Below are 288,358 nucleotides of genomic sequence, written 5' to 3' on the forward strand. Positions count from 1 at the left end.
GTGCTACAAATCCAGTTTGATAACCTTGTGTGAATTTTAAAACTTGGCAAAGTATTGAGTTTACACTATTCTAATACAGTGAAGCTAAACATTTAAACATAATAATGAATAAAATATGCTTATTGCTTGCCTTCCTAAAGACCACTTACAGTATAGTCAGAAGTCTTCTTTTTAAAGTACAGGTGATGAAATCTCTCTGGAAAGGAAGAATTCAAATGGCACAATACAATGTTTTTTCTAAATTGTTATATTCAGCATAAGAAGCATTTAATAATCAGTTTAAAAACAGAAGAGTTTAACAAAGGGAAGCAGTCAGTGCTGGTTTCAGTAACTGCTATATATAGAGAGAGTTCATCAGATGCATTGAAATTTATTCAACTCTTGTACAAGAAGTTACAGTTAATAATCAAAGACTTTTTTGTTTCTCAACCAAATGCTTTGCACAGTTTTTTTTATCACTCTGCTTGTAGTGCATACATCTTCAGGTCTTTTTCTCAGTTACTGGTTTTCTGGGCTTTTTCTTAAATTTCTAGAACCTAAGCTTTAAATTATACAGTAATGTGTATTATTGTCTATGTTTTAAGTGCTGTAAAGAAGTACTTCAAAACCTCTGCTGTGAAGAGAGACTGTAGTCTTTGCCAGTATATCCAGTTTCTGAAAACATGAACTGAAAAACTTTGCTAGAGGTTCTGTGGACAAAGTCTGTATAATTGTTAAGAAATAATTTAGTAGTTTTGCCTGTTTTCTGGCAAAGGAATTAATTGTATGTTTTACATTCTTATATTTAAATAATATACATCTACTTGAATCTTGAAATTGAGAGCTTGGACCACATTTGCATTAACAACTTTTCTACAGTCATCACACTGGTTTTAATGTTATTTTACTAATTGTTATTTAAGTCTATACATTTTTTCCAGTTAAAAATTATAGTATGTAAGTTTACATGCCTATAAACACTTTTTCAGGGCCATTTATAATTTTTTCTTGTTAACCTGCAAATGAATGAATTCTAGACATCTCAACAATTCAATTCCCTTTGTGTTGTGACACAAATGCTATGAGCATCTTCTGTAATGCTGGCCTTGATTGTCTGCTTTTCTTCTAACTTACCTCTGAATGAAGTGTCTAGATTGCACTTTTGGACTAGCAGAGCTCTGGTGGTGTTATTTGTGCAGTTAATGATTACAAACTGCTTCATAAAGAATCTTCATAAGGTCATCCTTATGTCATTGTCTTTTCTAGGTATTTAAGGATTTCTTTAACGTCTTATTTAAATGTCTGCAGATTTATTTGTATTACCTTTTTGTCAGCCATGCTTGATACTGATTCAGATTTTTTTTTAACTCCCTCTGTATCTATGTGTACATGTATAAATGCTCCATTTCTTTTGCCTTTTCTGTTCTGCAGTTTCAATATGGCAATGTAAAGATTTTTATTATTATTTATTTTAAAGATTTTTATTTCTACCGTTTCACACTTGTGGCAGAATTTTAACTTACTTTCTTTGTAGTAAGTGTTTTACGTTTAATCCATTGCTGTTACTATCTAGATGATTTAACATATGAGGTTGATGCTACTTTTATAATATTGTTGGCAATGGGACACAGAGTTGAGTTGATTACTAACCATACATCAAAGTATGACTCAGAGTGTTAAAATGGCATTCTTCTCAGCCCTAGCTTTTTAAGAGAGTTACTGTTTTTACCAGCTAAACAATCTATAAAGATGCCAGTGTTGTTATTCACCTTAGAATTTTTAAAATTTCTCACTAACGTATTTGAGCTGCATATTTGCAGCTCCTGTTTTGAAGAAAGTGTACCAAGAGCAGTATAAAAAAACAAACGCTGATTTGTACACGGTTATCATTTGAAAGGGCAATCTAAATCTCACCTAATGTGAATTGTCTCATTGTTGCACATTTTCGTTCAATAATATATTAAGCTTATTATGTGCCCTTTAGTTTGAATACAGCTGGACCAGTTCTTGTGCTGAGTGTTAAAACCAGAAATAATAGCCTCATTATTCTTAAAATAACCCCTGGTTAACTTTGATTAGTTTTATTGTTAATTGTTGTTATTACTATGTAAGCAAAAGTAAATATATGCATGAATAATAACAGAAAGTAAGATGAACAAAATCTAGATTAAGGAAATCCTTACACTGCTAGATATCTGACATCCACGCCACCCTGATGACTGCACCAGAGTGTGAGCTAAACTAAAGGAAAACGAAGAATGGAAAGGCTGAAATATACTAACTGAAAAACTTAACCCAGAAAAAGAGTATAATTTTAAGAATCACTAACCCCATTTGGATTGTCCTTTTTTTTTTTTTTTTTTTATTATGTGTTAATCTTTAATTTAAACCTCCAGTGCTGATTACCACAGCCTCAATATTTCTTTCTATTAGTTGTCTCCTTCAGTTTCAGCTGAATGAGATTATAACTGTAAATGTACTCGTGTTGCCACAAGGCCACCCATTCAAGGAGATTCAGTCTTCACACCAGAAGTATCTTTGCTGCAGTATTATTCAGGGGATTTATTTTGAAAAGAGATTAAAGAGTAAAGTAGAAGTATCTAGTATAAACTCAAAACACCACATGAAAATGGAAACAAAAACAAAACTATTAACTGTATAGATATAAATAGTTGAGCAATTCCATTATATGCAAGCATTAACAAAAAACTAAGTCAAAATCGGTTTAACCTCGTTTTGCTAAAAGTTAAGTAATAAGAGGAAATTAGTCCCTAACCAGTGTTAAACACATAGCGTGAGAAATTGATGAGATGATTACACACAGCTTCATAAAACATGACACAACATTCTCAAACCTGCTTAATCAACTTCAGGGTCACAAAGAGCAGTTTGACAAAAAGAAAAATTGGGAAAATGTGACAAGACAATTGCACACTTTACCTTAAGTGCCAGCTAGAGGTGCAGTATGCCCTTTGTAGATGAAAAGTTTGATATTTCTAAGGCAGCTTTGCTAATGAAGATGCCAAATTGTTGAAGATGTGGAATAGGATTGCCATTGTACACTATCCAGCAGATGCTATATACACAAAATATACAAATTTTAAGTGGGACCAGTTTTGATATTAAAATATGAGATGGTACGATTGTACTCCAATACATGGTCTCTATATTTTAATAGTAGCCTAGCACAATCACGTCTGCTTTCTATCAGATTGCTGTATGATTCTTGTGCTTTGTAAGAATGTTTTATTGCAATTTCCTGATCCTTTTTAGTCAGTATAGCCCCATGAGTCATTCTAATAAAAAGGATACTGAGCCAGTTTCATTTTCTTGTGATCATATAAGGTTTCAGGCATCAAAGGCACATCTTTTGAAATAAATATGGTGTTCTGGTGCATTTTCCTTTAGCTTGTAAGCCTTTGACGTCAGCTTTTAATTTACTATCTTGCCCAAATTTATTTCAGCATCCTTGTATTTCTGTAATGCTCTTTTGGCTGGGTTAATGTAATGAGATTTAAATTCTCAAAACTCTGTCCGCTTTGTTTAATAAAACACCTGAATATTAGTAAATCTGTGTCCCACTACCCCAGTCTTATTTATCTCATCCTCAAGGAGACCTATAAATTTTCTTGCCTAAAACAAAGTGTCTTATTCTATATATAACACTTATCTTGAAGTGCATTTATCTATTAGTAATGTAAAATAAACATTTTTGGCAACATTCTGTCCTTCAAATGGATACTGTGATCTTTGTCTATTATTTCAGTACTACATGAGAAAATTCCATTTCATTCATCTGAAGTATTTACTGTATTATTGTATCGCGTACAGAAAATTGCACATGGTTACTGTGTTTAAACGCCTGTAAAGGCCTAAAAATACACTATTCCTCATTAGACATTTAACATTCCAGTTTTCATTTCTTTCAGTTATTATCACCGTTCACTGTTCCAGATTTTATTTTTATCAACTGTTAAGTTCTTGAGATTCTTTGCTTTTTTGCTATTGACCCTATAAATGAGAGAAAATTATTCAAGTTGTTCACTATTTAATTGTACAGGCTTAGTAAATAACAGTACAATAGTAAATGAACAGATTACTTCAACGTATCTGCTTAATAATACACAGGTTGGTTTTGAACAGTAATTTTGCATACCTAACTACACACCTATATGTCAAAGGCAGAAGCTGAAACTGCTGCCCATGTTGGAGTTGTATCATAAGCACAAAGAAACCCCTGACTTAAAAATGAGCTTACACTATGGGGGGTGACTTTTGAATCATGAAGGTCTAAGCAAATGAAACAAAATGGCAGCCTTCATCATTGGTGTTGCTATGTACAACTTTGAATGCACTTATGTTGTTAAATACTTTAGCACTGAAGATCTGTCCAGATTTTAGGCATTGACTTGTGAAGTGTTATAATCAAAGACAACTCTTCTTTTTTTCTTTTTTTTTATGTTTTTGGGTCTTCAATATTCTAAAAAACCTGTATTTGTCTTGTTCAGGCATTTTCTCAAGTTAAGAATATTGTGATATTTGGCTAAAGTTCCTTCAGCTGACCTATTTTATTCACAATTTGAGCAAAACTGTTTTAGTGGAAAGATGCTTGAGACAGCAGCTCTCAAATCAGAGCTGTGAAACTAGAGCTGGCTTATTACCATTCATATCACAAGGTTTACAAGTTATGTTTTGCTTTCCAGTGTTCTATTTCTTAGTTTAAACAAATCAGATCTGTCAGATTTTACCTGAGCACATTTGTAGACTTTTGTTTAAACTTTCTGTGTAAATCAAATGCAGATTACATGAACCTGACACAGTCCTCCTTCAGGAGATTTTTTTATTACTTAAAAAAACTTTTAAAAAAAATCCCAAACCACAATATGAGAAAAATATATACAATAATATTATTCATTTTTCAAGTCACACAGGTTTGACTTGTGTAAACAAGTGCCCTCTGAAGGTTCTGAGTCCTACATCTTTATGCTTTCATGGTGTCTTGCAGAGTTTGTGTATATTAAAATGTTTACTTGGCTTTACTTTAAAAAAAGTATGTGTTTCATGTATAACTTTACGCATCTCCTAAAATGACATATAAATGTCAAAAATTTATAAAAAAAACAGCTGTGGCACATTTTTGTTTTCATCATGTAGCTTTTCCTATGCAATTCTCTCTTAACTGATGGATTATTGATTATGAAGTTGGTAAGCACTTTATGAGTCCTAAGATTTTCAATCTTGGTGACAAATAATGTTATGGAAATTTTATACAACAATATATTTAAAGTGATTACTTCGGATAAACACATCTTGGTATACCCTGATGAACTGTTTGCTTATAGGAACTCTCATTACTTTATTGCTTCTTTGTTTTAATTCATTCATTTATTTTTCAGAGACAATATATCTGCTTATTATTCAACATATGACATGTTTTAATAATCTATGACATACTAAATAAACATTAGTAGAACATTAAGAGCTGATGTCAAAATAGAATAAAACTTTACTTAAAATGTTATCTACTACAGATTTGAAACTGGGGAGGGAAAGGGTCCCTACTGAACTACTGTGTTACTTCATTCTTTTTAAATTTCTGTTTGTAACTTGCTGTTAAATTGTCATTTCTTGTTCTGAATTGTAGAGCCATTTTGTAATGTTTGGAGGTCTGCATGGTGCGTCATTATTATTTTGTGACATGTATGACTTTAATGTCAGCTAAACAAAATGTTTCAATTTTGTTTTCTGTTCATTTTGTCTCATGGTCTCTGAAGCTGTGTATTCGTGTCTGTCAGTACTTTAGATCACAGATGCATTGATTGTACTTATTCTAAAGCTTGAAAAATAATTGCTTAAATAGAACTATAAAAACATTTTGTGTTTGTGTGTAATTTTATTTGAACATAAACAAGTATCTGGTTTGGTTGTTTTACAGTTCAGCCTTCAAATTTGTCAGTGTGTAAAGTGAAACACACAAAAACAATAAGCATAGACAATATTGTACATTATTCGAAATGAGTCCTTCAGTTCCCACTACAGGGGTGCAGGCAATAAAGTAGTTCCCACTTCCCAGGTCAAGCTTGGGAGTCAGTTGGGTTGTCTGTAATCTGCCAGAAGTAAGCCTGGCCTGCCAGCCTCATTCTCCTGTCACTGTGACACTCATCAGGATGATGAGATAAATAACGGAATGGACCAATTGCTGACAGACTCAACTTTGGGTGATGTCACTGTCTGGGCAGCTTGTATCAGAATCTGCAGAGACCTGGAAAAAAGGTTACAAAAATAACCAGCAAAGTAATGAAGGAATACACTGTATATGTTGTTTTGAAAGTATGAGTGTGAAAAGTCTCAACATAATTCAACAGACCCAAGTTGGCCTAAAGAAGAGCAGGAGCTTGTGTGAGACCGTTCCTCTTTCTGTGTGCAATACTGATTAAAAAATATGTATTCCCAATTTTAATGTTTATCAGCCATTGCTGCAGAAATTGAATGGCATTTTGAAATATTCTCTCTCTGCATATATCTGTCTAAAATGCAGAATCAAGTTACAAGGAGGCAAGTTACTACTAGATTAAGAGACCGTGAAGTGAATGTATGGGTTTAATAAAATACTTGAGCGAAAAATGTGACAGACTGAAAATTACCCATTTTAGGCATATGTAATATGGCCTTAACAAAGTTGTCTTTTGGTCTAAGATTCACAAAGCATCCATGAAGTAATTATTCACCTTTGTGCAGTGTGCCGTATTGACATATAAAAATTAATTGTGAATATGAAAGGTTTATATATCTTAGAATTAAATATGCAATACCAAGAGAAACACGCCACAGTTAGTTATTTTAGTAGGCCATGAATAAACAATTAATGCTTTGTAAGTGCTACGAAGACCAAAAGAAGCCTTTGTTACTGTCTTGTTACATAGTAAATGAAGTAATAGATGGGTTTTTGCAGTACCTAAGCTAAATTGTTACCGAAATGTGATTACTAACACAGAAAGCAGCTCAATTTACAAATGTGATGACTGCCACCAAGGTAGTTTCAGGTCATTTTTGAGATATAGAGCAGAAACACCATTTTCTCTGGGTGGACTAGGTTCCAGCCCAATTCATGGGACAACAAGCCTTTTTCTTAGCTCTTTTATGCCAAGAAAAGACCCTGGAGGGCATTCCACAAAGCATGCTTATAAAATGGAGACTTGTCTGAGTAAGTGCACTATATCAGTGTATGCTCCCAACCTCAACCTACTAGAACTAGCGTAATTTTACATTTGAGGTTTAATTGGCTCAATTAATGCAGTGTTTCTATTTGGCTGAAGATGTGTGGAGTTGATTATTGATTGTCAAGAAAAAATCATCAACAACAATTGGTGTGGCTCAAAAAGCAACAGAGGAGAGTGTAACATCTACACATTGGGGCCTACAACTTTTGGGATACAATTACACTGTAGCAGAAAGGGACATCTTTCTGATTTCTGACGTATATTCAGATTTTGTGTTTGACTGTACAAATTCTGTTTTCCAATTAATCCAGAACTGAATGTATCCTGCAAGTGCAAATTTAAAGGAATATTCCACTGGGGTGTGTGTTTTTATTTATTTATTTATTCATTTTAATACTTACCCATGTAGCTTGTAGTGATGGCTGAGAAAAATGTATCTTGTGTTTTTAAGGAGAAAGTATTTGGGATCCATTCTATGAGAAACTAACATGGTCAGTTGTGTACCTGAGATAGTCTTGTTCTGATTTGCAGCTAGTACAGTACTATGTGATATGGTACTAAGAGGAGATGATCCCCAGATCTAACTGCTGTTGAAGTGAACAGTGGAACAGGATCTGGTACCAAGTTCAATTACTTGACAGCAAGTCTTGTTTTTGTTTTATGTTTCTCCTTGATTTGCACAGTTTGCCATCTGATTGCTTATCAAATGTGGAACAGATCACAGTGAAAAATTGAAACCTCATGTAAACTTAATAATTAAAAAAAAATGTAAATTGCTAAGGTACATTAGATTGAAATGAGTGTTGCTGTTATTATGCCATTCGCTTCAAGCATATAAGCAATGCATGGAAATATTTATAGTGTGCAATATAAGAGAAAGGAAAGTAGGTATCAATATACATTTAACCATTAATCTTCAGTAAACTGATAAAGTCTGTGCCCCTAATTAAGAAATTGCTTTTGAAATTGTGATTTGAAAGATGCAGCCAAGTTTCTTCTAATGGCCTTTTCATTCACTCATATAGTAAATAACATTTACAACTGTGACAGCGACATTCATTTCAATCTAATGTAGCTTAATGACTGCAATTTATTTTTTTAATAAGTTTACATGAGAACATACTTTTCTTTGTGCTCTGTCCCTTTAAATCAAAAGGAATGTGTAGCAGCATGTCATAAACTGAGAGAGTTCAAAACGTAAATTGCCGGCAAGCTGCTATTAATAGGCAATCAGATGGCCAGCTGAGAATCCCAAGGGGAAACAAAAACAAGATGCTGTGAATTAGTTAAACTTGGTATTGATCTTTTTCTGTCTTCTTTTAGTACCATATTACGTAGTATGGTCTTAATCCACATCTAGTCCAGTACTAAATCTAGTACACTGCATGGCCAACACCGGACAGCAGCAACCAATATCAAAAACACCAGTGGGAAAAAAAAAAAAATCTAATGTAATCCAAATGTGAGGTCATCCAGTTGTTTGCTTTTCAAAAAACAGTTTTTGCTAAAATATTGTTAAATAATTAACCTTGGAAAATAAAAGTAGTGCACAATAATGATCCCCTTTTACACGGGTATGTGCTTTTGAAATGAAAACCAGACTTTTGACCAATGAATGATGGAAAGAGGTGGGTCTTCTGTTTTAAAGTGTGACCCTTGTATGAAGGGGCTTCTTCTTTGTGCAAAACTTTCATTTTTCTGAATTATTTATTCAACAGTATTTTAGCAAAAAATACCTGCATTTTTGCATGTTATGAACATACAACTTGTAGCTGCATTTTTCCAAATTTACCAAAGTTCTGTAACTCATTGGATGATTCAAGCACCAGTTTGACTCGTGTTCAAATAATTCCACAGACCAAAAACCTTTGTTTTAGTTTTTAGCAAAATTTCAAGGCAAAACAGTTCACACAAAAATAGAGGAAAACATTTGTATTAAAGAAAAGTTCTGTTTAAGGCTTATATCTTGTTTCATTCTTTCAGTTCAGGTCATACAGTCGTGCTTGAGGCACGTTAAGCAAGTAAAACACATTAGTGACATTAGACACAGTCCAAAAACTGTGTGCCATCTTCTATTTGCAGTCCTATCTAACAGTCCATGATGGCAGTAGGACTATTTCCTCACTGATTTAATTAACACTCTGTTCTGCAGCTATAGCCAAAAACGTTCTTGTTCAACCTGTGAGAGGCCCAACACATGAGCATGGTCATACATTGAATATTATTCTGTCATATGGTTTATCTATCGGGGTAAAAGGCTATACCATATTTTAGGCAGCTATAACAAACAGATGTTCTATAGAAATTAAGAAAATATGAATTGAATATTAAACATTACCTTTCTAAGATTGCCACCTATACTTCTGCCCCCTAATTGTTTATGCAGGAGCAGAGACAATTGCTATATTTTACTCTAATAAATTATTCCTATACTGTAAATATCTAATACGAAACTAGTAATTTAACTGCAAACAAACATTTAAGAATGTAATTTCAAACATTAGCTGTTTCTTGAAGCAGGCACAGTTTCTTCACTTGTCTGACTTTTTGGCCTCTTGCTTTGTCGTGATGACACAATCCATTTTCCAGGATTTGTGGGGTGCAGCATCATGTACTATTAAACAATGTCCCTGGTTCAATTTTTTTTTTTTTTTTGTTTTGTTTTTTTGTTTTTTTTTTTGGTGTAAGCCATTTTTGCCATTCCTGAAGTTTTAGCAAATACTCTTTTAGACTATTGTTTTCCTGAAACAGGTCGGCCATGTATTGAACTTGCTTCCATCATCTTTGGTGATATTGGTTATTTTTTAGAAAAGGGTCCAGGTGGGGATGTTGGCTTGTGTCTTAAGTAAGCACAAGTGATTGTGTGTGAATGCCTCCAAATCCTTTGAGATCTTTGTGAGGGGTTTGATTTGAATTCACTTCACCCATTACTGTTTGGAGACTTTTATCATGGAGTGTTTGTCGATTAAGTATTGAGTTTTGAATATTTCTTACACTTCTAGTTTGTCTTGTGGATTGAAAATTCATTTAATTTCTTACTTCAAAGTGAAGACGGGGCAAAAGCTATTTTTTTTTCTTCATCAAGATTTTTTTTATTGTGGCATGAAGCTCTCTTTCTGCTCCAATAAAGTTTGTTCCATTATCCAAACACATGATTTTAACTTGCTTCCTTCTAGAAATGAATCAACATATGGCATTGATGTGGAAATTGGATCATAACTGTGTGCAACCTCAATGTTTTCATTTCAATTGCAAAGAATTTTGGTGAAAACCACCACTTTTTCCTTAACATCAGTTAAGCAGAGGCTTTAGTCTGAAAAAGTGGGAGTGAGTACCCAAGGTTACAAATATGTATACATATAAGTAAAACCTCTCTTATTTTCAAAGAAGTTTTTTTTATAAAGACTGCCACTTCCTCTTCAACATTGCTTTAACAGAGGTGAATTCTATGCTAAATTGTCTTGTGACCAATAGGACGGTTACTCATCCGGTCACCACACTGCTGACTTGTTCCGTGGCCGTACATGAAGACAATATTCTTTATATGATCTTTTCATTCTTCAAGAGCATGCTTGTCACTACAAAATACACAAGGTTGTTTAAATGCACAGATGGCAGTTGCAGTGTTTTCTGAAAGAGGTTTCTCGAATCCCCTCCTCAGCTGCATCAGAAATACCTTTAGTGAAAATACTTCCTGTTCTCTGGTCACTCTTCAGGGAAGGCTTACCCTTGTCGGTGTTTTCTTTTTTTCTCTGTGCTACCTTGTGGAACGGCTCCATACATTGGATGCAGCAACATTTTAGCCTGACAGTGTAGAAAGTTAGGCCATCAGTAGCTGCCTTTCTGTGCTCCCTTTCTTGGAAGTTTGTAAGCCAAGCTTCGCCTTTCATCTCATAAAGAGTATGGGAGCTTTGAGACTATTGTATGTATATTTGAATGGGTGTTGAATTCTTCACGGCTCCCTGCATTGGACACAGCGTTCATACAACCATCAAGAAAGGTTGCATTGTCTATCAGGGTCGCTCGATCATCCTGCTTTATTTGAGGCCACTTCAATTCTTTGTCCAGGTATGCATCAGCTAGGCATATGTGGTCGCGATAGTAACTTACAAGTTGCTTTCTGGTTTTTGTATAGCCCTTCCTTGGTGGTATTCGTGTGCAGCCTTTAGCCATTTCTTGTGGGGGACCTCTGGTACTCTGGATTAAGTAATCTATCTTGAGGATCCTGTAACACATCGCCTACAGCGTGACCAAAGCCCTGACAAAGTGTGCATAAGCCAATGGGTCACCTGAAAATAAAGGGACATGTCTGTTTGGTACTTCACCATGTGGTGCATGATGTTCCTGTTTCCTAATTCGTTGCCGGACTAACAGCTGCGGCGACTGCCTTCTGACTTTCAGTTTGCCTCTGGATGAGCTCACGTAAATTCAAAAACTCTTGCTTGACACCTTGAGTAACAACACCTGCATTAGATGTTTGTGGCAGCCCTTGCTTGACTGCTTTAAGCTCGAGCTCTCAGAGCCTTTGAAAAATTCCATCAGGTTCTGAAAGTGTAAGTGTAGCTTTCGAAGATGCCGCAGCATCAGCGGTAGTCTGTGATGACAGAGGGTGATTTTTACTTTTAACCGAGTAGAGCTTGAATGGTGTTGGATTCCGGGCCATTTTGATCTCATAGTTGTAGTCTGCTAAGTTGATTCACTAACTAACTTGGCATTGAGCTCTGCTGCTTTCATAGGGCGCTCTGCTGCTTTCATAGGGCCCTTTGCAAATTCATTGAAATTCTTTGATTTGGAAGTGCTGTGCCTTTTTGATTCATTATCTTTAGCCAGTAGAGGTGGAATTTTTGATTCTAGATATGAGATCAAAAAGCTTCACAGGATAATTCAAGCAATAGAGTGACACATATTCAAAAAATTCCACAGACCAGATATCTTTGTTTTAAACATTTTAGCAAAATTTCAAGGCAAAACAGTTCACACAAAAATAGAGAACAAAATTTGACATAAAAGAAAAGTTCTGTTCAAAGCTTATATCTTGTTTCACTCTTTCAATTAGGTCATACAGTCGTGCTTGAGGGACATTAAGCAAGTTAAACACATTGGATTCGGCCAGAAAGCTGTATGCCATTTTCTATTCTATCCTAACAGTCCACGATAGCAGTAGGACTATTTACCCACTGGGTTAATTAACACTATAGCGAAGAAAGTTGTATCTCATGTCAACTTACAGGGGGTAAAAGGCTATACTATATTCTAGGCAGCTATAGAAATGAAGCAAACATTTATATGAATTTAACATTAAACATTAACTTTCTAAGATTGGCTCTTATCCAACTGTATGACTTTACGTGGATTATTAGCTATGAATAACGTGAGGTTTTCTCATGGCCATTTTTGATATTGTTCACTGTTTTCCAGCATTGGTCACCTTTGCTTCCTATTTAATCAGAAACTGGGTTGTTTCTCTACAAACACATGAGATTGAAAATTTTTCTCAGCCACCACTACAAATTACATGGGGTAAACTAAAATATAAAAGTTCTAATTTTGGGATGGAGCATTTCTTTGATAATACCAAATACATTAGATAAATGTTATTTAGTAGACAACATTTAATACCAACTTCTTGATGGCTACTGTGCTACTTCACATAGTTTTAAGTAAAGGATGCCTGAAAATTCATCTGTTCATGACAGGAAAGAAGAGAAGTGTTACCGCTCTGGTATCTGCTTACAGTAAATGAGATCAGATCCAGAGCAACAACAGAAACAGTCTTCCACAATATCTTTAAATTCTAACACAGTCTCTAAGTTCTGGTGCTGCGTCTTAAACCTTTAATTCCAAGCATGCATATGTAAAAGAAAAGACCTCAGTACCTCAAGAGCAGGTGTGACTGAAGTATGAGTGGTTTGGGTGTAAAACAGTTGACTGACAATTTCAAAATGTTGAGAGGACTTTTAATTATCTATGACATTTTATGTCCACAAGACTGTCTCAGAAAAATGTGTATTTCTTTCACAAAACTTGTAGAAATTGGGCTCGTGGATGGTGACAGTACCTCCAATTAATTAAGTCCACCACCTTATTTTTCTTCCATTAGCACACTGCACTGATTATTGTACAGTCATCTCTCTTGATTTTTCATCCCATAAACAGATCTGCCACCTAGGGGATGAAATAACCTCAGGCTGGAAACAGTTCTGAATATTTCTGTGCATTCTGTCACTTAATGGTTAACTCATCAATATCTATGGGATGACCAGACCCTTTAATCAAAAACACAATAATAAATGAAAAGCTATAAAACCAAATTTAGAACAAACTGAAACTGAACCATTAGTTGAATCAAGCCATAATTGACATTGTCACTGAAAGTAAAACTGATGCATATGGCCTTGTATGACCAAACTGCTGTGATATACCTGGTGACTTTGATCACCTGAAGGTTCATCATGTTGCAGCAGTTGTTGTGTGGCATAAAGGCAAAATGATTGCTCAATGTTCATGTAAGGGGAAATGTGGAAGTCACTAAGCCTTGCACTGTGGTAGCCTGCATTAACATAATGGGGTGTGTTAATTGTGCAGGTCAGACACCGACATTTTACCCTATAAATGCACAAGCAGCAGAGAAAAAATGAAGTGTGCAAAAGGCACACATCTACTGTCTCGATTGGAACGTCAAACTATGCGTTGGTGACTTTTTCAAAACCTGTCACACACAGAATGTGTAATAAATCTGTATCACTACAACAGTGGATGCTAGACATACCTCTCTTACTGTTTTTATATTGATGTTTTGGTATTTACAGGTTTGTTACACATACGTTTTTCCTTGATAGAAAAGCATAAAATAACTATGGAAAGACTGAGAGCAAAAGAAACTCAACAGAAGAGGAGGGAAGAAAACAAAAAACTACTATTTGTGCAACCAACAATCTTCAAGGTGCCCCCAGCCACTTTGACAGTACTAACAAGGTGTGAGTTCTGTCTCTGCAGATGCTTCATGTCTCCAGTCCACTCTGAGATCTCTTTCTAAACTCTGGAAGGATAACTATCATCATGCAAGACACCAAATAAGAAAACTTGGAAAAATTATGCATTGCATATTTGGTAAAGAGCAATAGGAGCAGCCTTAGAAGCACCTCTATTACCAATGGTGCCATCCAAAACAAAAATACATTATAAGAAGTGTTTTGGGGGTGCTGTTATTTTGACTTTTTTTTTTTTCTAAGCTGACATAATGTTAATTCTTTAGTATTGCAACTTCAATTTTCAGTATAGAGCAAACTAAGTATTTGAATTTGTCCCATCTAATGAGAAATTGCTCCTTGACTCAAAGAATTACGTTGATTTTATTGTGCACATGCGCATAAAGCATGGGCTGGGGATAAAGAATGGTGGAGCTTTCGTATAGAGTTTGTCAACATTTTCTTGAACCTTCTTCAATTAAGTCTTGTTTGATCCTCCTTTCAGGTAACGTAGTAATATAAAGTAAAATTATAACACAACATTTTATATTAAAATTACAGTTTACTATGTTTTTAACCAAATTAAATACTACCACATTTAACCCATAACGATGTTTGCAGCTCTCACTGCTCTATACAATGTGTGGATGCAGTTTCCAAAGTATGCCTCATATTTTTTCACCAGCAACAAATTAGTAACAAAATATGCCAAATTCTTTTAAAATGATTTTATTACAATCATTTGTTTTCCCAAAATAAATCAGTTTATAATCAACCTTATATTATCGTGATATTTTCCTCTACATAACCCTTTACCTGGGGTAAGCGTATTCATCAGATTAGTTACCAGGTTAATCTACGTAATTAACACACACACATACATACCTATACACATACACACAGAAACTCAACAGTGCCCTATGAATGACAAACACACAGCTGGTTAATCACTAGCACTTTAAACCACACAAGTGCTTTAGGAGTAACACAGCCTGTCACTCTTTCAACACTTCAAGAGACTTATTATTGGCACAAACAACACAGTACAATGTTTTAAAAATATCTCAGACCTAAATATTACTTTTGGTCTCCAAGAATACATTTAAACATACAAAGGCTCAGCCTCCTTGACTATAGGCCATTTATCAGCCAAGAATGACTTACTTTATGTACTATTCCCTACTTTTGGGTGGAGTTCTCACCCTCAGCCCTTAATAAACCTCGCAGCACAGAGGTAATGGCAAATCTCTGGCTGCACCAGGTGCTCAAAAATATCTGCCTTATTATATATTATTACTTCGACTGCTCTAGACAGTAAAACAAAGCATAGAAAGTTAAAAGCAGCATGGTATTTCTTACAGGAATAATAATACCAGTAGAACAAAGAATAATAGAAAATAGGACTGATAGTAAAGTCTGGACATATATAGTCTTTAGAAAAAGCTTATGAAAAGTTAAAGATGACAAGGATGAATGTTGCAGGCAGCTTGTGATCTAACACTCCTAGTTTTTCATTAGATGCTTTTCTGACGATCAGATGGAAATCGCCACACATTGCCGGCACCCTCTTCTGATATCGCTTTGTCCATTCTTCTTCCTCCCTCCTATGTCACTCTTCAGACAAGGCATAATAACTATAAAATTTTACCTGGGGGTTTTGCAAGATGTGATTCTTAGATATTAGGATTGGCTTGCTGTCAATACGATAAATGAATTCACTGTCCATTTTCCCAAACAATAAAACTTTTTTGATGTCTGAAGTATCAACATGTGTCTTCCATTTCCAGGCTGTAAAATAATTTAGCTACTTGTTGTCCCAGATGCCCAGTTTATAAACTAATCAATAGCATTATGTACCAGCATGTCTTCCATTCTTTACTGGTACAGCTGTTTTAAAAATGAGGTACAGCTGGGAAGAGGGTATGATTTGATTTGTTCTGAATGTATTTCATCTGTTGTCTTGAGCAAAATATAATGAAAATACAGAGAAAAATTTATAGATTTTGTACCCCTCCCCTATTTTTGTCCGACAAACTAAACTGTGGGTCCTTCAATCCCTTGGCCGTCCTGGTTGGTAATATGTTCCCCATGCCCTTCCAGTCGCTTCCTACTGCCCAAATACTCAGTCCCTCAAGCAGATTTGGCTCACCAAGGACAACTGAAGTACTTCACAGCTCCTACAATTAGAAAAAAAAAAAGAAAAATTGCATCAGTAGATGTAGTTCTTACACCAGGATCCCATCAAATACAATATACTGCAAAATTTGCCATTGCTATTTTATATTGATTCCATAAGCATTCTGAATCCTTAGCTAATTGACTCTAGTAACTCTTGTTGTGTTCTGTTATTTCTGCAGCTCTTGTCTTTTATTTTTTCCAAGTGACTGAGATGCTGTATGCAAGATGGAACAGGTGTTTAAAATGTAGGCAATCCAGCATCCAAGTTCAAGTGATGTGTCAATTCCAAATTAGTGTTTCCCACTTTATTATATTTCACCTAAACAATTTTAACTAACTACTCCAATCCTGGGCCCCTAAACATAAATCCATATATCCAAGCTACAATGTTAGTTTTTATAATGTCTTTGCATCTGATGACAAAATGAGTGGTCATTGGGAGGAACCCCTTTGTCAAATGAGGCCTTCATCTCAACTATCAAATAAACCTATTTAATTTCTCCTACTCAATTCATTCAATCAGCAGAGAGGTCTGACTGCCACCAATTCTGTCCAGAATAAATTGGGACATCCTGTTTTGGGCATCAAGTGTCTTCCCATTCAACGGATCACCAATGAAAGCTGCACCCAACAGGCGGACATCCTCTCCTGTTCCTTACTTGAGCAGTGAAAATATTTTAGATCCATTTGACTGGTCTGTGTTAATATTAAATGACTCCTTCAATTTCTTAGTGTCCTTCCCTAATGTGGCCACTTTCCAATTCAAAAACTAAAAATTAACTGCAACCTACTACAGTGCACATTATATTAAATTTCCATAGTTTCATAACTTGACTATAATAAAAAGGTCTGAACTCTATTTTATATAATGTAGGATACCAGTTTGTCAAAAGGCCCAACCCTTCTCTAACCTTAGTTGTTCTAACAAAATTTTCTTCAAGCTTCCTTTACCTTATTGTGTTTTGTGTAGCACACATTTTTTATTGGACCCAACTTACTCAATAAATAACAAAACATCAAATTTAATATTCTAATTTAGAACTTGAAGCTGACATTTACCCAATTAATTTAGCTTTAAAGTCCAATTCCTCATGTTATATTCCTGGTTTTATGGTTCGCTCTGAGACATGCATTTCCCCCATTTCCTAGCTACGGTAGCCATAAAAGACACACCAGGTGTAAGGTGGTTTGTGGAGTGGTGGTTAGCTCAACTGTAGTTAGAGTGGGACTATCCTGGTGAAATCACAGAACTCAGTGCCATTTGCCACCCCTTCAATGTAGCAAAGGTCCTAGTGCACTTTGAGCACAAATCTTTGGAGGACCACCAGAGGAATGTTAACTGCCTCCCTGCTAGAGCATCACTCCCACAGTCACAGTCACTGTTGCGCAGCTCCCTGCAGTGCAGCTTCTTGCCTCTAAATGACTAATATAGTCCTTAGGGCATCCAGCATTTCATTTATCACCCTCTTTGTACTCCCTTAGCATGTTACAAGCATTTTGACTGCTTTTTCACCACTGGCCTTCCACTCATGCCCCTTTACACCTGCCAACACCCACAAAACACAGAATACAATATATCTATGGCCCCAAACTAATGGGCCTCGAAAAGGTGGAGGGAAATATCCTGTCTCAGAATTACCATTAAAATACCTGACATTATATTGACAGTTAACCCCACCCCAGAATGGACATCACTTTAAGTCACCTAGTTCAGTATAATGGGCTGTACATGTTAATATACAGGCTACAAAAAAATGCTAAATAAGGCATAATCTATCTGTCTAGGCATTTTGGACAAATAATTTTCTCAAGAGTTTTTTTTTTTGACTGTCTTGTTCATTGTTTTTCTTTTGGGCCATATGAAATCAATAAAAATGTGTTCTAATCTGTCCTGTCTTGCCCTTTGAAGCCAGCTTCCATCTGCATGCACTACATACCATGTTATGTGCTTATGGAAAAGAACACTTTGCTTTTGTCTCTCACTGTCCAGTTGTCTTGTCCTCTGTCCAGTAGTTGAAAATGGAGTGATGCAGTCCCACAGCCTCTTTCAGCAGGATTCTAATGCTTGCTTCAGGTCCTAGTTTAAAACCTTTTCAGCACACAAATTCAGTAAAAAATGAACAGTTCATTCCACTTTGAATAAAGTCTATAGAAATGGTGCAAGAAAGTATTTTCCTTGCTTTCAATCATAACAAGCCTGATGTCCTTTTTGCCAGCAGCCACTGTTTCTTATTTTCTGGATGTTCTTCCTAGACTATCAATCCAGACTGTGTTATCAGGTGTAATTATTAACAGTGCTGCAATTTGCCATACCTTGTCCACCCAGCAAGAGTGATTGAAATAACACTAATTTCTTATTTAGAAAGATCACATATTTTATTAAAATACCTGCCTTCTGTCCCTGCTCCACAAATAACTCCTAGAGCCTTTTAACTACCAGACAGGCTAAATAAATGTGTCACCTATCTTTCTTCCTGCTTTGGTGCTCATATAACAAGATCCTAAAAACTACCCAGCTATTATTGTGAATCACAACAGGCCTTTCTGTATGTCCTTCTTAACATCAAACAAACAGCTTTCAACTCAGCTCACTAGCCAGATTTTCCACCTCTTTGTTCTACATGCTGAGTGCTAGAAACTGGATGGTAAGCCACCGCTTTCTATTTTCTTATTCTGCAATATGAATGTGCTGCTTGAAAAGCCAATAAGAACTTCATTCCAACTAACAATTAAAATGGTCATTCCAACTCATTCACTCTTATGCTAATAGTTTAAAGTTGACTTTGGCTGTTTTTTTATTCTCATACCGATCTTCCTTATTACCGATAATGCAAGATACTAAACCTCTTATAACAGCAGTTGTCTTCTTTATACCTTTTTTCACACTCAGCTCAGCTTCTGCTTTCTCTACCTGCACTACAGGTTTCACCTTTCTAGCTTTAGCCTGCTTGCCTCTGCCACTCTACTGAAAGATGGTTGGCTTTAATATGAATTGACGCATTTCTGAGTCTACAATGCTAGTAGTATAAAACGTCACTGTTATCCTTAAAAAAACAATTTTTGACAGGTGTGTATGTCCTGCCCCCCTGTATATATATATATATATATAGGTGTATAGCGCCTGTGTGGGTACGAAGAGTACAGAGAGCGTGAGTGACAAACCCAGAGAGAGGATATACAAGAAAGTTTTAGAGAGTATCTATTACACACCCAAGGAACCTGGCAGTGCAGCCCAAACACACCATGGGCATCCTGTTACCTCACCCACCTTTTAAAACCATACCCTTTACAAAGTAAATCAAAGTAGAAGATACCAAGGTGTCTTAAAAACAACTTTATTGAATGATTCAAGGACACACAGTTTGCATCCTTTACCTGATGATCCTACCCAACCCATCTGTTATAAAATGATACATAAAGTAGAGAAAAAAAAGATACCAATGTGGTTTAAAACAACAGGTTTTATAGAAGCAAAATTCCAAACATAGCAAATAAGACGTGTTCTTCACTTTCATAGTTACACACTATGTGCTATATATTAAAATTGTTTAAAAAATAAGAATAGGCAGCATGGTGGCACAGTGGGTAGTGCTGCTGCCTTGCAGTTAGGAAACTCGGGTTCGCTTCCCGGGTCCTTCCTGCATGGAGTTTGCATGTTCGCCCCTTGTCTGTGTGGGTTTCCTCTGGGTACTCCATTTCCTCCCACAGTCCAAAGACATGCAGGTTAGGGGGGTTGTGTGTGTGTGTGTGTGTGTGTGTGTGTGTGCGCACGCCCTGTGGTGGGCTGGAACCCTGCCCGGGGTTTGTTTCCTGCCTTACGCCCTGTGTTGGCTGGGATTGGGATATAGTGGGTTGGATAATGGATGGAAGGAAGTATGAATAAAGCAGGAGAAACATCAAGAAAATATTCACCCAAGCTTGTTTGTATACAGATCAGTAACTCATTTGAAAAGAAATAAATAACAAGAATTGCATACATGTATGAGAACACAATAGTTGGGCTTTGTACAAAATCTTAAACACTTTATCTAATCGAGGTAGGGTTTTAATGTTGTTAATTCATGTTAACATGAGGTCTTTGCAGCCTTTGAGCTTAATTTGGCATCTAGGAGTTTACTAATAACCTTCACTAATAACCCACAATCCTTTCTCTAAGGAAGCATCTTAATTTGTGAAATCGGGTGTTTCTCAGGTAGATTTGCACAAAAAACTGCAGATGCCGTGAAAGAAATGAACTTCCGTGGGTTAATACGAGGGACATTCAAAATGTACCCGAACTTTTTTTATTTTTTAACTCTATTAAGAATTGCAAAAACAAATTACATCACTTTTTTACATAGTCACCTTCGTTTGCAATGCAATTTTCCCAGCATTGTACTCTCCTTTTTAATGACTAATTACTACTCTTCCCGCTTTCACCATTTCCAACAATATAAAAGTGTGGAAACTTTTTGAACATTCCTCATATGTTCAAGAGGATGTTTTCAAAACAGCTAAAAATGTATCTATCTTCCACAGACCATGCCACAATTGGAAACAACTTGAGAAAATACCTATGGGAATATTTGTGATTTGCAAGGATGAGGACACTCTCCATCCAGCAATGGATACTGGGATACTGAACCGGTTAACCTCCATTGCATCTGCATGTGTCCTACTATTTGGTCTTATGTGTGCCCTCAATTTGGAATATCCAAAGGGACTAGAACATACCTTTGAAGTGATGCAGGGATTTTCTTGGAACTTGATCCAAAGAAGTCAAGCAAAGTGCATGAACTGAGCATTAGGCTGCTGAAGCCATAAACCTGGGAGGTGTCAGGCTGTTTTGGTTTTTCTTGTTTTCCAATCTCTTCTGTATTTCAGGACATTTCCCCGATATTTTGAGGTTGGTTAACTGAAAATACTGATTCTTCTTATTTTTAGAATATTTTACAATGTGATGTTCACAATACAAAAATGCTTACTAATATCCAGATTCTACAAAAAAATAAAAAATAAAATGTTCAGTACCTGCTATTCATAAACTGTTTTTCGGTTTGGCTAGATAGGTCTGATTTCATTGTTATTTTTTTCCCCACATGTGGATGATAATGTTAAGGCAGCACTCAGTTGTTTGATTTGAGTAAGACAACACTTGTGGTAAAAATGTACTTTTGTTTTAAAAGTCTGTATTTTAAACAAAAGTGTATTTAAGTTAATATATTACAGAAAGACATTGGTTTCAAGTTAATTCTTTTAAAATGCAACACTTAATTTCATCTTCTGGAAAATCACTGCAGTTTGCAGAAAATATTTTATTTTGTTATATTTACAACTTTATTTTGAAATTAAAAATGGTTGCTTTTTTTAAAAACAATTATGAATAAATGTTTATACAATTCGATTAATCTGACTCATTTGGAGATACCATAAAAAACATAAATATTCATAAAAATATTAGTTGAATTAAGATTTGATTTTGGGGAGCTCAAAGAAAATATATTTAAAATAATAGAAGATCAAATAATGCAAAAAAACTTTAACCAAACTTAAAATTAAGGGTGAAAAATTGAAGTACTTTTTTATGTTGATCCAATGTTTCATTTTTTGCAGTGCACAACAGCCAAGATCCAAAGGGGTATTTCTTATACTGTCTGTACTGTTACAGTGAAATGATCTCAGTCTTGCTTCAAGTCAAGTAAAGTTGGAGAGCATGCACTGGTACACCCACTACACAACAAAACAACTCGGGATCCTGGTTTGCAACCCCCCAGGCAGACGCACGGTCCAGTCCCACCCTCCGGAAATGACCCTCTATCTGCTGCAGCCAGGTGTTACGTGGGCAACCCCTTATCAGCCACTTGGGTCCCCAACAATGAGGATCTTACGAGCCGGATCACCCTCAGGGAAACGCACCACATGGCCGTAGTGCAGTAACTGACGCTCCCTCACAATGCAGGTAATGTGCCTCATTCGGGACTCCATGAGCAACTGCTCATTCGACACAAAGTCAAACCAACGGTACCCAAGGATTTTCCGGAGAGACACAGTACCAAAGGAGTCAAGTCTTTGTCTCAGGTCACTGGATAGTGTCCATGTCTCTCAACCATATAGCAAGACAAGAAGCACCAAGACTAAAGACTTGGACCTTCGTCCTTTTGCATAGATATCAGGAGTGCTTCAGGGAAAAAAAAAAAAATATGTAAATAGGATTTTTGGAATATGATCCACAACCTAGGTTAAAGATACATTTATGAATCCCTGATTTGCCATACCTGCTTACCAAGTGCAATTGATATGTTAATGCAGAGGAAAAAATTTGTTAAATAATACAAAGCCACTACGGACAGAAACTCAGATTTACTTGAATGCAGTTTTTTTTTGTTTCTCTTCCATGATGGATTGCCCAGGGATCCCAAATTTATAAAGAGTGGATTCAGAAAATAACCAGATCCCTTTCACTTTTCCACATTTTGTTATGTAGCAGTTCTCATACTAAAATTGTTCAAAATGTATTATTCCCCACATGAAGCAACACTTAATTCACCAGAATACCAAGACAAAAATTGGATTTTAGAAATTTTTGCAAATTTATTAAAAATGAAAACTGAATTTTCATATTAGCACAAGCATTCAGACCCTTTGCTACGACACTAGTCTAGCTCAGGTGAATCCCATTTTATGATCACCATTGAGATGTTTCTACACCTTGTTTGGAGTCCACCTGTGGTCAAGTCAACTGATTGCACATGATCAGGAAAGACACGCACATGTCTATAGAGGTTTCCAAAAACTGACAAAGCATATCAGAGGTCAAAGGAATTGCCTGCTGAGCTCAAAGTTAGAAATGTGTTGTGGGACATATCTGTCGGAGGCTACAAAAACATTCTTGCAGCATTGAAGTTTCACAAGAGCACCATTTCCTTCATAATTCTTAAATGGAACAATATTAGAATCACAGTTCTTCCTAGAGATGATCACTCAAACAAACCATGCAGTCATGGAGAAGGCCTTGGTAAAAGATGTGACCAAGACCCAGATGGTCACTCTAGCTGAGAAACCAGACAAACTGTTTGGAAATGGAAGTAACTTCCAAGCAGACAACCATCACTGCAAAACACCACCACAGAGTGGCCAGGCATAAGCCTCTTTTCAGTAAGGGACACAAGGAAGTCCACTTGAAGTTTGAAAAATAGTATCTAAAGGATTCTCAGGTCTGATGAAACCAAGACTAGCATTATATTTGGAGGAAACCAGGCACTGTTCAGCTCCTGTACAATAAATGCCACTGCACCAGTGAGGCATGGTGATGTCAGCATTATGCTGTGGGGTTGTTTTTCAGTATCGGGAAGAGGGAGACTAGACAGGATTGAGATAAAGTTAAAGGCAAAGTAGAGAGATATTCTTAATGAAAATCTGCATCAGGGTGTTTTCAGCCACAGACTGATATAGATAGCCTAGCCCTAAGCACAAAGCAAAGATAGTATAAGAGTAGCTAGGGGAGAACTCTGGGCGTGTCGTTAATTCGCTCAGCCATAACCCAGAACTGAACCCAATCAAACATTTCTGAAGAGACCTGAAAGTAGTCATCCACCGATGAGCTCCATCTGACCGGACAGTGCTTGAGAGGATCTGCAGAGAAGAATGGCCGAAAATCTTCAAACCCAGGCGTAAGAAGCTTGTCACATCATATCTAAGATGACTCCAGGCTAGAATAGCAGCTGAAGAGTTTTTTTTATTTTTTAATATGTTGTTTGCAGAAATTTCTAAAATCTTGTTTTTGCTTTGTCATTCTGGGGTATCAAGTGTTGCTTGGTGGGAGAAAAACAAATTTAAATGACTTTAGCATAAGGCTGCAACATAAGAAATGTATAAAAAGTGAAGAGGATTGAAAACTTTCTGCATCCACTGTATGTATATTTATTTAAATAAATATTTAAGGACTTTGCTGTTGTACAGACAACTCATTAATATTAATGATGGGACTGTTCATTAAAATATCAGCAATACAAAGATTGTAGCTCTGAGGTACAGCAGTTATCACTGCTGCCCTGTGTCCTTGTCTGACTCATGGCTCATCTGTGTATAGGAGTGGATTTTCTCCTGGTGCTCCAGTTATTCAAAAAATGAATTTAGATTAAATGGCAACATTAAGCTACAGTAGTCCATCGTGCAGTAGTTACAGTGCTGAATTCTTGTCCCATCTAGGATTCACTTTTTTCTGCTGCTGGGTTTGACTCATGTTCCTGCCTTCTTTGGAACTAAGTGGGTTAAGACAGTGGATGATAAGTATATTTTATCATTACAATTGCCCTGATTATCACCATTATAAGAATTAAAATGCACATTGAAATGGATATTATACTTGCGTCAAAGTGAGTCGAGTGATGGTCCAACACTATCCAGGCATGTGAGGGGTTAATTTCAAAATCTCTTTCTAATTTGTATACCTCTTTTAGGCTGATTGGCCAGGTCCAAGCTTTATACTTTGAACAATTAATACATTAAGCCTTTAATCCTGCTAATTTCCGAATTGTAGTCCCACAACACAAAGCCAGAATGGGTGTCTGATACTTAGACTGACCCGCGTCAACAGGCGTGTAAACAAATACAAAGCCGTTTCTGTTCTGTACACTCGCTGACGACTGTATATTTGGCTCTGGGCTTTCGCGCAACAATGCCCGCATTCGCCCCTTTATAAGAAGTGTCACTTGGCGCTTTTCCCTCACAGTCTCAGTTACTGCTTTCTTGAAAGTCGTTTCATAGCAATTGTCAGTTTAAACGATCTGACAAGGATAATTACGATCTGGGTTACCATGCAAAACACACTTCAGATCAGATACGAGAATATAACTACTACCAAGAACATCAAACTTCGAAGCTAAAAGATCAGTAGCTAATTCCACAAGAGGTCAGTGTTACTATTTAACACAAACTTCACACGACCTTTTGCTGTCCAGCATCTGTCTTACTTTTTCTCTTGACCACTCATGCCCATCTTCAAACATCCTCATTCCTCATTTTCTCCCAATGAAAATCACACTAAACCAACCTCAGTATTTTCATTTTAGTTCTTTGAAGTCTTTTTTGAACTAATTACAATGAGGATTTGTAATAAGAAAAGTTGCTTTATTTACAGTATATCAAGCTGCATATACTGCCGTATTGGCTCACTTGTGTTTTTTTTTTTTTTGCCTCCACTTTCAGGCATACCCTGGCCAGGATCCCCTCATACTTAATGATCGCAAAAGCCCTACGCGCCCCTTAGTGACAACCCGTCTGAATTCTGTTAGTCAAATACGGGAGTGTCAGCAGAGTCACGTGATAGCCAGGAGGCGAAGAGCTGGTGCCCGGCGTTCGAGCTATTCCTGTGTTTGAACAGCAGAGGGCACCATTAGCGCATCAAAGAGGCTACTGAATTGACAAGCTGGCACACGACACGTAACGCTTAATATAAAGGCATTTCGATCGAATAAAACGAAATCTTTCCTTTTTAAAAATGCGTGCAATGGAAGACTACAATTTCGGAAACCACAAGGTGGAGTAAAGGGAAATGGAACAGTCTGTACGCGATGACGTACTGCGGCCCCAGTCAGCTTTTGACGTTGCCCAGTGCAAGATGCCCTTTGACTTGGGTTAAGCTGGTTGAAAGATTGAGGGGTGACTGTGTGGCAAGCCGAATTAAAATTTAGCGATTTCTCATCATGGATTTCAGATATCCTGAAGTGCAGTTCACGTTTCTGTGTTAATTCGATTTATGGACACAGACACCCGTGCATTGGAGTTTGCAAGCAGTGCCGGGTTATTGTGCGCCTTATGCCAAGCTTATTAGTGTGCCAACTGACTGTTCGGTAGCTAACCCGTGCGGCTAGGTGCCCCCTCCTTATGGTCTGCGCCCCATCGCGTTAATGGTGGCGAAGGCCCTGTTTAGAAGCAGCAACTTTGGTTTACGAGAAAGGTTTGCTTTCCTATGTTCAAAATATCACATTTTACAGACGTAATACAGTGTGTTTATATCAAGTGTGTATAAACGCGCATACATAACCGGCCGTCGCATTTTTGCTGCCACTGGGCCAAGTTGTAAATGGCACCCGCCTTCCCCTTTGCTTTGAGAGGGATCGTCACTGCCAGACCTATTCACTGAAACCTGCCGTTAGGACTGGGGACAGAGTAGTAAGGAGAGTTTGGATATGAAACCGTGAATTTACAGTTTGAAAAAGCTGAAGGTGGCAGTTGACTAAAGTCTATTTTACAAGACTGTCTCACAAAAATAATATGCCATTTAAGAAAACAAGTAGGAACCGAGATTGTATTGGCAAGCGTTTTAATAAGTGTTACATACCATGTTTTTCTAAAGAACGAACTCTATACAGTTCCTCGTCGTTGACAAAACCTCCATTCCAACGTGTATTTTACGAGGATGGTGACTTAGCTACTCACAATTTTACCATGGCAGCTCCGTAATTTATACATGAATAAGGTCACTGAAATACTTAATACTAATTTCAATTATATTGAACATAACGCATATCTTTAAATAAGAAACTTTACCCACAATGTCTAGTTGCCGTATCCTTGTGTACGTGTATGCAAATGAGCCCAACTATCCCATCAATGTGCAACTCCCTCCCTCTATGAAGAGCTACTTTCTTGACTAGGTTGTGTGGTTCCTTGTAGAAGTTTTTGCTTCACAAAGCACCATTCTGTTCTGAGAAGGGTTCTTTATGCTTTGAAAAACTCTCTTCTATGTAGAGAGAATATCATTTTAAAGTATGGAATGCTGAAATAGCAAGATTATGAAAACCTGAACTAAGACTGGCTAAGAGTCCTTTGAAAAGTCAGAACCCAAGGGTATTTCACAAATCTGTTACCATCTAGTCGTGGTTATTTACTATACAGAATGTTCTGGATCTAAATAAAAATCCAGTTTCTTTCAAGAACCTTCATGTGGATGAATCCTTTGGGAACCAAAAACGATTGCGATATTGCATCGCAGACACCTTAATTTTCAAGGGTGTCGTTTGCCTAAATGACTGAGCCAGCTCTGCGTTTGTAGCCTACGTCCTAACGCAACTGAGGGCTAACCGTTAAAGTTGTACACTTTAACTATTTTAACTAAGCAACTGCTTGATGCAGGCAGCAGACCACGTTACGCGACACTCGTCTCTACTTATTGTAAGTTTGCCAAATGAATTAATCGGATTTTAAACTACGTCAAAATATTCATCCAACAATAAAATTAATCTTCAATTAAAACTGAAACCTAAACGCCGTTCTAAATTAAACAAAAGGACAGATCGGGTTTGTCTGCATTTCACAAGAAACGATACACGTGTCGGTAACCGATTGAATTATTGGGAAATAAGTGTGTAATTGCCGTTCTTTATTTAAATCTATTAAATGGTTCGTGTATACAGTATTTAAACAAATTATTAACAGTAGGTCGTTTAGTTAACTTTCATAAATCAAGTTACCTCTATGCAAAATAAAATTACGTGCAATTTATTCTGCACCTGTTATTGGCAGGCAACCATTAGCCCAATAATTAATATTTATGAATGCGATATACAACGACGAATTAAAACTTGCGAGAGCATCCGATGGTATTAATAGAAAGGCTAAAGTGTGACAGTTCTCTAAAAAGAACCGGTACATGCATGACGTTCTGCCGGCTATTTGACTGCTTACCGCACAATCCCGGACCCAAAGTGCCGCAGACGGCGCTTCCTGGGCTCATCCCTAATCCCCCTTTTATTCCGTTCTGCGGCTGTCAATTAAATGAGCCTCACGAGTCTCGTGGGAAAGGGCCCCTTCTCGTACAGCTAATTAATTCAATCGCCCACTAACTGCAGGCTGATCAATTCCATTCATTAAAAGTCAAAGGCTCAAGCCTCCTTAGGCAGCAAGTTTGGGTTGGGCGCGAGGAAGCCGATTCTCTACTGGCGTCATGAAACTCTGATTTTAAATAGATGAGTCCGGAAAATGTTTGAACAGATAAAAGGACGAACAATTTGCGCGCACTCTTTATGCGTTCCAGACTTTACTTGCAGGGCGGCATGGTGGCGCAGTGCAGTGTTAGCGCTGCTGCCTGCTCCTCTTTGGACTCTGTATGTCCTCACCGTGTATGTGGGGGATTCCTCACAAAGACATGCATATGTAATGAATTTGCTTTAATTAATTGGTCCTAGATTATGTGTGAGGGCCCTGCGATAGACTAGTACCCTCTCCACACTATTAAAAATAACATTTCATAAATGGCATTTCCCTGTGTTGTGTGGTTTGTTTTGGAGACATTCCTTGCCAAAGAACCATCTCGTACTGGAAAAGGGGTCTGCCTATAATATTGGCTCTTTGGCTTTTGAAAAGGTTCCTATGTGGGCAAAATAGAAATCTTTATTCTATAGTAGGCTACATATTAGGATATTGATGATCAAGAAACCTGAATTTAACTTGTGTTATGTGTTATTGTATACTGTAAAATGAGAGTCCTATTGAAATCATGAGCCCACTAATACTTTCTATTAAAGATTATGTACGGAACATGTTAGGAATCTAAATAAAAGGTTGTATCTGGAACCTTCATTTCAATGATTCATTTAGGAACCAAAACTGGTTCCCCTATGGTGTCAGTCTGAACAACTGTTTTGTCACATTTCTTTTTAAAAGTGCAGAAATTATTCCTGCCTTGTGCCCAGTGATTACTGGAATAACCCCAGGTGTCCTACAATCCTTCCCTGATAAGTGGGTTAGGGAAAAATGTGGATGGAATGGACTGAACTTACAATCGTCACTACATATGCTGTTTTTTTTTTTCACCAATGTGTGATATTCATCCCTCCATCCATAAGTTTTCTGAACTCATTTCATCCAAAGTGGGGTTGTGTGGTGCAAGAGACTACCTCTGCCAACATCAGGCTCAAGGCAGATACAAACTCTACCTACTGTACCAGCCTAGGCAGTCAGACTTGGCAAAACTAACTTTGATTTTTTAATTACCTTTATATGCTGTTGGTGAGGTGTGTTTAGGAACAACGCCAGAAAGATCTTCACACAAAGGGGTGTAGGAAACAAGCTAGCAAGATAAGAGGCTGAAGCAGAAAGTGTGTCAACTTAAATAAATAGTACGATATATGCTAACCAAACTAGTTTGTTTGATAGACTGAATGGTGCCTTTATGTTTGATATACTGTACTTAACACATTCTTCTTCTCCTTCTTCATTTTGCTGCATCCAACACCTCATTCGCTGGCCAGCAACATGATGGGTAAGATATTACTAAACAGGTGAGGCTGCAAGACTTTGAACCAAAAGATATGCACTTTTAAAAATAAAGGAGTCAGAGGATTCTTCAGAGTGATGTTGTAGGGGAATCATTTTTGCTTTTCAAGAGACTCATCCACATGAAGGTTCCAGACAGAACCTTTATTTATTTAGATCTGTAACTGACTCCATACAGTGAAGAACCACAAATAGATTGTAACGGGTTTGAGAAATATCAATGGGTCATGATTTTAAATTAACCCTCTCTGCATATTTCCTGTAACACAGGCCAAGTCCAGTTTTTATAAAAATCCAGCCTGCCATAAATTATTTTTTTTTTCTTTCTACATATTAGGTAATTTTTCAAAGCACAAAGAACCAACTCCATATGCAAAGAACCCGTTCCATAATGAAATGGTGCTTGTTCAAGCAATAGAGCTATGAGGAACCAAATAACATAGTAAAGAACCATATGGTGCCATTAAAGAACTGTAATTTTTAATAGTATGCACACACCCTCTTAAAAATAAAGGTTTCAATGTGGATCTTCAGAGCGATGCCACAGGAGAACAATTTTTGGTATTTAAAAGAACCATCTACCTGAAAATCCAGAAAGAAGCTTTATTTATTTAGATCTGCAACCTGTTCCACAAATAGCTTTCATTAGTTGACAACAGATTTGTGAATTACCAGTGGGTTCCCGATTTTAAAATGACTTTTGTTGCTTACAATCACAGGGGCTAAATTCAGGTTTTCTTGATCTGTTGCATCCTAATATGGAAGCCAGCTATCCATTAAATATTTCTGTTTTGTTCACATACAGTATTAGAAACCTCTGTAAACTCCAAACAACCTATTTCAGATGTAAAGAATCTTTCCCAGAATGCAATGGGTCTTTGTCAAGCAGTGGTTTTAAGAGAAACCACATAACCCAGTAAAATATTTATCACACCAAAAAAGAAGAGTAACTTAAGGCAAATCAGGGTGCTAATTCTAAGATCATTTCAGCTCAGTTATTATTCCTCATTAAGAAAGGTTTCATTTTTGAAGTTAAAAGAAAGAAGCGTATCCTCATGTAAAGCTCTATAACTGAATTTGTGACTTTACTAAAAAACATGCAGTTAAGTGTCAGATAATGTATTATTTTGTTAAAATTGGGTTTATTTTATTTATTCCATATAATAATATGCCTTCTTTTAGTCAGTGATGATTCTTCAAGGTTTCTTAAGTATGTTTCATTTTTAAACAGTGACTCAGTATTTGCTACAAATGTTTTATCAGTAATGCAGTGCAAGTTATTCTTTTGGGTTATAATTTGTTGAAAGTGGTATGTAGTTTTTGTAATGTTATTTCTAAGAAGTGGGCATTGTTATCAACATTGATTACCAGTCATAAATACAGCAATTGTGTAGATAAAGAAAAAAACCTGCTTAATTAAAAAATTGTGGGTATCCTAATCATCTGAGCTACTGTTCTTCTACATAACTGGGTTTCATTTTGTTTTGTTTTGTTAAAAAGTTAATGTGGAATATTGAGAAAAGAAACTAGAGCCCCCATGTGGTGTGATGATAAACTGTAGCTTCATAGCCACTATCCAGCACCAATGCCTTTGAAGGGTCTCCTACAGAGAATAATGCACAGAGAGCTCTCCTTGTGCTGATCACAGCAGTTCTCTCCAACTTCAAGAGGACAGCACCTTTTTGATGGAATGGCTCTTAATGCTTGGATGGCAGAGTGGCTCTGCTTGTTAAAGAACATTTTCTGCTACTACTTTTGAACAGTTTGTTCAATTCTGACATATTCTTTCGTCCATTTATTGAAGTAACATAATCCAAATTTAGGATCACAAGGAAGAAGCAGCATCATGCTCAACGAGGAGCCAGTTCTGGGCAGAATTCAAGGTGATCATGGTCCACATTTTTGTGTTAACCTGCACTTATGTGTTTAAGTTGATTTAATGTCTCCATAAAAAACTAAACTGCCGATTTTTGCAATGTGAGACACCAGAAAACCTGGAGAGGTGCTCATGCTGACAAACTGAGAACATTCATATTCCACACAGACATTAACTAGGCAATGATTTGAAGGCAGTCTCCTCCAACACATATGCACAATAACATCAGCTTACACTTTAATTATGAAATGTCAGCCTCTGAAATGTATTTGTTTAGGGAAGAATTACTTCTTAGCCAGGTGTTGATTAGCTACTCTCTTTGATGGAACATCTGGCCCTCTGTTCTCTGCTGCAGATCCAAAGTGATCTAAGCAGCGGAGCTCAAAAATGATTTTATGTAGCATTTTGTGTGTTGGGCAGCACGGTGGTAGCGCTGCTGCCTCGCAGTTAGGGGACCCGGGTTCGCTTCCCGGGTCTTCCCTGTGTGGAGTTTGCATGTTCTCCCCGTGTCTGCGTGGGTTTCCTCCAGGCGTTCCGGTTTCCTCCCACAGTCCAAAGACATGCAGGTTAGGTGGATTGGCGATTCTAAATTGGGCTTGGTGTGTGTGTCCTGTGGTGGGCTGGCACCCTGCCCAGGATTGGTTCCTGCCTTGTGCCCTGTGTTGGCTGGGGTTGGCTCCTGTGACCCTGTGTTCAGATTCAGCGGGTTGGAAAATGGATGGATGGATTTTGTGTGTTGCAACGGGGAAATGCCTTTTCAGATTTATGGCAAAGGTTTAATAATTGTGTCTGTTGTTCAGTATAATAGGTCTGAAGGGTGCCTACAATGGAAGACATTATCTAAGATTAATCTTTATTTAATTATGCCTTTCAGTATGTGCATCATTATATAAAAGATAAAAATCTCAGATTAATGTTGGTCTTGTAACTGAAACAAGTACATGGAGTTGCTTAATATGAACCACAACAGGCAGAGTCAGATACCATATTAGATTAAAGCAGATTTTCACTGGAGATATTTATTGAGAGCACAATAGTAAAATCTCCCTTTTGACTCTTTGTCTACATGTGTGAGCTTATAATAAATCATCATAATAATGAAGCCAATAAGCAGGTATGAACATCTCCAGTGCTCCTTTAGCAAATTTACAAATGCACTGTACTGTAGATAGTGAATTTTACAGGTACAGAGTCAGTTTTTTTTTTTTATATCACTTATATTTTGTGATAAGGACCACATCTTTTGTTCTTATTGATTAAGTGGTTGACAGGTAAATGCCCAATTTCTCTGTAGTCTAGGATATAGCCATAACCTTTATTTTAGGGGTTTCCTTTAAAATCCAGAGATCAGAGCTGTTTTGTGTAAATTAGGGTTATGGTCTTTTATAATTTTTAGATTCATTCCCAGAAGATCCAAACTCAGCTTTCTCTAAGTGTTTACTTAATTTGTGTTTTAGTGGCTTAACTTTTGTATCCATTTCACACTAATTCTGTGGACATCATTGAAAAATGAACTGAGAGAACATGTGGTGACAGACTAATAGTGGGAATCGTCCAGTTGTGTGTCTGCATCATTTAATTTTATTACCCTTCTAGCATTACCTCTTATCCTAATCAAAGAATTCTCACCCAAGCTGAAACCCTTTTGTTCTGTTCAATCAGACTTTGTATTAATGTTGACATCTGCTTGCTTTCTCCAGATGAAGAGCTGAGGGCAGCGAGTGGAAACCTATTGATTGTATTGATCTCAGTTGCTCCAGATGTACTGTTCATTTGCCAAATACAATCCAGTACTGGCAACAGAATCCCCATTGTGTGTCTTCTGAATGTTTAATTCATTATCTGTAGACATACAAGAAATGGTCAATTTTATCCACTCTGGAATATTCCTACTATTTAACTCCATTTATGACATGTGTACACAATGGGATATCACAGATGTCATACACTGTTTGGAGTGCAGTTGTTCTTCCTTATAGTGGTGTCAAAGAATAGACAAAGAGCCACAAAAAGGTTTGGGGCAGCCTCCTGTATACTTGAACCCGGCTGCAAAATGGTAAATTAATTTGCACAAGTGTGTACAGATTGGAGTCCATAACAGAATTAACTGTTGAGGCAAAGATGACGGTTTTAAAGAAAGGCTGAGGAATTGATGTCGCCGGGTCCCTGGGTGGAAGTGATGACATCAGGTGGAATTTCCCATAACTGGTCTGCAATGGAAAGCTAGAAAGGATTAGCACACTCTGCCACCCCCTGGTCTGGCGTGGAATTACCTTCATTCTAGCCCTTTAGCTGCCTCCCATGTGCACGTGTGTGATGGTGCCCACTTGGGCTAATACAGCATCAGTAATTGTGTGTTGTTATCAAAAATACTCACATCAGTTCAAGGGGTGTCTGTCTAGAAACATTTTTTTCCAGCACCATTATAGAAGAATGGATTTAACATAAAGTCACCAAATGGTGTACAGGAGCACTTTTGATGATTTCAAATTTATTGTAGTTTGTGTTTAGTTGTAAAGTGAACAGAATGGAAAACATGACACAATCTGGGTTGGTTATAAGACTTCAGAAATAAAACAATGTCAGAAAAGGAGACCGATTTTTTTATTATTGAATTAGATCTATGACTAATTCTACATGTATTAATATTAATGGTAAATACTATTCTCAGGTTTACTGAGAGCCAGTGAGGTGCTAGACGTTTTCATGTTGACCTCTGTAATTGGAAGGCTGAAAACAGTGAATCTGAGACAGAGAAAGAGAGCCTGCTGGTACATAAGAGGCACCCTCAGAGTTAGAAGCCCACCTGGGTTTTGGGGATGGGTGAAGTTGTAAGGGTTGTACATTAATCCAAAATCCCAGAGTTCATGTCTCACTACTGCTGTCTGTCATGAAACAGTGCATTCTAAGAGTGAAAATAGTGTAGGCTTCCAAAGAATCCACAAATAAGGTCCACCCCAGTCTGCCTGCTCCCAAACTCCAGTGGCCAGCTTTAACTTACAAAGGCCTAGAAAGGGTCCCTAACTTGTAAAGCTCAAACTTCTCCTTTATTATTACAAAATATTTAAAAAAATCACTTTCTTGGGAGAGAAAGCAATGGCAGAAATTCAGCTGAAGACAAAGAGTGTTTGCGTAAAAGACAACACGAAGAAAGCAAATCCCAAAATGCAGCCCAATAGTCACTGTTGCTGTGCTTGTCAAGGATTTCCAAAATACTTCCAAATAGAGCACTTGAAAGGTTTGAGCAATTAGTAAGACTTGTACACATTAAAATTCTGCAGTCTAAGTGTCTTTGTTTTAAATATTGAAGTGAAATTAAAAAAAAAAAGTTTACACAAAAAATAAAGGCAACAATGATAACATACAAAATAAAAAAAAAGGAAAAAGCTTCTTGTCCATGATCATTTGTTTAAGGCTCAAGTGTCTTGGTCACATTATTTTAAGTTTCTATATAGTATTAAATACAATGTGACCTGTTGCTTTGACATATATGCATTCATACAGAGCACTATGTGACTTTATACCTTTCTATCTAACAGTTCAAGTTTTTATGAAAATGTCTACCTAACAATCTGAGGTCATCATATTGTTACACTGGAACATTAAGAGTATTCTGTTAACATGTTGGCTTATAGGGGGTAAAAAACCAATCTTCTATTATCTACAGTATCTATGTGAAACATTCTGTTCAAATTAAGCAAACACAAGAATTTACCATTAACATTAGGTATGGCCGTTAAATCTATATATGTAAAATTCTTTTCACGTTTGAAATGGAAATTACGTATGACCACGCGAAATGGAAATTACGTATAACCACAGAACATATTATAATACAGGAACTCATCACTTTGTTTGTGGACGCCATTTTTATATCGTCTTTATGAATTGTTATTATTTGTGTGAGAGTTACTTTACTGATATTGAAAAGAAGTAAACACAAACACGCCGATCTATCCCATAGAAGTGCGCCCAGCGTCGCCCTCTCCCAGCCCTCCTCCCTGGACTCCAGTGCTGAGCCGTTCGCCGCCAGGTGCGTTCTGACAGAGAAATTTAATTTATTCATTCACATCACTGTTGCGGAAATTGCCACATTATAACTTTTTTTTATATTGACAGTACTTGAACGTAGAAGAGAAGAGGAAAACAGCTTTGTGTCTTTCTACTTTTTAACTGCGCTGAGCTGTAAACAATGTGAAGATGGCACCACCTTCAGCGGGCAGGGGTTGCAAGAAAAAATTGGATGCTCGGAGGCGCGGAATGTCGGGCTGCTCTGCCGGGTCGAGAGCTTCGCAGTTTCGGGCGGCGTCCTCTCTTCTCGCACTGTCTGTGACACTTCAAGTGCCCCGTCGGCTCCTGGGAGAGTGGAAATCTTTGCGAATGCGTGTGATCGGCGCCATCGAAGCAAAAGTCTCTTTGTAAATTGTGCTTCACGACTACTTACTGTCCATTAAGGTGAGTTCAGGTCACTAAAACCCCACAACATTCAAGGTTGCTTTTGTGATAAATTCTTTTAAGAAGATGGAGGGTTTACATCTAAGAAGATGTACCAACCTCTTCATGTTAAGTTTTAGACTTTGGAATTGTTTGGACCTTCTGCCCATTAAGCACAGAAGGGCAGCATCCACATTTCTCAGAATAATTTTTCTCTTAAATCACAGGCACGTAGTGAAAGGTTTTCAGGCAGAAATTTGCAGGATCACATAGAAAATGTAATTTCTATACCACAGCGGTCGTGTAGCGCCTTTCACAAGGGGTCTGCTACCGAGAGATGATCCAAATACATTTAAGCTGCTGTTACTGCTACTTACCTGTTGTGTTATTACGCCTTTAAAATGTACTTTACCTGAAAGCACTCCAGTACTGCTCATTGTATCTTTACTTCTTACATGTTAATGTTTTACTGTTTAATAATTTATATACTACATTTTATTTTTTTCCCTTGCACTCAGTGAGTGAAGCCACTGGGTAATCAGCTAGTTCAGAATAAACAAAACAGAAGAAACATCCATAAACCATAAAATTGATACATACTGAGAAGATGCACTTTCTGAAATGACAATTAACCACTGAAGGATCTGTTTCTGCCTTCAGAATTTAAAGGCTGAGGGTGGTCCTTCAGCAGTGACATCAGGGTGACCCCACCCACAAATTACAAGGAACATGGGAGAGCAACAGAAAATGCATAGAAACTAAATAATAAGCAAGGAAATATTCACAAAAATGCATAATTACAGTAAACATAAAAAAAAAATACTTTAAAATAAACAAAGAAGACAATGACAAGAAAAATATACAAAATCCAGAGAACAAACCCTGGCTGAAATATGACAGTGTCTCAGAGAAGTCAAGAAACAGAAAGGCAGCACCAACCTGAGTGTAATCCAAGGAAGAAGCACCATTAAATCACATCAAAGGAATCATATACAGTCGACCCTTGACATACGGCCGGCCTGACATACGAACAACTTGATTTACGACCAAAATATTTGTTTTGATTTACGACCAACATCTTGTGTTACGACTCGAATGCGGTCACGTGTATCCGCTTGTGCGATTGTATACAAACAGCCGAGAGCATTCGTAAGCGTCAGTCGGAGCCCAGATACATGTGTTTGTGGACGTAATTTCAGTCAGTGCAGTAATTTATCTATATATATAATTCTCGAAGACCATGGCAAGCAAGACGCATAATTGCTAAGGAAGGAAGAGAAGGTAACAAAGGTAAAGAAAGCGATTGTTAAGGGATGTTAGCTAGTGGGCTGGCGCGGCACATGATAATGTCATCAGGCTGAGTCAGCACCGGCTTGCTTTGGAGTGTATTATTACGGCAGTTAACAACACGACCAGCTTTGAACTGAGTGCTCGACTACTATCATTATTAACTTGAGAAACAGCGATCACAATCAAAACGAAGAAGGAAATTGTGCTGAAATATGAGAGTGGCGTTCGTGACCGAACTCGCTAATATGTACAGCATGTCGAAATCCACCATCTCGACAATTTTACAAAGAAAGATTTGCATAAGGAGGCTCCTTCTAAACAATAACCACCTTCCGTTTCATTCTCCTCCTCCTCCCTTCCTGCAGCCCAAAGATGTCAAATTAAATGGTGAGTACAGTATGAAATTGTTGTTTCTGGTAGGCTAGGCACTTTTTATAACTTTTTGGTTAGTACATTAGAAAAATTATTGGTGTTTTGGTAAATTATGCACATTATACAGCCCTTTTTTATTATGAAAAGGTTAAGTAAGTGTTGCTGTGGGAGGTTCGGAGCGCATTTCCATTATTTCTTATGGGAAAAATAGTCTTGACTAACAGCCAACTTGAGTTACAACCAGCCCTCATGAATGAATTGAGTTTGTAAGTCAAGGGTCCACTGTATAGAGGTTCCAAATATAAACATTTATGAATATACATCCAAAACTACATGTTATGACATATTGTGTTTATTTGCTTATATTGGATATACCTAACTTGATAATAAACTGTCCTCGACCAGTCTGGTCCAATGCTACACATGTAAATTCACATTATGACCCACTCCCTGCAGTCACCTTTTGTATGCAGGCTGCATCTCTACAGCATGTTTTCATTGGATTTACAAACTTCAGTCATCCGTGAACAAAATCTGAACAGTTTGGGAGTGAAGTCAGTTTGGGTGTGCGTGTTTGTGTGCCACAATTTGAATCTATGGATACCATAACTCAGAAATGAATCGCTCAGTCCAAATGAAACTTGCACAATTAGTTGCCTTGTAAATGCATCATGTATCAGGAGATATACATTTATTATAAATACTCAAAATTTTATTTTGCATCAACTGCATTATAATTGAAATAGGATGATATAAATTTTTTCAACAAAGTATGATTCTTTCACTTCCTTCCACGTAATAAAACACTGCATTATTGCACTATTGGCTGACAAAATGGGACAATGTATAGCTTTTTAACCTTACGGCTTGTGGTGAGTTGCTGGGGCTACGACCCGGCCTGGACGCCTGGAAGGACCGGAAGGTGGCATGTACGTCCTCCGGGCCACGAGGGGGCAACCGCCCTGGAACAGAGGAGGACCACAGGAGAGGAATAAGGAGGCTTATGCCTATTGGAACCTGTGGCCACCGCCAGGTGGTGCCCCGAGTCTCAGAGGGCCCGGGATTGATTTACTTCCACCACACCCGGGAAGATGGAGGAGAATCCCTCCAGGGATCCAAGTGCTCTTCCGCCACACCAGGAAGTGACGTCAGAGGGAGCACCTGGAGCACATCCGGGTGAAAATAAAAGGGCCCACATTCCTACAGTCTGGGAGCTAGAGTCGGGAGTGGGAGCAGGACAAGGCTCCCATGGAGAGACAGAGGAAAGGTGGTCCAAGGGACAGAATGAGAGAGGCCTGGTATCAAGGTGATTAGGGCAAGAAGGCCCAGTGGACTGTGCGGGACTGAGTTGTATTCATGATGGAGGACAAAATAAAATACCTTTTTATAAAGATGCGGTGTCTGTCTGATGGTGTCCGGGCATGTCTCACAGGCTACAGAATCATGAGTTTGAATCCCTAGTCCAATCATCATCCATGTGGGGTAAGCATGTTCTTCCCATAGGCTGTGTGGGTTTTCCGCCCACACACCCAAGGATGTGCTGCTTGAAGTGATTGGGGATTCTGAATTTTGTGATCTGTGTGGATGTATTTGTGTCTGAGTGGGTCCTGTGGTGCAGACCATTTATCTACCTTGCTCCCATTTCTTCTGGCTCCTGAGGTGTGTGAATCAGATGAAGTGTATTTGAGGATGTTACTGTATGTTGAGTTGTTTTGCTGCTAAAATCACAGCCCTTTGTATGGAAATGTACTGTATGTACTGGTCAAATCTTTTTTATATATCACTGTGTATTTAATAAGCTTATGTTTCCAACTTCAACAAATTCACTTATCATTAAAATTCATTTCCCTAAACTTATAATACAATAAAAATATTTTTAGATGAAAAGAACTAGCCTTTGGTCATCTTTTTGTCCTTCTACCTTCAAGACCATAGCCAACCATCCCTGTAAATATTGAGTTCTGAATAAGTAAAGGAAAAGTAAACCAAATTCTAATGAATGATTGTGCATGAGTTCAGTTGAAGCTAGGCTGTAACACAAGTAACACTTGTTGTTTAATGCATCCTCAAAATAACATCTTTGGTAAAATAGCACTCTAATATGTCAGAGTTTCCAATTGAAGAATATGTAGTTGTATATCATGTATTAGAACTGGTTGGTTCTAATCTTAGTTCAGAACCGAAATATGAATAAAAAAATCAGGTAAAAGTCAAAAACCCAGAAGTCAAAGGGTTGTTCTAATGCTGGAGACAAAATGAGACACAAAACCAAAGTCAAAAAATGAGACTTGAGGTCTTAGTGGCTGTGTCGATGGCAATGGTGGAGTTTAAAACACTGCATGCATTACTTTACGCTGTGCAACATCTAGAGGCACACACACTGATAGGTAACTATTGTGTTCGATAGAACAGGGTCCCAAGATGGTGGCAACCTTATCAAAAGCAAATGCTGTTGTCATAATTATTTAACAAGACATCAACAAAATTTACTTTCATTAATAATAAATTCCAAAAGAATGCAACACCATTGTCGTCCTTCATAATTTAAAACCTGAAAGCAGAAACTGTATTACTCCAGAAAAAAATTATCCAAAATCAAAAATAAATAAAGTATGCCAAGATGACAATAGTGGACTTGTGTTGGTAGGCTTAGCTTTTTATTCAGCTTCGTAGGAACTTAGGAAACTGTTGTTTGAGTTCTTTTACTCAAGAAAAATTAGTTTGAAGGAATTCAATCATTTGATTGCACTCCCTAGTGTGTTTTGGTGTGTGTGTGCGTGCCCTGTGGTGGGTTGGTGCCCTGCCTGGGGTTTGCTTGTAACGGCCGACCCCTTATTCCCAGCCGGCAGCTACACCTCCAAGACCTGTGGCCTGGATAATTAACTGAGAACCTTTCCTGCCAAGCCGTACTCTTACACAGATAAACTTTCCCCCCCAATCGACGGTTTGAAATGCAAAGACAATAAGCAGAATGTAAAATTAAACAAGAATAAATGTATTAAATGACACAAGACACGCCACAAGACAAATGTACACCCAAATATTCCTCCACCCCAACAATCCCAAAGCAACACTGACAATATATATATACAAATCCCCTCCCTTGTCCACGTAACATATAACACACACCACACAAACGACAAATGGCTAGCAAACAGAATGAGTGTGAACTTGAGTCCGATACGTGAATAAATGTCCTGAATACGGGTACTGATTAGTGGCGATTGTAATGTTTGTATTTCCCGGTGTTTGGAACAACCTCACCGTGATTCCTCGGCGTGTGGTGAATGATGATTCGACCCCGGGTCTTCAGCGGCAAGCAGGTTGAAAGGCAGTCCGGATGAATGAAAAACAAACTGGATGAAAGCGCAATGGAATGATTCGGCAGGCAAGTTGTGATCGTGAATGCGATATTGTTCTCCTCTTTTTCTCTCTCTCTCTCTCGTGCTAGTTCCCTCTTCGTCTCCTCCTCTTCTCCTTAAATAGTCCGTGACAGTAGTAATTGATTAATTGATATACACAGGTGCTTTCCAGATTAGTGGTTGTGAACTCCTCCCATCATCCATCCTCCTTTACGGGGACAACATTAACTGATACACATACACGCAGTCAATGGGACAATGAAACGAGACACACACACAGCACTGACATTTAAACACTATGTGGCACCGCTACATGCTTCCTGCCTTGCACCCTGTGTTGGTTGGATTGGCTCCAGCAGACCCCCGTGACCCTGTCGTTAGGATATAGCGGGTTGGATAATAGATGGATGGATGGATGTTGTTGCAATGAACTGTCTCGAAGTGGACCCATTAGTTCAAATTTCAATTATCAATGACTCTTCTGGGTTTTGCTGACTATGTTTACCCAGCAGTGACTTGAAAACAATTATCAGATGGCCACAAACACACAGTAGAAGAGGCAGCATCGGACTGTGCTGCCATGCAGTGGTTCATGTACCTACAATGCTTTCTATTACAATTGGTGTGCCTTTGAGCTGTTATGAGTTTTTAATGCATAGCACTTCTCACTGAGCGCAAAAGCAAAACACAAGTTCATAGGTACGAGATACAAATACAAACTTTACAAAGTACTAACTACACATAGAGTAGACATAAAGACACAGGTTTGTTTTAACAGACTTGAAACAAGGTGGTTCAAAATATAACATAAATGGAGCCCAGTGATATCTATCCATTAATTAATTGTTAAACAAAAGAGAGGAAATGAAAACTACACTCAGCAGCATCCATGGAAGAAATAAACCTCTGGAGGTTCCATTATAACAAAGAAAGTCAAAGACAAAGTCAGACATAAATATAATACTAGAGACATCAGCCAAATGGCCGTCCACCCCCACCAGGGCATTCTACACTAAAGCCTAGGCTAGGTCGTCTAACCTGAAAACAGAATCTTTACATCCATTGATGTAAAGGTAGTTCACAGACAGTATTTCAAGGACCTATTTTGTCCTTTAAGGAATGACTTTCTTATTGCCACTCATCCTGTCAAATCTGCAGCACAAAAAGTCTGCTCTTTAAAGTAGAAACTGAGACTTGCTTTTTTTGACCGCTGTTAAGCTGTGCTTGAAGCTACTGTGCTGTGAGGGTCCTATCACACAAGCTGATGGCCCTCAGAAACTTGTCTTCTGATTGGGTTGTGACTTTGGGTCTGCCTGATTTCTTCCAGTTTTCTTCCAGTTTCTAATTGCCTTTTGATTGAGTACCACTGTACTCACTGGCGCTTTTTTCTTTTGCATTTACTCTAAATGAAAGGCCAACATTTCTTTAAATCCAAACCTAAGAGCATATTCCTTCTTCTCACCAGTTCATTGTTATTCAAGAATTGATTATTTCTTCATAGACAATCATTTTTTCCTCCTTATCAAATATTGTAAGTACAACGCTATTGTTAACTCCAACCATGCCCCTCTGATCATTGACCTTAAATTACTGTGCCCTACACACTAATCTCATAATTGGCATCTTAATGCCTTATCATTAGCTGATGAACACTGTACAGAATTTATATCCAAGCAAATTGACTATTTTCTTGAGACAAATTTATCCTCAGAGGTCTCTGCAGAAATACTCTGAGAAATTTTGAAGGCATTTTTAAGAGGACAGATTATTTCATATCTTTCTCACAAAAATAAATTGGAAACCAAGAAGGTATCCGAGCTAATCAGTGAAATTACCAGAATAGATCTAGAACATGCCAGGTCTCCAACTGAGGCACCTTATAGGAAAAAACAGGTTTTGCAATCAGAATTTAACTTCTTGACAACTTAAGAACTGGAACAGCTCATCTCTAAATCATGACATCATTATTATGAACACGGAGAGAAGGCTAATATGGCCCAACAAATCCACAAGCAGAAAGTCTGCAATGCAAGAACAGTAATTACCAACACAAATATTATTGACCATAATAATATAACCCATAAATTTACGGAGTACAATTAAGTCCTTATAGTCTACTCAGTTTAAAGAAGGTAAGGGATAATCTAATGAGTTTTTTACCCATTACAGATACTGTACCACAGCTAGATACTCTTAGTGCTGTGGATCTGGATAAACCTCTGACACTCTCAGAATTACTAAATGCTATAAACTCACTTTAAAGTGGGAAAGCAGCAGGCCCTGATGGCTACTTGGTGGAATTTTATTAATAATTATGAAATAAAAAATCAAATAAATTAGCTCCACTCTAATTAGCAATGTTTATAGAACACAATATCTTACCTCAAACTTTTTTTCCTAGGAAAAATAAGGACTTACTACAATGTGCATCATACAGACCAATCTCACTCCTGAATAATGACATCAAGATACTCTCCAAAGTTCTAGCTAGAAGAATTGAGAAAGTTCTTCCTTCTGTAACATCACAAGACAAAACTGGATTTATTTAAGGCAGACACTCAGCTTCTAATCTTCGACATTTGTTTAATGTAATATACTCACTCACAAAATCTAACACACCAGAGATCTTATTATTTTTGGATGTTGTGGGAAGCAGCCCGGACACAGACAGACGGACATCATTTTAAAGTCCAACACACGTTTATTTATAAGTATTAAAGTGCACAAATCAGTGCCGCAGCACCTATCACCCCAACAGTCCAGGCCTCTATCCACAATGCCTTTCCTTCAGACCGCCTCCTTCTCTCTCTATCCAGACCTTGTCCTCTTCCACCCAACTCCAGCCCTGAATGATGGGAGGCGGCCCCTTTTATGTCCTCCCGGATGTGCTCCAGTAATCTTCCACGGACACGCCCCAGTGTGGCGGAAGTGCCAGCTGTATCCCCGGAAACACTCCAGGTGTCGCTGCTTCTCCTCCCCTCAGCACTTCCTGGTGTGGCGGAAGTGCTGAGGTCCAGGGCTCTCCAGGCATTGGGGTGCCCCCTGGCAGTGACCACAGGCCCCTACAGGGTTGAGCTTCAAAGCTCTGCACTCATGGCCACCAAAGCAACCAGGGCGGTCACCCCCTCATGGTCTGGAGAAGGCGTAAGCCCTCCTCTGGTCCTCCTGGACGTCCCAGCTGGGTACCACCCCCAGCCGCGTGCCACAATGTAGAAAAATAATTTGATATGGTTGAATAGGACTACCTATTCACGACATTGCACAAATCTAGGTTTGGGCTAAACATATGTGCATGGATCAAATTACTTATACCAGTCCAGAAGCCTCAGCTCGTACTTACAGCATTATTTCAAACTGCAGCGATGTCTCATACTTTGAACTTAATTAGTTTCAGGAGGCTGTTTGAACTTTGAATTGTTCAAAGTGCAAATTAATTTTCTCTATTAGAAATAATGGAAAGTGAATTAATCCATTCCCAGACCTTAAACAGTACCCATTTTGATTAACATAAACAACAAATACACGTAATTTAAGGTAAAAATAACACAATTAAGTGCCCTAAATATTAAATAAAAAATCAAAACAATAAATAAAATGTGTATTGCATTTACTGTACTTTACTGAGGAGTGGGGTTGTCCCATGTGGATGCCATGGTTAATAGATATGGGTTATATATATAACCAAACAAACCAAAATAAAGTGAAAGAAGCACTGAAAACACATGAGCGTAATGCAAGAGATGCTTTGACAGCGAGAACGAGATATGACTTGAATGCACAGCAGATGACATTTACGCTTGCTGCGTAAGCACTATCTGTTGATGCTTTTTTTCACTGCATGCGCAGTTCAAACATAGAAGTATCATTTGAACTCCAAATCAAATTTCTCTCAAATTTAGCATTCAAACTATGGAACATTTGAAGTTAGAATCATTCGAAGTAAGAGGCATCACTGTACTTCAAACTAGAATGTGGTACTAGACAAGGATGCCCCCTATCACCATTGCTCTTTGCAATCTCCATTGAGCCATTAGCTGTTTACTTTCAAAATGCATCAGAGATAAAGGTGATTTTCAGAGAAGGTCTTGAACAGAAAATATTTTTATATGAAGACGATATGTTACTGTATATATCTTACCCACAAAATTCCATTGCAGTAGTCCTAAAAGCACTAGCAGATTTCAAAAGATATCTGGGCTCAAAATTAATTTGAACAAAAGTGTGTTATTTCTAGTGAACTCTCTAGAGCACAATATTAGACAGGCCACCTTTCCATTTATTTAACAGATGAATTTAAATACCTAGGGGTAAATATCATAAGTAAATATAAAGCCCTTTTTCAACAAAATTTTGCTTTCTGCATGTAAAAAAATTAAACAAGACATAAATAGATGGTCAACCCTCCATCTCACATTAGCAGTGAGAATCAACACTGTCAAAATGAACATTCTTCCCAAGCTTCTATTTCTATTTCAAAGCATCCCCATATATATTAACAAATTTTTTTTTTAAGAAACCAGATTCAATCATAACCTCATTTATTTGGAATTCGAAACATTCACGCACCTGCCTAGAGCTGAAATGGGCATGGCACTACCTAACTTTCAATTGCATTACTGGGTGGCAAATATACAGGCAATAAAGTCCTGAACATCGACACAAATCGATGAATATACAAAAGTCTGGTCTTCAATCTGAAATCTTGAAAGACTTCTTTACATTCCATCTATTGTGCCCCAGTAAATACAATTTATCATGAATACACTAATAATCCAATTGCCCTTCATTCATTCAAAATATGAAACCAATATAGGAAGCACTTTAAGACAGAGAAGCTTTTACCTGTTGTACATTTACATAACAACCACCTTTTCCCACCCTCTTAAACATACAGAGTATTTAATGTTTGGAAAATCATTCTGCATACCACATGTGCCATAGGTTGCCGACCCCTGTTCTATACTATTTGAAATTGAAAACAATCACACTCACATTTAGAAGATCTGTTCAAAATTTCTTTTAAAAATATGGCAGCGCCTAATCAATAGCATCCTTCTATATAAAAGCGGTCGGAATTGTCCTTCCGTCCCGTGAGTGCTACGCAGGCGCGGAGTTTCACACACGCCACGTCCATTTTGCAATGCACGATGGAATTTGTAGTTTCGTTTTTCCAGGTAAAAGATGATTTTCTACTCCAGACTGTGCTATATCTTCTTCTTCTTTCTTACTATATAAAAGCGGTCGGGGTTGTCCTTCCGTCCTGTGAGTGGAAAGCGTAGCGGTATTCCGCTTATCACAGACTTACTACTTGCAGCTTACGGTACGAAGCGACATGATGTGAACAGAGTTCTGGTGCTCCCATCGTTCCCTTGCTTTTGTGCGTGATGCGCTGGAAAAATAGACAAAATTATGTCTCTGGAAATAATTAACGTTGATGGAGTACAAATGCCTCACCGCGTAGTAAATATCAGGGGGGTTCAAAAGGGCGACCTCAATATAGAAATAAAGTTCAAATTTCATCACAAAAATAACAGAAACTACGAGTATTAAAGTAATACCGCTCAAATGCAATATAACCAAATTAATGAGTTTGTATAAAATATCAAATTTATCTACATATTGAATTGCCTTAAGAAGTGGTCAACTTAAAAGTCGGTCGCCTTAAAAAGGCGGGTCAGCCTAGTTTTAAAATAAGCTTGTATATCTAGGAAAAAAATACTCTTCTTTCCTTGCTGCTTTTAAAGATTTGCTCTGGTTTTTGGCTCTCCTCTCTTTGTTAAGTTTAGCTTGATTGTATGGAATGGTATTTACTTCAAATTAAATGAATGAAAGGAAGAAAGAAAGGTCTACATTTCTAGGGGTAATAATGCTCTCTCTCTCATTTCATTTGTTAATTACCATTTACTTGCCATTATCACTGGAATATACAACTTTCTACAGTAACCCAGCCACAGGGGATGCACAAACCAATGTGTTTCTTCATGCCAGTCAAAAGCCCGGATAAATGGGGATGGTTAAGTCAGGAAGGGCATCCAATGTAAAATTTTGCCAAATCAACATGCAGACAACAATACAAATTTCCATACTGGATTGGTCGAGCCCCGGGTTAACAACGACCGCCACCAGTACTGTTAGCCAACAGAGTGCTGATGGAAATTGGGCTACTGTTCGCAGAAGAAGATACAGAGGACAGGAAAATATGGAAGAAGATAATCCACTGTGGCAACCCCTAATGGGAGTAGTTAAATGAACAAGAAGGATACAACTTTCTACTGTGTAATATTGTCCAAGTAATACTTTGGAGGGTATAGTAATGCAGTCTGTTCCAACGCTGCTTTAAAATAGAATAAACAGAGGGTTTTTAAATAATCAAAAGAGGATGGGACACCTGTACAAATTGTTTGCTTCAACTTGCAAGGCTTAATTTACTTTAATTGCTGCAGAACATCTGTAGGTTGTAACCTATTAGTTGTTTCCTGAAGAAGGCCCATCTGTAATATTCTGAGATTTCTTTTTTTCAGTTTTTGATAACTTAAACTTTAAATTTAAACCTCTAGAAGTTTACTGCTTACTTTTTCACCATTTTAGGTCATTCATTGCATTTCAACTGATTAAATTTGAAGAAAAACTGGAAAAACTGAGTACTTCTAAAACTTTTGACTAGTAGTGTGTATATGTATGTTCTTTTTTTTTATACTCTCTCTTGATTTTCAGTAAAGTTGTAATTTCTCCCTGGGGACAAATAAAGTATGTATGTATGTATGTTTCTATCTATCTATCTATCTATCTATCTATCTATCTATCTATCTGGGGGTCTTGCTAGAGCAATAGATTGTTTCTTTGGTCCATCTTCAAAATGGTTTACTGAAGTATCAATAGTTTTCATCTACAGTTGTGTTATTGTTAACTAGACAAAAACACCAGACCAATAATAATATAGTCCTTCCTTCTGAATGTGCTCTGCAGTTGTACAGGTACACAGTGATGCTGGTACCCGAACTCAGTGCATTTCACAACCCATTTGGTACCCTTAAACTGGGTTGATGGACATCACCCTTAATTGTCCATAGCGAGTAGTTATGTAGGTATAATTAGACTTTGACAACTTGTGTGCGGGGGATCCTCCTCTGTGCCTGGAGAACGTACCCCTTCAATAACACAAATGATGCCCATTATACATGGTGCATATACTGTGGACTTTAAGGAATGCATGCGCCGTGTGTACAGAGCATTTCATTACAGCTTGACAACCTTGTCCCCATTGGTGTCCGAAGTGTGCCAGAAACAAAAACGGTGGCCATTTGTGTACATACCATGGACATTATTATTATACTTCTATGACCCAGAGGAAGTGGGTTGTTCCCTCTTGGTGTCCAGAGCATGCACCTCTTAACTTTCAGAAATGATGCCCCTTCAGATGACACCACCCTAGGTGAATGCCTGTGTTACTTAAAAAATTGAACGGCTGTGTCCCAACCTTGAAGTGGATCATTAATATATTCCAGGCCTGTTAGAGGGCAGGTACAAGATAGAGGTAAATACTCTTTAATTCTGCACTAGCAGCACAATAAGAGCTAATGTATATGGAGGATGACCCTTTTACACTATGTGCCAAAAAATAGCCAATGCTAGGTTTACACATAGGTCCTTGTAGGAAATTCTTCTGCTGTTGCAGGAGTCTTAAAACATAAACCGAAATTGCTTCATTGCTGGTACTATAATGGATGGATCAATTGATAGACAAGATGGCACTAACAGAAATGAGAGACATGGCTTAAAATGGATTCAAAAAGTATTCAGACCGCTTCACTTCCTGCACACTTTATTATGCTGTAAATTGTATGCACTTATATAAATGAGAGATTTCAGTTTTTGATTTGAATAAAATTGCAAAGCTTTCTAAAAATGTGTTTTCACTTTGCCATCATAGATTATTGAGTGTAAATTTGCAAAATTGGCAGATTTATCCATTTAAAATTAAATCTGCCTACATGTTATCTAAATCTCTTGCATAAATCAACTTTTAGCACCTTCAGGCTCCTGAGGTGCAAGCCTGGCTGTGACGTATCTGATTAATTCTTTTAGTACACAGTACAGCGCAGAATTATTTTTAGCTACTGTATACTGGAATTTGTGCTCTTTTCATGTTTTAGTATTTTAAATGGGACAGCACACACCAATTATGACAAAGTAATTTAGAAAAATACTAAAAATTAAAGGTTTATTTAAACCAAAATACACATGGATAGGATGAGCATTACAAACACACACGTAACACATCTTGTTGTTCAAACATGCAGCACACAGATATAGTCATTTTTATGTGCTGAAAGGCTATCAAGGGGCAAGTAAAGAGAGTAATAAGACAGGCTGGGTCAGTAAACACTAAAACCACCAATGTGACAAAAATCAAAAAGGCTAAGCAAGAATCAAATGTCTTTAAACTAAAAGAAATACCTAAAACAAACAAAATTGTTCCAGAAATTCTCCTTTAATTAATATCAAATAGTGATCAAAATTGTAAACATTAAAAACAAAACCACAAAATTAATGAATTTCTGACATAAGAGAGAAACAGGCAAAAAATATGAAAAAAAATTGCTGCTTGACTGCTCTCTTAAAGAGATCATGCTGATTGGCATTTAGAAAGCCAAATATCTAAGGTAGTTTCGGGCTGCTTTTTCTCTGCCATGGGCATTAAGAGCTCACCGCTGCCACCTGTCTGGACTCAGGAGTTTCTCTGATCTTCAATAACTTTGCTAGAGCCATATTCTCTCCTTCTCTCTCTGTTTATGGCGCTTCTTACTCATAAGGTGCCCAATGCTACACCCTGGAGGTGCCCATCTTCCCAAGTTGGCATGTAGAGGTGCACTCCAATTGCCTTTGTGGATTTCTTGTTGTGTCTGGCTGGGGTCTTTTTTAATATGCATAACCCCTTCCTTGCTGTTCAAACAAAAAACTACACACCATGCAACAAGAATCATTCGAAAACATTTTCCAAGGAATTCAGTCAATTAGTGAAAAACGTTTACTACATATTATATGGAGTATTCCCTACAGAAATAACAGAACAGAAAAATATATAAAAATGATTAACACTCACAATATACCATCCATCCATCCATTATCCAACCCGCTATATCCTAACTACAGGGTCACAGGGGTCTGCTTTAGCCAATCACAGCCCACACAGGGCACAAGGCAGGAAACAAACCCCAGGAAGGGTGCCAGCCCACTGCAGGGCGCACACACACACACCCACACACCAAGCACACATAGGGACAATTTAGGATCGCCAATGCACCTAACCTGCATGTCTTTGGACTGTGGGAGGAAACCGGAATACCCAGAGGAAACCCATGCAGACACAGGGAGAACATGCAAACTCCACGCAGGGAGCACAATATACTATTCTATTTATTTTATTGTAACTTGTAGTGCCCATTTTCCAGTCAGTTGGGATGATGCCAGTCTCCCAAATGTTGTCCCTATCTGGAAAGGGAAGGGTGATCGCCTGGATTGCGGCAACTACAAGGGGATAACACTGCTCTCTGTGCCGGGTGAGGTCCTTACTAGGGTCATCCTCAATAGGATCCGTGATCACTTGCTCACCTACCAGTGACCGGAACAGTCTGGTTTTAGGCCTAAGAAGTCTACCATCGACCACATCCTGGCACAGAGGGTTCTCATGGAGCACAAATACGAATATCGACAGAGTTTCTTTGCAGCTTTTATTGATTTCCGTAAAGCATTTGACTCAGTTGATAAAGCTGCCCTGTTGGAAATCTTGAAGGTTCGCGGGATCCCCTCGATGTTGCTGGATATCATGGACGGCCTGTACACTGGCACTGTGAGTGCTGTGCAGAGTGGAGACAGGACATCTGCGTTTTTCCAAGTCGATTCTGGGTTTGTGTTCTTGCTCCTACTCTGTTCAATGCTTGTATGGACTGGGTGTTGGGCAAGGTCATGGGGTCCAGCGGCTGTGGGGCATCTGTTGGTGAAGAAAGATTCCTGGATCTTGACTTTGCTCATGATGCTGTGATCTTCGCGGAGTCAATGGAGGCTTTGATTGGGGTGCTCGAGAAACTGAGTGAGTGTCCTGCATAAAAACCAAGATCCAGGCCTTTAATGACTTCTTGGGCACAGCCATCAGCAATGTGTCTTTTTGCAGAGAGAGTGTCAACTGTGTTGAGAGGTTTACTTGCCTTGGCAGTGACATTCATGTCTTTGGTCATTCTTCCTATGAAGTCAGTAGATGAACTGGGAGAGCATGGGGGGTCATGAGGTCACTGGAAAGGGGTGTGTGGTTGCAAGACATGGACGCTATCCAGTGACCTGAGACGAAGACTGGACTCCTTTGTTACTGTGTCTCTCCAGAAAATCTTTGGGTGCCGTTGGTTTGACTTGTCGAATGAGCGGTTGCTCATGGAGTCCCGAATGAGGCACATGACCTGTATTGTGAGGTAGCGTTAGTTACAGCATTACGGCCATATGGCACGTTTCCCCGAGGATGATCTGGCTCATAAGATCCTCATTGTTGGGGACCTGAGTGGCTGGACCAGGCCAAGGGGTCACCCACGTAACACCTGGCTGCGGCAGATAGAGGGTCATTTCCAGAGGGTAGGACTGGACCGCGTGTCTGCCTGGGGGTTGCCAACCAGGATCCCGAGTTGTTTCATCGTGTAGTGGGTGTGGCAACACGCTGTACCAGTCTATGCTCCCCAACTTGACTTGTAGTGCAAAACACCATTTATATTTTATCCTGACAGCATCAGCACAGGAACAAACTCTCGAAAATATCCCAGGCTGCCATAGGATACAGAAAGTACATGTAAACACCATGCACACTAAGACCACCATGAAATCAAACCTAAGGCCTTTAAATACTGCAGAGGAGCCAGTAATTCACTTCACTACCTTCGTCACTCTATTTTAAAATATTACATCTATTAAAACCATTAAATCTAAATTAATGTACAATGCAAATGATACTTTTGGAAAATAGCATAATCCTATTTGCAAAACAATTTACTTTTGATTTATAATAATAACAATGATAATACATTTTATTTAAGGGCAGCATGGTGGCGCAGTTGGTAGCGCTGCTGCCTTGCATTTAGGAGACCCGGGTTCGCTTCCTGGGTCCTCCCTGTGTGGAGTTTGCTTGTTCTCCCTGTGTGGGCGTGGGTTTCCTCAGGGTACTCTGGTTTCCTCCCACAGTCCAAAGACATGCCGGTTAGGTGGATTGGTGATTCTAAATTGTGCTTTGTGTGCACACTGCGGTGGGCTGGCACCCTGCCTGGGGTTTGTTTCCTGCCTTGCTAGCTGGGATTGGCTCCAGCAGACCCCCGTGACCCTGTAGTTAGGATATAGCAGGTTGGATTATGGATGGACATTTTATTTATGTAGCACATTTCCCAGTGGTACTAATAAATCACCCAGATGCGTGGTGGAGAGGAAGACTTGATGTTATTTTGGAGAAATTGGGTTGATAGGACTGGTGAGTTCTGTTGTGTCGAATGGCCTGTTCTACAAAAAATGTTTCTAATGTTTTAAATAGCCTCAGCAAAATCAAGCCATCACTGATACCAGGTCTATATCAGCCTATGAAAACAATTTTGTCTCAGTTCTCTTTTCCAATTATGCTTTCAGCTGGAGTACACTGTGCTACATGTTACCTGCAGCAGCTTCTGACAAAAATAAAGAAGAAAACAGCTAAGCCAAAATAAGACATGGCTTGTCCTCTTCATGTCTTTAGAAACTCCAATATAAGATCAAAGTGTGAAACAAATTAACATAATTATCCAAAAGTAGTTGTTCCTTGGCTAAAGCAACCCAGTTAAAGAGTTATTAGAATAAGCTGATTGACTCAAGACAGGCTGGAATACAGCCAGCCCTTTTTAATATAAACCTCACATTTGACATTTACCATCTGAGTCAAGTTACTAGTATAAAAGTTCAAATGATGAAAGGGATTTCCTGGAAAAATCAGGAAAAAGATGTCCTTATATGTCTTTCTGGAAAAGGCTACAAAGCCTTTTTTAAAGCTGTGGGACTTCACTGAACCACAGCATGAGCCATGATCTCCAAATGAAAAACACTTGAAACATTTGTGACTTTTCTCAGGTGTAGCCAGCCTGCCACACTTACTTGAGGAAATCAACAAGAATTCTAAAAATCTCATCAAGAACTGCAGGGTTCTCTTGCCACAGCAATCAAAAATATGCTGGGCTCAAATGGGCTTCATTGGAGTTTAGCATTATGGATAATGAATGGATGGATAAACAAGAAGAACATAAATACTCAACTCTCATTTTCCAGGATGCAGCAGGATGATCCCCAAAGCCTTTTGAAAGAATATTGTATGAAAAGTCAAAATGAAAATTGATTTTTTTTTATGATATGATTGGAATATGCAAATACATTTTACCAATAGTCAAACATGGTGATGGTAGTGTGGTGGTGTAACAATACTTTGCTGCTTAAGGACCTGGACAATTTGCCATAATTGAAGTAACCATAAATTCTACTCTTAAAGGCGAAGGTCCTGTCATCTGTGCATGAACCTTAAGCGTACTTGTGTTATACAGCAAGACAGATCCAAGATGCAAAAGCAAGATCACATGCAAAAGACTGAAAAGAAAAAGAAACTGAAAGATTTGGACTAGCTTAGTCAAAGGTCAATCCTCTACCAGGATCTGAAACAAACTACCAATGTTTTTGAAATAAAGCATTTTTGTACAGTGCTAGAAGGGAGCCCCGATTTGCTGGTAGTGTATACTGTCACTTCGGCGATTTGCTGTTTTGAGTGATGTGAGGTTTTCTGTGTGCATCAGCAGGAATTTACATCAGCAAGTACTCACCAGTACACTAATATACATTTATCTGTTTGTCTCCCTGCTTTTGTTTTTTTTTTTGTTTAGGGGACCCGCTGCTCCTGATGTTCCAACAGTGGTCTTTTAATCAACTACTGCAGTGTTTCCCAACCTGTGTGGGTTGACGGCCCACTTTTTCATATGCCAGTGTGTTTGTGACCCTTGGGGATGGGGTCCTCCTCTGTGAATTTAGTGTGATTATCTAGGCAGAGGGATTGAGATGGTCCCTCTCTGTGAATCACCAAAATGGCAGGTTGGGTTTCCGCATGATCACCAGATCATCAGAGAGTTAGATGAATCAAACATGATCATTAATGCTTGTCCACTTTGATGAATCAATTATGATCACCAGAGCAAGGGTTGCAGGGTTGTCTGAATTGGGCTGTGATGGTTGCTGTCATTTCAGCTAAAGGGGGCACAATGAGTAGCTAGCTATAAGTGGGTAATGATGTTTTTTCACACAGTGCAAGCTCATGTTCATTCAATGAATGACTTAAATAAAAAAGTGTGTTATAAGTTCCCTCCAGTGCCTTTTATCCCATTTTAGATTTTGGTCGAAAACAATTTGCAAGAATATGTTCTTTTACAGCAATGTAGTTGATTTTCAGACTCTTTCTCAACAAATTCAAAGATGAGGGTTGCATAATTCCACATGATTTCAGGTATTCTTATTTCCATTCCTTTTTTTTTCCAAATGCTCTTTGAACCACCTATGAAATTTTTAAGTTCATCTGGTCTCTGCTGCATATGTTGAAGCAGCGCAGATGGGAAAACATTTAATGAGACTATTTTGGTATTGCAGTAACTGACTGGTTTTAGCCTGTGTCATCATACAGTCAGCAAAACTCTAGCTGATGTGTTTTTAATTTCTTCACCTGCATTTTAAACATCTCATTCAGTTGTTTGAAGCTATTTCTGCAATCCTCACTTATTTGTACAAATCAGTATGCAGTAAGAAACAGAGGAAATTCTACCAGAAAGAAGCACAATAGCAATTAGCACAATGATAATTACCTTCTCATTGTTTTTCTGCATTAATATTGTCCACTGCAAATTTCATATTTGGATATTTTTACTTATAATAGAACCAGGTAGTCAGCATCATCCAGTATCTCATGGTTCTTGGTGTTAAGTGATATTCAGTAATTCAGTGAGAATAGCTGAGCACTTAAAAGCAAATTGTAGCAAGTTAAAGCAGATGTTACAATGTTGTTTGATTTTTCCTCTCCTCTGGTTTTACAGATAAACCCCTGAAGAGGCTCTCTGCATTAACAATGTTCAATGTTCAAATGATATTTACTTATTCCTACCTTGCATTATTTCCTGAGAGTGCATAATAGCAGATGAGTGCAACTCGAGCAGACAGGCAGGCAAAAGTCAGATCAGAGAAGCTTAAAGCAATGTACACATTAACACTCATGGGCCATGACAGATGTGCTAATCGCCAATTACTCAACAAATTAAAATCTTTTCAAGGGATGGATGCCTGTCATCCTACTCTTTTCATAAACATATTCAAAAGAAACTATACAACAATTTGTCAAGGCTCTCTGGTACTTTTCTCAGAAGAAATTGTTTCTTAAAAGAAAAATGTGATATTTTCAGGTCAAAGTTTTTTTTTATATTTTTGGTGTACATTAAATTTGTCACAGCAAACTACAGTATGTGCTTAAAGGATAAGATCAGTATTTTTCAAGCTGAAGCTATTTGTATCTGTCAATTATTAATAATCTAGCTATCACACACGAAAAGTATACATATATATATATATATATATATATATATATAGTGATAGACATCCGGGGACCTTGCCTTATCAGGACGCCTGGAGATGGGAAGGACCGGGAGAGGGGCTATATTCTCCCCGGAATTCAAGAGGGCGACCACCCTGGATTGCATGGGGGCCACAGAGCTTGTAAGCTCAACCCTGTAGGGGGATGTGGCCACCACTAGAGGAAGCCCGGACTGCTCCGAAACTGTAATTCCGCCACACCCGAAAGTGCTGCTCGATGTTAATTGTGGAGCACCTGGAGTACTTCCGGGTGCGCTATTAAATGGGCCACCTCACTCCATTCGGGGAGCAGGAGTTGGGCGGAAGAGGACGGAGCTTGCAAGTCAGGAGTGGAGGCGGCATTGTGCATTGTGGGTTTGTGCTGTGAAATAAATGTGTGTGTTTTGGGACATTTGGAGTCCGTGTCTGTCTGTGTCCAGTTCAAGGTTCACTATATATATATACTAGCAAAATACCCGCGCTTCGCAGCGGCGAAGTACTGCATTAAAATTTTTATTAAGAAGAAAATTTTACCTTTTTAAACTGAGGGAAAATATGCCAATAATTATATGTTAAGGATCTCTTTGTATACCACATTGTGAGTTCGGCCCTCCGGTTGTTACATGACCAAGGTGTGCGCTGAGCTTACTCTTGAGCATGCAACTTACAATTGGCCATGTGAACAGTAATCTTGTCTCAAATCTCACAGCTTGGATTGCTGCTGTCATAATCGGTTTGAGTTTCATGGTTTGTTTCAATTACGACGGTATTTGCAGGACTTGTATTGAAGTGACATTCGGCATCTGTCAAGCGTTGCAAGTATACAACCAGTTTCATTGATAACTTCACATCCAGCTTTTGAGAGTTTAAACATTCATAAACATCAAAGTGTCCACTACTGAAATTGTCACCTGTGAATCTAAGATGTTTAAGAGGCATTGGCGGTTCTCCAAAGGTGTAAAATATTTGGCCATTTCAGTACACTTGAAAGCGACAACCAAACAATTCAGCGGCAGCCATCAACTCACATGCAGAACCATAGGTGAAGGGCTTAAGCATTTCACTCTTATAATGCTCCTGTGTAGTATAATTATCTCCTGTACCATCATCCGTCCACACATTGAACCTGTTCCAGTCATTCAATACATAAGACACAATGTTCCTCTGGATATCAAGAGTGAGCCTGATATGGCCGTGCAATATGTAACAAAGAGAATGGAAAAGGTAGGTGGTATTTCCGGGCATTGAAACCACTCGGTAAGTGATAGTTCTTTGATCGATAGTGATCATCTCGATAGACATGGTAATGGGGGTTCGAATGATAAAGGAAATGGGTACCTGAGCAATGTAAAGTAAGTGTAAAATACCTATACAATAATTATAATTGTAATAAACAAACAATAAAGCAGCGGAGAAGCCGTGGATTAAACAAAAAGGCTGTAGTTATCAGTAGGGAGACGTGAATCCCGTGGCGAAGCAAGGAAGGGAATGTAGAGACTGGAGCGACAGACGGCCTTATATAGGCAGGCAGCCAACAACGTGGGAGGCGTTGGGATGGGAGACCCAACGCCGCCTCACACGGTGACCGAGCTGCAGGCTATGGACGTATATATGTACGTAAGTAGGATTCAGTTAGCGTTGGGAACCCGTGTACCAAATTTCTTGAAGATGGGCCCATAAGTAACAAAGACCATTGAAAAGTTCAATATGGCGGCTGACAGTGGCATCATACCATCAAAATAAGTATGTACATTGGTTTCGGTTAGTGCAGGGAAGCCGCCTACCAAATTTCGAGAAGATGGGGCGATGAATAAAAAGGTTCAACATGGCGGACGTTTTTGACCGTTATGACTATTACGCGTAGAATTTCGAAATGAAACCTGCTTAACTTTTGTAAGTAATCTGTAAGGAATGAGCCTGCCAAATTTCAGCCTTCTACCTATACGGGAAGTTGGAGAATTAGTGATGTTGGAAAATTCAATATGGTGGCTGACAGTGGCATCATACCACCGAAATAAGTACGTACATTGGTTTCGGTTAGGTCAGGGAAGCCACCTACCAAATTTCGTGAAGATGGGGCCGTAAATAAGAAACTTCAACATGGCGGACGTTGTTGACCGTTATGACCGTTACGCATAGAATTTCGAAATGAAACCTGCTTAATTGTTGTAAGTAAGCTGTAAGGAATGGTCCTGCCAAATTTCAGCCTTCTACCTACACGGGAAGTTGGAGAATTAGTGACGTTGGAAAGTTCAATATGGCGGCCGACAGTGGTGTCATACCAACGAAATAAGTACGGATATTAGTTTCCGTTAAAAGTTCAATATGGCTGCCAACAGTGGCATCATACCACCGAAATAAGTACCAAATTTCGGCCTTCTACCTACACGGGAAGTTGGAGAATTAGTGACCTTGGAAAGTTCAATATGGCGGCTGACAGTGGCGTCATACCACCGAAATAAGTATGTACATTGGTTTCGGTTAGCGCAGGGAAGCCGCCTACCAAATTTCGTGAAGATGGGGCCATTAATAAGAAAGTTCAATATGGCAGACGTTGTTGATCGTTATGACCGTTACGCGTAGAATTTCGAAAGAAAACCTGCTTAACTTTTGTAAGTAAGCTGTAAGGAATGGGCCTGCCAAATTTCAGCCTTCTACCTACACGGGAAGTTGGAGAATTATTGACGTTTGGAAAATTCAATATGGCGGCCGACAGTGGTGTCATACCACCGAAATAAGTACGTAAATCGGTTTTGGTTAGCGCAGGGAAGCCACCTACCAAATTTTGTGAAGATAGGGTCAGCCTTCTACCTACATGGGAAGTTTGAAGATGGGGCCATAAATAAGAAAGTTCAACATGGTGGACGTTGTCGACCGTTATCGACCGTTATGACCGTTATGTGTAGAATTTCGAAATGAAACCTGCTTAACTTTTGTAAGTAAGCTGTAAGGAATAAGCCTGCCAAATTTCAGCTTTCTACCTACATGGGAAGTTGGAGAATTAGTGATGAGTGAGTGAGTGAGTGAGTGAGTCAGTCAGTCAGTCAGTCAGTCAGTCAGTGAGGGCTTTGCCTTTTATTATTATAGATATATATACTGTATATATATATATATATATATATATATATATATATATATATATATATACTGTATATATGTAATGCTCAAAAAGAACACTTTTTAATTAGAGTTTAACATCAAATAAATGAAACTTCTGGACTATTGATCTGGTCAGTTAAGTAGCAGAGGGAGTCGTTAATCACTTTCAGCTGCTTTGGTGTTAATGAAATTAACAAGAGGTGCACTAGAGGGGCAACAATAAGAGGACCCCCAAAACAGGAATGGCTTAACAGATGGTGGCCACTGAAATTTTTCTCTCCTCATCTTTTCTCACTGTTTTTTCATTAGTTATGCATTTGACTGAAGTCAGTGTCACTACTGGTAGCATGAGGTGATACGTGCCATTGCCAGAAGGTTTACTGTGTTTCCCAACACAGTCTCAAGGGCATGGAGGAGATTCCAGGAGACAGGCAGTTACTCTAGGACACCTAGACATGGCCGTAGAAGGCCCTTAACCCATCAGCAGGACCAGTATCTGCTCCAGGATGAGCACTGCCAGAACCCTACAAGATGACCTCCAGCAAGACACTGGTGTGAATGCCTTTGACCAAACAATCAAAAACAGACTTCATGAGGGTGACCTGAGGGCCCGACGTCCTCTCTTGGGCCTTATGCTCACTATCCTGCACCGTTGAGCTCGATTGGCATTTTTCATAGAATACCAGAATCAGCAGGTCCACCACTGGCGCCATATGCTTTTCACAGATGAGAGCAGGTTCACCTTGAGCACATGCAACAGATGTAAAAGGGTCTGGAGAAGCCATAGAGAATGTTATGCTACCTGTAAAATCATTCAGCATGACCAGTCTGGTGGTACGTCAGTGATGGTCTGGGGAAGCATATCTATGTACGGACGCACAGACCTCTACAACCTAGACAACGGCACCTTGACTGTCATTAGGTATCAGGATGAAATCCTTGGACCCCTTGTCAGACCCTATGCTGGTGCAGTGGGTTCTGGGTTCCTCCTGGTGCACAACAATGCCCGGCCTCATGTGGTGAAAGTATGCAGGCAGTTTCTGGAGGATGAAGGAATTGATATCATTGATTGCCCCACCCTTGCTCACCTTACCTAAATCCAATTGAACACCTCTGGGACATTATGTTTCAGTCCATCCGACGCCACCAGGTTGCACCTCAGACTGTCCAGGAACTCAATGATGCCCTGGACCAGATCTTTGAGGAGATCTACCAGGACACCATCCGTCTTCTCATTAGTAGCATGCCCTGACGTTGTCAGCATGCAGACAAGCATGTTGGGGCCATACAAACTACTGAATATGATTTTGAGTTGCTATAATGAAATTTCAGCAAAATGGACTAGCCTGCCACATCATTTTTTCACTTTATTTTTCAGGGTGTCTTTGAATTCAGCCCTATGTAAGTTGATAATTTTCATTTCCATCAAACAATGTGGCATCCTTTTGTTCCTAACACATTACCCAGTCCATATCAGTATAGATATCCAGCGGGATTTTTTTCCCCATGTATATAATACAAAATACCTAGCTTGCACTTGCATTTTAAAGTGGAGATGAAAGGTATCAGGGTCCAAGTGAAAAGCTAAAGCCTTACAACTTACAGAGTGTATCTGTTTTTTCAGGCCAAAAGTGTTAACAAGATTGCATACATATTGCAAGACAGTGTATCCATGTCATTTTAGAGAAAAAACAAACTTTTATCTGAGAATAAATCACAAAATTCGCCTCACAAATCATCTTCTTCTATGAAAGCCCCGGGCACATGGTTTCCTCTAGCATTTCAATTTTACTTCAAAAAATTGTCTCCAAATGCTGTTATAGATATTATTTAATGTTGGTTCCCAGATGTAAATTGCTATCTTTGTTCTGTAGACAAGTTGACAATAATCATAGAAAAAATGTCTCACAAACACTCACAGTCTGTTCACTTATGCATAATAAGATGTATGCAAGGCAAAAAGGGAGATAGAGGCAGCTTACTTCAAAGCATATTAAGGACTAAACATTTTTTGGTAATTGACAACTATTACTGACATGTCTCCAGTATTAAGTATTAAAATAGGGAATCTTACAGACACTGACAGATATTAATCAGTCTGTAAATATACAGAGGGAGTCTATAAATTTTATGCAAACCCTTCCTGGTGCTGTGAGGCAGGAATGACAGCTCTGCACTACCACGCTTTCTATGTTAAAACATCAGAACTAAACATATTAAGCTTTAACCTGACAAAAACTAAATATATGGCTATAACATCTATTCAATTCATGTCACTAGATTGCTCACTATGCACATGTCTAACCTCTCTCTCTCACGTGTTGTCACTAGACTACTGGAGCATGAGCCTGCATAAGCAGGTAATAAAGCAACAATTATTATGAAATAACATCATTTTTTTTTTCAAGTGGAATATGTTTCCGTAATATTCAGTATGTGTGCCAGCATTAGGAGTCCATCTATGTGATATGCCAAAACTCAACCTATGACAGCTGGGTCAAGCTGACAAACAAGTAGGACATCTTTACATCCTGAGGTATTCTTCCTTCAAGAAAACAGCACCCTGTAATAACTTTCAATTTATTTTTATTTTCACATGCTTGCCTTAGAATATTTATATATTTGTATAGTGCTCTTCTTTGTATAGTGCAGGCTTAGAGCCCTGTAAACAATTATAAGTCAAAATATACTGTACTTAAAGATTATGATAATTACTAAATACAAAACTGCTACACATATAAAAACAGATTTGTTAAAACACACAGAAAACAATTTAGAAACTGACTAAATATAAATGGAAACCAATAACACCTGTCCGGTGAGTGATTGATGAACTATGGCTAGTTAGCAACGGTGGAGATTAAAATAATACAAGAGAAAGTCAAAAATAAAGTTACAGTCTTGGAGTCCTCGACTAGCTGGCCACCTACCCGCTCCTGAGTTTTCCTGGCTAACCAATCTGATAAGAAAATCCTTCCATCTGATGATTCCAACGCTCTTTTATCCAAGATGACTTTTCCATACGCAAGAGAGCAGCCTGGCAGTATAGCCGTATAGTACCAAGTGCTATATCCAGATACTGAGACGAGAAACAGAAAAGAGGAGAGTTGGTAAAGATTTATTAATGTTGTATTACTTATTATTTGTGTACAAATGACTAACATACACTTCAATAAAACCAGTCCTGTTCATCTAGTTTAGAGTCCAAACGTGAAAATAAAGGCCTTTAAACTTACCCAATACATTCACTTTGAAATAGCAAAAGTTTAGTCTTCAGAAAACATGCCTGCTTTTGCCTTGCTAATTCTACATGTCTTGTTTTTCTCACATCTTCAGTCTGTTGAGGTTCCTCGTTAATTTATTAGGGCTTGCGCAGATATGTGTTATGGCCTCAGGGAGTTTGAAGGAGGCAACACATTCTAGAGAAAGCACCAAACAGGGCAGACAGTAACAAAAGACACTAACATTCCTCTAATGCTAAAGAAGGTGCCAAATGGCAAAACAGAGCAGAGATGAGGATGGATACATGCAAAAGGGTCTGAATGCCAGGGAGAAGTCAAGAGTACTGATCATCAGAATTTGTGCTGAATACACAAAAATGAAATGCAAATCAAATTTTAAAGAGCTCAAGCATAAATGTCCTTATGCTACCTAGATATGCTTTCCATTAACTAAACTACAAAAGATGTTTGTATTGTTTCCAAAGTAAATCCAATATAAAGATAAAGTCCTTGCTGCACAACTCTTATAAATATGGCGAACATGATGAAGTCACATCCGATTCACAAGACTAGTATTGAACATCATCAGCATAAACAACATGCAAACAAGCACAAAATAGCTGTAACTACAAGAAAACCAAACAAGATAGTGCCAAAGGGACGTCGTCGGCATGTGACAAAATATATTGTTGGGTTTATAAACATCCAATAAATCTACCAATAGTGCAAAAATGGGACTTCAAGAATTTAAACTTTAGATAACATCAGTATGTCAAACATATCTCTGGTATAAAATGGCAGCTTATTTGACTATGTTCTAACAAAATCCTACCTTATGAAAAATTAGAGACTGGGATCAAAAATTGCCCCTGGACTTTTGTTTAGACTGACCCACCATAGTCAGCTGCACACCAATCATCTTTATATGCCCTTCAGTACATGTACACATAACCGTTGATTCAGTAGGTTGTACTCACTGAAACAAACATATAGGCTGTGCAGATTCTTAACTATGAAAATGCAGGAGTCTCACACATGGACAAGGTTAGGATTAACCAGTAAGTAAACTCTTGTTCACTCCACATGTGTTTGAAAGTTGGTACCCTAGTAAAATAAAACAAAACAGTTTAGATCTTTGGCTACATACAAAAAGAGGAAATAAAACCAAAGTGAGGTCTTCTAAGCTATTTATGATGCTGTCTTATTTAACAATGTAAGTTAGTGCCAGGTTTTCAATGTTTTGACATAACCTTTATTCTTATGGTCGCTACTTTTTAATTTGAGTCTTCTGATGCACTGTCTCACTGTTATGATATCCACCACAGAGAAGCACCAAAAGTGAAAAGACTTCCAAAAACAGAAAAAATCCAGACTAAACCTGATTCAGGTCTGAGCCCGTGAACTCAAGCCCAAAATTGGGGCTAAGGCTTTTTAAGTTTAAAAAGACTTATACAAGGGGAACAGAAAAAACTTGAAAGCCCTAAGATACAAAAATAAATGACAGTTCTTTAAACATTTAAAGATTTATTACGAAGATGCAAAAGGAGGGAAAAAATAAGGCAGAACTAAAACACAAAGCATAAACCACTTTCCAAAACGACAACACAAAAACACATCTAAATAATCATTAAGCAAAGACAGAATCTTTAAATAAGAACAGAAGCCAAAAATCAAGGAAGTCCTAAAATCAAAAGAAGAGGCACAAAATCAGTAATTAAAATTAAAAATGTAATGCTTAAGCTTCAGTACAACTGAAGGTTCTCACTAAACACGGCTGAGGCAATCCTCCAACTGCATTATCAGGTGGCCCTGCCTCTAAGGTGGATAACTAAAGACAAAATATCCAATATTAAAATGACACAAAACAGCAAAGTAATTCATTAACACAATTGGTCAATCGTAGTGTACCTAAGATAGATCAAGAGCAGACAGTGTAGTACGATCCTCTAATCTAAGTACTCTCTCAGTGGACAGCAGTATAAGATCAATACCAAGTGTAACTAATCCACAGCTAAACTTGTTTTGGCATTGTGTTTCACCTCAGTTTTCTCAGCTGGCAGTCTTATTGCCCGTTAGTAGCGACGCAGCAGCGATTGCTGCCTGGCCTTTTTCAATTAACGAAATGTAGCTACACATTCATCTCAATTATAAAGACAGAGCACAGGGATAAAGTACATCCTCATGTAAGTTGAATGTAAAATTGTAGTTATTAAGCTACATTACTTTGAAATGAGTGCCATGATCATTATTGTAAACATTATTCATTTCGAGCATATGAAAAGACACTGAAATCTATTGAAAGTATATAGAAAGTAATGGTGTTAAGATGTACATGTATCTGAAGCATAACTGTCTCTTTGCAACACATTTCCCAATTACGTAGATAATACAGTAACGGAAGAGTTGGTACTTGTTATTCGTTATGCATCCAGCATTTCCTAATAGCTGAATTAATAAAATAGTCACCGAAGCATATAAAATATCTAGTCAGAGGCTGGAATATATTCATAAAGAATGTCTCATCACAACACAGATTTCACAGTAGATCTCAAGCTCTATATAATAAGCATTATGAGAGATCTCATATATGATCTGAAAGCTAGAAAGCTAGAACTTCTAATTTGTGTTTGGAATGGTTGTTGATTTTTTTAGAATATTTATATTTTTCTTGACCTTCTGTTACTAAGCATTTTACTACAATTTTCCCTATGTGTATAATTGTATATGACAAATCAAATTTGATTTGGCTTGATAACTCCACGGCCACAACATTCATGACACTACAAAGGAATACAGCATGGAAAAAACTTGCAAAATCTCTCAATGCGCACTTTCCGAACTGGTGGCCGAGTGATTTCTTAAGGACACCTAATCTGTATCTTTTTATTCCAGATCCAGAATGTAAATATTTCCATACATCGCTTGTCTTATTCTACGGTATTGAGTTAAATATATTTGATTCAGTGTCTCACTATATTTCAGTCCAAATATAGATTTAAAATATAGTTTCCATATTTTTAATGGAATACTTGTGATTTTCATGTCAATTTTTCTCATCAATGCAGAATTCATTTTACAACATTACCCACCAGACAATGGTGGCCTAACTTAGTACACAACTTTGTTCCCCTTCTCCGATTTCAAGAGCGCACTGTATTTGCTCTTAGTCTTAATCATGCTCAGCTGCTAGTCCGTAGCCCTGGGACAAATTGCAATAGTGCTAATCCCCAAAGTTAGTCATGTTATCATAAATATGTACTAATAGCAGACCAGCACAGTATCATTCTGAGCTCATAGCACACTACAACTGACCCATTGTAAATAGTAAGCATAACATGGCACAAATACAACAAAGAAAAGAAAAAAAACATAGTAGCAAAATATACAAAATATTCAAAAGACCAAAACAAAATTAAATAAACCAAAAAAGCTTGAGCCAGGGGTGAGATTCTGGCTGGAAAATAGTCTTTAGCTTATGTGGTATACTAAGTAGTTTTTGTAAAAAGTCTTATATGCTGATCCTTCTGCAATCCTTCACTAAAAATCTCTCATTCTGTCTTAGTGTTTTTAAATATAAAGCGCAATATAAATAAAATGTATTATTATTATTATTATTATTATTATTATTATTGCCATTTGTTGAAGTAATTTTTTTTTACCATATCTCTTCTGCTCTCTCCCTTTTTCTGGCTTCTTCTCTCATCTGTAGCTTGTGTTTCACTCTTATTGCTGAATTTTTTTTGAAAAAGGAGAAACGTCTGATCAGCAGTCACCAGGTTGAATAACATGTATTAATTTCAGCTTTTGTCAGGAAAGAACACCACCGATCCAATGTTTGCTTTGAGGGTGTTGATGGAGAAGTATAAAGACTGCCAGAAGGAGTTGCATTGTGTCTTTGTGGACCTGAAGAAAGTACAGTATATGACAGGGTGCCTCGAGAGGAGTTGTGGTATTGTATGAGGAAGTCGGGAGTGGCAGAGAAGTACGTAACAGTTGTACAGGATAAGTACGAGGGAAGTGTGACAGTGGCGAGGTCTGCGGTAGGAGTGACGGATACATTTAGTGTGGAGGTGGGATTTACATCAGGGATCGGCTCTGAGCCCTTTCTTATTTGCAATGGTGATGGATAGGTTGACAGATGAGATTAGACAGGAGTCCCTGTCGACTATGATGTTTGCTGATGATATTGTAATTTGTGGCTAGAACAGGGAGCAGTTCAAGGAGACCCTGGAGAGTCGGAGGTTTGCTCTAGAGAGGAGAGGAATGAAGGTCAGTAAGAACAAGACAGAATGCATGTGTGTGAATGCGATGGAGGTCAGAGGAATGGTGAGGATGCAGGGAGTAGAGTTGGTGAAGGTGGATGAGTTTAAATACTTGAATTAAACAATTCAGAGTAACAGGGATTGCGGAAGAGAGGTGAAAAAGAGAGTGCAGGCAGGGTGGAATGGGTGGAGAAGATTGTTGGGAGTGATTTGCGACAGACAGATATCAGCAAGAGTGAAAGGGAAGGTCTACAGGATGGTAGTGAGACCAGCTATGCTAAATGGGTTAGAGACAGCGGCACTGACCAAAAGACAGGAGACAGAGCTGGAGGTAGCAGCATTAAAGATGCTAAGATTTGCATTGGGTGTGATGAGAAGAGATGCTGGGTATATTGGGAAAAGGATGTTAAGGACAAAGCTGCCAGGCAAGAGGATAAGAGGAAGGCCTAAGAGAAGGTTTATGGATGTGGTGAGAGAGGACTTGCAGGTGGTGGGTGTAACAGAGCAAGATGCAGATGACATAATGATATGGAGGAAGATGATCTGCTGTGGCAACTCCTAAGAAGATCAGCCGAGAGAAGAAGAAGAAGAAGAAGAAGAAGAAGAAGAAGAAGGTATTATAATAAGGTAGACCACAAGATCTTCAATACAGTGAATAAAGAAACTTTGAAAAGCCTGCAAAAATGATTTTACAGTAGTAAATACAGACCTGCCTTCATGGACAGAAACAAAATTTCAATGCTAGACTGAGTAAAAACTAAAGAATAGGTAACAAGGACAAAATAAGGTATCACAGGCTCAAAGGGGCTGCCAGTTGTTAGACTGGCTGCAATGAAAACTTGTTGTCACCGTAACTCTCCAGGCATGTGAGTGATGTCTTGGTAACCTTGTAGAGATTTTAGTTAAACATTGGGGAAATTTACCAGGAGCTGTCTATAAAGTGCTGACATCACTGTAACAGTTGAGAGTTAGCAGTATCATGTAAGTAGAGAGTGCTTCACAGTAAGGAGGCCAGAGTTCGTGCCAGGTACTTCTGCATGAAGTTTGCGTGTTCTCCCTGTGTCTGATTAGGTTTCCTCCTGGTGCTCCGGTTTCCTCCTACTGTCCAAAGACATGCAGGTTAGGTGAACTGGCAATGCTAAATTAGCTCTACAACAACAACAACAACAACATTTATTTATATAGCACATTTTCATACAAAAAGTATCTCAAAGTGCTTTACATAATGAGAATAGAAAAATAAAAGACACGGTAAGAAAATAAAATAAGTCAACATTAATTAACATAGAATAAGAGTAAGGTCCAATGGCCAGGGTGGACAGAAAAAACAAAAAAAAAACTCCAGACGGCTGGAAAAAAAAAAAATCTGTAATGATTCCAGACCATTAGACTGCCCAGTCCCCTTTGGGCATTCTACCTAACATAAAGGAAACCGTCCTCTTTGGATTTAGGGTTCTCACAGAAGGACTTGATGATGATGGTCACGTAGACTTCTGTCTTTTGATCCATCCATCATTGTTGGAGCATCATGATGCTTTGAGTATGTGGTGGTGGCCTAACCAGAAAAAAAAACAGAAGAGAGAGTAGGGGTCAGTACGGATTTTAGAGCCACCATGAATAGTTATTTTGAGGAGATTGAACATATAGAGTATCAGGATTAAGTTAAAGTGAAGTTTTAAAAAGGCCATGTTAAAGTAATGTGTTTTCAGCAGTGTTTTAAAGTGCTCCACTGTACTAGCCTGGCGAATTCCTATTGGCAGGCTATTCCAGATTTTAGGTGCCTAGCAGCGTAAGGCCGCCTCACCACTTCTTTTAAGTTTTGTTCTTGGAATTCTAAGGAGATATTCATTTGAGGATCTAAGGTTATGATTTGGAATATAAGGTGTCAGACATTCCGATATATAAAATAGGACGAGATTATTTAAGGCTTTATAAACCATAAACAGAATTTTACAGTCAATCCTGAATTGAATGGCATTACAGTAATCTAGACGACTGAAAACAAACGCATGAACTAATTTCTCAGCATCTTTCAGTGATATAAGAGGTCTAACTTTAGCTATGTTTCTTAAATGAAAAAATGCTGTCCTAGTGATCTGATTAATATGCGATTTGAAATTCAGATTACAGTCAACAATTACCCCTAAGCTTTTTACCTCCATCTTGACTTTTAATCCCAATGTATCCAGTTTATTTCTAATAGCCTCATTGTATCCATTATTGCCAATCACTAAGATTTCAGTTTTCTCTTTATTTAACTTGAGAAAGTAACTATTCATCCATTCTGAGATACAAGTCAGGCATTTTGCTAGTGAATCAAGAGAATCAGGGTCATCAGGTGCTATTGATAAATACAGCTGTGCGTCATCAGCATAGCTGTGGTAGCTCACGTTGTGCCCCGAGATAATCTGACCTAACGGAAGCATATTGATTGAGAATAACAGTGGACCCAGGATAGAGCCTTGTGGAACACCATCATGTGTCTTTGAGTTGTAATTCCCACAACTAACAAAGAATTTTCTCCCTGCCAGGTAGGATTCAAACCAATTTAAGACACTGCCAGAGAGGCCCACCCATTGACTAAGGCGATTTCTAAGAATATCATGATCAATGGTGTCAAATGCAGCACTCAGATCTAAGAGGATGAGAACAGATAAATGGCCTCTGTCTGCATTCACTCGCAAATCATTTACTACTTTAAAGAGTGCAGTTTCTGTGCTGTGATTTGTTCAAAAACCAGACTGAAATTTATCAAGAATAGCATGTTTATTTAGGTGGTCATTTAGCTGCATAATGACTGCTTTCTCCAGAACTTTACTTAAGAAAGGCAGGTTAGAGATGGGTCTAAAATTTTCAAGAGCTTAGGGGCCGAGATTATGTTTCTTAAGTAGGGGTTTAACTACAGCAGTCTTAAGACAGTCTGGGAAGACCCCAGTATCTAGTGACGAATTTACTATGTCAAGAACATTATCAATTAGCACGCCCAATACTTCTTTGAAATAATTTGTTGGTATTGGATCAAGGACGCAGGTGGAGGGTTTTAATTAAGATATTATTTTTTGCAAATCAGGTAAATCTATCCTAGTGAAAGAGTTTCATTTGTTTATAACAGAATGCTGGGGTTTAGGAGGATCCTTAGTGTTGGGGAGATATACTATGTTATTTCTAATATCATTAATCCTTCAAATTTAATCAGTTGAAATGCAATGAATGACCTAAAATGGAGAAAGGGTAAGCAGTAAACCGCTAGAGGTTTAAATTTAAAGTTTAGGTTAGTAAAAACTGAAATTTCAGAATATTACAAATGGGCCTTCTCTAAGGGAACAACCAATAGGTTACAACCTGCATATGTTCTGAAGCAACTAAAAAAAATTAAGCCTTATAAATTGAAGCAAACTATTTGCACAGGCATCCCAACTTCTGTGGATTACATAAAAACCTTCTATGTCTTAAAGCTTAGTTCCAACAGACTGTGTTACTACACATTCTGAAGTACTATATGGACAATGTTACACTATAGAAAGTTGTATATTACAGTGATAATAGCAATAAATTGACACTTAACAAATGAAATAAGACAGAACATTGTTTCCATTAGAATTGTAGACCTTTCATTTAGAGAAATTGCAAAAAAATCAAACTGTCAGTGAGTACAGTGTCCTGCACAAGGTAATGGCAATTGGGAACTGGAAGAAACCCTGATAGGAAGAGAACTGGCAGACCCAAAGGCACAAACCAATCAGAAGACAGGTTTCTGAGGGTCACCAGCTTATATGATAGGTGTCTCACAGTGTAACATTTTAAAGCAAGGCTTAACAGTGGTCAAAAGAGTAAGTCTCAGTTTCTAATGAGAAGAGGAGACTTTGGTCCAGTCTGCAGTAGTCCACAATCGGTATTTCAAGGCCCTATTTTGTCCTTTAAGGAATGGCTTTCTCACTGCCAATCAGCTTGTCAAAACTGCAGCACAAAATTCTCATAAATTAATCTCTGATTGTAAAATTGCTTGTAACGAAAACCTGCAATGGTGTGAAATAATACAATAATAAAATTGCTACTGATAATGCTGCAGAATTTCTTGCTACACTTTCAAGGCTACATTCCCCAGGTCATCATGATATAGGCTACCAGCTCAAGTGGCTTACTTATGTCCAGCAGTAAAACGTTAGGCAACGGCTGACCAGCCTAGCCCAGTTCATGGTCATGGGGACTGGACCCACTCACTCTTACAAGGTCAGTCAGACTTACCTGCGTGTCTCTTGAATTCACCTTCACGAAAGCAACTGCAGAGTCAGGGAGAACATACAAATTCCATAAAGGCAGTCAAATCCTGGACTATTATTTTAACCAAGTGTAACAGCCAGTCCTAGAAAGTTAATGACAATGTTTAAATTGACCTAAGTATTGGGTTGACTAGAACAGAATGTTCATTTTATATATAGTACCTACATAATGGAAGATTCTGGTTTTATCCCTATAAGCTAACATGTTAATGGAACCTTCCTTATACTCTTCTATAACTCTGCTGTAACAACGAAATTATCTCAATTAGATAAAAAATTGGAATGTTAGACACAACTATATTGCCAAAAGTTTATGGACACCTGACCGTCCCAGTTACCTTTATATGAGCTTGTTGAACTCGCTGTAATGTAAAATAGTTCTATCTATACTAATAAAAGGCAAAGCCCTCCCTCACTCACTCACTCACTCACTCACTCACTCACTCATCACTAATTCTCCAACTTCCCGTGTAGGTAGAAGGCTGAAATTTGGCAGGCTTATTCCTTACAGCTTACTTACAAAAGTTAAGCAGGTTTCATTTCGAAATTCTGCGCGTAACGGTCATAACGGTTGACAACGTTCGCCATGCTGAATTTTCTTATTTATGGCCCCATCTTCATGAAATTTGGTAGGTGGCTTCCCTGCGCTAACCAAAACCGATGCATGTACTTATTTCAGTGGTATGATGCCACTGTTGGCCGCCATATTGAAGTTTCCAGTGTCACTAATTCTACAACTTCCTGTGTAGGTAGAAGGCTGAAATTTGGCAGGCTCATTCCTTACAGCTTACTTACAAAAGTTAAGCAGGCTTCATTTCGAAATTCTACGCGTAAGAGTCATAACGGTCAACAACGTCCGCCATGTTGAACTTTCTTATTCATGGCCCCATCTTCACGAAATTTGGTAGATGGCTTCCCTGCGCTAACCAAAACCAATGTACGTACTTATTTCGGTGGTATGACGCCACTGTCGGCTGCCATATTGAACTTTCCAACGTCACTAATTCTCCAACTTCCGTGTAGGTAGAAGGCTGAAATTTGGTACTTATTTCGGTGGTATGATGCCACTGTCGGCTGCCATATTGAACTTTTCAACGGTCTTTGTTACTTATGGGCCCATCTTCAAGAAATTTGGTACGCAGGTTCCCAACGCTAACTGAATCCTACTTACGTACATATATACGTCCATAGCCTGCAGCTCGGTCACTGTGTGAGGCAGCGTTGGGTCCCCCATCCCAACGCCTCCCACGTTGTTGGCTGCCTGCCTATATAAGGCCGTCTGTCGCTCCAGTCTCTACATTCCCTTCCTTGCTTCGCCACAGGATTCACATCTCACTGCTGATAACTACAGCCTTTTTATTTAATCCACGGCTTCTCCGCTGTTTTATTGTTAATTTATTACGATTATACAGTAGTTATTGTGTAGGTATTTTAGACTTACTTTACATTGCTCAGGTACCCATTTCCTTTATCATTCCAACCGTACCCCCATTAACATGTCTATCGAGGTGATCACCATCGATCAAAGAACTGTCACTTACCGAGTGGTTTCCATGTCCGGAGATGGCACCTACCTTTTCCATTCTCTTTGTTACATATTGCACGGCCATATCAGGCTCACTCTTGATATCCGGAGGAACATTGTGTGTTACGTATTGAATGACTGGAACAGGTTCAAGGTGTGGACTGATGACAGTACAGGAGATAATTATTCTACACAAGAGCACTAGAAGAGTGAAATGCTTAAGCCCTTCACCTATGCATCTGCATGTGAGTTGATGGCTGCCGGTGAATTGTTCAGTTGTCGCTTTCAAGTGTACCGAAATGGCCAAATATTTTACACCTTTCGACAACCGCCAATGCCTCTTAAACATCTTAGATTCACAGGTGACAATTTCAGTAGTGGACACTTCGATGTTTATGAATGTTTAAACTCTCAAAAGCTGGATGTGAAGTTATCGATGAAACCGGTTGTATACAGTACTTATAACGCTTGACAGATGCCGAATATCTCTTCAACACAAGTCCTACAAATACTGTCGTAATTGAAACAAACCATGAAACTCAAACCGATTATGACAGCAGCAATCCAAGCTGTGAGATTTGAGACAAGATTACTGTTCACATGGCCAACTGTACGTTGCATGCTCAAGAGTAAGCTCAGCACACAGCTTGGTCATATTACAACCGGAGGGCCGAACTCACTATGTGGTATACAAAGAGATCCTTAACAAATAATTATTGGCATATTTTCCCTCAATTTAAAAAGGTTTAATTTTCTTCTTAATAAAAATTTTAAGGCAGTACTTCACCGCTGTGAAGCGGGTATTTTGCTAGTTATGCATATATAACAATTCCCATGAAAATAAAAATTAGTTTAAACTGTATATCCGCATCCCCATATGCAAGCGACAGAACCACAAAGAGGCTAGTGTGTAGTGCAGGCATAGGGGTTGGCGAGGAAGCGAGCAGGGGGCAAAGCCCCCTAGTAAGTAAGAAGTTATTTTTGGTGTGTTTTATAATTTTTACTCTTCATTTTATGTGAAATGTTTTCCTTTGAATTTCACTAAAGATTTTGAAATGAAGATACTTGGACTATTGAATTTTTGTGTACATTTTGTAGTGGTGTGAATAATGAGGCAGGGCATGTTCCATATGCTTGGGGTGCCAACCAGGCAAAACACTGTTTAATTCCAACAAAATGAAAAAACTTTAAAAAACATGCATTTGATGGCACTGTCTCACTGGGGCAATTCCTTTGGGATAGAGCTCTTTATGTAGGATGCACTCTTCCTCTCTCACACTCTATGCCAGTTAGGTCTGAAAGGAGACACCACTTTCTGGAAGCATCTCGTTTTTATATTGAGGGATATGGTTTCCTTGGCTTTGTGCTCTCAAGGTTTCTCAATGCTGTGAGGGAAAAAGAAGGCAAGACTATTAGTTTTAGTGCACCCTCTGATTCCAGAGTGGTACCACATACCTAAGGAGAGCCTGGAAAGATACCCTCTGGCGTGTGATAATATCATACTCAATGTTTAAACCTTTTCAATAGCTGTAGAATTTTGGAAACATTGAATACACACAGCTACACCAGTACTCTTTGCCATAATGTGATAACATGCCATTTTCAACCAGGCTTAACCCAATGCAGGGTCACATGGTACAATAACCAGCTGCACTGGGAGCAAGGAAGGAACCAACTCAGGACAGACTGAAAGGCTAACACACAGAACCACACCATCATTTAAAAAGGGTCAATTTAAATTGCCAACCAGTTTAACATGCCTTGGAAGTACCCAAAGAAAAAGCACACACATATACACACACACGAGAAAAACATGTGAACTCAACAGTGGCCAACATTGGCATGGGATTAGAACTCAGACTGCTCAGCCTCTGAGGCACCATCCTACTCTGTTACCCTAAATAGTAACATTTTTAACCAGTTCTGTTACAGCAACTAAAGTGGTGCCACAATAATGTCAAGGGTGTAAGATATAATACAATGTGCGGACTTTCTTAGTAATTTACTGGAACCACATTCATACTATCATCTATACATTTAGTACTGATTGACAGCTTTTAGGGGAGGGAAGGCACTCACAGCCCCACTCCACACTTGAAGGGGATTTCTTAGTCATTTGTCCATCAGACAAAGTCATGAATATTGACATTCAGTCACTTATGATTGATATCCTATGAAACAGTGTTAAGTCAACATCTATAGAGTATATTCATGTGCTGTATCTCAACAAGTGTATAATTTGTATGATTTTTTATAATATAAAAATAAATATTATTTACACTGTACTAAATACAATGCACCAAAAATGCAAAATGCAAAAGAAAAAAAAAATGCTGTGATTTCTGCAATTTGACTTTTATTTCATTGCAGACAGTATGAACCCAAGCTATTTCATGTTTTATCCGGCCAGCTTAATTTAATTTGTTACTATACATCCACTCCTACGTTTCAGGCCTGCAACACATTCCAAAAAAGTTAAGAGGAGGGCAAATTAGGACCAGTAACGGGGCTAAAAAAATTAAAAAATGATGTGATTTGAAACAGATGATGTCAACAGGTGGTTGTAACCGTGATTTGATAAAAAAGCAGTATCTCCAGCTTCCCAACAAACACGTGAGAAAATTAATGCAATGTTTAAAAATGATGTTCCTCAAAGACAGATTTGCATATTTATCTTCTATCATTAAACGATTTAAGGAATCTGGAGGAATTTCATTGTGTAAAAGGTAAGAAAACAAGCCAAAGCTGAACACCCGTGTTCTCCGATTCCTCAAACAGCACTGCATCAAGAACTGTCACTCACCAATAGCTAATATAACCACGCGTGCAAGTCATTACTTTGGCAAACCTTTGTCAAGCACTATAATACAGAGTTACATTCACAAATGCCACTTTAAACTTTACTGTTTACAAAAGAAGCCTCATGTTAACTATCTCCAGAAACATAGTTGACTTCTCTGAGTCCGGAGGCATTGGGATGGACTATCACACAATGGAAACATGTATTGTGGTCGAATCAGTGTTCCAGATCTTTTTTGGAAGAAATGGACACCATGTGCTCCAGATCAAAGACAACTGCTGTTATCAGCAACAAGTCTGAAAGCCAGCGTCTGTCATGGTATGTGTTTGTGTCAGTGCCCTTAGCAAAGGTCATTTATACTATTGTGATGGCAGCATTAATGGAGAAAAGTACATTGAGATTTTGGAGCAACATATGCTGCCTTCAAGACAGCATCTTTTTCAGGGACATCCATGCATTTTTTAACAAGACAATGCAAAACCACATTCTGCACACATTACAAAGGCATGGCTGTGGAAGAAGAAGGTACGGGTACCTGACTGGCCTGCAGTCCCAACCAGTCTCCAATAGAGAATGTGTGGAAAATTTTGAAACAAAAAATTTGACAACGATGACCACATACTGTTGCACACCTTCAGATGTGTTTGCTGGAAAAATGGGACAAAATAACACCTGAAACGTTTCATTACTTGGTATCCTCAGTGTCAAAATGTCTTTTAAGTGTTGTGAGAAGGAATGGCGACATTACAAACTTGTGAATGCTTTACTGTCCCAACTTTTTTTGTAATATGTTGCAGGCCTGAAATGCAGGAATGGTTATACATTAACCTTTGTGTGTTATTAATATTTTTGTTACTCAACTGGTATTCATGGGTCTGATACACCTGTAGTGTTTTTTGGGTTTTTAAAATAATAAAAACATAATGTTTTATGTCAAACTACATAACAGATGCTGACTTTTTCTCACTTACAACCAATAAAGTCAGTAAATATGTTTAATATTTACTATTAAGCTCTGATAGAGCACATTTCTCAATGAAAGTGCTGTTCGATTCCTGTTATAAAATTTGATAATTTGATTTTATAATCAAGATGTAAGTGGAATATATCATTAATACTGAACAAATATAAATGAAACAAGGTTTCCAGAGCTATTGATGTTTATTGTTTTGAATTGAAAAATTTGAAAGGTCATACAGGGTTACATTAAAATGATACAAATAGCCCGGTTGAACACAAATTTATACCATCTATACATCACATGAAAGGCAGACTTTGAAAGAGTGTTCCAACCAAATGTATTTTTGCACTTGAAGCATGTATACTGGGTCTTTCTGTCCTTCCTGGGTCCACAAACATCATGGCATTTCCTGTTGCAGCGACTGGTAGCAGCCTAGAATGATAAAAACTCTAGTTGTTCTAAAAGTCTGGTAACATCTCTAAGTGTCTCTATTCTTCACACACATATACTGTGTATGGTCAGGCTCACTTACACATACAGTATATGTATAAATTCGGTCTCAATCATACTTCTAGTTCTGGAGTTGGTTGTCCTGTGGCTCCATCATCCTCCTCCTGAATCCTCCTCACTATGGCTGCAGAGGTGGGGGCCTTTGGTATGTGTTGTCTTCTCTTGATTTTAGGTTCCTTGACCAGCTCTTGAAAATAGAGTCTTCTGTCCAAGATATTAAAAATGATTACAATTGGCCAGCGTAGGGTACTTCTTTTGCAGCTGTAACCACTTACAAACTTATTCAGGTTATCTATTCCTCCTTTTGTAACATTTTAATCCACAATGATTTATGGTTTGTGATGCTCCCCAACACAGATTTTTTGGTTCCTATGCAGCGTGCTCATAAGTGCCATATTTTTTCCTTTTCTTGGGTTGTAAGACACCAGGGATGTGTTCGCTGTAAACAGAAGCTTACTTGAATTGACAGGTCTGTTCTTTGTACTCATCAGCTGAGGTGGGAGCTCTGGCTTGTTTTTTTTTTCGTATTGTTCCTACCATTGTCAGCTTTGTCTTCAAGAGTTCCTGTCCCAACATGTGCAAAGTAAACAAAAATTGTCACATGTGATGTTCTGACCATGGAGTCCCTGAGTCAAGTTCAGGACAACCTGCATCCCTTGTTTTTTCTCCGGTGTTCTTCCAGCAGGCTTTCCAGAGTATGCCTGCATGTTCCATGCATACAGTAAGATGACGCAGCATCATGGGCAGCCCAGATCTTAATTCTGAAATTAGCAGGTTTAGATGGCATGTACTGCTTGAATGGACAACGGCCCCAGAATGGTATAAGCTGCTCATCAACAGTAACGCTGGTCCCAGGGTTGTAGCACTGCTAAAGGCGCTTTTCCACTGCATAGTACGGCACAGCACGGTTCAGTACAGCTCACCTTGGTTCGGCTCAGTTCGGCTTGGTTTGCGTTTCGACTGCAGTTTAGTACCGCTTTAGAGTGGGCGGGATTATTCACGTGTCGTTATAGTTGCGCGCCTCTACTGCTGTGACACCGTGGAACTTTTACAACAACACGCGAGACAACGACAACACTTTAGCTCGACGACGCGCAAGGTTAAGCATCTAAAAAAAGCACATCACTAGCTAACTTTTATCACTGTTGCAAAGCATAAAATGAACTTAACTGCCAGTGTAACATTAAAATGCTGATTCTGTATATTACAGATCTTCCACATTTTGCAAAAAAGTCGCCGCAACAGACCATCTGTTTGGACATTTAACCGTGCCTCAGAGTGGTGGGATGTGATTGTTCCCGGTTTTACAAACACTCAGTGGCTGGAGAACTTTCGAATGTCTGAAGAAAAATTCATCCACTTATGCAACAAACTGCGTCCAGCGATGGAGAGGCGGGACACAAACTTCCGCGTGTGTGTACCTTTAAAGAAAAGAATAGCCAGTGACGCAGTAATGACGATTTTCTCCAGCCAATCAGTGATCAGCAGAGTTTACACGTCACGTTTTGGTAACGGTTCGGCGCGCTTGGAACCTCGGCTGAGGTGGTACTAAAAAAGGGACCAGGTACCAGGTACTGTTCCCAGTGGAAAACCCCCCAAAAGTGAGCTGAACTGAACCGTGTTGTGCCGTACTATGCAGTGGAAAAGCGCCATAAAAGCGTTCCACCCACTTGTCCTACACTGACCTGATTGAAGCTAGCTTGTCTCTCAGTCGTCAAGTTGGTCTGGTGTCTTGGCTATTTAAGTGAACAAGCCTGGAAATATTGTGAAAGTCTTTCAGAGATATTGTTGCACTGAACATTTTGGCCAGTTTCTGCATTCCACAGAGTTACAGTGGACTCACCATTGGATCAGCAAGTATAAGAAGCCCAAAGTATGCATGTAAATTGGTTTGCTCCATTTTCTTCCATCTCTCTCCAAAAGTACACCTTCCCTCCAAATTAGTGCATTCTAAAATGATTTTCTAGATGGTGTCTAGAATATAAAGGTGAAAAGAAGACAGAATGTCATATACATGTGTGACTGTCATCTGTTTTAGCCCTGGTTGCATCCTTATCACATTGGTAGCAAGACACAGTGGCTCCTTCAGTGGTCATGAATACCATTCAATTTCATCATTTTTTGACATCCATATTTCTCCACTTGTCTGAAAGTCAGCTCTATCCTCTTCTTCAAACTCACATTCAGACTCCGAAAGGACAGAAACATGATCCTCGTACTCTGAAAATTCTTCATCTTCCAAAGTTAGCACTCTCTAAACATTGTCTTCTCTCACTTCTAACATGATGTCTAAGGTCATCTGAGCAGAGATTTTCTTTGACATACCCGATTGTTTTTGGAAAGAAGCCACATACACAGAGCTATTTATTTGTTGTGTCCCTCCCAAGTTCCATTTAGAAAAGAAATTTGAACAATCGGTCTGATGAGATTAGGGATTGTACATGAATGGGAAAGTTATTGTTGGAAGTTGTATGGGCATGGAGGAGTTGATGGGGTATCCATGGTTGAAGGTGATGTAAATGATTGGTATGATGGGATTAGGTTTGGCTTTACATTATATACTTGACAAAAAATTGTCCCATAACATGATCTTTAAAGAAAATGAGCTAAGGACATCAAATCTCTGGTTGAATAATTTTTTTTCTAGGAAACTATGGGGCTTCACACCCTGCTCGCTTCACTTGCCAACCCCCAGGCCTGCACTACGCGCCAGCCACTTCACATCTCTGCCACCCATTTATGTGGATTTCACTTTCACCAAACAACAAATCTTTTAATTCTCGCGGATACGCCTCTTCATTAGGAAGAAACACTATTTCTCCCTGATGGCAACATGAATTAGGCGATCTACAAGTCTCCGACTTAAAGTTTAAATCTGAACAATGTTTATATACTTCTGTCATATCACCTATGTCCATATATTCAATCTCTTTTCGCTGTTCCGTTATTTCCCTGAATAATAATTTCTACTATCATTTTTTTGAGACTTTTCGAATTTTAGAACTTTCATTATCTCTTGCCTGCTCTGCTTGTGTATCGTGCCAATGTTTTTGAACCTCTTTACAACATTCTACTTTGTCATCTAATCTTTGTCTTTTATTTCTGGCACCAGGCGTGGTTAAATGTCTTGGCATAAAGTCTCATCTCGTGGGACAAGAAATTGTCTCTCTGAAAAAGTCTTGTCTCATCCCAGGCTAAAAAGTCTTGTCTCGTCCCAGGATTTTTTTATTTAATAGAGAGGCATTGAAAATGGATCCCGATATTCACACAAGAATTAACAACTGAAATGAACTTTGCCAGAGAAAACATGAAATATCTTCAGTTCATGTCTGCAATGAAATAAAAGTCAAAGTAAATTTAAGAATCAATGCATTTTTTTTATTATTTGCATTTTCCGTACCATCCCATCTTTTTCTGATTTGGGGTTGTAAATTTTCATTCACAAACAAATTACACTTGCTGTTATTGTATATCCTTTTCCCAGTGCCAGTGCCAGGTTATTTTGCACCTTAGGCCAAGCTTATCAATGCGCCAATCGACAATTCGGTAACTAAACTGTGCGGCTGGGTCCCACAAACCCCACTCATTATGATCTGCACCCTAGGGGAATGTTTACTTCGCTGTAATTGTGGCGCTGGCCCTGCCTCTTTCACACAGTGTAACAAAAACATGCTTGCTGAAAAACATTTATATCCCCATATTTTCTTTTCATAACTTAATTCAACACATTTCTAAAATGTGTACTACCTTATGAAGCAAAAAAAAGAAGACCACAATTTTGAACCTATTATGATAACCTTTCTGTTTTCTTAACTGAGAGAGATGTAATTTCTGTGCTTGTATGTCGTTTAGGTGTGCCATGATTTAAGCAGCAAATTTTGTAACGAGCAGTGACTTAATTAGCTTCTGGTGCAAATTGTAGGCACTGTTACGTGAAGGCACAAAGCATTGTATGGAACAGAAGCTTTAAGGAATAGATCAATAGATCCTATGCGACGATGGCTAATTTATTCAGCCTGCGCAGTTATATGACTCTTGGGTATGCATGTTTAATTATTGTTCAAATGAACAAGGCCAATGAATAACTGACCGCTAATAATGTTTCATTCGATATGCAGCCGCATGGCACTTAAGCACGTAGCGTTCCGATGAGCCAGGTGTCACTTGGTGTCATTGCTCCGAGTCGCTGCGATCTGTGACCGCCACACCCCCACCCATCTCTCTCTCTCTCTCGCAGGCAAACACGCGCAGCCGCACTTGCCGCCGTCCCAGAAGATGCGCGTGTTTGCGCAGCTCAAGGTTAAACAGCGCTTAATGCGAGTGCTCGTGCTTTACACTACAGGAAAAAAGATCTCACATGAAGCAAATCACGGGGGAGTTGTAACCCCTTCTAAATAAGGCTGCACTGTGGTTCATTTTGTGATGGAGGGCAGAGTAATCTCTTGACGTTGCGCTTTATAAGACCCTGTAAGCTTTTGGACGGTTAGGACGATACATGTGTTTGTGCATATTTACTACTACTACTATACTAATATTACCCCTCCTCCTCCTCCTACTACTACTAATACTAATACTTATACTAATACTACTACTACTACTAATAATAATAATAATAATAATAAAGGTTGAAAGTGCAAAGCGCCATAAAAGAAAAAGATCAAAGGATGTAAGTAAATCTCCTTACATATTTCATAGTGAGGATGAAAAACCTGTGCAAAAGGCCCGAGCAGAGCGGGAGGGGTGGGGTGGATTGCAGTTGCAGTGTCGCTGCCTGATTGCAGGATTCATGCTGATGAAATCCTCGCACTACAGGTTTATAGGGTGCCTGTCTATAGGGGGAAGCTCATTGCAATATTAACCACGCAGAGCCGTTATATATAGGCTGACATCTTCGAGAAATCAATGGCAGAAGTGCTCTGATTCTCTGTGCTCAAACATAAAAGAGACCTTAGCCATTGGCTCGGAGATAAACAGAGGGCCCCGTGTAGCGCTGATGTTATTCTGAGCTCTCCGCGCTCCCCCCGACGATATCTGTGACTATAGCTAATTTAAGACGAAGAAGGAGACCTGCTCATTTGGTTAAAGGTGAGGCTATTTAATTCTACTGTAATATTGGTATTTGTATGCCAAAAAACATTTTTTGTATTCTCATGCTTTAGCAACACCGTGAATATTTTAACGTATTGCTTTTCCTTTTGCTGTAAGGTTGAAGATGTCACTAATTCGGAATGGGAGACATTTTAACCTCTCGCTTGCCCGTTTGATCGGTTAGCCTAACTACCGATATTAAACGCCTGAAATACGATTAGTAATAAAGGTGTCCAAGCAAAACTGCCTTGGATATAAAAACGGTATAAATGACGAGCTATGCCGAGCTCCGTAGCTTTTGAGCGTATACCGCGCATTAAGCCGGCATTTTGAAGAGGATGCTTGCCGGCGCGATCTCGCGTTTAAAGGTTGAGGTTTACTGGCTCATTAAAAGTAAAGCGGCAAACCCGAGCCTGTCTTGTGTAGACGTTCACGGAAATGGAAGCTCCGAAGGTTTAAAACGAGGAAGGGCAAGTAATCCCTACTGATGGATTACAGAAAGGGGTCAATCGGAGAAAACGCACTACCGATTAACCCTTTGACGTTGATGACACCACATAGGTTACACGCACACACAGAAATCTGTCACTTTGCTGCTTTAGTGATCGGAAAGCCTTCATCATTGGACATCACTCTAGAATGTTAATATTTTACACGCATGTGTTAATGGATAAAAAAGCCCCCCGCTGTTGAATATCTACAGAATAGGGATAAAAACCGTTAAAGGTGTCTAAGATGAGCACGTGTGTACGAATTATTCCGATCTCCACGGTATATTTTTAGCCTTACAATTATAACATAGTATGAGCAATCAATACACTTATTACTCTGCTCGGCTGCGTGTACATATTTAAGGATAATCTTATTAGCTGTACGTCCGTGTGTGTGTGTGAAAAATGTCTAACGTGGTTGCTTATTTAGTTCTTTGTTTGCTGATAGCGAAGGGGAGGTAACTTGCTTATTGATATATGTATTTCTCCCAAACCCAGCATAACAGCCAAGATGGATGTTTTAATGAAAGGATTGTCCAAGGCTAAAGAAGGCATGGCCGCAGCGGCCGAAAAGACTAAAGAAGGGGTAGCGGTCGCTGCCGAAAAAACCAAGGAGGGCGTCTTATATGTTGGTAAGAAGACTTCTCACATTGCAATCAACTGCTCTGCCCTTTTCTAACAGTCAACCAATAAATAAGCAGTCCCATGGTCCGCTATACCGTCTCTAGTTTTTACATATTACAGAATTGCAAGATCCAAAGGTGGAGCCCTGACATACCAACTTTGCTTGTATCATCCCGTCATTCTGGGTTGCGATTGGCTGAATGAAAATAAATTCTGTATAAACAGGCAGGAGCCAGAGGAGGGGTTGAAGGTAATGGAAGAACTCACGATCACGTGGACAAATGCAAATTCAGTCCTCTGGTCCTTGTACAGTAATCTAGTGTCGTACATTTTAATTAAAAACACCTCCTTGTGTCGCATTTATTGATCACGTATGTTAACTTCAATGCGTTTTTATATAGCGCCTCTCTCAGTGGACAGGATCAGATTGCCGCAACAGATGATTTCAGTTGCTTTGACAGGCGAAGTCAGTGGCGCTTAGGGCCTGGCGGTGGGGATGGAATGTGCATCCTTGTATCTGACAGTCTAACAGTTTTGCTACTAGGTGGGCACATTAACTACATATCACATATTCAGTTGGTGTTGAGAAAATGTACGTTTTAGTAAATAATGAAAAGATTTGCACAGGCTTTGTATATCTGTATTTTCGTATGTACAGAAGAATCGTTAATGGCACATGGTGACCAAGCACACATGTCCAAATGGTCTGCTTTTAGAATGCAGTTCAAAGTCCTCCATTTAACTCAGGTATGTCTCCTTATACAGCCTAGGGGTTGAGGGATGAGGGGGCAGGCTCCAAGGGAGAGGGACTAAGTTGTTGAATTATTCTCCATGGTTTGGGATGCTCCTAAACTGGTGACTGTTACAACTTTCAGCGTTACAGCCAGAATCACCATGTTTTTTAGGGTTTGCGTTATGGATGCTATTTTACTTTTACAAGTTGAGAAGTCTTACATCTAAATATTATAGTGATCAGAAACAAATACATTTGAGTTTCATTATAACCATTATGTGTTGCACAGTCATTTTTCGGTAAATTGTTGCTGCATCATTTAGGGACACTATGTAAACAATTCCCAAACACATACCCAAGTTCATCCTCTAAGTCTTTGTATTTTGATGGGAAAAAAATATGTAGGGAAGGTTGGCACATGGCAAAGGCAGTTGCCAGTCTAGAAAAGAGAGAGTCAAGAATGCACAGGTAGGGACTGACCCAGACCCATGTCCTGAGTGCTATTTAAAGGCCATTTCTTGACAGTCTAGATAAGGGAAATAAGTTGGGCAGGGGTTACCATCTTCTGTTTGTTTTGAGCTTATTTAGCAGACTATAAATTTTGCTTCCACTTCACATATTTTTTCTTATACAATCTGAATCATGTACATTTTATGGATTACCCATTTTTTAGTTTTGAGATATTATTCTAAATTGACTGTTTTATTTTCATTGTGCCACAATGCCATATTGTTCATCTTCTGAGGCTTTTTTGCCAGGATGCAATTTTCCATTGTCAGGGTACCGTATCAAAAATCATGGTGAGTGACGTCAACGGTATGATGAAATTTAAGCTAGTATTATGCTATTGTGTTTATCCAAAATTGTGGATAAATTTCCAACAACGCTTGCATATGCTTTCCCTACAAAATTACTGGTATAAGAGGCTTTTGCAAAGCAAATCTTGACGTGATTTGGTTTTATTTTGCTTTATTCACACTATTGAGTCATTTTTTTGGTCATAACATTCACCAAGCCTTTTAGTTACATTTCTTCTCCCAACCCTTTACATTTGAGGCAGAACAGTGGGAGGAAAAGTGATGAGAGAGAGTGGCAGTGAGAGTGGGCAAAGGAGAAAATGGAGAAAAGGGAGTTCTACATTTTGTTTTGGAGGTGGACAAATGAGAGAGCCACTGCATGATGTAGACAAAAACTGTTAAGATGGCCACAGAAAGCTGCAAATTTGTCTGTTTATTTTGAACTTTGAATACCTCGATTATGCAAGAGCCTTTAGAGATAATGAAGGGAGAGATCAAAAAGTTAGTTGGTTATGAGGTCCCAGTGAAATGTACGATCCCAGGCTGAGAAAGAGCTTAACTTCTTCTATTTTTCTTTGAAAAGTGTCTCTGAAGCCCTGTGAAAGAACACAGAGAGGTCAGTATAGCTATAATCAAGGGATATGAAGTGTTCTACAACAGGCTTTGTAAGGTCTTTGATTTTAATGGCTCAGACTTGCTGCCTGAAATAGTCTGCTATTTCCGTTTCAGTCGTGTAGATGGCCGAACATGTTCTGCAAGAAATGTAATAGATGTTTAGACAAGCAAAAGGCCCATTGTTTTGAATTTACCAAAGGGACCAGATACAAAGGCATTGTTGGTGACATATTTACAAAAGACACAGTGGATCCTGCTATAGCTCAAAATGCCTGGTGAAGAATGTGTCTCTCCTGTTTGAAGTGAGCTATGGACAAGAAGTTTATGTAGGGTAAGTGGTCAACGGAAGGAGATCAAGGGACAGTTAGAGAAAAAGGCTCATGTGGAAGGACCAGTCTGCAGAATGAGGAACTTTTGTTTAATGACCTGTGAGAGAGATAGATATGTTAGGTTGAAATGGGAGGATCAGTGGGATGTGGGTTTAATTATTACGGTTCCTCTTAGAGTGAATGTTACGAGATCTACTCCTGGCTTGAAGGAGGGCCCTGTCCACAATATGAGAAGGGCATCCTCTGTCAATGAAGGAACTCCTCATTCTGGGTGCTTCATTACAGATGTCACCCTAATCACTGCAGTGGTGGTGCATTCTAAGGAACCATGAATGAGGTATCTACTGTATATATATACAGTACACTTAGGCACTTACACTCAGGGACAATCCACATTATATAATAAATTCCTCTGCCACCTAACCTAAAATGTTCCCTTATATCAAGTACACCGTAACTATTGCCTAGTAACAGAAATTATTCCACTGTTATGGACAATGTCATCATCATAATCAAGTTTAAGTGGACTCATGTTGGACTTGATAACTGAGTGGCTTCCATTCTTATCCTTTTAATAGTAATAATTCTTCACATTTATATAGCGCTTTTCTCACTACTGGGCGGAGTGGTGACTCTGAGCCTAGGGATTTGCACTGGCGATTGTAAGGTTGCCGGTTCGAATCCCGTAAACACCAAAAATGAGTCTACTTCGTTGGGCCCTTGAACAAAGCCCTTAACCTGCATTTGGTCTTTCCTGGGTATGACATCAATCTGCATCTAGCTCTGCATGTAGACCCTCCAATCTGCAGGGGAAAACTACAATAAAAAACCTCACACTGTTTCACTCCATTCCACTCCAACTAGTGTGGTGCTGAGGTGTCACCCATTGCGTTGCTGCACTTGGGTCTTGAGTTGGTTTATCCTGTGGTAGGTGTATCAGCGCATGCTCCTAACCTCTCTCACTACTCAAAGTATCCCAATTTATGCCTCTCCATTTTCTTTATGGTTTTCACCCAATCTCAGTTTTATTTTTAGATTTTTACCCACAAATGTTCACATCCTTACCTGCTCCTTGGTCTCTGTTGATATGCTGAAATTTGTTTGTTGGGTGTGCTTTTGTTATTTATTTATTTATTTTTCTGCATTTAAACCACTGCACCACTTTGTTTGGGAATTGTGTGCAACATCATTTTAACATGCAGATTAGAATTCATTTCTGCATGAGAAATCCTTGTAGATCATGCACATACTGCCTTATCAAATGCAGGAGAAATTGAAATGGTTGTGCAAACGTTTTCACACAAGCGTTATCTTCGTTATTCATGCCATATTATTACAAAACAGTTTGCAAAAAGGTCTAATTAAAATGATACATTAATTGTAGACTGCATAAAAATATATATAAATATGCTAATTAGACAATCTCCTTGATAGTTTATGAAAATCTATAAAACATCTGCAGTGTGAGAATGTAGCACAGTTGTTTCTGGGAAGAATTAATTACTGCTGCATCTGTACTTCTTATAGGTCAACATTATCTTATCTGCTCATCTAACCCAGTTGTTTTCTGCATAGAAATGTTTTGTAATTGTAGAAAATACGCTTTATTCTTGACATAACCTACCTAGGCAAAATGATGCCTTATATTTAGCTGGGAATCAGACCCTCAGTATTTGCATCCCCAGCCCTTTCTCAGTTTCAGTTTCCAGGCTTCATAAAGGAAGAGGGATGCTTCAAGTCCCTTGGTAAATTAAGTGCCATATTTTGACAAGGACTGCTCAGTTGTCAGATTTCCACTCTTTATTTCTTTGTTACTTTGTCCATTAGCTAATCCAAAGCAGATGGGTTACTTGTGCCTTTAAGCTATACTTTAACCGAGTGGACTGTCATGGTCGACCCAGCCCTTGGTTATGTCTTCCTTTTGCCATTATAATTAGTGGGCTGTTTCTTGAGGCATATTTGAACCCAGTTGTGATTATATTTAAACAGGGTCATAACTCCCTTGGAGGACTCGGGTACTGAGCTGTGTCTTGATTGCTGCTGCGTTTTGGTTGGTCTCATATCCTTTGTTGTTGTACCTTGGTGTTTTCCCAGCAGAGAGCAGTCAGCTCCACAAGCGGACAAGGTTGGGAAATGCACTGTGGAAAACTTAAGAAACAAAAGCCAAATATGATGCAAAATATAATTAATATTATTTAATCCTTAGCTTGCATTAAAACACCATTCAGTGAATAATCCTGTTCAAGCTCTGCTGAGAAACTCCCTCTGGATTTCCATCCATCCATCCATTATCCATCCTGCTATATCCTAACTACAGGGTCACGGGGGTCTGCTGGAGCCAATCCCAGCCAACACAGAGCGCAAGGCAGGAAACAAACCCCGGGCAGGGCGCCAGCCCACCGCAGCCATCTGGATTTCTACAGAATTAATTTAACTGCATATGTTAGGTCGCTCGCTCTCCTTTTCCCTTTCTCCGTGTCTCTTTCTCTTTTAGCTGAGGTGCTTTTGGGAGTGTGCAGAAGTTCAGAGGGTAGAAGGTTACTGAGGGCCTCAGTTCAAAAGTGCCATTGGTGAGATCATCAGCGAATGTGGTGCACTAGTGTGTCCAGAGTTTAGCACTGATGGGCTTCTTCATATGTCAGGATGTGGTAATGTGTGTTATAACATTAACATAATATAGATTTGACAAATGAAAAGAATCGCTAGTAAAAAGAAAGCTTTTGATGAAAATGTCTTGAAACAACAAACTTTCTCCTGAAAGAAATACTTTGTTCATAGACAAATACAGTATAATAGTGAAAACAAAAACACAAATGTATAATATATAGAATAAAAAGAAAATGAAGCAATGCAGTAATAGTTAAAGCTGTAATACATGAAAAAAAATTATTTCTTAAGCAGATTGTGCATATGAGTATCAAGAGTATTAAACATACAGGCTAGAATGATATGAGAAATGTTGAATGAACTTCACTGCTGCCTACACTTGGGCTACAATTTAGACCTCATTCCTTCAGGTAATAGTCTTTGTCCAAATTTGATCTCTTTGTCCCATCTGGCCGTGTTTTTGCTTATTCATTGGTTACTGTTTTAGCCCAATTGGTTTATGGACATTTACTCCTATAATTACAGTATGTCCCTGTGCCACAAAATTTTTTTTTCCTTCATTTGAAATTAATACTTTGACATCACTGTCATCCTGCATTGCTCATGTCTCATACTGCTCCACCACAACTGCAACAGATAACAGATGATTCTAGCTATGTCAATGGTCTAATGGCATCTTTTATTGGCAGCATTGTGAATGGCATCCTGGTTCTGAATTCTGTTTTCAGTTTTATTTTTGTTTTTGATACAAAAACTTTCATATGTAAGAATTAAGATGCTGCATATCATAGAGGAGAAATCTAGTAACAATGCAAATACACTGTTCAGAATGGAGCAACCTCTAAATGTTTCATAATTAGGCCAAAACCTCACAGGTATGCACATTATGTCCATAACGGACAAAAATGTATGCCTTGTGAAGAAATGATTAAAAAAATATCAACTGGTTTGGTTTTTGGATCACTCTAATATATATATATATATATATATATATATATATATATATATATATATATATATATATATATATATATATATATATATACATATATATATATATACATATATACTGTATATATATATAGTGGTATATCAGCCCTTAACCTTAACCCAAAAGCTTTTTCAGGTGCAGCACAACACGTGCACAAGTCATCAACAATAAGCTCAGTCCCGTCTTTCTTTCTCTCTCTTCTCTGATATCTTCACTCCTCCACTCGTAAGCTCTGTCCTTCACCTTCCGACTCCGGCTCCTCGAATAGAATGAGGCGGCCCCTTTTATGTTGCACATGGATGTGGTCCATGTGCACCCTGATGATCTTCCTGCAGCACTTCCTTGTGTGGCGGAAGTGCTGCATGGACACCCAGAAGCACTCCAGATACACTCGGATTCTCTTCCGGCAGCACTTCCTGGTGTGGTAGAAGTGCCTTAGTCCAGGTCTCTGGAATCTTCCAGGCATCTCCTGGTGGCGGCTATGGGCCCCAACTGGGTTGAGCTTCCCAGCTTCAATCCCATGACCCCGAAGCAAACCAGGGAGGCTGACCTCTTGTGTCCCGGGGGAGGTATAGTGTCTCTCCAGGTCCATCCATACTCTAGGCATCCTAACTGGGCAAGAGCCCCATCCATCCACCACAATATATATGTACAGTGCATCCGGAAAGTATTCACAGCGCATCACTTTTTCCACATTTTGTTATGTTACAGCCTTATTCCAAAATGGATTAAATTCATTTTTTTCCTCAGAATTCTGCACACAACACCCCATAATGAAAACGTGAAAACAGTTTACTTGAGGTTTTTGCAAATTTATTAAAAATAAAAAAACTGAGAAATCATAAGTATTCACAGCCTTTGCTCAATACTTTGTCGATGCACCTTTGGCAGCCCAGACTTGAATCCGATTGAACATCTCTGGAGAGATCTTAAAATGGCTGTGCACCGACGCTTCCCATCCAACCTGAGGGAGCTTGAGAGGTGCTGCAAAGAGGAATGGGCGAAACTGGCCAAGGACAGGTGTGCCAAGCTTGTGGCATCATATTCAAAAAGACTTGAGGCTGTAATTGCTGCCAAAGGTGCATCGACAAAGTATTGAGCAAAGGCTGTGAATACTTATGTACATGTTATTTCTCAGTTTTTTTATTTTTAATAAATTTGCAAAAATCTCAAGTAAACTTTTTTCACGTCATTATGGGGTGTTGTGTGTAGAATTCTGAGGAAAAAAATGAATTTAATCCATTTTGGAATAAGGCTGTAACATAACAAAATATGGAAAAAGTGATGCGCGGTGAATACTTTCCGGATGCACTGTATGTATATAGTGGGGGGAAAAAATATTTGATCCCCTGATGATTTTGTAAGTTTGCTCACTTACAAAGAAATGAACAATTTCTAATTTTTGTGGTAGTTTTATTTTAATAGAGAGAGACAGAATATCAACGAAAAATCCATAAAAAACACATTATATAAATCAGAAGTTTACTGGCAAACTTAAGACGGGCTTGTACTTCTTGAGCAGGGGGACCTTGTGGGCATGTGTCTGTCCTTTCCTCATGGTTGTCTATATCTAGGATTTATTTGCCACCTTCCTTCCACCAAGGAACTGTTACTTCAGTTCCCCGGTCTAAACTCAATTTCAGTTTAAATTATTCATTCACTTTATCATGAAGGCCTCTTGAGAATCATTTCCATGGTCAGAGCTTCTCTACTGTTGAAAATATTTCAGACTCAAGACCACAGGACAATCTAATGGACACTTGTCTTGCTGCACCCATGAGGCAGAAATCCTCCTGAGCCAAATCTCTTTTCTTAATATTAAAAAGCTCTTGAGGTTCATTTGTGGACACCCATGCTGTCCTCTTCTCCCATATAGCTCCATATCCCTATGGTTTAGGTACCACATCTCAAAGACTTGTTTATTTGGTTAACTGGCAATTCTAATTTATCTCTGTGTGAATATGTGGATTAGCGTAAAGAGTGTTAGATGGTATCCACATACTTATTCTTACAAGATCTGTTTCCTTGATATTCATGTATTTGTTTCCATAGACTATCGTGAAAATGTTCTGTTAAATGTGCCTTGGTCTCCAGTTGCTCTTCATTATTAAAAATGGTGGGATATTTCAGTCTCAATAATTCTTTTCTCAATGAAATTTTGTAACCTTTAAGACCCTGAGACTAACTGTTTATTAGTTTATTTTATGTATTGTCTATTCTGTAGTAACAGAAAGAAGCCATTCTTTCAAATACTAATTTGAGAAGCAGATGGTGACATTTACTCTGTACATGCATAAGCTTTCTGGTTTATGCTTAGCAGGACTTAATGCCTGCAAGAGCTGCGATGGGCCATACATTATTTATCTTGAGTAGTATGCTGCTGCCACTTCTCATTTTGTCTCAGAATGTCTATCGTGCTTTTTGCCTTGGTTGTTATGTAATATAACTTACAATATACAGTATATTTAGAAAGACTGATTTCATATCTAAGTCAGTTGTCAATGTTACGTTTTAAATTGAGAAGATTCATTACACAAAATTAAATGTAAGCAAGTACCTTCGTTGGAAATAGACTTAATGGAAAAACTGTCTAAGGTAGTGAGCAATTTCATTTTTATATAGTATTTCACTATTCACGATGAACCCCAACCCCAAGCACATAACATATTTGTTATGACACAAGAGATGTTTTCTCCCATGTATGTGGTGGCACAGTGGGTAGCGCTGCTGCCTCGCAGTTAGGAGACCTGGGCTCGCTTCCCGGGTCCTTCCTGCTTGGAGTCTGTGTGTGTTTCCTCTCACAGTCCAAAGACATGCAGTTTAGGTGCATTGGCGATCCTAAATTGTCCCTAGTATGTGTGCCCTGTCTGGGGTATTTTTCCTGTGTTGGCTGGGATTGGCTCCAGCAGACCCCCGTGACCCTGTAGTTAGGATATAGCGGGTTGGATAATGGATGGATGGAGTCAGAATGTAGTTGAAATTCATAGCGAATGTGGCACTAAACAGCTGGAGGTGTTGATTCAGAGGAAGTTTATGGATGGATGAAGGTTAGATATTAAACAGTGGGCAACTGCACGGATTTGTAGTGTGTCGCTGATTCTTCTCTGCTTCTGCCTTCTTCCCGCCAGTGCCCAGTAGAGGTGAATATCAATGTTTATTAAAGCCACCTGAGACATTACCAGATTGAACTATTCCTGGACTTTAGTGAGACTAGCTTATTCCCACTATAGTGTATGTCTCAACAAGCACAATCCATTTATTTCCCAAATGCATTTTTATATCAAAGCCTCATTCAGGATCCTCAGAGTCGACTAAATATCCAGAACCTTTGGTCTCACCATTCTGTAGACATTCATGAACTTTATAATGAGGTCATTTTCTACTGCATCTTTTCCAAACATCACATAACAATATCCTTGTCAATGTGGGTGGCAAGTAACTGCTTATAATTCAGTTTACAGGTATTCTTCAAAAAAAGCTAGCCTTGCAAAGTATACCTTTAGTTGTGTGCTTGTGCTCTTCAGGGAGTCGTGGGTGTAAATAGCCTTATTATACAATCATCTTTTACTAGTATTGTTTTTATAATTAAAATATATGGACTGTATATTTTAAGGTTAATTTACATGCCAGTTAGGTGAATTGGCATTGTGATGGAAAGGCCCCCCTGCCTTGCTCATAGTGATTTCTGAGAAAGGACTCTAGCTGCTCCATGATCCTGCCCTGGAGAAAAAGGCTAAGAAGAAATGTAGAAATGGTTATGTTATGGAGCCCTTAGTTCAATGCTCTGCAGTAGGCTGGCACCCTGCCCGGGGTTTGTTCCCTGCCTTGCGCCCTGTGTTGGCTGGGATTGGCTCCAGCAGACCCCCATGACCCTGTAGTTAGGATATTATGGGTTGGATAATGGATGGATGGATGGATGGATAATTCAATGCTTAGCTCTGTTGCCTCATGGATTCAGTGTGCTGGATTTTAGTCCTGTGCCTGCAGTTTTCATATTCTTCTGGTGTCTATGTGGGGTTTTTTCCAACTTTATCAAATACATTTCCAGATTGGTCCAGTTTTCTGCCTTACACCTAGTGTGAAATGTTAAATATTTTACCTTTAATTTAATTTCTGCACTCTAAGTTGCATTTAATGTGTGAAATATGAGAAAAAAAGACAGTTCTTCTTTTTCTTGTTGTTAGTATTATTATTATTTGATATCAGCAGTTGACCCAGAAATTTTATGTCTGTTTCATTGTTAACATATAAGCCAATGCAGTAAATGCCCTATGATCTTATAAGGGCCTGAAATGGGAACTTGCCCAATTAAGTATCTTAGAATGACACGTTCAAATTTCTCTGACACGTGCTTTGATCCTGTCATTTACTGGAATACTCCTGAAATAGTCAATATGTGTCAAAGAGGCTAGTGATGACAAGGTCTATCCATCCATTCTTAGAGGGCTTCAATTTCCCCAAATACAAGGTAATAATATTGCAATCATGTTAAATTTTAACATAGGAAGAGATTAACTGTGATACTTTTTTTTTCTAATTCCATATACTCTTGTTCAGCGATTTCTGTACACTAAATGGGTCATTTTAATGTTGTTTCACATGTTTACATGTCATAATTAGACAAGCTTGCTTCTTGGTAATAATTTAGCTGTTGCACAGCCAAGGGTCTAACTGATAAATTCTAAAGAAATTTGCACCAAAGATGAAAAAAGCATAGAGCTGTTTGACAGTCCTTAAAGTAAGATATAAATTTAAAACTAAATGAATTAGTCAAGATTAACTCAACAATGGATGGTTCTTCTTTGCCTAGTTCTGCATTTTCTGGACAGCCAGTGTCACAGAAGAAAATAATCTTTGTTTGACCTGCATTTATCATATATAGTACTCATGTGGAAAATGTATAGTTGATTTCAGGGAGGTTTCAGATCTTGTTGAATATGTTTGCAGATGTACAGATTTATACATTTAGAGGGTCTTACAGGGAGTCAGTAGTCTGATTTGACAGTTCCCAGTTTTTAGGTGCCAAATCACACTGCCAGCACCAGTGACAGCTTGCAGATGCATGTTAGTAGGTTTTGTGAAATGTTTAGTTGATAGTGTGAGAAGCTGATATTGCGAGGAAATCGCTCCTCTTCTACCGAACACCAAACATAAAGATATGAGCAGTGAAAAAACATCAGGAGGGCCTATCAATTCATTCATCCATTTTCTATTCTGCTCATTTAGAGTGACAGGGAATTGCTGCTTATGACCAGATCACTTAAAATGATCTGCAGTTTCCACACAGTAGGGATCACAGAAGGGTTCTAGGGAAATACATAGTACAGGTTATACAAATATAGGCTCTGAAGTAGAGAGAGGTTGATATTTTATCTTTACAATACACAACATTCTGCTCCTGACCTACATTCTCTTCCTCTCTCCTATCTTCACAAGCATGCTGGTGGGTTTTTCTCCTTTTCTCTGTTTCCTTGCCAGGTCAGCCATTGCCTCCACTTTTCTCCTGACTGTAAACTCACCTGGCTGAGGGAAGGCATCTTTTAAAGTGCAGTCCTTGAATACTTCTGAGGACACGGCCAGTTGCCTAACCAACAGTTCCAGGTCACTGCTGATGCTATGGGGAGTGAGACAGCAGTGCTATCACTCCACCACCGTGACACCCCCATGTGTGTAATTATTAACAGTATTCATTATTTAAACGAAATTATATGTAAAATGTAACATACACACTTTAATGCATTTCATCATGAAAGTGGTATCAAGTACAAATCTAAAGATTCTAAATGTGCAGAGAGTTGGAATATCATACATTTAGTTTGTTCTGTGTGGTGATCTATTGCTGCTTGCCGCTGCTGTCAGATCCAAGAAGCTCGTAGCGATTAAAAACTGGGATGAGATTTACGATGGTCTGCATTAATGATAAAGTAAACTATGAGGTTAAAGTTGACATTTCGAGATTAAAGCCGAAATTTCAACTTTAATCACAAAATACACGTTTTCACCGTGTCCTCTATTTTTTTCTCAGTGGCTCAAATACAGCGCTATACATTATGTTGCTGTTGTTAAGCTGCAAAAAAAAAAAAAAGACGGCACAAAAGATGGTATATGAGACTTTTAAAATGTATCGTGTCATTGCGATCGGGAATATGCGACGCTTGAATATAAAAGCACCACGAATGCATCTGTATGTCGGCATTTTGCTTCACCACATCGAAGCATTCATCCCGTAGGACCTGCATAGAGGCTTTCTGTCACATGTAGATAGTAAACAGAGACACTGACGTCACGTTCCGACTTTCAGCACAATGCGCCCCCTGACTTTTTGCTGGTACTGCAACTCGCGCACGCGTCACGCTAATTTCTGAGGACCTGCTCAGAGGACGCGTGAAATGAACGCTGGGAACGTGACAGCCATGATGCGGGCGCGTACGGATTCTAAGCGTGAAGTATAAACCGAAACTAATAGGTGGTCTCTGTCCTTCTTTGGGCACTTTCACTACGTTCATCTGGAATTGGAAATCACTTAAAGGATATCTGCTTTGCATTCTATCGGGGCAGTGGTCCTGACCAGCTACTGGAGGGCACAAGGGGTTTCTGTGTAGGCAGTGGTCCCAACCATATCCCACATGGCACAAATAAAAATTGTGCAGTGCGCCTCTGTATCCAGCTGACCCTTCACATTGGGTGGGCATCACAGAGTTGAGCAAATATGGACAAACAACAGCTTTCATATGGGAAAAGAATACCTTGGTAGCTTTAAGAAGTCAATTGAAATGAGAGCAAATATCTGAATGGCCTCATATCATTTGCCATTCCATTTAATGGATTTATAAACCCCACTTAATCCATGTCATATTTAAAAGAGACAGGACACTATCCTGGTATCATCATGTAGTTTTTTTTTTCAGCAATATTTTTATAATGATTTTCTTTCTACTTTCCCAAGTGTGCTGGTTATTTATTCCATTATTTACTAATTAGCAGATCTGACTCTAAAGTAATAATTCTCTGTCTTTATATAGCGCTTTTCTCACTACTCAAAGTGCTCAGCAATTGCAGGTTAAGAGCCTTGCTCAAGGGCCCACCAGAGCAGAGTCCCTTTTGGCATTTACGGGATTCGAACCAGCATCCTTCCAATTGCCAGTGCAGATCCCTAGCCTCAGAGTATTTGCAGCCTTTCCTTAATCAGTATTGTTTGCCTGTGTGTCTGCTGCGTTTGTTTTTAATTGTCATTATTAGGATACAATGAAGAGAACATACTACACAGAAAAGGGCAAAATAACAAGAAAACAAAAAAGGAGACTTAAGCATTTAAAGCTATAGCAAAAATAGAAATATTTGTGCTTTTCAGAATACAGAATAAGAGAAGATAAAAAAGACCAGGTAATTAAATAAGATTATTTATTATAAATATTACCAATTATTGTGAATCTGGTCGGAATAAAAACTGACACCCATGATTTTTCCCCAGGACTGAATTTGGGAACTACTTGGTTAGAGAAACCAGCTTATTGGTCTCCAAGTATTGCAAGGTTAGCATGTTAATATTCTCTTCTACCTGTGATTCATGCTCTTTTTGGGCTTTAGATGATCCCTGGTGTACTAAATATATTTTCAGAAACCCTGAAAATTTATAGTCCCTTATAGTAAATGTGATGAAATATAATTGTAAAATTATAAATAATATGAAAGAAAGCAACATGCTATGGCAGCACACTTCACGGAAGGAAGGGTTTAAGAATCGAGACAGTGCAACAGCACTAGTGCTAAAGAGTGTTGCCCATGAATGACCAGCACAAATTAAAACTGGCCATCAGGTAAAAATATTTGCAGACCCCTGCCTTAATGTGTTACAGATTTATCTGGCTACAAAAGTAGTTTTAACTTGTACAAAAAAACAAGCATCTCATCCCTACTTCAAACACAACAGCTTACAGGCATAAACTACTGTTTCAGTAATTTAAGATACCTACTTCTTTGTATTGACTCACATTTTGGTCCTTCATGTGTTTGGCTAAATTGGTTATCCTAGCCCTTCTACTTGGTGTGTCCTCTATGTCAGTTAAGTGTGCTGGTGAGGTCTCTAACACTGCTGAAATTGCCATCTTATTGAGCAGGTGGACACATGGCAAAGAGGTGCTCCCCTAGCACACTAAATGGGTCTTGCCTAAACACAGAAGGTTAAATATTTAGACACCACATGTTTGGGTCCTAGAAAAGAAAGACATGACCCTCATGCAAATGATGAAAATTGTCCCTGTTAGTTTAAGTTGACCTCTGTTTTGCCACGTCCCATTCTGAAGACTTCAATGAGTGGTAGTTGGATGGGGCTGCAACTCTTGCCACAGCTATTGGTAGCCTATGAGGCTTCATAGTCAAATATCAGAACAAACTGGAAGAACACTCATAACGTAGGAAATGATAACATGAACATTGAGTACTGAAACAATTTTTAAAGGTTATGACTGATACTTATCGATATTTTGATACTTTTGTTTCATTTTCAAAAGTTTCAGTTTCCTTGTGGGTCTAAAACTGTGGTATGTGTTTCTTGAATAGGTCACCTAAAGCCCTTTTTTACCCACCTCACTGTAATCACTACTTACTACAGTGTTCTGAATTCTCAATCTTCATGACTCACACATTCATCATCCCTCCATCCTCTGACATCCAGTGTGAAACTCTTTTAGTAACTCATTGTGGTGTCTGAGGTGAGGCTCCATGTAGGTAATCTCCTCACATTAGAAGTTTGTTGACCTGACTCACTGCTTTTCAGAGGCAGCTGGAAATGGAAAAATTACTAACAGGCTAGCAGGGAGCACAGTAATGAGTCAACCAGAGAGATTAGAGACAGGTAGGGAGACAGGCAGCTACAATCAGTAACCTGATGGTAATTGGGGGAAAGCAGTGCTTATCCTAGAAGGTGGCATAGACATTGATAGGGCAGAAAGTGTACTAATATATAATCTGTTAATTTATCAACAGGTAGGTTGTAGTGATTATTGATTGTAGGCCAATGAGGAGTGAAATGCCACACAAGCCCACAGTGCCCATTCTAACAGATATGCCAACATCATATTGATCGGGAGGCTGTGGGGTGTTTATGGTATCAATGTGATGACTAAGGCTGGGAGTTGTAGGCCATGGGTGTTTAGTGACACATTGGTCGGAAGGGAATTCAGCAGCAGTTATGTCAAGAAAACAAAATGATTTATGGGGTATTGTACTAACAGGTATAATAGTGAAGCACAGCAATATTGTTTTGAGGCTCAATAATGGGGAGGATATGGATGAGTCCAGAACGTGGTGACCAGAACAGAGTGCTCTAATTTGTATGCCAGGGAAACATGGTGATTGGTAGAGTGGGGAATGTATGTCAAGTAAAAGGGCACTTAGGGAAGTGTGGTAAGTAGGCTAGTCAGGTGGGGATATACCGTAGTAGCAGGTAAACAGTGAAGGTGACAGGTAATCAGAATGGGATGCAATCTCGAAAATGTCAGGGAAGCATAGTGATTACGAGGAGGTGGGGTGGGAGACGGCAGGTATTGTTTCAGGTAGGCCATGTGAGTATAATGACACCTAGGCTACTAAAGAAGCACAGTAGCAAGCAGGCCACAGAAAGGAGGTGACAAGTGTGGAGCAATGTAGCAAAGATGTTAATGAAGCATAGTGGTGTGTAGGCCATCTTTAGGTGTACTAATGATTTGGTCAGGAGAGTGAGATGCTTTAGAAGGAATGCAGAACTATGTTGTATGTGGATTTGCTACCTCCACTCATTGTACACTTTTATGTAATATGTCAGTCTCATATACACTGCTTTCTATGAATTCAAAAGGACATTAACCCTGCAGGAGGCAGTGTTCTGTGTTACTAAATTTGCACTATAGGATGTTTAATATTTTATTTATTACCTTAATTTATTCTAGGAATAAAATCATTGCCTTAATTTGCTTGTTTTTGCATCATAACTTATGGGCTTTGCAGAAAACTACTATTAAAGTCTTGCCAAAAAAAAACCAAAAAATGCAGTATTCAAAAATAGGCTTGGGAAAAAACTAAGTAGCATTATCAGCCGTAGCAGCAGATAAACTGATCTGATGGCAAATAAAGCAAATTATCAAAGACATGTGTTGTAATACTGTATTTTTAATTGTTTACTGTACTGTTTTATTTACAAGTTATCACAATAATAAATCTGAATTATCCATAACGCCATAATGAAAAATCTCTCTTTTTTGTGCTTTTACTAAAACTCATATTACTCGATTCTCATGATTATCTAGGGCTGATCACATAAATGCTTAATGTTAACCTCAGTACATTTTTTGAGTGGCCATATTCAATACTAATTGCCATTCCTAGACATTATTGCTTGTGGAAACTGGAGAAAATGTTGAATAGTCAAGTAGCTGCAATTAATTCTAAGAAACACTCTCAGGCGAAGAGCCATACAAATGAAGCCTGTTTGCAGAAATCTGTGTGACCCACTTGGCAGGCCATCAGAAAATATAAGTATGACATATTATCAAGAGGTTGTAGTTGCTCTGCTAGCTATCTTCCCTTGCAGCCTCACTGTAGCACCTTTCCTCTCAACTTGCCTAACCTATCCAACCTTAATAGACCCACCATGCCATATCATATCATATGATGGTGCCATGGTTAATACTGCTGCGTTAGAGATTAAGAATGCCAGGTGTGAATTCTGCACTCAGGTTATTTTCTGTGTGGAGTTTGCATATTCTTACTGTATCAATATAGGTTTTTCGCTGGGTATTCCAGTTTTCCCCCCATATCTCCATTGTAGGTTGCAGCGTGAGTGAGTATGAATGTGTTTCTTGAAATAGACTGGTGCACTGCTCAGGGTTGTCTTCTGCTTTATGCAAAGATATATGTAGACCCCAATCCTGATTTGGATTAAAGGACAAATTTGAAATTTTTCAAGTTAAAGTTATTTCTTCACAATCATGATATATATATATATATATATATATATATATATATATACATTGCACTGACCCTCATTTTGACATTGCATATACTATATTGCAAAGCAGTGTATCCTTTTCATTTTATGGTAGACAAAAGCACAAAGGAAAACATTGTTGTGATATTCACTCCGCTTTAACTTTGACTTTTAGATAGATAGATAGATAGATAGATAGATAGATAGATAGATAGATAGATAGATAGATAGATACTTTATTAATCCCAAGGGGAAATTCACATATTCTAGCAGCAGCATACTGATGAAGAACAATATTAAATTAAAGAGTGATGACAATGAAGGTATAACAGACAGACAATAATTATGTATAATATTAACGTTTACCCCCCGGGTGGAATTGAAGAGTCACATAGTGTGGGGGAGGAACAATCTTTTCAGTCTGTCAGTGGAGCAGGACAGCGACAGCAGTCTGTTGCTGAAGCTGCTCCTCTGTCTGGAGATGATCCTGTTCAGTGGATGCAGTGGATTTTCAACTATTGACTGGAGCCTGCTCAGTGCCTGTCTCTCTGCCACAGATGTTAAACTGTCCAGCTCCGTCTCTACAATAGAGCCTGCCTTCCTCACCAGTTTGTCCAGGTGTGAGGCGTCCCTCTTCTTTATGCTGCTTCCCCAGCACACCACCGCATAGAAGAGGGAGCTCGCCACAACCTTCTGATAGAGCATCTGCAGCATCTTATTGCAGATGTTGAAGGACGCCAGTCTTCTAAGGAAATATAGTCGGCTGTGTCCTTTCTTGCACAGAGCATCAGTATTGGCAGTCCAGTCCAATTTATCATTCAACTGCACACCCAGGTATCTATGGCACCCTCTGCACACAGTCACCTCTGATGATCACGGGGTCCATGAGGGGCCTGGGCCTCCTAAAATCCACCACCAGCTCTTTGGTTTTGCTGGTGTTTATTTGTAGGTGGTTCGAGTTGCACCAAAGTCCTTGATTAGTTACTTATGCTTTTTCTCCTGCCCACTCCTGATGCAGCCCATGATAACAGTGTTGTCAGCGAACTTTTGCATGTGGCAGGACTCCGAGTTGTATTAGAAGTCCGATGTATATAGACTGAACAGGACCGGAGAAAGTACAGTCCCCTGCGGCGCTCCTGTGCTGCTGACCACAATGTCAGACCTGCAATTCCCGAGATGCACATACTGAAGTCTGTCTGTAAGATAGTCCACTATCAATGCTACCAGGTATGAATCTACTCCCATCTCTGCCAGCTTGTCCCTAAGGAGCAGAGGTTGGTTAAAATACCAAACTTATCATTTAAGCAGATTTAAGAATTTAAGAATTGAACTTCCCTGCAACCTTGCTGTCGATTAAGCAGGCTCGTAATATAATATAATATAATATAATATAATATAATATAATATAATATAATATAATATAATATAATATAATATATAAATATCTACACGTGGAAGTGTGTGTGTCTGTCTGACCCAGAAGTGAGAAGTGGAGTCAGGATAAGGGCTCCACCTCTGAGGAAACAAAACTCACTTAGCCACTAATAACACAAGCAAGGCCAGTATATCAACATAATGAAACTTTAGAGGAAAGACAAAGTCGCTTAGCCACTAACATTGGCAAAGCAGTGTCCCTTTTACTTTTCCTCCTGCCGCTAATGCACAAGCGATGCAAGCACATCAGTGAAACAAATCCTTCTAGGAGAGAGACGCCCAGAGTAGTTCCTTTTAATTACCTTACATCTTTACAGTTCAGTTTTTTTTCTGACGATTTCAATAGTTTCTATGACTGTGGGCTTTTTACAGCACGGGCTTACACAGCTAGTATAATATAATATAACCAGTAACAGAGCACTGCATGATAACGTTGATTTTCTTTCTCTGTACATTTAGCATTCGTTTGCTCAGAGGTTAATGCACTTGCTGCTCCCTGAGTAGCTCTTCTTTTCTCCCCCCTAGCGGCCCGCTTCTTCTCTTTTTTCGTCGGCATCTTTTTGCATTAAAACTGATTAAGTCAGTGTTGCAATTACTTAGTACGTTTTCCTTCATTTTTCACTTAAGCTGGCACTGAAGTCTTCAATCTGCCTCAAGAATGATATATTTAAGATATGAAGGGGTAGGGGAAGTGACGGCGAAGGTGATAGGGATGAGAACAGCTCCCCTACGCATGCACCACACCTGGCTGCTGCTGAGAGTTGATTCCATAATAAAATAAAATAAAAATTGAAAGAGTAATAAAAATCGTCAGCCCAAAAGCGGATAGTAGACATCAAGTAGTATATGTGTACCGATTTTCAGGTCAATAGTTCTAATGATTTGCGAGATTTAAAATCCTGGACAGAAAAATGCTCAGCCATGGTAGCGTATAATATAATATAATATAATATAATATAATATAATATAATATAATATAATATAATATTGTTAATGCTGCCCTGTCATATCTTCAAGAGACTGGGTTTGAATCCCAGCCTAGTCACTTTCTAGTTGTAGTTCTGTCATTATGGGTTTTTCTCCTATATTCTAGTTATCTTAGTTCAATCGACAAGTTTAAATGGGCCTGTAACAGGACCTATAAAAAGTATGCACCACCTTGAACGTTTTCACATTATATGGTTAAACAATGTTGGATCACAGGTTATTTCATTTGGCTTTCACTCAAAGTGAAAGTAGTAATTACAACTATAAAACACAAAATAATTAAGTGCATAAAGTATTTCTCCTCCTTAGGTCAGAATTTAATAGATGCACCTTTGGCAGCCATGGAAAGCCTTGTGTCTGTGTGCACAGGTCTCTCTATCAGCTTTGCACATCTGGATGCTGCAATGTTTCCCCATTGTCCTTGGCCAAACTGCTTGTGCTCTGTAAGGTTTCATGGGGATCATGATAGAATAGTCTTTTGTCATGTTTAGCCACAAATTCCCATTTGGACTAAGATCTGAACTATGACTTGGCCATTGCAGGAAATTAACATTGTTGTTTTTAAGTCATTCATGTGCAGTTGTTATTTTGCTGGAAAACAAATCTTCTCCCATGGTGCAGATTTCCTGCAGACTGCATCAGGTTTTCCTCCAGGATTTCAATGTATGTTGCTGTATTCGTTTTACCCTCTACCCTCACAAGCACTCCAGGACTTGCTGCATAGAGAGCATCCCCACAGTATAATACTATCACTTCCATGCTTCATGGTGGGATGGTGTGTTTCTAATAATGTGCATTGATAGATAGATAGATAGATAGATAGATAGATAGATAGATAGATAGATAGATAGATAGATAGATAGATAGATAGATAGATAGATACTTTATTAATCCCAATGGGAAATTCACAAGTTTCCTATGCTCCAAAAAAGAAGTTTAGTCTGATGACCAAAAAAATAAATTCAGTTTTGGTCTCATCAGGCCATTGAGTCTGTCATGTTCCTTCCAGCAATTTCTAGCTGAAATGTCATTTTTTAAAAGCAACTTTTTGTAACTCCTATAATGCTGTGAAGCACCCAGACAATGGCTGTTTTCTGCATTGTCTGTTCAGCCTGTCCAAGCCATTGTAGCTTGAAATTCCTTCAGAGTTCTCATAGGTTTATTCATAACCTTTTTCACTAGTCTTCTTCCTGCATGTTCACTCAGTTTTTGGGGACAGCCTACTTCACTCAGATTTACTACTGTGCCATACTCTTTAAATTTCTTAATGATTGTTTTAACTGGACTCCAAGATATATTAAGAACCTTGGATATTGTTTTCTAAATTCCATGGCTTGTGTTTTTCCATCCCCTTTTGATGGAGTTGCCTGGAGTGTTTGTTTGTCTTCATTGTGTAGAGTAGGCCATGATACTGATTCGCCATGAGCTGGACCTTCAAGATAAGGTGCATTTATACTACAATCTGTTGAAACCCCAAAGAGGTGATCACCATTGAACCAATGATGTGACTTCTAAAACCAATTTGCTCCACCGCTGGTGATTTAGATATGTCAAATGAATCAATTATTTTGTTTAGTATATTTGTAATTACGCCCTGCGCTGGGATGCTGCCCTGGCGCACGGTTTGTTTCCTGCCGTGCGCCCTGTGTTGGCTGGGATTGGCTCCAGTAGACCCCCGTGACCCTGTAGTTAGGATATAGCGGGTTTGATAATGGATGGATGGATTTGTAATTACTGTATACCACATTGCAGAGATCTGTTTTCACTTTGATATTAAAACATTTTTTGTTGATCAATGTCAAAAAAGCCACTGTGTTTCAAAAAATGTGAAAACTTCCTAAGCAGTGAATACTTTTTATAGGCTCTAGCTCACTGCAACCCAGTTTTTTGGGTTATGTACGTCTAGAAAATGGCTAGGATAGCACATACATTTTAGAAGTGAGAGATTTCATGAGGACCATGTTTTTGTGCAGAACCAGAGTATTAGTTTATGTAGCAATATTTGTTCTTGTAAACAGAACCCCATATATGAATAGATACCCAGATATATACACAAACACAATATTGCAAGACCTGAGCCTGGACAGTTCTTAAGGTATTGAACTTTTGTCTGTTTAGTAATTCAAAAAAAAAAAAAAAAGAAAAAAAGAAATCCCTAAGCAAAAGGCTTTTCACAAAACAATCTGTTCAGATTCCCTCTGGCTGACATTAAATGGACAGCAGTTCAATGCTTTGCTGTGAAATTTCTAATGCAATGGGCCTTAGATATCTGTTTGCAGCACTTAAGAGAGATCTGCTTTAGTGCGCTTTCATTAAGCTGACGCATTATTAATCATTCTGCCGCCCTGCAGCACAGCTTTGCTCTCCTCACAGATTTCATTTGCTGTGCACTGGTATTCTAGGTTTTCATTTACGTGACATTGTCAGTTTCTAAATTGATCTTTTGCCTATACTGATTGTTAAACAGGATGATATTTTGCACAGGCCAGTCGATCTGCTGACAGTTATGAATTAGTATAAACTTTCAGTGACCAGAAGTTTTTACTGGATTTACTTTGAGTTTAATCACATAACTGACTTATTAATTTAGAGGTATGTTCCCTTTACTAGCATCATTTTGTTTAATTATTTTCTTCCCTAACTACACTAATAAGTTATAAATTGAGGGGTGGGGATCGATTTGTTCTTAACTCAATTTATCTTTTTGTAAAAACTTGATTGATTTGTATGGATTGTAATAAAATTAATAAAAAGGAAATAAAAAAAAAAGTTATAGATTGCTGCCAGCTGAAATCCCTTCATTTTTCTTATGATGGAGAATAAAAAGAGGCTTTTCCCTAAAGTGCAGATAAGATTTCAGATGGGCAGGAGGTGAACCACAACTGTACTGCTGACAGTATGATACAAAATAAAGCATGTTATATTTTGTGCATGATTACTAGGTACATAGAGTGTTCAGTCATAAAGTGATATGTTTAGGTCTTTAATGTCTATCTAAAAATCTGATTTACTAAAGCCATTTCAACATGCACCTCTAACACTAGAATAAAAACCAAATGGCACAAAACAATAGACAGACCCATCAGATACCACTTTAACATAACACATATGTCTGTGCTCAGGAATCCACTCTGTGGTGTCACCAGCTAAATACGGCTCATTACCCAAGAATTAGAACCCTTCAGATTTCCAAAGAAGCAACTCCATCTTGGTGTGCAATAAAGGAGAACTCCTCACCCTTTCGCCTCTAAGTTGCAATGGTACAATTCGACTACCCGGCTTCCTCCCAGGTTCTCCACTTCAGTCTGCACTGGGACTACCACAGTGGAACAAGCTATGTTGTTAAATAAGTCATTTTGCTATCTACAGTACTGAATATCCCTATTGGTGGCAACCTTAATTCCTTCATTATTAGTAATGTATTAAAACAGAAATCAAATGCCTAATTTCTACAATTGCAGTAAAATAATATAAAAAGAAAAATGTTGAGAAAAGAAATTGCATGCTTGTTGTCCTTGAACATGTTTTCTGCACCTCTGGACTGTGTCGGTTACCTAAGGGTATTTAATTCGCTTTCATAATGAACTTTTCTGAAGTTTGATTAGCATAGGGTTAAATAGGTATCTTACTGGAAATATCTGCGTCTTTACCATGTTTTGTTATGTGAGTTGTTTGCTGCTTTAAGTCTTTAAATTAAATTGTATGAAACTTCCATATTAGATTCACTGAAGATTGTGAACTGGCATCTCATTCAATTGTTACCGACCTCTTTTATTCCTGATGTTTAATGGCCATGGATTGGAGAAAATGGCTTTAGAGAATGAATGGATGGATAGATGGCTGGATGGGAAGATGTGAAACATAAATATCTTTCATATAAACATATTATTTCAAATCTTGTGATTCTAAACTTTTTAACACAGGAAAAACTAATATGAAATTTGAGTTTAGCACTCTCCCCTCCAAAAAAAAATGTAAGCATGTAATAATAAAAACACTAAGATGGTTGCACTTTGTATGCCTTGTAAGAGGAACTGATTATGTCTGAAATATGAAAGGAAAGCAGACAAATTAATCAAAATGTTTATATGAGATAGCCATTGTCATCATCATCATCATCATCATCATCATCCACCAATGAAAAACTGAATAAATAATCTGTGAATTTCAGCCTGTTTTTATTTCTCCTACCCGCATAAAATCTAATATCAGTAAGCTTCTCTGCTTGAGTGAAAAACTCGGTCAAATGTATTTACATTTAATAATCCAGTATCCTGTGGTAAATCCTAATCAATGTTTATGCTTTATGCTTCCAACTCAGTGTAGGAATTTTTGAGGAAAAATTGTAAGCATGATGCACATAAGTTCTGATGTATCCTTAACATTAATCTTTTTTGTAATTATTGTGTTTCAGTTGTTTCATACATGTTTTCATTGTTAATATTGTTTTCAGGAATTTTTCCAAATGCAGCTGTTGCTCAAATCTAATTTACCATTTTGAATGTAGTATGATATACTAGATATACAGATCCAGACCATCTGGATGACTTTGATTTATGCGGGGATGGTTCCATTTCGGTGCGAAGATGATTATTCATGTCATCAGTTCGCACACTTCTCGATAGTCTGGGATTTTTTTGGGTGATTTTCTCTGTAATAAACTTAATAAGTTATAGCGTAATAAATATTGCATAATTAGATCTGGACCACCCTATATTCAGGGATTACTCCTGCCTTGTACCTGATGTTTGTTGGGATAGATTGCAGCTGATCCTGCCCTGGATGAGTCAGCTTGAAAACAGATGGATGTTTTACCTCTTTCCTATTAGATAACTGTGTTACCAGCACATACATGTCCCATGAATGTGAACTAATTAGTTAGGGGTCAATGCCACTCAAGAGGACACTCTTACAAAGTAACATTCTCTTAAAGTTCAAACTGCCTTTAAACAGTCATTTGTTATTTGCTCACCATTGTATAGTGATGGACACCTGATTCATTGCACAGGACAAATTTGAATAAAAATATCTCCTTAACATTCTAAACTCAGCTTTCTTTGCCATTATTTTTGGAGAACATACTCTACTTACTTTTGTCAAGTAAAATTATGAATTAGTAAATTAGTAAAGTGAAGGATGATTGTATGCATTATTTACACCAAGCAGCAAATTTTGTTACATTCAAAGTTTAAAAGTATATCAAAAGTTACATTTAAACTGTCCTTGTATAACTATATATATATATATGTCCTTGTATAACTATATATATATATATTTGTCCTATTAGTAATTAAGGCTTGCATTTTACAAGCCATTTCATTTTTCATTTATACAGGTATCATGCTATTACAGTACATATAGGAACAGGGAAATATATAGTACTGTGGTAGGCTGGTGTCCTGCCCGGTGTTTTGTTTCCTACCTTGCGCCCTGTGTTGGCTGGGATTGGCTCCAGCAGACCCCCATGACCATGTAGCTAGGATATAGCGGGTTGGATAATGGATGGATGGATGGAAATGTATAGTATACTAATCCTCTAATTACAAACTTGAGTGATAAACTTCAACTCCCTACTGAAGAATTGTGCAGGACAAGAGTAAGTCAGACATGTGAACTAATAAAGAATAATTCTGGATGGATAAATACTGCAACAATTCTTTAATCTTAAGATAAGATGCAATCATCTTCAATTATACCAGGCAATCAAAAGATGTTGCTCTGCAGCTAGACAATAAAATAAAAAAGCACACATTAATCCATAAGAAACTAAACAATTACTGTGGGTATGGTATAAAATGTTAAGTTTCAATATTACCTGCTTTTCTAGAGAATGACAACAGTCCTTAAAAGTGTACTTTTCTAATGAGCTGAACAAAATCTAATACCCATTTTTATCAAAAAATTTATCAATAGGAAATTGTTTTATTTATTACATAATTTAAGTAGACTATTTTTGGAAATAAACAGAGGATTCATAAAGTATTCGGACCCCTTCATTTTTTTCACATTTAGCTAAATAAACTTTGTCAGTGATTCTAGCCTGAAGTCGTCTTGGGTTTGATGTGACAAGCTTTGTACATCTGAATTTCGAGATTTTCTTCTCATTTTCTCTGCAGATCTTCTCATGCTCTGTCAGGCTGGATGAAGACTGTCAGAGGAAAGCTGTTTTAAAGTATCTTCAGAAATATTTCAATGGGGACATTCCCAGAGTTGGCTCTAAGCCACTTCTGTGTTGTCTCTGCTTTGTGTTTAGGGTCATTGTGATGTTGCAAGGCAAACCAGTCTGTGGTCCAGATGCTCTGAAGATGGTTTTCATTAAGGATATCTCTGTACTTTATCCCATTTTGCTTTCCCTCCACACTATCTAGTTACTCAGTCCCTGCCCCAGTGAAACAACCCCAAAGCATGATACTACCACCACCATGCTTTACTATTGAAATGTTCAAATGATGAACAGTGTACTGTATTGTTTCCTCCAGACATAATGCTAATCTTGGTTCCATCAGGCCAGATAATCTTTCTCACAGTGTGAAAGTCCTTTAGGTGCCTTTTTGCCAAACTCCAAGTGGGCTTCCATGTGTTTTTATACTGAGGAGAGGCTTCTGTCTGGCCACTCTCTAATAAAGCCCAGATGGTTTCCCAAGTGGAAGTTTCTCCAATCTCCACGCAGGTTCTCTGGAGCTTGGCCAGAGTCACCATCTGCTTCATGTTCACCTCTCTTACTATGATTCTACTCCTCCAGTTGCTCTGCTTGGCCGGGCGGCCACCTCTTGCAAAAACCATGGCTATGTGGTAATGCGCGGGTCGCGTCTTACCAAATTTAAGTATGTAGCAGCATTTATATTCGCTATATGAAAGTGCACTTACCATTGGTGTGTTCAAGGCGCTGTCGCGGGAACGCGGGGCCGTCTAGCAGGTGAGCGCTGTGAGGCGCGGGGTGTTGGACACACGTGGGGCCGGTATAATGGCCAGTACGGGCTCCGCCGCGTGTGTTCATTTTTACGCTCCGGTGTCCTCGCAGCCTGCCTAGTGCAGGCGGTTTAAAGTGCGGCGCACCTAAAAGAGAAAGCCGGCATTTGATTGATTGAGTCAGAGATGGGGATCCCATAATGTAAGAGAAATGATTTTACTTACTGGTGAGTCAACCACGGTCGTGCTTGAGCTCAGCATAGCCGTTGGCTGTACCGGAGGGCTTATACGCGCGCGACCCGCAGGAGTTTGGTTTTAAATACATAGTTGCTCGGGGCGTGTGGCGTGAATGCGCTACCGTCTACCGGGATAGGTGCATGAGGTAGACATGTTGGCAGATTGGCTGGACAATCTTGCCGGTTATATTTAAAGAGTTACCGGCCAACAGGGGTCGTCAGTGGACCTAAGAGCGAGGTAGGAATAAGCACTGCTGAGCTATTTGTAGGAGCAGTTGTAATTTTGGCGGCTTTTGCATATATTCTTTTGTATATAGAGTTATATATCTCCTAGTGATTATTTTTGGTGGAGGTATATATACTTATTTGGTGCTGGGATAGTTTTTGACTTTTGGGTTTGGTGCAATTGTTTTATTTTTGTATATACACACACTTGTTTTTGTGCATATTTCTTTCCTGCTGGAGGAACGTCTTGAACCAGGGATAAAAGAAGACAACCTTCATTATTGGAGCGTGTGTGTGTAGTTTTTGTAGGAGTGCACTGTTTTTGTAAATACACCATATTTTTCCTTTTTGTTTGTTTTTATTTATTTTTGAAGAGTCAGGGTTGAAGGACTGTGTCTTAAAGCCCACCTGACACTACTATATTTTTTTGTGTACAGCACTCTTGTAAATAAATTTGCACCATTCACCCTTCAATTTTTGTCTGTGTCTCATCTCTCCATTTGATCCCGTTCGGTTCATGAACTATCAGATGTCCAGAGTGTAGGCTGGGGCCACTTCCCACTACACGGGATATCACAGGCTACTCCATACTTCCTCTATTTATGAATTATGAAGGCAACTGTGATCATGGGATCCTTATTTGCTGCAAAATAAGTTTTGTAGCCCTCCCCAGATCTGTACTTCAACCCAATCCTGTGTCTAAGCTCTGCAGCCAGTTCCTTTGACATCATGGCTTGGTGTTTGTTCAGCTATGAAACCTCATATAGACAGGTGTGTGCTTTTACTAATCATGTCCAATCAGTTGAATTGGCCACAATGATTACTTGAATGGGATGCACCTGAGATGTCAAGTATAATCGCATAGGGTTTGAAAAATTGTGTCAGTGGGATATTTCAGTGTTTATATTTAATACGTTTTTGTAAATTCCCAGTTTTTTTTTTTTTTGGCTTTGTCATTTTAGGGTATTTAGGGTGGCTCGATCAGGGGGAAAAAAGTGTTTACATGATTTTAGCACAGTGCTGTAACATAGCAAAATGTCGTGGTGAAGCGAGTTAGGAGTGCATGACAGTTCACGATTTTTTAATAAAAAACGCATATCAGACTTGTTGGGTGTGGGTCCGTGCAGCCCTGGAGTGTTTGATGGGAAAACTGGCTGATTCGTGGTTAATGTGCAGGAATGATCACAATGGCCATTCCCCAATGATGCTTGTTACTGAAAGCATCTGCACCCCCTTAAAGTATAAAGAGTCTGATTAGGACAGAGAGAGGCAAAGAAACTAAATGATTAAGAAACAAGGAAGAAAGGTGTTTGGGAGAAAATAAGAAAAGAGAGACAGCTGAGGTGGATAAAGAGTGAATCAGGAGTGTGAACCAGAGCAGTGGACAGGAAGCAAGGTGGTCAGGAGGCCTCACAATGAGCAAGTAGAATGGTGCTCCAGGGTGGGTTACTCCTGTTGAGCATTTTGGGAGCAGAAGCAACAGTTGTCTCCATAGGTCATCCTACATCTGATAAGAGTTGGTAGTGGGATAATGGAGCAAGCTTTGGGCATCCCACCAGTGAACACTTGAGGTGACTGGGATGAAAGCCGTGTCATGCATGTGCGCATTCCCACCGCTGCCTGAGCCTTGCCAAGAAGACCCAATGAGCGAGGAGGGAGAGACAACATAGAGAGACTCACCAGATAATAGAGAGGAGAGCTTCATTTTATATCTGTGGTTTTATTCTTGATTTTAACAATTTTCATTTTATTTATAGATTGATGTTATCTCACAAAACATAGCAATTGTTTTTATGTATTATTTATTGGATTATTTATTTACGGCACTTGGACTCTGCTTGATTGATTGTTATGAATAAAGTACACTTCACTAAGTACCTTTTTGCACCATTGTTGTTGTGTTGTGCTCTCATTGCACTAGTTCATCCTTGGTTCATGACTATCGATGTCCCGGGAAGTGGGTAACGCCAAGGCTGCAAGCACCAGTGACATTACAAATGTGCAAAATAGAAGGGGTGTGAATATTTTTGAATCCACTGTAAATCCTAAAACATATAAATTCTTATTAAACAATGTTAACTGCATAGGGTGGAAAGGTAAACTATTTTTTATTTTTTTGGAATTACTTCCATTGTCTTGGTTATAGTTGTTCGCATATATTTTTGTAAATAAAACATAAGATCAAGATATAAAAGATAGAGGTATGAATCCACTAACTTACGATCTGAGATGCTACAACCTTGGCTATTCTGCAACTGCTGTAGACGAGTTTTCTCCAGTTTTTTTCAGAATTAAATTTTTGTTGAGACAGGATTTTATAGGGGCCAAAAGACAGATTGGTCTGTGAAAATTATTTTCCCTTAGGCTGCCAGTCAGTGCGTCAATAAGAGACAGGGACTGCACATAAATATCATGTTATGTTTGTAGTTTGTATTACAGGTTACAGACCAAGTTAGGGTTAGAGTCCATTTCCAACTTAAATATTGAAGAGTTATTTAATTGAGGGAAACTCTGGAGTCTGCTTTGTCATTGTAGACTTCTGTATTGGGAAACTATGAGCATTTTCATGTTGAAATGCTGGAAGCATGATTATATGCAAACCTATCAGGTGCCAATCCAGGTGATTCATTGTGTGGTGGTTGCAGCAAAGCGCTATCAGCACATGCTCTCAACCTCTTCCTCCTATTACATTAGGAAAATGAATTGTTACCCTCAAATATAGTGTTGAATTAAGGAGGGATGCAGGCATAGGCGGACTACATATAACAGCGTTTCCAGTAGATGGCCAAGATGTGTGTCAGGAAGTGATGTGTAAAAATGGGTACTGAATTGTATTGAAAGTCCAACTTGAAATAAAGTTGGAGGCAGGCATTTGGGTGGTAGAATAAAGTGAGGCAAGAGAAAAGGAGAGAGAAATGGAAGGTAAGAGAAGGAAGTGTTAGGAACAATATGAAGGCAGGAAAGCAGACCTGGCAACCCACCTGGTAGACAGGCAAACTATTCTGTTAAGGCAATCCCAGAGAAACAGTTGAATTTTCAGTGATTTCTGATTATTTCTTCTTCTTCTTCTACTACTTCTTCTTCCTGTACTCATAGATGCACTGTGTGCTTTATGTTCTTGATTTTCAAAGACACCTCTTTTTAATTAATTTTTACCTTTTTGCCACTATTTGGGATTTAAGACTTCTACAAGAACGTCCCCATTCTTCAAACATATAATCGATGTCATCCTCAATGACTTCCTGATCATAATGTGGTTTTGTTTTTACTCTTTCTTTTTATGTAAGAGTTGGGAATACTTATTTTCAGTGACCTGACCAGATCAATGTCTGTATTTTGTACATTGTGCCTGTGTCCAAGTAAGGTTTCTCCAAATACAGCTGAATTTCTCTCACATCCTAAACTCATGGAGGTTAGGTTTATTGGGAACACTAACTTGTTATGTAGTCGAGATGTGTGTTTTACAATAAATTGGCTGTCAATTCAGGGGAAAGCTTTGCATAGCACTGCTGTAGGCTTTGGATCCCTTGATTCGTACTGAAATAACAATTAGATGAATGATTAAAAAGATTTGACAGATGCTAGGGTGTTACCAGCACTGATCCAGGTACTACTTTTAAGCCCTTGGTTTTCCCTATTTTCACATTGAATTCATTGGTGAGACACAACATCTTTCACTTTGAAATGTTCCACTTGGATGGTGTATAATAATAGGTGATGACAGTGAATGGCAGCTGGGAAGCACTCCTGGCATATTAGCAAATAACATCTACTTTTATACAGTAAATAAATAAATACAGCAAGCTTGGCAGTGGGATGTTATAGAATAATATGTCTCTCAAATCCTAACTTAAAGTCTTCTGCATGAAATATAATCCTTTAGGCAGAGCTACACATTTATAACCTCACAGAAATCCTTTCACTCTCATTTTATAAGATCAGAATTCCTTATAATACAACACAAATCGGAAAATAAAATCTCAGCTATAGCTGCACTCAAGTGTCATTAGGGTAAGCTGAACCTGCAGAACAAAGCTTTAAAAAAAAACTTTTTTTGAAATTGGCATCCATTTTACATCTTGGTAGCACCAGTGTTAAATTTAATCTCTTGTGATTCTAGATTTGTGAGTGTTAGAGGAATATTTTAATTAAGATACAGGTGCATTATAGGATTCTGCAGGACCATTAATTCTTGAGCTGTTTATTAAAAACTGGCTGCATTGCATTGTAAACATGTTATGTTCGGGATGAGGGTCATTTTTAATAAAAATTAATGAATACATTTTGTAAGTAATACACGGATACATGTAGAAATTCAGATATTTAAATGATATTACAATAATGAATTGACTATAAAATAACATTCAGTTATGATATATTACATTCATACATCAATCCATAAACCTTCTTCATACAATTTTTGGATTATGGAGAGTCTGGGACAATTTTGCTGGCATCCAGTGAAAGGCAGGGGCTAATTATGAGATGGTGCTACGTGTGCTATGTTTTCAGATGTTAAGTTTGACTTTTTAAAAAAGTAAATGTAATAATCTTCAGGCATATACAGTATATCTTGCACACATAATATTTGCAGATTTGATACTACATCATGAAATAAGTTAATAAAATAATGTCTTTTTTTCTATTTGTCTTCTACATTTTCTTTTCGGCAAGAAAAGAAAACATAAATCCTGTTTCCACCATTTACTATCTTGCTCTCATAAATAACCTTGGAAACAGGTGGCGGCATGATGGCACAGTTGGCCAGCATGCTGGCACACTCATCCTGCACCTGGTTGTTGTTCTTGTGGAGTTCCATCTTTTCCTTTGATTACTTTATTTTTTTCCCCTTATTCCTAAAGACATTCTCCTTAGGTCAACTGGTAGTTCAAGGTTGGCCACAGATTAGTGTCAATGTGTGCTTTAACGGGGCCTGCAATTCACTGGAATCCCATTTAGGGCTGCTTCCTGCTTTGTTCCTAGTGCTGCAGGGATAGGCTTCAGCCATCTGCAACACTGAATTTAATTAAGTTTGGTTTTAAGACCTTTTAGTGCATAAAATAGTAATAAATAATAAAAAACTGAGATCTCTTGTTAATCATGTTATGCCATACATAGATTGAAAATCCAACTCTTTGTGCTTATGATCTAGCCCAGGGATTCCCAAATTCAGTCCTGAGGACCCACTGTGGCTGCAGGTTTTTGTTCCAACCAGATTCATAATCAAGGTCAACACCTGATAACACTGATCTCATTTAATTAGCTGGGATTTTTTCTTCTTTTCTCTTATTACATCATATCTACATTCAGAAAAGCACTGAAGCATGTTTTTTACATTAATAAGATATTTATAAATATTTCTATTTTTGCTATAGATATAAATGCTTAACACTCTTTTGTTGATTTCATTATATTTCACCCTTTCTCTGTGCAGTTTGCTCCCTTTGTTGTGTCTTAATGATGACAATTAAAAACTAGCAGAGCAGATACACAGGCAAACAACACTGAATAATCAAAGGCTGCAAGTACTTTAGTGTCAGCCCTACTAATTAGTAAATAATGAATTAAACTTGTTGTTTGTTATTAATTAAACCCCTGAAAAATAGAATGAAAATCAATATGAAAATGTTAAAAAGAAAGAAAAATACATTTTTCCCATATAACTGTTTAGTACATTTTAATAATTTGTTTTTAAACAAACTTAGTTTTCTAATTTCTATATTGTTCCCAAAACACAGAATCTGCGAAATAACAGTTAACTTAATTAGCCCAGGAGTCCAATTAAAAACAGAAGCTGGTTGGAACAAAAACCTGCAGCCACTGTGAGTCCCCAGGACCGGGTTTGGGAATCCATGATGTAGCCTAACATTCCTACTTGGTGCACATGACCTAAAAAGTATCTCATGACCCCAGATAGTAGAGTGTGGCTTTGCCAATTATAGAATTTACATTTTTTTAGCATCTCAAACATTTTTTCCATTGCTTTTAATCATAAGAAACCATAACCACTACCTCACATCGGTGTGCATCATGGATCTGTTAACAATTACCTTCTTTTTGCAGTGTTATTTTTGCAATTAGCTTATCATTTGATTAGAATTTTTTAACTTTGATTTTTTTATTTACATCTTGTTCTTTGATTGTCATATGTTGTTTATTTCACTACTATTGATTTATTTATGAGCAAGTGTGCTCTTGCATTAATACATGTTATTATTAACTGTGACCAATTTATTTAAGAGTGAGCTCTGCAAAGCAAACTAACCTAAACTTTGTTGAAAGTAAAAGTTGAAATTAAAATATATAGAATTTTTTCATAGCTTAAAAAAACATAAAAAATCAGAAATCAACTGAGAGACATCTGTCGATTTTTAAGTGCTGACAAATAACTATATCTGTTTACGTTATTGACACTTGCCTATATTTCACTGGGATTTTGCAGCACAACCGAAATATACTGTAAATTGTGCCGTTCTCACATAATATGCATACCAGAAATACAGAGTAATATATTAGAATAAATAATTACAAAATCAGACATTCAAACATAAAATGTCTAAAATTTCTGACATTCATACAACGTGCAATAAAAAGATATTATGGAAAAAAATTGTATCTTTAAGAAATGCAAAATATTCAAGAAAGGCCAGAGACTTATTCCAGAATCAAATATTTCTATGTAATTTATATAAAAAGCTTAATTATTACAGGATTTTGAGTGTATAATCATATACCACAGTAAACAAAACTGAATCTGAGAGGCAAGGCTGTTTTTTTTATACAAAGCAGCACAGTTGTCTAATAAAGAACTGACCAACTGCTCAGGCACATAGACTGGGACTGTGATGGAGGCTAAACTGGCACCCTGGTGGTTTCCAGGTCCTTAAAACTAAGACATACAAAAACCCATATGTAACAGGTTTTTTTTTTTGCCAAGGGGCTGCTAAAAGAAGAGAGACAGAGTACATTGATCAAGTATGACATCAAGAGAAAGAGTAAAAAGTAAATAAGCTGTCTCCATTAAGGAGTCAATAGAATTTCTCCCTCTTAAGCCAATTTCCAGACACATAAAAGTTAACAGAAAAGACACCTGGAGCTACTGAAAAGAATTATTAGAGCAAAAAAGACTTAAAGTCTTATATCTATGTTCAGACAATTAAGATTCTTTCTAAAATTAACTTTGCTGTCTGGAAAATTACTGGCCTTGTACTTTTAAAGAGCATCCATCTAATGAATTAGATTCATTCTCTGAAACTTATTTTTTCAATACAGATTTATTCAGCAGCACAGCCCACTCCAGCAGCTTTAAGGCTGTGTCAAATTAGGTGACTTTTCCAGTGATTATCAATCATAGCATTCATTTGCATAATCTTAATGGTGGCAGTCAGCGACACGCTTCTGAGAAGAACAGTCTCTTAGTGCGACATACCCAGCGACTCAGTCCTATTAGTCTGTGACACATTCTGACAAATTCAAACAGTTTTAATTTTGTCTTCAGTTGTAAGGATGTGCTCTGTGTGCATGAGAACTGACAATTAGTGAACGCTCGTATGTAAAAATACAATGCATAAAATGCCACAAGGAGGAATAAGGAGCGTAGGTATTTTGGCTTCACAAACACAAGAGAAGCTCATTTGTCTGAGCTCTCATGTTTTATGTACCACAACAGAATGGAAAAAAACAAAAAGACCAGAGATTTCCACTGCAATCACAATAGCCATTAACCCTTCGTACAGCACCAACTCCAATAGCTTGCTCACTACTGGCTGTCAGAAAAAGGGGAGGGGACAACTGATAGATAGATAGATAGATACTTTATTAATCCCAAGGGGAAAGTGCTGGGAAAGCTGACACGTAATCACTAAATTAGATAGCCCCAGCAATTTGGTATGGTTTGGTGACAGGATCAGTAACTGTATTAACAAATCTGACATATCCTACAACTAGAAGTTGGGTAATGTGACATTGGCTTTAGGTGCAAAGCAAGAATCAACCCCAACTGGTCACACTCATGCACCCAACCTCACTGGGATGACACAGAGATGACAGTAAGCCTGACATGCTTGTCTTTGGGATATGGAAAGAAAGAAGAATGCCTAGAGAAGACCCATACAGATGTGGGGAATAAGGAAATCTCCTGTGCCTAAACATGAATTAGTCTGAACCAGCAGAGAATCTGTTTGAACACCTTTAGAATGTTTCTTTGGTATTGTCCTACATGAAGTTAAAATGGTCAATTTGAAAAATCTTTTGGAGTGAGCAGAAATAGCTTGCTATTAAAAGGTACTGTTTATTGTTAAGTTCTTATAAAAGAAAAAAAAGGTAAGACTACCAAAATGTAAAATTTCACAAACAGTCAAGTCCCATGCCTTGTTCACTCATTTACTCTTTTTTACCATGTTTATATTTGGATGGTGATGTCTATAATTTTAACATTCTTCTAGCCTGCTCCCTGTTCATCTTTATTTATCCTGAGGGGCTACTGAACTTTTCTCTGTACTGAGCATGTCTTATTGTTTTAGTGTTATCACTATAATTAATATAAATCTATGCTTTATTAATATCTGAAGCATGTCCCGAATCCTTACAAACATCTCCACTTTCTCATTGCATTTAACCATCAATGTCAAGGAAGAAATGAAGATCAATTTTGTAAAGGGCTGATCTTACAGTAATAAGAGACTATGATGGTTCACAAATTATACCATTATTCCTTCATTTTATTACTACTGGTATTAAAAAGTGACCTGATACCTGCATATTTGTTCTTCACAGTAAAAAAAAGAGGAGACGCCCCAAGGCATTAAAGATTACTAAGTGCCCCATTCAAGTCAGTAACCTCATCCCAGTTAATATGAGATGAGAAACAAAATGCCAGTCAGAACATGTTGGCCTCATGGCGGCACAGTCAAATTCTGTGATCCAAGTCCTGTAATTAAATTTATACATTTTCCAAACAAGAACAACATTTTTTGGTAGATGATATATAATTTGTCCCAGTGTCTTGTTGTTCCATATTCCTATGATTATTATTTGTCACTGCTCACTTCCTGATTTAATCTTTATTTTCTATCAGGAGTCTTCAAGTTGGTGATTTATTGTTACTGTCTAATTAAAAAGCTGTCTTAAGTGTTCAGCATCATCAGAAAATACAATCTAGTTAGCAATATTTCATATTATTAGGTACTAGTAACACTGAAACCTCAGTTCCCCAGTTTCACCACACACGAAACACAATGCCCCAGGTCTCTCCGCCGAGGTTGTTGCAATGTCCTTCACTGCCAGCTGATGTTGCCGAGGCTCTTTTTCTGACAGACATGCCGCTTGCTTGTGCTTGCATGTCTGTTCTTTTCTTAGCAACTATTACGTGGTTGTGAAAAGGACCTGAATCCCAATAATGTGGCGGAGGAAGCTAGTGCCTTCAATTCTTTAGTTGTGTATGAATTTCTGTTGTGCTCGGAATGAATGACTTGCATCTGCGACTAAAACAATCAATCAAACTGTGCAAAGTGCTTCCTTGTGAACAGAGATCACTGCATTTTTTTCCTGTCAGCAATATTGTATGTCCATGCGGCTTTTCTATTCCCTTCAGCTATGTTGAGTGGCTGCATCACCGTTTGCCATGAGCAGGACCCAAAGCCCAATTACATGGCTGAGGTAGTGTTTCGTGTTACACATATAACATCAAAAACTCCTAATTAAGACCCAGATCAAGGTTCAATACCCAGTGCTGCACAGTTTTTTTTGTGACAGACAGACAAGCTGCACATTAGTCCAACAATGGTCCCCTCTCTGTAACTATCAATCTTTAAAGGTTACCTGTAGCCATTGGGTTGACCCTAACAAGTATTGGACTTTATTGATTTAACAAAATCATCAGTATCATTCACTAATATACCTTTCATACTTAGACTTTCAAATCTTCATATTGTATGCATCACCATTACATTTCTAACAAGCAAAGGCAGATAATAAAGAGATTTCACACGAAGACACTGCATGTGCCGAGATAAGTGTGCTAGGCATCAGAGTAAACCCGGCTGTGCTTTGTTCTGTGGAGGTGTTTCAATAAGCAGGCCTTTTCCTCTGCTAGTTCTTTTTGTTCATATTTTATAAAAATGCCCTTTACTAAGTCTGCCATCTGACATCTCCACGTGTTATCCTATATACTAGCAAACCAGGCTTTTATTAAACCACTTAGGAGCATAAAGGGCCTTGTGCTTCTGATTGAATTTTTAAACCTCTTGAGAAACTAGGTTGTACCTTGTGCAGATAAACCCGTGTGCAAACAATGGAGATCAAAAGCATTTGCTTGAGCCAAATGTAGTTTAACACACCCTGGCATAGTAAATGTCTCCTGTCATACTTCTGGTTCAGAACAACGATATGTCAGTTAAAATGCTTGTGTGCTGCTCAAGTTGAATAGGGCTGGTGTTTTATTTTCCATGAGCTACATGAAATCTGACAGATTAATGTATTCTGGTGCTAAACATGCACACTTTTAACATCGACAAAACCAATATTTATATGCAGTGCCTTTACTTGTCTACTCTGTCTTCTCTTTTAATCTACATTTTTCTAGTGGTAACATACCAGGTTTGACAGACCAGGCTTCTCTATCCTTAGCAACAGTTTACAGCAACCTTACTGAAAATTCCCAGATGTTCCCAGTCTAGTCTAGAATTATAACCTCTCCAGCATGTCCTGGGTCTCTGCCAGATCTTCTGGTAATGCTTTGTCTCTGGTATGCCCTCCATTAGCATACTTCTAACTACATGCCCCTCAGCTCTAAGCAGAGATGTCTTCCTGTGTAGCTGAGCCACTCACCAGGGGCCTCATCTATAACACTGCATGTAGAATTCACACTAAAACATGGCTTACGGACGAAAACAGAAATGTGCGTAGGCACCATTTATACATGAGGCCCCAGATCACAGAGCATAAGCCCACCTAGCATGCACTGAAAACTTGATTTGGGCACATTTACTTTCAACCTTCTTTTTTTAGCCACTATCCACAACATAAACATTGGTGTGGACAGAGATGTTTACCAGTATATTTAAATCTTTGTTCAAGGAATTGAATTTTCCAAAGTTAAATTATAAGGAATTACAGTGTATACTGTAAACCATTTTGCTTAAGAGTGTGGCAGTGCAAAAGAGTTGAGGATATTATAATGACGAGAGCATGCAAGCCTCCCAACAACAAACTGTTGATAACATTACATTGTGATGCCGTAGACACTGCTACTTCCAACATTCTGCTTATTTTATACCCGTCACATGTTAAAATAATTCCTTGTCTAGAAAGCTAAACAAGTGATTACCAGTTGCAAATACAAGCAACCACAGAGTAATTCTTCTCTTTTTGAGCAGTTGAACAGTATTTAATGCAGGTTTTAGAAGCCCTTCTTCATCACTCAATACATCAGGCCACCTGATTTCTCTCTCTCTCAGTCCAGCTGCACCTTCCCTCTACACATTTCTCAATACGAGGTCTTTGTCCAGACAACATTTCTCATTTGTAGCCATTATTGACATAATCTTAGCTACTATGAGGCAGCCAGCAGCGTGTTCCCATGAAGCTGATCACCTCATGGGACATGCTGAGTGACTCACTCCGATAAAATCAAACAAGATTGATTTTGTCTTTAGGTGCAGGGGTGGGCTGTGTGGGCTTAAGAGCTGTCAACCAATGAATGCTTATCTGGGAGTTGTGATATAGCAGGTCCACGGCTTAGTAGAAAAGGCCAGCTTTAAATAAATAATCTCCACACTCGGGGCTTAAAGAGAGGCCATGGTAGTGTGTGATGAGAGCATTTCCTCGCTTAAGTGCACTGGTGAGGAATCGTCCGTATTCATAATTAATGCCGGGAGCTGCTAATCGCCACACCTGTGCCATGTCCCCATTATAAATAGAAGAAACGCGAGTACGGAGGAGAGACGGTAAAAGAAAGGAAAAAAAAGGCTTGGTGAGTAGCATTGGGGCGAACGAAAGTTGGCTAACCAGCTGTAAAAGAGGTCCTGGACGGAGCGAAGGATTGGTGCTCAAGTGACGGATCGTGCCCACTGAATGGGAGAGTGGGTATGATCGTGGAGGAGTCCGCCCTAAGGATCTGAGGGACGACTACGAGTGTGAAAAAAGAAAACAGGAGGACAACCTACCCCGACCTGTCTGGCAGACGCCGGCAGAGGAGGCCATGACGGGGGTTAGTAATTTGAAGACCACAGTGGGTTAACTCTCTCCCACTGAGCGTGTCCTTGGTGAGCTGGAGACACTGGGAAGGAGCTGTGCTTGGCTGGTGTGACCCCAATGACTGCAGCAGGTTTTTATTCTCGTGTTTTAGCCTGGTTTTAAACGTTTTTATGGATTATATAATGATTTTTGCACATTGGACGTTAGTTTTTTTGTTTCAATAAGAGCACTTTGCACATTTTTTGCACCATTCCCTTGCTTCTTGTATCCTCACTGTCCAGCTCATCTGGTTACATTACCGATGGTGTTGGGTTCAAGAGCTCCCAGAAGCCAGATGGGAGAATGAAGCAGAACCCATATCGTCACAGGAGTACAGGTATAATGCATAGAATGTTGAGGCAAACAATAAGAAACATGTGTGTTTTGAACCTTCCAAACAAAAGAAAAGTTCATCTTTCTGATGTCTCATGTTTTAAACACTAAAAACACACTCTGGAAAAAAGAAAAAAGGGTGACACTGCAGCTGAACTCACCATACCTGTTAACCTTTTATGCAGTGTGCTACATTAGGCAGCACATTACTGGTTGCCATAAAAAACATGAAAAAGGGCAAGCAAGACAGCGCTACAAGGTTAGCACTCAGTCGGTAAATGTGGCATGTAAAGTGACATAATCCATTAACAAGATAAAAAAATTCAGTTTTCAAGTCTGACATACTCCACGACTAGAAGTCACATAATGTGACATCGCCTTAAGACTTTGTATTGAATAGTTAGCTTCTCTATTTACAGAAAATGTTCACTCAGACTTTACCTCAATACAATGTCTCTGCCTATTTCAAAGAATATAAAATCATCCTTGTGCCTAAAAAGCAAAATATTTCCAGTCTAAATAGGCTAGTGGTGCTGACCAATTTAATAATGAAAATGTTTAAAGGTCTTATTCTTCAGCAGCTAATATCTGACACAGATCCTCACCTTGACCCACTACACTTTGCTTACGGTGCCAACAGGTCAGTTGAGGAGGCAGTCAACATGGCTTGCCATGACATCTTACAGTATTTAGACACCACAGCTACTTATGTCAGGATCTTAGATGTGGATTTCAGTTCTGATTTTAACACAATCACACCAAAGCTTCACCATAGCAAACTTCTCAGCATTTTTCATCTCTAACTTTATAAGGAAGAGACATCAGACAGCGAAGATGTGTTCTGTCCCCTCTTCTTTTCTCTGTGTAATCCTATGACTGCACCTACAATGACCCATCTGTTAAGTTTGCTGATGACTCCACCCTGATTGGCTTGATCTCAGACGGGAATGAAGTGCCATATCGGAAGAAGGTGGACCGGCTGGCCAATCTTAACTTAAATATCTTGAAAACAGTAGAAATGATTGGGGGTTTTAGGAGAAACTCCTCACATCCTGCACCCTTTGTTGTAAATGGTGTCACTGCCAACTGAGTAGAACCATTTAAATTTATTTATACAATTATCACTCACAATCTGAACTGGGATGGAAGCATAAATGTTCTTATCAAATAAAGCTCATCAGTGTATATTTTCCCTTGTCAACTTAAAAAGTTTAACCCATCCCAGTGAGTTACTTCATAACAGTCTGGCATTGCAATGCAACTGTTCACTCAAAATATAAACGCAGCGTGTTGTTACTCAGACTACAGAAAAGATTGTAGTCCTGAATCTGGACTCCATGGAGGCCTTGTATACAGGATGGGTCAGGAAACATGCTGGAAATATAATCAAAGACCACACTCGCCATCGCTTTCAGTTATTACAATCATGGAAAAGTTACCGGTCACTAAAGGCAAGAACTACTAGACATGGACTCATTTTTTTTTTCTACTGTAATCACTATGGCTAAACACCGTCTGTCTTTTCCTGATTTCTAAACTCTTTGATTCAATCTAAATGATATTTTGTGCTTATTTTATAAGGACTTTCTTGATATATTACTGAGCAGGATTGCAATTCTACTTCACAATATTGTTTAATGTATTTGTGTTTCATGCAATAATTTTTTCATTATTCCTGCAATGTTGTGATGGTGTTGTGAATTGTATATTGTGCAGTTTAATTGTATTTACCTTGTTATGTGCATTAATGTAACACCAAGATAAAATCTAAGCAACTGTGTTGACTGGCAATCGAGTTCAAGTTCATATATTTTAAAATAGAACTTTTATTCAATCATATATTGCCTGATGTATTTGTTGCAGGAGGTCCTCGTTCCCTCTCACTGCAGTATGACTAAGCCAGTAGGTACTTAGCGGGCTGAGCCTATTAGGTTTAGAGTTTCATTATCAGTAATTTAATGAGTGGTAACAATGCTCATGTGGATTAAGAGCATGTAAGCACTTGTTTAGTCTAGGGCTGCGAATTCCACTTTAATAAAAACATATATGTACTTGTAAAGCTACTTGGTACTATATAAATTAAAGTCTCCTTGCGTATATTATTTCAAGGAGTTATAAATTAAAGCTCTTTTAGTTTGATTATAGCCCTTCGTACATGATTCATAGGTTTATGGACAAATCTTAGGCTAGCCCTATTCACAACCAAGTTAATCTAGTGAATATGCATTTGCTAGAAAATCACATTTCTGGGGAAAATTGAGAAACATAAATTATATTTGGTACATTTTTCCTAAGCAGTCTTAATTTGCACTTGTTCTTTCAATAAACAGCAATGTAGTATGTGCCTATTGCGGTAATCCGATCCGCTGATGTTTACGCACATGAACATTGTTATCGCCCATTAAATCACTGATAATAAAACTTCTAAGCCTTCCTGGTAGACATTGTAAGTATGTCCTTGCTCAGTCCCAAGGGACTGATGAATACTGGTGAAGTTCATCAACGCAGAGATAAGAAACTAATTTAGAAAGCAGCATCAGAAGCTGTTTTAAAAAGGAAATTGTACCAAAATAAAAAGCAACATCCATCCATCCCCCAACCCGCTATATCCTAACTACAGGGTCACAGGGGTCTGCTGGAGCCAATCCCAGCCAACACAGGGTGCAAGGCAGGAAACAAACCCCAGGCAGGGCACACACACACACACACACACACGGGACAATTTAGAATCGCCAATGCACCTAACTTGCATGTCTTTGGACTGTGGGAGAAAACCAGAGTACCCGGAGGAAACCCACGCAAACACAGGGAGAACATGCAAACTCCACGCAGGGAGGACCCGGGAAGCGAACCTGAGTCTCCTAACTACAAGGCAGCCGCGCTACCCACTGCGCTGCCGTGCCGCCCAAAAAGCAAGATGCAATAGAAATAACTAGAGATGGACAACATTCTGGCATCAGAGTACAAACTAATGTTTCAGATACGCAACACAGGAAACTATGGCAGACATTTACGGAGGTCCACTCATTCACATATATCAGTTTCCTGGGTTCATAGTAGGTAACGGATAAAGGGGTAATGGTAGAGTGTCCAAAATGCACTAAAAGTAAATGCATTTGTGTGCAGCAGTGGTAAATTGATAGATATATTGTATTTTTTATATTATCATTTTGAATAGTTCACTCAAATCACAAATTTACTTACAATTGAACCAAATAAGCACTTGAAAAACAGCAGAGTCAGTTAGGATTCAATAAGGATCAGAACACGTACATGGCTACATTTTTACTATTCCTAAAAGCTTCAGAAAGCCTTTTTTCCACTGGGAAGAGCAGCTCACACAAACCATCAAGCCTATGTAGTTGAAGCAGGAACCTTGACAAAGTTTTTAAAAAAGTATCTGGATGAGATATTAGTAAACTTTGCAGTTAGCCGACCAAACAAGCTTGATGGGTTGACTGTCTTCTCGTGTTTGTTCTTATGCAACCTGTGAAATGCCTTGAAACTATATTAAGTCTGTAAATTGGAAATTAGGCATTTTCAGAGATATTCAACATGTCTTTGTTCACACAAACTTTTGATCCTGTAGTTTACCTGTAAATTTCTTGGAGAAATTGCCTGTGTGAATTTAGCGAATTAAGTGAATGTGTGAAATGAAAATAAGAGCTGAATGACAGCACTACAAAGCCAGCTTTGAAATGGTAGGAACTGTAAAAAGGCGCTATATAAGTGCCCGGCCCGACACAGATTCACTGGAGACAAATATAAAATAAAGAGACTTTTATTTTTCTTCACCTGTGGGGTACGTCCGCCCCAAAATCCTCACAGGCACAGCACAGTCCCAAGTGTGCAAGCACCACCAAACACACCATACTAATTCTTTTCTTTTCTCTTCCACCACCATTCCTCCAAGCTTTGTCCTCCTCCTCCCGACTCTGGCCATCGAGTGGTGGCTGCTGGCCCCTTTTATAGTCCACCCGGAAGTGCTTCAGATGCTTGATTGCCGAGTTCCGGCTGCACTTCCGCGTGTGGTGAAAACACTGCCCACAAGGGCTGAGGAGTTATAGCTCCATACATCCCCGCCCCCAGGACCCAACAGGGCTGCCCCCAAACTCAGGGGGGGCAGCAATCTAGCGTCCAGGGGGAGGTATTGCACCGTCCATGGCTGCTCCCCCTGAGCATATAACGAAGGGGTGTCCGTACGCCACAGAACAAAGGAATACGTTATAAAATAATTAAATAGAGAATAGCAGCTCTTAAGTACAAAAAATGCTTTTCATTGTAACTTGAATGTTATATGCAAAATCTAATTGCTATAAATGCAATTCTATCTAGGGGCGATTCGTCAGGTCTGCAAGCCACATTATGTTAATCAACAAGAAGTGTACGACCATCCAGCTCCAGCATCACTAAATATCAAACTGTTTAATATTACACAAATATTTTCCCTCTGTACATTGAAGAAGATTTAAGTGATTGATGGATGCTCTCTGTTATCATGAAAGATATTACATGAGTGTACTCAATACCTGGATAGCCTCAAGTGTATGAATGCACCAACCCTTCATTATAACATGATAACACCTTAGTTTTCCAGACAGTTAAAGCCTCATCTGTATGCTGGCATTCACTGTTATCTGGGTCTGGTCAAGCCACACATTTTGAGGGCTGCAATACATTACAAAATAATTACTTTCTTTATTGAAATTTAGGCTTGTTGACATTCATCTGTGTGTTTCCTACATGTATTTCCATCATTCTGGCATTCCATCTGGCTCTAACAGCACAGACATACAAGTCTGCAGCCCCCTAAGAAATGTGCTTGTACTGAGGCCTACCACAGAAGAAGATGCAAAAAGTCTGTTTACTTACTGACTTTCAGAAACAGACCCCTGTGGTTTCATTTATCTGATTGATTGTGGTATGAGAAATGACAAAAGACTTTATAGCATGTCTGTGTAAAAGTATATACAGTTCAACACAACTGTTGGCCATCGTTGCATGTGTCTGGAATGTGGGTGGAAAACAGAAGTCCTGGAGGAAAACCTTCAGACCAAAGTCAAATGCAGTGATTTGCCAGTACTATCCTGCTGTACAACCTATTTCAATTTTCATCAAAACCTTTTAGAAAGGTCAGTACATTAAAAGTGATTTAAAAATGCACCATACCTTCTTATAGAATAACCCGTGTTGTAGCTCTTTTAAGTGTAGAATGAGAAAAGGTCATCTGTGAGGAACGTATCAGCTCTTTAATCCCCCAAGGGGTTTCCTGTGTCAGTGTCGCGTTGCATTTATCAGGTTGGTTACTGAAGCTTGCCTTGCTGTCTTTGGTCACTTGTAATCAAACTGCAGTCACTGCAGGGGTTTAGCTGCAGTGTTTAATTATACAGTTGGTGTGCAATACACCTGCCGGTACCCACACCTTGAAATCTGCCTGGCATTAAAAGTCTGCAAAAACTGTAGCTAATAATTAGAAAAGTGTTAGTGAGAAAAGGTACGGGCTCATAGCAGTTACATTCTTTAGAAATTGTATTCCTTTGTATTTAAATAATGGTTAAATTAGCAAAAATTAAAGTAAAAGATTACTTGGTTAAGTGACCACTCCTAGTTTGTTAAAGTAGTAATACACTGGAACATCATCCATTAAAGTGACCTCCTAGCACTATAATAACTAGACTTTATTTTAATCAGAATCAATCTTTGTAGAACATAATATATTTAACAATAAATTGTTAAACGCTGAGCATTCTTAGACAACATGACTTAGTTTGTAATAATAACATCTTGTACAATCTGCCACTGTGAGTGTTTGTAGTATGGCATATACTTCAGGAAATAACTATGAAAAATGCTCTGCTGCAATTGCAGCCTGAAGAAGCCAAGCATTGCTGTGGAGCAAAGAGAAACAGTTACTTTAAAATCAGCATTTGCACATTAAACTCTTTTTAATAAATTGGATTTTTTTTTCTTTACTATTTAAAGTAGTGATTTTTTATATCCAGTTCCAGGTCTACTGCAAGTAGTGCGAGGGAACAAAATGATTGATTCTTCTCATCCACAAACCTGCTGTTATTCTGCCATAAGTTTGTTTTGCATTTTAATTGCATTTGCTCATGGATCTTTTTGTTTCTTCTTTTGTACATTACAAGAAACAAATCTACAGCACTTAATCAAACTTTAATTTACAATGTGAAGGTTCTGTATGTGCCAATGAACAACACTTTAAATTTATTCTGATTTCTGACCAAATCTGGGAAATATTGTACAGCTCAGTTTAAAATCTGCTAAAGCTCATTTGTGACACATATAGAAATGGGATGAAACATTTATATTTATGTTTATTTTCTTAGCAGACTCTTTTATCCAAAGTCACTAACAAAAGAGGTCAACATAATCGAGTAAATCAGTCCGGGGGACTGTTTGAGAACAAGTGTCACAGGACAAGGGTGCAAAATTGATCACCAAGCACATAATGTTTACTTGTGCCATCCCCTTCTATACATTAAGGCAAGACTCTGCTTACTGCTGTTAGAAACCCACTGGGGCCTTTGTTGTTGTTTTTAGTGTAAACGATTATGTGAAATGGATTATTGTATATTTTCACATTATTTTAGTTACATCATTGTGGCAGCACTTTGTTAACTATTTTCTCATTGGCACGTCACAATATTTATAGCAATGGTTTTCATTACTTGTGCCATTGTGCCATGATTTCATGTCATGTGATGTCTTCATGTTGCCACTTTTAACGAAACTAGTGAGCTTAACGAAGAGCTTTAAAATAATAAAAAAAGACTCAAAAAGTAGATCATCAGCTTTCTAGTTTATGACCAAAGAAATTATTTGACTTTTTTATTTGTTTTTTATTTTGGTTTATCTTCCTGTGTGCTAACCTTTGCTTCATTAACTCTTTGAGGGCTGAATATTTTTTCCAAAAAACTTGAAACAATGGTTTCATCCATAAATCAACATAAAACGTCTGCTGCTGCGTGCAGTGGCTGCTGTTGGTGCCTGTTCAATGTCTCTGGCAGCAGTGGGAGGGCTGTGAGCAGCTCGATGGCCAGCAGGAATGAGTGGCGAGCTGGCTGCCTTGCTGTCTTCACGCATTATGTGGGCAGCGGTGGCGGTCGCAATGTGACGCAGTCTGATTTGTACCTCTTGTCATTGTAAGTGGCGGCCCTCCCAGACATATGTGACATCAGCTACATAAATGTGTTAAGCACCACAATCAGCCGGAGGACGATCAGCTGATGCTGGTACCTCATTTTCGTTTTCGATTTCCATCTCCAGATCATTTTCATCCAAATCGGAGCCTGAAGATCACAGTCTGATTCAGCGATAACATGCAAAACGTCGTCCACAGGGTATTCTGCTTTGCACATTCACTTTGGTCACTCATCAGAGGTCGATGCCATTTTAGAGGTTGTTTGCTCTTCACTCTTCAGGCATGTGCAGGGAGCTGAGGTCAAATCAACAAAGCTAACTTTCCTTCTATTAAAGAGAGTTAAACTAAAAAGAAATGGTGAGATTTGTCACAGATTGCATCTATTTACCGTCCTCTATCCATGAGTAATGACAAAAGCGACATCCGCCCTGAAAGGGTTAAGACTATTCACTAAAATCATTTTTTGCATCCCTGTAGTTAAATTCTACATTTATATTTATTTGCTTGGTGGATATTCTTATCCAAAGTGACTTACAAAAGACGTAAACACAATTGAGTAACAGGCTAGGGCCTGTTTGTTCAGCAAGTGTGATAGGACAGGTAAAAAAAAGTTGATTGCCATAAGTGAAAATGTGTAATAACTAATAAATTTACAAGCCTAGATTAAAAATTGATAAAGCAATTAAACTTAATGTAACAATAATTCATACTACAGTATTAAAGATCACAGAGCAAAGCTTTTTTTCCAATCAATTGGACAGATATTTACAGAACAGATGAGTTTTCAATTGCTTCTTAAATTCATTGTGGAAGTCAGTAGTTCAGATGGAGGTGGAGAGCTCATTCCACCAAGAAAGAACTACACAGGACAAGAGTATGAATTGAGACATACCACACAGAGGCGGCATCACCAGACGCTGTTCCATGGCAGACCTGAGTGGGTGAGAAGGAGCATAGTACCTTACCAGTGTCTCCATATACAAAGATGCTGCCCCATTGACTACTCTGTTGGCAAGCATCAGGTTTTTAGCGGGATCTGCCACTCTCCTATACAGTGTCTATGCCGCCACAGTTTGTGTGTGGTGACTGCATGGCTACGTCTGATTTGTGAAACTGAGCCATGTGATTATTGTTGCTACGTCTGATTGGTGAAATTGAGTCTTGTGATTATTATTGCTACAACTGATTGTGAAACAGTCATGCAGTAGATCCACTGGTGGCTTCTCTCTGGCAAAAATATAGTGTATCTAATGGAAAAAAACTAAAGATTCGAGTGTTGCCCAATGTAGTGGAGTAAGAGTCGCGTTTCTTCTTCACAAATGTACTCAAGTAAAAGTAAAAAGTATGGTGCAGTAAAACTACTCTTAGAAATACAATCTTTTAAAAAAGTTACTCTAGTAAATGTAACATAGTACATGTAACTCGTTACTACCTACCTCTGTATGTGTATATATATATATATATATATATATATATATATATACAGGTGTATATATATGGTGGGTTATTACATACCTCAATCGAGCTCATGAGGAGATCCTCCAACACACATGCGTAACTATATATGTGTATGTGTAAATATATAAACTGCTCAAAAAATTAAAGGAACACTTTCAGAACACATCAGATCTTAATGGGAAAAAAATCATGCTGGATATCTATACTGATATGGGCTGGTCAATGCTGTTAGGAACGAAAGGATGATACATCATTTGATGGAAATGAAAATTATCAACCTACAGAGGGCTGAATTCAAAGACACATGAAAGACAAAGTGAAAAAATTATACGGCAGGCTAATCCATTTTGCCGAAATTTCATTGCAGCAACTCCAAATCGTACTCAGTAGTTGGTATGGCCCCCACATGCTTATATGCATGCCTGACAATGCGGGGGCATGCTCCTAATGAGATGATGGATTGTGTCCTGGGGGATCTCCTCCTAGATCTGGAGCAGGGCAGCACTGAGCTCCTGGACAGTCTGAGGTGCAACCTGGAGGCGAAAAACATAATGTCCCAGAGGTGTTCAGTTTGATTTAAGTCAGGCGAGCGTGGGGGTCATTCAATGGCATCAATTCCTTTATCCTCCAGGAACTGCCTGCATACTCTCAACACATGAGGCCGGGCATTGTCGTGCACCAGGAGGAACCCAGAATCCACTGCACCAGCACAGGGTCTGACAATGGGTCCAAGGATTTCATCCTGATACCTAATGGCAGTCAAGATGCCGTTGTCTAGCCTGTAGAGGTCTGTGCATCCCTCCATGGATATGCCTCACCCGGCCATAAATGACCCACCACCAAACTGGTCATGTTGAACGATGTTACAGGCAGCATAATGTTCTCCATGGCTTCTCCAGACCCTTTCACGTCTGTCACATGTGATCAGGGTATACCTGCTCTCACCAATGAAAAGCACAGGGCGCCAGTGGTGGACCTGCCAATTCTAGTATTCTATGGCAAATGCCAATGAAGCTCCGCAGTGACTGGCAGTGAGCACAGGTCCCACTAGAAGAAGTCGGGCCCTCAGGCCACCCTCATGAAGTCTGTTTCTAATTGTTTGGTCAGAGACATTCACACCAGTGGCCTCCTGGAGTTTATTTTATTGGGTTCTGGCAGTGCTTATCCTGTTCCTCCTTGCCCAAAAGGACAGATACCGGTCCAGCTGATGGGATAAGTACATTTTGCAGCCCTGTTCAGCTCTCCTAAATTAATTGAATGTCTTCTGGAATCTCCAACATACCCTTGAGACTGTGCTGGGAGACAAAGCAAACCTTCCATGAGAAGTAGGACTACCTGTGCAACCTCTGTAGGGTCCAGGTATCGCCTCATGTTACCAGTAGTGATACTGACCATAGCCAAATGCAAAACTAGTGAAAAAACAGTCAGAAAAGATGAGGAGGGAAAAATATCAGTGGCCTCCGGCTGTTAAACCATACCTGTTTTAGGGGTCACCTCATTGTTGCCCCTCTAGTGCACCTGTTGTTAATTTTATTAACACCAAAGCTGATGAAACTGATTAAAACCCCCTCTGCTACTGAACTGACCAGATCAATAGCCCAGAGGTTTCATTGACTTGATGCTCTACTCTGATTAAAAAGTGTTCCTTTAATTTTTTTGAGTGGTATATCTACACATATACTGTATATAAAAAGTAAAGTTGAGTGACTGACTGACTGTCTGACTCTAACTCACTCATTAACAAAAAATCTATTTCCTGTTTTGTTTAATAGTTGAAATTTGGTATAATTGGACATCTAGGACAATAGGCATAAAAAAGGACATTTCAATATGTCATTATTTAGGGGTAAACCCTCCTATAATAAAAAAAAAATGAATACCCAATTATCTCAAAAATGCTTTGACTGATTCAATTGAAATTTATAAAAAATAAAAATAGCTGACATTTTCTGTTGATATTTTTTAATATTATACAAAAATTAGCCACTGTGCTGTACTTGGAAGCGGCTTTATGGAAACAAAGGACACAGCAAAATGACTGACAGCATCACTATCCAACAGGATGGGCAAATGACAGAAGAAGAGGTAGGGTCCTGGACAGGAAAAAGAACATGTGATTATACTTGGGATGTACAGTAAAGACTGAAATGGAAGGGAAGGTTTTGGCAAATCTCATGGAAGATTCAAAGCTCAGTGGTTAACAAGCACACTATAAATCTAGAGGGCTGGTGCCTTGCACTACGACTGTGAGTGTAGGCACTGCTTTGCTCTAAGGAAAATGAGAGAGAGAAGTAAGAAGTAAAAATGGAAGCAATACCATCAGATACAAATTAAGGGGGACTGATGGTGTTAAGTTTAAACTTACTGGGTCTTACATCAGCTACTCCACTGTAATATACATTTGCATCTATGAACTTTGAAAGGGGACCCCAAACCTGCCATTTGAAATCATTTACATGTTCGTCTATTTCTTTCGACAACACATTTGCATTCAAAACTTTTTAAATATACATTTGACACTTTTAATCATAAGATCTTGCTATTGTGGCTTGAACATTTGGTTGGGCTTGAAGGGGCTGCTCTTAACTGGTTCAAGTCATGTTTTACTGGTAGACACTTTTCAGTATCTTTTAATTCCTCTTTTACATCTACTGCTCCTGTTAAACGTGGTGTTCCTCAGGGATCCATTTTGGGTCCTATTTTATTTTATGTATATCTTCATCCTATAGGAGCTATTTTCAGGAAATTTAATATTGATTTTCACTGTTATGTTGATGACAGGTTTATATTCCTGTGTGTAACTCTGCAATTAATCAGCTGGATAATTGTCCTTTTGAACTAAAATCCTGGATGGCAGACAATTTTCTTCATCTCAATCAAATTGTTGATCGCTGGTCCTTCAGCCAAAGCTCAAATTAGTTTTGAACTTCTCTGCTCTTTCACCCACTTTTGCAAACCTCAAGTCTGTAATCTTGGTGTTATTTTTGACAGTAACCTCTCATTTGAGAAACAGATTGTAGTCAGGAACTGTTTTTTCTAGCTTTACTTTTTAGCTAAGGTCAAACCTTTTTTCATCTCCTAGGGATCTTGAGAAAGCTACTCATGCTTTTATCTTTTCTTGCTTGATTACTGCAACTCATTTTATTCTGGGATCAACAAATCCCTGATATCTAGGTTGCAGCTGGTTCATTATACTGCTGCTTGTTTATTGGCTGGGCTGTGAAAGTTTGTTTCTGTTTCTCCAATATTAGCTTCTTTATACTGGCTACCTGTTAGTTACAGAATTGACTTTAAAATTTTGTTGCTAATTTTTAAATCCCTACTTGGGTATGCTCTTTATCTGAATTGTGTGTTTTACACCAGCCATTCAGAGAGCTTAGATCTACTGGTCAGTTGTCTCTTATAGTCCCTCAAACTAAGTACAAAACTAAGAGGGACAGGGCTTTTGTAACGGCTGCACCTCGTCTGGGGTACTGAATCACCTTCAATTGAACTGTTTTAAACTAAATTGAAGACTCGGTTCTATTCTCTAGCTTTCAATGACCTTCATTCATACTGATGGTTTCCCTACTCTTAGTCAACTTCTTTCTTTTTTAACAAACTGCTGACTTATTTTGTTTAATTGTAATTTATTTCTGTTTATTTATGTTCATTGTATGTTTTAAATCAATAAAGCACTTTGGCTACAGCATTACTGATGTTGAATTAAATATACAAATTGACATTGACATTTGCATCTGCAAACTTTAAAGGAGGACCCTGAATGTGTAAGCAGCCTCTAAAACATAGTAACAGAAGTTATTTTATTCCACTTCAAGTACTACAGAAAGCAGTTCCAAAACATTCACTTCATTGCATGGACTTCCCAAATGTGAAGCCTGTAAGCATTATTGGTATTTGTAATAAGTTAAAGTAAATCTCAACTCAGTGTTAGCACTTTGTCTGTCTATGGCTATAGCAAAAAAAAACAACATACAACTGATCAAAAATACAAAAATAATTGAGTGAACGATGATAATAACATGCCCTCAAATTTCACATTATTGCTACTGATTACCCATTTCAATTCAAATGAATATTTTCTGTAAAACTGTGGTTTGCAATGACCACCAACAAAAGCCATGTCAGTAGGAAAAACAGGAATTGATCTATAGCAGAAATGCTTTATTAATGGAAAATTACATATAGCATGTTTAAATGAAAGCAGCTCAAATTTCCTAATAATAATATTATTATCTATTTGACTGACACCTTTATCCAAGGTGACTTACATTTGAGATACTATGTTTTTCTGATTAGAGTACAGACAAATAAAGTGCCTTTCTTATGGTCACACAGTGGCAGTAGCAGGATTTGAACCCACAGCCTCAGGGTTAACAATAATAGGCCTTGGCAAAAAAAAAAAAACAAAAATTACATGTACTGTATACATTATGACAGAATGGGGGCGCTGTCGCTCCCTTGAACCCTCAGACTTGACTCCAGACACAAGGTAAAAGTCCAATAATCGACTTTATTACAGCACTACAGTGCACAAAGCACCTTCCTATCCACAATACTCATAAATTAAAACACTAATCAATAATAAACTCTCCACCACTCCCAGATGCGTTGCCACCTTTCCACCCAGCTAGCTCGCCGTCTGGGAGTTCCCTTAGTCCTTTTATGGACCCTGACCCAGAAGTGTTCCTTCACCCGCAGTCCATGTGACTCCTTATCACCTCTGGGTCAGATCAAAACTCTTCTTTTCTTCGTCAGCCCGGAAACACTTTATTTCTTCTGTCCTTGTGACCTGTAAGTACTTCCGGTCTGTATGAACAGATGAGTTTTGAGTTGTTTTTTAAAAGAATTCATGGAGTCAGCTGACCTGATTAATTTCGGTAGGTCATTCTAGAGTCTGGGCACTATACAGCTGAAGGCCCTGTCACCCATGGAGTGTAGATTAGTGTGGAGCACAACAAGATTGCCAGAATCTGAGGACCTTAGTGGGCGGACAGGCACATAGTGATGGAGAAGGTCACCGATGTAGTTTGGCGCAAAGTCATTTAAGGTTATTAGTAGGATTTTATATTTGATTCTGTAAGACACAGGGAGCCAGTGAAGGAGGAGCAGGATGAGTGTTATGTGCTCGCTGCTGCTGGTTCGAGTAAGGACTCTTGCAGCTGAGTTTGGAATAAGCTAGAGCTGAGACATAAGATTAGAAGGGGCACCTGCCAGTACGGAATTACAATAATCGATGTTGGATGTGATAAAAGCATGGACAAGTTTCTCAGCATTAGAAAAGGAGAAGAAGGAGCGAACACGGGATATGTTACGGAGGTGAAAGTAAGAAAGTTTCTTAATGTGATTTATGTGGGTGGAATAAGAAAGGGAGGAATCCAAAATGACACCAAAATTCTGTGCAGTAGAGGCAGGTCTGATGAGATCCCTGCCAAGATGGACTGGGAAGGAGCTCATTTTATTAAGTTGCATTTTAGTCCCAATTTGCAGGAGTTCAGTTCTGTTGCAATTTAATTTGAAAGAGTTCTGCTCCATCCAGGTTTTAATTTCACTGAGGCAGGTTGTGAGCTGAGAAAGTTCTGATGAAGTTTCACTTTTAACATTGAAGTAGAGTTGAGTACCATCTGCATGAAAATGATAGCCCAGTCCAAAGCTATGAATAATATGGCCAAGGGGAAGCATATAAATACAGAAGAGAAGAGGGCCGAGGACAGAGCCCTGAGGAACTCCTTGTGTGACTGGTGCTGAGCTGGATCTGCTGTTGCCAAGACTACAACAACAACAACATTTATTTATATAGCACATTTTCATACAAAAAGTAGCTTAAAGTGCTTTACATAATGAAGAATAGAAAAATAAAAGACACCGTAAGAAAATAAAATAAGTCAACATTAATTAACATAGAATAAGAGTAAGGTCCAATGGCCAGGATGGACAGAAAAAACAAAAAAAAAACTCCAGACGGCTCGAGAAAAAAAATAAAATCTGTAGAGATTCCAGACCATTAGACTGCCCAGTCCCCTCTAACAAACTCTTGCCTATCAGTCAGATAGGACTTGAACCACTGGAGGGCAGTGCCAGAGATACCCAGCATGTTCTCCATTCTGGACAGTAGAATGTCATGTCTGACAGTGTCAAATGCTGCACTGAGGTCTAATAGAATTAATATGCTGGTTTGTCCGGAGTCTGCTGCCATAAGCAAATCATTCGTTACCTGTAGCAGAGCAGTTTCACAGCTGTGCTTCACCCTGAAACCAGACTGAAAGGGTTCCATCAAATTATTATAGATTAAGTAATTGGTGAGTTGGGAAGCTACAACACGCTCAAGAACTTTTGACAGAAAAGGTAAGCGGGAAATAGGGCGAAAATTGTTAAAATTGTCAGCATCAAGACCAGACTTTTTTAACATTGGGGTTACAGAAGTGATTAAAAAAAAAACAAAAAAACTATTCACTATTCTGTATATTATACAAATTATGGTAGCCCTTTTGTTAATGCTTTTGGAACCCCAAATTAATTATTTTAATAATGTTTATTCTTAGACTTAGATCTTCCCATATGATATGTGGCATATTGGACAGCATGGGGTCTCCAGCGATTCCAACCTTGATCGAGTGCTTCAGCGTCATTCCATGTTGTGTTCAGTGCCCTCAGATCTTGCTCAAAAATTCTTCTCCATGTAATTCAGAGGTGTCCTTGTGGTTGTTTGGTGCCAGGAGATGTCCATTTCATTGCCACCCTAGGGATATGATTGTCCTTCATGTGAAGGATGTGGCCAGCCAGTCGGAGTTTTCAGTGTGTGATGATATTATGGAGTTTACACATAATACATAGCCATTGTTGCTGAGCTGAAATGAGCTCCAATTACATTTTCCAGTCCTCTTCAGTCACCACTCTGTTGGGCATTAAAGTTGCTGATCAGGACCTTGAGGTCATGCTTTGGAGTACTGCCGAAGATGTCCTGCAGCTGCTCATAAAATTTGTCCTTCACCAGTCGTCTGCACGATCTGTTGGTGTGTACACTTGTACAATGGTCTCTTTGGTGTGGCCATGGGTTAAGCGTGCTGTGATTATTCAATCACTGACTGGTTCCATTCTGATGAGTGCCTTTGTCTCTCGTTCACCAAGGACGAGGCTGACTCCATGTTCATGCAGTTCTTCATGACCTGCATACAGGATGATTTTGACACTGTTGTTGATTCGTCTGATCTCCGTCCATCTGACCTTGCTGACAGCAAGGATGTCCAGTCTGTAATCATCAAAGACCCATGGGAGCTGGGTGAGTCACCCAATCTAATGTAGTGTTCACACATTCCATGTCCCAATTCTTGTGATGTTCCTGGATGAGAAAATTGCCACCAGTGCCAGTTTGCTCCAAAACAATCATATGAACAAAAAACAAATTCTCACCTGATTGACCAGAAATACTTGAGATTCTTCTTGCTGTTTCTGTAGTTGATGTGAGTTTTTGCAGAACGAGTTCCTGACACCCATCCCTCCTCCTTTCGCATTCTGGCTTAGGACCAACAACAGCAGAGTTGTTTATTCAAAGTTTTAAATTTTATATGCCAAAACTGGGCTGAACAATACCATAACTTTATCAATGCTCCAGTCCTTGGTTCAAATCCAGTATGTGATTCACATTCTCCTAGTATCTGCTTGTGATTTTGTCTAAGTAATCCTGTTTTGCTCCAGAGTCTAAAAGAAAACCAGGTTAGGTGTATTGTAACCTGTAAATTAGTCCAGCGTGAGTGAGTATACTCTGCAATGGACTGGCATTACCTCCAGTGTTATTTAATGCCCATGCACATTTTACTCCACTTTTTTTGTGTAACAAAGTTTTAAATATCTGACCCTAGGCCACCATCAATGGAATTTGTACATACCCTCTGTTTCTATGCAAGTTTTAATCCAAACATACCAAAGATATATTCATCAGTTTAATTGTCGATTCTACAGTAAATTGGCTCAGTATGGGCAAGTGTTGATTCCTGCTTTGCATCTACTGCTAGTTCCGCATGAGCATCAAGTTTCATAACTATATTTACAATGAATATCCAAAAAACTTTATCTCTGAACAGTACACATCAATTCAAAATAATTTTCTATAGGGTTATTATTAATATTTGATTTGGTTTGCAACATTACAGACATTATTCATTTATGTTGAAAATAATAACAACTTTTCAAACCATATCTTACCACAGTACATGGAAACACAGCACTGTACTTATTATTTTGGATAAGTTTAAATTTCCAAAGCCAATTATTATCATGTGTACAGTGGAAAGATACGCACTCAGAAGATTCTTTCCACATGAAGGGAATACAGTACTATATGGCAACAATATAGTGCAACCTGACCCTTTTTCTCACCAGATCATGTGTGCTAATGCCCTATAATAGTTGCACAAAGAAGATGGCTAATAAACTGCAGCGGGATACAGTAAATAGCATTTAATTAAGCTACTGTATAAGAGGTCATAACCTCATCCTTGGGTTTTGATTTGATTAGTGGAAACAGAATGCGGATATACTTGTGTAACTGGCATGTTGCCCACTTTCGGCTAGCAGAATATACAGCTAAGAGATTTATGCCTCCAGCAGCATCTCATTCCAGAATTAAGTAATTTTAAAATATAGTTCCCATTAACGTCAAGCACTGTGTGATATAAAACATCCATCAACATTAAATCTGTCCTTCAGTGACACCCAAGCAAAGCAATGCACACACTAATAGTATGCCTGCACTTTAATACCCCAGTGAGAGTCGTTTCAAACTTGGCATGAATTTCTGCTAAACAGGACAGTATTGAACTACAAACTAAAAAGCTGCCCACAAGTCCCCCATCAAATTATTTGTCACTAATTTTTAAACAGATGGTACAGGAGGGCACCCTTGTGGCAGCTCTCTACCACAAAGAGGGCAGAATTTAAAAAAGGAATAATCACAAAGTATCATTATTATTATTATTATTATTATTATTATTATTATTATTATTATTAGCATTATTAGTATTATTTTATTTAGATAATACTCATCTGCTGTTAATGGAGCAATATTGGATAATATAGTAGGATATAGTAGGATACAACTCTGTATTGGAAGCTAGGTCATTTGTTCACTGTCTTCAGCTACTGTTTATTTTATTGCCATCTTTGGTATTCTTGTATTAACTCAGAATTTTGTGGTCCGTTTATTCAAAATGTATTTGGTGCTAGATACTTTTGAATGATGGAGGAATATTTTGGACAAAAGTTAATTAAATTATATAAATAATGGATTGTGAAATGTGGCAAAATATAAAAAATACAATGACATGTGTGCATTACATAATTAAATGTGTCATGAAATGTATTTTGTGTTGCTCATCTCTTTATATATTTTATCTTATTTTATTTATTTGAATGATACCACATGGAACACAAAATATGCCTTCAAATGAAAATTGCCATTTTCACCCATCAAAGTGGAGAGAATGGGCTTTATCAAGTACTGTTTTTTGATTGGTAAATCTTCTATAAAGTGTGGACAAATTTTTGGCCATCAAGGAGTACATTTATAGGCAGACCCTTTAGACACAGACTCTTCAGACTGAGAGGATGATCAATTCAGGGCTTCTTGAGTTAAAGTAGCTTTTTCCTGCACTTGTGTCCCATCTGAACGCACAGTCACAACTTTGTACATACAGTAGGTTTTACTTGCCTTGGTTATCCTGTGGTTCATAAGCAGGTGCAAAGTTGTGACTGTGTGCATCTACTCCACCAATGTTTCACCAATCAAAGCACATTACTCACTAGATCCCAATTTATCAATGAAAAAATAATTGTAAAAAAATAGATAAAGAATTAGCCGACAAAAACCTATTTCATGAAACGTTGCATTATTTATGCTTATATATTGTTTTGTTATTATTTATCATCACATTTCACAATTAATATTTATTTGCATATTTACATTATTTATTTAGTTTTATTTTGTCTGAAATATTCTTCCATAGTTCAAAAGTATTAAGCCCCAAATAAAGCTGAATAAATGGCATCAAATACCATATCATACCATTCAGGGGATTGGAGCATATTCCAGAAATTAAATTTTGAATAAATAAGAATACAAAATGCTGAGTTAATACAAAAAAAGAACAGATAAATAAAATACACAGTAGTAGAAGACTGTGAACAAATAAAACGGCTAGCAATATACAGATATATCCTAAGAGTATATGTTTGAATGAGTTTTCTTGTAACTTAAATGCCTTCCTGAAAAAATGGGTTTTAATGGCTTTTTTAACAGAATAAATAGTCTTCAGATCTACTGATGTTAGACAGGTCAATTAACAGGCTGGGTGCAACACGACTGAAGTCCCCATCACAAGCTGAATATTTGAGGAGGCAATAACAGTTCCAGCATGCAGGGAGAGGAGTAGCCGGGCTAGAGCTTACTGGTTCAGGAGGTTACTGATGTTGTCTGGGCATCAAAAAAGCAGAATAAAGCAGAATAAAATATCAAATCATCGATGGAATGTTAATCATACAGTTCTTTTAATGCTGAATTACTGGCAAGGATGGCAGATGTGTAGAATGTGTAAAATGTTATAAAAAATACTTCTCATACTGACCCACCGGGGTGTCTCATCGCTCAACATCAAACTCTTAAACTGTAGGGTCACCTTTATGACAGTAGGCCTTGTAGAACTTGCACTGCACCATAACATCTTTAGTTTTATTTGTATTGCTTCCCCTGTTCTGTATATAAGCACAGACATATTTTGTGATATGTTTAGTGGGTGACCTCTCTAGGTGGAATGGGGGAGATAGACCAAGTAAATGAGCGTAAGGGAGACCCTAGTAACTAATTTGAGTAAATGTGTGCTGCTCTAAAGATTACTCCTTACATCTGACCAGGAATCACTAGCTCTTGAAAACTGAAAATGTGCCTCTTCTTAGAAAGAGTCGTTTTCTCAAGGTCAGTCAGTTTTAAGAATCCTAAAGATAAAAATACTGAGATTCTTCTTGCATACTGTCAAGGGCGTATAGCCAGAATCAGTCCTTCGTGTTGTGTACTAAGCCCTGGACACAGACAGGAAGACATGGCAAATTTACCACCACACATTTATTTTACAGTATTTACAAAGTTCAAAGTGCACCACAAACCCCAAGACTTCCCTAAAAGTCCAGGCCTCTCACACTCTCTGCCTTTCTCTTCGGGCCGCCTCCACTCTCTCTTCTCCTGCTTCGTCCTTTCCTCACCCGACTCCAGCTCAGTCCACTCTGCTCCCAACTCTCGCCATCGTATGAAGGGAGGCGGCCCCTTTTATACATACCTGGATGTGTTCCAGGTGCTTCCCTGCAATCTCCCACCGACATGCCCCCGTGTGGCAGAAGTGCTGGCTGCGTACCCGGAAGCATTCCGGGTGTCCCCAGTCTTTTACTCCCCGGCCCTTCCACTTGTGGTGGAAGTGCCAAGGTCTAGGGCTCCAAAGGAACCAGGGTGGTCGTCCCCACATGGTCTGGGGAAGGCGTAAGCCCTCCTCCGGTCTTCCTAGGCGTCCCGGCCGGGTCACCACCCCAGCCATCTCCAACAGTGTCCCACCGCCAGCGAAGACCCGTCAGGCAGAGCGTCACGTCCCGCGAGGGCAGCTTACCCCTGAAGTGGGTCCTACTTCTGAGGTGCCGTGACGGTCTGGGTCTGCGCATGGTAAACACTCAGATCCAATCCCGTCTGTATCCGTACAGAGCAACGGGAGACTGCCGCAGGCTCAGGGCATAGGGCACTAGGACCCAGGTCACTCATCAGCCCTCGTCCTGCCAGCCCCTGGGATCTTCCTCCCCTCACCTCGCACACAGCACTCCTCTTTGGATCCGTTGTCAGAGAACCCCCTACTCAGATCCGGTCATTAGAATCACGGCCATTTTCGGTGGGCTCTCCTTTATGCTTTACGGGGTCGGCTGTACTCACCTTCCCCGCCGTACCTTTCTGGCTGAAGAATCCAGCGACACGCTGTTCTGTCCACTCTCGCAGCAGCTCCAGTGACGCGACCGCCTTCCTCTCCAGCTTCAGCAACTCTGCCCGGAGGGCACGCACCACCTGCAACAACTGCTGCTCTGCGGGCTGAAGGCAGGCCTCCAGCTCAGACAGAGCAGCCGCCAAGGACAGGAAGTTAGCCGACGGTGAGCTCACCTGTCCGTCAGCAACACATGCCGGCGACTTCCTGTGGGTCTCTTTCTCCGGCCCCGGTGGGCACGCAAGACACACCGTCCAATCTCGTGCCTGTCACGGGTGGGACTTCCGGTCCGCGGCCATTTTGGCTCCCCTCCTGCTGCAATGGCGTGCTTGACGACAGCCTGGCTGCTGCCAGTGCCTCCCGAGCTGCAGCGGCTCCTTCTCCGCGGCTTCTGCAGTCGTCGACGTGCCGTTAAAGCCCCGCAGACCAGCATATGTCCGCCACTGATGCTGATCCGGGCATTCCCTGCCTGAAAAATAGAAAACATGCCCGGTCCCCCAGGGCCGGCTGTCGGTAGGCAGGGAACTCACCTCCTGGGTCCCGTCTAACCGAGGAGACGTCCTCGGTGTGGCCTCCCTAGACGCAATGCCATACCGGGCGCCTCCAGGGATGGCACGCCTACAGGAGCCTGCAACACACCTGCCACTCCCGTTGTCAAACTGCAACAGGGGGAAATGACTCTCCTGCGGACCCGTGGTGGTCCGTGGGGTAAGTTCCTTCCGCGGGGTTGTGTGCACACCGCTCCCGCGGCACATGGGTGGGCTCCCCTGCTGTGCCGGACCATCCACAATGATATTTTTTACTGCAGGTTCCCGCCTTGAACCAGGCGGCGAATCCTGCCGACTACACCAGTGTGGACTAAGCCCCGGACACAGACAGAAAGACATGGCAAATTCACCACCACATGTTTATTTTACAGTATTTACAAAGTTCAAAGTGCACCACAAACCCAAAGACTTCCCCAAAAGTCCAGGCCTCTCACACTCTCTGCCTTTCTCTTCGGGCTGCTTCCACTCTGTCTTCTCCTGCTTCGTCCTCTCCTCACCTGGTTCCAGCTCAGTCCACTCCGCTCCCGACTCTTGCCATCGTATGAAGTGAGGCGGCCCCTTTTATACACACCCAGATGTGCTCCAGGTGCTTCCCGGCAATCTCCCCCCGACACGCCACCGTGTGGCAGAAGTGCTGGCTACATACCCGGAAGCACTCCGCGTGTCCCCAGTCTTCTTCCCCATCTGGGTGTGGCGGAAGTTCCGAGGTCCAGGGCTCCAAAGGCACAGGGGCGCCCCCTGGTGGTGACCACGGGCTCCTACAGGGTTGAACTTCTAAGCTCTGTACCCGTGGCCCCCAAAGGAACCAGGGCGGTCACCCCCACATGGTCTGGGGAAGGCGTAAGCCTTCCATCGGTCTTCCTAGGCGTCCCAGTCGGGTCGCCACCCCAGCCATCTCTGACAATGTCTGGAACTGTAAATGTATGTCAGTGGTCAGTAATGCAAAGGCATGAGCAGCCACCTGAAAGTCTTTATTAGGAAACTCTTGACATCACAAAATGTAGAAATGGCCACCTAGTGCCTAATAATTATACAGAACAACATCTCAGTGACCAGGAGGATCAAAAGTGGCAAAAGTGTATATGACGGAAAATGCAGAATTTGAGAGATGCAAGAACGAGGGTACATGACACCACCTGCCTATTTGTTATAAAGGAATTACACACTGGTCCAGAAGCCCTATATATAGTTATTATGTAAACTTTTATTTTGCGGTATTACTGTGTTACTGCTTCTACCCAAAAAAAGCTAGAGTATACTCCAGGTGAATCTAATAGATAGATAGATAGATAGATAGATAGATAGATAGATAGATAGATAGATACTGTATCAAATATGATTTGGCTGTAAGTTCTTATATTATTGTACTTTAAAAATTGATTTAAGCAATGCATGCAGGAATGGGCCTTGGTTAAGATTATAACCCAGCATATGTTATATTATAGAATGGCTATGAGGGACAGGTAGACAGTTAGCCAAGGTGTCCAGGACTTTTTGCTGCATTGTTTGTTGTTTTTCTAGGTAATTTAGATTTTTTAGTTAATTGCTGAATTACTAAATCAGTTTTTTTTTCATTAGTTTAATTGCTTCTTATTTTCTTCTAAAATGTTCGTTGGGTTTTCTAGTTTCTTTTTTCCATGCTTCATTACAATAAAATAAAAACTATGCAAACACCTTGGTCCCTTTTCTTTAAGCCCTTTGCCTTTTATACTCGATGGTTGATGCAGACACCTACCAGCAATGCCAGTGCAGAATATTGCAGGGCCTTCCAAAAGCAGTTAATGTTTCAAAACAGCACAGTAAAATTTTCAGAAATTCCTTTCTAATAAATAAACAGTCAGTTTATTACCCATCAGTCAAAACATGCTCTTTTTGGCTGCATTCCTTGGGAAAGCACTTATTACATAAATTAGAATTTTGGCAGGTATATTTCTCATTCTTTGGTAATATAGAGGCAATTGTGAATTTCTGCCTCTTGTTCTCCTCATCTGCACAAAATTATCTTACTAATTGTATTATCTCCAGCACTTCTACACAGAAATAAAATGATTTCAAATATTATAGCAGAATTTATAATACATCAGTATTAAGAGTGTATAATTACATTTTTGTATGCTTTGTTACGATTGGTTGTATTACTGAAATATTTCTAATCACCATATGAATAACATATTCTCAAAAATGAAGTATAACATACTTTATTCCATTTGTCATGATTTCCTTTAAAAGAATTGTGCTTACATACATTGTTTATTACATTATGGAAGACCTTCAAAGATTTTATTTCTCAGTACAAGTAACTCACTTCAATGCAGTATGAGAATAGGTAGATTGTAAAAGCGAGTGAATGAGAACACAAGTGCAATGCGGCTTACATAACATTCCAGTTATTGTCCAATATAGAGAGACCAAGAGACAGCCACACAAATAGGGAGAGTTAAAAATAACGTTACAAGGCAGAAAAAGGGTCATTAGTCTGGAAGATCAATAGATACGAGAAAACAAATCAAAAACACAAAGCCAGAAAGATCCTAACCCTAAATATTTGGAAGCTTGTTTTAGCTTTCTCATACAATAAAAATGCAAAGATAAAGAGTAACAGTGTATTTTTTAATCTAGTGGCATAATACTGGGATGTGCCAGTCACATTCTTACTTAACAGTAGCATATTGATATAATATACACTACATGCCATCATAAGATCACATTGTAGCGCCCAGAAGTTGTTGCTAACAGCAAGATGGACATGGCCACTAAAGGAAGAATAATAAAATAATGGCACTAATAAACAAAAAATCGATAATGTGAATAGAAACTCATGTTAATTAGAAATAACATTTAAATACAAAGCCTTCATTACAGTTATAATATGCCTGAATTCTTCCTTAAATAAGACAGCCTCTTTTAACTGCCAGTTTTACTCACCATGATTTTTATTCATCTATTTAAATTGTTGATAACATAGTATTCACCTGCAGCAATGCAGTCTGTTAGGCCATTCTATACACTATAGCTCATTCATAAATTCAACTAATATAATCCATCCATCCATCCATCTTGTTCCACTTATCCGAGGTCGGGTCACGGGGGCAGCAGCTTGAGCAGAGAGGCCCAGACTTTCCTCTCCCAGGCCACTTCTTCTAGCTCTTCCGGGAAAATCCCAAGGCATTCCCAGGCCAGCCGGGAGACATAGTCCCTCCAGTGTGTCTTGGGTCTTCCCCGGGGTCTTCTCCCAGTTGGACGTGCCCAGAATACCTCACCAGGGAGGCGTCCAGGAGGCATCCTGATCAAATGCCCGAGCCGCCTCATCTGACTCCTCTCGATGCGGAGGAGCAGTGGCTCTACTCTGAGCTTCTCCCGGATGACTGAGCTTCTCACCCTATCTTTAAGGGATCGCTTGTATTCGTGATCTCGTTCTTTCGGTCACTACCCATAGCTCATGACCATAGGTGAGGGTAGGAACATAGATCGACTGGTAAACTGAGAGCTTTGCCTTACGGCTCAGCTCTTTTTTCACCACAACAGACCGATGCAGAGTCCGCATCACTGCAGACGCCGCACTGATCCACCTGTCGATCTCACGCTCCATTCTTCTCTCATTCGTGAACAAGGCCCCGAGATACTTGAACTCTTCCACTTGGGGCAGGATCTCTCCCCCAACCCTGAGAGGGCACTCCACCCTTTTCTGGCTGAGAACCCTGGTCTCGGATTTGGAGGTACTGATTCTCATCCCAGGTGCTTCACACTCAGCTGCGAACCGATTCAGAGAGAGCTGAAGATCACGGCCTGATGAAGCAAACAGGACAACATCATCTGCAAAAAGAAGTGACCCAATCCTGAGTCCACCAAACCAGACCCCCTCAACACCCTGACTGCACCTAGAAATTCTGTCCATAAAGGTTGTGAACAGAATCAGTGACAAAGGGCAGCCCTGGCGGAGTCCAACTCTCATTGGAAACGGGCTCGACTTACTGCCGGCAATGTGGACCAAGCCCTGACATTGGCTGTACAGAGACCGAACAGATCTTATCAGGGGGTCCAGTACCCCATACCCTCGGAGCACCCCCCACAGGATTCCCTGAGGGACACAGTCAAACGCCTTTTCCAAGTCCAGGTTGGACTGGTTGGGCAAATTCCCATGCACCCTCCAGCATCCTGCTAAGGGTGTAGAGCTGGTTCACTGTTCCGTGACCAGGACGAAAACCACACTGTTCCTCCTGAATCTGAGGTTCGACTATCCGACAAACCCTACTCTCGAGGATCCCCGAATAGACTTTTCCAGGGAGGCTCAGGAGTGTGATCCCTCTGTAGTTGGAACCCACCCTCCGGTCCCCCTTTTCAAAGAGGGGGGCCACCACCCTGGTCTGCCAATCCAGAGGCACTGTTCCCGATGTCCATGCGATGTTGCAGAGACGTGTCAACCAAGACAGTCCTACAACATCCAGAACCTTGAGGAACTCCGGGCATATCTCATCCACCCCCGGGGCCCTGCCACCAAGGAGTTTTTTGACCACCTCGGTGACCTCAGCCCCAGAGATGGGGTAGCCCACCTCCGAGTCCCCAGGCTCTGCTTCCTCATTGGAAGGCATGTTAGTGGGATTGAGGAGGTCTTCGAAGTACTCCCCCCACCGACCCACAACATCCCGAGTTGAGGTCAGCAGCGCACCATCCCCACTATATACAGTGTTGACACTGCACTGCTTCCCCCTCCTGAAACGTCGGATGGTGGACCAGAATCTCCTCGAAGCTGTCCGAAAGTCGTTCTCAATGGCCTTGCAAAACTCCTCCCATGCCTGAGTTTTTGCCTCAGCAACCACCGAAGCCGCATTCTGCTTGGCCTGTTAGTACCTATTAGCTGCCTCCAGAGTCCCACAGGATAAAAGGGTCCGGTAGGACTCCTTGTTCAGCTTGACGGCATCCCTCACTGTCGGTGTCCACCAACAGGTTCAGGGATTGCCACCACGACAGGCACCGACCACCTTACGTCCACAGCTCCGGTCAGCCGCATCAACAATAGAGGCATGGAACATGGCCCATTCGGACTCAATGTCCCCCACCTCCCTCGGGACGTGGTCGAAGTTCTGCCGGAGGTGGGAGTTGAAGCTACTTCTGACAGAGGACTCTGCCAGACGTTCCCAGCAGACCCTCACAACACATTTGGGTCTACCAGGCCTAAACGGCATCCTCCCCCACCATCGAAGCCAATTGACCACCTGGTGGTGATCAGTTGACAGCTCCACCCCTCTCTTCGCCCGAGTGTCCAAGACATGTGGCCGCAAGTCCGACAACACGACCACAAAATCACGATCATTAAACTGGGTGTCCTGGTGCCAAGTGCACTTATTAACACCCCTATGCTTGAACATGGTGTTCGTTATGGACAATCCGTGATGAGCACAGAAGTCCAATAACAAAACACCGCTCATGTTCAGATTGGGGGGGCCATTCCTCCCAATCACCCCCTTCCACGTCTCACTGTCATTGCCCACGTGAACATTGAAGTCTCCCAGCAGTACGAGGGACTCCCCAGAAGGTATGCCCTCTAGCACCTCCTCCAGGGACTCCAAAAAGGGTAGGTATTCCAAACTGCTGTTCGGCGCATACGCACAAACAACAGTCAGGACCCGTCCCCCCACCCGAAGGCAGAGGGTAAACCCCAATGTACAGGCTCCAAGTTGGGGGTCAATAAGTATGCCCACACCCGCTCGGCACCTCTCACTGGTGGCAACTACAGAGAGGTAGAGAGTCCAGCCCCTCTCAAGGAGATTGGTTCCAGAGTCCAAGCTGTGCGTTGAGGTGAGCCCGACTATATCTAGCTGGAACCTCTCGACCTCACGCACCAGCTCAGGCTCCTTCCCCTTCAGAGAGGTGACATTCCACATCCCAAGAGCCAGTTTCTGTAGCTGAGGATCGGACCACCAAGGTCCCCGCCTTCGGCCACCACACAACTCACACTGCACCTGACCTCCTTGGCCCCTCCCATAGGTGGTGAGCCTATGTGGGTGGGACCCATGTTGCCTCTTCGGGCTGTGCCCGGCCGAGCCCCATGGGTGCAGGCCCGGCCACCAGGCGCTTGCCATCGAGCCCCACCTCTACGCCTGGCTCCAGAGGGGGGCCCCGGTGACCTGCGTCCGGAAGAGGGAAAACGCCGTCCAAATTTTTTCTTCGTCATACGAGGTCTATTGAACTGCTCTTTGTCTCATCCCTCACCTAGGACCAGTTTGCCTTGGGTGACCCTACCAGGGGCATAAAGCCCCGGACAACAGAGCTCCTAGGATCATTGGGACATGCAAACCCCTCCACCACGATAAGGTGGCGGTTCAAGGAGGGGAACTGATATAATGTTTCCCATAATTATACTGGAAATTGCAAACTTATTTTGTTTTTGTTTTATTATCACCATTGTTTAGATGTAGCACACACTTGAGCTGCCTTTTGTACAACTCACTTCATGGCATTCCTGTTGATATGATTTAAATATATTCAGGCCTTTGTTCTTTTTTTTAACTTTGTTTCTCAGATAGTCATGGTCCAGTGTGAGGGTACAATGTGATGCAATGGCATCCAATCTGGTATAAACACTGATCCCACACAAGACTGAACTGGATAACTTTGTTTCGAATTGTTTAAATTGATCTTTTTCTACACATCAAGCAGCATTCGACACTGAAGAATGACAAAGTGAAAACACGATTTTAGGATTTTTTCGAAATTAAAAATAAAAAAGTGAAATATTATATTGACATAAGTATTTAGGCACTTTGTCATGACACTTGAAATTTGTCTCAGTTAAATCCCATTCTATTCATCATCATCGAGATGTTTCTACACCTTGTTTGGAATCCACTTGTGGTCAATTCAATTTATTGAACACGATTAAGACAGGAACACACCTGTCTATACAGTGTCCTACAACTGACAATATGTATCAGAGCAAAAACCAAGCCATTGGGCCAAATGAATTGCCTGTAGAGCTTAAAGACAGGATTGTGTCTGGTGAAGATCAGGGGAAGGCTACAAACAATTTCTACTGCATTGTAGGTTCCCAAGACTACAGTGACCTCCATATTTATTCAATGGATGAAGTCTGGAACAACCATGACTCATCCTAGAGTTGGTCATCCAGCTTGGCACAGTAAGATAGGTGACCAAGAACTTCACAGTCAGTCATGCTGGGCTCCAAAGAACCTGTGTGAAGATGGGAGAAGCTGCTAGAAATACAGCTATCATTGCAACACTTCACCGATCTGTGCTTTATGGCACAGCAGCCACTCCTTAGTAAAAGACATGGAAGACCACATAGAGTTTGCAAAAAGCCACCTAAACAGTATCATGCTGTGGGGTTGTTTTTCAGAAGAAGGGTCTGGGAGACTAAACAGGGTTCAGGGAGATCTGAATGGAGCAAAGTACAGAGGTATCCTTATTGGAAACATATTTCACCTCTTCTTTAAATCTGAAAATGGAATTAAGCACAAAACAAAGAGAATATAGGATTGGCTTAAGAAACTCTGAAAATGGTCTTGAATAGCTCCAGTTGAACATCTCTGGAGAAATCTGAATATAGAAGTCTACTGATGGTCTACATCCAACCTGACTGAGCTTGAGAGGATCTGTAAAATCCCACATACTGAATATGAAGTTTATCATGCCATGCTCAATAAGACTCCAGGCTAAAATGGCTGCTAAAGGTGTATCAACTAAAGTAATAAGTAAAGAGTGTAAATACTTGTGTCACTGTGAGATTTCAGTTTTTTTTTTTTTAATATATTTGCAAGAAATTCCAAAATACTGTTTGTCATTCTGGGGTGTTGAGTGCTACTTGATAAGGAGAAAAAAATTAAGTGGCCTGAATCCATTGTATATGCCACTTTCCCTTGAATTTCACAATACCACAATGCAGTCATGCAGTCTTGTATTTAAATCTGTAATAGTTATATTAATTATGTCAAATACTCCCTGTCTGGGATTATTTTCTAATTTGCCCAAATTATGGCAGTATAGACTTCATCCCCCAGTGACATTGAATTAGATTAAGTGAGTGTGAAAATGTTATCTCACAGAAGCTGTGACATTGAAGGGAACATGTATGATAAAGTTTACTACATACATAATATAAAAGACAGTTTTTATCCAGTCCACATTAGGTTCAAGGCAGGAAGCAACTTTTCCTGTGATGCAAGTTTATTTCCAGGCCTACTCACATACATGGCCACAATCACACATAGTTAAGCTAACACACATCTTTATAATATTGAAGAGAAACTGGAATACCCAGAAGAAATACACAGGGAAAACACACAAAGTCAGACAGAATGTAGGATTTGAACCAAGGTCACTTGATCAGTGAGGCTATAGCATTAACCAGTGCACCAGCCTACAGTTTATTGGTTAAACTTCCTGGTTCACTTCCCAGGTCTTCCCTGTGTGGAGTTTGCATGTTCTGCCCGTGTCTGTGTGGGTTTCCTCCGGGCACTCCGGTTTCCTCCAACAGTCCAAAGACATGCAGGTTAGGTGCATTGGCGATTCTAAATTGTCCCTAGTGTGTGCTTGGTGTTTGTGTGTGTGTGTGTGAGTGTGCATGCCCTACGGTGGGCTGGTTTCCTGCCTTGTGCCCTGTGTTGGCTGGGATTGGCTCCAGCAGACCCCCGTGACCCTGTAGTTAGGATATAGCGGGTTGGATAATGGATGGATAATATCTTTATGCATATAAACTATGCCAGTTTCCTGAATCTCATTTGCTTTGCACGACAGCTTGTTCGTATTCATTTGTAACTGCTAGGGTCTCATTGGGGTTGGAATCATCATTATTAAAATGCAGTAATATGGCAACATTTTATGACAAAAAATGTCACTATTAACATTTCTTCGTATATTTCTTTCTGGTAGGGAAGGAAAAATAAATTATAATCATTGCATGTAGTGAAAAATGTATCTTTATAAGTATATATATATATTTTTGGATGGAGAAAGATCTTTTACAACATTATGCAATCTCAAATTTAATGGAGCCAAGTTTGAAAATGAAAGGCTAGATTAAGACTTTAGGCACTTTCAAAACTAAACATGATCTCTTTTTTTTGAAAAATTAAGTGGATAGGACTGGCGAGCTTTGTTGTGCTGAATGGCCTGTTCTTGTCTAGATTGTTCTACTATTCTAATCAGAACATCTAATTAGAATATAAATCAGCAAATTTACACAATTAATTGAATACAGCTATTCAAAACCAAGGAAAAGGATATGTAGATCTTTTAGCCATGTTTGGGACTTTCTTTATCCATTACCAGGTCATAAGTGAGCAAGTTTGAAGGACAGGAACAATCCATTGAAGGGCACTCTTAATCGAGTACATACACATGTTTCCATGTTTTGGGCCATTCACATTAAGTGTCAATGGCTAATTTAATATTCCAAACATATTCATATTAAATAATATCAGAATAAGTGGAATAAGCCAGATGGACATAAAACAAATTTGCAGATTCTATACAAGCAGTGAATGGAAAACTGGATTCCTGCGGTGGCTGTAATAACTACAGTACCTCACTTATGTCTTCATAATATTCCAATAAGCCGAAAATTTTTTATTGAGACAACATGTTCAAGGTGATGGTAGTAGATTAGCACCTCCTAAAGAAATATTCACAATTTTGAAATGTTAGTCAATGTTTGTTTTTTCAAATATCATGCTTTTGGCTGGGCCAGTTTTTACCTGTTCATTGTTTTCAGACTTGTGAACCCCTTAAAATTATTAAATTTCAGAAAAAATAAGGAGGATAAGCAACAGAATCATTCTTTATAACAAACAATAAGAACTTGTAGTTGAGCCTGAGAACCAAACCTCATTTAAGAAACAATGCAATGATATCCCCACACAAGTTCATCATTAGCTGACCAGTTAAGTCACCTGGAATATAAATTGATCACTAAAATTAGAAATAAGACAATAAACAGATACAAGGAAAAGCAAAATCAGAAATCATGTATGGCAGGTGCAGCTATCAAGGCATTAGGTGTCCACTTCAATCAGATGACTGCAATAGGCAACTGAAGCTTCACAGTAAAATATGAAATTGCACGAGGGACTAATAAAAACAACAGCAGTAAATGTTCCTGTGGTCACAAAGTATGCTTATAGACCATTAAACAGGCTATTATAAACAGGTGGATTGTATCTTCCAAAAGTGAGTTTTATTTTATTCTAATCTAATATTTTGCCACACCAGTCATAAATTATTCCAAAGTTTAACAGATACTGCCTGACTGTCAAAGCCAGCATTCTGTCAGATATCAGACACTCATCCATAAACAAATCACCTTCACGGATTACTTAAAGATGCCTATTTCCCAAAATGCTACAGTCAGTCCATATATATATACCAAATATTAACTGTCCCATTCACTTTTTGTTAATATACAGTACATTATTTTAGATATTTGTTTGTTTGTTTTCAGAATTCTTCCATAATTCTAAGGGTTTCTTCTATAAGAGGTCTTTTCACAAGATACAAATGTAGATCCTAGTACTTTGCAATTCAGATGCTTTTGGTTTATCTGGAATTAGCTCCAAGTATTTTTCAAATCCTTTCGTGATGGACCCCAATGAACCAATTACCTCTGGTGCTCCACGTGTTTTGTACACTCAAGAAATCATTCTTGAGGTGTGCTGCTGTTACACAGCTAACTTAAATTGATTTTATTCAAAATTTGCATGTATTATGTATGTCATGTCTGGGCCTCTCTGCTTAAGCTGCTGCCCCCGCGACCCGACCCTGGATAAGCGGAAGAGGATGGATGGATGGATGGATGGATGGAATAATTTGTGTGGAAAACACAAAAAATGAATTTAATTGATTTAACAGCTCCAGTCAGAGAAATAATATATTCAGATTACCCAATTATCTGTGGTTGTCTTAACTCAAAATTAGTATCTTTTTAAACTTTAAAAAATATTTGGGAAACATTTGTCATTACACAGTAACTTTAAGTATTGTATGTTTAAACAAAGCAAATAATTCTCATTGGCACAGAATCACCATTCACTTGCCACATAGACTGTATCCCCAAACCAGTTGATTTTCAAAATATTTTCAAAAGGAGGAAGAAAAGGCTTTAAAGAGTTCTGTTTCATGGAATATTTTCAAGAATGTTTGCAAAGTTTTCCTGTTACAACTACTCCAGTCAAATGTCAAGTGTCGTCTTGGGGAGATCTTACTGTGTGTCCTGGCATGGAGTAATATCAAGGGTGCAAGAGGCAAACACAGGAGTGCCTCAAAGATCGGAGCTAGGCCCTCTCTTTTTTCTATACACTTCCTCACTAGGCTATATCATCGTGTCCTATGATTTTTCTTATCAATGCTATGCTCATGATATGCAGTTGTACATGTCATTTCCTCCAGAGGACCACATTGTATCAACTAGAATCTCTATATGTTGCATTGATATTGTAACCTGGATGAAGGTACACCATCTGCAGCATAACCTTATCCCAGTTCCTCTGTCTATTCAGCATCTCATTTCTGTTAATCTTGGCTCATTGTCACTAACACCAGCCAAGTCTGTATGCAATCTTATGGTGGTGACTGATGATCAATTGTCCTTCACGGGCCATGTTGCTATCGACTGTTTGGCTTGCAGATCGACTCTATACAACCTCCAGAAGACCAGACCATATCTGACAGAGTATGCAGCACACCTCCTGGTCCAAGCTTTGGTCTTGTCATGTCTGGACTACTGCACTTTTCTGCTGGCAGGAGTTATCAGTGTGTCTCACTAAGCCGTCACAAATGATTCAAAATACAACGGCATGTCTTGTGTTCAACTAGCTGAAGTGATCACGTGTCACACCTTTTTTAGGTCACTATACTGGCTTCCTGTAGCAGCACACATTAAGTTCAAATTCTTCATGCTTCCTTACAGAGTAGTCAATGTGTCAGCACCTATGTATATATAGACACTCATGCGGATCTATGCTCATTCTCCACCTCTCAGCTCTGCTAATGAAGCGTGTCAGGTTAGGCCACTTTTGTGTGGCATTAAATTTAAATCCAGCCTCTTTTCATGTGTAGCGCCGGTAGAAAGAGCTGGCCACCTCTTTCTCAAATCATTCAAAACCTCTTGCATGGCGAATTCCTGTCTGATATTAGCTGTTAGGTTTTGTAACATAGTAATTGTTTCCAGCTTGTATTTTGTTCTGAGCTCTTCACTTGTGGTGATCCATTCTGTACCCTTGTCCTGTAACACAGCACTTGGGAAAGTATGAGTATTAAAGAAGACATGCTAAATGTTTCCCTGTGGTTTGACTTGCTTTATTATTTGTCTTGTGACAATTATGTAAACTAACTATACAAAACATAAACAGATTTATTGTTTATTTATTAACATAAACAGATTTATTGTGTTTAAACTACTGGAGTGGAGTGACATGGTGATACAACTTACTCAGGCTCTGGTGCCACCATACATGCAGAGAGATACACCCACAAACACATACACACTGTCTGAACATACACTAGAAAGACTAAAAAAGAAGAAAATTAAAAAGAAAGAAATCTTCTGAATCAGTGAGGTATTATGCACATATATTGGTGTTGGTATAATTGAGCCCCCATAGCATTTCATGACCCACTTCTGCTAAATAATCTATTAGCTGAAAGAACTCACTGTTAATGTGTAGGAGAGAGGATGTGGAGCATTGTTCATAATGGCACCCAGCGTTGTTTTAATTATCTCCTTTACTGCAACCATCAGGGAGTCCACAGTGTGTCCAATAACTGAGCTTGCTCTTTTAATTCGTTTTTTTGATTCATTGAGCCTCTCTTGATGTGATGATACTGGCCCAGCACACACCACCGCCTAGAAAATCACTAGACCACCTCCATATCCACTCTGTGAATAGTGACCTGGCATAGGGGCTTTTCGATGCAGTGAAAGTCAATAACTAATTTCTTAGATTTGCTGATGTTAAGCAGTAGGCAATTCTTTCTCCACTAACAAGCAAAGTTCTCCACCTGATTCCTGTATTCTGCATTTATTGATCCTTTATTGCCATTTATTGATACATCCCATAAGTGCAGAATCATCCGATAATTTTTGCAACAGACATGACCCGGTGTTATATTTCTAGTCTGTGAAGTAAAGAGAAATGGAGACAGGGCTGTTCCTTGTGGTGCTCACATCTGTATCAGACACGCGGTCCTTGAGCTTCACAAATTGTGGTCTTCCTGACAGGCAGTCCATTATCCATGAATGACATCATAGGTTCATCCACCTGCATATCTCTGAGTTTTCCCCTTAACAGGAATAGCTAGATGGTATTGAATGTACTCGAGAAATCAAAAAACATAATCCTCACAGTGCTGCCATGTGTGTCTAGGTCAAAATAAACCTTGTTTAGCAGACAGATAATTTAATTCTCTACTCCAGTCTTTGTCTAATAGGCAAATTGCAGTGGGTTCAGGTGGTCTACCACAAGAGTCCATGGCCAGTCTCTCATGATGTGAGATGTTAAGTGCCACTGATCTGTAGTCATTAGATAAAGATGTGTCTGCCTTGTTTGGAACAGGAACAATGCAAGATGTTCTCCACACCTGTGGCACTTTCTGGAGCCTTAGGGACAGATATGAACAGGTAACAGACGACAGCACAAAGCTGACCAGAACAGGCCTTACTACTGGTGCTGAATACAGGGCTATTCAAAATGAAACAGCAGATTTCAAAAATTTATTTCAAACAAACTGTATAGCACAGAAACACAGTCTGCACATCACTGGATAGAGGAAAGTCCTATGGTCCTATGCATGCACTCAACAAGAGCACCATGTGTAGTGTGACAAACATCAAAATTGTAGACCATTTCTTGCCACACATGAGTCAAATGGTCCCTAGTTACTGAATTCACAGCTTTCTCAATTCAATGTCACAAATCTTGAAGATTAGCTGGTATAGGTAGAACAGACACTCTTTCTTTAATGTACCCCCACAGATAAAAATCGCAGGGGTTAAGATTTGGAGACCTGGGAGGCCATAGACGATGTGCAAGATCTTGTTGTTTACCTTGAACAATGGATTCACACTTCACAAATTGCAGCACTCAAAATGATTTCTCTTTTGGTGTTGTCACCAGTTTACTATAAACAAGAAACAGTGCTCAGTGGCATTCACTGGTACTTTTAGGTGGGCTTTTAAACTTTGGAACTTTCCTCTATCCAGTGATGTGCGGAATGCGTTTCTGTCTCATACAGTTTGTTTGAAATAAATTTTTGAAATCTGCTCTTTCATTTTTAATAGCCCAGTATTTGTCTCAGTTGTATATTTTAATACTGTATATATGTCTCAGTTCTCACACTAATAAGGCATTAAGTTTTGCAAGTCAACCAGACATTGCCAAATGACAGTATTTTTATGACACTGTATTAATAATAATGAAAATCAAATATCCATAGTATTACAATACAGTATGTTTAGATTACATTTTTCACACATGAAAATTCAGAGCTGGATTTAAAAAGGCAGATGTTCAATTAAGGTTTTTTTCCCCCTTTCGGATAAGTTCTACTAAATTACTTGTCATCTAATGACATCTTATTTCAAAGCAAAATGTGAAAAATCCGCCCCTTTGCTATTCTTAATATGGGGTCTTTGCACTTGTGGCACGCATCCCCGCTCCTTGAAGGCTCTTCAGCATTCTGTTTTCATGGCGCGTGGGCCATTGATGCTGAGCTTTGATGCCTTGCATTGTTTTTACATTGTGAAAATCTGTCAGCTCCATTTCGTTAACTGCTTGCAAATAGGCACTGTGACTTATTCATCTGAAAAAGGAGTGCAATGAATTCCTATAAGATGATATAATGCTCAGAAGCAGAGTGGTGTACAAGGAAAACACAGTTTAAATGTAGACCTCAGACATTTCACTTTAACTGTTTCCTCCCAACCTAGTATTCAATCCATTCTTTAATTGTTTTATATTAGGAACAACAGTATATCCTTATGTGCTTCACATTAAATGTACTTACTGAAATTGTATTCATGCAATGGAGGACAAGCAATGCTTACTGTCTATTTTGTTCACACATGGGGACAGCAGTAGGATATGAACTTACCTTGTCTTTCAAGGTTATGCCACTAATAACTGTCTGGTTTTCTCCTTTCTCCTTTTTGCAGGTAATATGACCAAAGAAGGAGTGGTGCAAGGTGTCGCTTCAGGTAAGTTGACTTCTAGTATCTTAAGCCTTGTGTGTCATCATAGTAGAATTGTTCTCAGAACTCCCATCATCAAGCCTCTTCTTGAAGAAAATCAAAGTACACTGACTTATCAAATGATGCTAACTGGAAATGGTTTATATTCAAGCAAATTACTGATAAAAGAACTGTGGGTGCCTTCCCCTGTCTTGGGGTCTGTATTGGTCTATGGATCATTCAGAATGCAAAGTGTAATCTGTGATTCATAAATAAATAACATAAATATTGCAGCTTCTCCTTCATCCTAATGCTATCCAAGAAAACATACCGACTCTTATTTAAGTGGCATTCAAGAGGAGCTATAATCATCTCACTCCCAGACCATTAAACATATTGCATTCCCCTGTGACCACTCAGCTGTCTACATTAAATTCTCTTAATTAATATTTGACATTTAAAAGTAAAAGCAACAGCCTGCTCCTCAGGTTTTTCCAAATCCCACTCCCTCAGAGTTTCCATCCACACACACAGTATAGGTTTTCCTAAGCTACTACCCACATTTGTTTTAAGTGATCTTTAAGCTATATATTCATCAATCAAGTAAAGGGGCTCAGTGTTCCAGAAGGCAAAATATTTTGAAGTAAAAAATAAAAACTGCATAATAAACAACCTGCTCCATAAATAAGTACTGTATTAACTCCTGCACAAGGCACCAGTGTGTCACATACACATCCACACTGAGACAATTTAAAGTCACCAATTAACCTAATGCACATATTTGGGAAAAGCCCATGTAAACAGCAGCCAAACATGAGAGTCCAACTCTGAATGCTGGATATGCCAGAAAGCAGTGCAAACCATGACATCTCTGTGCCACTTAAAACACACACACACACACACACACACACACACAGCTATTGTCAAACCTGCTTAATCCTATTCAGACTTAAGAGGCACTGTTGTTTAATGCAATGTCATTTCAAAAAATAAAAATGGGTTGGCATTTCATTACAACTCACAATTATGCACATTCCTATGCTGGGTTAATTTGCCTAATCTGAATCTCCTTGGAGAGTATGTGGAAAATCTGAGAACCCTTGCAGAAATCCAAACAAATATGAGCAGAATGAGGTAACCTTACACAGATGTGTGCAGAGCTGGACTCTTTAGCTGCCATGGCCCTACATCTCATTCCTATTTACAAACACATTCAAGTCAATAGTCAACAGATTGACCTACAATGCAATGGGTTTTCCCAAAATCCAGAACCAATGTGTATTTAAAGATCCCACAGATTGTGGACACAGTGGGGGAAGTCCACAGGCAGACTTAAAGTTAAACAGCTGAGAGATTTAGGGCATTTAGTGTATCCTACTCTTCCTCTAAGTTTTCTGCATAGATTTGTACACCTCCTGCAGAAAGTATTAGAGGACGTACACGTTACTCATGAAACTTACTCTTCTCAGATTTGATCCTTACCCTGTCATGCAGAGAGTCCATCAATATACTGTCCATTTTAGGACGTCCTCCTCCCTCTGACAGAATGGCACCATTTCTCTGGCAAAGATCCATCCTCCCTTCTACTGCTGGCAAAAGAGCATCCATTCTCTGAATAAAGTCCTTGTCCCTTCTGCCTCTAACCAAACACCATCCTCCTTCCATCATCCACCAGAATCTCTTTTCCCAGTCCTACCTCAAGCTTAAAAATAAAAAATGCAAGCTGGAGGCATTGGAAATGAGCAGAACAGCTGTCAATCATTTTTACAATTAAGGCCTGTCCAAATTCTTACTACTGATGAGAAGAAAGAAATGTATCTGTCCATTTTTATTTCATACTACACATTCTTTTATTGAGTTTACATTAGGAGAAATTAATTTTAGACAGTCAATTGAGTTCACCCTTTATAACGTTATTATTTTAAAGACCTGCACGCTGCAGCATCATTACTCCTTATGGTGTGTTGCTTACATAACACTATTTGTAATCTGCAATTTTATAATCTGCTTTCTGCAGATCATAAATGATTTAAAATGTGAATGAGGTTTACTTCCTTGATGTTTAAAGTATCATTCATTGTCCTTTTTCTGTCATTTAAAATTGGAATAATATATTGCTCATTTAAGGACTATTTTAATTAAACATATGCAGAATAGCCACACATGTAAATTCTGTACACATTGTCAAGAGGTGACCTGTTCATGAGACATGGACACTTAGAGCTTATAGAAGATTAAAACCTAAAATCTAGTACAAAAGAAAGAGACATCAGCACCTGTATTTATGAAACATCTCAGAATTGCTCCTAGGAATTGCACTAAAAGTCTCGAGAGGATAGGAATTTGCACTACCCCAGAGTAGAACATGAAAAATATTCGTAAAGAGTCCTGCACCTTTTTCTCAGAAAGGAATAGAAGTTTACACTCAGTGCTACAAAAAGGAACTCATGATGATGTTTTGTAGTTTTCTGCTAAGGCTTCACTATAAAGATATTATTATTATTATTATTGTTATTAATAATAGTAAGGTAGGATACTGTGCTAAGCTGTATTGTAATTGTTTACTCTTCATAACAACGTCAACCAAATTACAGTAATAAGTACTGAGATGGAAAAAAGGTACACACACCGAATGAGAGTAAAGCCCAATAACAGGCAATTTTATTCACCATTTCGTTGTATGATCCACACTGCCAAATAAATCACCATCCAGCTGTCATAGCAAGATGAATGTCTTGTAAAATAATAGTCATTGTCACTAGCCATGGCTATTCCAGCTTGGTTTCTGAAGTCTCTTTCACTCCCAGTGATCCCAATCAACTTCCAGAGTTGCATGCAATGTCCCTGATAAAGAGTAAACTGAGCCTGCAGTTGGAAGTAAGAGAGCTATAAAGAGCACCATTTTTCAGATATTGGAGGCAACAGAGAAAGGAGAGAACAGAGAAATAAAACAGATGTAGACTGTAAAAGTTAGAAGTACAGAGAACATGGGGTCAAAGTAGGCTAACCAAACATCCAGATAAGCAAGATAAGCTGGAATCTGTTCAGATAAGTCTGTTCAAGACCTAAAACTGTTTTATTGTTTGGGGTGTATTCAGTTCTTCTACTAAGTAAAAAATTGTCTGGTAAAGAGTAATACGTGTGCCTCTGAGTTCATGTTTGGTTTGAGGGTGAGGTGAGGCCATGCGCAATGACAGTAGCTTCTGTCCATTCTGACTATTCTATTTCAAGATGGAGCATATTGTAGATTACCCAATTAATTATGTTGTGCCCAATTAAAAATAGTTACTTTGTATGTACATATTTCACTTTCTTGATCAAAGGAAACTGCTTTAGTTTTTGTTTGCTTTCTGCAATACTGTATACTCCTTAATAAAGTGAAAAATACCCAGAGATGTTTTTGTCTTCATTTACAAAAGGTTTTAATTGTTAGAAATATATTCAGGTCTGTGCTGCTGAACCATTGCAAAAATGTGTCTTAGAACTTCTGCTGCAATTATTTATATTTAACACAGCAGGCTGTGTGGACTTTTGATATTCATAAAGAGGATTTAAAATATGAAAACTCAAAATGGAAATTTGCCTTTTCTATCCCCAAATGGGACCTGCCATTCTACCTCATTTCAATTAAAATTGAGCTTTATGATCGGGCTTGCATGAACAAGGCTGTAGTTATTTTTATTTCAAGTTATTTTATATAGTGCAATTTCCATTTACCCTTGTGACCTGAGAGTAGATTAATGTCACCACCCCTCTTGCTTGTTGTTAAGGATGTTGGCATCTGGCCTAGAGATCTATATTTCAATACCTTCTTAATGATTAGATACAATGATGAGAATTACAAATTATGGGTAGGATAAGCCCATATAACCCTATCAATGCCCTAACCTGCCTCTGTCAAGCTGAAAGTTGGAGAACCCAGGCAAATTACAGATAATGGAGACCCAGATCTGTAATGATTCTAGACTTGATGCACTTTGGGGAAACCATTTGTTTTCAGGGAGGTGAAAGTGAAAGTCTGAGTAAGAGATGAGAATAAAATAATATATAGACTGTGACTTGGAATATTATGAGAATGATGGGAAAAGTGGGTACGGTGCAGGAAGTTCAGAATTGTAGGAGAGCAGATGTGTTTTGTGTATAAAAGACAAATTGAAAAGGTAGAGGTGTGAGAATGCTTAGTGCGAACAGTGGAAAGAGGATGAATGAGCATGATGTGGTTGTTAGAATGATTGCTGTAAAATGACTAATGGATTTAGCATTGGTATATGCCCCAAAGGTTGGTGGAAGCAATGAAGAGAAAGATGTGTCTTAGGACAAGTTGATGGGGTTGACATCTAGAGTTCTTTAGTTGATTGTAATGAGTGATGAGCTGAATGAGTATGCTGGAGCTAGTGCTGATGATTTTTAGAGGGAGTCTATGGTGGCTTTAGCTTTAGTATCAGGAATGCTGAGGGTGATTCTGAAGACTGGCGAGGGAATGGAAACAGTTACATGCAATGCCGTGTTTAAGAAGGAGGAAAACTGCTTTGTGACATAAGAATCTGGTGTTTTAAAAAGCACAATAAACAATTTGCTTAAGTTAATCCGGACATTGTGAAAAATGTAAAAGTCACTCTTGATTGTGTATCACTGTATCATTCAAGTGTATGAGATTTTTATTGTTAGAGGTATGCAGAAACGTAACAGAAAAGTATTTGCCAAGGAGGAAGTTCTTGAAGTTGAAAATGGAGAACGTGAGATGTAAATTTTCTGAAACACTGGTAGCAAAATGGAGGAAGGTCAAAAATATCAGATACGAATGACAAATGGGAAAAGATGAAGACTGTCATTGTTGAAAAATACTAAAGTAGTCTGTGGTTGGACAAAGGGGCACCTCCATGACACAAGGAAACATTGTGGTGGAATGGTGAGTACAGATGGAAACTGAGGGGATGCTGTAAGGAGTGGCAGGAAACAGAGATATAAGGTGTCAGGATAGCCATAATAAAGAAAGGTGAAATGCCAGAGTCCACAAAGCTGAGAGATTGAAGATTTTAAGTGAGCTGTGGTATCAGGAAGGAAAAAAGAAAAGCAGATGAGAAAAAAATGTAGTAAATATACACTGTTTTAAAATTGCTGAAGGGAACATCACGGTTGGCAGAAATTAGATTATGCACACCTGGAAGAAGTAAATGGAGAAGTTTCTGAATGAGGAGAATGAAGGGGATGATATTTGTTTTGTTGTTGTTGTGAGAAGTAAGAAGGACTGAGCTGTAAGTAAGTTCTGGAAAGAAAGGGTTGCAAAAGCACTAGATAATGAAAATATATAAAAGCAGTGGGCCCAACTGGAGTGGCAGTGGAAATGTTGAGGGTTGTGGAAGGTCGTAGAATGAAATGGTTAACAGACCTGTGCAACATGATTGTATGTTAAGGGAGGGTTCTAATGCATAAAGGGAGGGGTGATCCTTTGGCGTGTGGGCCATTGGAGAAGGAAGTTCATGTGCTTAAGAAAGCACCACAGAAAGGCATCAGGGATCAAGTCAAAGTTACCAAAATACAGTGTACAGTGGAACCTTGGTTCACGAACATCTCGGAACACGTACAAATCGGTTTACGACCAAAATGTTTGCCAAACTTTTGTATCTGTTCGCGACCACAGACTCGGTATACGAACAAGCCAGTTTCCCTTTCAGTTTTTGCACGCTGATGATTTCCGCACGAGTTTAGTCTCTCCCTGTGCAGCGAGAGAGAGAGAAAGAGAGACAGACACACACACATACACGCACCCGCGAGCGAGAGAGAAACACACACACAGGCACGCGCATGAGAGAGAGAGAGACACACACACAGGCGCGAGACAGAGACACACACGCGAGAGAGAGACACACACACTCACACACACACACGGGAGAGAGAGACGGCTGGGCACATAAGGCCGAGAAGGCAGTTAAAGAATGCACCAGGCTTGTTTTTAAAAAGACAGATCCGAGTATTGTTTTAACCTTGTTGTATTTAATGAAGACTTTTTTCTGTTGGATTTTAACCTCCACTTCACTTCTGTTTACAGCGACCGGTTCGTAGCGTGCATTGTTGCAATGTTACTTTTCTTAGTGGTTTATTAAATTACAGATTTTTCAAATGTTATTTTTTTCCCTTTGCTTAAAACTCATTAAAAAAAAGTGTTTTTACCCAGCGGTTCATAGCGCTATAGCGCAAACTCTTGCAGTGTTAGTTTTCTCTGTTGTTCAAGGTTTTCTCAGTGTTATTCAATATTTTTACATTTAGTTTACTATTACGCTATGCATTCTATGGTGTAATTAACTATTTGTGCTTAAAAACTTAAAAAATAAATTTACATGCAGTTTGTACGGTCTGGAACAGATTAATTGTATTTACATTCAATCGTACGGGGGAAATTACTTCGGTTCACGACCAAATCGGTTTACGACCAGAGTTTTGGAACGAATTATGGTCGTGAACCGAGGTTCCACTGTATATTCATGCCTGGTGAAAGGTTCGGAGATGTGAAAAATGGGTGCATGGCCGTTAGACATGTGAGGTAGATGTGTTGAGAGAAACTGAATCCAATGCACAGATTGCTCAGAAGGCGGTTAATACAAGATGAAGTGTTGTAAAGGGTAGTCTGCAGTGAGTGTGTAGAAAATGTGTAAAGCAGGGTACAAAATCTTGAAGTAGTAAGTGTATATTTACATATCAGTAATGGAGTTGATTTGGAGAAAGTAGAGGATGACTATTACTTAGGTGACATGTTAAGAGAAGACAGCAGTGCAGGTGCAGCAGTAATAGCAAGGCTAAGCAGTGCTGGTGGCAGCAAAAGGTAGAAGATGACTGGACGAAAAGATGCACCAAGATGGAAGTGAAGATGATGTAGCCAAGTTCAAGGCCCATTACGATTGGATTATCATGGCACAAATCCGAGTGATTATAGTAGCTTGGTCACTGCTTATGTGTTTACTGTTTTTTTTTTCTGTGAGCTTTTTGTAATAAAGCAAGGATTGCTTACAGTCAAGATCAGTTACTGACAACTGGAAATGGACTTCAAACAGTTTCAACCAAAAGAGGATGCTTACGTTTGGAATTACTACTTATACCTATGACTGCAAATCTGAACTCTTGGCCAGTTAACATGCAGCTGATATGGAGGAGGGGGTCTCTCGTGCACTTTAGGAACTGTGGGTTTCGAGCGTCTCTTCCCAGTCTGTTTTTTATCTAACATGAGATCACTTAGAATTCAAAACTGATGAACTCCAATTTCTCTTTACAGGTAAGGATCATTTTTTCACCTCAGTGTATTGCTTTGTGGAAACGTGGCTTCTGTACATTAGAACTGGAGGGGTTTGTGCTTTACAAAGCAGACATAGACACAGACTTTTGTGACAAGTCAAAGGGTGGTGGTGTTTATTTCTGTATCAATGAAACTGGTAAATATTTTGCACAAACTTAATTAAACTTCTCAGATACAAACAGCTAGTTAAATGGCTTTCCAGAGATTGGAAGACTTTGGATCACTGCTATTATTTCACTATACTGGATGCATACAGGGCTTTACCTTGCACACTGCTGGGTAAATATGACCATGTAATGCTACTGTTCTTTGACACTTACAAGTAAAAGCTGAAATCAGTGAGAAAATCTATACGTTCATAGTCTGCTAATGCAGCTGGAAAATTACAAGACTGTTTAGATTGTTGGGATGTCTTTAAAAATGCTTGTGAAAACATTCACAAGCAGACATATACTGTAACATCTTATACCAGATTCCATGAAGAGGTATACATTCCAAGTATTGTGATCTGTAACAATGGAAAGTATTGACTCACCAAAGAAATAAGGATTCTTTGCCAAGCAAACGCAGCATTTCATATAAAATGGTAAGGAAGCCTACAAAGGAATTCAGATGAATAATGCAATAAGATATACTAAATGGAAACACAAAAGTAAACTGGAGCTTCAATTTTCAGAAATCCATAGCTTCTCCATATGGGAGCCTTCAATCTATTATTAGCTTTAAACAAGGCACTGCCTAATGCCCACTCAAATTTCTCCCTCACTGACAAACTTAGGTTTTTAAATATATTTGAAAAATAAGGAGCTGAGTATCAAAAAACCCCCCCATCCTGAAGTGGTTCTGACACATGCCACTTCTTTTCATAGCCTCACTCTTCCTCTTATTATTACTTGATTAAAAAAAGATGTGTGGAAACTGTTTTTAAGACAAAACTTCAAAAAAGTCTGCAAGTCCTAATTCAGTCTCATCTGCAAAAAACAAACACTGCCCAATTTAGCTTGCACTTCTCTTCACTGACATCTTATAATGAGGCATTTGCAGTGTACTTTACCAGATTGCTTTAACTCTTCTGCTATTGTCCCAGTCCCCAAAAGACAAAACATGCTGCCTCACTAATTACAAGCCCACTGCACTTAAATATCTGAATGGCTAGTTCCATCCCATCTCAATTCTGTTACTGTTCCACATCTTGTCTCACTTAAGTTTGCATATAGGGCAATCTGAGCATGACACTATTGACATGGGCCTGCACTTTGTGCTTGAGCACCTGGGGCCTCATGTATAAACGGTGCGTACGCACAGAAATGTTGCGTAAGAACTTTTCCACGTTCAAATCGCGATGTATAAAACCTACACTTGGCGTAAAGCCACGCACTTTTCCACGGTACCTCATACCTTGACGTACGCAAGTTCTCCGCTCGGTTTTGCAAACTGGCGGCACCCAGCGTCAAAGCAATGGTACTGTTCTTGTGTGATTACTCATTATTTTCATGACGCGGCTTTATAAATACACAGAAACTAACCGCATATTGTTTATTAGTGTAATGCATCTGATTGTAATTAACTCGTAACAATATAATGGTCCAGGGAACAGCCATAGTATTCCAAATACCATAACTGTTCTCACTTCTCCTTCTTCTTCTTCTTCTTCTTCGTCTTCTTTCAGCTCCTCCCGTTAGGAGTTGCCACAGCGGATCATCTTTTTCCATATTCCTCTCACTGCACCACTCAGAGTATTTATATCACTGTATCTGAGTGTGAATCACAGCAGCAGCTGATCGGAAAGAGAATTATCGGTATACGGCATTAAGCACACGCTGTCTCTACCACTGCAGAACGTTTTAAAGCCTTTCCTGTACGGACCTCGCGGTTCAGAAACAGTTTAATCCCAAGAACTTTAAATGCAGCCAATCAATTGTACCTTGTAGAACTGTTGGGACTTATAAGTACAATCACCCCACTGTAAACTTGCACTATAGTTATAATATCTCACAACCTGAGTCACTTTATAAAGGCGTATTTACATATGATGACGATATCATTTTTAAGGTGAACTGCAGCAAAATATGTTTGTTGAATTATACACATAAAACTTTAACTTCATTTAAATAATCTATATTCTTCACTGGGAGTGTCGTGGATAGAATAATTAAACATGTACTACGAAGATATTTCAATGTTCTTTAAACGTTTTGAAGAATCGGCGCTAAGCTTACAGATGGCTTAACGTCTATTACAGAGCTGATTGTATGGCGATCGGTTACTTGGGGAAAGAAAAGCAAGGACTCTTGGGGCGGCCACGCCAATATATATTGAATATAAAACAGAAAGAGAAAATAACAACACAGCTAAAAACGCAGCGACAAATTTCGACAAAAGATAAATGCTTGTCATGAGCACGAGGCTCATGAAACACATGTTTAATAATGTGCTTTACCTCCTATCATCATGAAAATGATATCACGTATACATCTCAGTATTTTAGTTATTCAGAGAGCTGTAATATCACGAATGTAATGGACTCTGTGTCCAGTTGGAGGAAGAGAGCCAGTTTAAGAAGAAAGTAGTGATTCACACACATAGATCACATACGAGTAGAAGATCAAATACAAAACAAAGCATTTAACGTGCTACTTTAATTACGATGTGATTTGAGAAACTGGTTAATTAAACGATTTTAAGATGAAGTTTATGATGTTCTACTAAATGACAAAATAAACTACGTGATTAAAGTGGAAATGTCGAGATTGAAGTTGACATTTCGTGCTTTTTCCCCACCGTGTGCCTTTTTTCTCTGTACCCTAATAAGCTTTCATATGACACTCAGACAGTGGGCTTACAACTCGGCTTTTCACGGCGACTTTGATATGTGACTTCTTTTTATTTCCGGCACTGTGCGATTTTGTGAATGTGAGCTTTCAAGTTTCTCCAACACGCTATGTCACTCGATCAACTTCCTTTTGTTGATTATACCACGGTTTATTTGAACAAATAGTATGTTTTTCCTTTGCCTCCACTTGGTATTCGCTGAAATTCTTATATTTTCCCCGTGCTTTTCCCATTGTCTTTTCACAGAAGGCTGCGCTTAAGGGCGATTTATATTGATTTGCATATTCAAATAGGCATAATTCTGGGAGGATTTGGGGCGTTACATAATGCGCGTGCATGAGCGTTAGTTTTCACGCTGATCGGGATTTATGTAACGGAAGAACGTGGAAGTTGGAGTACGCACAGATTCCTGCATCTGGATTTTTCTGTGCGTAAACACATTTCGGCTTTTGTGCTTACGCCATGTTATAGTGCGAGTTCTACGCACGGTGTTATACATGAGGCCCCTGGACTGTAAAGGAACTTAGGCCAGAATACAGTTTGTAGACTTCAATTCAGCTTTTAGCGCTATTGTCCCTAAACTGTTGTTAACTAAACTTCTACTAAATGAACTAAATGCTTCTATCCGTGTATTAATATTTGTACAGTTTTTCTGATAAGCAGGAAGCAGTATGTTTGGTTGGACTACCACCTCCTGGACTATCTTCATATTTGCACAGGTGGTCCTCAAGGCTGTGTAGTTCCCCCCTACTTTATTCCCTTTACACCAATCACTGTAGGTCTACTGACCCATGAGTACAAATCATTAAGTTCACTGATGTCACCACAATCTCTAAGCTAATTACTAACAGAAATGAAACAGCATACATAAATCAGGTGATTTGTCTTTTGTATTAGAGTGCTGCAAATAACCTGGTACTTAATATCACCAAAAGCGTGGAAATGGCAATTACAGTTTGCAAACAGCAGTTATAACCTCTCTCTCTGGAAATGAATGATTCTGCATTCAATATGGTGGAATCTTTGACATTCTTGGGTGCAATTATCATAAACACTCTCATCTGTGACAGAAATATTACTTTCATCACTAAGAATGCTCATCAGCGGATGTATTTTTTTACACCAACTAAAGAAATTAAATATATCCTAGCCCATCCTACTTCTTTTCTACAAAATCATAATTAAAAGTGTGATCACATTTACCATTGTTGTCTGGTTTGGTTCAGCAATGGTCCACTCCAAAAATAAATGAAAACATATTGTGGGGTACCTGAGAAAATAATTGGCTATGCTCTTCTTCCATCTTTTGCAAACCCATATGCATCGAGTGTCATAAAGCACGTCAAAAGGATCACCACTGGCTCATCTCACCCAAGTCATCATTTGTTCGAAAAATGCCCCTCTGGTAAAAGCTTCAGGTCAATTAAAACAAAAACTGACAGCTAAACAGTTTCTTTCCCAGAGCTAAAGTCTTCACAAACCATTCATTTAGCCAGCCTTCCTCACTTTATCTGTGTGTTCTTTCATATATCAAAGTGTGAGTGTGCATCTATATGTCTATATATATGTATATATTGTGGCGCACGGTTGGGGCCCTTGTCCAGGTGGGATGCCTCCATGCTGGAAGGACCAGGGAAGGGAGCATATCCTGAACAGTACCTCCCCCGGAGTTGGACTTGCCTAAGGAGGAGCAGAGGTAGAAGGACTGGCGGCAAAGGGACTGTGTTGGTACTGTTTTACTGTGTGTGCTCTATGTCTTCTGTACTGTGTGCATTGTGTGCTAAACTTGTCTCTGTGCCTGTCTATGTCGGGTTAGGGTGCCTGTACATACCCCTGGGCTTCACTATATTATATATAAATGTTCAAGTATGGAAGTGTGTGTGTCTGTCTGGCCCGGAAGTGAGAGGGGAAGTCAGAGTATGGGCTCCACCTCCAAGGATACCCCATCGAGGCCAGCACATCAGCAAAATGAAACGTCCAAAGAAAAAGTCACTCGCTTAGCCGCCAATACAGATTCGAGGTGAGCACATTGGCAAAGCGGTATCCCTTTAACTTTTCCTCCTGCCGCTAATACAGAAGTGATGTAAGCACGAAACCTCCTAGGAGAGTGATGCCCAGAGTTGTTTCTTTCAATTACCTGACATCTCTGCATTTCAATGTTTTTTCTGAAAATTTCAATAGTTTCTAGGACCCCGGGATTTTTGCAGCATGGATTTACACAGCTAGTAAATATATACATGTACATATATATACAGTATATATATATATATATTATATATATTGTGGATGCTGGCCCGGACACATTCAAGTCACCCATAGCACGTTTATTTTCCATATTTTCAAGTGACACACAAACCCCAAAGTCCAAGCCAACTCAAATGCCTTTTCTTTCTTCGGGCCGCCTCCTTGCTTCCTCCAAGACCTTGTTCTTCTTTCTCTCCCAACTCCAGTCATCGTATGGAGGGAGGCAGCCCCTTTTATAATGACCCGGATGTGCTCCAGGTGCATTCTGACAGTCTTCCGCTGGCACTCCCCAGTGTGGGTGTCCCCGATCCTCTTCCCCCCAGCACTTCCGGGTGTGACAGAAGTGCTGAGTTCCAGGGCTCCCAAGGCAAAGGGGCACCCCCTGGCGGTCCCCATAGCCACCAGGGTGGTCGCCCCCACATGGTCTGGGGGAAGCGCAAGCCCTCCTCTGGTGCTCTGGGGCATCCCAGCCGGGTCACCCTCCCAGCCACCTGTGACAATATATAGGCTGTCTACATTTATACTAGGAGGATTCTCCCCTGCTCACTTCACTCGGCAAAGAGCCTGTACTACGTGCCAGCCACTTCGCGTCTCTGCCACTCATGTGAAGAGGCACCCCAAGGAGATGCGGCCTTAAACGGTGATACAATGGGAAACAAATACAGTTTTTTTATCTCCTCTTTGCTCAGTCAGCTGCTGGCCTGCTGCTGCTACAATGCCGCGTAATCTTGATTTACATCCATCCATCTATTATCCAACCCGCTATATCCTAACTACAGGGTCACGGGAGTCTGCTGGAGCCAATCCCAGCCAACACAGGGCACAAGGCAGGAAACAAACCCCAGACAGGGCGCCAGTCCACCGCAGGGCACACACACCCACACACCAAGCACACACATGGGACAATTTAGGATCGCCAATGTATGGACTGTGGGAGGAAACTGGAATACCTGGGGGAAACCCACACAGACACGGAGAGAGCATGCACTCCACGCTGGGAGGACCCAGGAAGCGAAACCGGGTCTCCTAACTGTGAGGCAGCAGCGCTACCCACTGCGCCACCCTCATAAAAACATCACATAAAATCGTTGCACAAAATCGTTGCACTTTTAGGCTTAGGATTTTATATATATATAGAATATATATATATATATAGAATATATATATATACACACACACACACACACACTCAAACATATACAGTACATACACACACACTTTTATTTGTCCCTCTTTAATGATTGCATTATACTGCGACAGAGAGCATAATTTTTACCTTTGCAACTTTTCTGTATTGCACCAGAACTGCCATAAACTCCTCCTCCCCACCTCATTTCTTCCCACTCCTCTGCACCAATGTTAGTATGTGTTGCGATGTGTGGATTACAGACTTGCACAAGAGGGACGGAGGCAAATCCAGGTTTCTGAAAAAAAAATCAGCTTTATTGTTGTGAATACAGGAACATTCTCAAAGCACTTATTCAAACTGGAGCTGTCGCTCAAGCACATGCAGCGTGCAGCAGTGATGATGATGTTATCCTGCATTCGCTCCCTTCTCAGATAAAAAGAACAAATAGCCTTTATGAGCAAGAGAGGAGACAGAAAGTGAGTGCAAGACCAGGTCAGTGACCGGTTTTAAAAGTTCCCTGCATCACCCACCCTGTCCACTCATAGCTGCACTGGCAGCAGACAAACAATCCTTCATGCATTCACAGAGTTTCAGTGCACAGCACAGTTTTGGGGGTTGTCGGTTTCTCAAAAATCTCACAGTATAAATCAAGAAAATGAACACCAGTGCTACGTTTTGACATGTGGTGTATCATTGTGAAATGTGTAATATGAAATTTTTTTTAATAAAAATTGATCTACAGTAGCAGGGCAGGGTAAGCAGGTAAATACCACAAGAAAGCAAAATTCAAGTAATAAAGATATAAGAGAATTAAACCTCTGAGGACCACGGTTGTTTTAAAAAAGTTCTATCAGACAAAGAGAAACTGACTGCACGGTTCTTCAGGGTCATCCTACAATATACTAGTGTGCTAGCTCGAGTCTATGATTTTTTTTGAGGAAATGGAAGAGTGTCATATGCTGAGGTCTTTTGGTGGTCATAATATTGTCTGCCATTCAAAGGTCTTTTCTCAGTGTCAGGATGGGTTATGTAATCAAAGTGCCAGAGAAGCTAATCATTACAACAGTTTAAGTACTAAGGAGCAATGCGCGCTCCACCATCAACTTGTATTATGGCATCCAGTAGGGATTAATACATTCAACAAGCTAAAAGTGGACAAGGTCATTCACTAATTTTTTAATCAAAAAGACGAGTTTAAGCTTCTCTATAAATGTAATGTACTGCCTGTAAAAGTGTCAGTCAATTAAGAAAATAGGACTGAAGCACAGGAGAAAGAACAGACTCAAAATAAAACAAGGATTAAAATCAAGTGTCAAAAAGAGAGAAAGCCAATTTGAAATTGTAAACCAAAAATCAAAAGCCAGATGTTTATTTTATTAACCAGTAATCTAAATAACAAGTAAGGTGAGATGCTATGACTGGTGCAATCTTCGAGATGACCTTTTAACCCCTTACCAATTAACCCAGTATCATGACCTTAGAGGCAATGCCCCTAGCAACCAGAACCTGCATCATAACAACAGTAGCCACAAAATGGCCGCCCCATATTTGAAACAAAATGGTGTCTGAAAAAACATTAGATAAAAGTCAATTTCTAAATAGAGGGTCCAATCAAGAATATATCCACAGAACTGCTTGCGAGTATAAACCCAAGAAATGACACCTAGATGAAGTTATAGCCTCTTGATAAGCCTGGACAAAATAAAATTAAAATAAATTCATGACAGTTAACTGGAAGCAAAAATAAGCACTTGAGAATTGTATCTGTGTTTGTCTAAAATTACCAAAGTTCTGCAGCTTTTAGTGTACTGCATAGAAAAGTTCAGGCAATAGTGTGATGCATGTTCAAATAATTCCACCATCCATGCATCATTGTTTTAAATGTTTTAGTAAAATTCAAAGCAAAACAGTTCACACAAAAATAGAGAAAAAATCATATTACAAAGAAGAGAAAATTATTGTTTAAAGAAAGTTCTGTTTAAGGCTTACTTATCTTGTTTAATTTCTCTCCAAGTTTGGTCATACAGTCATATGACATGTAGAATGGTCAGCATGGTCAGAAAGCTGTATGCCAAACTAACCTAATCACCTTAATTAACACTCTGTTTAACATATATAGTTAATTTCAGGTTAAATTGCAGGGGGTAAAAGACTATACCATAATCTAAGTAATTATGAGAACCTGATATTCTATTGAAATTAAGCAGACACTTATGTGGATTTAACATTAACATTAACTTTCTAAGTTTGGTTCTTGCAAGAAGTGGATTTTAAATTGTCACACTTTATCATTTTATTTATCATTCTTGCCTGCAGTATTTGGAATTAAACCAGTAGCAATACAATAATTTAACAGTTTGATAGTAAAGCATTACAGAATTCAACTCTGCTTGACAAAAATGAATAAAGTAACTTTTTTGCAGTGTAGATATTAAAAACAACCCAGACACCCCAGGAAATTCATAACTTCTTCAGTATGTGCAGTGAAGGAAGTGAAGAGAATTTTATCAGTTTTGACTTTGCTCCTACTTTATTTTCCTTGCCCTTCTGTGTAGGACAGGGTCCCAGGCTGTTAAATTTATATCTAGGTAAATGAAGTATATTTGTTTTAAGAAGCAGAATAATAAAATGTATTTATAAGCATAGATTACAAAAATATAATATCTGCATACTGTATATATTAATGTAGAAGACAGCACATTACAGGTGAGACAAACATATAACACAGAAGAGGGTGGCAGTTCACTTGCTATTTACAGTTCTAATTTAACTTGTCACTAATAAACAGTTTTACAATACCAAGTCTTTGAGGATGTTGTCAGGTTCAAGTGGAAGACTTTTCTTGCATCTGAGTACTCTTAGTCTCTTTGTAACATGGTCCTTAGTTTGTGGTATGCTGTGCTTTTCACAGTCCTCTGAAAACTTAATTGAGAAAAGCATTATTCTTTCTGTTACAAGAGGTTATGCTCTGACAGTCTCTTTTTGAAGTAATAGCTGATTCCCAGTCTTCTCAGACTGGGCTCAGTCATTGACACGGAGCTTAACTTGGCAGACTGGATCTTAGCTTTCCAGATCCACAAAGAGAAGAGACTGACCGCTTTTAGCTCTCTAAGGAGAGAGCGGCTCTTTGGTTTCAGAGAGAGGTCCTCAACTTTCCAAGAGAAATCCTCAGCTTTTCAAGTGAGTAGAGATATAAATGCAGCCAGTTTTTGAAAGAAAATATGACCTTGGGTGGTTGGATCAAGATCACTTCTATTTACTGAACCAGTGCCTACTCATATGCACATTATTTTGCCCATCAATATTGCCACTCATTGAATTACAGTCAGCCCTCAATGTCCACGAATTCAACCAAACATGTACTGAAAATATATAAAAAAAAATCCCAGAAATATCAGAAAGCAGCATTTGAATTTGCCATGCACCAAGCACTACACTGAATGAAAGTGTTCTGTAGCAAATGAAGTGATCTGTAGGCAAAACCTGCTTATGCCTCCTACCATAGGAGTTGAATGAAATGGCTCATAGGAGTAAAACTACAGCTCATATACTGCATATAGCAGCCAATTGCTCAGTGACCACACTATTCTTCAGTCGGCTAGCTCTAATCACACAAGGCACCCTTGCTCTACTATGTTGATCAATCAACCTCATTCTCTGGCAATTGCCACCTTTATAATAGGAAAGCTGTTTCTTGCTCAGGTATCCTACATCGGCTTCTGAGCAGTACCAATTCCCAAGCTGGGAAACGGTTTCCATCTTTACACTTCCCAATGTACTGCACTTCTTAAACAAAACACAAGAAAGTCATACACATATTCCAGAAAATAAAGACACTCAAACAAATAAGAATGAACAATCAGAAACTAAAATGTTAAACTGAAACTGGACTTCCTTAAACTGTTGCTCCCCTCTAAGTAAATCAAAGGGAGTCTGCCCATCAGACTCCTTAAACTTAGGTTAAGTTATCTATACGAGGCTCCCTTTCAAAATGCCGTGCAGGTTAGAAATGGCTATGACACACACAGTCTGCAGGTAGGTAATCAGTACACTGTAAATTAAATACTAAAATTTCAATTGCCGAAACCATTATTATCGACAGGAACACACAGGCACACAGCTGGAAATGTGGCACCATGTTTCTTTGAACAAAAACCGTTTAGCCAGCAATCCTGACTGTAAAGCACTGTGAGGACTTTGGCAAAACATTGTGCTCACCCTTTGTTTCTCTGAAAAAATGGCTTCTAAAATCATTTAAATGGTCAAAGCAATCCCTCAAAGGCCAAGAGGGAGCTTAAAGTGCCATCTTGCAACAAGAAAATAAAAATGATAGATCTTTTGAAAAGTGGCATGTCACTTGCCAAAGTTATTATTCCCTAAACAATACATTATAACAGTTATTTACATAGCACTTACATTTCATTAGGTATTAACAGTAATCTAGAGATGATTTAAAGTGTAAGGGAGGATGTAGGTTATATGCAAATGTCATGCCATTTTATATAAGGGACTTGAGCGTCCACAGATCTTGGTATTTGTGAGTGGTCCAGGAATTAATTCCCCACGGTTACAGACGGCCAATTATGTCCAGCTGGCAACTCTAACTGATGTCTCTGTAATGTTACTTGGTCTTGAATTGATCATCTTATTAGATAAGGTGTAGAGGTTGCATTCTGAAGTGTTAGTATGAGTTGCAGTTTAGCTCTTTATTCTATAAGTGAACTAGCAGCTGGATCTCTGCATCCCTAACAAAATGGGCAATGCCCACTCTGTCCTACTGCAGAACATGAAGAAGTTCATCTTAAAATTATACAGTACTCCACATCACACATTTTTTGAAAAAAATCCTCATGCATGATCTAGTTAAATAGGCAAATGATAATAGTTAGCCAGAAATTTGCTCCTGTTTCTCAACAGTTTTTTTTGCCTCTTTTATAGAATTTTGACATTTGTGTCTTCCTGGCTTTTGAACTCTCACTTTTCTCTACACCATCCTCATGCTTTTGCCCTTTTGTTCCCAATCTAAAAATGCTTAATTGCAGAAATCTGTTAGAAAATCTTTTTTTTTTTCCAAGATAAAAAGATTTGGAAAACTACAGCTTTTTAGGACTATTTGAGAAAGATCACTTAAGAAATGTTTTAACTTTTTTTATAATTCTTAAAACAATAATCGCTTAAACTGATTTTTTAAATAAAGTTCTAAAAAGGCCACTTTGAAGTAATAAGAATATGAGAGTTTTCCCCAGAAACTTTACGTTTTGCTCTCTATACATCATTCAAAATTAAAACAAAATTGCTTGCACCTTATTGTATACTTAATTTGAAATGTCCTTCTTGGTACTGCTGGGCACTGTGTAATTCCTTTCCTAGTCCATGAGCAGATTATTATTAAAATAATGTCATGTGGTGCTGCATGTTGTTGACCCAGCAACCAATAGTAAAGCTATTCTGCTACTCTATAAACATATAAACTGGGCTGTTTTCACAGATAACTGTCTTGGTCAACGTCCCAAACGCAATAACAAAATGTTTTAGGACTCTGCTTTCAGGTCAAATTCTCATCCACTGTTTTGTGTGTTTAAAGCAAAAACTTCAGAAAACACATTAAACAAAATGGGTATGTCTGCAACAGTATTGCTGCGGTAAGAGTAATAATGAAAAGAACAAGCTCGGAGGGCATTTTAGAGTACTAATAATGAGTTGCATTGTGTTTTCTTACAGTGGCTGAAAAGACGAAGGAACAGGCTTCCCAGCTAGGTGGAGCTGTATTCTCAGGAGCGGGAAACATTGCAGCAGCCACTGGCCTCATGAAAAAAGAGGAATTCCCCACTGATATAAAGGTATGTGTGTGTCTTGCGCCATGATCTTTGTTTACATTTGTATTTATTTACTCACTTTGCTACTCACATCGTCAGATCCTTAGCTTTTTATCTGTTTTGCAAGCCAAACTAGTATTAATAGATATCACAAAATGCATTTTAAGATATCTCAAAATGAGTATGTCTATTTTGAAATAATTTTAAATGCATTTTAAGAAATCTCAAATGATAAACTGTTTATTGTGAAATATCTCAGATGTAATTCTACATATCTTGACTTAAGTTCCTGTACATTTTGAGATATCTAAAATACGAGGGGGAGTCAAGCTAAAGTTAGTAAATTAAATTTATTAGAAAATGAAATGAACCTTAACAAAACTGATAATTTCATTTCTCAATGTAGTCTCCACCCTCCTCAATGCACTTGCACCACCTACCTGGGAGTTCCTGGATTCCAGCAGAATAAAACATTTTCTCTTGTCCTCACAATAACTTGTGCACCCGAGTTATTGTCGAACACTACATGCTGAGGAATACTACAGCTATTCGATCCAAGTGGTGCGGACTGCTGTCTCAAGGAGTCCTTTTGCTTCAAGACAATTAACACACTGCTAAGAGCACCAAGGCTTGTCTGGAGAAACTGAAGTTTTGTGGTATTGCCACATCCTCTTTATTCTCCAGATTTGACACTGTGTAATTTCCACGTTTTTGGACCGCTACAAAATCATCTGGGCAGTCATTGATTCAAGATAGATGAAGACATGAAAAAAGTGGTGCATGAGTGGTTCCGATGACGAGACAAAACCTTTTATTCTGCTGGAATCCAGGCACTTCCAGGCAGGTGGTGCAAGTGCATTGAGAAGGGTGTAGACTACAATGAGAAATGACAGAATCGGTTTTGTTAAGGTTTGTTCCATTTTATAGTAAATCCCATTTTCTAATTTTAGCTTAACATTGTCTATAATTCAGTTCAAGATCTCTCAGAATGACTTGCTGTGAAATGTCCTATGTTTTCAATGGAAATTCCTGTCTTTTTTACGATATGTTAAAAAACACATCTGAAATACCTTGAATTGAATAGGGCATTATTTTTGAGATATTTTGAAATCAAATATCGGAAAATGGACAGGAATTTATTTTAAGATATCTAGTAATGTATCTTCGATTGACTCCCATTTCACATATCTATAATACAGTTTTTGATATTTCAAGTTAATTGCAGGGTATCTTGAAATGAGTCTTCTCTCAAGTTCAGATATTTTTAAATGTATTTGAGAATTTCTTGAATTCTGTATCAAGATACCTCAAATACATTTTAAGATATCTTGGAAAAAGCATTTAACTTCTTTTAAATATCTAATTGTCATTTTCTGATATCTACAATCGAATTCTAGATATCCCAAATATATTCAGCATATTTCAAAATGACTTCCTACTCATTTTGAGATACCTGAAATGTATTTCAAGATATTTTAAAAAACACAGGAAGTTCCATTGAAAGAATAAGGAATTTTACAGCAAGTCATATTGAGATATCATGAATTGTATTTTAGATATCTTCAAATGCCTATAAACAGATCTAATTTAAGAAATCTTAAAAAGTACTTCATCCATCCATTTTCTAACCCGCTGAATCCGAACACAGGGGTCTGCTGGAGCCAATCCCAGCCAACACAGGGCACAAGGCAGGAACCAAACCTGGGCAGGGTGCCAACCCACTGCAGTACACACACAAACACACCCACACACCAAGCACACACTAGGGCCAATTTAGAATCACCAATCCACCTAACCTGCATGTCTTTGGATTGTGGGAGGAAACCGGAGCGCCCGGAGGAAACCCACGCAAACACGAGGAGAACATGCAAACTCCACGCAGGGAGGACCCGGGAAGCGAACCCAGGTCTCCTAACTGCGAGGCAGCAGCGCTACCACTGCGCCACCATGCCGCCCAAAAGTACTTCATATATTTCAAAATGCACAGAAACATATGTCAAGTTATGTTTAAATGCATTTGAGATATATCATGATGAATTTTGGATATTTGAAAATGCATGCAAGATCAATTTGAGTAATCTGAAAATATATTTGAGATATCACAGAATGTAATGCTGATATCTTAAAAAGGAATGGTACATGTTTTGAGATATGTGGAAATGAGTTAGAGATATCTTAAGATGTTAATTGCACTTTAAAATATCTGAAATTTATTTTGAGGTATCTCTAAATGTTAATTTGGCTTTACAAACATCTTTTTTATTAACATGCATTATTTTTAAGTTCTTAATAATGCTGTGCTATCAGAAGAAGGCAGAAATGTCTTATTTATGCATTCTTAAATATTATATTTATTGTCGATTTGTGTTTCAAATAGTGCTATTCACGATGAAGACCATCTGAAAGAATTTTAAAAGAATGACAAAAAACCCTCCAAATTACATGTGATCGATATTTTTAAAATTGGAACACCATCTTATTGAACTTTACTCCATGATATAACTGTGAACCAATCTGTATGTTATAGTGCCTATCATTTTAAAACCAGCCTGAAGTTATATAAAACATTTTTAATCCATTTATTATTTTATACTACTTTGCGTTTTGAACATTGTTTGAATTAATTTCAGGAGACACCTTAAAACTGGTCAGTGCCATAAGTTATATGTTTCTCGTAAGTGGAGCTTTTGAGCTATCCTTGAGCCAAAATAATGACCAAAAAAGGATGGATTTATTGCAACAATAAATATGATGCCCACAAAATCTTGCTATTCAGGATTCATCCTTAACATGTGGGATACTTGGACAACATACCCACCCACTTACACTACTTTAAACACCAGCTGTAACTTTCTTCACAATCTCTAGCCTCTTTTTATCCCACCAGGTGAACTTTTCCTACCAGTGTTCCTCACATCTTCAGGCTCCCTGGATCTTTGACTGGAAGGGGCTTTTAAGTCCCATCTTGGAATCACTTCTGGGTTCACCCTTAAAAACGCTTCCAGAATCCAGTGGACATCCTTCAATAATTACTTTAGCTTAGGTGCCCTTGCAGTTCTGAATCTCAAATAACATTTGAAAGGCCAGCCAACCACACAGAGACCTGTGTAATACAAAGACTTGGAAATGGGATATGTACAGCCAAATAAGCCTTTCTGCTGTCGTTTGGGCGACTCCCGGTCTTTTCACTAATGTTCTCTACTGACCTGTCATTATTATTTTAGCCGAGAAAACTCTCCACCAATGACCCTTCCATTGATCATCATTCACCGCTTTCAAGAAATGATGCCGGTGCTACAATGGTATGACCACACAAACTTCCTGCTGAATAGACAGAAATGCACCACACTCTCAGTTCTGACTATGCCTTCCTTCACCAGGGCTCCTCATGGTACAACACCATCTGAAATCACACTGCACACAACTGGTCCATATTCTACAATCATATAAAAAAAGTTAAGTACACACCATAAAGTTTTTTTTTTTTTTAACATCTGAAGATTTTGTGTTCATTTAAACAGAGTCTTTAGGGACAGGTAACTGAAAAAAATGAGAATGTAACATCACAACAATTTACTGTATTCAACAAAAAAAGGACAGACATGCCATTTCCATCTATGGAAAAAGTAAGTACACCCTTGGCTCTAATAACTGGTAGTACCACTTCAAGTAAACTTCCCTTAACTGCCTACCAGTCTCAGACATCGACTGGGAGAATGTTTTTGGAATTATTTCAGTGGTGGTTCAGCCCGGTTCATATCCCCCCATCCACAGCATCTTGATGGGATTTAGGTCCAGGCTTTGACTTGGCCATTCCAGAACCCTCCTCTTCTTTCTTTTTAGCCATTAGGTAGGTAGATAATAATAATAATACCTTTTATTTATATAGTGCCTTTCCCATGCTCAAGGTGCTTAGGTAGATAAGAAAACATACATACTTACGTATATACATATAAGAATAAAAAAATAAATAGTAAAAAGTATAAATGGTCAATTGTTACAGTGTTGTAAGGTAGAATGGTGACCAGGTCATTAATCACTTGTGTTGACAACAGAGTTATAAAATCTCACAGCAGTAGGAACAAATGATCTTCTAAAGTGTTCTGTTCCACAGAGCAGTCAGAGGAGATGATTGCTACGTTTACTTCTCTGGCCTGTCAAAATGTTTTGGAGAGGGTGACTGCTATTGTTAAGGATGGCCTGTACCTTCTTCCCCATATACCTTTCCACCACCACTGCCACTAATTCTACAGTCCTACCCAACACCGAGCTGGCCTTCTTCACCAGTTTGTCCAGCCTCTTCATGTTCTTATCTGTCTCTCCAACACACAGAAGCAACAAAGACGACACTTGCAAGAACTGTCTGATAGAACAAAGACACCATTTCACTACAACACAGCCTGTTCTGCGCCTTCCTGTAGAGGACATCTGTGTTCACAGACTAGTCCAGTTTGTCATGAAGGTGGACACCTAGATATTTATAAGTCTGCACCACCTCAATGTCCTCCCCTCAGATGTTAACAGGCTAAAGGGGGAGCTTAGACTTGCAAAAATCATCTTGTTTGTCTTTGTTGTGTTCAGAACCAAGCAGTTCTTATTGCTCCCTTCATTGAAAGCTCCAATCAGATCCCCATATTCCCTTCCTGCCCATTCCTTATACGTGCCACAATAGCTGTATCATCAAAGTACTTCTGAATGTGGCCAAAGTCTGACTTAAATTTAAAGTCTGGTGTGCATAATGTGAACAGAAAAGGGGCCAGAAAAGTCCTTGTGGGGCCCCAACGTTGCTCACTACCATCCCGGAGACACAGTTCCCCAGTTTGACAAACTGCAGTCGCCAAATCAGGTAGTTATGAATTCAGGAGGTGAAGCTGGAATCTACACCCCCTCCAGTTTATCTTTAAGAATGGAGGGTTGAATGGCATTGACTGCACTCAAAAAATCCAAAAACACAATTCTCACATAACCACTGTGGGGAACAGCCCGGACACAGACAGGTAGACATGATGATTTCACCACACACATTTATTTTACGCTCTATTATGTACAGTTAAAGTGCACAGACCCAGTGCCACAGCACCAATCACCCCTTAAGTCCTGACCTTTCACAATGCCTTCACTCCTCTCTGGTCCACCTCCACTCCTCTCCTCTGAGCTCTGTCCTCTTCCACCGGACACCAGCCATTGAATGGAGGGAGTCGGCCCCTTTTATATCCTCCCAGATGTGCTCCAGGTATCCTCCAGTAATCTTCCGCCGGCACTCCCCTGTGTGGCGGAAACACCTGCTCTGTACCCGGAAGCACTCCTCTTCCCCCCAGCACTTCCAGGTATGGCAAAAGTGCTGAGGTCCAGGGCTCTCCAGGCATTGGGGCTCCCCCTGGCGGTGACCATGGGCCCCTACAGGGTTAAGCTTCCAAGCTTTCTACCCGTGGTCCCCAAAGCAACCAGGGTGGTCGCCCTCTCGTGGTCTGTAGGAGGTGCAAGCCCTCCTCCGGTCCTCCTGGGTGTCCTGGCTGGGTAGCAGCCCCAGCCACTCGCCACACCACATAGTTCATCCAAAACAGGGGTGAGTCAGATGTAGCATGTAGAGGACTGTAGAGCACCAATGTGCTCCTGGTATGCAGAATGTAGGGGATTCAGTGAGAGTCAACCACAGTTTGTATTTACTATGTTTAGAGACATTGTCATGTTTCAAGATCCAGTTTTTATGATGAGTGTCAGTCTTCTGACAGATATGCTCACCTTATCCTCTAGTACCCTCTGGTACAATGAAGACTTCATAGGGCATTCTGTGATGGTGAGCTACCCAGGCACTGATGCAGAAAAACAGCCTCAAACCAGAACACTTCCACCACTATGCTTTAAAGTTGGTATCAGGTTCTGATCAAATGTTGTGTTTTGTTTTCAGTAAACATGTTTCTTGCCACTGTAGCCAAAAACTCTATCTTTGCCTCATCTGTCCAGAGCACATTGTTCCAGAAACCCTGGGCAAATTCAGTCTTGCCCAAAGGTTCTTTCTGGACAACAAAGGTTTCCTCCTGCCACACCTACTATGCAGACCTAATTTGCGCAGCCTCCTTTTAATGATAAGCTCATGCACTTTGACACAACAGTGGCAAGAACTACCTGTGTCCAATTATTAAATTTTGAATTTTAAAATTTTTCATCATCTTGCATTCTGTTCTTGGGCTGAACTTGCTGAGCGGCCTGACTTGGACAAGTTGGAAGTTGTTTAAAACCTTCTCCACTTGTAGATGACATTCTAGATGGTGAAATGTTTGACTTTCAATTGTTTGGAGATCTTTTTAAATCACTTCAAAGAATAATAGGCATCTATAACCTTATTCCGAAGGTCTCAGAAACCTTTTTCAATCTAGGTGTTGTGATAACACACACTTAAACAACAAAGAGCAAACCAAACTAAATGTCTGTGGTTTAAATAAGGCAAATTCAGACAAAATCTTCTCTAATAATATTCTAATTGTAGGTATTTGACGTACTGATGCATACAGGGGTGTACTTACTTTTTCTACATATGAAATTTGGATTTATGTTTTTTTTTTGTTATATAATGGGATACAAATGTAAATGTGGCATGGTGTTTGTTTTATTATATAACCTTTATCTATAAATATTTCTAAATGAAAATAACATTTTAATAGGTCTACATATGTTATAAAAGAAAACAAAAATCATAGGGTGTACTCACATTTCCACATGACTATATATAGTGCCTTTCTTGTTCACCAAAACACTTTTGATACATGGAGGGGTAGTTGTGGTAGCTCAGAATAAGTTCTAGGAGGCCAAATGTATACAAAAATGGAACAGAATTAACTACATGAAGAAATAAACATAGGAAGGAATCAAAGTACCGCAATAAGGATCTTAATGTCATTCTAGGCCAACCTTCATGGTCTTGATCCCCTGTCGTTTATGTGATGGGGGCCCAGCTCCTTTCCCATCAAATTCGAACACCACCACCACATGCCTATTTTGGATTCTCTTCCTCCTGCAAGTTGAGCCTTTGCTCCAAGTTTCCTCCTGAATCAGGCTGCTTTACTCCCCATCCCAAGATAACTTCTGGCCAAACTTAAAAATTGTTTCCATTGTCTCTTTTATAGCAAGAACACCAAACTAGAGTGGCCTTTGTTTTGCTTAATCCTTCAGCCTTTAGTTCTCTTTCACAAGTCAGCTCCCTCGGGCAGCACTTCCACTGGCTGGTATCTTAAAGGAACAACGCAGTCTCTGCTCTCCCAGTATGAGACCAGGAGGCTCATGTATAAATGGTGCATACTCACAATAATGCTGTATACTCCCCTTTCCACACGCACTTTGAAAATTAAACTTGCCATAAAGCCATGCACATTTTGGCAGCAGAATCCCCCCTTGCGTATGCATGTTTCTAGTGTCAAAGCTGTGCTCCTGTTTCTGTGGTCTGTTTTTCTTTTTTAGATTCACATCTATGATGTGGGTTTTATCAAATGTACTGAAATTAATTGTATATCATTTACTAATTTAATTCACTTGATTGCAATCATTCTGTAATAATATAATGGTGCACAGAATAGCCAAACTATTCCAACTACCATGGCTGCTTTAGCATTGTTAGGAGACATTGCAAATGGATGAATTAGAAGAGAGCACATACTTATAGATGATGATGACTGGCTTCTAAGTGGATTTTGGTTTACAAGAGCTATCTTCTTGGACCTGTGTGCTGAAATGGCACCGGCTTTACAAGGCAGACTTCGAGGAATTGTGCTCTACCTGCTCCTTTGCAAGTTCTGCCCACTCTGTTTTTCAACGTAAACTTGGTGACTATCGGGTATTTCACAAACATGCCATGCCAGCTGTATAGGATGGTATATCCTCCAGCTAGATAAGATTTCCTTAATTAAACTGTGGTTGAAATGGAAAATATAAAAGAGCAATTTTCAACAATGTCCGCCTTTGCAAATGTAATCAGAGCAGTCAACTGCACTTACATTTCTATTGCGCTGGACAAGTTACATCAACCAGGAATGAATCACCAAAAGAATGAGTTGGCACGACATCATATATAGCTGGAGAGTCTATACAAATGGCAGCTCTATAGAATTGCAGGTGCTTTTTCCAACTAGTGCAGCAAAAGGCAAGCAGTACTTTTAAGGATAGTGAGTCACCTCAAAGTAAAGAGCAGAGAATTGATCCATTGTGGCACTTGGTGTCGTCGCTACACTATAAAGGCACCTTTAGAGAATGAATTTGCTTATGTAAATAGAAAGCATTTCCACTCTATTAATGTGCTGCTTTATAGTGCGCAGAAAGTGTGTCCCAAGCATGTACCTGAAGAGGCTCACAATGATGAACCTGACTCTGACCCGCCAAATGATCAGCCAGATCGGACAGTGTTACAAGTTTGAATGTAATTAGCAGAATGTTAAAACAGGTAATCAAATGCAGCATTTATTTTTTAACCAATTCATTTAATTAGTGGTCAATATCACATAGTACAACCCTTATATTACTCAGTTCATTGGCCATAACTCTTACAGCATCCACTATTGCATTTTGTGACTCCAGAACAGGGTCCGTCAGAACATAGCCAATGGTCTCCCAGCGATTTCTGAAGCATAGGTGTGTGTCCAGCCAGCGCCCGAAGACGTACTCGACACAGCAGCACCATCAACGTCTGACCATCACACGGGGTTTCAATTTTTGTAATATCTGAAACAGAATAAAGAGACAGTGGGCTGTGACTCACCTTTTCACATTGACTGTGATAGACCACTTCTTTTTTCATTAAGGCACTGTGCAACTTTCTGAACTTGAAATTTTGCGTGTCTCTGCCATGCTTTTTTTGCTTATACCACTGTGTAAGCCAACAAATAGTACATTTTTCCTTTCCTCCACTTCACATTTGCTGAAATTCTTCTTTTTTCATGTGCCTTTTCCATTGTTTCTTAACCAAACACTTAACAGAAGGTGATATTTATGTTAATTTTTAAATTTAATTTGCATATTAAAATATGTGAAATTCTGGTCAGAGTCAGGGTGGGGCTGTAGGCAAGTGCATTAAATTTCACGTTTGTTGGGATTTGTAAAGGAGAATTGCATGGAACTTGGCATACACACAGATTTATGTGTTTGGATTTTTTTGTGCATACGTACATTTTGACTTTTATCCAAACGCCATGTTTTAGTGTAAATTCTACTCACAGCCTTATACAGGTATTTAATGCTCCACGCAACGTGTCCATATCCTTATGCTCTTTCTAGAAGTAGAGTCATGTTTCCTAGTATCTAGTATTCTAGCATTTTGAAGGCATATTTGATATTTTTACGCAGTTCATATCTTCCTTTTTTTCCCAAGGTAGCATATTCTTCAGGGCATTTGCAAAACACCCTGCCACCAAGGTGTATTGTGAAAAAAAACTTGTCAACTTAGCCAAATGACATTTTCTGGGCTTACCTTTCTGTACACTTTCACATCACATCACATCTGATCTCATCTTAGAGGATCTTGTTGATCAGCTGTATCTACAGTACATGGTCTCTTTTGCGTTCTCTTGTTTTTTTTAACTTTCACCTCACGAATCAAATGTAGGAGCTTAAGAATCATTTTTCCATTGAGAACCCTTGAAACTTTCATGGTAATTGTGAAGAAAATGTGTAGTTTTCTATATTTATACTATATATAAACTATATGGATAGAGAGATATTATATGTACAGTATGTTGCGGCCAGAATATTAGTAAAATCTGTAAATGTACAAAAGAAAAATGATTATTTTTATGTTCCTGGGTTGGAGTTGGGTGCAGCCCTGTTGGGTCCCGTAGGCTTTTCATATATATATATATATATATACAGTATATATATATATATATATATATATATATATATATATATATATATATATATATATATAGTGGATGCTATGGAGGCGCTGTTGCCCCGTTGAACCCACCAGACAGATGTCCCAGACACACTTGTAAACACCAAGAGTAATATTTAATAATTCTTCTTAATAAAGTGTACAAAACACCGCACTCTCCACAATTCTCAAATAGGCAATAATAAATCAATAATACACAAATCCTCCACTCCAGCATCTCCGTTACACTCCCACACAACTCCGGCTCAATCTGCTGGGGTTTCCCATAGTCCTTTTAAAGTCTCTGACCCAGAAGTATTCCGTCTCCGGGTCAAACGCCTTCTTCAGGTGTCCCGGAAGTACTGCAGGTTTCCGTCCTCGTGACTTCTCAGTACTTCCGGTTAACATCACCATAATAGTCCCTGGGTTCTTGGTGAGTTCCCCCTGGCAGCACCCACGGCACCCAACAGGGCTGAAGAAATGGACTCCATGTCCCATACTGCCCTGCGGTAATCCGGGGAACCATTTTCATCCAGGGGGATGTATTGCTCTAAAGAGGCTCTTTCTCTTGGTTAAGGGACGTCCCGGCCATCACAATATATATACCTCCTTAGTTTATTAATACATTCATTTTTTGAATCTCCCCAAACAGCTTGATGCTTTATTTTATGTTATAATGTCATTCTTTTGTAACATATTAGAGAATTCAGAGTTGTTACAGTGTCTGTCGTCCTGCATGTTTGCTGGTAATCTGACAATGTACTCATGTCGGCCATAGATTTGTTCCTTCTAACTGACTGGAACACAGCTTGGACAATACTAACGAGTCACAATAGATAGTTCTTTTTCACATAAATTGTTTAGGCTACCAAGGTAAGTACAGTATAACACAATATCATACCACTGAGTAGATCATTTGCTGATACATTTTCCCCTTTATTTGCTTATTTTATAGATTGAAGAAAGGGGTTGTTAAGTGCTGTTTTGTTCAACGGTTAAGCTGAAAGTCATGTTTAGTGTTTTCTTTTGTGTGAATGATTCACACTGAGCTGCTTGTCATTCAAATTTGACTTTTAGATTAAAGCAGCACAGGTATCATCAGAGCAGCAGGTGGTGAGCAAAAACTCAGGAAAAAGACAAAAGCCCAGCCTCAGACACGGTAGCTGGCATTGAAAGACATATTTCATAGGGATTTTAGATAGCAGGAATACATGCAACAGTAGAGTAGGGTGAGAGCATTTTGATGTCTCTAAAAATTGTCTATCAATTGCAAAACATTTTCACCAGCAGTAAAGTTATGTTTCACTGTATACAAAATGCATAGATTTGTTAAAGTGAAATTTCTAAAAAGCTTAACAATGGAAAGAAAATGACATATCATATAAAAGTTGATTAATGCACGTAGGGAAATGGTAATAATTGGATACATTTTCAAATTTCAAAGTTTTTTTTTTATCATTTAAGGAATATATGCATTTTAATTGAATACATTTTTTATGCACACCTGTTTTTATTTCTTAGTTACATATGACCGACAAACTCTTAGTAAAAGAAATAAAATATTTTTTACTTTTTAGTGCAGTTTTGAATAAAATATTTTTTTCTTTTTCTTATATATATTTTTAGCCACCCTGATGCCACACCGTCCTCTGCACGTTACAAAAACCTTGACTTGGGGGGAATGTGATTTGGCAGAAATGACATGAGCAACAGAGTGAAACTGAACCTGCAATCTTAAAGTGAAATGTAACATTCATTCATGTTCATTTCTCATTCCAGAAAATCCTAACCGCTGTGAAACCTTATACATGTGAACTAATGGAAATGTGTGTTTGACTATTGGAGAACTTTCATTCTTTATTAGGAAAGCCAAGCACAATATCCACTGACTCAATATTGGCAAATCACTGAAAAGAGTATTTTGCCAAATTTTATATAAATTATGAAAAATTGATAAAATAAAAATATATATATGTTATGTACATGCTAACCACCTGACCAATGCTGCTTTACCGTCATATTGAAGTAACTTGACAAAACTTCAAAATCAATTAATCAGAATGATTTAATTTAAAATCAATTTGTCTGCATTGGTCTTGAACCTTCAACCGTTGATCAAATGTCCAACATGCTAACTGCTTGATATATGTGCTGGCTAAAAGCACTATATGTGTGTGTGTGTATGTGTGTCAAATTTAAATTCAATTTAATTAACATACATATTCCTGGTCAAAACTGATGAAATATTGCATTATCACTGGAGATCAGCATGCATGCAAAGTTTGAATGAAATCAGTTTGGTAAAAGTGGGTAAAAATTTCATTGCAAAATTTGACCCAAACAAACAGAGAGGGCAAGTTGAATAAAATCATGTAACAATAATAAAAAAAAAAGTTTTGTAGTAGAGAAGTGGGATGGCTGCTTCCTCACAGTGCCAGAGATCTGGATATTAATCCCCATCTAAGCTTGCCCATATTCCAAAGAAGGAAATATTACATTGATAGGTTATTGTACATTGACCCCTTTAGGCTTAAATATGGTTATGTTTGAGATGGTCTCCTGTGATAAACTGTCATCCTGTCTAGAACTGGTTTGTGCCATGATCATACTGTGTGAAAATAAGTTCCATATAGCTGCATCATGGTAAATGAATAAAATTAATAAAAATGGATGGATGTACAGAAATATAGAACTAGAAGAAAACTTCCATTCTTGCAGGTTTGTAGACAAGGCTCACAATATGGTTACAAACTTATAAGAGTGGCAATGTACTTCTGAAGGTAGCTCTCTATTCTGCTGCCGCTAAACACCTACTGTAAGGTTCTATCCCCAGGCCATGTCTGCTTGCAGTTTGCACGTTCTCTCTCTTTCTACATTGGTTATCTCTGCATATTCAGGGTCACATGCCACCCCCAATCCTAATTCAAAGTTGTGCATGTCAGATTGATTGGAGACTGTATATTTGGAAAGTAAGATGAGAGTGTCTGCATAAGTGTGCTTGGTGATGGATTGGGATCCCACTCATAGGTGGCTTCCACCTTGTGCCTGATATTACAGGAACACCAAGTGACACTCCTGTAATTCAATAAACAAAACTGATGAAAGTATGGATGGATTTACTTGGTTATTTCAACAGAAGGTTCTGAACTCTCTTAGTTGTTCTTTATCCTACAAGCTTTATGTCTGACATTTGCAGTGCATCTTATTTTAATGTGATACATTTGGTAGAGATTGCTGCAACACAAGTCCATGTAAAATATGGAGAGTTACAGAACACGTGCAAGTTGTCAGTGAAACAGTGCTCCCAGGGTTGGGGGTTATGTGTGAAAGACAAGTGGATACTGTGAGATTCCCAATGCTACTGTACTTGCATTAGCCTACAGCTGGGAATCTAGGCTACAGCTTAATGTATTATTTGCTCTTTATTATGTTTTCATATTTGCATTGTATATAAAGTGTCTTGGGATTATGATAAAAGTCACAAATACAGACTGGTCGAGTAACGGATTACCTGGTATCACACACACAATATTTAGTTTGAATATTCCTTACCACAAATGCTACCACTACAGATGTTAAGGATTTACTTTGATATGACCATTTTTATGGATACCCATTAATCTTGCACATTCCTTTGGAAATGGCAGTCTTCCCTCAAGTTCTTAATATACACTACTAAGCTAAGTTGCACTTATGAATTAATAATTAGTGAGGGTGTGTGTGTGTGAGTGAGCCAAGGCATAGAGTGGAATCTTCACTACGGCTGGTTCCTACCTTGAGGTTGTACACAAACTTGATCGATAGATGTACAGTAAGACCCCACAAATGTTTTTCAGTGACTTTACATTCAACAAATTTCAACCATAAAAACATGAGATAAATTCACTCTTAAACTGCCTGCCTGAGTATCTCTTTTTTATTATTTTATTCCATAAGTGCCACACTTAACATGTTATAATCCTCTTTTAGCATAGGGCCCACTCATGTAATGGCTTCATTTTCTTTGTCAGTCAGTCTGGTTTTTCTGACCAGCTGCACCCATCTTCTGCTGCCCTTATTAGCAATAATGACTAATAATTTTATAATGCCTCTAGAGATGTGACTGCTCCTTAGCACTAACGCTATGTGGATTACCTGAGGCCAAAAACCACGTGTTTGTTTAAATCTGTGTGACATTTAGTTGTGCATTCAGTACTTTATATTTTTCAGTCATGTTCCTATTTACTAGTAAGCTAAGTATCTATAAATATTTATATACATACAGTGTCAATGTAAGGTATTATTCCCCTTGAAATGTTGTTTTTATTGGTATACAACATTGAATCACTTTGGATTTAATTTTGATTTTTTGACACTGATCAACATAATAAAACCATAACTTTTTATATGCCTGGTTACCCAGTAAAAATCATAAACAAATGCCTATTGTAATTTTGTTATTTACTCAAACTTCAGATACACCATCACTGCCAGGCACTATAAATATAGAATATCACAGATGTACTGCAAAGATAATAAGAGCAGGATATCCAGCATCACACGAAGTCTAACCCAACACTTGATCTGCCCCTAAAAGTGAACACTGAAATCAATTTCCATAAATACAGTATGCGTAAGCATTATTATTCTGTACTAATTAAAATAAAAATTAAATGAATAAACCAGTGCAAATGTCAACAACTAAAAATAATAAAGTGCAAATTAGGTTTGTTTCTGCATAATGCAAGCACAAGTACTGCATCAGTAAGTAGATATGATAGTGTTTTAATAAAATCTGTAGAAATTAGGCTAAGTTTCCAGTACTTGACTAATACAAATATATATGCAGTATTTCCAAAAAGATGTATGAGTTCTGTGTGAATAATAATACTTTCTTTCCAGTGAGATTAAACGGCGAACAGTGGTTAAATTCCCACAATTCCTCTGGTGCTGTTGCCACTGTCAGCTTAGTATTATATAGCCACAATTTATCATTGTATTCCCACAATGCAGAGACTTAATATCAATGTTTTTTCAAACTTTAGTATTTCCAGGGCAACATTAGTATATAATACGCTAACTTTAGTATCTCTGGACAAATGGGACTCAGTCCTCATTACCCATTCTAGCACACTGAGGTAATATGAAACCTATGCTGGCATGGATACAATACAATACAATACAATTTATTTTTGTATAGCCCAAAATCACACAGGAAGTGCTGCAATGGGCTTTAACAGGCCCTGCCTTTGACAGCCCCCAGCCTTGACTCTCTGAGAAGACAAGGAAAAATTCCCAAAAAAACCTTGTAGGGAAAAAAGGAAGAAACCTTGGGAAAGGCAGTTCAAAGAGAGACCCCTATCCAGGTAGGTTGGGCGTGCAGTGGGTGTCAAAAGTAGGGGTCAATACAATACAATACACAGAACAGAACAATTCCTTAATACAGCATAATAATAAAAATTTTAGAAGTACGGTTTAAACAGTAGATGATATGACATAATTAGGTTTGGATATTTTTAGAGTCCTGGAGACCTCATCCATCTAGCTGCCTCCCCATTTGGCCATTCCACGGCTGAAACAGTGCTCCAGCCAATCCGATGAAATGATCCCTCTTTCCCATGATTTCTGTGATCCTCCATCAGGGATGACTTTACCATAGGCAGGCAAACAACTTGGCAGGTGGGCCGTGGCACCAAGTGCCACATTTGGGTACCGAGAACAAAAACAGAATAGGTGAGGGTTAGTATTCAAATATAATTATCATGTTACTTATGTTTAGTGCTAATGACTAACAACAGAGATGCAGTCTGTACAGTTAATCAGCAGCTCTAGTCAGGATATGCTAAACTGAAGTAGTGAGTCTTCAGCCGGGATTTAAAGGCTGAGACCGAAGGGCATCTCTTATGGAAGCAGGAAGACCATTCCACAGTTTAGGGGCCCTGTAACTAAAAGCTCGACCTCCCACTGTTATTTTATTAATCCTTGGAATCCTAAGCAGACCGGCATCTTGAGATCTTAATGTGCTCAGGTTTGTAAGTCATGATAAGTTCAGACAAGTAAGCGGACCTTGGCCATTTAATGCTTTATATGTTAAAAGGAGGATTTTGAAATCTGCCCTAAACTTAACTGGGAGCCAGTGTAAGATTTAAGAACTGGGTTATGTGTTCATATTTTCTTGTTCTTGTAATAATTCTTGCAGCGCATTTTGGATTAACTGGAGGCTGTATAGAGAACAGTTTGAACAGCCAGTGAACACCGCATTGCAGTAGTCAATCCTACTAGAGATAAATGCATGAATTAATTTCTCACAATCCTGTTTATTTAGAAAGCGCCTTAATTTCCTAACATTTTTAAGATGGAAAAACATGTTTTGGACAACTTTGTAATATGTGCTTTAAATGACATGCTAGAGTCAAAGATAACTCCTAGATTGCGGGCTGATTCAGTAAAATTAATTGGGATTCCAACTGAGTTAAATGATGACAAAATATTGCTGTGATCAGCGTCATTCCCTCCAACAATTAACATCTCTGTTTTATCTGTATTTAAAGACAAGTAGTTCTCATTCATCCATTCCTTTAATTCACTAACACAACTAATTAAAGACAACATCGGAGAAACTTCATTTGATTTAAATGAAAGGTATAACTGGGTGTCATCTGCATACAGTGAAAATTAACATTATGTTTCCTAATGAGAGATCCCAGTGGAAGCATGTAAAGTGAAAACAGTAAAGGTCCCAGTACTGAGCCCTGCGGACACCATATTGAACTTCTGTGTATAATGATGGAGTACTGTCAGCACATTTCTGTACATATTGGAATCGATTTGATAAATAAGAACTGAACCAAGCGAGCACGGGCCTGTAAGCCCAACATCGTTTTCTAGCCTGTGCAGTAAAATAGAATGGTCAATGGTGTCAAATGCTGCACTTAAGTCCAACAACATAATTACAGTGGAGTTTCCTTCATCAGAGGATATCAGAATGTCATTTACAACCCGTGTTAGTGCCGTTTCTGTACTATGACCAGTCGAAAGCCAGACTGGAATTTCTCAAATAAATTGTAATGCGTAAGGTGTGACTGAAGCTGACTGGCGACTACTTTTCTAGTATTTTAGAGAGAAATGGTAAATTTGAAATAGGCCTATAGTTATTTAGTATGTGTGGGTCTAGGTCTGACTTTTTAAGTAAAGGTTTAATGACTGACACTTTTAGTGCATCAGGTACTGTGCCATGCTGTAATGAACTATTGATAATGTTAGAATAGGCTGCAAGAACATCCATTGCACTTTTACTAGTTTTGTTGGCACTGGATCTAGGGAACAAGTAGTGGGCTTCATTTTAGTAATTAAAGTTAAGACTTCCTGCTCAGTTACAGGATTAAAATTATTAAAGTGCTGAATGCAATGTGAGACAGGGTCTGCTAAGCTAGTATTTGGTTTGTACTGTGATGCTGAGATCTGGGATCTTATATTTTTAATTTTCTCATTGAAGAAGTTCATAAAGTCTGTACTGCTAATATCTGTTGGTATTTTGCACTGTTGATCTGAATTCCCATTTGTTAATTTAGCCACTGCTCTAAAAAGTACCCTAGGATTTTTATTATTGCTATCTATTAATGTAGAATAGTATTCTGAGCGAGCTTTAAAGAGGGCTTTTTTATATTTATTAACACTCTCTGTCCATGCAATTTGAAAGACATGTAGCTTTGTTGTTCTCCATCTGCCTCCAGTTTTCGACACTCTAATTTAAGAGCTCGAGTGTTTTCATTAAACCAGGGAGAGTTTCTATGTGCTTTGATCACTTTTGTTTTAGGGGAGCCACTGTGTCCAGAGCATCTCTCAAGGTCACATTATAATGTGATGTTAGCTGATCTAAATTGTTTTCCACGTTTACATTTGATGTTAACTGATCTAAATGGTTTTCCACAATTACACTCGACTTACTCAAGGTATCTATAAATTTTGAAGCAGAATTACAATCTAGATGTCGCACTGTCTTTGTTTTAATCTGAGTGCTGGCATGGGCAGAACTAAATCAAATGTAATTAAGAAGTGATCGGAAATAACTACATTTAATGGAGTAATATTTAAATTTTGAATTTCAACTTTGTAAGTTATAATTAAATCTAATGTATGGTTATGATTATGAGTTGGACCTTTGACAATCTGACAAAATCCTACTGAATTTAACAAATAAGTAAAACATTTGCTAAAAGTGTCAGTTTCCACATCAATGTGTACATTAAAATCCCCATCAGAACTACGTGATCATAATTTATAGCCAAATCAGACAGAAGGTTGCTAAATTCAGTCATGAACAATGAATATGGCCCTGGTGGTCTGTAGACTAGCACTATAATTGTGTTGGAATCTGTTTTAATATTTAAAATGAATGCCTCAAAGGATGTAAAGTTGCCTAAATTTTTAGGAGTGATTTGCATTTTGTTACAATGAATTATTCCAAGGCCTCCTCCTCGACCAGAATCTCTAGACTTATGAAGGAACAGTATCCATCTGGTGACCTCAGCTAGGGAACAGTGTCACATTTACTAAGCCAGGTTTCAGTAAGAAGACACAGATCAGATTTTGTACTTAATATATATCATTTACCAAAACAGCTTTAGTGCCAAGAGAGCGAATGTTCAATAAACAGCATTTAAAACTGCATGGTTCTTTCTGAACTGCTGATATATTTTTGTTTTAATTTGAATTAAATTTCTATTACAGATGCCCCTGGTGGAGTGTCTGGTTTTATCCCTTGGTCTAATTATACACCTTATTTTTGGTTATCAATTAATTTATGGTTTGTATCAAGACTAAATTTACTGGATGCCCCACAACAGGGATTATGGGTAACAGCTTCAGGAAAATAACAGGTGGGATAAACAACAGCCTGTGATTTAAGATCACATGACTGCGCCTGGATGGTGCTCTAATCAGTCAACCAGGCAGTTTTGCTGCCATATTTTGGGATAATACATAAGATCCCTCCAGTTAGGATGAAGACCATCTCTTCTGAAAAATCCAGGCCTTTCCCAAAAATCATCCCAATTGTTCACAAATGCTATGCTTTTATTTGCACACCAGGTTTCTAGCCAGCAGTGAAAGGAATGCAATCTGCTATAAATCACATCCCTCTATATAATCTTGGTAAGGGACCAGATACAATTAAATTCCGACATTTTGTTTTAGCTTTGGTGCATAGAGAGATGAAGTTCCGCTTTAATACCTCAGATTGCTGTAAATAAATATCATTAGTGCCGACATGCAGCAATAAGGTAGATACTTCATCGTCGGCAACAGGTCCAATGCGCCTTTATGCCAGAAATCTTGGCCCCTGCGAGGCACTTAACATTAACTACTGGTTTAACATAGTTTGGAATTCTAACATTCCACACTATGGAATCGCCAATTATGAGCACTTTATTATTCTCAGTTTCCACAGGCGCTGCTGAGAGCTGAGAACCTGTTCTGGGTCCAATTGGTGACCTGGGTGCTGAGGGACTACATTTTGTATTCTTAGACCCTCGTCTTACTGTTACCCACTTGCCCTGTGGCTGAATTGGTGCTGCTGATTTCGCCGCACTGACTACAGTGGGATCAGGAGAGACTGAAGCCAAATCAGAAATAGTCGAATTGTCTGAACAAACCGAGTCGATCCAATTTTCAGTTTGCCTAATCGCTATCAGATTCCTAACGGTCCTCCAATTGCGTATTTTCCCGACCAACTCTAAATTAACTAAACATTTTGGCAGGTGAAGCTATCTGCACTGTCGGTCAGAAAACCTGAACTGTACATGCTGCAGGACACACAACATATAAACGTGCCCTCGACAGGCAGAGAGCAGATATAACGCGTTTTTATAGGTGTTTTGGCACTTTCCCAGTTCAGCTGAATCACTAAGAGACCGTCGGCTTTAAGTTTCCACCACCCTGCTGAGCGATCGACTTTAATTTCTCACTGCCGGTTATTTCTACTGGTCAGCTGCCGGCTTTACTTCATATGAACTTCCTCGGGTGCTTGCGAAGGGCTACGTGCCTGTGGGAAACGCCGCTGCTCTGTGCTTCCGCTTGCTGCTCCGCTCTGTGCTTCCATGATTGTCACAACTTGATGGTCCCGTTTGAGTAAGTTCAAAATTTAAAGAGGAAGAAAGAAGTGGATGTAATACAAAATATTCAAATTACTAATACTAATAAAGATAATCAATTAACAAATGCTACATGCAATATATACAAGTGAAAATCATCCAGAATAAAACTGGGTAAACAGATTGTAGCTAAATGAAACAGCATGAAAACAATGTTTAAATTGGTAAAAAAAAATAAAATTAAATAACAATATTTATAGGTATTGTCTAAAATCTGGAGTGATGTGGTGATGTGGATTGTGTTTCTGCAGCCTGAAGAGCTGGGCCAGGAGGCAGTAGAGGAGCCGCTGGGAGAGCCTATTATGGAACCAGAGGGTGAGGCCTATGAAGAAGCTCCACAGGTAAGTTAAACTGTGTTGTATATTCACCTATACATACATTTTATTAAACTAGTCATTCTGTTTAGTGTGCCCAGAAACTGGTTCTCAACCCAGAGGCACTGTGTATACAGTAGGAACCAGCTCTCGACAGGGCACCATTCCCATCACTGGATGCATTCATGCATTTACCTGCACCCCATACTGGGCTAATTCAGATTTACCAGTTAATCTAGTATGCATCTCTTTTTGATGGTGAAGGTAAACTGGCCAGCCCAGAGAAAAACAGTGGAAGGGATTCAAACCCAGAACTCCGGAGTGCTGGGGCAGTAACGGTAACCACTGCAGCATCATTTGGCCATTTCTATATATATATATGACCTAGCAAGGAACACACCAGAAATATGAAGTATAAAATAAAAGTCTAAAAATATTAAATTTAAACAAAAATTCTGAAAATAGCAGCCTGAAGGGACTGGATAGATTTCAGCAAATTCATAAAAATACACCAGCAAAATAATTGGTGCAAGCAGACCCATGTGTTTCAATACTACTGGATATTAATGGAAACAAAGAGGTAAGATACACTTGAAATATTCATTAATTTTTCAAAATCTTTTAATAAACAGTTTAGGGGTTGGAAATTAATCAAGCGGAACACACAATTTAGCAATTAGGGCATATTAGTAATTGTCTACACAAGAATGGTTTTGGAATTATAATTCTTTTTCCCAAGGAAAAACTGTAAAATGAAAAGACAAATATTTCATGCAGTTTCAAAGTGACCCACGAGATACGCTAAAAAATACTTTTGTTCTGCATTGCTTCCCCTGCCATTACAGGTCTAATAATTAAAGCCTCAAAAAATGCAATATGTTACCAAGTAGAATTGGTCTGCTGTTTTAATAGGTCACATTCACTCCATTTAGTTCAACCAAAGACTCTAGTAGTGTTTGATGCCTCCCTTTTACTTTCTATGTTCTCTTGATGTTCACATTTTTTTTCTTTTGTTTATTTAATTCTTATTGTAATCTTCTTCTTCTTGTTTTGCCTGCTCCCGTTAGGGGTTGCCACAGCAGATCATCTTGTTCCTTGGCATCTTCCTCTGTCACAACCATCACCTGCATGTCCTCTCTCACCACATCCATAAATCTTCTCTTAGGCCTTCCTGTTTTCCTCTTGCCTGGCAGCTCTATCTTTAATATCCTTTTCCCAATATACCAAGCATCTCTCCTCTGCACATGTCCAAATCAATGCAATCTCGCCTCTCTGACTTTGTCTCCCAACCGTCCAACCAGAGCAGACTCTCTAATGTCCTCATTTCATACCCTGTCCATCCTTGTCACACCCAATGCAAATCGTAGCATCTTTAACTCTGCCACCTTCAGCTCTGTCTCCTGCTTTTTGGTCAGTGCCAACCCATATAATATAGCTGGTCTCACTATCGTCCTGTAGACCTTCCCTTTCACTCTTGCTGATATCTATCTGTCACAAATCACTCCTGACACTCTTCTCTACTCATTCAACCCTGCCTGCACTCTCTTTTTCACCTCTCTTCCACAATCCTCGTTACTCTGTATTGTTGATCCCAAGTATTTAAACTCATTCACCTTTGCCAACTCTACTCCCTGCATCCTCACCATTCCTCTGACCTCCCTCTCATTCAAACACATGTATTCTCTCTTGTTCCTACTGACCTTCATTCCTCTCCTCACAAGAGCATCTCTCCACCTCTCCAGGGTCTCCTCAACCTGCTCCCTACTATCGCTACAGATCACAATGTCATCAGCAAACATCATAGTCCACGGGGACTCCTGTCTAATCTCATCTGTCAACCTGTCCATCACCATTGCAGTTAAGAAAGGGATAAGATTGTTTAAAAAGAAGAGGTCAGATTGATTGGCATCACTAAAATGTCCTAATGGACATGTGTGCAATAGATGACCAATGCTTAATCTAGGAAGGATTCTGCCATCCTTCATTGCTTCTTATTACTCCTTGAAGGCACCCCACCTATCTAAATCTAACAGCAAATAAAAATAAAATATGTATTTGATCCTACTCTTTAAAAACAGAGACCTTAATTTAAAAGGATACTAATCTCACTTAGTAGATTTGCAAATTTTTTGAAAACATGTAAATTGGTTATTAAAAATTCATGCAAAGTTTTATTTTGTTAAGACAGAAATATACTATACATAATGTATCGCTTTTGTCTTTATCTGCGAACCATTATCTAATTAATCATAATTTGTGTTAGTAATGTACTGTATGTAATGATCATTTTATTTAAAATACTTTAATTGGAAGTAATACAGTTAGGTCCATAAATATTTGGACAGAGACAACTTTTTTCTAATTTTGGTTCTGTACATTACCACAATGAATTTTAAATGAAACAACTCAGATGCAGTTGAAGTGCAGACTTTCAGCTTTAATTCAGTAATTTGAACAAAAAGATTGCATAAAAATGTGAGGCAACTAAAGCATTTTTTTAACACAATGCCTTCATTTCAGGGGTTCAAAAGTAATTTGACAATTGACTCAAAGGCTATTTCATGTGCAGGTGAAGGCAAGTCCGTCGTTATGTCATTATTAATTAAGCAGATAAAAGGTCTGGAGTTGATTTGAGGTGTGGTGCTTGCATGTGGAAGATTTTTGCTGTGAACAGACAACATGCAGTCAAAGGAGCTCTCCATGCAGGTGAAAGAAGCCATCCTTAAGCTGCGATAACAGAAAAACACATCAGAGAAATTGCTACAATATTACGAGTGGCAAAATCTACGGTTTGGTACATCCTGAGAAAGAAAGCAAGCACTGGTGAACTCAGCAACACAAAAAGACCTGGACGTCCACGAAAGACAGCAGTGGTGGATGATCGCAGAATCATTTCCATGGTGAAGAGAAATCCCTTCACAACAGTCAACCAAGTGAACAACACTCTCCAGGGGGTCGGCGTATCGATATCCAAGTCTACCATAAAGAGAAGACTGCATGAAAGTAAATACAGAGAGTGCACTGCAGGTGCAAGCCACTCATAAGCCTCAAGAATAGAAAGGCTAGATTTAACATCTAAAAAAGCCAGCACAGTTCTGGAAAAAAATTATTTGGACAGATGAAACCAAAATCAACCTCTACTAGAATGATGGCAAGAAAAAAGTATGGCGAAGGCATGGAACAGCTCATTATCCAAAACATACCACATCACCTGTAAAACATGGTGGAGGCAGTGTGATGGCTTGGGCGTGCATGGCTGCCAGTGGCACAGGGACACTAGTATTTATTGATGATGTCACACAGGACAGAAGCAGCCGAATGAATTCTGAGGTGTTCAGAGACATACTGTCTGCTCAAATCCAGCTAAATGCAGTCAAATTGATTGGACGGCGTTTCATGATACAGATGGACAATGACACAAAACATACAGCCAAAGCAACCCAGGAGTTTATTAAAGCAAAGAAGTGGAAAATTCTTGAATGGCCAAGTCAGTCACCTGATCTTAACCCAATTGAGTATGCATTTCACTTGTTGAAGACTAAACTTCAGACAGAAAGGCCCATAAACAAACAACAACTGAAAGCCGCTGCAGTAAAGGCCTGGCAGAGCATTAAAAAGGAGGAAACCCAGCATCTGGTGATGTCCATGAGTTCAAGACTTCAGGCTGTAATTGCCAGCAAAGGGTTTTCAACCAAGTATTAGAAATTAACATTTTATTTCCATTTATTTAATTTGTCCAATTACTTTTAAGCCCCTGAAATGAAGGGATTGTGTTAAAAAATACTTTAGTTCCCTCACATTTTTATGCAATCTTTTGCTCAACCCACTGAATTAAAGCTGAAAGTCTGCACTTCAACTGCATCTGAGTTGTCTCATTTAAAATTCAAAATTAGAAAAAAGTTGTCTCTGTCCAAATGTTTATGGACCTAACTGTATGTGATTGGGTGGAGTGCTCTGGTTGCCAGTTCGAATCCTGTAAATGCCAAAAGTGTCTCTTCTGTTGGGCCCTTGAGCAAGGTCCTTAACCTGCAATTGCTCCGTCCTGGGTATGACGTTAATCTGCATCCAGTCCTGCATCTAGGCCTTCCAACCTTCAAGGAAAAACTTGGGGGTCGGTGGCAGAATTGGCACTCCAGCCACCATAAAAAACCTCACACTGGTTCCACTCCATCTGAACCAGTGTGGTGTTGAGGTGTCACCCATTGCATGGCTGTATTCGGGTCCTAATCTGGATCCTGAATTGGTTTGTCGTGTGGTGGGTATGGCAATGCGCTATATCAGCACGTGCTCCTAACCTCTTTCTCTCTCTCTCTCTCTAATATGTGGTTACATACATCCCTCCATGCGGTTAGCAATGCTGCTTCTCAGCTCCAGAGTCTTGAATTCTCCTCCCAATCCAGTGATTGTCTTTGTGGAGTTTGTACCTTTTCCTTATTCTTGTATGGGTTTTTTTGCTAGGTACTTCATTTTCCTCTGCCTTTCCAGACACAAACCAGTTCAATGAATCTGTGACTCCAAATTGGTAACATTTAAATGTATGTGAACTGCAAAGCACTGGTGTTCTGTTGAAGGCTGGTTCACTACTTATGCACTCTCTGTGGCTGCCAGTGCCTGTAAATAAATATTTATGATCCATATCTCATCAGTCAGATTCAGTGACAGAAACAGTTGGACCCTGAAGCATGAATAAGAAAGGAGTCCAGAATCAGAGCTATGAAACAATTTGTTATTCTAGAAATAGGATTCATGTTGGTCATTGTAAACGTATCAGTGCCAGTTGGTGGCTATACAAACAGTTATACATGTCATAACTATACAAATTGGTATCCTGTGGCGTATGCAACCAAATATGGTGCAACTAATTGTCATCAGTTGACTGTAGCTATTGTCCCAACTGGCTGGTGGCAAAAACCAATTGATTCCATTAATATCAAGTGTACTCTGTTTTGTATATTGCTGATAACCACATCATGTAGACATTCTTAGTTAGCCGTAGTGGCAGTGCAACTATCCTGAAGTCACAAAGATCTGACCAGTTATCATCTTATTTATGGTGAACCCAACATTATACCAACTAATGGCTGTCAAGAACATAATAGAGATGCTTGGTTACCTGCCAATGCTGCTTTCCATGCTTACTGCACCACTGATTCAGGTTTCAGCTTCCTTTGTAACAGATTATATAAGTATTAATAAATGTACATAAGGACTAATACATATTTAATTTGCAATTAAACATTTATATAGGGCTATTCAATCCATACAATAATTTATTGCTAAATGAGAACTAAATTATTCTCTGATGTATAGTTCTGTGCCGGCAGTATTTATGATCATTGTCTCGATATACGGTATATTCCTTATTTAGGTAGTCATAATATATATTTTACTGATGCTTATGTATTTAAAATAAAGATTAAGTAATTATTTTATTGCTTATACTGCATTTATGATATTCATCCCAGTTTATTGGTATTGTGCAGTGTTTAGTTGTGCTGCCTAACAGATTGAGGAACTTTGGTTCAGTTCTTGGTGTGGTCTTTTATTCTGTGAGGTTTACGCATCCTCCCTGTGTCCCCAGGATTGTTTCCAGGTATCATCCATCCACATCACATCCCAAAGATATGTATATATGGATAAACTAGTGATTTTCTATTTCCTAATGCTACTTTAAGTTTAGTGACTCAACTAAACCCTTTCTTAGGAAAAGTGTATGGTGTAAAAATGGGTACATCTAATGTTTTTAAGTATATGGTTCGTACTGTGGAAGATCAGCCCTTTAACACAGACAGATACAGGACACACATCAAAAAAAACACACATTTATTCTTCTCTTCCCTCTACAGCACCACACAATGCATTAATCAGATACAAATAGCTCACAGTCCTTTCTTCTTTTCTCTTTTCCATCCTTTTCTCTATTGTTCTCTGCCGCCTTCAGTCCTTTCCCGCAAGGTCTGTGCTCTGCGTCCGTCTCCAGCTCGAATGGAGTGAGGCAGCACCTTTAATACCTGGATGTGCTCCAAGTGCTCATTGTCCTTCCTGCAGCACTTCCTGGTGTGGCGGAAGTGATGCAGTAAAGGGCTTAACAAAGGTCAAGGTGCCCCCTGGTGGTGGCCACGGGCCCCCACTGGGTTGAGTTCCTGTGGCCCCAACACCCACCAGGGCGGCTGCCCTCTTGTGTTCCAGGGGAGATACTGCACCTCTTCTGGGGCCTCATGTATAAACGGTGCGTACGCACAGAAATAAGAATGTTTCCACATTCAAATCGCGATGTATAAAACATTTACTTGCCATAAAGCCACGACATACCCTGTCGTATGCAAGTTCTCCACTTGGTTTTGCAGACTGGCGGCACCCAGCATCAAAGCAATGCTACTGTTCCTGTGTGGTCATCCTTTCTTTTCCTAACGCGGCTTTATAAATACACTGAAATTAACAGCATATTGTTTATTGGTTTAATGCATCTGATTGTAATTAACCAGGAACAATATAATGGTCCACGGAATGATCAAACTATTCTAAATACCACAGCTGCTTTAACGTTGTTACTCTCACTGCAACTTCTTCTTCTTCTTTCAGCTGCTCCCATTAGGGGTTGCCATAGTGGATCATCTTTTTCCATATTACTCTCACTGCACCACTCAGAGTATTTATATCACTCTATCTGAGTGGGGAATCACAGCTGTACAGCAGCTAATTAGAAAGAGAATTATCGGTATACAGCATCAAGCACACGCTGCCTCAGCCATGTTTCCTATTTGAACTGCTTCTCATATGACAAACACTTCAAATCTTTCCTGTACGGACCTTGCGGTTCAGAAACAGTTTCATCCCAAGAACTCTAAATGCACTCAATCAGTCCATCAAGTGCTCCTGGTAGAACTGTTAGTACTTATTAGTACAGTTACCTCACTGTAAACTTTTAGTACATTTATAATATTGCACAACCTGGGCCACTATATAAAGAGTGTATTTACATATGATGACAATATCATTTTTAAGATGAAATGCAGAAAAATGTTTATTATATTATACAGATAAAACTTTTACTTCATTTAAATAATCTATATTGTTAATAATTAAAGGACACGGTGTTGTTACACTAGCATGGATCTGGCGCTCTGCTCGCGCTATATGCTTCACTGGGACTGAAGTGAAGGATAGAATAATGAAACATGTACTACGAAGATATTTCAATGTTCCTTAAAAGTTTTGAAGAATCTGCGTTATAAGCTTACAGATGGCTTAACATCCATTACAAAGCTGATTGTGTGGAGAGGTTAGTGCGTTTCAAAGAGACAATACTGCAGGGGCGGCCTTAGGAATGTGCAAACTGTGCACCTGCACAAGGTAGTCAAATCCCAGGGACAGCCACACAAATATATATTGAAGGTAAAACAGAAAGAGAAAATAATGACACAGCTAAAAACACAGCGGCAAATTTCGGCAAAAGTTAAATGCTTGTGTCATGAGCACGAGGCGGCTATGCAGTGTGCGCAACAGACGTGGCCATCTGCCGTGCATAAGATACCATATTGCCATTGGCAGGCGAAGGAGCCACCGATTCTTCCTCTGCCCAGGGCTGCCACGAGCCTAGAGCCGCCCCGAGTACTGCTGCAATAAATTTTTTCATCAAAGGTCGCGCACAATCACTGAGCCACCATGTTCACAGAGGGGACTGGGCGGTCTCATGGTCTGGAATCCCTGCAGATTTTATTTTTTTTCTCCTGCCGTCTGGAGTTTTTTTTTTTTTTTTCTGTCCACCCTGGCCATCGGACCTTACTTATTCTATGTTAATTAATGTTGACTTATTTTATTTTTTACTGTCTTTTATTTTTCTTTTCTTCATTTTGTAAAGCACTTTGAGATACATTTTTTTGTATGAAAATGTGCTATATAAATAAATGTTGTTGTTGTTGTTTAATAGCGTGCTTTAACTCCTATCATCATGAAAATGATATCACATATACATCTCGGTATTTTAGCTATTCAGAGAACTGTAATATCACAAATGTAATGGATACTGTGTACTGTCGAAGGGAGAGAAAGCCAGTTTAAGAAGCACGTAGTGATTCACACACATAGAGCAAAAGATCAAATACAAAACAAAGCATTTAATGTGCTACTTTACTTACGATGAGATTTGAGAAACTAGTTAATTAAACGATTTTAAGATGAAGTTTGTGATGTTCTACTTTAATGACAAAATAAACTACGTGATTAAAGTGGACATTTTGAGATTTAAGTTGACATTTCCCCACTGTGTGCCTTTTTTTTCTCTGTGCCCTAATAAGCTTTCATATGAAACTCAGATGGTGGACTACAACTCACCTTTTTACGGCAACTTTGATATCTGACAACTTCTTTTTTATTTAGGGCACTGTGCAACTTTGTGAACTTGAGCTTCCGAGTTTCTCCGACATGCTATGTCAGTCGATCAACTTCCTTTTGTTGTTTATACCACTGTTTAAACCAACAAATAGTATGGTTTTCCTTGCCTCCACTTGGTATTCGCTGAAATTCTTCCACTTTCCCTCTTGCTTTTCCCATTGTCTTTTCACAGAATGCTGAGCTTAAGGGCTATTTATACTGATTTGTATATTCAAAGAGGCGTAATTCTGGGAGGAGTTGGGGCGGGACAGCATGCGCGTGCACGAGTGTTACTTTTCACGCTGACAGGGATTTATGTAGCTTGAAGAATGCGGAAGTTGGCGAATGCGCAGATTCCTGCATCTAGATTTTTCTGTGCGTAAGCACATTTCGGCTTTTGTGCTTACGTCATGTTATAGTGCGAGTTCTACGCACGCCGTTATGCATGAGGCCCCTAGTTCTTAATCTCTCCGGGCGTGCCGGCTAGGCCAGGGTCCCAGCCGACTGTTACAGTGCATAAACATATACATATGCACATACAGTACAATATATACACATATATAAATAGTGAAAAAATATGTACCTTTATATGTACTTGTGACAGAAAATCTTTATGAATGGAACAGAAGATGCTTTTGGGTTTAAATCTTCTCCATTTCAAACCCACCATCTCACAGTGAGATAAAAAGTCAAAAAACACATTTCTGCTGCTTCTCTCAACCTGTCAACTGTTTGTGCCATGCAGTCCTTGCTCTCACAGTCTTTTTTGGTAAAAACCTCCATCATCCTTTCATTTATGTAACACTAGCATCATTACTGTATGGCTGTTGATGCTTTTCTGACTCAAGATCCTGCTGATTTCTAGATATCACAAAAAGCTGCTACTCTGTCTTTTTCCTCCATTTCACAATTCTACTTAACAAACTCAAGCAGAACCATACATACTTAAATCACCAGAGAATGGATGTAGGATTTCAGTTTTAATGAATTACAAGTCCAAAGTCACCCTCTGGTGGATTAATAAAATAAAGCACCTGTTAAGTACCTAAAGGAGCTTGGGTCATGCAAATGTGGCAGTGGGATCTGTGCTATTAAAAGAACTCTTTCAAGTACTGTCCATATTTATAAAAATGCAATATGGCCTCCTTGCAGGGTGCCATCCTCTTCACTTATAAGCAGGAGCATGGATTAGTGGAAATGATGTGCTGCCATCTGCAGTTTTATGTTAAATAAAGTTACAGTTTATAATAAACGTGGGAATATGTATGTATAAAAAAAAAAGTTAAAAATAATTTTGAATTACCAATACTATCAAATGTCCTTTTCAGTCCACTTTTCCTTGTAAGGGTCACAGTAGTGACAGGCTCAGTTGGTCAGGCAACCAGTGGTCTCCATCTACTTTCAGGAATTCTGAGGCACTTCTAAGGAAACATATAAAGTAGGTCTACCCCCAGAATCCTCTCAATGGGACTGGAGCTGGAATTGCTATATAGCTGTAACCTCGCTCATTTAGCTGTAATGTTATGATGTTAGGTGAGGAAGTTCAACAGATATAGATTCAACATAAATCAAATGTGTGTCCAAGGACTTCATGCAAGTTTCATCACCGATGTTTGGTGCAAAGTATGCAGCTCTCCTACTTCTATGCCAATCCACTGGTCAATATCATGACAATCTTTACTCTTAAATAATGGTGAGTGAAACAGAAAAATTTCATTTGGCAGTTCATTTTGCATTTGCAGTTTTGCAAAAATTAAACTAAAACTAATCTTACTGGTGACTTCACAATTGGTAAACAAAACTCACTAAAAACTGTTTTTTGGGTTGGAAAACAAAGAATATTTCTCCCTAAATGTTTGTTTATACTTTCATGTTTACCTCTGGGTTTTTTTTTTATTCTGTAGCAGACCAGTAAAATCAATTCTGTTTATTACATCAGTTTAAATCACCACATTTTTTTTAAATGTTACATGCTGCATAATTTTCACACAAAGACATAGCAAAACAGCTGAAAAAAGTGTCTACATGTGACAGGCATCCAATACTTCTTTATTTAAATATTAAATGAAAGGCAGATACGTATGTTGTTGGAAAAAATTGTTCCTCCATTTTCTAAGAAGTCATTCATGGAGAGCAGATGAGAACGCATAACACACAGATATGCACAAATGTCTTGGTACGTGGACCCTAATCTTCTTTAATAAAACCCCTGTTTGCATCCAGGTGTCCGTGTGTGTGTGTCTTCTGGTGAAGTATGCATGCGCGTGTTCAGTCTCTTCCTGTGCATTCCCTGTGTGTGCAGAGAGAGAGACACACACAGGTGCGTGTGCACAAGAGACAGACACGCAGGCGCGCGGGAGACGGACGCACACACACGCAGGCGCACACGAGACGGACGCACACACACACAGGCGCGCACGAGACGGACACACACACACACATGCAAGTGTGCGAGACTGACACACACACACGCAGGTGCGAGTGACACACACACGCATGCCCGCGAGAGACACACACACGCAGGCGCGTCCGTGCTTTGTTGCAATGTTACTTTTCTTGGTTGTTTATTACATTACGGATTTTTCAAATGTTCATTTTTTTTCCTGGTCTTAAAACTCATTAAAAAAAAGTGTCAATTCTAAATTGGCCTTGGTGTGTTTGTGTTTGTCCTGTGATGGGTTGGCACCCTGCCCAGGATTGTTTCCTGCCTTATGCCTTGGGATTGGCTCCAGCAGACCCCTGTGACCCTGTGTTCGGATTCAGTGGGTTGGAAAATGAATGGATGGACGTTCCTACTAATGTTTATGCACTACTGTTCTAGCGCCTGTTATTGTAACGGGCTTAATGTGTAGTTAATTAAATAATTCATTCTCTTTAATACTTTCTATTACCATTACCTTATCCAATAGATATGTAGAATTCAGTCATCTTAACCATTCCACTACAGCCACCAGTAATTTTATATACATGTCGATTCTTCCATTATTCTAAACATTGCTTCGTTAATAGGGGTGTCTGGGCTTTCTCACTAGTTTGTCCTCGCCTTTTAAGAGGGTGTTCATTACTCACATACTTCATTTTAACCTTAGTAACTACTTTGGTGGCTCCTCTTGACCTAATGAGGATGCAATCCTTATATTCTCTTCTAAACAGACACTCCCATTACCTTGGCTATGCCTCAGTATCCTGCCCATACAATTTATGTGTAGGTAAGGAGATAAGACCTGTTTGTGTGCTTGATGTAGTCCTGAGATTACTGAATTCCATCAAATGCCAATTATGTGAACACAACTCTTGCTTCATAAATGCAGGGCCCATAGAACTTTCAGCAGAGGTTATAGGACCTTGTTAATTCTACAGCATATCTCTCAAGACATCACAGGGTATGCTCTTGTAATCCTTCTCAAAGTTCACAACTCCCATGATACTTTAAATTTTCATATAAGGTTAGGATTTTCAACCAGTCCCTGTCCCAGGCCACTGTCCCATCCTGCCTCAAGTCCTCAATCATTGTTCCGCTGCTGAAAAAATCCATCAGGAACAGTCTGAATGATTTCTGCCCAGTGGCATTCACATCTGTCATCATGAAGTGCTTTGAGAAACTGGAGTCATATCATTGCCCACCTGCCTGCCAGCAGAACTGGACCCAGTTCAATTTGCTTACAAAGCAAAGAGGTCCACGGAGGACACTGTGGCCACAGCTCTTCATGCTGCCCTGACCCACCTGGACCAGCAGGGGAGTTACGCCAGACTGCTCTTTGTAGACTTCAGCTTGGCATTTAACACCATCCTCCCACAACGACTGGTGTTCAAACTGGCAGATCACTCACCTGCAGTTGGATACTGGACTTCCTGTCTGTCTATCTATCTATCTAAAGTTTTGCTTTAGTGTTTGTTCAATTACTGGGAAATTTAGGGAATGCATGTGAGATCCACATGTATCTGTTGGTCAGTATCTCAGAGTACACTAATGTGGCCTTTTTCTAAAATGGATGACAAATGCCCAAGTCTTCAGCAACTGGGCCACTTTTTCCCACTTCTTTGCAGTTTTGTAGGAAGACTTTAAGAAAAATTCACTACAATACCCTGTTATTTCAGTCCCAAGCTCAAGCTTATGGTTTGTATGAATACAGGGGTCCAAAAACCATATAACTCAAAGAATATTCCCAGGTATTATTCAAAAGTGTTAAGAGAAATATACTGTATATGCTTAATATATCAGTCAAGTATGTGTACTTGGATTAGTGCCATTAAAATATTGGTATTTCAAAATATTTTTCATTTTATTTGTTGTGGTCCTGTCCATCTTGCATCTATTTCTGCCAGGATAAACACCAGCTCTATGTAAAATTAACCTGCAAAAAGAGTGTCAGTGACTGGGTGTAAAAGATGTGTGGAAGACATTCAATTTCTTAATGGGATAGTATATCTCATGTGAGTTTAAGAATTTATCTGCCAACTTTCCCCATTCAAATGATTCATCATTCAACTATTGCTCCAGGTATAATAAATAATTTTTTAAAAACTTTCTCTGTTTACAGGAAGACTATCAGGAGTATGAGCCAGAAGCATAATCCTGGACCTGACTCCAATTCCAGAGTGACCAGCAAAAGTACAATATACAATAAATACAATACATAATACAATGACAATAATATGGACAATACCCTAATCCTAACAGTGTCCCTGGTGCAAAAAAAAGAAAAAAACAAATGATCCTGTTAATATGTTCTTCCTTGAAGAAAACAAAAAAATCTTTTAATAACATCTTTGGATTGTCATGTTTTCTGTAACGTGTTTGTTCTAGTAAGTTATTATGCAGTAAATCATTCGCCGGGTCTCATTTCCTTGTTTCCCTCCCAATGAAATGAGACTTGTGCTTGGTATGTGAAAACTAGTGTTGGTGTATTTGTATGTTTGTGATTTTTGATGTTTATTCTCTACCAGTGAGAAAGGAAAAAACCCAGTCATGCTTATAAATTAACAATAATCAACATAGCTGTACATTGCTTGTATGTGACTTATTTTTTATTTGTTATGATGTGCTCACAGATTAGAGTTTTATACGTTGTACCTTTGGAGTCACTTGTAAGCCCATTCCATGAAAGAGTTAATAAAATAAATTCTATAGCAGAATGTGTGCGGGTGAGTGCGCATGTGAGTGTGACCGATTTAAAGGCCTATTCCAATCAAAAGTCAGCATAAGTGTGTCATTTGCAGGATATTAAGAGAAATAGTATCTTCCGTCTAGTCTCAGCTTTAAATTGCAGGACTTAAGAGATCTATGGTTGTATGTCAAGGAAGTAAAAAGAAAATAAAATCTCTGTAAATAAAAAGTAAGAAATGTGTTTGTATGCACACTTGAATGTCTTAGATCTTTTTTTTATATTTTACTCTAATTTATGTACAGTATATAGAATATGCACACGTGAAAGAGAATGGATGGCTATAATCCACATAGAGCTAAAAGGCAGAGTCTGCAGCAGTACTCAGGGACAGATCAGGTCAGGTCAGGTCGGGGAATATGCCCCGGTACAATGTGTTGCCGTATCCACCACACAATGAAACATCTCAGGATCCTGATTGGCAACCCCCCAGGTAGACACACAGTCTGGTCCCACCCTCTGGAAATGACCATCTACCTGCTGCAGCCAGGTGTTATGTGAACGTCCACTTGGCCTGGTCCAGACACGCAGGTCCTCAACAATGAGGATCCTGCAATTATCCTCGGGGAATTGTGCCACATGGCCGTAGTGCCGTAACTGATGCTCCCTCACAATTCAGGTAATGTGCCTCTCATTCTGGACTACGTGAGGAAACGCTCTTTTAACACAAAGTCAAACCCACAGTACCCAAGGATTCGCCAAAGTGACACAGAACCGAAGGAGTCTGATTTTGGTCTCAGGTCACTGGATAGTGTCCACGTGTCAGAACCATATAGCAAACCAGAACTCTAAAGAGTTGGACATTCATCCTTTTGCATAGATATCGAGAGCGCCACACACCCCTTTCCAGCAGCCTCATAACCCACATGCTTTCCCAGTCCGTCAACTGACTTCATAGAAAGAGTCACCAGAGACATGAATGTCACTGCCAAGGTGAGTAAACCTCTCGACAAGGTCAACACTCTCTCCACAAACAGGCACACTGCTGATGGCAGTGCCCAAGAGGTCATTAAAGGCGTGAATCTTGCTTTTTATCCAGGACACTCACAAACCCAGACACTCAGTCTCCTCGCTCAGTCTTTCGAGAGCCCCAGTCAGAGCCTCTATTGACTCTGCAAAGATCACAGCATTGTTGGCAAAGTCAAGATTAGTGGATCTCTCTTCACCAACAGGTGCCCCACAGCTCCTGGACCCGATGACCCTGCCCAGCACCCAGTCCATGCAAGCACTGGACAGAGTAGGAGCAAGAACACACCCCTGACAAACACCAGAATCAACAGAATCAGAATTCAGACATTCTGCCTCCAATCTGCACAGCACTCACAGTACCAGTGTACAGCCCGGCCATTATATCCAGCAACTTTTGTGGGATTCCACAAAGTCTCAGTGCCAGCATGCAATCGATAGTAGACTTTTTAGTCGTAAAATTAGACTGCTCCGCTCACTGGTTGGTGAGCAAGTGATCAAAGATCCTATTGAGGATGACCCTAGCAAGGACCTTACCTGGCAACAAGAGCAGTATTATCCCCCTGTATTTGCCATAATCCAGGGGATCACACTTCCCTTTCCAGATAGGGACAACAAGTCATGTCTTCCAGTTAGTCCAGTGATGACGCCCATCTCCCAAATAGAAGCAAAGATTGTTTTCAATGCAAAGAGGATAGCCTTACCTCCAGCCTGGAGGTTCACCCCGGATACCACAGATCCCTGCAGCCTTTCCTATTTTCAGCTGATTCACCACCTGTGCAATCTCAGTCAGACTGAGGGGCTCACAGCTAATTGGAGGATCAGCCTCAAGATCCGTGGACTAAGAGATGTCCAACATCCTAGCTGGAAGATCAGTTTTAAATAGCTGCTCAGAGTTGCCTGCCCAGTTGGTCACAATTACAGCGTCATCCTTAAGGACTGTTCCATCACCTGCCCTAACTGTGACTTTCCAAGGAGCAGATTCAGATGTGTGTAATGCTTCGATTCCTCTGTAAGCAGGACATGGGTCACTAGACCATAGATTTTGTTTCACATGCTCAAAGATTCCTCTAACAAACACCTCCTTATCTGACCAGAGAGCTCTTGTAGCTGATCTTCTCAGTTCCCGGTACAGACTGGAGTTGTCATCAAGCCGTGCGCTCCTTCTGGGCACACTAGTAACATCAACACAACCCTCAGCAACCTTTGGGGTCTTGTCACTGAAGGTCACCCACATCACATTAGGATCATCAGTCACATCCAAGACTGTAAGTTCCTCATACTAAGTGCAAACTCATTACAAACAGCCTGATCTTGGAGTCTGGCCATGTCCAGCCACATTTTCCTAGTAGGTGGTTGCCTACTGGACCTAAGCTGGATCTCCTAAGTCGCAACAAGAAGTCTGCAGTCAGAATTCACAAACTGGGCATTTCTTTAGACCCTGTAGTTGTGTAAGGGCCACCAGTGGCTGCCCAAGAAGATGTGATTGGCCTCCTTCACAGCACCAGCAGTACTGGAGTAGCAAGTCCAACAGTGTAGCTCAGGGCACTAGAACTGAGATCCAGTAGGCTGCAGCCCCTGACCTTTTGCAAAGTCAAGGAACATGGAGCCACTTTCACCACGTTCACCAGACCTATGGGGACGAACACAATCCTCTCAGCCAGCCCAGTCAGTGCCAGAGGTTGCATTGAAATCACCCATTACCAGAGGAGTGTCACCTCATAGACACCATTCAACCACCGAGCGAAGCTGCAAATAAAATGTCTCCATCACTGAGACACCACTCACTGTGGTCATACCATACACTGAGACAACAGACAAGGCACCCAGAGAGTGTTTTAATCTGATTATCATATATGCTTGTTGAAAGGAGTGACATCGGACACCATTGGAAGGAGCCGATCCAACACAGCAACAGCTACTCCCTGAGTATGAGAGCCATCAGAGTGACCAGACAAATAAAAGATGTACCCACCTACAGAGATCTGGTCAGTCCCAGGTCTGTGCACAGCTCAGGGACAAATATTTTTTTTTTATTTTCTCACCACTGAACTTTAGAATTCTGCATTTTAGAGTAAACATCATTTAATAAGCCATGACTTTTTTGCAGTCTGAAGGTATGTCATTCTGTTCAAATTCAAAAAGCCCTTGGCTGCCATCTCCTGACCAGCCACTTTACCAGCAGCAGAGAAATCATTTGATGTTAAACTTGCACACACTTGCACCATGCTGTGAAAGGCATTTCCAAAAGTACTTATTAACTACAGTAGAGTATACACTAACAAAGGTAGTAGTGATCATTTATAGGGAATGTCTACAAGTATAAATTGTCACATCTTTCAGTTTCTAACTCTGCAAAATTTCCCGAAGCCTTTGAGTGGAGAAAAATCACACTTAACTTCATGTGCTTAGATGTGCACTTCATTCATAACTGAATAACAAGGTAACCATGTATCCTTCCAGGTCTAAAAATCCCTGTTAAGTTATTGACCAGCATCCCCTTTGATCACCTCTAGGTTTAAGTCTTGCTGCCTACTACACTTTCTCCATCTTACCCAATTAAAATCTATAGTGCAGTGAACCACTTTGGCTGACTAGTTTCTCAGGACCTGAAGCCCCTTCTTCATTTGGCAGAATTTGGCCAAGTTAAGTCCCACCTACTTGCACACTACTGTAAAAGCATCTTTTTTGAGCTTAATTGAGATGCATTTGTGACCATATAGTGTAGTGCTACTGATGCCCTGTAATGAACCAGTGGAAGTTTAAAAACAGAAGTATTAGCTCACTATCATCAAGTATACCAAAATTCTTGCACAGGACAACCTAATGCAGTAGGCTATCTGTCAGATGTCATGGAGTCCACTTCAGACATTCTCCACTTAAAGGTAAAGATATTTTAAATGGTATGCTTCTTCATATTTGTATAAAAAATAATCTCTCTTCCTTCTTAGTATCTTCATATTTGCCTCCCTGACAGACACATTTCCCCACTTCACAAGCCAGAGCAGTGGGAAACAATCTGCATTATACTCAAGATTCACTTTATTTACAAATTGGTAAGAATAAAATGATTAAAAAAAACAAAACTTCAACTCTTTGATGATGGCCATGCGTACCTCATGTTACACAACAAAAGGAGATATACAGTAATTGAATAGCAGAAGTCTACTTTTCATTATACAGGAAGGTTTATCCAGTTTTTCAAACCCAGACAATGTGCTGTGTTAACTGTAGCATTGATCTACGCATGTTGCCATCACAACATTTCTTCACTCAGTCAACCTGACCCAGGACAGCTGGTTACTTACCATGGCAGCCTCACGCTACTGCCAGTGCTCATGTTCATCTCATCTTTTTGTTATAGGCTATACAGCCATGCTGGCAATCCTAACAGTCTTTGATTCACTACCCTACTTCCACAGTGTAGGACTACAGTTACATTTTAAAATTTGGGCTGTAACCTGCCCTTTCCCAAAGGCAGATTTAAAAAAAGGAAAAAGGCAAGACAGAGACAGATGACTTCAAAATCTGGTTAACCAGGTTAATGTTAATAATGCACACCCACTTTCTCACATTCAAAGCCCTTGAAAAGCACATTTTTAATTGATGTATACATACAGACAGTAGTGTCACAGTAGGAATTAACTGAAATATATCAGCACAGGAAACCTCACAAAATATGGATGTATTCTTGATATGTTCCATGTGTGTTCCAGTAAAAAGAGACATTTTTACTGTAAATTGTTCTATAACACTTTAATTTAAATTTGTCTTTTTGTCACTGATCTACTGAATAAGAGACTCTTCAATGTTAAAGTGAAAAGAGGTCTCTGCAAACTGGTCTAAATTAAATACAAATACCCATCCATCCATTCTGTCAACCCATTTAGCCAGGGCAGGGTCATGGGACAGCGGGAGCCTATTTAATTACAAATATAAAACACAAAATAATCGATCATATAAGTATTCTCCCCTTTAATATGCCATGCCTAGATCATCACTGGTGCAGCCAATGGGTTTTAGAATATACAGAATTAGTTCAATGAATGGGGTTTCTATTGATCGTAGTCTAAATGCACCTTATCTAGAAGGTTCAAATTGTCAGGACTCAGTGTTGCTCTCAATACAACCTACACAATGAAGACCAAAGAACAGTTCAAGTAAGTCTGTAAAAAGGTGAATCAAAAGCACAAGTCAGGGTGTGCATACAAAAAAAATATCCAAGGCACTGAATTTCCTTTGGAGTCCAGTTATATCAATCATTAAAAAATGGAAAGAGTATGGCACAGCTGTAAATCCACTTAGAGAAGGTTGTTCACAAGATCTGATTGGTTGTGCAAGAAAAAAAGACAAGTGAGGGAGGCCAACCAGAAACCTATGGTAAGTCTGAAAGAGTCACGAGCTACAGAAGTTGAGACAGCAACTATTGCCTGGTGTCTTAATCAGTTGCACTTTTATAGGACAATGGCGAAGTGAAAATCACTGTTGAAAAAAATGGCATCTTGGTTAAAGTTTGTCATATGTCACATGGAAGACTCTGAAATAAGATGGAAGAAGGCTTTGTGGTCTGGTCAGACAGAAATTAAGCTTTATTTGACCTTAAGACTAAATGACAACTTTAGCATAAGGCAAGCATTGTACATTATCAAAATCACACCATCCAAACCTACCATGAAACATGGTGATGGCAGCATCTGGCTGTGCAGAGGCTCCTTTCCAGCAGGCCCAGGAAGGCTTCTGAGGGTACAGGCTAAACAGAATGCTACAAAATAGAGGAGAATCCTGGAGGAAAACCTGATGCCATCTCCAAGAAACATATGCCTCAGGAGAAGATTTCTTTTCTAGAAAGACAACAACCCCAAGCATAAAGCCAAACCTACACAGGAATGGCTTGAAAACAACAACGTTAATGTCCTACAGTCCAAATCTCAATCCATTTGAGAATTTATGGCTGGACTTGAAAAAAGCTGTTCAGTTGTGATTCACATGCAACATGATGGAACTAAGCAGTTTGATATTGAAGAATAAGGGAAAACTTGCATTGTCCAGATGTTCAGTTGTGATAGAGACCTGAGCACACCTTAGACTCAACTCTGTCATGACTATCAAAGGTTTCTCCACTTAATACTGACTTGAAGGTGATTCCTAATGCGATTAATTATTTTGCGTTTTATATTTGTTAGTATTTTAGACATCTCTGCAGAGATCCATTAAAACTTTGTCATTAAAGAGTCTTTTTAATTTGATCAGTGTTAAAAAAGTGAAATTAAATGAATGGTGATTTAAAGTTGTATAACAATAAAATGTAAAAACTTACAAGGGGTGAATACCTTTTAATGGCACTGCAGCTATTCATAATCAAGAAGATAATTACACTACATCTATAAAAAAAAAGGTCCACAAATTAAAACCTTTTCTTACATTTCTCCATATCTCAAAAGAAAGAAAAAGATTATAAATAAAAATGCCTACTTGCATATTTAATAAAACACGATGCCATCCAGCAATTCCCGGGTCACAATGAAACGATAATGCAAAAGGCTTAGGATTCAACTGGCATGATGCACACATGAGTCATCTCTCTGCGAACAGCCTGTCTGCTCGTGCTTCGGCACAAGCCAGAAATTTGTGCGCGCTTGCATACAGACAAGAGCATACCATCCAGACAAGCTGACTTGATAAATTCCTCGGTAAGCTTGTTGTTTTCATAATTTTGCACTGGTAATCAAATTTCCTTCAAAACAAGAAATCTCTGTCTGCAGTAGCTACCCCCAAGAGCAACTAGCAGCAACAGTATTAAACTGCCATTCCTAAAAGTGGCATTCCTGATGCCGGTAGCAAACTACAAACAAGCTGCTTTTGAGTCATGGCCTCCATGAAGAAATCTTTTGAGGCGCTCAAAGATTCAACCCAGACAGCAGCGAAAGGGGTCACAGACTCTGCAGGTAGGTAAATTTCACTTGTGAGCTGTTGTAATAGCAGTTACTTTGGAAAGAACTTCCGCAATCTGCACCCTATTACATAAAGCTTTAGCTAATTAACATTTACTTGTCAACCATTTTTGTTTTATTAGATTTCTCTCATTTTCTCAGTCGATAAATCTTAGGATAGTTGTTTTGAATCTGGCAATGTACATGTATGTATTTATACGTATCATAACACACAATAGACTCTTACACGAGTTTCATTCATTTAAGTCTTGTATGCACAAAATATGTCAAGAAGTCTGCTAAGGAACAGAATTAACGCTGGTTTAGTAGGAAATCTTTTCTGACAAAACTTTCTATTTTACAAGAATGAAGAAAAGGTTTAATAGTGATTTCCAGACTTAAATTTGTCACTTTTTTGCCACCTGGGTTAAAAATATCTGAGAACATTCACATTTAAATATGGGAACACATGCTAGGATACAGTGCTTACCTTTTATATTGGCATAGTGAGTTACAGACAAATGAAAATCAGATAACTAACAAACAAAACTGAATCACTGTCAATGTTTGGATTAGTTTGTTAATAATTTGGTCATATGCTGGGACACTTATTATCCATCTGTTTAGAAATGATATTTCACTGAGAGTGCTCTGGTACTGATGAATAAACCACTATCTGGCCCTAAGATGCTCTATGCTTTTGTGTTAAAAAATAGCACCATTTTTCTATATTGATGTTTTCTAAGAAACATACCCATGGTTGCATGGTAGCACCCTGGTTAGTGTTACTGCTTCTCAATTTTTGAATGCCAGCAGTAGCGTGGCTAGGGGCGGGCGGAGGGGGCAGTCTGCCCCTGGTGGCACATTTTTGGGGGTGGTTATCATTGGCCAAAAGATTTAGTATAATTTGTGTGTAAGCAGCAGGGTTCGGAAATATATCACTCATGAATGAAAAAAGCAAAATTCTATCCATCCATCCATTATCCAACCTGCTATATCCTAACTACAGGGTCACAGGGGTCTGCTGGAGCCAATCCCAGCCAACACAGGGCGCAAGGCAGGAAACAAACCCTGGGCAGGGCGCCAGCCCAGCGCAGAAAAGTAAAATTCTCTGATTTTTATCCACAAATGCTTCAAAAATAATTTTCAGACTATTCTTCTGTGACGGCATCAGACACAGCAGTTGAAATTTATGAGGCAATAACAAAAATAAACATAAAAATTACACTGATAATGATTTCTAGGAAGATAAGCAACTAATTTACAATTTATAATTTCATTTCGTTTTCAATTTGGATGTGTTCTTGCTCTATGCAGAAAACATTTCCCACCTATCATTTGTACGCTACACTGGTTCTGGTTTTCGCAGCGTAATTATATTAAACTAATAATTAGAACATGGCTTATCAGTGTGTCTATACTATATTCTTGTCTAGTTGATGCTTATAAATAATAAAATGTGAAAAATTATTACTGTTTGAATAAATCTATGCAAAATTTATTTTAATTTTTCTATATACGTCATTTTAATTTTCTATATAAATAGGTTTAAAATATTCAGATTTGTTGAAGGGCAGCAAATTGAAGCAGCGCCCTGTCCCGAGCAGCAAGAACTCTTAGCTACGCCGCTGAATGCCAGGTTTAAATGCACTCAGAGCAACAGCCTCCACATGCCCACATTGTTCTTTTCTGAGTCGTCTGGCATCCTCCACATCCCAAAGATGTGCAATGGTTATTAACTTTAAATTAGCCCTGTATAACTGAACATGAGAGTGTGATAGAATGTGCCCTAGTATAGTTTATGATATGCAGAGAAAGAAAAAAGTGAATAAATCAATAAGTTGCAACAACAAAGCAGTACCTCTTCATCAGATTGTAAGGGACGATATATCAGGTTTGAAACACTTTGTCAGGATGAGTTCATCTCTCACCTTTGGTAAAACGTCTCCTACATCCTGAATAAATTTGCCCCAGGTCTAGCTCTTAACGATGATATAAATGTATTGGTTACTGCCACCATATGAAGGTCCCTGAACATATTGTTGTAATGTTAGTGGCTTCTCAGTTACGTTAGAGCAGCATAGAAACAAAGAAATTGGATGAAAACAGTTGCTTTCCAAACTATTGAACTTTAAACAACCAAAAATTTTCAGAGTTCATATTGGTTCATTTCACAATTTGGGATGACACTCAGCAGTACCCTGCAGCATCAGATGAATTTGCTCCCACCTTAGATGTTGAGTATGGAGAGGGAGGACCCTTTAGCCTTGCATGTTTCTAGTTTATGGTGTTCAAAATCTCTGTTCTTTCTATTGCCAACTTTCTTTTGATCATTAAGTAGCCAGCGATAGCTCAGTTCCATCACTGTCGATACAGATGACTGCCTTCCGATAGTGTATTTTGACAGCTCTATAAAAAAGAAGCATCCCATGCCACCAAAATCCCACCTCTTTTCACTCAACAAACTCTGACAACAACAGAACTGCTTTTACAAAGTATGGGCCACATATTGGGTACCAAACAAGTAATAAAGTAGTACTAAATGTCAGTGTTAGCCCACAATAATGAGTGAGGGCTGATGTGAAGTGCCGCAGTCAAGAAAAAAATTAAACATGTGTAAACTGGAGAATAGCTTTAAAAAAGCAAGAATTTTGGTATTTTAAATGCTTGATCTGCACACCTCTGATGTAATTAAAGAAGAGAAAAAGCAAATGCAGAGTATACAGTCAAGTTTGAAGACATACAGTCTGAGATAAACAGGCATGTTGGGTGCTGCGCCCCAACACAGCACTCCATAGAAAGCCATGGAATAGACGTGATGTTTTAAGGGAGGAGGCTGATTCTGTTCTATTCTATATTATTATTAATATGAATAATTTGTGAAATTATTGATAATTATTGGAAAAAACTTACCACATAACATACTAGTTATTTGTGTGTATACTGTATATAAAGTGTATGCAGTTAATATATATTTGTGTTGTCCTTATAATTCGTATAATGTTCAGCAACCTTATCAGTAGAGCGGGAATGAGCCCAAACAATTTATATAAAAGAAAAGGTTTCTAAGTTCTCAAAGATGAAGTCAAGAAAAAAACAGTTTTGAATCCCAGTGATGTGTATTTTTACAATACATTAAATTAAACATAATATCGTTGTTTACTTTTTAATATTGGAATTCTGTTTTGTAATATGGCAATCAATTAACCTACTATTGTTATATGTATATAGTTAAATTTGTTTAAATTTTTTTAAATTAAAATACATTCCGTTCTAAAATGCTAAGGCTAAGGGAAATTTACATTAATTTACTTAGTATCTGTAGTAAACTTCTGATGTTCTTTGAACCATTTAATAAAAATTTTGAATTTCATTAAAACAAATAAACCGTAAACCTTTAGTCCACAAAAATGTAACAATAATAAATTTTGTCTACATGCTCAAAGTGCTTATGAATATATTAATCATAATCCACTTAAACTACCAGATTACAAGAAAAGGTTATATAAATACAACTGTAACATACAATAAAATACATAAAATAGCACAATTCCTACATTTACAATACTCTTATGTCATAGAAGAGGTCATACAGTTGGAGTAAGCTGACGTTTTTGCTGCTTCGCCTAGGGCAGTGAAAATGCTACAGCTAGCCCTGGATAAATATAGAAACAGAGTCACAGAGCTACAAACAACTTATACAAAATTAATAATAGTGAGAAAAATAACGGGAAAGATGCTTACTGAAGCTGCTCCCAAATCTTTCATTGCTTTTGGAAATATGAATCTCAAATAAATAATTTAAAATTGTACTGACTTGGTGCTGCAATATGTAGTGCTGATATTTCACAACTCCAGAGTCTGGCTCTGGAATAGCAGCCTTGTTGCTGCCTGTGTGAAGTGTGCATGATTTTCCCACATCTGTATGATATTTATTTTTGTGAAGTACTTCAGTTTTCACCAACATTCTAAAGACATGGGTTAGGTTAACTGGGCATTTAATACTGTATGATTGTGCCCTGCAATGGATGAGCATCACATACTGGATGGGTTCCCAATGCAACTGGGCTAAGCTCTGGTAATACAGAGTTTAAAAAAATGGATGGGTGGAGGAATATTATACTGAGAAACATTTTAATAAATTAAATTTATTTTACAAGGAAACAATTTAACTATTAGCTACTTATTAAATAAGTAATATAAATAACATTTTATATAAGGGTTCAGATGCATGCTTCTCCCTATCAATGTTTTTGTATGGTTAGCCTGCTCTCATGATGTTCAAGTGGAATTTCTTCAGTTACACATCATACACTAATACAGGTTAGGGTACATGGGGATTCTAAATAAGCCTGGTATGAGGACGCTAGTACTACGATGGGCTGGCATCTCACTGAGAGTTACTTCCTGCCCTGTGCCTAATTCTTCAAAAACATGGCCCTATACTAAAAGGAAATGGCTTCAGAAAATGGATGGATGGAATACTTCACAAAAAGAGCACATTTCATTCTGCATCTTCCAACCATCCATCCATTATCCAACCTGCTATATCCGAACTACAGGGTCACAGCGGTCTACTGGAGCCAATCCCAGCCAACACAGGGTGCCAGGCAGGAAACAAACCCCGTACAGGGCGCCAGCCCACCGCAGTCATTCTACATCTTAAGATCACCTAATAGTTATCCCAAGAATGTTTAAATAAATTATACATTACAAATAATTTATAATAAATAATTATATAGGCCTGGTGCAATTCACAATTTCTGTAACACAAAATCAATTTTTCTGTTAAGTGCTCAGTTGTTGTTTACATTAAATCGTTTAAAATGAAGCAAGATCATCTGAAATATATTCTAAAATTATTTGCCAGCCAGTGTGGAACTAAAATTATTCTGTAATCTTGAACCTTCTCATTTTTAATTAGCACTCTTGCTGTGTAAGGTTGAACAAGTTTTAATACATTTAATGTTTTTGTATCTTGCCAGAAAGAAGTGCAATAATTGTTTTCTACAAAGACATAGATTTTATGATGAATGTTAACTTTTGCTTTGTTTCTGGTTGTTTTGGCCATTGTGGACTAAATGTTCTTGAAAATTATGATCAAGATCAAACATCATTACTCAAATGAATAGCATATTTTATACTTTTTCACTCTACTTTCTTTATGGTGTTTAACAAAGCAGTTTATTTTTTTATGCATTGAGTTCAAGAAGCTTTTTATAATGCATATATTTTATACAGTAATACAGTAACAATCACAATGCACTTTATAAAGCAATATATATTTTTGTCTGTGTTTAATACAGTTTCTTTAATTATTAATATTAAATTTAGGAAATCGAGAATGTATTGTACACACACTAGATAGGGTGTAGACTTGGCAGTAAACTTTAAAGGACATTGAGAAGACAAGGATGAGAGAAGAATTAAAATATAATATGAAGGAAATGAAAATAAGAGTGCCTATAATAAAGACGACACAGTGCTTTGATCTTCAGAATGGCAAAAATGAGCCTCAGAGACAAAGGAAAGCATCACATAGTAGAAATGCATAGCTACCCTAAATACCAAGCGGTGGCAACCAATACCTACACGTCTATTGGTCAGACAGAGCAGTAACATACAAATAGTGTACCTTTCCACCAGCACTAGTTCTTTTACAACTACAGCTGTACTTTTAATTGTCCACATCAGTCTTCATTTGTAGTTTCCAGAAGAAAAGTGGAGGTTCTTTGGGGTGTCCCAGCAAAAGTCTACTCAGAAAAGGCAGGCAACAAAAGGGCAGAAACACATACAAGCTTTTTCTGATTTGAAATCTCTTCTTATTATTATTATTGTTTCTCATTTTCTTTATGTTTTTTTTTCTCAGTATTTAAAATATACTTAAAAAAAGACTTTTTCAGTGGAAAAAGAATAACTCCCATTGTTAATGTCTGATATGAATTTCAGTTCTAGCAGCTCAAGAAGCGGTGCAGCAGGTGGCAGAGTCCTCCAAGGAAACAGCAAAAACAGGTGAGCTGTCAGAGCTGCCAGTGTGACGTCAAAGATTCTGCATGAGCTTCAGTGTACAGAACAGGGCTGCCTGAGACCACTTTTACTTTTTTTAAAGATTCTTGCAAAAATTATGTAGATTTGGAGAGTGTGATATGGGGGTCAGCCTCAAAATACCAGCTTAGTAAGCTACTTCCAGATGGTACTGCACAGGTAGGATTTTTAGTTATTTATAGCAACTTCCATTAGACCCGATAATGTACTTTGCCCAGTAGCAAAAAAATGCACATAAAAATTTAAAGAATCTTGAAAAATTAATAGTCATATTTATAAAACTAGGTGTTTAAAGAGCTTTCGTTTTCTGGATGCTGATTTCATTTTATGGATGGATATGCAAACACAGGAGATAGAAATCAAGTAAAGAAGTACCATTCCCACCTCTGTAAAATCTAGTATCCATCAAAAATATATTTTTTGGGCACTTACTTCACCTGGAAGCACTAGCTAACAACCATTGTTACCTGCTATTCAGAAAATTGCTCTAGCTGCTAGTGTGGACATTTTCTCTAAGTGACATTGTTAAACCCTTTCTTTTTGTTGGGGAAGGGGATTTACACAAGACCATCTTTGGGGAAAATGAGTATTGAATGCGTCAACATTTTTCTCAGTAAATATATTTCTAATGGGGCTATTGACATGAAAGCTTCACCAGATGTCAGTAACAACCCAAGTAATCCACACATACAAAGAAATCAAAACAAATCCATCCATCCATCTTCTAACCCGCTGAATCCGAATACAGGGTCACGGGGGTCTGCTGGAGCCAGTCCCAGCCAACACAGGGCACAAGGCAGGAACCAATCCTGGGCAGGGTGCCAACCCATCGCAGGACACACACAAACACACCCACACACCAAGCACACACTAGGGCCAATTTAGAATCGCCAATCCACCTAACCTGCATGTCGTTGGATTGTGGGAGGAAACCCACGCAGACACAGGGAGAACATGCAAACTCCACACAGGGAGGACCCGGGAAGCGAACCCGGGTCTCCTAACTGCGAGGCAGCAGCGCTACCACTGCGCCACCGTGCCGCCATCAAAACAAATAAGTCCATAAATTAAGTCAAGTGGAATGACACAGGGAAAAAGTATTGAACAAATGAAGAAACCAGATGAAATCTGTAATAGAAAGCAATCCTGCCCCCTATCAGTGCAAATTTATATCAGCTGGTTTAGTTGTAATTCATGGCCTATAAAATGGTTTCTTATTTACTAAGGTGTCACATGAGAAACATCTTTTGATGGGTAAAAGCAGAGACCTTTCTCAAGACCTTTGCAACCTTATTGTTGCAAAACATACTGATGGCATTGGTTACAGATGTATTTCTAAACTTCTGAATGTTCCAGTGAGCACCTTTGGGACCATAATCCGGAAATGGAAAGAACATCATTTCAACATAAACTGGCCACGACTAGGTGCTCCTTGCAAGATTTCTGACAGAGGAGTCAAAAGAATAATCAGAAGAATCGGCCAAGAAAGAGCCAAGGAGCACTCACAGAGAGCTTCAGGTAGAATTGTTTCAATGAAAACAATAAGTAATGCACTCAACTGCCATGGCATTTGTGCACCCTCACTGTGCAAGACTCCACTGCTGAAAAAAAAAAGCATGTTGAAGCTCGTTTAAAGTTTGCTGCACAACATTTAGACAAGCCAATGAAATACTGGGAGAATACAGTATAGTCTAGTCAGATGAGACCAAAATTTAACTCTCTGGAACTAAGAATCTGATGCCACCTACCAGGAAGCTAAAAATGAGGGTGGACATTTCAGCAAGACAATGATCCCCAACACACAACCAAGGAAACTCTCAATTGATTTCAGTGAAAGAAATAAAGCTGCTAGAATGGCCCAGTCAGTCACCTGACTTGAATCCAATTGAAAATCTATGGAAAGAATTGAAGATCAGAGTTCATAGAAGAGGCCCCTGGGACCTTCAAGATTTGAAGAGTTTGTGTGGAAGAATTGGCCAAAATCACACGTGAGCAATGTATGCGACTAGTTTCTCCACACAGGAGGCATTTCGAAGCTGTCATTATCAACAAAGGCTTTTCTACTAAGTATTAAATAAATTTCAAGCAAGAATGGTCAATACTTTTCCCTGTGTCATTCCACTTTAATACACATAACTTAATTTATGGACTTGTTTGTTTTGATTTCTTTGTATATATGGAATACTTTGGTTGTTACCAACATCTGGTGAAAATTTCATGTCAATAGCCCCATTAGAAATATATTTACTGAGAAAAACGTTGATGCATTCAATACATATTTTCCCTGCTCTAATTGTAATGTAATTACTACATCTGTACAGTAAATTAAGTCTATGCCAATGAATCATTCCTTAGCTCTAATTTTGGTGACACATTTTACTCAGGTATCACATGTTCTGTACATTGGATTTTCATGGAAATTTGACTGTTGTTTATAAAGCCATTTTTCTTCACATACTTAGCTTTTGCATTCTGCACATTTGATCAGCCAGTTGCAGTAGTTTGTTTAGATTCTTAATATTCATGTACCTTGACTTTCCTTCATCCTTAAATTCTCACCTTTTGTAGGATGCTGGAATAAATATGCTTGAAGGCTTAATAGTGTTAGCATGCATTAGAAATTCAAACTTACATCAGAGAAAGTTTATTTGATGAAACGTATAGAAGTCTCACAAAACAAACAGAAAACTGAGACACCATAAAAAAATCCCAAATGTAATTACTATTGATATAATGAAAATAGAAGAGAAATAAAGCATCCACAATTGTGTGGCATATAAATCATAGAGTAATTTATTAAGCAAAATTGTGTTTCCATGAAATGTAAAAAAATATCAGTAAATTATTAATTTTATTAAGAGTGTGGCTTTTTTGGGAAATTTGTTTCCAACTTTTCTGGTTGCATTCTGTTTTGTCACTAAATGACAAGTCAATGCCACGGTTTCTAAAGAACTCTGATGACCAACTTAGAAGGAAAGAACTACAGATTGTGACACCACTACATTTGGTCTGTTTTGGTTTTGTGATTCCCATCATATTTCAGCAATGAGATGAAATATGGAATATTCATAAAAGGGCACCACAAAACACCAGCATTCTCAAAGCAAACAGTAGAGGCCAGGCGAAGAACTTCAAAGACATTGACAAGACCAACACATAGAAATGCAATATTTACATATTCTCTTGGAACCATGGTTTGGATCAGATCATCACATGATTTGTGAAAAGGCTCCTTGGAATTCAAGGCTTCATGAAGTGACAACCAGGAGTGATGAGTATAAAATGCTGTAGCCCATAACTTCACTGCCTTAACCATCCCACCAGAGAGTATCTTCCTAAAGTCTCTGAATCTTAGGTTGGTCTCATTAGCCATGTTCAGACCCACCTATTATGCATAGAAGCCAACCACACTCACCTATAAGTGTTTTTCAATTCTGATCTTTCTTATTAATGTTTTAAAGGGCAAATACTGTATAGAAATTACATAAAGAATCCAAAACATAAAGTGTCTGAATGAAATTGACCTTAAAAATAATAAACATAATTTGTCTTCATTATGGAAAATTCAAATATATCCTTTATCTTAATAATCATCTTATAAGTCTGTTATCTAGGCAGTTGTAAAGTATTCTCACAAAGTAATACAGCAGAGAACTAGCACTGGATGTCACAACTGAATCTCAATTATTGCATAAGTAATAATAAAAAGTAGTTAGTAGAAGACAAATAGATTTGTGTAAAATGGAGCTGCCAAATATTCTCCCAAAGTCTCCCTAGACTTTTAAAACCTGGATTGAGTCTTCATTCTCTGCCCTGAATGCCCTAATATTCTTGTCCATTTCAATGTCTGTGCTTCTTCTCTCAGCTGCTGATGAGGCCTCCAAGCAAACTCAGACTACAATTGGCTCTGCAGCCGATAAAGCAACCCACGCCATCAAGGAGTTTGGGCAGAAATTAAACCCTAAGTGAGGAGGAAAGAAAATAATTCTCTACAAATATAATTTGCAATGTGGGCTTTGATTCAATTCTTTAAAAATGGAAGCAGTTTAAAGATATGTCATGGTAAAGGAAATGACCTTTTGTATTTTGTTTATTAATAAATATTAATTAATCAAAACAAAAGAAGTGTGTGTTTTCCTTTTCCACAAAGTCTTACTCTTTAACCTCCCTTGTTGGACATCTTTGCTGCCTTCCCAGAGCTTGGTATTGGATGCACATACAGTGTATCTGCACCAACTTTTATTGTGCCTGCCTAAGTTTGAATGATGCTTTCATTAAATTCCATGTTTGTTTTACCTAAGAAATACTTGCAACCATCTTATTGAAATATTTTTATTATTAATTGTTCTTAAAAATGATCCACTTGTGTTTCATGTTAATATTATTGGTTACAACAACTTGATGTGTTTTGATTTTTAGCATTTCCACAAAAAGAAGCTGAAATTTCACAGAGTGTGAAAGTTTGTCTTACCTATTGCAAGTTCAATGGAGAGATGAAGATGAGAGATGAATTTGACTCCTTCTGTGTTCCATCTCTGCTTAGTAACTGGTGCATTAGTGCACACACACACACACACACACACACACACACACACACACACACACACACATGAACATTGCTTCTTTGTGCCACCTTAAAATGATGATCACATTGCTCTAAAGTTCACTCCATCTTTCCTACACCATTTGCTGCATGATCCATGCTTGCCATGAGACACATACTGTAAAGGATTCTTGCATAACGTCCCTGCAGCCTGTAGCATAAGGGGTTTAAGCAAATGGCCTAAGATAAAATGGCCTTGGTGAAGGCATGCAAATGGAAAACATAGGATAGGCAATTTAGAAACATCTGAATGCAAACTAAGGTGGTTAGCACAAAGCATGTTTTATTGTACATAACAGTGTAGAAACAAGCAGCGGTGCAGCTGCACAAATTCAAAATGCCTTGATAAGCCACTGAAACCAATGTCCACAGACCACAAAATATATCAATGCCTTTCAAGGGATTGTGATATGTGAAAGTTTTTTTTTTTTGAAGAAGATGAATATACTTGTAAAACACAATTACCATTTGGATGGGAAATTTGGATAGGCTACAATGTCGTACTGAAAGCTTGGGCGTGGGAATATGGACAAAGCTACGTCCATTTCAAAATGATGAGATGCTGGGGGGAAAAAGTCCCTGCTGTGGGATACAGAATGGGGCAGAGATTGATATGGATGGGGTCAGATGACAGACACCTACCATACAAACTAACCCTTGTTTACATTTGGTGTGGAGGGGTCAGATGTGGGTAGAATCAACAGAGCATTTAAGAAAACGTTTTGTCTTCTTACCTGATAATGATCTTTATAACAACCCTCAACTTTGTCAACTTAAACATGTTTTCCAATTTTCCATCATATGCTCAATGTAATTTCTTATGTAGAAAAATATTGCATTTTGTAGTATATAAAGCTGGCTTTGTGTCTCATGCTGCCAGACTGTTTCCAGCTCATGGGACAACCTCTGTTTGTTCCTGCAGTGTTTTAGGTTTACCCCTGGGCATGTGGGTATATGCAATCTGAACTTTTAATTTAAGTGATTGGGCTAGAAGATAAGAGCCCCTTATTCTTGCCACTAAAATATGGATGCCTGTTTTTTATTTTAATTGCATGTTTACTCCTCCAGTTTTTAACTTTTCCCAGTAATGGCTATGAAGCACAATCCAATGAAAATGAGCAAACAAGTCCAGTGCATTTTCCTCCCTTAAAGTTAACCATAGTAGTTAGAAAAGAGAAAGAAGATCAACATCAGGAATGCACTGTTTACAAGGCATTACACTGATGCGGCTGAGTGCATTTTTTGATCTTCACCCTCCACCGAGAAGGACCTTAACAGTGCTAAATTTTAAAAAGCCACTAAAGATATTTTAAATGTACTCCTTCCACTCGAAAGTTTTCGAGTTCTGCTGTGTGTGTAGTCTGCGTGTTCTTTCCGTGTTATTGTGGCTTCACCTAAAAGTCATTCCATTCTAAACATTGAAGTGTTGCTGTTTCAATTTAGGGAGTTTATAGACAATACAGCAACTTGCATAACAATGTTTTATGTTTTTGTACTGTTTGGCTGCAAAGAAATTTCCCTCCTGGATAATAAAAGTCTACCTAACCTAACCTTATATATGGTAATTTTTTCTAGGAAGTGGATGGTTGCAAATTTCTCAATCTATTTAGTGTTTAATTCTTTATGGCTGTATTTTGTCAAATGATGAAAACGTCAGGCAGTATCACAATGATCCAATGTCAGCCAAGATAGACCAGCATCCTGGATTGATTTTTTTTTTTTGTGTTATGAACCTGCATGACTTGATAGCTATTAGGAAAAAAAGACATTATTGCTATTATTAAATTTAAGGTAGTAGATCGTGCCTGATATTGGACTGATTTGTCTATTTCTCACTCCTGCCAAAATCTTACACAAGACTCCTTTGACATCCAGCCTTTAGCACCAGGTGGCATTATTCTCCTTTTCTCTACATGGACTGGTGGAACTTGCTGAGCAAATTCAGCAAATTTAAAAATCTTTTCTGTTGTTAATCTCACTGTGGTACTATCAGATTTCAGCAATCCCCAGTTTTGAATTTTTGCAAACATGCATAAAGATGTCACTGAATAATGTTAAAATGTGTCCACTATTCAGAGGATTACCTCCCCCAAAACTATAAAGACCATTCAGTTTAGATATACACTGAAATATAGAACAAAAGTAAACCTTAAGAATACAAGTTAACCTTAATCTCTTGTTAATTGTAAATTTCTACCAAGCAGCACAAGGAGAGCTCTCACTCCTTTCAACCCTGAATAAGAATGAATAGGTTCTGAAAATGGATGGATGAAATTATTTTACAATATTGTGCTATTTTACTTTTTATACTGTAGCTCAATTAAGATTACCGTCACTTAACGATTTTTTTTCCCAGAAGCTGTTTGCCTAAAGTGGGTTTACTGCATTTTCTTCCCCAGTGCCAAAAATGTCCATTTTTGAATAGCCTGGGATTAGCATGAAGTGATGTATGAGTGTAATCTTTGATGGGCTGGAATCCCATCCAGGGCTTTGACGGTGATGTCCCTGCATAACACCGCTTCCCCGTCACTTTGAAATGTACTTGTCTGGAAAGGAAGAGATAGATAGACAATTGAATGAACTAGATATTAAAAACTGATTTAAATGGCAGTACTGTTAATCTAAAAATAGCTAGTCTAAGGTATTACATAAATTATAATTCTTAAAGTGAAATCAGTGTTACATATCAATTAATGTTATGTTAATGAAACTAAGGTTTAAGCCCTTCAAAGGAAAGTTGATTTTTTTCTGCAGAATTACCTATCACTAGATTTTTTTTTGTTACTGAACTTAAGGACAATCCAGGTTTCAGACTGACTCCGGCATTCATGACCCTTAACTTAAATAAAGTGGCTTTAAAAGTGGATAGATGAGTAATTAATATTCATCCATTACTTCACTAAAGAGTTTAATAAGTAACAAAGATAACAGTGCATGATTCAGTTTTGTTGCTAAATTCTTGAAATTGGCATCTGCCAGAAAATGAATATTTAGTTAATTTTCCAAGTTTATTGTAGTCTCTCCTAATTGACTCTTTTTAACGTTTATTATACGTAGACCAGTAATGGCACACTGTTTGATAACATGCAGTGAAAACACTTGACTTGAGCATTCCTAGTTTGCATCCTCTTTCTCTATACATTTACCATTTGTTTGCTCAGAGGTTTATGCACTTGCTGCATTCTGAGCAACTCTTCTTTTCTCCACCTTAGTGGCCTGCTTCTTCTCTTCATTTGTCGGCATCTTTTCACGTTTAAACTGATTAAGTCAGTATTTGTGTTTTTCACTTAAGGTGGTGCTTAAGACTTAATTCATTCTTGAGGCAAATTAAAGATATGAAGAGATAGGAGAAAAGACCACGAAGGTGTAGGGATGAAAACGGTGCCCGCATGCATGAACCTCATGGCCACTCTGCTGGCCGCTACCAAGAGTTGATTCTACAATAAAATAAAAATAAAAAGAGGAATAACCTTGGAGGTCAATCTTCATCCCAAAAACGGATAGTAGATTTCACATAGTATATGTGTACCAAATTTCAGGTCAATTGGTCAAACGGCTTATGAGCTACAGGTGATTTAAAAATCTGGACAGACAAACAAACAGCCATGGTATCATATTATACATAAAGATAGGCACATTCCATTCATTCAAATACTGATACGAGCATGTGGTGTAGCTTTATTGCTTCAGATCACTCCAATGGCCACCATGGAGAAAAGCTGTTGACAAATGTGGCCTTGCTTCCAAGTGTTCTCCTCAAGAGTGAACTAGTACTCCCTTATTTCTTCTTTATGCACACTCAAAGTTATGTCATGTGAACTTTTCATCTTTAAACAAGTCAGAATATGTAGGCCTGGCATAACATTCACGTTAGTCAGAGGACTTGATTAACTGATTTGAAAGTCGGAATACTTTACAATTTATTGGCTACTTCATCAAAGAACATTTTAACACATTTTTATTTATTAAATATCTTTGTAGCAATGATTCAAATCTGAAAATAGTAGTGATAAAACAATACAATTGCATATGATACATTAAATAAGTTACATGCCCTTTAACAGCTTTTAACAATATCAGTATGGTTCATGTCAGGTCAGGCTGGGGAGCATGCACTGGCAGAGCGTGTTTTGCCACATCCACCACACGAAGAAACAGCTCAGGATCCTGGTTGGCAACCCCCCTGGCAGACATGCAGTCCAGTCCCATCTTCCGGAAATGATCATTTATCTGTCGCAGCCAGGTGTTACGTGGGCATCCCCTTGGCCTGGTCCAGCCACTCGGGTCCTCAACAATGATGGTGCTATGAGCCGGATCACCCTCATTGAATCACGACACATGGCAATAGTGCCATAACTGACACTTCCTCACAATGCATTTTATATGTCTCATTTGGTACTCTGTGAGCTACTGAACATTCAACACAAAGTGAAACCACCAGTACCCAAGGACTCTCCGAAGAGACACAGTACCAAAGAAGTCCAGTCTTTGTCTCAGATAACAGGATTGTGTCAATGTCTCACAATCATATAACAAAACAGGAAACACCAGGACTGACTTGGACTTTTGCAAAGATATCAGGTGCGCCACACAACCATTTCCATTAACATCATGACCCCCACATACTTTCCCAACTCGTTTAATGACTTCATAGGAAGAGTCACCAGAGACATGAATGTCAGTGCCAAGGTAAGTAAACCACTTGACAAAGTCGACAATCTCTCTCGAAGACAGATACATTGCCAATGGCTGTGCCCAAGAAGGCGTTAAAGGCCTAGATCTGGGTTTTTATCCAGGACTCTCACAAGCCCAGACATTCAGACTCCTTGCACAGTCTCTCAAGAACCCCAATCAGAGCTTCTATTGACTCCATCTTCTTTGAGGAAGTAAAACCAGAATACCTGGAAGACGCCCCACACAAGCAAACTCACTGACAATGTTCAGGCGCAGGATTCAAACTCAGGACACTAGAGTCATGACGTACTAGTACTAACAACTGCACCTCCATTCCACCTTAGTTCTCTAACAAAATATATTAATATGTTTATTTATTCATGAAGGAAGTTCTAAAACACAAATCTGTTTAATCTGGTTTGCTTTTTTTCCCTATCTTGTAAAAAAAATCTCCACTGTGTCATTTGTGATGGGATTGTTACTCAGCTAGGAAGCCAATCCCGTGTCTGTTTCAGCCTTTCACCATGACTCATTTCTTATTTTTAGCAGCTCCTTTCATTTCCTCACATCTCACTAAAAATGATCATCCCTAGTCTACATGCCTGGTTGCTAAGCAACCAGATTCCCGAGTAATGCCTGATTGGCTGAGGGGACTACATCTATGATGAAAACACAGCTGAGACAAAAACACAGTGTGCAGGTCTAGAAAAAAAGCCTTATGCCACCAAGGTCTTACGTGGCTTCTCCATATAAAATGAGAATTTGACTGTTCATGAGGCAGTAAAGATCGTTGATATGACACATGAGAAAGGACCCTCTGGCTGGTAGCTGGTGTTAATATGAACCTAAAACAAGGCCCCTGCACTGAGCCACCAGTGTAGCTATAATAAAAGATAGTAAGTGTGGAATGCACAATATAACCAGCCAGCCAGCCATTTTCCAACCCGCTATATCCTAACACAGGGTCACGGGGGTCTGCTGGAGCCAATCCCAGCCAACGAAGGGCACCATTCAACTTTATAAGCCTGGTGACCTAAAGGACAATTTTCAGTCCATTACTCTACTTTTGTCAGTGATTAGAAGTATATAACTTAATCTGTATAAAATTTAAATATGTAAACAACTATATACTATAACCTTAGCAAAGGTTTTGCTGGCTGTTGAACTTCTGTTTTGAAGTTGGTTTCTTGTTACAAACCCCTTGCAACCCTGAATTAAAATAAAATGATGGGTAAATGCTTGTTTCAAAAGCGATGCCTACATATGCAGCACCAGGGTGTGTCAGTTAGCATTGCTTTTATGTTCTGCTCATTTCCTAGGTTTTGGTTATCAGTAATATGTAAAACATTTTATCTTTTTTTCTATTTTCTTTTGCCAAGCTGCTCTCCAGCCTATGGCATAGTCATCCCAGATAACAGAGCATTGGAAGCAGGTGGAAAGATTTTGTCATCAAACTGGATGACCAGCACAGACTCGACTAAAGAATGCCCAGGAGGGAGTTGCCAGTTGGCAGAGGTCTTCGGACTGCGACTATATCTGACTTTGTCTTAGTCTGTCTCTTTTACAATTTTAATCTCCTGCGTTGTCAACTTGGCAAAGTTCAACTGTTAATGGACAGATATTGTTGGTGTCAATTCTACTTTGTTTTCTGTATGTTTTAACAAAACTGTTGCACCCTGTTCTTGGCTGGGATTGGCTCCAGCAGACCCCAGTGACCCTGTAGTTAGGATATAGCAGGTTGGATAATGGATGGATGGATGGATGGATGGATGGATGTATCTTTATATGTACTAACTCTGTATTTAGTAATTAGCATAATCTATAATTGCATTTTATCAGAGAACTTGTTCACAGAACTCTGTGCCTGCACTCAATGAAAAGCACTATACAAAACTAAGTTGTATTGTATTGCATAATAATTTTAATGATAATTCCCAATTCAATATATCCAATAAAAAATATTGTTAATGTTATTTAACAGTGATTTAAATAAATGTTGTGAGCAATCTACAACTGCTTTTTACTGTATCCATATCCTTTTTTTTTTACTTTGTAACTTGTATTTTAGCTGTAAACATCTTACAGCGCTCAGCGCTAAGTGAAAAGCATTATATGAAAAATGGACATAAATTAAAATAGGATGCTATTTGACTGATTAGCAGTTCTTTATAATACAGTTGAAACTGCAATATAGTGTTTAAAATGCCATACATTACGTGGGTGTCAGTATTTTATGCCAGTGCAGGATTCACAGCAATGGGTGCTAAGCTCAAACGTTCCTGGAATGTTCCCAGTCTATCTCTGGGAACACTCGCACCCTGGCTACTTGGAGGCTCTAGTCAGTAAGAATTTGAGAGGAGTCTGATGCTGAGGTGCTTACAGAATTCATCCTTTAAGGGAATTTGTGCATTCAAATAACAAATCCCTAGGTAGAGCACAGCTCAGTCTTCACATCAAAGAAATTATCTTCCACTCGATGGAGAAAAGGAGAAAAAAAAATCAGCGTTGTTTGAGTGGAGGCAAAAAGTAGGTCAGGACGCAGTTGGCAGGTCTTCACGTGTTTACACTGATGAGTGAAGCCGTGCTCAGCGGTCATTATGGAGACACTGCCAGCAGACAAGTGCAGTGAATTGGACTCAAAATAAAAGATAAACACAATAAAGGGGAGACACTCAGGTGAGCAATCCACCAGAGGCTTCAATATTTCGGGTTGGGGAGAGCAGTTTGCACTCAGCTAGACACAGCTTATTCATCCATTCTTCCTTGTACTGAATCTACTTTGTCAATTACGATATAACTAAGAGTTAATGCCTATCCCGGTAGAAATGAAGCATGTTTGGGATGAACCACTAAATACAACCTTTTAGTCTTCAATCATTCGACAGCAGCAACACTTGACTTAGGCTAAATATTGAGGTTATGCGTCTCTTCCTTTACCTGAGGCACTGCTACCGCTTGACTTTGGCCTTATACTTGGGTCCTCCTTCTCACCAGTCTGACCCCACCTACACCGCCCCAACCCACTCTCTCTATTTCTCTCTCTCTGTTCTATTCATTTTCCTGACATGTCTCTGGTCAGGTCACATCACTCCAGTGAGGATACCATATATCAATACCTGTTTTTTCCTTTGTTTCATGGCAGCTATTTGTTAAACATTTATGACTTTATGAACTAAATGCTACATTATATGCATAATTTCCTTGTGATTATATCTGCTCCCCCTTACTAACAACGCCAAGAACTGTTTTTGCTGGTATTTTCCACTTTGATCAATACTGGAATCAAAAGAAAAGTACACCTTTATATTTCAGCATTATTTTTACTTCTGTAGATCAACAAAATTAATGGCAATTTCAAAAATATTTGCGTTGATTTGAACTGACAGATTGGATCCTTTAGTTGTCTATAACAAGCTTTACACTTATAGAACAACCTGGCTGCTTTTGCAAAAAAAACCCCAAAAAAACAAAAAGAAATACATACATACAAATAGCTCAGAGGCTATATACATTTACATTACCCCACAGGCATACTCTAATTCATGGTAACAAGTTGCAATTCCAGCACACCTGACCAGAAGGCTATAACCAGCCATCTGTTTCAAAGTTCACTCACAGAGGACTGATTTGGTCTTGTTAATTTACCTAAAATGCACATCTTTGGGGATGTGAGATGAAAGCCCATAGGGACAGTGCGTAAATTCCACATGGACAACAAACAGCCATGGAATTCTACTTCTTGATACTGGATCTGTGAGGCAGCAGTGTTAACTTACTACTCTTCCACCATGCCCACTTCATTTACAAAATAATGAAGAAAAATCAAAATGCAGTGAAGCACAAAGTCTCCACACTGAACAGAAATATATAAAGAAATATGCATACACTGTAAATACTGTATGTGTTTCCTTTTTAAATGAGGTTCTCCCAGCTCCTTTTAGTGATAATATGGTTACAGCACATGACTTTGATGAATATAATGAAGGTCTAGCACTGGGTGTTATTAGCACTGCTGATGCTTTTCAACCAAAGGCGGAGGAAGTCCTCTTCACAACTGTTGGCTATGCCAGGGATTTACTAGTAAATTCCTTTTTCAAGGGTATGTGTTGATGAAGCTGAATTAGGAATCTCTGAAAGGTTTTGTAATGCAGTGCTTATGTGTTACAATTGACCTTAGTGCAGCTTTCTATAATAGTTATTATAGAAAATAGTTAATTACAGAAATTAGAGAAGTACATGTATATGAGAGGTATATGTACCCTATGATGATTTGGCGTCCTGCCTTGCCCTCAAAATTTGCTAAATTAGGCCTTAGCTTCTTTGCATTCCTTGCCCTGGAAAAGGGGGTTTAGAAAATGGATGTATGGGTGGAATATTCTTTTAATTTACCTCATAAGAGAGACATTTTTGTTTGTCACAGTGGTGTGTTTGATGCTCACTTGAGGTTTGCTAAGACTACCACACCACGGCTTGTACAAGTAGACATTCAAGCATAAGATGAGGGCACACAGGAGCAGCATTGTGGTCCTTTAAATAACTACTTGAGGATCAATTTTGCCAACAGGAGTGGCTGTCTGATATGTAAAAGAGGAAAATATAAATACTGTATACAAAATCTACAAGTTCAAGTGACCCTCTGGCCCCAACCTTATGCTGCAGAGAGCTCGTACAGAGCAAAGGCAACAATGGAGTGGCTTAGGGGTGTGGAATGGAAGTTAAAATCTATTGCTAGCTTCTGTATGAAAATCTGCATGTTCTCTGTGTGGCTAGGTATTATTATTAACAGAAGCGTACTTGCATGGAGTAGGGCTGCAGGTGTGGAGTGAAGTTTTTTGGCTCTTCCCAGCTGCTTCAGCAGTGCCTAGATTATTGTCCAATTAAGATGCCAAACGTATGACAAGTTCTCTGATAAGCTTCATTAAAAATATAAGACTAGAATTTCTGCTTTCCGTTGTAATCAACAAATTGTGTAAAGAATGTTCTGTGACCTTGGATGAAACTGAGCTCATTTTATCTAACTGCTTTCTTTCAAGATTCTGTAATAAAAGATGCAGCTGACCCCCCTTGATTGGGCTTTGCTCTGAGAGCTCTGTAAGGCAAAGCCGCTCTACTCACCAAGAAGTCAGAAATAAAAGAATTCTGTTTGTTTGAATTGGTGTCTGCCTGCTATTTTTTTGAACCTTCGTTCACAGGAGCAACTCTGGGAATGTTCTTGAGTTGCCCATAGAAAGAGATTGAACTGGAATTTAATAAAAATATTTGAGAAGAGATATAAAAATAGATGTCCAATGACAGTTTCTAACCATCCTGATAGAGCTTGGGAGGATCTGTAGATACAGTATGAATGGCAGTAAATCCCAGAATTCAAAGCTAAAGATTCTAGGCTCCAGGCTCATCACTGCTAAAGGTACTTCAACTAAGTCCTCAATAAAGGGTCTTAAAACTTGTGTCAATGTGATATTTTGTTTTTTTTTTCTAATTTTAATAAAATTTGCAAAAATTGTTAAAAGCCTATTTTCACTTTGTCATTCTAGGATAGTGAGTGTTGCTTGATGTAGGGAAATTATGAATTTAAATGATTTTAGCACAAGAATGCAAGCTAGCAAACTATGTAAGAACTGAAAAAAACTGAAGGGCTCTGAATACTTTCTGAACCCACTGTATGACTTTGAGTTGGTTGCTACATCTTATTTGACTCCACGGTTTCTCATAATTCCACTATGTATTATTTATGTCTTGAATGCCATGTTTCTGCTTGAAGAACTGAAATTAACAATTAAATAAACAGCACTTAAGATTTACTGCTAAGTAATGTGTTATCTTTTAGATAAAACAAAGCGAAGTTCTTGGCCAAGAACATTTTACACACCTTTCAGGCTACATCCCGGTTTTACCTTAAATTGCAGCAACTCCCTAGTATGTGTTGTAACAAGAATAACCCAGAGACATTGGGAAGGTTTGGGGCAGCCACCCATATAATAATAAAGACATGTTCACACAATGGAGTCCAAAACAGAACTGAGTGTCATCTTAAGATGGCGGCTTTTAAATCCTCGCAGGGGAAGTGATGTCATCAGGACTGGAACCAGGACTGGAACCAGAAGTGGCGCCATTGGCTGCCCCAGAACAGGGCAGAATTTCCTGAGAATGGTCTGCAAGGAATTGAGAGAGAGAATTAGCGCATTTCGTCTCTCCCTGGTTCGCCACGGAACTACATTTATTCAGGTCCTTTGGTTGTCCCCTAATCATGCGTGTGTGACAGTGTGTAATATGAATAAATCCCAGTTGATTACTGGGAAGGTTAACCTGGCAATTAGCCAAGATATACAATATGTGTGAAAGGGACTTTATTGAAAGTGACAGCAATGCAAACTGTCATAACAGGACACAGAAGAGAAAGACTTAATTAACTTCTGGTTGTATTCAATTGCCAGAACGAAAAAGTAGCAATCTAAAGAGCCTCATCTCCAGATATGAAAGGTGTCTTATAATATGCTAGCAAAATACCCGCGATTCGCAGCAGTGAAGTACTGCCTTAAAATTTTTATTAAGAAGGAAATTAAACCTTTTTAAACTGAGGGAAAATATACCAATAATTATTTGTTAAGGATCTCTTTGTATACCACATTGTGAGTTCAGCCCTCTAGTTGTAATATGACCAAGCTGTGCGCTGAGCTTACTCCTGAGCATGCAACGTACAGTTGGCCATGTGAAAAGTAATCTTGTTTCAAATCTCACAGCTTAGATTGCTGCTGTCATAATCGGTTTGAGTTTCATGGTTTGTTTCAATTACGACAGTATTTGCAGGACTTGTGTTGAAGTGACATTCGGCATCTGTCAAGCTTTGTATGCATGCAACCGGTTTCAACGATAACTTCACATCCAGCTTTTGAGAGTTGAAATTTTCATAAACATCAAAGTGTCCACTACTGAAATCGTCACCTGTGAATCTAAGATGTTTAAGAGGCATTTGCGGTTGTCCAAAGGTGTAAAATATTTGGCCATTTTGGTACACTTGAAAGTGACAACCAAACAATTCAGCGGCAGCCATCAACTCACATGCAGAACCATAGGTGAAGGGCTTAAGCATTTCACTCTTATAGTGCTCCTGTGTAGTATAATTATCTCCTGTACCGTCATCTGTCCACACCTTGAACCTGTCCCAGTCATTCAATACATACGACACAATGTTCCTCCGGATATCAAGAGTGAGCCTGATATGGCCATGCAATATGTAACAAAGAGAATGTAAAAGGTAGATTCCATCTCCGGGCATGGAAACCACTCAGTAAGTGACAGTTCTTTGATCGATAGTGATCACCTCGATAGACATGTTAATGGGGGTACGGTTGGAATGATAAAGGAAATGGGTACCTGAACAATGTAAAGGAAGTCTAAAATACCTATACAATAACTATAATCATAATAAACAAACAATAAAACAGTGGAGAAGCCGTGGATTAAATAAAAAGGCTGTAGTTATCAGCAGGGAGACGTGAATCCCGTGGTGAAGCAAGGAAGGGAATGTAGAGACCGGAGAAACGGATGGCCTTATATAGGCAGGCAGCCATCAACGTGGGAGGCGTTCACACGGTGACCGAGCTGCAGGCTATGGACGTATATATGTACGTAAGTAGGATTCAGTTAGCATTGGGAACCCACATATCAAATTTCTTGAAGATGGGCACATAAGTAACAAAGACCATTGGAAAGTTCAATATGGTGGCTGACAGTGGCGTCATACCACCGAAATAAGTACGTACATCGGTTTCGGTCTGCGCAGGGAAGCCGCCTACCAAATGTCGTGAAGATGGGGCCATAAATAAGAAAGTTCAACATAGTGGACATTGTGACCGTTATGTCCGTTACACGTAGAATTTCGAAATGAAACCTGCTTAACTTTTGTAAGTAAGCTGTAAGGAATGAGCCTGCCAAATTTCAGCCTTCTACCTACACGGGAAGTTGCAGCATCAGTGACGTTGGAAAGTTCAATATGGTGGCCGACAGTGACGTCATACCACCAAAATAAGTACGTACATCAGTTTCGGTTAGCGCAGGGAAGCTACCTACCAAATTTCGTGAAGATGGGGCCATAAATAAGAAAGTTCAACATGGAGGCTGTTGTCGACAGTTATGACCGTTACGTGTAGAATTTCAAAATGAAACCTACTTAACTTTTGTAAGTAAGCTGTAAGGAATGAGCCTGCCAAATTTCAGCCTTCTACCTACACGGGAAGTTGGAGAATTAGGGATGAGTGAGTGAGTCAGTCAGTGAGGGGTTTGCTTTTTATTAGTATAGATACAAATTTCTAAACTGAGTCTTTAAAAGTTTATATAGAGAAACCAAATACTGTCAGTGTTTGTTGTAAAGACTCCTCATAGTCTCTCTAACAGGTTTTTTAATATGTGTACAGATTTGGTTTACATATTATAAAAAGACACAGCAATTTCATAGAAGGTTGAGAGAAGACCGACTAGGCCAATTCAAGGGCTTCAAGGTTTTAGCTATGAAGAAAGATTGAACAAACTCAGCCTTTTAAGTTTAAGCCATTAGAGATTAAGAGGTGACATGACTTATGTTTATAAAATTATATAAAGAATAAGCACAGTGGATCCCAGTTGTTAATTTTATATTAAGTTCAAGGACAAGAACACTTGAGGGATGATGGAGTTGAAAGATGAACCAAAGTCAATGAAAAGCATTCTAGCATAAGTGTCACTTTTGTCCAAAAGGGACAGGACCAGATGAAGAGCAGATGACATAACATCTTCAGCAGAATAGTATGGACAATTAGTACAGTGGAGAGTGTTGTGTAATGTGGAAAGTCCAGCTTTCAAGTGGCCCTAGAAGAGGCTCTCAAAGCACTTCATAATGACAGGTGTAACTGCTATAGGGTGATAATCGTTGAGGTTTAAGACAGATGACTTCTTCAGCATGGATATGACAGTGATGGCTTTGGGAATGACTGCCTGTTTTGGGGAAATGTTAAAGATGTCTGTAAAGATATCCATCAGCTAGTTTGTATATTCCCTAAGCACTTGGCAAGGTATGTTGTCTGGTACAGCCATATCACCTGATTTTACAGCACAGTTATCAAAGTTTTTCTCATGTCAGCAGTGGACAAACACAGTACCTAGGCCTCCTGATGGACTTCCTCACAGGTATGTCGTTCAGGAAATAAACCATGAGTTACAGTTATTTGGAACATCTGGAAGGGAGGCATTGCTACTGCAGAGAGATGCTGTGGTCTCTTACAGTTTGTGATGTGATAGACACAAGGATTAAATTGCCAAGTAGTGTGGAAAGGATTGAGACTTTTTTAAAACATGGCTCGATGTTTGACTCATGCAGTTTGAAAAATAATTCATTTTATAGTACAATCTTAATTTGGTCTTGATGAATAATATGAGAGCTATTAGATCTCACTTTTGAGAACGATTAATTTTAAATTTAAAAAATACCCATGTGATTATAGCTAGAATGTGCAGTTGTCATACAGAGGACATTGCAAGTGGGAAATGAATCAGTATCCAATCAGCATTAGAAGTAACAATAAATTCTTCACCATTTTTTGCTTTTGCAACTAGACTCTACCGGGCTGTCAACAGCCGTAGAAGGGTCAGCACCTAAACAAATTCATCAAGGGGGCACTTGATTTGGGAGGGGGGATTTGGGTCTGTTGATGCATAAAAACACTACAAAAAATCCCATATTATTTTAAATTTACAATAGATATGCTAGAAATTATATAGAAAACACAGATGAAAGGAAGCAGAACTTAAGCACAATTCAGTTCTGCAGGTTCGCTTTGCAGAGCAGCTGTGTCAATCAACCACATACTTGCAAGGCTTGCATTTCAGAAAATCAACACATATTGTAGCACTGCAATACTGTAGATCATAAAATAAAACATAAATAAATAAAAATAAATAATTATTGAACTTACTACTGCATGTCACTAGCAAAGCTACTAAAATATCAATGTTAATAATTCACAGGTGCCTTAATATTTAGAGTTGGGAAGCAATGGCTCAAATAAATTAAAAACACTACGTGATTAATTAAGATGTCCAAAATAATTATTAATTTCTTTCTAAATTCACTTAACATGAAGGTGTATTATTTGTCTACAACAAATAATAAGCATAATATCAGCTATTGCAAATAGTTGAATCCTAGGTTTACTGTCTGTTAAGTTAGCAATACAATTCTGATACAAAACAGTTTCATTGAAAACCCACTAGATGGTGTACTACGTACAGAACAACTTTTAATAAGTAGAAAACTAATATAATATAAAGCAATCTTTAAATATGAAATATTTGATTTACTTACAGATAGAAATTGACCTTTAAATTATAAATAAATATTAACTTAATAAAACTAAATGCACTGAAAGTAATGCTAGCGCTAAACAACACGTGTGCATCTTTGGAAATGGCGCCTGTTGAATATACTGTAAATCCTCCACACTCTACAGATAGTTAAACAAAATGATTTCAGATATACTGGAGTAATATATTATTTTCATAAATATAAGGAAATATAACAACCAATACATTTATTTTACTGAAGCATGCAAACCTCCAAATTTAAAAAAACAGAACAAAGCTGGAACAAACATAAAGCAGAACCAATCAAAACTGTAATACTGCTGGGGTACTACTATTTCTTAAAGTATTACTCTTTATATTTTTTATGTTACTTATCCTCTGTACTCTGTAGTGGTGAATGAGATAAAAAGGAAACCTCAGGTTTTCATGCATAATAGGGAGAAAGACTTTTATAACATTAGAAATTTCATGTGTTGCAAATGATAGCAAAATGATTTTTTTTTGCTAAAATGCTGTTAAATAGATACTTCCAGAATTATCAGTAAGCACATAAACAGAAAACCTAAAAACTCATGGGAGTGCCCTTTTAACTTGAAGACCCGGCTGTCCTCGTCATTCATTGATTAAGGGTCCTGTCTTCAATTGAAAAATTTGTTCCCATGAGTCTTTTGGCTTCCTGTTTATGTTCCATCTATCCTTTCAACATGAAAACATCAGATTTAAACTTTTTCTCGGCTACCACTACAAAGAGCATGAGGTAAGTAACACAAAAAATATTTTTGGGTGGGGTATTTATTTAATGAAAAACAACACTAAAATTGTTACAATATCTATCTATTCCCTTTTCAGCATTTAATTATCAAAGCATTAGATAAAAGGAAGCTGTGCTAAGGCTGATGTGTGATGTCACTGAGGTTAAACAAATGTTAAACCACTGAATTTTGCATATGAAGAGGTGTGCTTGACAAGTCTAAAACTTAATTTAAGCAGGTAATACCAGTAAATCGCAGCGCACAGACAAAAGCACATGAAACATACACATTCAGTAATATTTACATGTTTAAGGAAAGGTAACCCCTACCCTCATAATAATTTTCCTATTTCATATATAGCACACATTTAAATAGAATTTTAATTATGCAGTTCTGATGTATAAGCATCTGGTGAACAGTGGTTTTACCAGAAAAATATTTAAATAGATAAAAATAAACAGTTGAACAAGTAGACAGCAGCAGTCAGAGCACCAAGTGTACTGTGCTGTTACATTTTCCGGGCCAGTGACTGTCATGCACAAACAGCGTCAGGGGATAGTGGCACGCACGTATGGGACAGTGGTGTGCATGCATGAACATTGGCAAGACAGTGTGATGGGACAGTAGCATGTGCTCACTGGTCAGAGTCTTGGTTCTACGGTGCCTTCACACCCTACATAGCAAGCCGGGCTAAGGATGAGCATGGGCCTCCTAATGGCATAAAATGCTCATTACAATAGTTAGGAGCTATTAAGGAAGTGTAGTTGCTGTTGTAATGCATAACTTTTTTCTTGTTCTCCTTTTGCATGTAAACAGCATTACACCATAATATGTAGTGTTTGCAATTAAACCGGAATGTAAGATAAAACCAAAGAGAATAAAGAAGGTTACAGCAGCCTTCGTACAGGGAAGGGTGGATAGGCTCTTGGCCAGAGTGGAGAAAGATCTAGAACTCATTGTCCATATTGGAACAAACAACAACATTCATTTATGTACCACATTTTCATACAGCAATGTAGCCCAAAGTGCTTTATAAGATGACAAAAAAAATTACAAGAAAAGAAAACAATTAAAAATAAGCGATAATATTAAAGAATAAATAATAACACATCAGTTGCTTATTAATGCCCCTGGCTATTGTAATGAACATCCTGTGCGGTTAGGATGCCCAAACTCCTCCTCAGCCCTGCTTGCTATGGTGTGCATGAAGGCACTTAAGTAACCTGTAACGGAAGGCAAAGCACTGGTCTGTAGAACCGAGACACTGACCCATGAGTGTTCTTTGACACTGTTTGTGTGTGCATGCCACTGTTTTGTAAATTGTTCATGCATGTATGCCAGTGGCACGTATACGGAAACCGTAACAGTACCATACACTTAATGCTCTAACCCTCTCCCCAAATAGAGAGAAAACCCAAAGCCATTTAATAAGTGAGTAAATTTACTGTCTGGAATATATAGAGCCACATAATATCAATCCTTCTCACAAAGCCCCATAAATTGGTATTAACCTGCAGTTTGCGATTAAGCTCAACGTATTATGCTTTATTTCATACTAGCAAAATACCCGCGCTTCGCAGCGGCGAAGTACTGCCTTAAAATATTTATTAAGAAGAAAAGCAAACCTTTTTAAACTGAGGGAAAATATACCAATAATTATTTGTTAAGGATCTCTTTGTATGCCACGTTGTCAGTTCGGCCCTTCGGTTGTAATATGACCAACCTGTGCGCCGAGATTACTTTTGAGCATGCAACGTACAGTTGGCCATGTGAAAAGCAATCTTGCCTCAAATCTCACAGCTTGGATTGCTGCTGTCATAATCAGTTTGAGTTTCATGGTTTGTTTCAATTACGACAGTATTTGCAGGACTTGTTGTGTTGAAGTGACATTCGGCATCTGTCAAGCGTTGTAAGCATACAACCGGTAACATCAATAACTTTGTATCCAGCTATTGAGAGTTTAAACATTCATAAACAACAAAGTGTCCACTACTCAAATCGTCAGCTGTGAATTTAAGATGTTTAAGAGGCATTAGAGGTTGTCCAAAAGTGTAAATTATTTGGCCATTTCGGTACACTTGCAAGTGACAACTAAACAATTCAGTGGCAGCCATCAATTCACATGCAGAACTATAGGTGAAGGGCTTAAGCATTTCACTCTTATAGTGCTCTTTGATCGATGGTGATCACCTCGATAGACATGTTAATGGGGGTACAGTTGGAACAATAAAGGAAATGGTTACCTGAACAATGTAAACTAAGTCTAAAATACCTATAGAATAACTATAATCGTAATAAACGAACAATAAAACAGTGGAGAAGCCGTGGATTAAATAAAAAGGCTGCAGTTATCAGCAGGGAGACATGAATACCGTGGCGAAGCAAGGTAGGAAATGAATAGACCGGAGCGACGGACGACCCATAAGTAACAAAGACCGTAGGAAAGTTCAATATGGTGGCCGACAGTGGCGTCATACCACCGAAATAAGTACGTACATCGGTTTCAATTAGCGCAGGGAAGCCGCCTTGAATTTTGTGAAGATGGGCAATAAGTAAGAAAGTTTAACATGGCGGACATTGTCGACCGTTATGCATAGAATTTTGAAATGAAACCTGCTTAACTTTTGTAAGTAAGCTGTAAGGAATGAGCCTGCCAAATTTCAGCCTTCTACCTACACGGGAAGTTGGAGAATTAGTAACGTTGGAAAGGTCAATATATATGACATTGGCATCATACCACCAAAATAAGTACGTACATCAGTTTTGGTTAGCGCAGGGAAGCCGCCTACCAAATTTCGTGAAGATGGGGCCATGAATAAGAAAGTTTAACATGGCGGATGTTGTCGACCGTTATGACCGTTACACTCAGAATTTCAAAATGAAACCTGCTTAACTTTTGTAAGTAAGCTGTTAGGAATGAGCCTGCCATATTTCAGCCTTCTACCTACACGGGAAGTTGGAGAATTAGTGATGAGTGAGTCAGTGAGTCAGTGAGGGCAACAAAGACCATTGGAAAGTTCAATATGGCGCCCAACAGTGGCGTCATACCACCGGAATAAGTACGTACATTGGTTTCGGTTAGCGCAGGGAAGCTGCCTATCAAATTTCGTGAAGATGGGGCCATAAATAAGAAAGTTTAACATGGCGGACGTTGTCGATCGTTACACATAGAATTTTGAAATGAGACCTGTTTAACTTTTGTAAGTAAGCTGTAAGGAATGAGCCTGCCAAATTTCAGCCTTCTACTTACACGGGAAGTTGGAGAATTAGTGATGAGTGAGTGAGTGAGTCATTCAGTCAGTGAGTCAGTGAGGGCTGTGCCTTTCATTAGTATAGATAATGGGTAACATTATATAAAAAGTGTGTATTAAAACTGCCTTTAAAATCTGTTACAGTTTGGTGACAGGGGACAAGTCTTTCACATTGGATGAAATTTAAAGCTAATCCCATTTTAACATACAGGTGAACCAGTTCTTCCTTTTTGTTAAATGTCTACACTTAATTTCTACAAATATTCCTCCAGCAACTGTCCAACAACCCACAACATACCCTCAAGCTGCACCTCTGCAGTGTCAATGTTTTTGAGTATTCTCTCGAAGCGATGCCTTGAATAGGGGGCACTTTTATTTTATATTAATATATAAATCATATATATATATTGTAACAACCCGGCAGCAAGCGCTGGCGGAGTGACGCCTCATGGTAATTTATGTAAATAGTTTGTGGGGAATTTATGGGTAATTTATAAAAAGCCTTTACATTGGTGTCAGAAGTGGGAGACCAGGCTGTTTAGAAGACGCCGTCATGGAACAGAGTCTTGAAGAAATAGAGCGTGCCATCTCGGAAAATAGCGTTATGTTGGAGCGCCTGATCAGCAGAACTGCACGGAGAAAAGGACAAACTGGCCTGAGGGTGCCAGTATTCCCGGACAGTGTTGCGATCTTCTAGGCAGAGTTATATACTGTGTAACACTTTGTACGGGAATGTATTAGAATATCAGGGAAATGTGATGATAACGGAGAAGTTACAATGTATTGCTGGATGGTTTAGTATTAAAGTTAAGTTTGTATTAAAACTGGAGTGGATATTGCTTTAAAATCTGTTACAGTTTGGTGACAGGGGACAAGTCTTTCACATTGGATGAAATTTAAAGCTAATCCCATTTTAACATACAGGTGAACCAGTTCTTCCTTTTTGTTAAATGTCTACACTTAATTTCTACAAATATTCCTCCAGCAACTGTCCAACAACCCACAACATACCCTCAAGCTGCACCTCTGCAGTGTCAATGTTTTTGAGTATTCTCTCATGGCGCTGGCAAGCGATAAATATATATAAATATTTTTGATGTAGATTTGCTCCATACTTGTAAGTTGTGCCCAACCTCCTAAATATCAGTTAATTGCTATCCAGGGAAAATTAGCCATTTAACATTTTTTACTAAAATAGTACATTTTATTTAGTTTGTTTTCATGTTGTAGTTGTATTATGAAAAACACATGCATTAACCATTTAAATACATATCTAAAAAAGTATTTTTAAATATTATTTAATTTATTTTGGCGAGCAAATGAGTCTGAATTGGAGGGTGGAGGGCTGGCCTTGCCTATCCTGGAAGGCTGAGGTGTAAGGTAAGAATTAGCCTTAGGCAGGACACCCATCCATTGTAAAGCCCATCACACTCACTCACTGGCCAATTTTGAGTCACCAGTCAGCCTAAACTTTACAGAGATGTGGTATGAAAACTGGAGTACCTGGAGATACACGATGAATGTGCCAAATCCGCAGACACAGGATTTAAAACCGAGACTCTGAACCCATTATGCAGCACTAACCACAGAACCACAAATGTTTTACATATTTTTTAATATTTCATGAATGGTCATAAGGAAGGGTTTAAGCTATCAGTGCCTTATACATTAACCAGAAAACTTTGAAGTTGTGGAGAACCTTAAGTAATGGTTATATGGACTCTTGTTTTAATTTGTTAAACACTTAACTGGCTGCAATATATTTTTAATGATTGAAGGAAGGTTTTAAAAATAAAGAAACCAATATGCACTTAGTCATCACCTCAAATCAGTTCAAAGTGTGAATGAAGTCATTCTCATAAAAAGCAGGTGACCACTAATGTAAAAATATCCAATGCATACTAATATTTAGCTCCTATGAATTAGGCACAAAATGTTAAGAGAATAGAGGAGAATGCTGGCCTAGCCTGAAGTGAAAGGATAAATGCAGAAGAGTGACGACAGATGAATTAACTTGCAAAGATCTAGCGTATTTTACAGCATTTCTGCGGTATTGCCGATAATGGGCTGTCTTCACGCTTGAATCATTTATAAATACAGTGTGCGTCAGAGAAAAATGCAAAATGGAAAAGTTCAAATGAAAAATGTACTTCAATTAGACATCTCAAGGGCTGGTCTTAGTTCATAATCACAGATTTTCACTCAAGTAAGCTGCAAGTGAATAATGAAGATTTTTTCACTTTAACTGTAAAATAAACAGACATCAACTTTCATTTTATTGTGTGGCAGCCTGAAAATTCATTTTCATTCCTTGTTCGGGTGTGTTGTGGTGTAATCATACCAAACACTTCTTACTGACAATTAAAGATGCACTATTAAATAAAATAAGAGTATTCCCATCACTTGCTTTTAACTCTTGCTGCTCCAAGGCTGCATAGAGTGAAGCTAAGCCTCACAGATCTGTTAAACAGCTGTCCATATTTGGTTTGAACTTTGTTATCATGGAGGCTTTGGCACTCACTTTTACCACCAACAGATGTTTCTACCCTAAGAATAGTTGCTATTTTTCATGAATCTATTCATTTCCCAATGAATATACCAAACTAGAGAACCCCAGATTTGCAAATAGGTGGGCTGGTGTAATGTTGTGACTTGGCCAAAAAGGGAGACCTAAATTCAACTGTGCAATGTGGAGATACATCCATCCATCCCTTATCCAACCTGCTATATCATATCTACAGGGTCACGGGGGTCTGCTGGAGCCAATGGACATACATGGAAGAGTTAATATTTACTATATACGGTATAGCCCTCTTAACAACATGCATCATCACAGATCAAATTAATCTTATGTCATACATATACAGAGTGAGGCAGCCATACTATACATGCTGTGTGGTGTAATGTGGTTGTAGTGGTTAAAGCTTTGGACTTTAAACCTCAAACCCTGGGTTTCTGGATTCAGATTCTGCTACTGATACTGACACTGTGTGGCCATGAGAAATTCACGTCATTTGCCTGTGCTTACATTGAAAAAACAATAGAAATGTAACCAATTATACAGAATTTCAGATTTTGTAAGTCAACTTGGATAATGGCATCCACCAAATAAATAAATAATAATATATGTTGCGCAATATTTTTATTGTTGGAGTATATTATTAGACATGTTTAAGGATTAGCATAGCTAGTGGCATGTCCTAGCATTAGAAATTAGCGTAGCTAGTGGCATGTCCTAGGTCTACCAAAATGTTTGACATTAAAGGAATATATGTAAAAATTAAACTTTTTTAATATGTTAATTACCCCATGAAGCATGTAGTGATGGTCAATAAAATGCTTTAATCTCATGCTTTCATATACGTAGAATGAAAGAAAGAAGTTTATGATATAGTAGACCCTAATGGCAACCAATGCTGCACAACGGCAAACAATGTTAAAAACGTCCAAGGAAAAAGAAAATATTCTCATATTACTTGTGTCACAAAATCCATATGTCTAGTCATCTCTCAAAACATGCAAAAATTATGCATTTATCTGCTAAAATTTTATTAACAGTTACTTCTGGCAAAGGCAGCGTTTATCATAAACAGGAAAGTGCATTTCCAAAATTGTGCACTTTTGAATTAAACATTGGCCAAGAGTCCTAATGTTTTTAGGTGGAGTATTCCTTTAACTTGATAGGCCATTACAAAAATGAGCAGGAAAATAATGTGTGACCACCTGGGCTTTTTGTCCTTTTCTATTGATAACTCATCAGTGAAACAGGGAAGTTTTGATTCACATACAGTTTTATGAAACTAACACTAAAATTAACATGCAACTACTGAAGAGTTTTTTGTTGTTTATGAATGTATTTTTTTTTAATACTGTACTGCTTCCTAATGCCTCCTTCACACTTCCTTGACTATCTGTGTTCTTTTCTTCAGCTGCATAAAGCATGTAATCTGTACCATAGCCACAACTGTTGACGCATTACGACAAAGGATTGCAGTATGTTTTTAAAAAAATCTGACATGCTGCTTGTTTTCCATACAAAGACACACCAAAACATGCCATCAGGCACATTACCGTGTTTTCTCCATAGGAAAACTCAGTACATGGAAAGTCGTCACTGCCAAACCTCCTGCCATTTACAACCTTATCTTAGTTAACGATATGATTATTTCTGGTGTTTTTCTTTTTTCACTAAAGATCTTTGTTTAGATGTTAAATGTAGTACTAGGGTGTTTTACCATGTTAGCCATTATGAATGTAGTGAGAAGTCAAGTAAAATGACACCATTTATTGGCTAACTGAACGGATTATAATATGTAAGCTCAGGGAGCTCAGGGAGCTCAGGCCTCTTCATTACAACTTGCCTGAAGAAGGGGAGTTGCCTCGAAAGCTTGCATACCGTAATCTTTTTTAGTTAACCAATAAAAGGTGTCATTTAACTTGACTTCTCATTAAAAAATTAAATGATAAGCAAATGCATGCAGAATTAACACATGTGTGAAGGGCATGAATTTCACTAGAAGCTAAATACAATTTATTTTGCAAACACTGAGTTTTGCTGCAAAATTAATTTCACGTGAATTGTTTTGCTCATCACTACTAATGATGATGGGAGCCAAAGGCTCATGTTTTCCAGAATCTGAGCAAATTTCACTTTTTGTTTTACACTCTTTCTCTACCAGATGGCCTTAGCTTAATATAACATTTACATTCTTCTTCATCTTTTGGCTGCTCCCGTTAGGGGTTGCCAAGGCGGATCATCTATTTTCCATATCTTTCTGTCCTCTGCATCTTGTTCTCTTACACCAATCACCTACATGTCCTCTCTCACTAAAAATACAATATTATTATTAATGTGCACATGTATATAAATGTGTATCTATTTTCACAAGTGTATGTAAGAAAGTATATTTATAAAGAAAACAAAAACATAGTTATGTACTACATATCTTCATCATCTATAAATTTGCCCAGATCTCTGTTCCACTGTGACGCTAAGGCACCCATTCATGCTCAGGTCAAAGTGTTACATTCAGGATGGTACAGCATTTTGTATTTTTTCATCATTTGCTAATCATTTTCTACACAAGTGCTATTTCAAATGATAAAAGAAATGCAAATGATTTAGTGCAAAGTTTGTGCTGTCACTTTCTAGAGGTGAATAGCCCAACCATGGTGGTGTTCACAGTGTGTTTTTTTTCAGTACATGCCTGCTGGACCATACACCTTTACTAGAAATTGGATATTTTATACAATGTTTGACCACATTTTCAGACATCTTGATATCTTAATAATGACATACACAACAGCAGATATTCATTCACACCCCCAATGTCCTGAAACATAAGCACACATAATATATTAACAGCTATGCCTATTCAGACAAGTCTCACAAACTGTTTTTAAAGTAAATGACTTGTTTTGTTATTTTTTAAAGTATCTTCACAAAAAGTTAACTTTTGCTTTTCATTTTATTAAAGGTTAATTTGCTTTGGTAATTTAACTGCATTTTGTATTAAATCTATATAGAATTCTGACCCATAAATGAGTAGAGCACTATATGGAGGGTAATTGATAGAATTTAAAATTAGATATTGGGATTTGCTAAGGGCAGTGACACCTCTGTGTTTTCTCATATGACCCAGAATATTATTCTGAGTTCAGTCAGCTGTAAAAAAAAAAAAAAAAAAGAGAAAGCAGCCATGAAGCACTTAGGAATACCTGGACCTTCAAATAGAGATCAAGTATTGGGGACGAAGTGAAAACTGGAACCACCAAAGAGCTAAGCTTCTATTTAATGCTTTCTATAGCCTTTATTTATCTGTTTTAGTGTTACATATTCCCTGCTGTTCTTTGTGAGACTCTGTGAAGCAACATGAGCATGGGAAAATTCGCTATGTAAATATAATGTATTTTTATTATTATTGAGGAGACCCCAGGAAATGATGTTGTTTGTTATCTCCACCTAGGGACAGAAAAAATAAGCTATACAACAATAATTAGAGAAGGATTAACTTTGCGTAGTTTTATTTTACAAATTATTTTTTATTATTATTATCAGGATCTTTAAGAAATGTACAGAATTAAATGCATTCTAAAAAATAGAAACATAGTTTATTTTCCTAAGCAGCAGGTTATGGAATAATAAGATCTGTTGCCTTTCACATTTAGCTTCATGGGTTTCAATATCTATTTTGGTTGCTGTCTGTGTGGACTTGGTATGTTGTACCCATGAGTATATGAAAGTTTTCCTAGTACTTTGGTTTTCTGCCACCATTCCAAGTTTCTGAACTGGTTTAAATGTTAGTGCATGTGGTTCAAGGGATGAATTTGGGCCTTTTCTAGTGTTGGTTCCATGCCTTAAGCACAATGCTTCCGAGATACATTTTAGTCCTCCAGAACTTTTAGAATGATTTCTTCTAAGATCTAGAATAGCATGGGTTAAAATTATGAAAGACTACTGAAAACATCCGTACAAAGGCTTTGGTATGTTAAAAGCATGAAATAATTCAGAGATAATTGATGAGGTGACAGCATGGAATGTGAAAACTTGATGTCACATATGTGATGGAAAGACTGGTTGCACATTGTCAAGGAGTATCCAGAAGGGGGTGCACCACCGGCTTGACACAAGAAAGAATAAATTCCCAAGGAAACCCTTCAGAACAAAGATAGAGAGGAAGAAAGGAAAGAAAGAGAGTGAGATTAGAAATGACAGGCAAGTGGCAACAACACCTCTCCTGCCAACTTCCAGGGACAGTCTCTGATTCGGAGCAGAGAGACAAAATGAACTGATGGAAATATTTGATTGTGCGTATTGGGTGATATTTTTGAGTCTGTGATGATTTATATATTTTATTGATGTACAATCACTTTTTTCTTTTTTTTCTGAAAATATGGATCATAGCAGGTTGCTTACACAGCGTATATCTACAATCTGGGCTACTTAGTCCTGCTGTGCAGTGCAAGGACGGGGAGGTGTTATGTTTCAGCCAGGGTTCCTTCCCTAACTGGGCTCCAAATTCAATTTTTTTATGTCTTGTCTTGTTAATTTTTGCTTTTTTTGATTATGTTGATATTGTTTATTATTTATTTCCCCTTGGGATTAATAAAGTATCTATCTATCTATCTATCTATCTATCTATCTATCTATCTATCTATCTATCTATCTATCTATCTATCTAATTATGTATCTTTCATCAGTATTGCTGATCATTTAGTTTCTAGGTGTCTATGCACTTTCTGTTCAAAGCTCAAACCCCAAGAACAAAAGCAAAACATCCAAAAACCAGAAAGTTCAATATTTACAATGATATTCACGCAATAAATGTCAGTGAACCACTGAAGGATCAGTTTCCAGATTTGGAATATAAAGGGCTGAGGGCAGTCCTTAAGCAGTGAGATAAGAGTGGCCACCCACAAATTGCAAGGGACACAGTAGAACAAATCATTACACATTAACAAAAATAATAACAATAACCATATGAAAAAAATCTTCTCTATATATATAAAATCCTAAGCCTAAAAGTGCAATTTTATGTGACATTTTTATGTCACTTTTTTGTCACGCTTTAAATTGGGTTTATTTTAAAACCTACATATATATGTTTGGCATCATTCTTTTCAGAATTTATCAAACTTTAATGTGAAGTTGTTAAATTTTCAGATTCTTATTCAGTTTTTAAATTATAATCTAAAAAAATATCAAGAACTCATGTCCCGTGAGACAAAACTTTGTGCCAAGAGATTTAACCACAACCAAGGCTGGAAATAAAAGACAAACAGTAGGACAGCTGTTGTACAGACTTTTAAATGTTCGAAGTGCCACACGAGATGCAGATCACCTGGCATGGCAGCAGCAGCAGCAAACCAGCAACTGATTGAGCAAAGAGGAGGTAAAAAAAATGTGTTTCCCATAGTATCACCATTTAAGAGGGGGTTTCGGAGGAGTGACCGCATCTCCTTGGGGTGCATTCAGCCCCCCTCTTCACAATGCGAGCAGCAGTGATGCGCAGGCCAGGGGGGTTTGTGAGCGAAGCGAGCAGGGGGTGAACCCCGTAGTTTTAAAATAAAAAAGACACAGATAACACAGAGATAAATAAACAAAGACCAGGGTATGGCAGATATGTAACACTTTATTTTTCAGGGATGAATTTGGGTGCAGATATAAGTGTTAGAGTGGCACACACATAGGAGAGTATATGGCACACAAAGCAGACTAACAAGAAACTTCTCAAGTGTCAGTCCAGGGATATGATAGAAGGGGATAAACACCATGAGAATAGAGCCCAAGCTACAGGTAGATCTGGGAACAATAAAATGCTGCACCATTGTGTTTGTATGCTTTTTCTGTATATGCATTAGGATTATGCTGCTTTGCTCTCAGCTTTTTTTGAGAGTTGTCCATCCTAATCATAAGTTTACACCACCCTGGCAAAAGTGTTTCAAGCTGTCATCATGGCCAATGAAGAGGCTTCAGGCTGGCAAAAAAAAAAACTTTTTTTTTGCAGAATTTTTGTGTTTCTTTTCTTTTTTGTTTTGGTTTGTTTGTATCTTTTTAATTTCAGGAGTTATTGGTTAATTATCTAGTGTAAGATAAATAACCCAGACTATAGGTTTGGTGGATTGTATTTTGTGTTTTTTAACTTCAAGCATTAATTAATTTTTCATTATTAAGCTTTTACTTATTTATTTTGCTTTTTGACTGTTGAACTGCAATTGAAATGGTATCCAAGACCTTGTCCAGTGTCATTATAGAGACAGGTGAAGGACTGGGACAATAGGCCATTTTATTCACTCGTGATATAAAAAGCTGTAAGACAGGATGCAGTGGTAATTACAATTGAAATGTACCTGCCTAGGACAGCACAATGTCCTATAATTATTTACGCCCCTGAGAAGAACTAGTATCTGGACATAAGACCTTGGAAGGGTATTTATATAAGTGGGACATGCCTCGGACAACAAAATATAATATTACCACAATATGAAATTGCTGACTTTTTATACATATATTTTTAAATATATTATGTATTGTAATTCATTATGCAATATATGCTGTGTTATTCACTGTTTTTGTTTATTACTGAGGCTAAACTTAAAGTCTGAATAGCATAATCTACCCTGATTTGGGGTGTTTATATTAAAATATATATAGTGATATACTTCATGAGATAGAAGTTCTACTACGACCTGCCTCGTGTTGTTAACCCTAGCCAGTGATCTAGTTTGCCCCACATCTTGAATGCCTGGGCCCTGGTGGCCCGGTCGGGGTCAAACCTCCAATGTCCGCATTCATTTGCCTGCTGGCCGGAGGTAATGCCATATCATTTCAAGATCTCGCCCCTCAAGGTATCATAATCAGTGGCTTCTTTCTCCGGGATGTCATAGTAGGCCCATTGCACATCCCCCTTCAGGTACGGGGCAAGTATGTGGGCCCAGTCCGCCTTTGGCTAGTGATTCCGAGTCACTGTCTGCTTGAAGATGAGCAGATAGGACTTAACATTGTAACCCTCGGAAAGACTTACTAAACGGGGAGGGAGAGGCTGCGCAGCCTCCGGTTTTACCGGTTCCGCTGCTTTGAGACGGGACTGTGTCTCCGCCAGCTGCATCCGGGTCTCTCAGGATCTTTATCACCTGGAACTCCGTGAGAATGGAACCCAGGACGGTGTTCAGGTCCTGCTCCTAACTCATAACTGGAACAGCAATCCTGCTGACTATGCCAATCTGTGAGGTAGAAGAAGACACAGAAAAACAATTAAAGGTTGGGGAAACCGTCCCCATATAGAGTGTACAGTTCAGGCCAAGCAGTAGCGCTGAGGTATCGGTTGTAGGCATACAAAGTTCACGTTAGACATTGAAACTGTTTCGAGGGAGCTTTTATGGGGTACAACCGGAAGAAGTACAATCATGAAGGAAATTAGGGTGACAGAGGAGTGGGGTGATGAAGGTGACGTTAGTGTGGGAAGTCAGATGGGAGGACATCAGCGAGGGACCAGACATGAAGTCATTGTGGGGGGACTGTAGACACATGCAGAAGTGTGTTGCTGGTAAATCATCTGTTTATGTTTTGTCGGGTTTTGTCTCTTCATTTTTGTCTTCCTGAGAAAGAGAGAAAGGAGTTAGCTCGCTGTCCAGTAGTCCCCTCCTGCAGTATTCTATGCTCTGTTGAGCCCGTTAGCTGTGTGTGACAAAGTTTGTGTACAAAATAAGCAATAATAGTTGTGTCAAATATTTGAAATATTAAAATGTGTGCTTTATTTTAAGTGTATAAAATCTAAACATTCTTGATTGTTATAGAAATTTGTCATTTTTTCCCTCTAGTAGCAGTCAATAGTGGGCTAGATATCTAGTAAAGGATCAAAAATAACGTCATATTCATAATCAATGACCTTGAAATAGTAAAAACAAAACCCCACCTGCTTATATTTGAAATTTGTCATTTTTTACTTTCTGGGAAGTGCACTTAAAATGCTAGGAGCACTGGGAAATAATCGTATCTCAAAAATATTATTTTCAGCAACATCCAAATAACATAAGACAACACTGTTTATCTTCTGTATATTACTGAGTGCCATTTTTTTAAGTTTTGTGAAAATTAGTAATTTGATATTTCATTTGAGAGTAAACCCCTAGGGTTGAATTGATGTGGCATGCAAAACTTCAAATCCTTCAGATAATTTTTGCTAAAGACACCTATTAATTTACTGTTTATCAATAGGGTGTCATTTCCTGAACAAATTTTGGTCCAAAAAAGGCATAAAAATAACTGTTTTCTGAGTGTAGGGAGGCAAAAATAAAAGGGAACCACAAAAAGCTTGACATCGTGCATAACTAGATATCAAGACAAGTGAAATGGTACACCACAGGTCAAAAGTTTTAGAACACCTCAGTGTTTTCGTTTTTCATCAAATTTAATAATTTGAAATGCAATGAATGACCTAAAATGGTGAAAGGGTAAGCCATAAACTGCCAGAGATTTAAGTTTAAAGTTTAGGTTAGCAAAAACTGAAAAATGACAAAATATCAGAATATTACAAATGGGTCTTCTTCAGGGAATAACTAATAGGTCACAACCTACAAATGTTCTGAAGTGGTTAAAGTAAATTAAACTTTGCAAGTTGAAAAAAAAAACAATTTGCACAGGTGTCCCATATTCTGTTGATTACTTAAAAATCCTCTGTCTGTCTTAAAGCAGAGTTGGAACAGACTGTGTTACTACACCCTCTGAAGAACCACTTGGACAATATTCCAGTAATAATGACAAGAAAACAACAATTAACAAATTAAATGAGACAGAGCATTATTACCCCAAGAAGTGTAGGCCTTCTATTTAGAGAAACTGCAATAAAAATAAATTAAAGTGTCAGTGAGTATGATGTCCTACACAATCCAAAGGTAATTGGAATCTTGAAGAAACTCTGATAGAAATAGATCTGGCACACCCAAAATCACAACCCAATTAGACAGACAAAATATTCCTGTATAGAAAATGTGTGAATGTGGTCCATCCATTAAGAAAAATCCTTGAATCAGAACAATTTAATATGTCATCCAAAAATTGAGCATAAAATGTTTCACAATTTACAAAAACAGTTTGATTATTTACTCAAATATACATTTCATATTTTGTGGGCTACAGACATGTACATTCCTGTATTTGTTTCATGTCATTAGGTCATCAACTTATCACACTATTATTTATTAAAGTCTCACAAACAAGCAGAGGATGTTAAAAATGGTTTGGTTCATAAAAACTGTTACATGTTCCATGTTATTCAGTCATTAGAGAAAGAAAACATCCTTGTGATGCTCCCTCTGCGCTCCACTTTTCTTTTTTCTCCTATATTGTGTCCTTAGAACCCTTACATTTTTAGCTAACTGTCTTTCTGGTTTGATTTAAACTTCACACAGAAGTGAATGCTTTCCATCCAGGATGTGACCTGTTTTACCAGATGTAGTTTGTTGCAGTAGGAGACACAGGGCAAGGTATCAACAGGTAAACAATTGAACCTGCCCTCCTTTCTGACATTATCTGTGATCAAAAGGCTGAGAATAGCTACAGGATTTTCTTGTCTCCTTTATTATATTTTGTACCATTTGACTCCTATATCCTGTATCTTTTTGTTTATTATGAGAAGTAAACTTAGGACCCATCTAGCTGTACCGAAAGAACCACAGATAAATTACCGTATATATTCCTGTATAAGTTGGTTCTTGAAACCTGAAAAATCGATCATAAAATCAGACCACGACTTATACGCCTGTTCAAAAGTATGACACTTAAGGTTTTTTTTTTTTACATCTTCTTGTTTCCTCCAATCTCACATCAGTTTCTCGGACACATCAAATTTTGTTGCATCAGCAGCGCAGTTACCAATTTCTTTTGCCACTTCAACAACTTTTAATTTAAAACCAGCTTCAAATTTTCTTCTAATCTTCTGATTGAACGCTCCATCGTCGATTAGGGATGCTCTTACGATAAAGGTGTATGAGGATGTGAGATACAAAAAACACAAAACAGTGCAAACGTCGCTTTGGCATTACCATGTGGTCACGTAGGCACAATACATAGAAGAAAAAGGCAGTGTGCTCTGTGGTTATTCTCTCAGGTGGGCGTTATCACAATCTCTTGGACCAACAGCGTGAGTTTTCGCTTTCGACTTATACGACCGACATTATAAAATACCAGAAATTATACAGTAAAATCAATCTCCGACTTATACGCGGAAGAACTTACACGTGAGTATATGCAGTATGTAAAATCGAGGTTTAGGAGTTGCTCTAGACTTGAATAGCTACTATACAAGAACAATATTTAGACCCTGAGCAGAGAGGAAAGAGTATGCGATAAGTGAATGGAGAGCCAAAAAACACTAAAACAATGACTAAGATTATGAGCAACAGGAGGAGAAAGAGCGACCAAGTATGCAATGTCAAAGTTTAAGATTATACTTAACCAGTAATGGCACACTGCACAATATTGTGCAGTTAATACACTTGACTTGAGCATTCATAGTATACTCTTTCTCTGTACATTTAGCATTCGTTTGCTCAGAGGTTGATGCTCTTGCTGCTTCCTGAGCAGCTCTTCTTTTCTCCACCCTAGCGGCCCGCTTCTTCTCTTCTTTTGTCTGCATCTTTTCGCATTAAAATTGATTAAGTCAGTGTTTGTGTTGCAATTATTTAGTACGTTTTCCTTAATTTTTCACTTAAGCTGGCACTTAAGTCTTCAATCTGCCTGAAGAATGATTTAAGATATGAAGAGGTAGGGGAAGTGACAGCGAAGGTGGTAGGGATGAGAATAGTGCCCGTATGCATGCGCCGCACAGCCGGCCTGCTGGCCACTGCCAGGAGTTGATTCTACAATAAAATAAAATAATAATAAAAAGAGGAAACAACCTTGGAGATCAATCATCATTGCAAGCTACAGATGATTTAAAATCCTGGACAGACAAATGAAGTAGTGTATTATATATAAAGAATAGTCCTCAGAGCACAGAAAAAGAGCAGCAAGTGACCCCTCATTAGGCAGATTGTGTCAAGTCAAATCTTAAAAACACAGAGTGTGAGCATTCTGTTTCGTATTATGAGAGGGAGAGAGAGTGAAAGATAGAAATGTAGAGGAAATATATTTCAAAGTTGTGAATTATTTTCACAATATAAATTATTTTTAGATGTGAATGTAAAACTAACGAGAAAAAACGCTAGCAGACTTAGTTTTTCATTAGTTTACAGACTCTAGGGACTTTGGTCAGGCTATCAATAAACTTAACTATTTCGTCACTAGAGATACTGCTGATAAAGGTTAGTATCACTTCATTGCCAACAACCTCTCCAAAGGACAACAATAACCTTCAGTTCAGGTGTATAAACAGTCATGAATGTCTCTATCAATGTGTGAAAGAATGATTTTATTTTTAAAAGGGATTTTTCATGACTGCACGGTGACAGGTATGTTGTTGTCAACAAATTTGAACAGAAGTAAGATGAAATGTTTTTTACTTGTGATCTGCTGTCCATAAGGCATTTCAAGTAAAATGTTTTTTTGAACATTGTATATCAAGGTTGTGCTTTTGAATTAAGCCTTTTGTATACAAAAACTGCAAAGATAACGAGTAGCTCATCAGAAACTACATCAGATGTTTTGCAATCTAGATCTGGTTTTCAGTGTGTGCTGCTGGTTCAGCTCTCTGTGGGATCAGTCACAAGTATATATAACATGTTTCTACTTGACTGAAATCCTATAAGGGGTTATCTGTATCTGGTATATCTACATTGCACACTGGACATAAACTGAATGGTAGCTTTGAAAATTGCTGACACTCTTGTCACACCGAGCACATTCAGAAGTGGCATCAGAGTTAGAGCAAAACTATCATCTTTGTAAGCTTTCCCATCACTAGACCTAGAATCTATCATGAAGTGCCTGTTTCTGAAGAATTTTCATTATTTTCACACCATTAAATACTTTCTTCTTCACGTGTTTCATGTTTCCACACCCCGTATTGAGAGTGCCCTGCTGACTCAAACACTGTTTTAGCAGCTGCTCTCTGTCAGTAGCTGCTGTTTACTGGAGGCGTAACTCAGAAAAGATGCGATTAGCAGTGAAGGGTAGAAAATTGTGAAGTCTAGCAGTAGAAACAATTCTTTGAAAAATAAATATTTATTCATGCATTTTGATTAATATTAGACCCTGCTGAGCTATAGCCGTGGTTAGCCCATGCATAAGTGTGACCATGTTCAATATTATATTTATTCAATTAAAAAAAAACCACTTTATTATTTAAGTTCAGGAGCACAACAAGAACATGCCATCACACAGTATGTACATCGTAGGAAATACAGGCTATACTTCTACTGAATGCCATGTCTTCCATGACTATAATTCAAGAGCCTTTGTTTATTTTCTGACTGAATTAGAAAACAGAAACTATTTCTGCTTCAGGCAATGGAACACCAGATGTTATAGCCTGCTTTCAAAGACCTTGCACTGAAGGATTAACTTAGATGAGGGGAACCATCTGCATAATATTCTCCATTTCCCTTTGTCATAGCTTAAAAATGAGCTGTGACACAGGCAGCATAGGATGTATACAAACATTTTTACAACATGACAAAGGTCTCCTAGAGATGACAGATCATTGCACCGAATAAATGCCACTGAGCACATCTGTGCATGTTTCGAACTGAAGGTACATAGGAATTTGGAAATGGGAAACTTTTCATCCTGCTTTCATGAGCATGCCCAAGTTGGGGGGCTGCTAAAAATATTCAGTATAATTTCACAAATAGCATTAAGCAGGATTCATCAGATGTTCTCTGTGATTCATCTCTTAGCACTGTGAAAAGTGATGCTTACAAAAAGGAGTAAGAAAACAAAGTTGGATTTGAATGAAGCTTGACTTCATTACATGAATCATGAATCCATCCATTATCCAACCCACTATATCCTAACTACAGGGTCATGGGGGTCTGCTGGAGCCAATCCCAGCCATTACAGGGTGCAAGGCAGGAAACAAACCCCAGGCAGGGTGCCAGCCCACCACAGGGCACACACACACCCACAAACAATTTAGAATCACCAATGCACCTAACCTGCATGTCTTAGGACTGTGGGAGGAAACACACACAGACAACATGCATACTCCACCCAAGGAGAACCTGGGAAGCGAACCCATGTCTCCTAACTGCGAGGTAGCAGCACTGCCACTGCGCCACTGTGCCAACCAAATCATGAATCTTTCCAGGTTTATTTTAAAGACGTACATGGAATGCAAAAGTACTAAATGATATTCACTGTCATGACCATCATTCACATAAAAATAAAAATGAACTTTATCATTGTCTGTTATGTGCTTGTAGCTTGTCTGAATTTATGCAACAAAAGGGAGGCAATAAAAAAACAAGCAGCATTTACAACTACAAAAATCTAACAGGTGTCAACACTAGCCAGACAAAAATGAGTTAAAAGGCTTTACGAAGGTTTTATGGTTGAATCCACAAGGATTTCTGCACTCCTATGTGACTACATGAACAGAAAATATTGTTATGTTTTTGTCAGGATTTCATCACTGGTGCTGGTGTCTTTTTTAATTTATGTATTCTCTTGTGATTTGTTTTTGCATTTGATTATTACTTTATGAGCTTTGTGCATTATTTTGTGCTATTGTGTATTTATTAAGTTAGTTTATTAAGTTAGTTCTTTGTTCTGTAAACTGTGTGTTAAACCTAACGTGTGGTCTGTGATGCTGCACAGAACAGTTTTATTTGTAGGCAACTAGACTTGTGAATGATTTCCTTCCATTACCTCTTCTCTTCACAATATCTGACTTTGTTGGCACATACTGTAGGTCCAGTTAATGATTTACCTACTCTATTTACATTTTAAGTTATGATTTCTGAATTACGTGGCTTTTTTGAATTATATGTTTTCAGTCTCACTATCTGGTTTACATAATAGTCATAGTGTTTGCACTATACAGTATATATGCTTACATGGCACTGCTGTGTTTGTGGAAATATGTTTTCCTTATCTGTTGTCTTTTGAATTGTAGCACATTACCAAATTGGGTTGTTTAATTTATGCATACTGGTGGCTGGATGAGCATGCAGAGTAAGATTTTAATTGTACAGTGTGGCCGACCGTTTACTGTCCATAAAACATTAAATTCTAATCTCATTTCTTAGTGACCATCCTTAGCCTTTATAATAACGTTATAGACATATTTTTACTTTTTTTGGGACTTTTATACGTGAACATTTCACTTTCAGTGTCACTGCCATGATTGATTTAGTAATTTTTTTTTGATTGGCATTAAAATTAATTTTTTTGACACGTTTTGAGTTTGGTCACATCAGCTGTCACGCACATATAAAATAGGAGACATTATTAGAGCTCATGTATGGATTGTAATTTCACTCTGAGGTGAGAGAGTGTGACGTTGTTCACGTTTTGTTCTCCTTCCTCTGTAGACCAGAAGCCCAGAATGTCACTTTCCTTCCATTAAACGCACCTCTACAGGATCAGAAGAGAAATAAATCCAGATCTAACAACATGGCTTGATTCAGGATATGGAATTGCATCTAAGAAGATGTCTCTGCTATTTCGGAAATTGTATATTTCTGTTCTGTTGCCAACAATATATGGGGATCACTGTCTGGTGCCCCAAATGTTCTTTCTACTTTCCTGTGTTTATTTTACACACCACAATTGTTGCACTTCTGCTATCACAGGATGTTATGCTACAAATAAGAGAGGTGATCACATATTTTATTCCTTGGTGGATAAAGCTTCCTTGTGAACTTTAATGGTAATTCATTTCTTATTCAAGTAGTGGTTGGATTAATTTTTGATTTCAATTTCTTTCTGGCTTTGACCTTTGTTTTTGTTCTGTCCTTTGAAATTGGTCACTCTGATTTAATTGTCTGTCTGGTTTTTTCCTTGTCTTTAAGCTCCCATTTCATCTCCAGGTAATCTTACTAACAATTAGTGCAGAGTGAAAAGATTTGAATAAATTGAATTCACAGTGAAACTCAGCATTTTGCTCAACAAAAAAAATTCACCAAATTAATTACATTTCACTTCTGTTTCACTTCATGTCATTCACACAAGAACAAAAATATTTCATTGCTGTCTGAAACTATTTTCATGCATTAAGTCTGTTTGTGTCTCCTTGTCATGTAATATTTAACTAAATATCCCTAGTGTAAAGTACTGTAACAGTGGGATGGTAAGTAACTGTGGGGAAGGGGAATTTGGCAGCTGCACCTTTCTGTGTGTTTTGGTGAAGAAAACACAGTGATGTGTACAACGGTGTGTTTTATTCTGTCTTCATATCTTCATATCAACACCAGTAAAGGCGCACTGAACGATAACATGCAGTGAATACACTTGACTTGAGCATTCATAGTTTTCATCCTCTTTCTCTGTATGTTTAGCATTAGTTTACTCAGAGGTTGATTAACTTGCTGCTTCCTGATCAGCTCTCCTTTTCTTCACCCTAGCGGCCCGCTTCTTCTTTTCTTTTGTCGGCATCTTTTTGCGTTAAAATTGATTAAGTCATTGTTTGTGTTGCAATTACTTCGTACATTTTCCTTAATTTTTCCTTTAAGCTGGCACTTGAGGCAGATTGAAGACTTAAGAATGATTTAAGATATGAAGAGGTAGGGGAAGTGATGGCGAAGGTGTTAGGGCTGAGAACGGCGCCCATACGCATTCGCCACATGGTCACCCTGCTGGCCACTGCCGAGAGTTGATTCTACAATAATATAAAATAAAAATAAAAATAGGAATAACCTTGGAGATCAATCATCACCCTGAAAGCCGATAGTAGATGTATACCAAATATATGTGTACCAAATTTCAGGTCAATAGTTCAAAAGGTTTGTGAGCTACAGGTGATTTTGAATCCTCAACAGACAAACGGACAGCCACGGTAGTGTATTATATAAGAAGATACTGCACTACTCCACTTTGAGGTGAACGAGAATCATAAATAGTATTGATTTTTTCAGTGTAGTGCAGATTGTATGCTTTAGGCAGCTTCAGAAAAGAACACGGGTAAAACATGGAAAAGTGAACGTGGATTTAGAGACTTGTATTTCTTGCTGTCTTTAAAAAACATCTAGAACCTCAAAAAACTCTTTAGTGAGATTTACATTTTGCAATTGAAAAACTGCTTAAAAAAACATTTTGGAGTTAGTTTTCTGAAACTGCATATGAATCAGAACTTGTCTGTTTTACTCACCATTACTCACAATAATCCTTTGGCACAGTACCTATCTTATTACAGCTATTGTTGCTTGGCTCATTTTGATTCCACATTCCGGCTCTTGTTAAAAAGGCTCACCAGTACCTGTATTTCCCCAAACATCTGAGTAAAGCTTTTATTTCTCCATAACTTTTTACTATCTCCTGCAGGTCTATGGCTGCATCACATCCTGGTATGGCACCTGCCTGGCTCAAGATCGTAAAGTTATGTAGACGATAGCAAAGGTGACAGAGAATATTACTGGCACACTTCTGCCTTTTGTTCAGGTCACACACAGCACTCGTAACATTATTATGTAAGACCTCAGCTGTAATATGGAGTAGTTTTTCCTCACTCCTTCCTTCTGCACATTGTACAGGTATTATACAATACATACACATGACAATAAATATAAACTTGAACATGAAATTGATGTTGCCCTTATTGTACTAGCTTGGCTTTTTCTTTTTGAATGTTCCTTTTTGGCAAAATGTTTGACATTTCTGTTCTTGAATTTACTGTTTTCTAGGCCTCATTGCCACACTGAGATCTAGCTTTAGAAGAAACAGACTGTGTTGAGTTGTGTAAGTTGGCAACTTCAGAATTGTTATTACCAATATAAAAGTGACTTCTGAAGAGCAAACGTAAAGCACTGGATGGCTGCCAAAAAGTGACAGGCAAAATAGACTTGAACAAATACAATCAGCAGCACAAAATTAAGAAGTATTTTTCAGAAAAAAGTGGAAATAGATAAAAGTAGAACTGTTCCACGGATGATGAAACTAAATTAGTGCCCAAAAGGAAAATTAGAGTTCTAAGACCTGGAGATGACACCTAACAATAAGAGCTGTCAAAATCTAGTAAGTCTGAAAACAGACAAGGGTCAAAAATACCATAATAAAGAAAGCAGTTAGCTAAAGTCAAAGCCCACCAAAGGGATTAAAAATCAAAAAACTCTGAGTCTGTCTTTGCTTAATTATCCATACCTACCACAAAGAAAGATTGCTTTTAGTAATGAGGTTGAAAGGCAGAATTCCTGAATAAATGCACTGCCATCTTAAACATGTGAGTGATGACATAACGCATCACGTGACTTTCACATCACATGAACAGCAGCAGGTGTAGGAAAAGTAAATAATATGGTTGTAGCCATGTAAGAATTAGAGCAAAAATTTTATAAAAAAATAATAAAGGTAAGGAGCAAAATACCGCATGGCATGTTCAAAAATGCAAAACTAACCATGCTCAAAAACCTTCCTTCATACTATAGGTTAGAAAATGGCCATTGTGCTGTCACATGTTGTCTCGCAGGGCCGTACGCCCATTCTGTCCCAATGCTGGTAGCATACTCGATTCCAGAAACAAAACAAAAATGACCAGACAAATAAAGAACAATGGAAAACAGGTAAAATGGATAGCAAAGATATCTTAAAATAACAAAAACAAGGTTATCTGGATAAAAAAAAAAAAACTTGACATTCTTATGTTTCTCGTCATCTGTTGTAAATAAGTGATGGCAACACTTTCTTAGTTTTCATTTCTCTTCTGTTTTTACCATCCAGGTGAGTCTTTTTCAGCAATCGATTGCCTTTAATTCACTTAGGTGAGTCATCTCATTAGGTCATTTGAGGTGAATCACAGATGATCCTCTGTAAATGTTTGAGTCTAGAATATATATCAGAGTGGACATTTTATTAGTTACAGGAGACATACAATAGTTGTTCAGGTTTCCAGTGATGGGATGTGGATTCTATGAAAACAAAGTTTTGACAGACATGAACTACAGAGGCAGAAGTAAATGATGCACAAGAGAAATGCCAACGCTTTGAAATAAAATAAGGTGTGAGGCCAAAATATATAAGCTAAACTGAAAAGGAAATTTTGGCTGCATATATTTTACTCTTTCAAAGTGTTGATTGTTCACTTAGGGATGATTTATTTTTCTCAAAGTCTCCTAGAATGGTAAATGGTTCTTTGAAGTCTGTCAGTTTACATTATACTTATGCTCCATGATTTTTAGTTCTTTTCTTTGTAAATCAGCCATGTGGAGAAGTCACTCCAATTCACACTACACATTTTTTAGAATGTTTTAAAGTTCCACTGCTGTAGGCCATCCATTCAGTACATTGTTGAGTAGTCTCATTCCCATCATATCCATTTCACAAAAGAGACTTGTTGACCTAATCAGGGGTACAGATGTACATTTTTTAAACTTGTATTGGCTAGAGAAAACACATTACTGAAGTGGAGTCAACTATTTAATTGTACTGATTTTTTATTTATCTTTTTTGCAGTTGAAATAAAGAAATGGGTAGTTAAGTGGCAGTAACTGGACATGTACGCAGAACAACTCTTCTAATTTTAAATGTGGTTTTACATGCTTAACTTGGGAGAAAATTTTATTTAATGTACCGTATTTTAAATTATGAAATATATTTCTAATCTTTTTTTTTTTTTCAAAAAATGTTCTGTATATTACATTTTCTGTATTTTTGAAACAATTAAAAATATATAATTGTGTTGTAATTGTACGGTAATAACTAAACTTCTAGCCTGTGCAAATCTTTAAACAGTGAAGAGTAGAACAGTGCAGCAGTGAAAAGATGACTTCAGTGTTCTGGCCTTAGAGGCAGACTTTCAAAGAAAAACAGCAGTAAAACTTTTACTCATTTAAATATTTCTATTTACTGTGAACAAACTGAGGATCTCTAAAATGCTCATTTTTCAAACCACCTTGATTGACTTATCTTCTGTCTATTCTATTTTGCCTTCTTCTCTCAAGATAGTAGTGGGCACCTTTTTATAAAATTTTCACTTTCTTGGCAATCCGTTGCATGGAACAACCTTCATTTCCCTAAACAAAAATATACTGACATGTTTCTTGAAAAAGCTGTTTTATTTTTGGCCATTTTTAACCAAGAATTGAATTTCAGGGAATGCCAGTGCCTTCCAAGCCAAGTAAAGACAATGTACTTTCTTTATCAAACAGAATAACTGGTTTCAGCTGTGCTAAAACAGTTACAGAAGCTTCTGTAATAACCAAATAGCATTTAAGATAGAACTTTAAGAGTTCACCATTAGGATACAGGAGAAATGACTGCTGACAAATGAATTTTGCATGCATATGTGAGTAATAAATTATGAATCATTCATTTCAAACAGCAATAGCCATTTCAACATTTAAATCAATTGAATGGTACCTTGAGAAAAAAATTACACATTTTCTATCAAAAGCTTGAAACTTCTGGATGATTGCTAAATTTTGAATGCTATTGTATTGTCACACACGTGCGCATGGGAGGTAGCTAAAAGGCTTGAGTAAGGGCAGTTCCGAGACATACCAGGATGTGGCAGAGTGCACTGACTCTTTTTCTCCCTTGCCTGCAGACCATTCATGAAAGATTCCACCTGGTACTCTTGACATCACTTCCAGGACCGAGCCAATGGAAGGAGACCTTGCCGGCTCTGGCCACTGTGATGTCACGTCCGGGCTCGCACCAATGGCAGATGACCTACATGAGCCTGACCCCTTTGACTTCACTTCCTTTCTTCCCCTTTAAAAGCCTCCACCTTTTCCCCATTCCCTCAGTTCTGTCTTGGACTTGGTTTTGTGCACATCAGTGCTGTATCCATTTAAAGCAACTTTGCAGCCAGGAAACCAAATTATACGGGTGGCTGCCTCAAAACTTTGTATGACTCTGTCTCGAGTTTGTGGCATTGGCGTAGTCGGCAGGATGGAGAAGTTCTGGAAGAGAAGGGGACAGGACCTGCAATGTACCCAGATGGGAGCGTACTGGGCCAAAGTGTTCAGGCGGGGAGGGTGCCCCGTGGTTCAGCGAGACCTGATACGGGCTCCGCTCCCAGCACACTTAACTAGGCAACCTGGAGAGGCCAGGGAGTGTGCGGTAGGGGCTCACAGAATTTGGCTACCCCGGCGGGGGGAGGCAAAAGGGGCTTAATATGTTCTCTTGGAGGAGACTGTCCACCCCCCAGTGAGACCAGAACCCCGATTTCCACCTAGGGGTGCCCCAGACTGGCAGGTGAGTAAAGTAAGAAACTGGAGGTTGGACCCAGAGCGGCCGATCCTCAAACAAGCCTGGTCTTTCTTGGCAAGGGTAGGGCAGTGGTTACGGCCCAATGAAAATAAGCCCTCCCCGATAATAGAGCAGGTAGTCTGCTATCTGCTCTTGAAAGTGTTTCCCCGTGGCTTCACCCAGCCAGTCTGGGGAAAGCAGTTTAAGAACCTGGCAGACCTCATATAGCTTCTGGAGGCACAAAGGACGGCCTCACAATCTGAGGGAGCAGAACTGTCCCTTTGTCGAACTCAGCTGGAGTATGTTCCAAGACCTAGCCCTCCCCATACAACCCAGAGCTTGTATCAGCGTCCCCGGTGCCGCGGGCGCACAAACCGCTTGGAGGCAAGCGCCAGGCTGATACAGTAGAGCACTTTAAAACACTGCTGAAAACACATTACTTTAACATGGCCTTTTTATAACTTCATTTTAATCGTAATTTAACTTAATCCTGATACTCTGTATGTTCAATTCATCATAACAACTATTCATGGTGGCTCTAAAATCGGTACTGACCCCTACTCTCTTTTCTGTTTCTTTTTCCGGTTTCTTTGTGGTGGTGGCCTGCGCCACCTCCACCTACTCAAAGCTTCATGATGCTCCAACAATGATGGACGGATTAAAAGGAAGAAGTCTACGTGACCATCATCATCATCAAGCCCTTCCGTGAGAACCCTAAATCCAAAGAGGACTGTTTCATTTATGTTAGGTAGAATGCCCAGAGGGGACTGGGCGGTATCATGGTCTGGAATCCCTACAGATTTTATTTTTTCTCCAGCCGTCTGGAGTTTTTTGTTTTTCTGTCCCCCTGGCCATTGAACCTTACTCTTATTCGATGTTAATGTTGATTTATTTTTTTATAATTATGTCTTTCATTTTTCTATTCTTTAATATGTAAAGCACTTTGAGCTACTGTTTGTATGAAAATGTGCTATATAAATAAATGTTGTTGTTGTTGTTGTTGGAGGGGGAGGAGGGGTTGGTGTGCAAAAACTCACCATGGCCGTCCTTCTGAATCCCCCACACCCGGTGATACTGGGGCGGGACTGGTCTGATATTAAAAGCGGTGAGACACATACCACTCCTGGTGTTAAATTGGGCCTAGTTATGGACAGGGATGAGCCATCTCAAGTTGCTTCCATGCCGTGTAATCAGCCAGCAGAGAGAGATAAAGTGGCTGCCCTGAGAGACGTGGTGACTCCCGGACCGTTGCATGCCGACACATCATCCACCAGCGCCGCGTCAGAACGGAAGGAAACCACGCCCCTTGAGGTCGGTGCCGACCCTCTCTCCCTTTTGCGGTTTCAATTTAGAGAGACGCCGGCTTCATTTAAAAGGGAGCAGTGGAGTGACGATTCCTTGAAGTTTGCTAAAAATGCAGTGGCCCTAGTCAACGGCCAGTGCACTAACCAATCAGTGCCACAGGGTCCTCACTTTGTGTTAGAAAATTATCTTCTCTATCGCATAGCTGAGCATGACGGGCAGGAGAGACAGCTACTACTAATCCCACGGACCTTACGGCGGCAGGTCTGTGAGTTAGCACACGCCTACCTCCTAGGTGGCTATTTGGGCACCGAGAAAACCTGGAGCAGATCATGCTCCGCTTCTACTGGCTGGGAATCAATGAGGAGGTTTGTCGCTTTTGCACTTCCTGCCCGGAGTGTCAATTGCAACAAATTCCTAGGAGAGACCGTGCTCCTCTCGTTCCTATTCCCCTGATTGATATTCCCTTCCACAGAATTGGGGTCGATTTAGTTGGACCTCTAGAGCCCTCAGCCCAAGGACACAAGTACATTTTAGTTATCATGTTTTACACTACCAAATACCCCGAAGCTGTTCCGTTGCACTCAGCCATTTCCAAAGCCATTGTACGGGAATTACTAGGGGTCTTTGTGCATGTGGGCATCCCCAAGGAAGTCTTGACGGACCAGGGGACACCTTTTACCTCGGAGACATTCAAGGAGACTGCCAAGTTATTGAAAATAAAGCATTTAAAGACAGAGGTATATCATCCTCAAACCGACGGTTTGATAGAGAGGTTCAATCAAAATCTCAAACAAATGTTGCATAAGGTGGTCAGCGAGGATGGATGGAACTGGGATCAGCTCCTCCCCCTTGTTCTTTTTGCCTATCGGGAAGTCCCTCAAGCCTCCACGGGGTTCTCACCTTTTGAATAACTGTATGGGCGACAACCCCGGGGCATATTTAATATCTTTAAAGAAGGATGGGAAGAAGAGGCAATTAAGCGATAGATTTGATAAGATTCAGCCCCCCTTTAAAAGGCACATGGAAGAGGCTCAAGCAGCACAAGTCCATTATTACGACCGTGGCACGTCTCTCCGGGAGTTCTCCTCAGGAGATCGGGTCATGGTCCTAGTACCTACCTCCCACTCTAAGTTGCTTGCCCATTGGCAAGGTCTTTACGAAGTTAAGGAGAGGAAAGGACTCGTCAGCTATTTGGTGAGTCAACCCAATCGTCGGCCGAGGGAACAGGTTTATCATGTAAACCTGCTGAAACCGTGGAAGGACAGGGATCCTGATCCCTCCTCCAGTCAGCCACGCTCACTCTTTGCTCACACGTCTAGCCTTAACTACAGTGCGGATTTAGGTCCCAGACAACGATAGGAGCTGGAAACAGTTATCCTGTCTGTCCTGGAGGTAGTAAGTGAAAACCCCGGATGGACCTCTCCGGTTGAGCACAACATTGTGACAGAACCCGGGGTTATAGTCCGAGAACATCTGTATCGGCTTCTCGAGGCAAAAAGGGCTGAAGTGGAGCTTGAGATCAAATACATGCTGGAACTAGGTGTAATCGAGGAAAGTCATAGTCCCTGGTCCAGCCCCATTTTGTTGGTCGCTAAGCCTGACGGGAGTTGGAGGTTTTGCAATGACTTCTGTCGGCTTAATCAAGTCTCCCAATTCGATGCTTACCCAATGTCACGAGTGGGCGACCTCCTCGAGAGGCTTGGACAGGCTCAATATTTGACCACACTGGACATGACAAAGGGGTACTAGCAGGTTCCTTTAACAGACTCTGTGAAGGTTAAGAATGTACTCCTAGTACTGATAGCACTCCTAGTGGACACTGTCAGTATCATGTCCTTCAATTTGGGTTACACGGGGCTCCAGCTACCTTCCACCGTCTGGTGGACAAAGTGCTCAGGCCTTATAACTCATACAGTGCTGCCTACCTGGATGACGTGGTCATCTATTCCAGCACGTGGATAGAACACCTACAGCAGGTAAAAGCGCTATTGTAGACACTTGGTGAGGCCGGGCTTCAGATTAATTCCATGAAATGTTTCTTTGGATTGAGAGAAGCCAAGTATTTAGGCTACCTGGTGGGTCGGGGTACCATAAAACCACAGTGCTCCAAAGTAGATGCCATTTTGAAATGGCCCCGTCTGTGAACCAAGCAGCAGGTCAAAGCCTTTCTCGGGTAAGCGGGGTACTACTGCCGGTTTGTGCCCTGGTTCTCATAGAGAGCGGCACCCTTGACTGATTTGACAAAGAAGAGGGCCCCAAACGTTGTGGTGTGAACTGAAAAGACAGGTGCTGCATTTAGTGACTTAAAGCAGGCCCTTACCTATTTTGAAAGCTCCAAACTTTTCTTTACCTTTCACCCTCCAGATAGACGCTTCGGAACACAGGCCTGGGCGCCGTGCTGAGCCAAAGTGTCGATGGTGTGGAACACCCCGTCATGTTCCTGACCCGGAAACTATTGGACCGGGAGACCAGGTACGTGGTGGTGGAGAAAGAGGTTTTGGAGGTTAAATGGGCATTCACTTCGCTGAGGTACCCAATCGCCATATAATCAGCTCTGTAATAGATGTTAAGCCATCTGTAAACTTAGAACGCCGATTCTTCAAAACGTTTAAGGAACATTGAAATATCTTCATAATGTTTAATTATTCTATCCATCTATCCTTCCAATGTCGCACCAGCCACAGCAAGAATACAGCGTGAGACAGGAACAATCCGTGAATGAAGTTCCAGCTCCTGGCTAGCACTGCGGCACCTTGTAGTTAAAGTTAAACTTTTATCTGCATAATATAATAAACATATTGTGCTGCATTTCATCTTAAAAATGATATCGTCATCATATGTAAATATGGCTTTATAAAGTGGCTCAGGTTGTGCAATATTATAACTGTATCGCAAGTTTAAAGTGAGGTGATTGTACTTATAAGTACAAACAATTCTACAAGGAGCACTTGATGGACTGATGGAGTGCATTTAGATTTCTTATGTTGAAATTGTTTCTGAACTGCGAAGTCAGTACAGGAAAGACTCTGAAGCGTTTGTCGGATGAGAGCAGTTCAAATAGCGAATGGCTGAGACAACGTATGCTTGATGCTGTATACCGATAATTCTCTTTCCGATCAGCTGCTGTATGAGCTGTGATTCATGCTCAGATATGGTGATATAAATACTCCGAGTGGTGCTGTGAGAGTAATATGGAAAAAGATGATCCGATGTGGCAACCCCTAACTGGAGCAGCTGAAAGGAGAAGAAGAAGGTGCAGTGAGAGTAACAACGCTAAAGCTTATGGTATTTGGAATAGTTTGACTATTCTGTGGACCATTATATTGTTACAGGTTAATTACAATCAGATGCATTAAACTAATAATATGCGGTTAATTTCAGTGTATTTATAAAGCAGCATCAGGGATGTGGACCTGAAAAAGAAAGATAAACCATTTATACATCGCGATTTGAATGTGGAAATGTTGTTACGCAACATTTTTGTGCATACGCATAATTTATACATGAGGCCCCAGAACTGTATGCAATACTCCAGATGTGGCCTTACTAAGCATTATATATTTCGAGATTAACATCCATTCACATATTCAACAGTTTTTGTTATATAGCCTAACATTTTGTTTTTAGTTGCTTCTATGCATCGCTTAGTTGAAAATGTTTCAGCATATACCCCTAAATCCTTTTCAGAGATTACTTCTTGTATGACAGTGTCTACCATCTTGTATTTATAATTGACGCTCCTTTTGCCCATGTTTTTGCACTTTTCACTTTTCAACATAAAACTTCAGTTTAATGCACTGCGCTTGCAAAATAAAGAGTGAAATAGAAAAAAAAATACAAGTATACAGTATACTCAAAATGTACATCAACTCAATGTTTAAATTAAATAAAATTAAAGCTACAAACTTGTACCTGAAGGAAAAACAAACAAGAGCATTCAGCATAAAGTGAAACTCTGCAAACATGAGTGTGCTGCATCTAATAATTTGAAAGACCACCTGTAAATGGCTTCTGTATACATGGTAGTTCTAAGCATTGTAGGCAAAAATAACATAAAACAATATTTTAGGGATACCGGGAATTGGACAGTTGAATTTAGTCTCTGAATATTTGAAATACAGGGTTTATATTGTTTTTAAAAAAAAAAAAAAAACTGCCCTGCAGATTTTCCAGCCCTAGGCAACTGCTTAGTTCACCTAAATGGTAGAGCCAGCCCTGACAGCAATTAAATGGAGTTTTCCCATCTGGGACTCCAATCCTTCATATAATTATTATTTTTCTATTTTACAGTATTTTTCAATTAGTTATTTGGACTTAACATCATATGAATAAAGAAGTAAATTTACAGAGAAGAGAGGTCACTTGACAATACAATCAAGATGGGGGAAAAAAATTCAATCTAACTCATTCTACATGAAGACTATCATTTTTAAACTTCATAGATAATCCACTGGAAGGGGGAATGAAAAAAGGGTAGTTGACATGATTGGCTGGATGATAAAAGATGGAAGACATAAGCAATTGAAGCAAAAACCAAGAAACAGATGCTTAGAGAAATTAAAGAGCAGAATGTGCTGAAAGGCAGAGAACCTGTTATAAAATAAGAAAAGAATGACTTGATCATCCAAAAAAAATTAAATAAACAAAAAAACTTAAATTCTATAAGTGAAGTGAAGCAAAAGTTAAAATTCAGAAATTAAATTCTGTAGCCTTTTTGTTTTTGAGAAGCGGTTAATGCATTTCTCTAAGCTGAAATGTCATAAGGCAACACTGACTATACTTTTGAGTACATTTTAATCATGTAAAATCAAAAGCCATAAGAAGTAGCCCATTCTTATTGGAATCAATCAAATCTTCATGTAGCATTAAATGACTGTCAGGAAGATTAGTATTTAAAGTAAAGAAAAGAAGAAGTTATTAATGAATCCAAAGTTGCATATCTTTTATTACAACAAGTTTAAGAGAGCCTGCCATGTGCACCAATCACTTCAGCATGGCAAGCCTGAGGTAAATAACAAAGCAACAATCTAAAATATGTATGTTAGGACAATTTGCATAACGCAAGCAAGAGTGACATCAGTTTGCCCAAATTCTTATAGAGAAATGGTATGTATAGCCAAAGCACACTCACAGTAAATATTTTGTATATCTAAAGGTCTCAAAATAGTCAGCAGTTAAACACATTAAAGTTATTTGGCACACGTCTATATATAAAGAGAAGCTTCTCATTTGTAAATACTTATTGAGAACAAAACAAAAAATATTAATTGTTCTTATCTCACCATTCCCTTGGTAATGTTCTGGGTACAAATGGTAGAGAATATCTTAGCTAAGTAGGCAGACATAATCAGAAACACTTTATAAATTCATACAATAACTTTATTTTTTTTAACCGTTATCATTGTTAATTGTTTTGCTATAAAATTTTATCTTTTTAGATTATGCTAATAGGCAGTAATAAATTTAATTAAATATGAGAATAATAGCCCTACCCCTTAGAAAAAAAGTGCATTTTGATTAAAAAATTTAAAAGCAAGATGTGTCAAGGGTTTTTGAAACTACTGTTCCTAAAATACTGTTCATAAAATAACCAATGTAAAGTGCTTGTGAGATTTCCTTCACCAGTCGTCACAATCCCATTGAAGTAAAAGTCCTTCACCATGTTATCTGAGAATTTGGGTCTCTACAGTTATTCCCTCAAAATCAATACTTCTCAAAATCCAGGACAACAAAATGAATTAGTTATCATCTGCAAAATTTGATAGCATTAAGTCATTGTTAAATGACCACTGCGGTGAAAAATAACTACAGAAAAAAAATATATAATAGATTTTTAGAACCATTTCATAATACTGTATTTGAATCTTTCAGGGAGAAACTGAAATGAATAGGCCCTTTGGAAAAAAAGCAACTGGAAATGCTAAAATAAAACCAGCGATCATTCATTTCAGCACTAAAGATGCAATTGTTTCATGCTGGTTTTGCTTCTTACTCTTACCTCATTTTCTTACAGTCCTGATGATTTAACAAAAGAACAACAGCCCAAATGAGAATTGATGTTTATATATTGTGAGTGAGAACGGCAACACCCAATCCCATCCTAGACACAGAGATTCCAATAACTGAAGGTTTTTATATAATAAACTAAACAGCAAATAGCACAAAAATATAATATAATAATAAACTGGCTAATTACTCTTAATGTGAGCCTAACATAAAAGTTTCCCATGAACTTTTCTGCATACTCTTTCTTGCTCACACCCTCATCATCTCTCATTCTTCCATAATCAGGCCACCCTTCCTCTTATCTAGTGGACCATTGTCTGCTTTGATCCATCTGGAACGCCACACCAGCTCCATCTTTGGTTTCTTTGTAGTTATGTACAGTCAGCATTACAGAACCACAGCACACTTATTCTAGCACTGAATGCTGAAGAATCTTATTTATCATCATCACTATTATTGTCATCCTCAGCGCTACATTCTGTGAAGGACTCTAATACCATCATGTCTTCACATAATCCTCTTTACCTCCTAGACATAACTATGTTTCAAGATTTTTACTGTTTATGGGTTATGGGTTTTTGTCAGATCCAAACTCAAAATAAGCACAAAAATCATATCCATTGTCGATGTATTGCACCTAAAATCAGACTTGTACTATCCTGGGATATTTTCTGACATTGGTTATATTCTTTTCGCCAGTACATTAGTTAACACTTTGTATACAACACTTAGAGTGGTAGTTTCCCATGTAATCCCTACACACTGATTTTTTGTTTTTTAAACAAATGGGGCATATAATGCCAAATGCAGACTTTGTGGGCATATCCTCCTTTACCCAAATTTCTTCAATCACATGATGGACTCTTTTTTTTCTTACCATGTAATTACCCAGTTGGCAAATAATAAAAAAAAAATGTATTTGCCTGGTTCTTGTCATGCTAAAGAATCATGCTGGTGAATTAAGGAACTGAAAGACTAAATAAAGATGAGAGAACATGTTGTGGAAAACCCAGCACGCAACGGGTTTAATTAACAGCAAGAATCAGCGCCTAACTAAGCAACTGGTTGGCGTGAAATTGGTTTGAGTTTCAGGCCCTGACTTATTTGGTCTTCTGTTGGCTCCCTCACTTCACATTTCATTTCTGTTTAGGTGCCATTTAAGGAAAGAAATGAAGCAATTCAGAAGAAAGATGAAGTCAATTAAAATAAAAGGAAAATGAGTTAGGGTGGCATGGTGGCGCAGTGGGTAGCGCTGCTGCCTCGCAGTTAGGAGACCTGGGTTTTCTTCCCGGGTCCCCCCTGTGTGGAGTTTGCATGTTCTCCTCGTGTTTGCGTGGGTTTCCTCCGGGTACTCTGGTTTCCTCCCACAGTCCAAAGACATGCAGGTTAGGTCCATTGGCAATTCTAAATTGTCCCAAATGTGAGCTTGATGTGTGTGTGTGCGTGCCCTGCGGTGGTCTGGCACCCTGCCTAGGGTTTGTTCCATGCCTAGCGCCCTGTGTTGGCTGGGATTGGCCAGTGAAACATGAAAAACAAAGATGCAGACTCATAGGACAAGTACAATCACTCAATAGATAGTGTAACCAAAAAGAGTGCCACTGAGCCCCAAAACAACTGACACAATGTTACCCAACACAACTCAAATATTCAAATAAAGGATTTTATTTGCTACCAACACATTTCCAATCAATCACCAGCCAAAATGAACACAATAATATAACAAGCAATTTATTCTTTTCTTCCTTCCTCCAAGTGACAGTTGCCCACTGCCTCCTGACTCTGACATCCCAAGGTGAGGATGAGGACTGCTTCCAGCATCACGGCAAAGGTCATCTGAGGCACTTCCAGGTCATATGGAAACAAGGTCAGTCCTCTCCTGCAGCGCCCTCTGCTGGCACTCAAGAACTCCTACAAGGCTTCATTTCCGGTCACAAATTCCCAAACCCAGAGGAACATTGCTACCTGTTGTGTGGGGGGTGAACTGCTTCTTGCATCCACGTTTACCCAGTCCATCCATTATTCTTCTGTCCCAGATTATAACGTGTTCCAGCCTGGTTAAAGTCTCCACTCCTACCATCCTTCCATTATGGCCTATTGGCTGGGCAAGAAATCATCCTGAGTGGTCTGTCTTTCCTCCACATCCCCTATAATAGACAAATAATACATATATATTGTAGAGAAATAACAAAATAAATACCAGTGAATTTAATGAGTATGAGTATTTATTCTGGGATATTGGGTGAAAGCATTGAATTACCTCATAGCTGTGGTCAGGAAAGATTCCCGCAGACACTTCTAAGCACACTGTGTTGGAGTGATCCTGTGGCTAAAATTCCTCTAAGAGAATGCCTCCTGGAGGGGATAAAGGGGATTTTTCATAATGGCATGTAGTTTTGACACTATTCTCTTTTCAACAACAGCTTATAGTGTGCCCAGGGTTAACCCTGTGATGTAGCTGACTTTTCCTGATAAGTTTTTTCAGGCATTGTTCAACTTTTGAACTCTAGCTGCTTCCAGATGAATCCACAGTGTAGAACAAAACACCGGCAGCTACAGACTGGTAAAACATTATCAGCAGCTTGCTGCATATATCAAAAGACTTAATTCTCCTCAGGAAGTACAAACAGCTCTGGCCCTTAAAGTGAATTTAATTCAACACACAAAATTCATAAAAATAAAAAAGTAAACTAAATAACTGTTAGTGTATATCAATAATATCTCTAAGGTTAACTGGGGTACACAGTTGGCACTGCTGCCTCCCTTCTCCACAAACTGGGATTTAGATCATTTCACGTAGTTATTGCCTATCTGGAGTTATTTGTGTATTCGTTCCATGACTGTATGAGATTTTTCTACAGTTTTTTGGTTTTCTTTCTGCTTCTTAAAGACACGTGTGTTAGGTTAATTCGTGCCACTTAATGTGCTTGGCAGGTGTGAGTGTGAGTGTAAGTGTGTTGCTCCAGAGCCAAAATCCAGGATTGGTTCATGCTTTGTACTGGCAACTTTGAACTGGACAAAGCCGGTGCAGACAGTAGGTGAATAGAACTTTATATTAATTCTATATTAACTAATAGGAAACATCCATTCAGGAAATTAAAAGTGTCCATAAGTTCAAGTTTGCCATAATGTCTATATAGAATATGGTGTACACAGAAAAAATAATTTCTCACTTGCTTGATTACTCAGAACAGTGATAATGAAACAAAACCAACAAAGACACAGATAAACATAAAAGAATAAAATAGTAAATATAATAAATTCATCATTAGATATGGGGGTCCTCCCAGACTGTCTTAAGACTGCTGTTGTTAAACCCCAGCTCAAGAAAAATAATTTCGACCCCTCTGTTTTTGACAATTTTAGGCCTATTTCTACCCTGCCTTTCTTAAGTAAAATCCTAGAAAACGCAGTCATTATGCAACTAAATGATCACTTGAATAAACATTCTGTTCTTGAAAAGTTTCAGTCAGGTTTTAGAATAAATCACAGTACAGAAACTGCACTTTAAAGAAGTAAATGATTTTTGGGTAAATGCAAACAGAGGCCATTTATCTGTTCTCATCCTTCTAGATATGAGTGCAGCATTTGATACCACTGATCACAATATTCTTATAAATCGCCTTAGTCAGTGGATGGGCCTCTCTAGTAATACCTTAAATTGGTTTTAATCTTACTTAACAGGTAGAAAACTCTTTGTTAGTTGTGGTAATTACACTTCAAAGACACATAATATTCTATGTGGTGATCCACAAGGGTCTATCCTGGGACTGCTGCTCTTTTTGTTTTACATGCTTCCATTAGGTCAGACTATCTTGAAGCATAAAATGAGCTACCACAGCTATGCTGATGACACAAAACTGTATTCATCAATAGCACCTGATGGCCTGACTCTCTTGATTCACTGACACAATGCCTTACTTGTGTTTCTGAAGTGGATGAGTAGTAATTTTCATAAAATAAATTAAGGAGGGAACCGAAATCTTAGTGATTGGCAAAAATAGATATAATGAGGATATTAGAAATAAAGTTGATCCATTAGGCTCAAATGTCAAGACAGAGGTAAAGAATGTAGGGGTAATTATTGATAAAATAATAATTAATAATAATATAATAATAATTGACTCTAACCTAAATTTTAAATGACATATTCATCAGATCACTAGGACAGCATTTCTTCACTTAAGAGGTATAGCAAAAGTTAGACCTCTTATAATATTGCAAAATGCTGAGAAATTAGTTCACGCATTTGTTTTCAGTCGGCTAGATTACTGTTACGCAGTCCTCTTTAGGAATACCCAAAAAAGACATCAATCGTTGCAACTCGTGTAGAATGCAGCTGCCAGAATCTCAACTAGGAAAAGAAAATTCGAACACCTCTCTCCAGTATTGATGTCACTAAATTGGTTACCTGTGCCATTTACAATTGACTTTAAAATACTGCTAATGGTTTACAAAGCCTTAAATAATCTCGCTCCATTCTGTATTTTGGAATGCCTGTCATCTAACACTCCAAATCATAACCTTAGATCTTCAAATGAGTGTCTACTTATAATTCTAAACTTAAAAGAAGTGGTGAGACAGCCTTCTGCTATTATGCACCTAAAATCTGGAATAGCTTACCGATAGAAATTTGCTAGGCTAATACATTGGAGCATTTAAAAAAAACTGCTAAAGCCCATTATTTTAATATTTTTATATCTTCATTTTAGTGTAACCCTGATATTCTGTATATGCATTTAATTATCATTTTTGTCATGGCTTCACAATCTGTGCTATGCCCTACTTTCTCTGCTGTTCTTATTCTGTTTTTTTGTGGTGGCGATTTGCACCACCACCACCACCTGATCAAGGCACCATGCAGTCCTTATACTGATGGATTGAAGGCCAGATGTCCACATGACCATCATCATTTAATTCTTCAATGTGAAGCCTGAAAGCCATGAGGACTGATTGAGATCATTGATGTTAGGTAGAATGCCCAGTGTGTTCTGGGTGGTCTCGTGGTTTCAGAACTCCTGCAGTTTTTGTTTTTTATCTCCAGCTATATGGAGTTTTTTTTTGTTTGTTTTTTCTGTCCTCTTGGCCATCGGACCTTACTTGGAATGGTGATGCTAAATTGGTCCTGTTGGGTGTGTGGTAGTGTGTTCCCCTGCAATGTACTGACCCCATGTCCATAGGATTGCTCCCTATGCTTCCTGGGACAGGCTGCAGCCCACCATGATCCTGCGTGGGATTAAGCAGGCTTAGAAAAGGTTATGGTTAGGTATCCATCCATCAATTTTGGTTATAATGATTAGTTGTCTAGTGATCTTACTATCTGTGGGGAGAAACTGTCCCTGAATCGCCTGTGTGAGTACCAATGGTTCTGTACAATTTTATTGAAGGGAGAGTGAGAAAAGCAGCTGTACAGGATGACTGAGGTCTCAACTGTTTGCTTTTCCAAACCAGTGACGGTTATGTGTGTCCCAAACAGAAGGCATCTGGGAATTAGAAAATCCTATAATTCAAATTTTCACAAAATCCCTCTGACAGCTTGGTAAATATTTACATTGCATTTATTTATTTATAGGTTTTCCTCCATGGTCCTGACTCTGGTGTTGCTCCCCATCCAAAGAATTCAAAATAGCCGGTCCTTTTCAAATGAACCCTGTGTAAGTATGAAGGTGTGAGTGTGCACCGCAATGGACTGTCTTGGGATCGATTCCTGCTTTACAACCAATCATGCTGGGCTAGGCTTAGCTCTCTCACTTTCCTGAACTGAATTAAGCATGTTAAGTTGTTATGTTATGTTATGTCACATTGATCAGTGTCAGTCTCTCCCTCAGAGTTCCATGAAGAAAAGTTACAAACTCTGCACATTTGGGTCCTACATCTCGGCTGAAATATGTACCTAGTCATTACATCATGTAAATATATTTAACCCATAGGAATTAAAAATACATGAGGATAGCTGTTTCCACATTCTGACGACAGGGGTCACCTCAGAGTTGTACGGTGACACAGTACTGGAGATGAAATTTTGTGCTTCTTGATCCTGTGGTTTATCCTATCAAATGCTACTCTTCTTGATTCTGAAGACTGTTTCTAAAAACTACTGGGCTGCCCATCACAGATCATTGCAAAATAAGATCACTTTATTCATTTCCTTTTCAATTTTGTCATTTTTAAAGCAGTTCACAGAAGCCGGTCACACAGGCCAGTATTTGGCATTCATCTTAGCCTGGCTTTTTGAAAGCAGGCTTTCTACTTTACTTGAAGAGTTTAGTATAAATGAATATTCAGCCAGATTAAAGATAGATTTCCCTAAAGCTGTATTTTTCTTGTTAAGATGCAGATAACACTCTTCAAATCCTGCAGTTGCAATTAAGGAACCTGGAAAGGCACATGTTCTAAACTTTAATCTTAGCGATCCTGTAATGAAAGACTAAATATAGGCACAAATCCAAGAGGACTGTGGCACCCCAACACTATTTAAGAAACAGTAGATTTTGTATTTTACTTGTCTGTCCATGATCTTTTTTAGTCTTACTTTTTCAACAGCAACTAACATGTAAAAAATTCTCAAAATTGTGATTTTAGAATTACAAACTTCACAGCTGGCATCACCCCTGCAAATACAAATACACTTCAATGTTTAGGCTGCAAAGGCAATTTTAAAGATCTGTGGTCTAGAATCATACAAAAAGGTTTCTGAAAGATTATGCTTTGAGGTAATTTCAAAAATCTGTGTCAGTATAAGATAAAGCAATTTTACATTAAGGCATCTTATTCTTAATTATACTTTAAGTATAGGCTTTGGTTTTACTGAAACAAACTAAGAACATAAAGAAGCAAGTTGCCAAAGCTATTATGTTTTACCCATGTTACTCCATTTGAATTTAGTTTGATTCACCCTTTAATTACGTGTGTCTCATCTTTTCTCATTCATCATTGTCATCCAAATAGATTTAGATGGTAGAACTTCAAAAGAGACATATTTTAAATATGAGTTTTGCATAGCACACAGTCTTGTCCTATTCTTTCTATTTGTATCAGTTGTTTTATCCATCCAACTAATCATTAATTTACTGAACCCAGACATCCAATTTTAGCTTAATTGTATTTACAAATGAAAGCATTTTGTGTTGTGGGACAGGAAAAATATATCTCAGTCATTTATACCAAGCACAATTAAACACCTTATCTTATGGCAGTTTAGGTCATCCCATCGTCACTATAAAATAAATCCAAAATACACCAAAAAGAAATTCTAGATTTTTTTGTTTGTATAACACACAGGGCCTGCACTGCTAAGACAAGGCTCATTTTTATCACCATACCTCCCTAACCCCCTCTTTATACAGTTTATCCTTACTAGGCATAAGTCAATACATTTAATCCACTTACTATACATATTGTGATAATGAATTCATAATATAACACTCTCATAATACAGTACATCCTTAGAATAATGGCCAAAAAATAAACAAATGATATTATTTTTTCAAAAAAATATGAAAAGTTGTAAAGTAATAGCTTAAAAACAATTACATATTTTAAATAGGCATTACCGCGGTGGGCTGGCACCTTGCCCGGGGTTTATTTCCTGCCTTGCACCCAGTGTTGGCTGGGATTGGCTCCAGCAGACCCTCGTGACCCTGTAGTTAGGATATAGCGGGTTGGATAATGGATGGATGAAATAGGCATTAAATATAATACATGTACTGTATACACATTCTTGTCCACTTCTGTTTGGACCAAATACATGTTTCGACTGAGTTTGCAATTGTGATTGTGAAATTCAATGTAAACTGATAGTTGGCATGTTTTAATAATCAAAATTTTACAATTTTGAAAAGAATGGCCAGTTTTTAAATAAATAATTATGGCTTAAAGAGGGTGCATGGTAGTGTGGCCAGAGCGGTTCCTGGGCGCGATGCTGATATGAGCGTTTCTGCACTGAAGTGCACAGGTGTGGGATTGCCCATGTCTGTAATTGATGCCGGGAGCTGTTAATCCTCATGCCTGTGCCACATCCCCATTATAAATAAGAAAAGCACGAGTGTGGAGGTAGAAAAACAGAGAAGAAAAGAGAGGACATAGGTTAAGGGTGAGAGAAGAAGGAAGGAGCTGGTGCAGGAGTGAGCAGGCAGGCTCGCTGTAGTAATGGCAGGCAGCTGGGAAGAGAGCCCTAACGGGGTGTTTGGCTGGCACTTGGGGGCAGATGGATTTATTTATTGAATTATTTTTAACCTCCACATTACATCTGATTTTCTGGATTATTTATATATTGAATCGTTTTGAACAACTGCACTATAGACACTGTTTTGGTTTTGTTTTAGCACCATCCCCTTGCTTTGTTTGGTGTCCTCATTGTCCAGCTCATCCGGTTACATTACTGACAGTGTCGGGTTCAAGAGGCTCCTGAAAGAGAGAAGGAAGCATGGAGCAGGACCTGCATCGTCACATGATGATGAAATGAAACAATGACACAGTATATACACAATATGATAATGTGAAAAATCAGCAAAATGAACACAAATGTCAGTTATTGACATGAAGTGTGCATGCGTTGTTTTAATACTTGGAAGCTTGCAGGGTGAGAAGTGGTGGGAATTGTATTGTATTTCTGAGATTTTTGAAATTTTTTAACAAAACATTTCTCACAGTATTTAAAGGCAGCATATAAATTAGGCACTTGAAATTTGTGAACCTCTTAGGATTCATATTTAACTCTTTTTTTTTAATTAAAATGCCAAACCAACAAAGATGCCACTTAAGATGACCGCCTCACCCCATCAACCCACACACATGCTCCTGTGCCTTCATTTAACTTTAGGATCCATGTCAAAATTGTTCTTTATACGTTACCACCTTTGAATGTTTTTGCTGCTCTTTACTAAACATATTAATGGTAAATAATTCTAGTGAATATCTTCTAATCACATTGCACAAGGTTTCTTATAATTCAAAGGGTAAACATTACTTCAGGACATTTTCCTTTGTATATTGTTATTATATCTAGAGTGGGGGATAGTAGACTATTGCCAAATAAATTTGAAGCTTTGGAGAGCCATGAATCCACATTGGTATGTTTCACTACCCAACAGTTAAGAGCAATATATTCTATATAATATATTCTTACATACTGTTGGCACGGATCACCTCTGGATCACCTCTCTGGACTTGTCTAAAACAGGCAATACCACCATACCACCCCAGGCCGAGAGGGGCAACTCGCACTAACCTTCTCCTCTTCTTTTCCTTCTGTAGCGGTGGGAGAAAAACCCAGCGAGGGCAATTGACCCTGTCCCTTCTGGTCTTCTGGCTTTAAAGCCCACAGCTGCCAGAGTCGGGGAGTCAGTTTTGATTCTACTGAGCCTAAGGACAAAGTTCTGAATATCTTAAGAACCATTTGCCAAAAAGGACTGGCTTATTTGTTTGTAATTATTTGTTACATAGGCTCGCATAATGGCCCTGTTTGTTTCATTCGGGGGACTATAATTAAACAGGGATGACTAAGTTGGCACCCCAATACTTTTTCTGAGATCTGCAGTACCTTATTCTGACCACACTGAATATGTGAGTATATATACAGTATATATAGTGCCTTTAGAAAGTATTTATACCACTTCACTTGTTTCACATTTTGCTATGTTGTAAACTTGTGCTGAAATTATTTTAATTAATTTTTCCCTCATCAAACAGCACTCAGTATTCCAGAATGACAAAGCAGAAACAGGATTGCAGGATGTTCTAAAAATGTATTAAAAATAAAAACTCAAATATCACATTAATACAACTATTCAAACCCATTAGCATGATGCTGCAGATCTGGATGTGGTGCATCCCATTCTATTGATCATAATTGAGATATTTCCAAAAATTGTTTGGAGTTCTCCTGCGGCCATTTTAATAGATTGTACATGATTAGGAAAGCAATATCACTGTCTACAGAAGGTCACATAATTGACAGTGTGTTCCACAGTATGAATCAATTCATGAGGTCAAAGGAATTGCCTGCAGAATTTAGAGAAGGAATTGTGTTGAATCACAGATCTGAGGACGAATACAAAATCATCCTGCTGCAACCTTCATAATTCTTAATCAAAAAAATATGGAAGAGACACATACTCTTACTAGTACTGGCTGCCCAGCCAAACTGAATAACTGTGGGAGAAGGACCCAATGGTCAATCTGGCTGAGCTACAGAGAATTTATGTGGATAAGGGAGAAACTTAAAGAAGGACAATCACCACTGTGATACTCCCTTAATCTGGGCTTTAGAGCAGGAAGGTCAAATAATACATCAAAGGCCACTTGGAGTTCCGAAAAAAGCACTTAAAGTGCTCTGATATAATGGGAAGCAAGATTCTTTGCTCTGATCAACCAAGA

The 288,358-nt window shown here is 38.7% G+C and overlaps 2 protein-coding genes across 2 annotated transcripts in view; both read left to right on the forward strand.

Moving 5' to 3' along the window:
* The window catches only part of LOC120541978 (pantothenate kinase 3), an 86,699-nt gene extending 80,847 nt beyond the window's left edge, over positions 1-5,852 (forward strand). The window contains exon 7 of the mRNA XM_039774019.1: positions 1-5,852. This exon is cut by the window's left edge and continues 734 nt beyond it. The gene's annotated coding sequence lies outside the window, so the exon portion shown is untranslated.
* A 75,145-nt stretch (positions 5,853-80,997) lies between these two features.
* sncb (synuclein, beta) lies at positions 80,998-211,505 on the forward strand. Its single transcript, XM_039775673.1, has 6 exons — positions 80,998-81,325; positions 82,318-82,451; positions 158,173-158,214; positions 177,402-177,520; positions 197,734-197,823; positions 210,711-211,505. The coding sequence occupies exons 2-6, from the start codon at positions 82,331-82,333 to the stop codon at positions 210,741-210,743; spliced, it is 405 nt and encodes a 134-aa protein (XP_039631607.1). The 5' UTR covers positions 80,998-81,325; positions 82,318-82,330; the 3' UTR covers positions 210,744-211,505.
* Positions 211,506-288,358: the final 76,853 nt, after the last annotated feature.

The sequence above is a fragment of the Polypterus senegalus genome, chromosome 13 (genome assembly GCF_016835505.1).
Source record: "Polypterus senegalus isolate Bchr_013 chromosome 13, ASM1683550v1, whole genome shotgun sequence".
Taxonomy (NCBI): Eukaryota; Metazoa; Chordata; class Cladistia; order Polypteriformes; family Polypteridae; genus Polypterus; species Polypterus senegalus.

Bases quoted from the DNA above. Each gene is read 5' to 3' on its own strand.
- sncb (XM_039775673.1), top strand. From the start codon at position 82,331: ATGGATGTTTTAATGAAAGGATTGTCCAAGGCTAAAGAAGGCATGGCC. The intron at 82,452-158,172 runs GTAAGAAGACTT...TCCTTTTTGCAG, and splicing joins GGAGGGCGTCTTATATGTTG to GTAATATGACCAAAGAAGGA. The intron at 197,824-210,710 runs GTAAGTTAAACT...CTCTGTTTACAG, and splicing joins CCTATGAAGAAGCTCCACAG to GAAGACTATCAGGAGTATGA.